The sequence below is a fragment of the Hypanus sabinus genome, chromosome 26 (assembly GCF_030144855.1).
Source record: "Hypanus sabinus isolate sHypSab1 chromosome 26, sHypSab1.hap1, whole genome shotgun sequence".
Classification (NCBI taxonomy): domain Eukaryota; kingdom Metazoa; phylum Chordata; class Chondrichthyes; order Myliobatiformes; family Dasyatidae; genus Hypanus; species Hypanus sabinus.
In genome coordinates, this window is record NC_082731.1 from 38,280,694 (window position 1) to 38,569,051 (window position 288,358).

The following is a 288,358-nucleotide window of genomic DNA, read 5'->3' on the forward strand; positions in this document are numbered from 1 at the left end:
CCCTTCTCATAGGCAAACTCGGTATACGTCTGATTCCACCCTTTCTTTAAATTTCTGAACTTTTGTGTATATGCTTCAGGTACTAACTCATAACTCCGGAGAATGGCCGCCTTTACTTTGTCATAACTCTGCTTCTCTTCCTCCTCCATGGACAACGCCTTATATGCCGCTGTGCCTTCCCCTTTAACACACTTTGTAACAGCGCCACCCACTGATCTCTGGGCCACTTCTGATTCACTGCCATCTTTTCAAAAAGCAAGAAATAACTATCAACATCCGTCTCCTCGAACAGAGGTATTAACCTCAACTCTCGACAAACATTGAACCGCTCCTCTCGGTCTGACCCTTGATCTCTTCGCCCTTGCCTTAACTTCTCCATCTCCAAGTCATGTTTCCTTTGTTTCTCTGCCTCCCCATACTCTCTCTCCTTCTCGGCTCTCTCTTTCTCAGCTGCTTCCAGCTGTTTTAACTGAATTTCGTGCTCTCTTTGCTTCTCAGCTCTTTCCTGCTCCCGTTTCACCTCTAACTCCTTTAGCTGGAGCGCATGCTCCCTTTCTCTCTCGGCCCTTTCTTTCTCTTTCTCCTTCTCAGCTCTTTCCCTCTCTTTCTCTCTCTCCTTCTCAGCTCTTTCTTTCTCCTTCTCAGCTGCTTCCAGCTGCTTTAACTTAATTGCATGTTCCAAGCTTAATTTTTCCAACTCTAACTGAGCCGTCCCACTAGCTAGTACCTTTTCAGGGATATTTTCCAATACCTCAGCTGCAGTCACATTCTTCCCAATATAATACTGAGTTATGGCCCTTCGCACGTCCTGCTTTTTCATTGACAATCTCACCTCTGCGAGGTTTAACCCCTTCGACAAATTTATCAAGTCTGATTTGATGGCCACCTCTAGCGCCTCCAGAGTCGGGTTTTCTATAAATTCGCCCACGTCCATCTTTGCTGGTTTCCCGTCTGGCTACCCGCATAACCAGATCCAAGTTTGGACTTACAAGCCCGATTCACTGGCCTCCCAATTTGGTGTCAAATCCCGGACGAGCCCCCACTTGTTACATACCCCGTAACTGGGTCACTCACCAGCAAAGATAGAGAGGTCCGTTGAAGTCCGATGGTACTATTTTTAACAGTATTTATTGACAAAAATACACAAAAATAATATCAATGCAAACATACAGATAATATACATCGTCAACACTAAATCTAAAAGTGCGGGTATAATAAGAATCAAGAAGAAATAGCTCTATCATTGTCTAGGGGATAATGTATTGTCCGATGGAAATATAAAAGTCATTTTAGTTCATTCAAGCTGCAGCGTTTTGGTTGGAGAGAAAGACAGGTTAAAACTTGCCTTTTCCTTTTATGATGTCAATTCTTCGAGAGTGGTTGGGAGTTGATTTCCCCGTTGGTAGCTAAAAACCGTTCTTCCGTGGTAAAGGACCATCGATTCCGGGGCAAATGGAAACGGACGCACGTGGCCTTCACACCGGCTTTCGCTATTACGGAATCACTAGCGTTTCTTCTGGTGCGTCTGAGGGGCTGTTCCCACAGACCCTCTTTTATCCTGACACAGAGTCTCAGATGTCAATCAGGTCGGGATGGTGCAAGCCCCCCACCAACCTCCCCCTCGGTTCATTGCCTGGGGGCTTCGATGCATCGTACAGGATTCAATACACAATCCCGTCTCCAAGAGACTATAGCCGGTATCCATGGCTCCGTTTTTCGGAGGCCAGGACACATTCCAACTCTTTGTGGATTCTGCATGTCTTTCTCTCATTTCCTGGGTCTCCTGAACTGACTTAATAGTGATCTTGCGATTCTCACAAAGGAGGGGTCTACCCCGCACCCTTCGGCCCCTCAGAGCGGTGGCACATTCGTAACAGAATGCTCATACTGTGAAGGTGTTTGATGCCCGAATGGATCAAAGCGTAATGACAATGGAACATGGGCAGCCAGTAGAGAGTGTGTTGCTTTTTCCATCGGGTGGACTTCTGGGGTCTTTATCCTGGCATGTGACTTCAATACAGCATCAAGTGCGAGGGACACCCGGAAAGACTTCAATAGCTTGTCATATTTGCTTAGGTGCTGCCGCATAGGCCTGTTGACCAAAAAGTCATCCTTTTTTTGGCATGTAATCCTTTCCTTTAATGCAAAAGTGAGAAGAGAAGCTTCTTACAGATATTTCATTAAAGGAAAGGATTACATGCCAAAAAAAGGTGCCTGAAGATGAAGCCATTGTTGTCAGAATGACAAACAGTGTCCTGAGTGTCCAACATCGGAAACAGAATGTAAAGACCCCAGAAGTCAAGTTACAGTTGGTGTAATGCGAGAGCTTAGAAGCCGAGGGACACTTCAAAACGCACTGGCCGGACAAAATGAGAAGCAACTTGCTGTTATGCTTGACTTCTTGTATCGGCAGGTGATCAATCTGTTAAAGTCTGGGACCTGTTAAAGGGAGGCCAATTGTTGGTTTCTTTATGAAATCACCACAAGACTGTCACTTGTTTGTGTTTAAACAGTTCAGGGGAGAGGCTGCTCTTAGGTTCCCTTGATAGGCGTGTCAAAATATACAGTAGATCGACGTACAAAGTAGTACACACCTTGAATTATGTAGCATCCATTCTGAGTTTGGCTTTGGTGCCTGAAGTACACTAGTACAAATTTATACTTAAAGCTCTCTGATTTAAAAGCAAACATTGTAGAATGCTCTTGTGCAATAGCCAAAAGCAATGTTATGTCTATTTTCCATTGGTTTAATGTAATACATTGATGTCAAGAAAAGGTAGGGTCTATGAATTTCTGAATTTTCTGAATTCTATTCAGAGATAAATATTCTTGTAAGTTTTCTGAAGGAGCAACAAATCTTTATCAATTGTAAGGTTTACCTTTTAACATTTTAGGTGCTAAGTGATGGACAAAAATGCAGCTATGTTCTGCAGAAATGATAATCTAGATCAGAGTCTTGTATAATGGACAAATAAAGTTTAATTTAAAGGCAACAATGTAACCATGATGCTGTAGCTATTAGAAACATAGAAAATAGGTGCAGGAGTAGGCCATTCGGCCCTTCAAGCCTGCACCGCCATTCAGTATGATCCTGGCTGATCATCCAACTCAGAACCCTGTACCTGCTTTCTCTCCATACCCCCTGATCCCTTTAGCCACAAGGGCCATATCTAACTTCCTCTTAAATATAGCCAATGAACCGGCCTCAACTGTTTCCTGTGGCAGAGTATTCCACAGATACACATCCAGGTCTCGTTGCATCTCCCCTTTTCCTAATCGGCCACCGTTCAGATAATAATCTGTTTTCCTGTTCTTGCAACTAAAGTGGATAACCTCACATTTATCCACATTAATTTGCAATAAGACAAGCAAAAACGCTGTAAATTAGAGTACAGAGCCCAAATTGTACACTGTTTTCTTGAAATATGTTCAGCATAAATAAAAAAAAACCCTCTTTATTGAGAGTTAGTTGTTAAGATAGCTCCTATTACTAGGAAGTAAAGACCCAGCACCAGTTGCTCACTGTCTAGCAAGCAATTGCTAAATTGAGTCGAACTTCATAAATTTATGGATCTCATGTAACATTTGGCTGCTTATTGGATAAATGTTTGTGAGCATGCTAAGGTCAAGAGAGTTTGAAAAAGTGTCCTGAGGAAGCTAACCTTAGTCAAGTGATGGATAAACAATTATCTTTACCTTTCCTGGCAAGGGAGGTGAAAAATGCAACCATTTTCTTTCCCAATTGTTGTCCATTATTAACTTCACACTAAAAGATTTTGACTGAGAAGATCAACCTCTCCTATCATCTTATTTAAGATCAAAAAGTTAGTCATCTTGCTGAGTTACCTTTAAGGAAATCTCTCATGAAATTTTGCCTTGTACTGGAAGTGCTGTATTCCTGAGAATCCTTTACAATTGAGAAGAATGAGCGAGTGAAATAATTATTTATCAGTGTTCATACAAGAAGTTTTATCTTGATGGGAAGGTCTCAGAATTTGCTGCAAAAACAATTTGAAAACACACTCTTTGAAAATATTCTGCACAGTAAAGAAGTTTTGAGATAGAAATATAAAAGAAGAATGCTTGATATCATTGTGAACAAATGTTGGTCATTGTGAATAAATGTTATTTCAACAAGTAGTTGTTTTATTTTTATAGCTATGTCTCATTACTTGGTCTTATAATTTTCGAAGACCCAATCTGCTCAGTAAGGGTGAGTTGGGATGAAAATATGAAAGATATACTGATCATTGTGAACAAGATCTTATCAAGGAACTGTCAGTAGTAGAATTAAGTCAGATGCTAATTCACTATATTTGTTTTACCAGGAGCAACCCACTATTTGTTTGTGAAATTATACCCATTGTACATGTAACTATAACATAATACTGATCAATGGAAGAGCTAATTCATAAATGGTTCTGAAATGTATTTAATGTGTCCATAGCTATGCATGCAGCTATGCCTGCCGTTTTTGCATTCAGCAATTGGGTAGAATGGAGGGCAATTATTAGTAGCTAATTTTAATGCTGAAATCTCAGGAGGTTTATGATCAATTTTCCCAGCATAGGAGATCAGATCGTGGCCTAGATAAAGAGATCTTCTTTCCTGTAATTGCCTAAAAGATAGTTTTGAGGAAAGATTTGATGCTAGTTGAGAATCAAACTATGGGAATGGCTTGGAGATGGCAAGTACTTTGTAAAAACAATTGTCAAGACATTACATTTCCCTTCAGTGTGAATTTCAATGTTGTGCCAGTGTTAGGTCCAATAAATTTCCATTGTCCAGAGTGTATCTGTCTAAAGTATGGAATTATTTAAAAATAAATAAGGTTGCTGGTTCACATTTTAAAAAAAGTGCTACAGGGTGATGGGAGGAGACAGAACAGGAATACTGCAGAATCAGTTGGACAGAATGGCCTTTGGACTGTACATTGAGTGAGATGCAGAGTCAGCAAGGAGCATGACACACATGATTTCAAAATAAAATTAATTATTTATGACAGATCCATAATGCTACACTGCAGTCTGAAGGGTAATGTCATCAGAACAGACCCCTCCCATGCCCAGAGACCAGGGTCAGTTCCAGGTGTGCACAGACCCCTCCCCGTGCCCAGAGACCAGGGTTCAGTTCCAGGTGTGGACAGACCCCTCCCGTGCCCAGAGACCAGGGTCAGTTCCAGGTGTGGACAGACCCCTCCCCGTGCCCAGAGACCAGGGGTCAGTTCCAGGTGTGGACAGACCCCTCCCGTGCCCAGAGACCAGGGGTCAGTTCCAGGTGTGGACAGACCCCTCCAGTGCCCAGAGACCAGGGGTCAGTTCCAGGTGTGGACAGACCCCTCCCGTGCCCAGAGACCAGGGGTCAGTTCCCAGTGTGGACAGACCCCTCCCGTGCCCAGAGACCAGGGGTCAGTTCCCAGTGTGGACAGACCCCTCCCGTGCCCAGAGACCAGGGGTCAGTTCCAGGTGTGGACAGACCCCTCCCGTGCCCAGAGACCAGGGGTCAGTTCCCAGTGTGGACAGACCCCTCCCGTGCCCAGAGACCAGGGGTCAGTTCCAGGTGTGGACAGACCCCTCCCGTGCCCAGAGACCAGGGTCAGATCCAGGTGTGCACAGACCTCTCCCGTGCCCAGAGACCAGGGTTCAGTTCCCAGTGTGGACAGACCCCTCCCGTGCCCAGGAGACCAGGGTTCAGTTCCAGGTGTGGACAGTCCCCTCCCATGCCCAGAGACCAGGGGTCAGTTCCAGGTGTGGACAGACCCCTCCCGTGCCCAGAGACCAGGGGCCAGTTCCAGGTGTGGACAGACCCCTCCTGTGCTCAGAGACCAGGGTCAGTTCCAGGTGTGGACAGACCCCTCCTGTGCCCAGAGACCAGGGGTCAGTTCCAGGTGTGGACAGACCCCTCCTGTGCCCAGAGACCAGGGTCAGTTCCCAGTGTGGACAGACCCCTCCCGTGCCCAGAGACCAGGGTCAGTTCCAGGTGTGGACAGACCCCTCCCGTGCCCAGGAGACCAGGGTTCAGTTCCAGGTGTGGACAGACCCCTCCTGTGCCCAGAGACCAGGGTCTGTTCCCAGTGTGGACAGACCCCTCCCGTGCCCAGAGACCAGGGTCAGATCCTGGTGTGGACAGACCCCTCCCGTGCCCAGAGACTAGGGTAAGTTCCAGGTATGGACAGACCCCTCCCGTGCCCAGAGACCAGGGGTCAGTTCCAGGTGTGGACAGACCCCTCCTGTGCCCAGAGACCAGGGTCAGTTCCAGGTGTGGACAGACCCCTTCCGTGCCCAGAGACCAGGGGTCAGTTCCAGTTGTGGACAGACCCCTCCCGTTCCTAGAGACCAGGGTTCAGTTCCAGGTGTGGACAAACCCCTCCCATGTCCAGACACTAGGGGTCAGTTCCAGGGGTGATGAACAGCAGCAATAACTGCGGAATCTGATACCCCCTCAATCTTGAACTTGAAACTGAATTCATCAAATGTAATGGTTAAAAATCAAAGTAGAATCATTTAAACTGCCTCCACCGTGTAAACTTGCTGGTGTTTCAGCGGGTGGGATGATGGAGTAAACCTCTTCCCTTCAGGACAGGTGTGCAGCCTCTCAGTGTCAACTCGCTATTGTCTCACAAGGTGGGATAACTGAGTGTTTCCCTTCACTCAGTCTGAGTAGCTGAATGGCCTCTTCTGAGTGTGAACTCGCTGGTGTATCATCAGGTGGGACAGTGCGCAAATACCTTCCCACACATCAAGCAAATGGACAGCCTCTCCCCGGTGTGAACACGTGGGAGCATCAGCATATGAGAGGAGTGAATGTATCCTTTCCCACTGTCAGAACCGTTTCCTTTATTTTTACAGCTGCTCTGAGCAGAATTTTATTTTTACACAGCCTGAGAACTGTGTGGCAGAATTTTTCTTTCTCTTAATTTGCACATCCAACAAACACAAACCACAACTCCCAACTACAGTAAACAGTATCAGGCAGTCAGAACAACTGCCAGGCACAATGGCAAAAATTAAATGTTTGGACTAGTCGGCATTGACGCTCAGCAGGCTGATGGTTTATTAAGGAGCTACCAACTTCCATTCTGGGTATATTTTTACAATTTGTAACATTGTTGTAACTTGAAACACTGACAATGTTAGTACGTTGGGGCCATAAAACATTTCAAAGTAAAGGTTGGGGTATGTTTATTATTTGGAAAATTTATGGATTATATTCATTAACACATAAGTGAATACGGGGTATCTCACAATTATATTAACATAGATTTCAACATTATATTAAATACATAAAATATTCCAGCTGCGCAAAGGATTTGTGCACGGGAGCATTTCAGTTATTACATGGCTGCGTATGTGCATAGCTTAGAGGGAACAAGGCCTCTCCACCCCTTGTGAACTCATTGATGTGTAAAGAGGGTTTCTTCTTTTTGTTAACTAGCAGGAATGCTAATTTACTGATAACGAGAATGGTATTCCTTTGTAAACCAAATGGGGATTAATGTTCTTTCTTCTGAGTCTGTAAGCTTTTGTTGACGGGCTTTTGGGCAGATCGGCGCGAGGGGCCCAAAGGGGGGTCCGAGGCCGGGAGATTCTCCGGGGGGGGGGGGATGAAGCTAGATGTGCTTGGTTGACCACTCGGAGGGTCCTGAGCTGTTTGGAGAGTCGAGGAGTTCGGATGGTCTTGAGCTGCGAGTCGAGGAGTTCCGAGGGGATCGAATGGTGGCGAGAAGACTTCAGAAATTGAGCTCCAACGGCTGTGCACGAAGTGGTTTGGACTTTGATAAGTTTGGCGCCTTTTCTTTAATTTTCTCTTCATATATACTGTATCGTTATTAATCACTTAGTTATAGTAACCTTTGTAAATTGTAATCATTTAATCGCATATGGTGTACTGTCTGTTTTTGGGCGAGGCGGGGACATCACACAGCATCCACACCAGCTGATTACCCAGTTTGGCGGGGCCGAAGGCTGCTCCCCCTAGACGAGAACGAGCTGAGCGAGCCTGAGGCGACCCAGGGGGTTACAGATGTATGACCGAGGAGATTTCTATTCACATTCAGAGCAAATGAACGGCCTCCCCCCCCCAGCATAAACTCTTCGTCAGCAGCTCAGATGGCTGAATAAATCTCACCCCAACAGGGAGCAAGTGAACGGACTTTCCCCCAGTGTGAATTTTCTGATGTGAATTCACATCAGCTGAATGAATCCACTCACTATTTTGGCAACAACTGGTTTCAAGGCATCCAATATGTGGATTCTTCTATATTATTTTCAGTTGTTCCTTGAACACCTGAGTAGCTGATCCAACCTGTCCTCTAGTGGTCTTCATATTCAGAAACATCCTCTGAAACGCTTTGTTTGCAATCAACCACCTTCTTCAATCAGTCTGTGTTGGGCTTATTCTTCCAAACATTTCTTAATTGCATCCCAACTGCCTCCTGTTTTCTCCAAACCCAAGGAGTGGCCATGGGCATGTACATCTTTGATGGCTATGTAAAACAGTCTATGTTTGAAGCCTTCCCCAGTTATACTCCCAACTCGTCCTCTGCTACACTGACAACTGCATTGGCCTGCTTCATGCACCCATGCTGAGCTCGTCGATTTTATCCATGTTGCCTCTATCTTCCACCCTGCCCTTAAATTCACTTGGTCCATCTCTGACCCTTCCCTCCCCTTTCTTCATCTCTCTGTCGCCATCTCTGGAAGCAAACTGTCAATTATAAATCTACTAACTCCCATGGTTATCTCGACCCTACCACTCCACATATTATGCCCTGCAAAAATGCTATTCTCTGTTCTCAGTTTCCTCACTTCATCTGTTCCCAGGAAGCAGCTTTCTGTTCCAGGACATCAGAGATTTAAACAAAAAGGTTGTTTACGGTGGAGGAGGCTGCACCAGGAGCATTGGACACGACACGCCTCTTCCATTTCCTATACATCTGCACTCGCCCCATCTTCCCATCTAGTGATAGAGTTCTTCTTGTCCTACCTTACTACCTCATCAGTCTCCACATCCAATACATTATCCTCTGCAGCTTCAGCCATTGCCAAAGGGATCCCACCACTAAACATATCTTTACCTCCACCCACCCAACCAGTTGCTGGATTTTCCCTCACGATTCCCTGGCACTCATTCCTGCAAGTGGCCTAAGTGCTACACCAGCTCCTCCCTCATCTCAGTTTAGGGCCGGAAACAGCCCTCCCAGGTGAAACAACACTGTGAACCCGCTGGGGGAGTCTGCCATGTCCAATGCTCCTGGTGCAGCCTCCTCCATCGTAAACAACACTGTGAACCCGCCGGGGGAGTCTGCCGTGTCCAATGCTCCTGGTGCAGCCTCCTCCATCGTAAACAACACTGTGAACCTGCCGGGGGAGTCTGCCGCGTCCAATGCTCCTGGTGCAGCCTCCTCCATCGTAAACAACACTGTGAACCCGCCGGGGGAGTCTGCCGCGTCCAATGCTCCTGGTGCAGCCTCCTCCATCGTAAACAACACTGTGAACCCGCCGGGGGAGTCTGCCGTGTCCAGTTGCTCCTGGTGCAGCCTCCTCCATCGTAAACAACACTGTGAACCCGCCGGGGGAGTCTGCCATGTCCAATGCTCCTGGTGCAGCCTCCTCCATCGTAAACAACACTGTGAACCCGCCGGGGGAGTCTGCCATGTCCAATGCTCCTGGTGCAGCCTCCTCCATCGTAAACAACACTGTGAACCCGCCGGGGGAGTCTGCCGTGTCCAATGCTCCTGGTGCAGCCTCCTCCATCGTAAACAACACTGTGAACCTGCCGGGGGAGTCTGCCGTGTCCAATGCTCCTGGTGCAGCCTCCTCCATCGTAAACAACACTGTGAACCTGCCGGGGGAGTCTGCCGTGTCCAATGCTCCTGGTGCAGCCTCCTCCATCGTAAACAACACTGTGAACCTGCCGGGGGAGTCTGCCGCGTCCAATGCTCCTGGTGCAGCCTCCTCCATCATAAACAACACTGTGAACCTGCCGGGGGAGTCTGCCGTGTCCAATGCTCCTGGTGCAGCCTCCTCCATCGTAAACAACACTGTGAACCTGCCGGGGGAGTCTGCCGCGTCCAATGCTCCTGGTGCAGCCTCCTCCATCGTAAACAACACTGTGAACCTGCCGGGGGAGTCTGCCGTGTCCAATGCTCCTGGTGCAGCCTCCTCCATCGTAAACAACACTGTGAACCTGCCGGGGGAGTCTGCCGTGTCCAATGCTCCTGGTGCAGCCTCCTCCATCGTAAACAACACTGTGAACCTGCCGGGGGAGTCTGCCGTGTCCAATGCTCCTGGTGCAGCCTCCTCCATCGTAAACAACACTGTGAACCTGCCGGGGGAGTCTGCCGTGTCCAATGCTCCTGGTGCAGCCTCCTCCATCGTAAGTTTGGGGACCACCTCCACATCATCTGTTACAAGGACTTCCCGGTTGCCAAACATTTTAATTCCCATTCCCATTCCGACGTGTCGATCCATGACCTTTCCTTGTGCGAAGATGAGCCCACCCTCAGGGTGCAAGAACAACACCTTATATTATGTCTCTGGGTAGCCTCCAACCAGATGATATGAACATTGATTTCTCCTTCCAATGAACAATCCACCCCCCATTCCCCCACCCTGACTTTTCACTTCTTTTTACCTGCCCATTACTTCCCACTGTGGCCCCTCCTTCCTTTTCTCCTGTGGTCAACTATCCTCTCCTATCGATTCTTTCTTCTCCTGCCCTTGACCTTTCCCACCCACCGCTTTACCTATCACCTTCCAGCTAGTCTCTTTCCCTCCTCCTCCCCCCACCTTTTTAATTCAGGCATCTTCCCTCTTCCTTCTCAGTCCCGAAGAAGAGTATCGGCCCAAATCATTGAGTTTTTTTTCACTTCCACAGATGCTGCCTGACCTGCTGAGTTCCTCCAGCATTTTGTCTGTGTTGCACCTGGTAAATTATGGTTTAACTTCTCCTATACCATCCTCAAACTCGACATGTCAACTGTCTTACTTGTGGAGAAGACAGTTTGGTAGCCAAAATTTGGATGCAATTTCTATATGTACTTAATTTGTTGAAGTTCAGTCCAAGTTTTTAAGCTTCCTTTTTTAGGATGTGTGATTTCTTTGGACTATTTTTGGGTGTGGTGGCTGATGGCAAACCTCCTGTCTTCTTTTATAATCTCAATTTTAATTCTTGAGTACTTTCATTCCCTTCATTTTAGTGGCAGGCCAATTACCTCATCTCTGTCATCATCACTTGAGTCACTAGAGGTCTCTGTTTAGTCAGTTTGCAGTGCCTTGGAGTTTCCCGAGGTGGCGCTATTTCTGGGAACGATTCTGTGTTGGCCGCACTCCACTATAAGCGATAACATTCAAACACGAAATCTGCAGATGCTGGAGATTCAAGCAACACGCACAAAATGCTGGTGGAACGCTGCAGGCCAGGCAGTATCTAGTCTCCAGCTAGATGGGTCTCGGCCCGAATCATCGACAGCGCTTCTCCCTATAGATGCTGCCTGGCCTGCTGCGTTCCACCAACATTTTGTGGAAGTGATAAACTGTTGGGTTGGATGAACCAGATACTGGAGGTCCTTGCTGTGCAACTTTTTTTCTCGGTCTGTCCTGTAACTCTGATACACCTATGTTTATCATGCAAACACGAGAAAATCTGCAGATGCTGGAAATTCAAACAACACACGCAAAATGCTGATGGAACACAGCAGGCCAGGCAGCATCTATAAGGAGAAGCCCTGTCGACGTTTCAGGCCGAGACCCTTCGTCAGGACTAACCAAAAGGAAAGTTAGTAAGAGATTTGAAAGTAGTGGGGGGAGGGGGAAATGCGAAATGATAGGAAAAGATCAGAGGGGGTGGGATGAAGCTTAGAGCTGGAAAGGTGATTGGCGAAAGTGATACAGAGCTGGAGAAGGGAAAGGATCATGGGACCGGAGGCCTCAGGAGAAAGAAGGGGGGGGGGGGGGAGCAGGATCTCCCAGTGGCCACACATTTTAATTCCACGTCCCATTCCCTTTCTGATATGTCTACCCATGGCCTCCTCTATTGTCAAAATGAATCCAAACTCAGGTTGGAGGAACAACACCTTATATACCGGCTGGGTAGCCTCCAACCTGATGGCATGAACATTGACTTCTCTAACTTCCATTAATGCCCCTCCTCCCCTTCTTACCCCATCCCTGACATACTTAGTCATTTGCCTGTTTTCCATCTCCCTCTGGTGCTCCCCCCCTTTTCTTTCTCCTGAGGCCTCCTGTCCCATGATCCTTTCCCTTCTCCAGCTCTGTATCACTTTCGCCAATCACCTTTCCAGCTCTTAGCTTCATCCCATCCCCTCCAGTCTTCTCCTATCATTTCACATTTCCCTCTCCCCCCACTACTTTCAAATCTCTTACTATCTTTCCTTTCAGTTAGTCCTGACGAAGGGTCTCGGCCTGAAACGTCAACAGTGCTTCTCCCTATAGCTGCTGCCTGGCCCGCTGTGTTCCACCAGCATTTTGTGTGTGTTACCTTTATCATGTTGCTTTCTCACTCGTTCAGTTAATAAGGTGATTTGTTTGGATTGTACTGTTCCTTCAGCATGTTACACATTTCTTCCTTCCCCGCCACACCCCCAATTGATTAGTTAAATAATTTACTTGCTCAGTCAGTTCACCACGTTCACACGCTGTTTTCTAACTCTGCACGTTCACATTTACATTCCTTTATCTAACTCTAACTCAGCAGCCTCAGAGTTTTTGGTAACACTGCTGGCATCCAGTCCGCTGTTTTATTTCCTGACATTTTCTGAATCTTATTCCATATCTTGTCAACATCACCCATGAGCCAATTTTTATTAGACTTGGCATCAATAGCACATTTCTTCCAGATAAGCAAGCACTCAAACCCTCTGTTACCTATTCGTTCACTGCTGGAGATTCTGCAGTTTGTTTCTCAAACTTGGTTAATAATTTATTTCAATCTCAAAGGCTACTCTTCACTTGGATGTCAATCACATTTCTTAGAATCGCAACCCAAAATGTGTAACTAGAGTTACGAACAAAAAATATAATACTAGAGTTATAACCTAAAACACCAACAGAGTCGCAATCCAAAATTTTACCGGAGCTGCATCCAAGATAGCAATAGAGTTGACCCACAGTACCAGCAGAGTCACAAACCTAAGTATTTTAGTAGAGTTGTGCCCAAAAGGTATCAACAGTCACAAACCTAAGTACTTTAGTAGAGTTGTGCTAAAAACCCAGAATATTTAGCATGGATTCACCACAAATAACAAAATAGAGCTTTACACACTGAACATTCCTTCTTTGTCCAGGGAATTTTCAAAATCTGTTTATCATCTGTACTGCTCACGATGCCAAAATTGTTGGATTTTTTTTCCCCCAATCCACAGTTCTTTTAGGAGTCCAAGAACGAGTTGAAAACTTGTTACTTCAGGATTGTTTATTGAAAGTTAAAAACAAAGAAACAGACACAGAGCATAGGACAACAGTTTTACTACCAGGAGATGAGCAGAAACTAAAGAACAAAGAATCAAGATTCATGATTTTTGCAGAAACAGACATTTTTACAGCGAGTTAAGGCAAATTCCTGAGGTAAGGGAGGGTCTATTGGAAGACACACACAAACATAGTACATTTAACACTTAGCCAATGAAAATTGAAAGGTTATTAACCGTTATATAACTTATATTGTTTTGCCATCAGCAGGCGTAATCTAACACCACGTATTGTGAAAATACAAATTATATGTTAGAGGAATTACAATTCAGTCTTGCTAAAATCTCATTAATTCAATTAATACCTTATTATAAACATAACAAACGACCAATTCTATCACCAGTGTCAACTTGCTGCATTTATGCAAGTTGGAAGACTGAAAAAAAATCCATTCCCACACGCACAGCAGGCAAATAACATTTTTCCACCGTGAACTCCCTTGTGTCTGCTGTTTGGATGAACGACTGAACCTTTTCCCACAGTCAGACATGTTTTTCCTCGATTTGCTCCCCCCGTGCATCATCAGGGAAATGACGTAGTGAATCCCTCCCATTCTTCAAGCAGCTGAGCTTCTGGTCTCCAGTGAAGATACGGGAACTCCAGTGAACAAAAGCTGGTGCGTTCTCAGCTCCCCGTTTCAGTGGGTGTCACTGAGTTAAAACAGGAAACATCAGTTCTGACACAAAGCGTGCTTCCAGCTGGGATGAGATATGTCCCCTTTTCCCAGGATCGACAACCGATATACCGGTGTTACACAAGAAATGCCTGTTCACTCCTTCAGTAACTGGAAGGGAATTTACAAGGTTGCTTCAGCCAAATCTCACCCTTACGCGGAGCACACGTCCAGGTTCTCCTTGCTACGGCCGGTGTGGTATCAATTTAGCAGCTCCACCGCCACATTGAAAGATCGATGGTGAACTGACATTCACAGCAGAACTGATTGCGTTCTTGCATTTGAGAACACTGCACACCTCTCATTTGTCTTTTCTACCCTGAAATAAGTTTATAAAGGCATTGAAGGGCAAAGGTGGACACTTCAGCTGAGGCAGTTCTAGTAGCCAAGGTGAGTTCTGATATCATGTTGTTAGGGTGAGGCTCCACACAAGTGGAGAGAACAAATCCTCATCTTCCATCTGGTCACTGGCCAGCTATCTGGACTCGGCATCAAATTCCCTGTCCACCCGTTCTTATCATAATGGGAGAATCCTGCCACTCACGTATCTGCGACTTGGCTCAACGGGCTCTGTCTGTTTCCATAATTGAGCAAGTCTGGGCATGTCCCACTGCCCCACTGGGAGCGCAGAGTGTTCACACAGCTACTCGCGGAGCCTTTCTGATCACCGCGGCCCGGAGGAGACCGGCGGCGGTGGACTCGGAAATGGCACTGCTAATGAACGCCGAGGGAGGGGCGATTAGACATTCTCGCTGGAAACGGTTAATGTGTGGAACTTTTGTACCATCCATGCTGCAGGTCAATTTGCACCCAACACCTCTGCATTATGCACCCAGACAGGACAGAAGAAACAATGGCCTCACTTGGCAGAAGGGTCCAGGACTGGGTGGCGTTCTACAAAGGCAATTCGCTAAAGAAACAAAAGAGAAGCACGGTCTGATCCTTCCCATGCTGCTCTATCGGCATTTTAATTCACCAGAAATTGGACCCAGTATTTTCTATTGAGGCCTCAGTGTCAATTATTCCCATGGTATGAATGTCATCTGGTTATGGACTTAGGACCTGATCTCAATATTCCACTTCAATTGATAGAAAATCGTTGATCTACTTGTCTGAAAGATACAGTGTTTGTACTGCGTGTCAGATAAACTCAGAACTACAATTATGGTCGGAGTCATAAATCCCGAGAAAAGAGCAGGGAATAAGGAATGTTAACACACTGGGTGTGTTGTAGATTCACTGAGCATCCGAGACAGAGTTTAAACTAGAACTGATTTATTAGTCACAGATGCAGAATATTAAACTCCAGTCCCACTAAAGGTGAACATCAGCAGAGGAAACTCCTCCCATTCCCAGTGATGAGCCGCGGTAATAATTGCAAAGTTTGACATGGACAGTCACTCTTGAACTTGCCTCTGGATTTAGCAACTGTGACAGTGAAATATCCAGCATGCAGCTTATTTAAACTTTCTCCCCAGTGTGAGCTCATTGCTGCTTCACCAGATGGGATAACTGAGTGAATCCCTTCCCACATTCAGAGCAGATGAATAAGCTCTCCCCAGTGTGATCTGACTGGTGAGCCAGTAGGTCAGACGACCAAGAGACACCCTTCCCACAGTCTGAGCAGGTGAACGGTCTCTCCCTAGCGTGAACCGACTGGTGTGCCTGTAGGTCAGATGACTGAGAAAATCGCTTCCCGCAGTCGGAGCAGGTGAACGGCTTCTCCCCAGCGTGAACTGATTGGTGTGTCTGTAGGTGGGATGACCGAGTGAATGCCTTCCCACATTCAGAGCAGATGTACGGTCTCTCCCCCGTGTGAATTCGCTGATGAACCTTCAGTTGAGATGACTGAGTGAACCCCTTCCCACAGTCTGAGCAGACGAATGGCTTCTCCCCGGTGTGGACTGACTTGTGTACTAGCAGGTCAGACGATCGAGTGAATCCCTTCCCACATTCCGAGCAGGTGAACGGTCTCACACCAGTGTGAATTGCCTGGTGGGTCTGCAGGTGGGATGACCGAGTGAATGCCTTCCCACATTCTGAACAGGTGAATGGCCTCGCCCCAGTGTGAACTGCCTGGTGCGTCTGCAGGTGGGATAACCGACTGAACTTTCTCCCACATACAGAGCAGATGTACGGCCTCTCCCCAGTGTGAACTCGCTGATGCACCTTCAATTGAGATGACTGAATAAATCTCTTCCCACAATCTGAGCAGGAGTACGGTTTCTCCCCAGTGTGAATTGAATGGTGTGCCAGTAGGTCAGACGACCGAGTGAATCCCTTCCCACAGACTGAGCAGGTAAATGGCCTCTCTCCAGTGTGAATTCGCTGGTGTGTCTGTAGGTTGGACGACCGAATAAACCCCTTCCCACATTCAGAGCAGACATACGGTCTCTCCCCGGTGTGAACTCGCTGATGTACCTTCAGCTGAGATGACTGAGTGAATCCCTTCCCACAGTCTGAGCAGGTGAACGGCATCTCCCCGGTGTGAAATGACCGGTGTGCCAGTAGGTCAGATGACTGTGTAAATCCCTTCCCACAGTCCGAGCAGGTGAACGGTCTCTCCCCAGTGTGAACTGACTGGTGTGCCTGTAGGTGGGATGACCGAGTGAATGCCTTCCCACATTCAGAGCAGATGAATGGCCTCTCTCCCGTGTGAACTGACTGGTGTCTCTGCAGGTGGGCTGATCGAGTGAATGTCTTCCCACATTCATAACAGGTGAATGGCCTCTCTCCAGTGTGAACTCGCTGATGAACCTTCAGCTGAGATGACTGGGTAAATCTCTTCCCACAGTCTGGGCAGGTGAACGGCCTCTCCCCAGTGTGGACTCGCTGGTGTGTCAGCAGATCAGATGAATGAGTGAATCCCTTCCCACACTCAGAGCAGATGTACGGCCTCTCCCCAGTGTGAATCCGCTGGTGTGTCAGCAGATTAGATGACCGAGTGAATCCCTTTCCACAATCAGAACAAATGAACAGCCTCTCAGCTGTGTGAACTGACTGGTGTGCGTGTAGGTAGGATGACTGAAGGAATCCATTCCCACATTCAAAACAGATATAGGGGCTCTCCCCAGTGTCAACCTGTGGGTGTCTCCACAGTTCGGATGGCCAAATATAATCCTTCCCACAGACTGAACAGGTAAATGGCCTCTCCTCGGGGTGAACTTGCTGGTGTTTCATCACGAGGGATGACTTAGTGAATCCCTTCCCGCACGCGGTACAGCTGAACGGTCTCTCTCCCTCGTGAACTCAATGGCGTGTCTCGAGGAGGGCCGAGTGAGAGAATCTCTTCCCACACGCAGAAATAGTGAACTGTCTCACTGTGGTGTGAACTTGCTGGTGTACCTCCAGGCTGGGTGACTGAGAATATCCCCTCCCACACACCCAGATGAATGGCCTCTCCCCAGTGTGAAGAAGGCTGAGTGAGTGTATCCCTTCCCACACCGAGAGCAGCTGAATGATCACTCCCTGCTATCAATTCTCTGACGATTCATCAAGTCAGATGTCAGGATGTACTGAATCCCTTGCACAATGAATGCGGTTGAAGAACTGATCTCCAGCGAACGATTGCCGGTGCGTTCTCAGCACCCCAGTTCCAGTGGATTTTAGCTGCGTTAAAACAGAAAACTTGTGCTTCAGCGACAAAGCACAGTTCCAACTGGGATGAGGTACTTCGCCATCTCCAAGGATCGTCAACAGAAATATTGGTGTTACATAGGAAACAGCTGGTCCTTCCTCAAATATCTGGACCGACACAACTGATGTTTTGATGGACTTGAAGTTCCTTCACACAAATTCTTTGCCGTTCCTAACCTGTAAATAGATTTACAAAAGACATTAAAAGGGTGAAGGTCAGAGTTTCAGATGAGGTCATTTGAGCCTCTGACACTGTCAAAGCAAGGCTCAATCCAAATTGGAGGGTCAACTCATCTTCTAACTGGGCACAGATCCGGCACTTGGAATGACCATCAAATTCTCTGTTTCCCTGTCTGTACCGAACTGAGCCAGTTCTGCAATCTGTGACAGCACACTCAGTTTGTCTCTCCCCCAATAGCATTTTTTTCCTTCTGAAGTTTTGTTTTTGTCCTACAGCACAAGGAGGACATATCTCACAGCTGATCCTGGAGACTTTCTAGTGGCACTGACCTCTCCCGCACCACCCCCTGCAAGGAATTCGATGGTGATGAATTCATCGATGGCATTGCATCTATTGAGGGGGGAGGGAGAGAGGCATTAGTCTACCTCATTGGACGTTGTTGATACGTGGCCCTTTTGAGACCTGAAAGCTACAGGTCACTAGTTACCCAGGACAAAGGAGTTTGATATCATTACGTATCCAGAGAGAACTGTGTAAAACATGTTCTGATGGATACTTCTATGGGCCGAAGATTGGCTGACAATCAGGGAGCAAGAGTGGGAATAAAGAGGGCCTTGACTGGTTGGCTGCCGGTGACTGGTGGTCTTTTGCAGGGGATCAGTGTTGGGACAGTTTCCTTTTGAGCTTTTCGTCAATAATTCGGATGAAAGAATCCATGGCTTTGTGGCCACATTTGTGGGTGGTACAGATAGGTGGAGGGGCAGGTGGTCTGCAGAAGGACTTAAGACAGATTGGCAGAATGGGCAAAGCAACGGCAGATGGAATACATCGTAGGGAAGTGTGCTGTCATGTATTTTGGTAGAAGGAATAGAGGAATATTTTCAAAACTGGGAGAAAATTCAAAAATCAGAAGTGCCAAGGGACTTGGGAGTCCTGAAAAATTCCCTGAAGATTAACTTGCAAGTTGAGTCTGTGGTGAGGAAGCCAAATACAATGTTAGAATTTATTTTGATAGGACTAGAATACAAAAGCAAGGATTTCATGCCGAGACTTTCAAAGACATCAATCAGACTGCATTTGGAATATTGTGAGCAATTTTGGGCACCTTATCTAAGAAAAGATGCACTGGCATTGGAGAGGATCCAGACGAGGTTATTTCAGCAACAAACTTGCTGAGGCATGAGGAGCGTTCGATGGCTCACACAGGAGCTCAGAGCAATGAGATACAGGGACAGCCACAGGCAACAGTTGCGGCCCTTTCCCTGCCAGTCTGTAGGACGTATTTTTGGAAGCGCACGTGGAGGAAACAGGATCTCTCAGATACTGCCGAGCTCCAGTTATTCACAGACAAGGATAGGAATTCAGGAAAAAATTATTTATTTAGAGATACAGGCCCTTCTGGCCCCTGGAACTGCACTGCCCAGCAACCCCCGACAACCCCGAGGTAACCCTAACCTAATCACGGGACAGTTTTCAAAGTTGAATTAACCTACTGATCGGTACGTCTTTGGACTGCGGGAGGAGGCCGGAGGACTCAAAGAAAACCCACACATCCCCAGTGGAGGACATATAAAGACTCTTTAAAGACGTGGGAATGACCTGTGCGGTAATGGCATTACGCTAACAGCTACACTACCACGGCGTCCAAAACACTAATCCAAGTTAACCTCGGATGAAGAGTCTATTTCAGTCAATAAAAATGTCTATTAGTGCTGTATTAAAACAAAACACAAAACGCTTGCATTAGAAAAATCGTCTTTATTCTTCCTCCTCTTGTTCTGGACCTCTTTACCCATAAGGCACAGCAGCTGAATTAGGCCACTCAGCCCATCAAGTCTGCGTTGCCAGTCCAACATGGCTGATTTATTACCCCTCTCAACCCCATTCTCCTGCCTTCTCCCTGTAACCTTTAATGCCCCGCCAAATCAAGAATCTATCAACCTCTGCTTAAATATACCCAAAGGCTTGGCCTCGACAGCCGTCTGTGGCAATTAATTCCACAGATTCACCACACTCTGGCTAAAGAAGTGCTTTTTCATCTCTGTTCGAAATGGACATCTCTATGCTCTGAGGCTGTGATCTCTGGTCCTAAACTCCTCCACGATAGAAAACATTCCCTCCACATCAACTCTATCTGAGCCTTTCAATATTCGATAGGTTTCAATAAGATCCCCCCTCATTCTTCTAAAGTGTGTACAGGCCCAGAGCTGCCGAACACTCCTCATATAACACCCTTTCTTTTCCAGAATCAATCTTGAGAACCTCCTCTGCACCCTCTCCAAAGTCAGCCCATCCTTTCTTAAATAACTACAGGCTTCCCCCGCTATCCAAAGGTAGAGTATTCCCATGAAACCATTTTTAAGCCGAAATGCCATGAAGCGAAGAAGCAATTACCATTAATTTATATGGGAAAAAGTTTTGAGCGTTCCCAGACCCAAAAAAAACCTACCAAATTAAACCAAATAACATATAAAACCTAAAATAACACTAACATATAGTAAAAGCAGGAATTATATGATAAATATACACCCTATATAAAGTAAAAATATTGTACGTACGGTGTAGCTTCACTTATCAAAATCGGGAAGACAGCGAGCCAAAATCAATTTGGAGAAAAAAAAATCAGCATGTACACGCATACGCAAAGAACTGCCCGCACAAGGCTTCACGGTCATGGTAGTCTTTCTCCGGGTAAACACACATATAAAATGGGCGTCTTTTCTTCGCAAATAGCGAAAACCCTCTTTGGTTAGCAAAAACAGGTACTGATATAGATCTTTCGTAACAGCGAGCTGCCGTAAAGCGAATGTTCAAAAAACGGGGGACACCTGTACTCACAATACCCCAAGTGAGGTCTCACTAATGCCTCACAAAGCCTCAGCGTTACTTCCTTGCTTTTATATTCTAGTCCTCTTGAAATGAATGCTAACATTGCATTTGGCTTCCTCACCAGAGTCTCAACCTGCAAATTAACCTTTAGGCAATCCTGCACGAGGTCTCCCTTAACACCTATAACAGTTATTAATCTTTCACAAAGATAATAAAAATAATCACCAACTCCACTATTGTTTCCCCAAACTTCAACCTCCGCCATCACCCATTTTCCAATCACGTCGTATGTCAGCATAACCTTGGCAAATCTTCAATCAATTCCTTATATTCTTGACCATTAGCTAACAAACCTAAGACTATAAGACTGTAAGTTAGGAGCAGAATTGGTCCACTTAGCCCACTGAGGCAAAATCGGAAAAGGGTGAGTACCGGTATCCCCCACTTTACGAAAGTTTGCTTCACGCCACTTCGCTTTTACGAAAGACCTACATTGGTACCTGTTTTCGCTAACCGAAAGAAATCCAAAGATCTTTTGCTTCTACGGAAAAAAGGCGAAAAGGGAAATAGCGTTCAGCGTTTGTTTTGAAGCGAGTCATTATAGAGGCAGCGTGCACCCCAAGCAGCGAGAGTGGCGCCACCAAGCTCCTTCCCCGGGAACTACACTCAGCATCAAGCCCCCATAGCTTTGAATGGTGTGAGATTTTGGCTACGATTGACAGTGCTCCAATGATTGCAGAAAAGTATGACTTTAATTTTGAAAGGGCACACAGGTTTAGGGAAGGTTTGCAGGATGTTTGAGTGCTTACAAAGAACTGTATGATAGAAAAATGTGTGAACCTTCCAGTGTGCTCGCTGTCTTCCTGAATTCTGGTAAGTGAAACTACACTGTACACAAATTATTTCTATTTTATATAGGCTGGGCATTTATCATATCATTCCTGCTTTTACTAGATGTCAGTGTTATTTTAGGTTTTATGTGTTATTGGGTATGATTTGGTAGGTTATGTTTTGGCTCAGAAATTTTTCCCATATAAATGAATGGTAATTGCTTCGTCACTTTACGCCATTTCGGCTTACGAAAGGTTTCACAGGAACATCTACTTTTGGATAGCGGTGGAAACCTGTACAGGATCGAAGGTGTTTTATTTGAATGCGCACAGTATACGGAGAAGGGTAGATGAACTTGCAGCACAGTTACCGATTGCCAGGTGAGATGTTGTCGGCATCAGTGAATCATGGCTGAAAGAAGATTATAGGAGCCTAATGTCCAAGGATACACATTGTATTGAAAGGACAGGCAGGAAGGTAGAGGGGGTGGCATGGCTCCGTTGGTAAAAAATTAAATCAAATAATTACAAAGAGGTGACGTTGGGTTGGAAGCTGTTGAATCATTGTGGACAGAGCTAAGGAACTGCAAAAGTAAAAAGACCCTGTCAGAAATTGTATACAGACCCCCAAACAGTAGTAAGGATGTGGTCTACAAATTACAGCAGGAAGTAGAAAATGCATGCCAAAAGGACAATGTTGCAATAGTCATGGAGGATTTCAATACACAGGTAGATTGGGAAAATCAGGCTGGTGCTGAATTACAGGAGGGGTATTTCTAGAGTGCCTATGAGATGGCTTTTCAGAGCAGCTCGTGGTTAAGCTCACTAGAGGATCAGCTATTCTCAACTGGGTGTTGCTCAATGAACCAGAATTGATTAGAGAGCTTAAGGTAAAAGAACCATTGGGGCAAGAGATCATTATATGATGGATTTCATCCTGAAATTTGAGAAGAAGAAGCTGAAGTCAGATGTATCAGTATTACAGTGGAGTAAAGGGAATTACAGAGGCATGAGAGAGGAGTTGACCAGAATTGATTGGGGAAAAAAAAAACACTGGCAGGGATGATGGCAGAGCAGCAATGGCTGGAATTTCTGGAAGCAATTCAGAAGGCACAGGATATATACATCCCACACAGTAGGAAGTATCCTAAAGGAAAGATGACACAACTGTGGCTGATAAGAGAAGTCAACGCCATCATAAAAGCCAAAGACAGGGCAGGTGATAGAGCAGAAATTATTGGAAAGTTAGAGGATTGGGAAGATTTCAAATACCAACAGAAGGCACTAAAGAAGTCACTAACAAGGTAAAGATGGAATATGAAAGTAAGCTATCTAATAATATTAAAGACAATACCACAAGATTCATCAGATGAAGTGTAAAAGAGAGGTGAGAGTGGATATTGGACCACGGGAAAATGATGCTGGAGAGGGAGTAACGGAGGGAGGGGGGCCCAACAAAATGGCGGCCGAACTGAATAAGTATTTTGCATTTGTCTTCACTACGGAAGACACTAGCATTATGGTAGAAGTTCCTGGTGTCGGGTGTCATGAAGTGTGTGAAGTCACCATTACCAGAGAGAAGGTTCTTGGGAAACTGAAAGGTCTGAAGGTAGATAACTCACCTGGACCAGATGCTGTGCAGCCCAGAGTTCAGACAGAGGTGTCTGAAGAGATTGTGGAGGCATTAGGAATGATCTTTCAAGAATCATGAGATTCTGGAATGGTTCCGGAAGACTGGAAAATTGCAAGTGTCACTCCACTCTTCAAGAAGGGAGAGAGGCAGAAGGAAGGAAACTATAGGCCAGTTAGTCTGACCTCAGTGGTTGGGAGGACGTTGGAGTCGATTATCAAGGATGAGGTCTCGGGGTACTTGGGGGCACATGATAAAATAGGCTGTAGGCAGCATCGTTTCCTCAAGGGAAAATCTTGCCTGCCAAATCTGTTGGAATTCTTTGAAGAAATAACAAGCAGGATAGACAAAGGAGGATCAGATGATGTTGTGTACATGGATTTTCCGAAGGCCTTTTGATGAGGTGTCACACACGAGGCTGCTTAACAAGCTACAAGCCCATGGTACTACAGGGAAGATTCTAGCATGGATAAAGCAGTGGCTCACTGGCAGGAGGCAAATAGTAGGAATAAAGGGAACCTTTTCTGGCTGGCTGCCGGCTGGTGACTAGTGGTGTTCCACAGGGGTCTGTGTTGGGACCGATTCTTTTTACATTAAATGTCAATGATTTCGATGATGGAATTGATGGCTTTGTTGCAAAGTTTGCAGGTGATATGAAGATAGGTGGAGGAGCAAGTAGTTTTGAGAAAGTAGAGAGGCTAGATAAGGACTTAGACAGATTATGAGAATGGGCAAAGAAATGGCAAATGGAATAGAGAGCCAGGAGGCATACGCTCAGGCACTTTGGCAGAAGAAATGAACAGGTTGACTATTTTCTAACTGGAGAGAAAATACAAAAGCTGTGGTGCAAAGGTACTTGCGCAGGATTCCCTGAAGGTTAATTTGCAGGTCGAGTCTGTGGTGAGGAAGGCAAATTTGATGTTAGTATTATTTCAATAAAAGCAAGGATGCAATGGTGGGAGTTAATAAAGCACTGGTGAGTATTGTGAGCAGGTTTGGGCCCCTAATCTTAGAAAGGATGTGCTAAAACTGGAGAGGGTTCAAAGGAGGTTCACGAAAATGATTCCAGGATTGAATGGCTTATCATATGAAGACCATTTGATGGCTTTGGGTCTGTACTCACTGGAATTCAGAATGAGGAATGATCTCATTAAAACCTGTCGAATGGTGAGAGGCCTTGATAGAGCATATGTGGAGAGTATGTTTCCTATGGTGGGGCAGTCTAGGACCAGAGGATATAACCTCAGAATAGAGGCACGTCTTTTTAGAATTGCGATGAGGAGGAACTTCTTTAACCAGAGAGTGGTGAATCTGTGGAATTTGTTGCCAAAGGCAGCAGTGGAGGCCAAGTCTTTATGTATATTTAAGGCAGAGGTTGACAGATTCTTAATTGGTCAGGGCATGAAGGGATACGGGGAGAAGGCAGGAGATTGGGGCTAAGAGGAAAATTGGATCAGCCATGATGAAATGGCAAAACAGACTCGATGGGCCAAATGGTCTAGTACTGCTCACGTATCTTATGGTCTTAAATATACCCAAAGACTTGGACTCCACAGCCACCTATGGCAACAGATTCCAGGTTCACCACTCCCTATCTAAGGAAATTCCTCATCTCCTTGCCTAAAGGACATCCTCTTTTTGAGGCTGCCTCCTCTGGTCTCAGACAGTCCCACCATAGGAAACTTCTGGCATTCCATTCTAAGATTAGAAAACCCATTAACAACCCTCTTTGAAGTCTGAATATTATTTGCACCTCCCTGTAAAACATCATTTATAACTTCTAGAGTTGTCTTCTATCTGTAGACTTATTTGCAGTTTATTTATAATTTTATCTGTTCTACATTTACTTTGTGCTGTACAATCGACCACATGTGTCATGAAAGTGACACACTTTATATTAAAAAAAATCAACAATATCTTTGTATTCCTGGTGTGAGTACAGACACACCCAACCCCGAGATACCAGGCAATGTCATCTGATTCCAAATAACTGGTTTCTTGGATCATTACAGAATGTCTCTCTGGTGCTTCCCTCTTTCATATAATCAGGGCTCCCTGCATAAGTTCCTCCACGCAGTTGCCACATTTTAGTCTAACACCTTCTCCACAATTACCATATTCATATTCTCCACCACAGCACGTTTTACCTGAACACAAGGTTGCTACAAGACCCAAATTCTGGCACTGAAAATGCTTTACTTTTCAGGTGACCCAGGTTCAATTCTTGCTGCTGCCTGTAAGGAGTTGGTACATTCTCCCCGTGACCACGTGGGCTTCCTCCGGGAGCTCCAGTTTCCTCCCACAGTCCAAAAGAGCTACCGGTTAGTAGTTTAATTTGTCCTTGTCAATAGTCCCGTGATTAGGCTAGAGTTAATTGGGTGTTGCTGGGTGGCATGGCTCGAAGGGCCAGAAGGGCTGTTCACATTGTTATGACAATAAATAAATAAACTAGTAAAAAAAAACATCCATGGGGGAGGCACATAGACTCAAATTGTATAACTTGTATAAACAAAATTAGCTCTACCCAGCAACTTTCTTACCCATTAAATTTAATTAATACCAACAGGCTATCTGTTTTTACTCAACAACAAAGCCCTTTTAAATATTTAGCATCCACATCATTCCCCCCCCCCAATTAAATTAGTTTTAACTCAGTCCATCTAGAGGCACTCCAGTGATTACTCCCCAAAGCCACTGTCATTCAATATAATTCCTCGGCGGTACTTTCCTTCCTTCCCACAGATCTAACCCCAAAGCTTTCTCACAACATTTGCTATCTTTACAAGACACTCAGGGTGGCCCATCTATTAAAGATTTTGTGCCCACCATACCTCCCAAAATTTTCAAAAACTCAACAGAAGCTAAAAATATTCTCTTCTATCCTCTCCTACTAAACTCTCCCTTCTCCAGCCCTTTATTTCTTCCACCAGTCAACTTCCCAGCTCTTTACTTCAAACCCGCCCCGTTTCATCCATCACCTGCAACCTTGTACTTCTTCCTCCCTCTCATCTATACCTGACCTGCTGACTCCTTCAGCACATTGTGTGTATTACTTAAGTTCTTCCCTTCTTCTTTTATTTAAGTCCTGTCTCCTGCCTTCATCACTGGATGATAAACTACTATAATCCTCATTTTCCCTTTCCCCAGAAACCTACCCTTCACCCTTCTTCCATACAAGTCCTGTCACCCAATACTACCTCCCATTCGCTGCTTCCGTCTCCTTCGTCACTTCCTGCCATCTCTGTCCCGCCTTCCGGCGTGAGAACCATTCCCAACCCCAGGCTTTGTTCCAATCCGAATTCTCCCACCAACTCCGCCGGATCCCGGCCGCGTATACGGCCTCGGGACCCGCTCGAGAGTCCAGGTCATTCAGAAAAAGAGAAAGCGAGTCGATCAACTCAAACTGCCCGACTCCTTACCCAACCCCCCTCCACACTCCCGCTCCTACCTGCTGCCAACACTGCGGAGTCTTTTGTCCATTGGGCGCATGCGCCGTCTACGGAACCAGCTGCAATCCTTACGCCTGCGCATTTGATCGGTGGGTCACCGCCGGCGGATTCTGACACCCGAGGATTTCTGGGTAAGCGAGGCGCCATTCGACGTCTCTGGCAGGCACACGCAAAATGCTGGAGGAACTCCGCCGGCCAGGTAGCACCTATGGTCAAAAAAAGAGTACAGTCGACGTTTCGGGCCAAAACCCTTTGGCAGGACTGGAGAAACACCAAGTGATAGGTGAACCCTGGAGGGCGAGAGATGAAGTAAAGAGCTGGGAAGTTGATTGATGAGAGACAGAAGACCATGGAAGAAAGAGAAAAAGGGGAGGAGCACTGGAAGGAGGCGATAGATGGGCAAGACAATAAGGGGGATGGGAAATGGTAAAGGTGCGGAGGGGGTGGGAGGCATTAGCAGAAATTTCTGAAATTGATGCTCATGCCAACAGGTTGGAGGCGACCCAAACGGAATTTAAGGTGTTGTTCCTCCAGCCTAAGTGTGGCTTCATCACAGTGGAGAAAGATATGGATAGACTTATGGGAATGGGAAGTGTTCACCCCCCCCCCCATAAATGCTGTCTGACCTGCTGAGTTCCTCCAGCATTTTGTGTGTGTTGCTCGGATTTTCAGCATCTGCAGATTTTTATCTTGTTCGAGAGTTTGTGGAAGCCTCTGCCACGTGCCTCAAAACCAGATAGTATTTTTTTATGTGGAGAACTCAGCAGTTCCTTTAATGCATCAAGCTCCCACACACCGGCATTCTATATGTCAAAAGTCAAAGTCCAACCCGCTTATAAATGCAGATAAAAACAAAAACACATGGTGTTCTGCAGATGCTGGAAATGAGGAGCAACTTAAACACAATGGAGCAGGGTCAGAAACCACAGATAGGCCAGCACTGGGCAGGATTTAGGGCTCTAGAAAGTGGGGAAGAGGGGATCAGACCAGCAGGGTGTGACTAGAAATGAAAGATCAACAACATCTGGAAACCGATTGACTGGAAAATGGTGTTTTATTTCTCAAAATCCTGGAGGAACACCTCAGATGAGACAACATCTATAAAGAGGAATGTCCAGTCAATGTTTTCCCTGTGAACTTCGTCGCATACCTTTTGCTAGGTCTCATAACAAAGAAACAATAAATACAGAGTGGATCTGTTCAGAAACATGTTTATTACTTACAAGGAGAAGCACTTGCACTCCTCAATTGATATTAGGCAGCTTCTGCTTTACAGCTTATAAAGTTCATTTTTTATACAAGTTTTCAGGCTATTCTTCAGCTGTTATCTGTTCTGGGAGTCATCCCTAGTTAGAAGCTGCAGTACTCAAGGCCACGCACTGAACTGACCTTCCCTTAGTTCCACATGAAACAACGATCAGAACATTATTTGCCTCCTGTCATGTACACACTTCGCATATAGCAAAGCACTCTGGGATTATACAGGTTCCATTTTGTCACATTACAGGATTTTTTTTTTATTTTTACATTTATATAAAGTTCAGAAAGTTTTGACTTACAAATTGTAACTGGATGGTTAAAAGTTTAACATACAGCATATTTGAACTTCCTCGTCAATGTGAAGTAACTGGTGTTTCAGCTGGTGGGATGATTCTGTAAATCTCTTTGCTCACTCAAGACAAAAGTAAGGCTTCTACTTATTGTGAACTCACTGGAGCATATTAAGGTGGGTTAACTGAATGCCTTCCCATGCCCTGAACAAGTATAAAGCGACTCCCCTGTGTGAACTTGCTGTTACCTTGGGTGAGTTCACATGTCCCTTCCCACACTTGGGAGCTCGCTGGTGTGGGCTGACTGAATGAACTGCTTCCCACACTGAGCAGCTGAATTGCAACTCCCATTGTGAATCCACTGATGTGATTGCAGTTGCGGTGACTGGGCTAATCCTTCCCACGGTCAGGACAGGTGAATAGCCACTCTCCAGTGTAAATTTTCTGATGTGTCCTCAGGTGGGACAGCTGAATGAATCCTTCCCACTTTCAACGTAAATGAACAGGTTCAGTGCAGTGCATTTTCATGTTACGTAACTGAGTATATCCTCTTCCAAACAGACAGCAGTTGAAATGCCTCTCAGGGTTTAGATGACCTAGTGAAGCCCTTCTAAAGTGAGAGCCAGTGAATGGCATCTCTGTACTATCAACTCCCTGGCCATTCATCAGGCCGTATCAGGGGTGTACAGAATCCCACCCACTTAAAGCTGTTGAGTGCCTGGTCTCCAGTGATGGTATGCTGGCATCTGCTCAGGGCCCTGGTCCAACTGGATTTCAATAAGAGGTTAAAACAGAAACTTCATTACAGACACAAACCTGGTGCACATTTCCATCTGGGAAGCGATTCGACTTCCGTTCCAAGGATTGTCAACGACTATGTTGTTACCACCAAGGTAATTGCTATGAATTAAGGTCAATTTACAACTTTTATCTCCAGGCCGCTTCATCGAAATCTCACACCTAGAATGAACCTTGCTATGACTGGTGCCGTGAGTTCTCCGCCTGCACATTCGCGAATCGGTGACATCCACGTGCTCCTGAACCGACAGAAACAGCAGAACTGGCGCGCTGTTGTGCTTCGAGATTCCCACACACAAATCCTTTGCCTCTTGTACCCTGTGAAATGTTCACAAAGGACATCACCAGGTAAAGGACAACATTTCAGCTGAGATAATGTTAGTCTCCATGATAATCCCTGCTATTGCTGTGCTGCAGTGAGGCTCAGCACAATCATTTTCTAACCAGGCACAGTTTAGATATTCGGACACAACATGAAGTTTCTGTCTTCCTGTCAACATCTGAACGGGTCATTTCTGTCCTTTACTACTCTGTGACTTGGCTCACTTTCTCTCTCCGGTATAGCCACACATTATAACCATATAACAATCACACCACGGAAACAGGCCATCTCGGCCCTCCTAGTCCGTGCCGAACTCTTAATCTCACCTAGTCCCACCTACCCGCACTCAGCCCATAACCCTCCACTCCTTTCCTGTCCATATACCTATCCAATTTTACCTTAAATGACACAACTGAACTGGCCTCTACTACTTCTACAGGAAGCTCATTCCACACGGCTATCACTCTCTGAGTAAAGAAATACCCCCTCGTGTTTCCCTTAAATTTCTGCCCCCTAACTCTCAAATCATGTCCTCTCGTTTGAATCTCCCCTACTCTCAATGGAAACAGCCTATTCACATCAACTCTATCCCTCTCAAAATTTTAAATACCTCGATCAAATCCCCCCTCAACCTTCTACGCTCCAATGAATAGAGACCTAACTTGTTCAACCTTTCTCTGTAACTTAAGTGCTGAAACCCAGGTAACATCCTAGTAAGTCGTCTCTGCACTCTCTCTAATTTATTGATATCTTTCCTATAATTCAGTGACCAGATCTGCACACAATATTCCAAATTTGGCCTTACCAATGCCTTGTACAATTTTAACATTACATCCCAACTTCTGTACTCAATGCTTTGATTTATAAAGGCCAGCGTTCCAAAAGCCTTCTTCACCACCCTATCTACTTGAGACTCCACATTCAGGGAACTATGCACTGTTATTCCTAGATCTCTCTGTTCCTCTGCATTCCTCAATGCCCTACCATTTACCCTGTATGTTCTATTTGGATTATTCCTGCCAAAATGTAGAACCTCACACTTATCAGCATTAAACTCCATCTGCCAACGTTCAGCCCATTCTTCTAACCGGCATAAATCTCCCTGCAAGCTTTGAAAACCCACCTCATTATCCACAACACCTCCTACCTTAGTATCATCGGCATACTTACTAATCCAATTTACCACCCCATCATTCTGGGCATGTCCCGCAAATCTACAGTACTAAAGCCCAAGGCATTCACAGGGTTGCTTCTAACAACCTTCTGATTGTTGTGACCCTCCTGCTGTTTCACGGTGGTAAACACCGTGTCAGCAATGCCATTGAACCTTAAGAGCAGGCGGACTGGGCTTCCTCATAGTGGATTGACACCGTGTGTGACTTTGACGGTGTGAACGTTACTGGTCGCTTGTCACCCAGTATGTTGTGATGTGCCCAGAGAGAGTCGAAGGAAAGCCTGGTCTTGATGGCAGAAGGTCAGAAGCAGAGGGCATCGAATAGAAACATAGAAATGAAGGTGATTTTGCTGAAGGGGGGAAGCTGACGCAAAGGTTTTGTTTCTCTCCGTGCCGCGCAAAGCAACATTCAATTTCGCTGTCAGGTAGGTTCAGTACTTCTAAATTTCAGTCTCATTTTAAGTGTAACCTCAGAAAGTGCGGGTATCATATCATTCTCAAAGTTCCACTATTACTTAATTTTCACCCTGTCATCCGATAACCACAAGATAACTACTTCACCTCACAGTCTGGTTTAATGTAATATCACTTCATTATGTGGCCTGAGATTTGTTCCTTTGAGGCAGCTGCACAGTGCAAAGACTTTAAAATGACTACAATTTACAACAGAAATGAGGTGCAAAGGAGGGTTATAAGAGATATAGGAGCAGAACTAGGCCATTGGGCCCATCAAATCTCTGCCATTTCATCGTGGCTGATCCAATCTCCCTCAGCCTCAATCTCCCGCCTTCTCCCCGTATCCCTTCATGCCCTGACTAATCAAGAATCTATCAACCTCTGCCTTAAATATACCCAACAGCTTGGCTGCCACAGTTGCCTGTGACAAAGAATTTTGTCGATACATCACCCTCTGGCTAAAGGACTTATATAAGTTCAAGTTTTCTGCCGCGTGCAAACAAACAAACACACCCAGGGTATAAACGGCATGAGAATTGGGATCAGGTTTGTTACTGCCGCCTTGCAAGGGCTCACCTGCCTGAAAGATGTTCCGTCACGAGTCTCTGAGACTGAGACCACAGGGTTATTTCAAGGAATTTCATTGCATCCTGGAGCACTGAGGCAGTGGTTCTAACTACTGTGTCACATTTCATTTGTACAGTTGTGTGTACGTGTGCTGTCTGTGTGAATGCGTGCGATTCTCCGACGCTGAATACGCAGCGTGTCTCTTCCTCTCAGACCATCATCTTGCACACTTTAGGCCATTCAGCCCATCAAGTCTGCTCCGCCATTCAATCATGGCTGATATATTTTCCCTTTCAACCCCATTCTCCTGTCTTCTCTCTGTAGGATGGCAGGATACTTGTAAGTGTGGAGGAGCAGAGGGATCTGGGGGTACAGATCTGAGGGTAGTTAAGAAAGCTTATGGAGTGTTAGCTTTCATAAGTCAAGAGTCGCAGGATAATGATGCAGCTCTATAAAACTCTGGTTAGGCTATACTTGGGAGCACTGAGTCCAGTTCTGGTCCCCTCACTATAGGAAGGATGTGGAAGCATTGGAAAGGGTACAGAGGAGATTTACCAGGATGCTGCCTGGTTTAGAGAGTATGCATTATGACCAGAGATTAAGGGAGCTACGGCTTTACTCTCTGGAGAGAAGGAGGATGAGAGGAGACATGATAGAGGTGTACAAGTTATTAAGAGGAATAGACAGAGTGGACACCCAGGGCACCACTGCTCAATACAAGAGGACATAACTTTAAGGTAAGGGGTGGAAAGTTCAAGTGGGATATTAGAGGAAGGTTTTATACTCAGAGAGTGGTTGGTGTGTAGAATGCACTGCCTGAGTCAGTGATGGAGGCAGATACACTAGTGAAGTTTAAGAGACTACTAGACAGGTATATGGAGGAATTTAAGGTGGGGAGGTTATATGGGAGGCAGGGTTTGAGGGTCGGCACAACATTGTGGGCTGAAGGGCCTGTAATGTGCTGTACTATTCTATGTTCTATGTAACCTTTGACACCGGACTAATCAAGAACCCATCAAACTCCATTTTAAACATATCCAGTGACTTTCCCTCCACAGTGTTGGAAGGGCTGGCATGAAAAGCACAGGGGAACGAGAAGAAAGAACAGTTACTAAAAGCGGTGAGAGTGAGGGGCAAAAATATTTGTCATATTTAGGAATCACTTGTGTATGCATGTCAGACTTTTGAATTTAATGGGATCCCTTTGGTAAGTTGGGTGCCCAGGGACATCCTGTATGTGTGACTCTCTTACAATGTCAATATGCCTGCACGCCTGTTTCTGAACAGAACCTTTCTGTTCCTGTCACAAGCAGGAGGAAAGCTGCGGGTGCTGTAAATCAAAGCAATGCACTCAAAATGCAAAACCCTTCACTGGGTCTTGCCCCGAAACATTGACTCATTTGCACAGACGGTGCCCGGCCTGCTGAGTTCCTCCAGCATTTTGAGGGTGTTACTCTCTTTTCCTTTGCCTCTTAGTGAACTTCTCTCTCCAAGTAAACACACTTGGGTGTTTGTAAATCACTCAAGGACCCTCCTTTCTCGTGTGTGTGTGTGTGTGTGCGTGTTTTCCTCTTCCTGTTTTTCCAGTCTAAATATCTCCCCCCCCCCCACCGAACCTGCTTGTGTATGTTTCTGTGTGTCACTCCCTCTTTGTCTTTGTCTCCATTTCGACGTGTGTTTCTCTTCCTGTGTGAGTGTCTGTCTCTGACACGTATGTCTCTCCCTGCCCATCTGTGTGCATTACCTCGCTCTGGGGGACAGATGGAGCACTGCCGGCCGCTCCTTTACTAACATCCGTTCACAATGTTTAGCATTCCGTTCCGGATCGACTGCAATCCCACCCGCTAACGCGAGCCGCAGTCACGTGACTCCCTGGCGGATCAGCGGTTCGAGCCTCCGCCTGGCAGCCGCAGCGACCGGGGTTCAATCCCAGCCTCCGCCGCTCTCTGTGTGTGTGTGCGCGGCGTTTACACGTTCTCCCTGCCGCCTGCTCCATTTTCCTCCCGCCACCCAGAGACGTACGCGGGTTAATCGCCCTCTGTGAAAAACGTGAGATGGAAAATAGACTCAGGGAGAGCACAGGGCGGTACCCGACTTTTACACAGAACAGAGTGCAAATAGCAGTAGTTATTGATTGAGATACAGCACGGAACAAACCCGTTCCCGACCTTCACGCCGCACGTCCATCCCCTGATTCAGTCCTAACCTAATCGCAGGACGATTTACAACGACCTATTAATCTTCCAAGTGACTGGGTTTGTATACACTGGAAAATTGGAGCGACTGGGCTTGTATACACTGGAATTTAGAAGGATGAGTGGGGATCTGATTGAAACATATAAGATTAATAAGGGATTGGACACGCTGGAGGCAGGAAGCATGTTCCCGATGTTGGGGGAGTCCAGAACTAGAGGCCACAGTTTAAGAATAAGGGGTAGGCCATTTAGAATGGAGTTCAGGAAAAACTTTTTCACCCAGAGAGTTGTGGATCTATGTCGCCTATCAGCCAATCTCCTCTCCATGCTAGTAGCTCTCTTGTAATACCATTTCATTATCTTGTTTAGCAGCCCCGTGCGCAGCATCTTGTCAAAGCCTTCTGAAAATCCAGGTCAACAACCTCCACTGACTCTCTTTTATCTGTCCTGCCTTTTATTTCCTCCAAGAATTCCAACAGAGACATCAGGCAAGATTTCCCTTTAAAGATGCAATGCTGATTTCTGGTCTACTTTATCGTGTGCCTTCAAGTACTCCGAAAAACTGATCCACATTAATAGAACAACACACACAATGAGCTCAGCAGGTCAGGCAGCATCTATGAGTGACCCTCTTCAGGCCTCTGCCCGAAATGTCGACCGTTTACTCCCATTCATGGATGCCGTCTGACCTGCTGAGCTCTTCCAGCACATTGTGTGTATTACTCTGGATTTCCAGCATCTACAGTACCTCTTGTGTCCCCGTTAAGACTCTTGCTGACTGCTGAATTCGGGCTGACTGGCATACAAATTCCTGCTGTTTGCCTTTCTCCCTTAAAGAATGCAGTGTCAAATGCAACTTTCCAGATCTCTGGAACCGTTTCGGAATCTCATGGTTCATGAAAGATCACTTCTAGGGCCTCCACAATGTCTGCAGCTACCTGTTTCTGAACGCAGGGGTGTAACCCATATTGTCTAGGAGGCTTCTCTGCCTTCAACCCTTTCAGCTTTCCAGGCACCTACTCCTTAGTGACAGTGACTGCACTCACTTCTGCCCCAACACTCTCGAATTTCTAACATGCTACTTTTGTCTTCCATAGTGAGGGCTGATGCAAAATAGTTCTTTCAGTTCATCCACCATTTCTACTTCTCCAGCTTACCAATGTTCATTCTTGCCTATCTTTTGCTCTTTATATCTGATAAAAAGAACTCTTGGTGTCCTCTTTTATATATATGTTAGCTTACCTTCAAATGTCACTTTTCTCTCCTTATTCCCTTCTTAGTTGCCTTCTGTTGGTTTTGAAATGGTTCCCAAACCTGTTGTTTCCCCACAGTTTCTGCTCTGTCCTGCCTGCCCTCTCCTTTTCTTTCATGCTGTCTAACTTCGATCGTCATCTGTGGTTGTCTCACCTCCCCTTTAGAACGCTTCTTCTTCGGGATGAACTTCCCAATGACGCCCAGACACCCCAGCCATTGCTGCTGTACCATCATCCCTGCTCGTGTTCCCTTCCAGTCAATTTTGGCCAGCTTCTCTCTCCTGCCTGTGAGTTACATCCACTCCACTAATATCGATGCATCTGATTTTAGCTTCTCACTCTCAAGCTGAAGGGTGAATAAGATCCCCCACCATTAAGCTCCGAGAACTTCTCAACATGCCCCCTCCATTATCCTACCCACATCTATCCTTCACTTAACAGGGAGGGGTAGAAGGAGCATGACCCTGTTCCGGGGCGGGGGGAGGGATTAAATATTTTCCATCTGGTTACAGGCAATGCCACTCCTGAAACCTCCACCTCTGGATGGTCCACTGGAGGTTTCTCCCAGCGTAGAAGGGGTGTGGGAGTGTGAGGTTTCTGTTGCTTTTGCCACACAGACATCCGGTGCTGGGAAGCATCAGCCCCTCCTTTCCTTTCTTCATTGTTTATGTAACTGTGCCATCTGCATTCTTAACCTCCTGTTCAACCTGCCTGCTAACTTTTCTGCTCCCGATTCCCACACTGGAACAACCAGTTCACCCCGAACCTCCGCTTTGCAGTTTGCCTCCAGTTAGATAATCCGCTCTTTAAACTCCTCGCTGAATTGCTTGACACCACACATGCCCCAGGCTGCACTCCATTTGACAACCTTTGCCCACTCACTCGACCAACCTGTATCCTGTTCCGGAGGCACACAGCCATCGTCGGATTCCCTTTGGCGGTCACCAGCAGACTTGGTCATCTCACATCTCGTTCTCTCCTCCGGGTCGTTAAACAGTGAACAAGTCTGGCTAAGAACCAGTCCCTAGGCTACCCCAAAAGTTTATTTAGTTGATAAGACACAGTGCAGAATAGGCCCTTCAAGCCGTGCCGCCCAGCAATCCCCAGATTTACTCCTAGCCTAATCACAGGACAATTTACAATGACAAATTAACCTACTGACTGGTACGTCTTTGGAATGTGGGAGAAAACCAGAGGAAACCCACACACTCATGGGAGAACGTAGAAGCTCCTTACAGGTAGGGGCAGGAATTGAACCCAGGTTTATGGTACTGCAAGGCATTGTGCTAACCACTACCCTACCGTTATCTTTTTCCGGCCGCACACTAAACCCTGGAGGAACTCAGAGGGTCAGGCAGTGCCTTGGGAGAGAAATAGACAGTTGAGGTTTCGGGTTGAAACCCCCTCCATCTGGTGTCGACAGTCCATTTCCCTCCGTGGAGGCTGCCTGCTCTGCCGAGTTCCTCCGGCGTTTTGCACGTCGCTTCAGATTCCAGAATCTGTGCTCTCCATGAATTCCCTCTTGCTTCCATGAAGCATCTGCTACTCCGATAGGTCCTCGCCAATATCACATGCTCTAAGTTTACATTCCGGGCTCCCATTTCAAACCCTGTCAAAAGCCTTTTGAAAATCTAAGCAGGCAGAGTTTCACCTCGATTAGCCTTTCCTGTCTCATCTTCCTCATTCAGTTCCTTTAATATACAAAACCCAGCGGCCGAGCAACCTTCTCCCCCTCCTAAACTGAGATGGGGCACCAGATATTCACCTCCCTCTAGTGGGGAAAGAATTTCTTACCATCTCCGCCCTTATCGACCGACTTCTTACAATGAACAACCCCGTCCCCTCAGCTGAGGCACAAAATCAAAGGGAGCCATTTCACTCACTGAACACCACCCCCCAACTTCCCATCTAACCTGTCGAACCTTTGGAAGATTCTTGATAAAATCCTTCTCTCCTGAACTCCAGAGAACTACAGGCCAATCTGCTTAATTGCTCCTCTTGGGACAATTCAACCACCCTCCCAAGCTTCAGGAGCCAACCTGGTGAACATTCGCTGTGCTCCCACTGTCACGTGTCTCTCAGTTCTTGTTGACTTCAGGAGAGGGAAACAAGACCAGTCCTCATTGTAGGATCAGAGGCAGATAGGATTAGCAACTTTAAATTCCTGGGTGATACTATTTCAGAGTACCTGTCCTGGACTCATCACATAAATGCAATTACGAAGAAAGCACAGCAGCACCTCTACTTCCTTAGGAGTCTGCATAGATTTGGCATGTCATCAAAAACTTTGACAAACTTCTATATATGTGTAGTGGAGAGTGTATTGACTGGCTGCATCATGGCCTGGTATGGAAACACCCATGAAAAATCCAACAGAAGGTAGTGGACTCGGCCCAGTCCATCACGGGTAAAGCCCTCCCAACCACTGAGCACACCTACATGAAACACTGTTGCAGGAAAGCAGCATCCATCATCAGAGATCCCCACCACCCAGGCCGTGCTCTTGTCTTGCTGCTGCCATCAGGTAGAAGGTACAGGAGCCTCAGGAGTTGCACCACCAGGTTCAGGAATAGTTACTACCCCTCAACCATCAGGCTCTTGAACAAAAGGGGACACTTGCCCCATCATCAAAATCACAACCATTGCTAAGGACTCTTCATCTCACATCCTCGTTATTTAAACATACTTATTTACAAGAGCACAGTTTGTTGTCTTCTGCACTCTGGTTGATCTTTCATTGATCCTGTCATGGTTACTATTCTATAGATTTGCCGACTATGCTCACAGGAGACTGAACCTCAGGGCTGTAAGTGGTAACATATATGTACTTTGATAATAAAGTTTACTTTGCACTCCACAAGCAATGTACTCGATGCGAACAGACATTGCAGGCGTTAAAAGCCAAAGTCAACATTCTTGCAATTGCAAAAATAAAAGTTGTAGTTTTCTCTGTCAGTCACCTCTAACTGCTGCTTTTGTTTCATTCATTCCCATGCTCCCCTGCTCTCCATCATATACTTTTACCAGGACTACAGTCCAGAGCTCCAAATTCTGTCCTGTACTGCCCCGTCTCCAGTTTCTGACCTTGTTCCACTAAACATCCAACTCACAGTTCCCCAACTCTCCTTTCAGACTTTAGCGGAGTTGCTACAATGCAACTCTTGCCGCTGTGTGAAGCCCAGCCCTTCAGAAGCAGTGACAATTAACTATAAATGTTTGAAAGAGCAGGGATTAAGGAGGTTGTAAACAACGTCATTCTTCCTCAGCCAGAGATTTGAGGGACGGAGAACTCGTCAGACATGTCCTGATGAAGGGTCTTGGCCCGAAACGTTTATTCATTTCCATAGATGCTGCCTGGCCTGCTGAGTTCCTCCAGCATTTTGTGTGTGTATTGCTTTGGATTTCCAGCATCTGCAGGCTCTCTTGTGTTTGTAACTTCAGTAAACTCATCTTCCCTCAGTCCGCAGAAAATTCAAGGGAAACCTCTTCACCCACAGGGAGAGGTGGACAGCAAGGATGGATTTAAAAGAGCTGTCGTGGAAAAGAAACACAAGCTGGGCTGAGTCTACTCCCTACAGTATACTGGGCGCTTTGTAGATTCACTGAGTACTTGAGAAAGAGTTTAAAATAGAATTTATTTACTAGTCGGAGATGCAGAATATGGAACTCCAGTCCCATTACAGGTGAACATCAGCAGAGGAAACTCCCCACATGCCCAGTGACCAGGGTGCAGAACTGGCTGTGATGAGCAGCAGCAATAATTGTCTGACACCAGACAATAAGAGTCTGATGCCAACAGTCACTGAACTTGCTTCTGGATTCTGCAACTGCGATGGTTAAGTATCCAGCATGCAGCTTATTTAAGCTTTGTCCCCAGTGTGAACCTGCCGGTGTTTCACAAGGTTGGACGACTGAGTGAATCCCTTCCCGCATTCGGAGCAGGTGAATGGCCGCTCCCCGGTGTGCACTCGCAGGTGGGTCCGCAGGTGAGATAACTGGGTGAACCCCTTCCCGCATTCAGAGCAGGTGAACGGCCGCTCCCCGGTGTGAACCCGCTGATGTCTCTGCAGAACAGACGACTGGGTGAACCCCTTCCCGCAGACGGAGCAGATAAACGGCCTCTCCCCGCTGTGAACTCGCTGGTGTTCCTGCAAGTGGGATGCCACAGTAAATCGCTTCTCACAGTCAGAGCAATTGAATGGCCTCTCCCCAGAGTGAACTCGCTGGTGTCTCAGTACAGTAGATGAAGTACTAAATCTCTTCCCACAGTCCGAGCAGGTGAACGGCCTCTCCCCGGTGTGAACTCGCTGGTGACTCATCAGTTTGGATGGTTCAATGAATCCCTTCCCACACTCGGAGCAGGTGAACGGCTTCTCCCCGGTGTGGACGCGCTGGTGTTTCACCAGACCGCTGGAGAGGGTGAATCTTCTCCCGCACGCGGGGCAGAAAAACGGCCTCTCCCCTGTGTGAACTCGCTGGTGCTTCTGCAGGTGAGTTGACTGCGCAAATGCCATCCCGCAGTCCGAGCAGGTGAACGGCCTCTCCCCGGTGTGAACTCGCTGGTGCATCATCAGGTTGGAGGAGTGGGTGAATCCCTTCCCGCACACGGAACAGGCGAACGGTCTCTCTCCCGTGTGAATCCGCTCATGGGTCAGCAGCCCAGATGACTGGGCGAACCCCTTCCCGCAGGTGGGGCAGATAAAGGGTCTCTCCCCACTGTGAACTCGCTGGTGTGTCTTTAGGTGGGATGACTCAGTAAACACCTTCCCACAGTCCGAGCAGGTGAACATCCTCTCCTCAGTGTGATCTGCCTGGTGACTCATCACATGGGAGAAGAGTGAATTCCTTCCCACACACAGAACAGATGAATCGTCCCTCTGCTGTGTGACCTCGCCGCTGTGTCTGCAGGTGAGATAATTCAGCGAATCCCACCCAGATTGTCAGCAGATGAGTAGCTTCTCCTCGGGTGTCCCATCGCGTGGGATAAATTAGTGACTCCCGTCCCACACACGGAACAGTCTCTCTCCTGTGTGACCTCCCCTCTACGTCAGTAGGTGGAACGATCGAGTGTGCCCCCCTCCCATGCACAAAGCAGGCAAACTCACCAGTGTATCTGCGGGCCAGCGAGGCGAGTGAATCCCTTCCCACACTGAGAGAAAGTGGATTACTTCTCCCTGCCGTCCCTCCTCTGACGAGTCGAAGTCAGACGTCGTGAATCTCCTGCACAGTCAATGTATCGTTGAAAACCTGACCTCTGGTGAACAAACGTCCTCAGCACCCCGGTTCCAGTGGGTTTCACAGAATTCAAACGGAACACTTCACTTCAGGCACAAAGTGTTTCATTTGTTGGGATGAGATCTCCCATGATCCACCGCCGTTACAAAGGCTGGGTGGTGGCATATGCACTCCGGACTTTGGGGTGAGTCGTCCTGGGTTTGAACCCGGCCGGCTCCTTGCTGGTTGAGATTGAGCGCTGGCCTTGTAAAAACAGACGAATGTTTAAGAAACCGCAAGGTTTGCTCTCCGAAATCTCCAGGTTGGTTTGCGCAAATCTCACCCCTTCGCTCAGCGCACGCTGGGGTTCTCCTTGCTGCGAATGATGTGCTGCCTTGTCGAGCACCTCCTCCTCTACATTCAAAGGTCCATGGTATTCAAATTCTGGAGACGCACTGTTGTGTCCAAGGTCCCTGCACAAAAATCCATTGCTGTTTCTAACCTGTGAAAGGAAAATTATAAAAGGCGTCAATGGTTGAAGGACAGGGTTTCTGGATGAGTTCATTTTAGTTTGTTTGACATATTATTACAGAAAGGTTTCAACCCAAGTTGGTGAAACTCTCCTCACCTTCTATCTGGGCACAGTGGAGGCATCTCGACTGACCACCAAGTTTTCAAGCTGTCTTTCTCTCTGTATCAAACCAATGATGGGCAGAAATGGCCTAATCTATGACTTTGCTCCATTAGGATTATTTCAAGTCCTGCAACATGTCCCCCAGCGTTACAACAAGCACATAATGTTACATGGCTGCTCCTGGAGACTTTCGACTGACTCTCACCTTCCCTCCATCATCAGGTGAACTCACCGAGCCCAATGCCAGTTAATACCAAGAGGAAGTGATTAGACATTCTCGATGGAGATTGTTAATTTGTGACACTTCTGTGATGTCAAACCTACAGGTCACTTGTTATCCAGGACAATGCGTTTGGTAACATTTTGTACACAGAATTAATGGGGCAAAACATTCTCACAGGTGAAAGGTCAGAACTAGACGACCTTGAACAAAAGTGATTTTCTAAAAAAAATACTGAAGCTGAAACAAGGATTTATTTTCTATGTAGCACTAATTGACATTTTAATTGACTGGTAGGTAGATCCAATGCCTTCCTTCCAAAATTCACAATAAATTTATTATCAAATTACGTATGTCACCATATACAACCCTGAGATTCACTTTCCTGTAGGCATACTCAGCAAATCTGTAGAATAGTAACTACAACAGGAGTGCACAAGACAACAAACTGTGCAAATGCAAATATAAATAAATAAGATATACAAGCAGAGTCAGGCCATTTGAGTCTGCTCCACAAATAACGACAACACTGAGATAAGAAAAAAAAAGTCCTTAAAGTGAGATAATTGGTTGTGGAAAAAAATCGCAATATATGGACAAGTGAGTGTAGTTACCCCTTTTGTTCAAAGAGCCTAGTGCTTCTTTTAGGCCTCAATGTTCGCCTTGTGTTTTAACTGGGAACAGTATCCATAACTCATTTCCCTGAAAGCTACCTTCAAATTTCTTCATCCGAGATCCACTCGGAACTAATTACATTTTTCAAATCTTTAAACGCGATTGCTAGAGCTTGCCAGTCTCTAGGAGATCTGCTGATCTATCCGCTCCAATTCCCTCCTCCTGCAACTCCGAACACTTTCTGCGGGCGGGCTGGAAAAGAACAGGGGGGGGGGGTTCAACCATGGCCGCTTCGATACCCAGAAGGCAACAGGTTTCAGAAACCTGTCTATCAAAGGTAGCGACAGCGCCTTCGCCCACCAATCCCAGGGCCCGGATGTGTACCGTGGAGCCACGGAGAGGGGAAAGGGGGAACTGTCCCAGCGTACTGACCTACGAAGTGCCGGAGCTCGGAGCAATTGTTCCCGCGATCGAGATGCGAGCCCGGTGCTGATGAAACCGTGGCCCAACGCCCCGCTCCTACCTGCCGCCGACCTCCCGCAGCCTGTCATCCACTGGACGCATGCGCGCTTTTCTGCCTTCGGCTCTTGCTCGCCGCGCATGCGTACTTGACTGATCGGGAACCTGCGATTTGAAGCGGCTGTCAGTGATTTCGCATGGGGAACGAAAAAGGCTCTCTTGCATTGAATTTACTTTATTTCTTACATCCTTCACATACATGAGGAGTAAAAATCTTTACGTCTCCATCTGAATGTGCAATCGTAGTTAGTAACTTACAACGATTTATAATAAATAGAACAGTCAATGTAAATCAACGTGAGTTCATCAGTCTGATGGCCTGGTGGAAGACGCTGTCCCGGAGCCTGTTGGTCCTGGCTTTTATGCTGCGGTACCATTTTCCATATTGTAGCGGCTGGAATAGATTGTGGTTGGGGTGACTTGGGTCCCCAATGATCCTACGGGCCCTTTTTTACACACCTGTCCTTGTAAATGTCCTGAATCATGAAAAGTTCACAACTACAGATTCGCTGGGCTGTCCGCACCACTCTCTGCAGAGTCCTGCGATTGAGGGAGGTACAGTTCCCATATCAGGCAGTGATGCAGCCAGTCAGGATGCTCTCAATTGTACCCCTGTAGAAAGTTCTTAGGATTTGGGAGCCCACATTGAAGTTCCTCAACCGTCTGATTTAAGAACACAGCTGGTGTATACAGACCACGTGATCTCCTCAGTGATGTGGATGCCGACGAACTTGAAGTTGTTTACCCTCTCAGCCCCAGACTAGAGAGTCCTCTGTTACCAGCACTCACTTACAGGGGCAAATGTGTAGCCCACCGTGTGTGAGAGAACATCTCTACTGAACCTGCTGTGTCAGGTACCCGAATAGTATCATTGTACTGTTGTGGCAAACTCCACAGTGTACCTTTCTGTGAGATGTGGGGATTCTGGGAGATCTCCAGCCTCGCTCGTCTGAGCTGCAGAGACGCCAGCGAATTCACGCAGGGGAGAGATCGTTTTATATGCAGGAAGAGGTTCGTCAGTCACTTAACCTACCGGCACACCAGCGAGTTCACACCGAGGAGAAGCCGCTCACCCGCTCTGAGTGTGGGGAGCGATTTATTCAGTCAGCGGGACCTCTGGTGGTCAATCAAGGGAAACGACTAAATATGTTGAAGTTGTGTCAGATGCGGAGCACCTTTTCCAACAGGCTCCCTCACCTCCGTTCTCACAAGGACCGTTACAGAAAATCTTTCCTATCAAATGCAATAAGCGTATACAACAGTTCATCTCTGTGAAAAAGGAGAACACACATCATTGTACAATAGTCTCTGTTTTATTATTTTGTACATTATTTTTACACATTGGTAAATTATTATTGTGTATATTATTATTCTGTACTCTATTATCAGTTAATATTATTATTATAATTGATGTATTTTTAAATGTTGCTGCTGCAATAAAATAATTTCCCACTTCTGCTCAATTATTACTATTATTATGTTGGTGATAGCTAATTTGGAGTATTGTGTGGGGATCAGAACTGGGCAATATATTCCAAGTGCAGTCTGACCAATGCCTTACAAAGTCTCAGCATTACAGCCTTAATTTTATATTCTAGACGTCTTGTAATGAAATCTAGCATTGCATTTGCCTTCCTTACCACCAAATCAACCAGCAGGTTAACCTTTATGGAGGACTCCCAAGTTAGAAAATAGTCCATGCCTTCATTCCTTCTACCAAAGTGCAAGACCATATACTGCCCTGCACTATATTCCAACAGCCACTTCTTCTCCAGCCTCCGAAGAGAATGGTCCAAGTCGCTCTCCCGTTTCCTCAAAGCTATATGCCACTCCACCTATCTTCTTCTACCTATCTATTGGAAGCTACAAAGCCATCGATTCTGTCATCCAGATCATTGCCATATAACATGAAAAGAAGCAGTCCCAACAATGTGGAATTTCACCAGTCTCCGCCAGCCACCCAGAAGATGCTCCATTTATTCCCAATGGTTCCTGACCTGCTAAGCACCTCGAGTATTGTGTGTTGCTCCAGGTTTCCATCATTTGCAGGACCTCATTTTTATCATGCCAATAGGGAGGCCAACCACCAATGTCATTCTTCCTCGGCCCCGAGATTAGAGGGGTGAGGAACATGTCTGACATGCAGTGAGCTTCTCTTCTTCAGACGGCAGAAAGCCATGCAGGAAATTCAAGGGAAAACTTCACTCACTGTGTGGTGCCTCCAAGAGAACTACAACCTTGTCATTAGCGTTGGAAGCTTGCGTGCCTCACTGATGTGGAGAGTTCCATTGGCTGGACTCAGGACTTTATACTTTGACTATTGGTAGGGTCACCCATGCCAAACAGGTCAAAGGGTAGAGGTCAGACTAAGAGTGGTCCACTGGTCCTCCAGTTTCGGGGGTTCAGCTCAGGGCCAACGACCCTGACTGGTGAAACAAAGTTGTTACAGAAATGGCAATGAAGAATCCTTCTACATCTGAGTGCGACGGTATTCCTGAGTCTCCACCCGGGACTTGTGTGACTGATGGTCGTGAAAACTGACGGCATGCTGCTGACCACAGTGAAGGAAGCCAATCAGTGAAAAAGGACCTTCACTGTTGCCCTAAATGCCAGGTTGGCATAATGGCCCGTAAGTTAGAGTGGTGATTATCTGGCACACAGGGCCACAGGGCATTTGTGGAACAGAAGGACTGGCAGGGACCACCAGACTGAGTCGGGACTCTACTGTACACTGGGTGTGTTGTAGAGTCACTGAGTGCCTGAGATGGAGTTTAAAATAGAACTGATTCATTTGTCACAGATGCAGAATATTAAATTCCAGTCCCATTACAGGTGAACATCAGCAGAGGAAACTCTTCCCATTCCCAGTGACCAGGGTGGGGCATTGGGTGTGCTGAACAGCAGCGACAATGGCAGAATTCAACCCCCAACTCACTTGTGAACTTGCCTCTGGATTAAGCAACTGTGATGGTTAAATATACAGCAGTCAGCTTGTTTAAACTTCTTACTCAGTGGGCATCATGAGGTTGAATCCCCTCCCACATTCAGGGCGATGGTCAGCTTCTCCCCAGAATGAACGCGCTGGTGTCTAATCATGTTGGATGAGTTGAGTGAATGTCTTCCCACAGACAGGCAGATAAATGGTTTCTTCCCACCGTGAACTTGCTGGTGCGTCTGTAGGTGAGATGACCGAGTACATGTCCCTACTCAAAGTGAACCCGCTGGTGCATCACTAGGGGGTCTGACCGAGTGAATCCCTCCCCACCTTCAGAGCAGCTGAACTGGTGTGGACACGCTGGTGTACCAGATGACCGAATAACTCCTTCCCCACACACACAGCAGATGAATGGTCTCTCTCTCCCCTCTGTGAACTCGCTGATGTGTCACAAGGTTGGACAACTGAGTGAATCCCTTCCCACGTTCAGAGCAGGTGAACGGCTTCTCCCCCGTGGTGAACTCGCGGCTGTGCCAGTAGGTTAGACGACTGATGAACATCTTCCCGCACATGAAACAGATAAACGATCTCTCCCCTGTGAGTATTCGCTGGTGTCTCTGCAGTTCAGACAAGCAAGGCTGGAGGTCTCCCAGAATCCCCACCTCTCACACAAAGAACACAGCACAGCCCCTGGAAGAATTCTCACTGCATTAACTGATAAAGACTGCAGAAAAATAAACGTAACAGGAACCTGTCTCGCCACCTTAACACTGGCCACTCACACAATGGCCTCTGCAAACATGGTAGGTCTCCCCACTAATATTCCACCCGGCACTTATTCCTGAAAGCAGCCCAAGTACCACACCTGCTCTAACATCCCCCCCTCAAGAGCCTCCGCACCCGAAAGAGTATCGTCCACAATTTCCACCATCTCCAAAGGGATCTTACTGCTAAACATATCTTTACCTCCCCCAACCCCTCCGTATTCTGCAGGGATTGCTCCCTCCACGATTCCCTGGTCCATTCATCCCTCCCCACGAACGTCTCTCTGGCACTTATCCCTGCAAATGACCCAAGAGCCAGAGTGGCCCGTATACGGATCCTCCCTCACCTCCATTCAGTGCCACAAAGAGCTCTTCCAGGTGAAGCAACACTTCACCTGCCGATCTTCTGGGGTTGTCTATTGTGTCCAGTGCTCCTAAATCGGCCTCTTCTACCTTGCTGAGAGCCATCGTGAACTGGAGGACTGCTTCGTCGAGCTCCTTCGCTCCATCCACCACAAATGGAGCTTTCCGGTGGCCAAACATTTTAATTCCGATTCCCATTCCTGTTCTGACGTATCAGACCATGGCCTCCTTTGTGTCATGATGAGGCTTCACTCAGGATGTAGGGTCAACGCCTTATATTCCGTCTGGTTAGCCTCCAAACTGATGGCATGAATAAGTTTTTCTTCTGCTAAACAAATCTCTCCCCCACCCCCATTCTACAATCTGACCTTTAAACTCTTCTCTCTGACCTATTACTTCCCTCTGGGTCCTCTCTTCCTTCCCTTTCTCCTGTGTTCCACCCTCCTCTCCTACAAGATTTATTATTCTCCAGCCCTACTGCTTTCCCACTCACCTGGCTTCATCTACCACTTCTCAGCTTGTACTCCTTCCCCTCCTTTCCACTGTCTCCTTCTCCCTTCCTTTCAAATCCTGACAAACGGTCTCATCCCGAAACGATGACCATTCACTCATAGATGCTCTCTGACATGCTGAGTTCCTCCAATATTGCTTATATTTTCAACATCTGCGGAATATCTTTTTAAAGTGGATTAGATTTTGACATTTTACGCATGGAATGACAGATTATACTATGCAGGTTCTTTATGGGAGCTTTCTGGGTTAAAGTAGCTGCTGAGTTCTGCACATAAAATCATTATTCTGGGATTTGAGGCATGGGACGATTTCCTTGGCACTCTGCTTACCCAGAAACCGCTGCGCTTCACACTTCTCCTTCGCTTGCCCTCAGATGAAATGCGCAGGCGCCGAGGGCACGAATATCGCGCATGCGCTGACTGAACAAAAGGCTCGGGCATCGGCGGCAGGTAGGAGCGGAGTTTTGGGTGGCATTTCATCGGGTGCCGACTTCGTACGCGAACTGACAGTTATTGTGAGATTAGGACACACTGTAGCCCCGCAGCCCGCGGTATCCCCGATCCTTCCCCCCCACCCCCTCAGCCCCACGATCTCCGTCCGGACGCGGGGAGCTTTCCGCTGATGAGCGAAGGTGATGGCGCCATTTCTGTGGCGCATGCGTATCGCTGGGATCGTGATGTATGGACAGGTATCTGATTCGTGGGGGTTTCTGGGTACAAAGGCAGCCATAGTTAACCCTTACAGCACTGTCCCTACTAGTCTGTTGGAATGGTTTGGAAGCCTAAGCGGAGCAATTGCATTTCCCAGACACTGCCGAGCTCCGGCCATCTAAAACCAAGGACTGGGAACAAAAAATATAGTTCTGAGTTCATCACCTTGGTGATAATGATTAGAAAGTTTCCAGGTTCAATCATGTTAAACCGTATGCTCTGAGTAGCGCTATAGGCCTTGACCAGAACTTGAAATAATACTAATGGAGAGGGACAAACTGAGCCAAGTCACAGGTTGTTGACAGGTGGAAATGGCCCATTCTGATACAGGCAAGAAGTTTGATGGTCAGTCCTGATCCGTGCCTAGCTAGAAAATGAGTTGTTTCTCCAACTTGTGTTAAACTTTGCTGTAACAGTGTGGTGTCAGAGCCTGCCATAGAGACTATAATTAATTCATCTGAAATGCTGTCCTTCACCCATTGATATCTTTTGTAAATCTTTTTATAGGTTCGAAGGGGCATGGGAATGTCAAACACATTGGCTCTTCTGTGTTTGTCCGGATATCTAAGGAGTGACCGGACATTTTGTTTGTAACACCAATACTTCTGTTGGTCCTTGGATATGAAGATGTATCTCATCCCAGCTGGGAATACACTTCGTATCTGAAAAGATGTGAAGTTTCTTGTTTCAACTCAATGAAATCCACTGGAACTGTGGTGCTGAGAACACGCCAGCATTTGTTCACTGGAGAGCAGGTCTTCAAATGCATTGATAGTGCGAGGAATTCACCATCTGACATCTGACTTGATGAATTGCCAGAAAGTTGACAGCAAGGAGACATCATTCCCTTTTTCTTAGTGTGGGAAGGGACTAACTCACTCAACGATCTGTAGATTCACCAGTGAGTTCACAAGGGAGAGAGACAGTCCAATTGTGTATGGGATTAGCTCCACTCAGTCATCTGATCTTTTGACACACAAGGGAGAGGCTGTATATCTGCTCTGAATGTGGGAAAGGGTTCACGCAGTCATCCCACCTACAAACACACTGGTCAGTTCACATTGGGGGAGAGGCCACTCACCTGCTCCGTGTGCGGGAGGGGATATACTCAGTCATCCAGGCTGACTGAGCCTGACTGCGGGAAGCGATTCACTCTGTCGGTCAAGCTGAGGAGATGCGAGAAAATTCACACCAGTGAGCCAGTCCACCTGCTCCTACTGTGGAAGGAGATTCACTCACTCACCTCTCCGCAGACAAGCACAAATGTGAGAGACTTCAACTTTTTTCAGTCACCTGATGTGCTGACACAGAGAGAGAGAAAGAGAGAGAGAGAGACCGTGGAGAAGCATTCCTCAGTAATGCCACCTACAAACACACTACTCAGCTCACACTGGAGAGAGGCTGTTCTTCTCTGAATGTGGCAAGGGATGCACTCAGAAATTTAACCTACAGTGACACCAGGCAGATCACCCCAGGGAGAGGCTATTCACCTGCTCAGACTCGAAGAAGGGATTTACTTGGTCTTACCGCACACTGAACCACCAGCCAGTTAACTCTGGAGAAATGCCGCTCACCTGCTCAGACTGTGGGAAGGGTTTTCCTCACCCATCTCATCTGCAAAGGCACCAGCGTGTTCACACAGGTGAGAGGCCTTTCACCTGTTCAGAATGTGGGAAGGCATTCACTCAGTCGTCCAACCTACAGAAACACCAGTCGCTTCACACTGGGGAGAGGCCGTTCACCTGCTCACATTGTGGGAAGGGATTCACTCGGTCGTCTGACCTACTGACTCACCAGTCAGTTCACACTGGAGAGAGGCCGTACACCTGTTTAGATTGTGGGAAAGGATTTACTGAGTCGTCTCAACTGAAGGTACATCAGCGAATTCACACTGGGGAGAAACCATTCGCCTGCTCTGAATGTGGGAAGGCATTTAGTCAGTCATCCAACCTACGGAAACACCAGTCAGTTCACACTGGGGAGAGACCGTTCACCTGCTTAGAGTGTGGAAAAGGATTTACTCGGTCAAATGATCTCCTGGCACACCAGTCGGTTCACACCGGGAAGATGCCGTTCACCTGCTCGGACTGCGGGAAGGGATTCACTCGGTCATCTGACCTGTTGGCACACCAGTCCGTTCACACCGGGGAGATGCCGTTCATCTGCTCAGACTGTGGGAAGGGATTTCCTCGGTCGTCTCAACTGAAGGTACATCAGCAAGTGCACACTGGGGAGAGGCCATTCACCTGCTCTGAATGTGGGAAGGGATTCACGCAGTCATCCAACCTGCAGACTCACCAGCGAGTTCACAGAGGAGAGAGGCCATTCACCTGCTCAGACTGTGGGAAGGGATTCACTCGGTCATCTGACCTACTAGCACACCAGTTAGTTCACACTGGGGAGAGACCGTTCACCTGCTCAGTGTGTGGGAAGAGATTTACTCACTCATTTCAGCTGAAGGTGCATCAGCGAGTTCACACTGGGGAGAGGCCGTACACCTGCTCTGAATGTGGGAAGGGATTCACCACGTCATCTAACCTACAGACTCATCAGCGAATTCACACTGGGGAGAGACCGTTTACCTGCTCTGAATGTGGGAAGGGATTCACTCGGTCATCTGATCTACTGGCACACAAGTCAGTTCACACTGGGGAGAAACCGTTTGCCTGCTCAGACTGTGGGAAGGGATTTACTCAGTCATTTCAGCTGAAGGTACATCAGCGGGTTCACACCGGGGAGAGACCGTACGTCTGCTCTGAATGTGGGAAGGGATTCACTCTGTCGTCCAACCTGATAAGACACCAGAGGGGTCACAGGGTTGAGGGGTCGTTTAACTCTTCAGTGTCTGGAAAATGATTCACTCACTCTCCCAACCTTGTGATGCATGACCAAGTTCATACTGGGAAATGTTTAAATAAGCTGCATGCTGAATATTTCACCGTCACAGTTGCTGAATCCAGAGGCAAGTTGAAATGGGACATTTGGGTGTTGAACTCTGCCATTATTGCTGCTCAGCACACCCAATGCTCCACCCTGGTCACTGGGAATGGGAGGAGTTTCTTCTGCTGATGTTTACCTGTAATGGGACTGGAGTTCCATATTCTGCAACTGTGACTAATAATTAAATACCATTTTAAACTCTGTCTCAGGTGCTCAGTGAATCTACAACGTGCACAGTGAACAGTGGGGAGTCAATTCAGCCCAGTTGCTCCTGACGGTGCTTCTGTTCCACGACAGTCCATTTAACCCCATCCCTGCTGTTCACCTCTCACTCTCCCTGCGGTGACGGGTTCCAAATGGTCACTGCACTGTGTGTGAGGAGGTTTCCCTGGAATTCCCTTATTTCAATGTCATGGGTCTTTTCCGCTGCTTCTAAAGGGCTGTGTCTCACACAGCTGAGAGCTGTTGATCCCATTAAAGATGGCTGGATGCGTCGGCTGTTGGGGTGAGGGTGAACGTGTGCAAAATGGAAGAGGTGCAGCTGAGATCAGCATTAATGGTGGAGGAAGGGAAGCCACTTTCTTTGAAGGAGGACATTTCCTTCGTTCTGGATTGAAAAGCCTGAGAGCAGTTGTGGCACAGAGTGAGGAATTGAGAGAACGGGATGTCATTTTTACAAGTAACAGGGTGGGAGGAGGTATAGTCAGGGTAGCTGTGAGAGTCTGTAGATAAGCTGTCTCCAGAGATAGAGATAGAGTGAGAAAGGAGAGGGAGGTGTCAGAAATGGGCCAGGTAAATTTGAGGGCAGGGCAGAAGTTGAAGGCAAAGTTGATAAAGTTGATGAGCTCAGCGTGGGTGCAGGAAGCAACACCAGTGCAGTCACCAATGCAGCATTGGAAAAGAGGGGCAGTGCTACCTTTGTAGGCTTGGAACATAGACTGTTCCACGTAGCTGACAAAGAGGCAGGCGTAACTGGACCCATTCAAGTACTGATGGCAATACCTTTAGTTTGGAAGTGAGTGGAGGCAAAGGAGGAATTATTGAGAGTGAGGACAATTACCGCCAGAGGGAGGAGGGTGGTAGTAGAGGAAACTGGTTGGGTCTGGTGTCCAGAAGGAAACGGAGAGCTTTAAGGCGAATACAAAACCTGGATGAGCTCAGCAGGTCGGGCAGCATCCGTTGAAAGGAGCAGTCAACGTTTCGGGTCGAGACCCTTCGTCAGGAGAGCTTTAAGGCCTTTCTGGCGGGGGATGGAGGTGTGTAGGGACTGGACATAAATGACGAAAATGAGGTGATTGGAGCCAGGGGACTTGAAGTCATTGAAAGTGTGTGAAGTGTCACGGATGTAGGACCTTAATGATCTTTTTAGTTGCCTTCTGTTGGTTTTTAAAAGCTTCACAATCCTCTAACTTCCCACTAATTTTTGCTCTATTATCTGCCCTCTCTTTAGCTTTTATGTTGGCTTTGACTTCTCTTGTTAGCCGCGGTTTTCTCCTCTCCTGTCTGCGATGTATATATTCTGTGCCTTCCCAATTGCTTCTAAAATTCAGAGCCATTGCTGCTCTGCCTCATCCCTGGCAGCATTCTTTTCCAATCAGTTTTGGCCAGCTTTTGTAATTCTCCTTACTCCACTGCAATACTGAACCATCTGACTTTAGCTTCTCCAGCTCAAAGTTCAGGGTGATTTTGATCATATTATGATCACTTACCCCTACGGGTTCTTTTACTTAGACTCTCAAATCAATTACTGTTCATTGAACAACACCCAATCCAGATTAGGTGATCCCCTAGTGGGCTCAGCCATGAGCTGCTCTGAAAAGCCTTCTTGTAGGCCTTCTAGAAATTCCCCTCTTGGGATCCAGCACCAACCTGATTTTCCCAATCTAACTGCATATTAAAATCCTCCAAGACTAGTGTAACATTGCCCTTTTGGCATATATTTTCTTTATTTTTGACTTTTCTCTCCCCTCTCCCAATCTCTCTGTCTCCAGCTTTTGAGACAAACCATTTACCGACATCTTTTATAAACCTACCGATTCCCATGGCTATATTTGTTATACCTCCTCCTATATCCTCTAAAAATGCTTTTCCCCTCTCTCAATTCCTTCGTGTCTGTTGTATCTGATTCCAGGATGAGGCTTTCCATTCTAGAAATTTCCCATCTCCCCGCCACCTTAACAGGGATAGAGTTCCTCTTGTCCTAAGCTACCAATCAAGAGCCTCCACATCCAATGCATGATTCTGTGCAACCTCTGCCATATATTTAATGATATCATACCACCAAATGCACCTTTAACCCACCCGCACCCCACTTCTCCAATTTCCTCCACGTGTCTTATCATCTCCTCTATGCACGTCTCCAAACTATCCTTGGGTGAGGCAACCATTCATCTGTACTCTGCTGGGGTTGTCTGCTGTGTCCAGTGCTCCAATGTGATCTCCTCTAATTGGCGAGACCTGACCTAAATTGGGAGACCAGTTTGTTGAGCATCTCCGCTCCATCCACCAAAAGCAGAATTTCCGGTGGCCATACTAATTCCCGTTTCCATTACTGTTCCGACAAGTTGGTCCATGGGCTTCTCTCTCTCGATAGATTCCAACCTGATGGCATGAATATCAATTTCTCCTTCTGTTAATTCCCCGGCTCACCCCCCCCCATCCCCCTTCCTTCTGTTTGTATTGTCCACTCTCGCCTCTTGTATCTTTTCCTCATCTACCCATCACCCCAGTACCCCTCCTTTTCTCCCATGTTCCACTCTCCTGTCCAATCTGTTTCCTTTGTCTTCAGCTCTTTACCTTTTCCATCCATTTGGCTTCAGCTATCACCTTCCAGCTAGGCCTCCTCACCCCTCCACCGCCTTTTTACTCTGGCATCTTCCCCCTTCCTTTCCAGCCCTGAAGAAGGGTTTCGGCCCGAAAAGTCGGCTATTTATTCATTTCCATAAATGCTGCCTGGCCTGCTGAGTTCATCCAGCATTTTGTATGGGTTTCCCTCCCCCCCCCCCCCGCTTTCAGTTCATATTTCCAACTTCTGCAGTATTTTTGTGCGCATCTTTTAAGAATCCCATTTTCAACACAACATGGTGTTTCAAGTGCTTGTCTAATTATTTAAATCTGTGCAGGTTTCTGCCTCCACCCCATCCTCCAAGTAACACAGTTCATCCACCCTCTGGGTGAAAGAAAACTTTCTCAAACACACTCTAAATCTCCCTCTTACCTTAAGCCGATGCCCTTTCTGTTAGATGACATGATGAATGTTCTGCTATCCAAACAAACTATGCCTCTCTCCTCTTCTCCCCTCCATCACTGGTCCCTCTCCTGGACTCTCTGCTCACCCACCTCACACTTTCGCGGTACCTACATTCCACTTGCTCTGCCACCATCCTCATTCCCAGTCTGTCTCTCCTCCCTCCCTGCTCCCCGTCTCTCCTCTCTTTTCCTCCATACATTGTCTTCTTTCCCCTCCATCATGAGGGTCCTACAGACTCTGTCAGCCAGTGCCTGGCAAGGTTAGTGAATGTTGGGTTATTAGAGAGAGAGAGACATGGGATCCCTGCACTGCTAGCACAGGGTAGCCTGTTTCTGTTAGTTTCATGAACTAATGTGCAATTCTCTCTCTCTCTGTCTCAAACTTCCCCATCGCTTCTTTCAAACGTTCCCACTTATCTTAAACTCCCCCCCCATCCCCACCCCTCTCTCGAACCTCCCCATGCCCACCCCTTCTCTCAAGCTCCACCCAACCTCAACAAACCCTATCCCCACCTCCTTCTCTCACCCAATCTCTCTCCTGCTTCTTTCACTCCCCCACCCCAGGACATCGGCTCCGTCTCTGCCTCCCTTTCTCTCTCCTGCTGTGAGGTTGGTGGCAAACAAAGTTGGAAAGGTTACCAGATGAGATAATTTCAAATTGAACATTGTGAGAACCCTCTCATTCTCCTTCCCTTTCTCAGTCCCCCATTGTTACCTTAATCACTCTCCCTTCACCTCTCTTGCTCTCCTCCTTACCTGCTCACTCACTCTCTTGCAAACCTCTCCTCATTTCCTCTCCTGCTCCCCTCCCCTCCCTCCCCACTGCATTCCTATTTCCTCTCTCCCTTACCCTCTCACACTCTCTGGCTCTCCCTCCCCATGCTCGCTCTCCCTGACCTCTCTCACTCCCTGTCCCTGTCTTGCTCTAGCCACACTCCCCTTCTCATATCCCCTGCTGCTCTTGTTCTGCCCTGTTGCTCCCTCCTGTCTTGCTCACTCCCTCTCCCTACCCTCTCCTTCACTCACTCAGCTCCCACTCTCACTCTCCCAATCACTCTCTCACTGTACTCCTTGTCATACTCTCCCTACCTGTCCTCCCTCTTTCAATCCCTTCCAGAGGATCAATTCTGTCCTTTGTGATTCCTTTGTCCTTAACATATCTGTAGAATCCCTTAGGATTCTCCTTCACCTTCTCTGCTGACCATTCATGCCTTACGTTAGCCCTCCTGATTTATTTCTTGTATTTTATAAGCACCTCATTTGTTCCTACCTGCTATGCTCCTTTTTTTCCTTCTTAACCAGGGCCTCAAATAGATCTTACAAACCAAGGTTCCCTACACTTGTTATCTTTCCCTTTTATTCTGCCAGACATGTACAAGCTTTGTACTCTCAAAATTTCATTTTTGAAGGCCTCCCACTTTCTAAGAATACCTTTGCCCAGAAAACAACCTGTCCGAATCCACACTTGCCAAATCATTTCTGATACCATCAAAATTGGCCCTTCTTCAATTTGGAATCTCAACGTGCTGACCAGACCTCTCTTTCTCTACACTTACTTTGAAACTAATGGCATTGTGGTCACTGGATGCCACACAAATGTCCACCACCTGCCCTTGTCTTATTCCCTAATAGCAGATCGAGTATCACATGTTCCCTTGTTGGGACTTCTATGGACTGGTGAAGGAGACCACATTTGACAAACTCTATCCCACATAGTCATTTTACAGTGTGGAACTTGCAGTCAATAAGTGGAAAGTTAAAAGTCACCTAGTGTAACAACCTTTGTTTTTTTGCAAAAGTCTGCGGACTCTTTACCAAATTTGTTTGTCTAAATCCCTAGGACTGTCGGATGGTCTATAGCCCCACTAATGTGGTTCTGCCCATAATGCCTCAGTACTCAAGTTCTCGATCACTGCTGAGCCATTTTCCCATGACTGGTACCACCCCTCCTTCTTTAATCACTCCCAATGTGTCACATCAAAAACAACAGAACCCTGCTCCACTGAGTTGTGCTGACAAGCAACTCTCCAATTGAACCCTAGCCAGATCACAGGATAATTTAAATTAACAATTAGCCAACCGAATTGTACGTCTTTGGACTGTGGAGGAAACACGAGCACGGGGAGGAAACCAACACACATGGAAATGTCTTACAAACTTTCTTACAGAGGACGCCCACGGAAAAGTTTGGTTCCTGAGCTTGGTAGTTTGTGTACGCGCTCACACATAGGTGTGCGTGCATGTGTGTGTAAAGGGGATGGGGTGCTTGCATGCACTACATGCATTGGTTTGTCTGTAGCTTCAGTGGGGTATTGTGTGTGGGTGTGCGCATGTAGGTGTGTTTGTGGGATGTGTATGTCGTTGTGCACCTTATGGAGCATCTTTGCTCCAACTTCAGAAAAACAGGATGTCCCAGTGGCCACCCATTTAATTCCCATCCCCATTCTCATTCTGACTCAGTGGCCTCCTCTGTTGCTACGTTGAGGCCACTCTCAAATTGGAGGAGCAACCCCTCATATTCCGTCCAGGTCGCCTCCAAACTGATGGCGTGAACATCATATTTCTCCAGCTTCCATTTTCTTGAATCCCCCACTCTGGACTGCCTCTTACCTCTTCTCCTCGTCTGCCTATCTCCTCCCCCGGTGCCTCACTCCTTCTCTCTCTCCCACGATCAACTTCCCTCTCCTGTCAGATTCCTTCTTATCCAGCTCCTTAGCTCTTTCACCTCCCGGCTTCTTGCTTCGTCCCGTCGCCCCCACCCACCTGGCTTCACCTATCACGTCCGAGAATGTACCTCCCTCCCATTCTGACTGCTTCTCCTTTCCGTTCCAATTCTGATGAAGGGCCTCGTCCCGAAATTCCCAGACGCTGCCTGACCTGCTGAGTTCCTCCAGTATTTTGCGAACACATGTTGCTTATATTTGCAGCGTCTGCAGAATCTCTCGTGTTTTGCATCTGCATTAAGTGGGTTTGACTTTGACTATAAGTCACGGAATAACGGCTGACACTGATCAGGTTCTTTTATGGAGTCCGCTGCGTTAAGGGTAGCTGCTCAGTTGTCAGTATGTATTTTTTTAAAATTGATTGAATTTGAAGCATGTGGCCCGGTACTCGCCGGCAGTTTTCTCTTCACTCTGCTTAGCCAGATATCGCCGCCCGTTCAGAATTCACCTCCGGTGGCGCAAGGATCAAATGCGCATGCGCCGCGTCTGATCTGCGCCCCCCCCCCCGCGCACATCGCGCATGCGCTCAGTGGACAAAAGGCTCGGCAACCGTCAGCAGGTAGGAGTGGGTGTTCGGGTGGGATTTCATTGGACCCGGCCTCTGTATCCTAACTCACAATAGCGGCGGGCTCCAGACGTACCGTAACCCTTCACCCAGGGACAGGTCCGGTCCTTTCCCTCTCTCTCCCCGCCCCACGATCCGTACCCATCCCGGGGAGCTTTCTGCCGATAAATGGAGGCGCTGGCGTGATTTCTGTGGCGCATGCGTACCGCTGGGACCGTGATGGATAGACGGGTATCTGGTTCGTGGGGTGTTCTGGGTACAGCGGCAGCCATGGCTGACACTTCCAGCTTCAGCGAATGTGTCTACCAAACACTGCCGAGCTCCAGCTATGTAAATCCCAGGATGATGATCTCAGAACAAAAATATGGTCAGATTAATTCGAAAGTCTTCAATATCAAGTGCGTTTACTAGTGGTGTGGACTTTGACCAGAACTTGAAATAATATTAATCCACAGAGACAAACTGAGCCAAGTCACAGATTGATGACAGTTAGAAAAGGCCTATTCTGATACAGACAGAAGAAGTCTGCAAATGTGATGGTCCGTCCAGTTACTTCGCTGTAACAGTGTGATGTCAGAGATCACCATAGAGATGAAAATTAATTCCCCTGAAATGTTGTCCTTCACCCATTTATGTTTTTTTTGTGTATCATTTTATAGGTTAGAAATGAAAAATCATTTCTCTGCAGGAACGTGAAACACAACCACATGACAGTTTTGCTGTGTCTATCCGGATTTTTAAGGAGTCACCAGACATTCCTCTGTAACGACAATATTTCTGTTTGCCGAACTTTGGATATGAAGATGAATCTGATTCCAGCTGGAAGCATGCTTTGTGCCTGAAATAAAGTGAGGTTTTCTGTTGTAACTCAGGGAAATCCACTGGAACCGGGGTGCTGGGATCACACTATTTGTTCACCAGAGATCAGTTCTTCAGCTGCATTGGCTATGCCAGGGTTTAACTACATCTGACATCTGACTTAATGTATTTCCAGAAAATTGAAAGCTGGGAGGTATCAGTCCCTTTCTGCCAGTGTGGGAAGGGATTCCCTCACTCAGCCAATCCCGAGTCACACCAGTGAGTTCATAAGGAAGAGAGACAGTTCTGTCTGTGGGAAGTTTCACCCAGTCATACCACTTACAGATACACCAGCAAGTTCACACTGGAGAGAGGCTATTCACCTGCTCAGATTGTGGGAAGGGATTTACTTGGTCATAGCACCTATAGAACCACCAGTCAGATCGCACTGGGGAAATGCCGTTCACCTGCTCAGACTGTGGGAAGAGATTTCCTCACCCATCTCATCTCCAAATACACCAGCGTATTCACACAGGTGAGAGGCCGTTCACCTGCTCCGAATGTGGGAAAGCATTCACTCAGTGGTCCAACCTACAGACACATCAGCGAGTTCACAGGGGAGAGAGGCCGTTCACCTGCTCAGACTGTGGGAAGGGATTCGCTAGGTCAGCTGACCTCCTGACACACCAGTCGGTTCACACCAGGGAGAAGTCATTCACCTGTTCAGACTGTGGGAAGGGATTTCCCCGTTTGTCTCAACTAAAGGTACATCAGCGAATTCACACGGGGGAGAGGCCGTTCACCTGCTCAGAATGTGGGAAGGCGTTCGCTCAGTCATCCAATCTACTGACACATCAGCGAGTTCACAGTGGAAAGATGATATTCACCTGCTCAGACTGTGGGAAGGGGTTCACTCGATCATCTGATCTCCTGGCACACCGGTCAGTTCACACTGGGGAGATGCCATTCACCTGTCTGGTGTGTGGGAAGGGATTTCCTCGATCGTCTCAAATGAAGGTACACCGGCGAGTCCACACCGGGGAGAAGCCGTTCACCTGCTCAGATTGTGGGAAGGCATTCAGTCAGTCGTCCAACCTACAGACACATCAGCGAGTTCACACCGGAAAGATGGCATTTACCTGCTCAGACTGTGGGAAGGGATTCACTCGATCATCTCATCTCCTGGCACACCGGTCAGTCCACACTGGGGAGAGGCCGTTCACCTGTTCAGATTGTGGGAAGGGATTTTCACGGTCGTCTCAACTGACAGTACATCAGCGAGTTCACAGAGGAGAGAGGCCATTCATCTGCTCTGAATGTGGGAAGGGATTCACTGGGTCATCTCAACTACTAGCACACCAGTTAGTTCACACTGGGGAGAGACCGTTCAGCTGCTCAGTGTGTGGGAAGAGATTTACTCACTCATTTGATCTGAAGGTACACCAGCGAGTTCACACTGGGGAGAGGCCGTACGTCTGCTCGGACTGTGGGAAGGGATTCACCACGTCATCCAACTTAAAGACACATCAGCGAGTTCACACTGGGGAGAGACCATACGTCTGCTCTGAATGTGGAAAGGGATTCACACAGTCAACCAAGCTACAGACACATCAGCGAGTTCACAGAGGAGAGAGGCCATTCAGCTGCTCAGACTGTGGGAGGAGATTTACTCAGTCATCTCAACTGAAAGTACATCAGCGAGTTCACACTGGGGAGAGGCCGTTCACCTGCTCTGAATGTGGGAAGGGATTCACCACGTCATTTGAACTGAAGCTTCATCAGCGAGCTCACACCGGGGAGAGGCCGTACGTCTGCGCTGAATGTGGGAAGGGATTCACTCTGTCGTCCAACCTGATAAGGCACCAGAAAGTTCACAGGGTTGAGGGGTCGTTCAACTCTTCAGTGTCTGGGAAATGAGTCACTCACTCTCCCAACCTCGGAGGTGAGTGAACACCACCGAGTTCACACTGGGGAAGAAGTTTAAACAAGCTGCAAATGTTACAGTTGCTGTATCTGGAGGTAAGTTCAAATGGGACAGGGGTGTTTGAACCTTCCTCTGGTTGTCGAACTCTGCCATTATTGCTGCTGCTCAGCACACCCAATGCCCCACCCAGCTCACTGGAAATGGGAGGAGTTTCCTCTGCTGATGTTCACCTGTAATGGGGCTGGAGTTTAATATTCTGCATCTGTGACTAATAATTAAATTCTATTTTAAACTCTGTCTCAGGTGCTCAGTGAATCTACGGCATACACAGTGAACAGTGGGGAGTCAATTCAGCCCAGCTGGTCCTGATAGTGTTTCTGTTCCGCGACAGCCCTTTTAACTCCATCCCTGCTGTTCACTCTCCCTGTGGCATATCTAGATAGCAGTGATAGGATTGGGCCGAGCCAGCAAGGATTTTCTAAGGGTAAATCATGCTTGACTAATCTGTTGGAGTTTTTCGAGGATGTAACCAGGAAGTTAGACGGGGGAGATCCAGTGGGTGTAGTTTACCTCGATTTTCAGAAGGCATTTGATAAGGTCCCACATAGGAGATTGGTGGGTAAAATCAAAGCTCAGGGCATCGGGGGGGAGACATTGACATGGATAGAAAACTGGTTGGCAGATAGAAAGCAAAGGGTAGCGGTGAATGGGTGTTTCTCGGAATGGCAGGTGGTGACTAGTGGGGTGCCACAGGGCTCGGTATTGGGACCACAGCTGTTTACAATTTACGTCAACGATTTAGATGAAGGCATTGAGAATAACATCAGCAAATTTGCTGATGATACTAAGCTGGGTGGCAGTGTGACATGTGATGAGGATGTTAGGAGAATTCAGGGTGACTTGGATAGGCTGGGTGAGTGGGCAGATACTTGGCAGATGGCGTTTAATGTGAATAAGTGTGAGGTTATCCACTTTGGGAGTAAGAACAGGAAGGCAGGTTATTTGAACGGTGTAGAGTGAGGTAAGGGAGAAATACAAAGAGATCTAGGAGTCCTTGTTCATCAGTCACTGAAGGTGAATGAGCAAGTGCAGCAGGCAGTGAAGAAGTCTAATGGAATGTTGGCCTTTATTACAAAGGGAATTGAGTACAAGAGCAAGGAAATCCTCTTGCATTTCTACAGAGCCCTGGTGAGACCACACCTGGAGTATTGTGTACAGTTTTGGTCTCCAGGGTTAAGAAAGGACATCCTGGCTGTCGAGGAAGTGCAGCGTAGATTCACAAGGTTAATTCCTGGGATGTCTGGACTGTCTTATGTAGAGAGGTTAGAGAGACTGGGCTTGTACACGCTGGAATTAAGGAGATTGAGAAGGGATCTGATTGAAACATATAAGATTATCAAGGGATTGGACAAGATAGAGGCAGGAAATATGTTCCAGATGCTGGGAGAGTCCAGTACCAGAGGGCATGGATTGAGAATAAGGGGTAGGTCATTTAGGACAGAGTTAAGGAAAAACTTCTTCTCCCAGAGAGTTGTGGGGGTCTGGAATGCACTGCCTCGGAAGGTAGTGGAGGCCAATTCTCTGGATGCTTTCAAGAAGGAAGTAGATAGGTATCTTATGGATAGGGGAATCAAGGGATATGGGGACAAGGCAGGAACTGGGTATTGATAGTAGATGATCAGCCATGATCTCAAGATGGCGGTGCAGGCTTGAAGGGCCGAATGGTCTACAATTGTCTATTGTCACGGGTTCCATTCGGTTATGTCTCCTGTGTTCTTTGTCCCTTAAATCTCTGGATCGAGGGAGAATGACATTGGTTGTTAACCTCCTTATTCCTGGAGCTTCAGAGTTTACTGTGACTGCAAGTTGTGTGCGCAGGTGCCAAGAGTCTAAAGTTGTGTCAGAATGCACAAGGTGGACAACAGATCGCCTACAGACACATCGCTCTGCAGCATCTCCTACGATGACCCTTTTCCATGCAGCACAACGCCGGATTTGTCTGGTTGCTTTGTGGAAGATCCCAGCTGTCCTGTTGTTAGCTAAAAGCATAATTGAACATTAAGACTGGGCATGCTGTTGCCTGATTCCGATTGGTCGGCATTGGTTGAAAGACACCTTTGAACCATCTGTGGGCTGCCTCCACTTTTCTCCAATCAGGACGCTCGGCTTTGCACTGATTGGAGGAGGGGTGAAGTGAAAAACTAGCGTGCGAGGTGGAGTGCCAGCCAGACACAAGTCAGTGACAGTGGGAAGAGAGAGTAAGGGAGCAGTGGGTGGGAGTCAGTGAGGGCACAGGGAGAGGTAGTGAGCAGCGAGTGGGAACTGAGAGGCAGACAGCAAGGGGCAAGAGAGGGGTAGTGAGGACAGATAATGAAGGGTCAGTGAGAGATTACATTAGGACAATAACAGAGGGATAATAAGGGAGAGACATTGAGGTGGGTGAGAGATACAATGGGAGAGAGGGGCAGTGAAAAGAAACATAGTGAAATTAACTGGTGAGCAGAGAGACGGTGAAAGGGATGATGAGGGAGAGGTTGGCTGTGAGACTGAGAGAAGAGGACAATGCAGGCACATGTCAGTCTCCACCCAGTTAATAAGATTCACCCGCCTCTCGTTCCAAACCCATCACCTGCAGCCTATTTAACCCCAGTTCTCACCCACAGTGCTTGTTTACTCCTCAATCCAGTCAGCCTCAACCAGTTGCTCCGAGCTTTCCCTCTCCATCCTGAAAGTTTACCTTGATGCCTGCCCTGTTATTTCCAGTTTTGTTCACCACTGAATCATCACTGCTATTGGGTCAAGCCACCTCTACATTTCTTGACAGGATGAGTGAAGTATAGTTGGCTAGAGTTTAAACTAATTCGGCAGGGGGTGGGAACCAGAGTAATAGTGCTGAAGATGAGGTAGTTGGTTTACAAACAGAGGCAATGTGATAGTAAGGCTCCTAGCAAGTAGAGGCCAATGATAGGGAAAATCTTGCAGTCAACAGGATGAATTGCAAAGTAAAAGGTGGACAAGATTGAATAGGGTAAATACAGGGCTGAAGGTGTTATTATGAAGGCGAATTGTAAGGATGGAGCTCCCAGGACTGGACACCATCTACTCCAGCAACCTCGGGAGGAAAGCAGTCAGCATGTCCAGAGACATCACACACCCTGGCCACTCCCTATTTGACCCGCTGCCGTCCAGCAAAAGGTTCGGGACAATAAAAAACAGAACAAATAGACTGAGGAACAGCTTCTACCCCAGAGCTGTGGCCTCCATCACACCACTCCCACAGAACAGTGACTGAAACTGTGAGCACACACAGGGACTCAAATACTTGCATTAACGGCACTTTGTGCATTACTGTGATATTCTGGCGCTGCTGCAACTTATTTTCTGCTACTTATTAACTTAATACTGTTTTTCTATTACTGGCTTGTTTTGATCTACTGCTCTATTTAGTTGCCTGAGAGGACGCCAGAGTTTCATTGTACCTATGTATAATGACAATAAAGATCATTCAATTCAATTCAATTCAATATTTAAATGCGCACAGTATCTGGAATAAGGTAGATGAACTTGAAGCACAGTTACTGATTGGCAGGTGTGATGTTGTAGGTATTACTGAATATGGCTGAAAGAAGAGTATAGCTATGATCTTAATGTCCAAGGATACACATTGCATCAAAAGCACAGACAGAAAGGCGGCGGGGAGGTGTTGCTCTTTTCGGTTAAAAAAAAATGAAGTCAAAGCAATGAAAGAGGTGACATGGGGTCAGAAGGTGTTGAATCATTGCGGATAAAGCTAAGGAACTGCAAGGGTACAAAGACCTTGATGGGACATAAACAGACCCCCAAAAAGTAGTAAGGATGTGGTCTACAAAGTACAACAGGAGATAGGAAATGCACGTTGAAAGGACAATGTTATAATAGTTACGGGGGATTTCAGTATGCAGGTAGATTGGGAAAATCAAGTTGCTGCTGGGTTCCAGGAGGGGATTGCTAGAATGCCTATGAGATGGCTTTTCAGAGCAGCTCATGTTTGAGCCCACTTGGGGATCAGATGTTCTGGATTGGGTATTGTGCAATGAACCAGAATTAATTAGGGAGCTTAAGGTAAAATAATAACAACTCAGGAGAAGAGTTCATAATATGACCGGATTCACCCTGAAATTTGAGAAGGAGAAGTTGAAGTCAGATGTATCAGTATTAGAACATAGAATAATACAGCACATTACAGGCCCTTCGGCCCACAATGTTGTGTCGACCCTCAAACCCTGCCTCCCAGATAACCCCCCACCTTAAATTCCTCCATATGCCTGTCTAACAGTCTCTTAAACTTCACTAGTATATCTGCCTCCACCACTGACTCAGGCAGTGCATTCCACGCACCAACCACTCTCTGAGTGAAAAACCTTACTCTAATATCCCATTTGAACTTCCCTCCCCTTACCTTAAAGCCATGTCCCCTTGCACTGAGCAGTGGCGCCCTGGGGAAGAGGCGCTGGCTGTCCACTCTGTCTATTCCTCTTAATATCTTGTACACCTCTATCATGTCTCCTCTCATCCTCCTCCTCTCCAAAGAATAAAGCCCTAGCTCCCTTAATCTCTGATCATAATCCATACTCTCTAAACCAGGCAGCATCCTGGTAAATCTCCTCTGCACCCTTTCCAATGCTTCCACATCCTTCCTATAGTGAGGCGACCTGAACTGGACACAGTACTCCAAGTGTGACATAACTAGAGTTTTATAGAGCTGCATCATTACATCGCATCTCTTAAATTCTATCCCTCGACTTATGAAAGCTAACACCCCATAAGCTTTCTTAACTACCCTATCTACCTGTGAGGCAACTTTCAGGGATCTGTGGACATGTACTCCCAGATCCCTCTGCTCCTCCACACTACCAAGTATCTTGCCATTTACTTTGTACTCTGCCTTGGAGTTTGTCCTTCCAAAGTGTACCACCTCACACTTCTCTGGGTTGAACTCCATCTGCCACTTCTCAGCCCACTTCTGCATCCTATCAATGTCTCTGCAATCTTCGACAATCCTCTACCCTATCCACAACACCACCAACCTTTGTGTCGTCTGCAAACTTGCCAACCCACTCTTCTACTCCCACATCCAGGTCGTTAATAAAAATCACAGAATTACAGTGGAGTAAAGGGAATTACAGAGGCACGGAAGAGGAGTTGGCCAGAATTTGCTGGAAAAGAACACTGGCGAGGATGGTGGCAGAGCAGCAATGGCTTGAATTTCTGGAAGCAATTCGGAAGGCACAGGGTATGAACATCCCAAATACAAAGAAGCATCCTAAAGGAAAGATGACACAACTGTGGCTATTAAGAGAACTCAAAGCCAACATACAGTAAAAGCCAAAGAGGACATACAGTAGAGCAAAAATTATTGGGAAGTTAGATGATTGAGAAGCTTTCAAATACCAACAGAAGGCAACTAAAAAGTCATTAAGAACACAAATAAGGAAAGCTAGCCAATAATATTAAGGAGTATACCAAAACAAATAAGCTGTTCTCAGGCTTCCAGCCGGGTACAGGTATCGATTATAATTGACGTTTTGATGACAAACTGCCATCTTCATCAGTGATGATGCCTGGCCATGTCTAGTCCAGTGGTATTTATACTTCTTTCTGATTGGTTAGTCCTCATCCAATCAGGTTTCCGATAGAATTCCAGTTCTTACCTGGAGCAAGACCTTTATCCTTGTTCAAATTCTTTTCCTGTAGTTTTACTTCAATGGCTTCCTTTACCTGACAGTCCCAAAATCCACTGGCACGACACAATGGTTGTATGCTGTCGAAGTCAATCCTATTGCCAGTGGAAATGCAATGTTCTGCTACCACTGATTTATCCAGGTAACCCAAACAATACACCTCCTGAGATGCTTGATAGGGGTTTTCACTGTGGGTCCCGGCTGGCTGAGGTACGTTGATCCGCATTCACAAAGCGTCCTGTAAACACCAGCCACCCTGAGTTCTAGGTCATCTTTGATCCGCAGAAGCTGTGATTTGAGCTTCCTTATGGATATATTTCTTCAGGAACCTAGTGATCCCTCCAGAAACCATAGAAATATAGGGAAGACAGGCGTCAGGGACATGTTCCTCCTGGTTGATAGGATTCCTGGTTGTTCTGTTGGCCCTTTTCAGGGTCCAATTGATTTCCTTCACCTTGTACCCATTCTGTAGGAATATCGGTGTATAATCGTCTTATCTCCTTGGGAAGTCTTTCCAGGTCCAAAGTAATTTTCACCTGGATGGCTACATGGTGAAGGAAATCAACCTCCCTCACGGTATTTATCTGTGCAAGAGACCTATGTGCCCCACCTGCCCCTACAGCATTAAACATTAAACATATTATCCTCTGCAGCTTTTGCTGTCTCCACTGGAATTCTACCATTAATCATATCTTTACTTTAACCTCTCTCTCCCCCTCGGAGGCCACCATGGTTTCTACTTTGTCCGATAGACCATAGGCCTTGTTTGGAAGTGAACGGCCCAGAGTGGATGCAGTTCCTAGACTTCTGAGCTCCAGCTTTCTAAATCCATTGAGTAGGAACTCAGAACAAAATTGTAACTCTGAGATTATCTCCTTGGAAGGGGAATGGTCAGAGTTATTCGAAAGCCTGGATCAGGTACTTCAGTAGTGCTGTGGGTCTTGGAACAGAACTTCAAAATAATACCAATGGAGAGGGACAAACTGAGCCAAGTCACAGACTGATGACCAGTAGAAATGACCCATTCTGATAAGAGACAGAAAAACAGTTAGAAAATTTGATGGTCAGTCCTGATGCCTGGTCTGTGCCCAGTTATAAAGTGAGTTGTTCCTCGAACTTGCATTAAACTTCGCTGTGATGTCAGAGCCCACCGACTAAAATCAATTCATCTGAAATGTTGTCCTTCACCCATTGACAGCTTTTTTTCTTTTCAATATTTTTATTAGTTTCTACATAGAAGAATACAGAGTACAAGAAAGGGTACATAAAAGGTCAATAAAGATTTTTTAAAAACTACCAATTACATTATATCAGTTCATAATAACAATCACATTACCCTGTATTTATGTACTGTAAGTTAATCTATAGTTATATGGAAATATACTAATTTGTTACAAAAAAATCTAACCCCTAGCAAGACCGAAGCTGTTCATTGAGGAGAAAAGAAGGTAAAATACCTTCTCATATAATAAAAATTAATAATAGCCAACATCTGAGTTTAAACAACGAACTGAAGGTTTTGAAAATAATTCAGAAAAGGTCCCCACGATGTTTGAAAGTCTTGACAAGATTCAGAAATTGAACAAAGAATCTTCTCTAAATCTAAACATGACATTGTAGCGGTGTGCAACACGCAGCGCTAAAATTACGACACGGAGTCGGTAACTGCAGTCGAAGGAAAAAACTTTATTCCAAAACTTCAGCCTCACTTTTAAGCCTCTGTCAACCGGCCCCCCATGGCGCAGAGGCTCCAAAGCTCTGTGCTCGCAAACCCCCGTAGGCTATCTCATTGTGAGTCGGTTCGGATACGCCAGGAAAAGGGTCGCCACAACATAATGTCACATAACCATTGAGCATGAGTAGGGGAAAAACATCTTTCCATTTAAACAAAAGCATCCTCCTAGGTATAAGAAAGCTAAAGGCTATAGCTATGTCAATCAGATGCCCTCAGCTTAATATCTTGTCCTGCAACAATACCGAATAGGGACGGCAGAGGGTTAGGTTTAAAATTGACTTTAAAAAGTAAGGAAAAGGTCTGAAAAACTTCCTTCCAATGGTTTTTAAGATTCAGACAAGTCCAAAAGATATGAATTAATGAAGCTTCTCCACTATTACACCTGTCACTGTAGGGAGATATATCCGAATAAAAACAAGGTAGCTTATCCTTAGTCATATGAGCTCTATGTACCAACTTAAATTGTATGAGGGAATGACGAGCACATGGCGATGAAGGATTAATCAGTTTAAAAATTTTATTCTAAGTTTCTTCAGATATTGATGTCTGTAAATCTTGTTCCCAGAGATTCTTAATTTTGTCAAAAGGAACATCCCTTGTCTCCAGTAACATACCATAAACATTAGATATTGAAAAGGTGTCAAACTAAAAATTACATCTGGTAAGTTTTTATCTGAGCTTATAGGAAATGTGCATAATTGAGATCTTAAAAAGTCTGATTTGTAAATATCTAAAAAAAGTGAGTTTTGGGTAAGCTGACAATTGCTCAAATGAAAAAAAAAGGTTTCCTCCAACAAACAGATCCCAAAAACATTTGATACTCAACCTGTCCCATTCTTGAAAAACTATATCAGTCATGGAGGGTTTAAAAAAGTTAGAATAAATGGGACTTGAAAAGGAAAATCTCAATAAATGTTTCCTAAATTGTATCCAGATCCTCAGAGTACGTTTAACTATTAAATTATTAGTTAGTTTACTTACAGGTAAAGGAAGTGAAGATCCAAGAAGAGAAATAAAATTTATTAGCAGAGTTAGCTTCTAAAGAGTCCCATACCGGACAGTCTACATGTTAATATGATATAGCCAAAACGTAGGATATCGTATATTAACTGCCCAGTAATAAAACTTAACATTAGTTAAGGCTAAACCTCCAGACTTTTTAGATTTTTGAAAATGAACTTTATTTAAATGAGAACATTTATTTTTTCCATATATAAGAGGATAAAATAGAATCAGGGGAGTCAAAAAAGGATTTAGGAATAAAAACGGGTAAAGCCTGAAAACCCATTAATATCCTTTATAAATCTTTTTATAGGTTAGAAGCGGCTAATCACTTCTGGATAGGAATGTCAAATAGAGTCGGTGCGCTCTGCTGATAGACAGGGGAGAGGCCGTTCATCTGCTCTGAATGTAGGAAGGCATTCACTTGGTCTTCCCACCTACTGACACACTAGTCAATTCATACCAGGGAGAGGTCATTCACCTGCTCAGACTGTGAGAAGGAATTTCTTCAGCCATCTCACCTGCAAAGGCCCTGACATGTTCATACAGGTGAGAGGCCTTTCACCTGCTCAGAATGTGGGAAAGGGTTCACTTGGTCATCTGACATCCTGGCACTCCAGTCAGGTCACACTGCGGAGAGACCGTTCACCTGCTCACACTGTGGGAAAGGATTTAGTTGGTGATCCAATCTCTGGAAGCACCAGTTTGTTCACACTGGGCAGAGACCGTTCGTCAAAGTTTAAACAAGCTCTATGTTGGATATTTCACCATCACAGTTGCTGAATCCAGAGGCAAGTTCAAATGGGACAGTTGGGTGTCGAACTCTGCAATTATTGCTGCTGCTCAGCATCCAATGCTCCACCCTGGTCACTGGGTTTGGGAGGAGTTTCCTCTGAAGATGTTCAACTTTAATGGGACTGGAGTTTAATATTGTAGATCAGTGACAAATAACTTCTATTTTAAACTCTGTCTCGGGTGCTTAGTGAATCTACAACATACACAGTGAACAGTGGGGAGTCAATTCAGCCCAGCTGGTCCTGACCGTGTTTCTGTTCCGTGACAGCCCTTTTAACCCCATCCCTGCTGTTCACCTCTCACTCTCCCTGTGGTGACGGGTTCCAAATGGTCACTGTGCTGTGTGTGAGGAGGGTTCCCTGGAATTCCCTGCGTGACTCTCTGCAGACCGAAGAAGAACGAGCTCACTGCAGTTATGTCTCCCGGGTTCTTTGTCCCTTAAATCCCTGCACTGAGGAAGAATGACTTTGGTTGTTAACCTCCTCATTCCCGGGTCATTTTCACTGCTTCTAAAGAGCTGTGTCTCACACAGCCGGGTTGTTAGAATGCACCGCTGCCCCCTGAACTCTGAGAGGAGAGTGGGGGACCACTAATCGGGTGTTCAATGGAGCAGAATGAGAAACCAGAAACGGGTCGGCAGAGGTCAGGGTTTGGGGCTCCAGACAGTGGTGGCAGGATCATATGATGAGGAGCAGGGATCTGGCAACATTTGGAAGCTGAATGACGGAGAAAAGAATTTGGTAAGCTGACTGAACACACAATACCTGTCGACATTTATATATAGTGCTTGTGCATTGTTTCTGTTTTACATAAGAAATAGGAGCAGGAGTATAGTTACTGAAGCCGAAGAAGGTATCACTCCAGTAATTGACTCATTATTGCAACAAGGGGTGCTGGTGAAGACATAAAACTCGTGTCACACCCCTGTATTACCTATTCCAAAAGCAGACCGGAGAAATGAGTGGCGTTTTGTGCAGGACCTAAAAGGCATTAATAAGATAGCCATCCCTATCACCCCGCTGGTGCCAGACACCAACATTACACTTACTTCTACACCTGCAGGAGCTAGTACCTTTACTATGATCGATCTGTGCACAGCAGTCTTCTCCATACTTTTGCACAAGGATAGCCAGTATTTATTTGCCTTTACTTTTAAGAACCAGCAATATACCCGGATACGTCTGCCCCAGGGGTTTACTGAAAGCCCGGAAGTGTATGCCGCAGCGGTTAAAAATAACTTGGCCGAACGCCAGCTATCCGAATATTCCTCTCTGATTCAGTATACAGATGACATACTGCTACAGGGCCACAACGTCTGATGGGTTCTTTAACACTCCTTGAACACATGGTGGGAAGAGGGCACAGGGTATCTGGAGAAAATGCAGCTTTGCCAAGAGACTGTCCAGTACCCTGGATTCCAGCTCAGTAAAGGTTGACGGAGTTTGGGGCGGGATCAGATAAAAACAATAAAGCAGGCCCCAGTCCCCAAAACGAAAATTGACATTCTTTCTTTCCCGGGCATGGTAGGGTGTTGTCAACAGTGGATTCCCGAATACCGGGAGAGGGATGCGGGATTGTGTTCCGCTATGTTGAATCGTGCGATGGACACCAGAACAGGAGAAAGCTTTCCATGACCTTCAGTCACGGCGCCGCACTAGGATTACCTAGCTATAGCAAACCCTTTCCACTATATGTGAATGAATTGCGAGGGTTTGCCACAGGCATCCTATGGGTGATTAAAGAGACCAGTAGCTTATTATTCCGCAGCATTACCGAAATGCCTTCCTGTTTGCGTGTGGTGGCCACCACCATTCTAATGATAAAAAGGACTATTCCTATTGTATTGGATCACTGTGATAGCACACCGTGCCGTAATGCTACTGGTGAATTCAGCTGCTTCTCAGCATTTTACCAAGGCCAGAAGGACAGGCTATGAGGTGATTCTTCTCTCTTGATTCGACTACATGTACGAGAGATCTCCGGCTGTTAATCCAGATACATTTATTCCATTACCGTCTGCACAACAGGATGACGATGACCGTGGCTGTCTGCTTGCAGGAGAAGTCACTACTGCTCCCGACCAGATCTGAGAAGTGAACCTGTTGGTAACTCTGATTTAATTCTTTTCACCAACGGCTCTTCACATCTCCCAAGAGATTATCTGTAGCTGGCTATAGTAACTCCCCATGAGGTAGTAGAAGCTTATGACTTGACAATAAAAACTTCAGCGCAGGTAGCAGAACTCTGTGCTGTTAACCATAGAGTCATAGAATAGTACAGCAAGGAAACAGGCCGTTCGGCCCATCTAGTATGTGCTGAAACCATTTAAAATGCCTACTCCCATACCCATACCATCCATGTCCCTTTCCAAACTTCTCTTAAATGCTGAAGTCAAGCTCACATGCGCCACTTGCACCAACAGCTCATTCTACACACCCAGCCCCCTATGGAAAGTTTCCCCTCATATTTTCCTTAAACATTTCACCTTTCATCCTTAACCCATGACCTCTAGTTGTAATCCCACCCAACTTAAGTGGAAAAAGCCTGCTTGCATTTATCCTATGTATAGCCCTCATAACTTTATACACCTCTGTTAAATCACCCCTCAATCTTCTACATTCCAGTTAAGAATAAGGGGCAGGCCATTTAGACCAGAGATGCAGAAAAACTTTTTCACCCAGAGAGTGGTGGATATGTGGAATGCTCTGCCCCAGAAGGCAGTGGAGGCCAAGTCTCTGGATGCTTTCAAGAGAGAGTTAGATAGAGCTCTTATAGATAGCGGAGTCAAGGGATATGGGGAGAGGGCAGGAACGGGGTACTGATTGTGTATGATCAGCTATGATCACAGTGAATGGCGGTGCTGGCTAGAAGGGCCGAATGGCCTACCCCTGCTCCTACTGTCTATTGTCCATTGAATAAAGTCCTAACCTATTCAATCTTTCCTTATAACTCAGGTCGTCCAGTCCCAGCAACATCCTTGTAAAATTTCTCTTTGCTCTCTCGACCTTTTTTTTTACAGCTTTCCCATAGGTAGGTGACCAAAACTGCACACAATACTCTTAATTAGGCCACACCAATGTCTTATACAACTTCAACATAACACCCAATGTCTTATACAACTCCAACATAACATCCCATCTGCTAGCGTTTTGGCCGAAGGGAAAGCGGCCAATGTTTGTACCGACTCACGTTATGCATTTGGGATGTGGAAAAATAGAGGATTTATCACCTCATTGGGGAAAACATTTAAACACGCCTCCTTAGTACTGAACCTTTTAGAAGCTATACAATTGCCACAGGCTTTAGCAATAGTTAAATGTGAAGCACTCACAGCCGAGGGAGGGAAGGAGCTCCCTGTGTGTATTGATGGTCAGCTGTTGCAGGAAGCCCAGAATCTTGCCTCACAGCAAGAGAAATGCATCTGGAGAAAATCTGGATGCTACTAGGACACCGGGCTATGGTGTCACTCGAGTAGAGTACCCACGTAGTTTATATTTGCCCCTGGCTCACCTAGCACATGACCAGGCTCACATGTGCAAAGGAGAGATGCAGCATGCCATCAATGGTACACCCCAGGGATCAGAGTAACTATCGAGAAGGTAGCACAAACTTGTTTCGTTTGTCAGCACAACAATGGAGGAAAGATGCCTGCTAGATTTGATCACCTGCCCCAACTGGAAATGCCTTTTGAGAACACGCAAATTGACTTTGTACATGTGCCTGCTGAAAGGGGGGGGGGGTTGTGTTGGTAATAGTAGACATGTTTTCCAGATGGGCGGAGGCCTATCCAACTAGGAGGGATGATGCAATAACTGTGGTGAACATATTGATGAAAGAAATTATACCTACATTTGGAATTCCTCGAGGGATAAATAGCGAAAGGGGAACCCATTTTACAGATAAATTAGTGCAGGGACCGAAGGAAGCATTGGGGTTCCAGTGGAAATTGCATATCCCCAACCAGCCCCAGTCCTCAGGTATGGTGGAAAGAGCAAACGGGGAGATAAAAGCGGCTTTGACAAAAAGTTTATCAGCAAAACAGCCTCAGATGGCCCTTAGTAATGTACACTCTGTGAGATCAGTAGAATAGAAGTACAGGACTTACCCCTCATGAAATTTTGATGTGGCGGCCTATGACACAGGAGCTAAGCCTCCCATGACCCCAGAAAAGGTAGCACTAATATGGAATGATGAGACGACGCTGATATATGCACAAGCACTGTGTCAGGAGGCAGGAAGTTGTATGAGAGGGTCCGGCAAGCCCAGGTACCTTTATCTCAAAGTAACAAACTTATCTCAATATCTCTCAAACCAGGAGATAACATACATATGAGATCAATGAATAAAGATACTTTCTCGCCCAGATGAAAAGGCCCCTACCGAGTGCTGATGACCCGTACAGCCGTTAAGGTGAAGGAGAAACCTGACTGAACACATGCCACCGGGTGTAAGTTGCACCAAGGCGACAGCAAAATAAAACACTGAACAAGTGACATCTTCCCCAAGAGGGAGGAACGCACTGAGAACTATGAACCGGGCGTATTAAGAGACTGGAAAACAAATCTATTCTAAGCTGTAGCTCATGTTACATATAGAGACTGTGATTGTTAACAAAATATATATTCAATAGAGGACTAACATGAAGGAAGTAGTGGTAACAATCATATTGGGGGTATGATTGATTAAGTGCCTAACAGCGCCAGAGGGCAAATACAAAGAAATAGGGAAGTGGGGAAGAATTTTGGAGCAGGTGAAGGAAGGACAGGGTCACCCACACTTATACATGGTGGCAGTTTGCTAATTGTACGGCTTACCGTGCAAATTTAACAAACTATTGTGTTTGCATGGCAGTTCCCCTTTCCACGCAGAGTCCTGTGAATCTTAAGCCCGTTAGTAAGAAGAGAACCCTCGCTATGTATATTGGTAGGATTACAGTCCTAAACCATTTCAGGCAGCAAGTTTGCTCGAAATTGTCTCAACTCTGTAAAGTATCTGGTTTAGAATAGTAAGTTATGGGGCAGTACCACCACTAACTTTACAGTACTCACCCGTTAACAGGGGTTAACTTTACCCCTGTTGTCTCCGAGCTTGGGCCTTAGATAATACCTCCAGCACTACCACTGTGCCAAGAGAGGTGTATGTAAAAATACATGTAGTCCCAGCTCCGATGTGTTTGTGTTCAGAACAACTGGTTAGGATTTTCCTTGTGCAATACCTCCATGGCACTTCTAATGCAGAAACCCGACAATGTGACCAGCAGAGTACTGGACAGGTAAAAATTAGACCGACGTTACGATTCTCTGCCTCTATAGTTTACAGACGGCAATGGGAATATATGGGGTGCCTGGGGTATGCTGGAGTTTTTGATCTAGGGCATATCCGTGGCTCCCAGGCAATGAGCTGGCTGTTGCTATTTGGGAAAATTGACTACCTCTGTTACAACTAGAGTCCTGCCACTCAATGCTTCTCATGCAGACCACCTACACTCACGAACTATAGATGTGGTTTTCAGATTTCTGCGGGGAATAAGATTCTGGCAGGAGTACTCCCTTGGTGGGGTTCAGTAAATAATCCCCATACCTTACAATAGACAATAGAAGTTTAGAACTGGGAGACTATAGAGGGATTTGCCATTCTGAACCAGGAAATGCAAAATCTTTGACTGGTGTCCTTACGGAACCGGATGGCCCGAGACTAAGTATTAGCCTGGGAGGAGGGGTCTGTGCTTTAGTGGGGAAAGAATGTTACACCTACGTACCCGATGCTTCAGAAAATATGACCCACGTGTTAGAACACATGACCCATCTGTGAGATGAGATACATTAACTGAAATCTCAAGCCCCTCCAGTAGACTGGGATTTCTTTAGGTGGTTTAAATCAGTGTTAGGAGGAATTTTTTCCTGGTTACAGCCCCTCTTTTACGGTCTCATTGCCCTGGTCTGCTTAGTGGTGGTGGGCCATTGTGTCATACAACAATGCATTCGCTGCGTCTGCGCAATCTCACATCATGGGAGTCAGGGAAGAAGAGGAGAATTACGATGAAGAGGGAAGTTTAAGAAACTGCCCTTACCCAGTGGGTTATTCACTCCCTCTTCAGAAAGAAGGAAATACAAACCTTTAAGTGTTGATCAGAAAGATCAACAAGGAGGGATTTGTGGTAGAAATGGTTAAAACTAATGTCTGATGGGATACTTGTCAATTCTGGAACAGCTGGGCTTGACACCGCTGATGCATGTCGATAATAACTTTGGATGATAAGTGCAGTACCAGGAACTCCAATTAATAAGATAGTAGGACCCTGGAACCAGGAGGGAGAATGCGTCTGGGGCTAAATTTATGAGTCCTGATAGCAGGAAGCAGGAAGAACCGTTGACTCGTATGGAGGGATAATTTAAACGATTGATCAGATACTGACCACGGGATGCCAAAGTTATGTGAAGTTGTTTGTCTTGCTGTATAAATATGAGCACTGAATAACCTAAAGTTTAGAGTTCTGGTGGCGGTGGAGACTGCTGCAGCCTCTCCATGATATCATGTTAATAAACTCTTAAAATGAAACTCCAAGTCACTCTCAGTGTTCTCAGTTAGTGTTTCCATGACAATTTGAAATTCAAGTGATTTATTTGTCACCGATCTACAGCGTTATACACCAGTCTCACTTACTGCCGACAGCAACAGAACAAACCCCTCGAAGGCTCAGTTCAGTCCCGGGTGTGATTAGCAGCTGCAATAACAGCAGAACCTGAAATAAAGAATCATTCAGGAGCTTGCAACCAGATCCAGCCGTTGTGATGCCTAAAAATATAACAGACAGTTTATTTGAACCTTCTCCTTGATGTGAAGTTGCTGGAGTCTCACCATAAGGGACAACTGAGTAAATCTCTTTGCTCATTCAGGACAGAAATGTGGCCTCACCTTATTGTGAACTTAATGGAGCCTCACAAGGTGGTTTAACTGAATGAAACCCTTCCCACACTCAGAACAGGTGAACGGCTACTCCCTCGTGGGAACTCGCTGGTGCTCAGTGGCTGAAATGACTGAATGAATTCCTTCCCACACCTAGACCAGATGGATAACCCCTCTCCAGTGTGAACTCACTTATGTGTCCTGAGGTTGGGGATCTTAAGGAATCGCTACCCAGAGTCAGATCAGGTATATGGTCACTGTGCAATGGGAACTCGCAGTTATATCTTCAGGCTGGATGACATCAGAGTATATCCCTCCCACACACAGAACAGGTGAATGCCTTCTTTCCACAGTGAACCCACTGGTGTTTCTGCCTGTGGGCTGAGCAAGTGAATTCCTGCCACACAGAGCAGATGAATGGACCCCGGCCACTGTGAGCATGATGGTGTCTACGGGTGAGAAGACACCGTACATAACTCCGCACAATCGCAGCTGGCGTACCAACAGGTAGGATGAACGAGTAAACCTGTTTACTCACTCAGGCCAGGTATGCAGCCTCTCAGTGTAAACCCACTGATACTTCACAATGTGGTGTAACTGAGTGAATCCCTTCCCACATTCACAACAGGTGAACAGGCTTCTCCACTATGAACTCGCTGGTGTTTCAGCAGTTCAGCTGATTGAGTGAATCCCTTCCCACAGTCTGAGCAGGTGAATGGCTTCTCCCCAGAGTGAAATCATTTGTGTCTTAACCCTTTGGAATGAGTGAGTGAATCCCTTCCCAGACACAGAACGGGTGAATGGTTTCTCTCCTGTGTGACCTCACTGGTGTGTGTTCAAATATGACTATTCAGTAAATTACTTCCCACAATTCATCAGCTGAATGGCTTCTCCCCAGCGTGAACTCTCTGGTGCGCCAGTAGATTAGACGACCGAGTGAATCCTTTCCCACAGACCGAGCAGGTGAACAGCCTCTCTCAAGTGTGAGTCCGCTGGTGACTTATCAGAGAGGACGAGTGAGTGAATCCCTTCCCACACACTGAGCAGGTGAATGGCCTCTCTCCCGTGTGAATTCGCTTGTGCCTCAACAGGTCAGATGATTGAGTACATCGCTTCCCACAAACAGGGCAGACATATGGTCTCTCTCCACTGTGAACACGCCGGTGTACTTGCAAATTAGATGACTGGGTGAATGTCTTCCCACAGTCTGAGCAGGTGAACGGCTTTGCCCCAGAGTGAACTCGCTGGTGTCTTCTCACATGAGATGAGTGAGTGAATCCCTTCCCACACACAGGACAGGTGAATGGATTTTCTCCCGTGTGAACTCGCTGGTGCGCGTGCAGTTGATACGATTCAGTGAATCCCTTTCCACAGTCTGAACAGGTGAATGGCCTCTCCCCACTGTGAAGTTTCTGGTGTGCCAGGAGATGGGATGACCGAGTGAATCCCTTCCCACACTCTGAGCAGGTGAACGGCCTCTCTCCAGTGTGAACCAGCCGGTGTGATAAAAGATGAGAGGACCGAGTGAACGTCTTTCCACAGTCTGAGCAGGTGAATGGTCTTTCCCCAGTGTGAACTCGCTGGTGACTTCTCAGATCAGATGATCGAGTGAATCCCTTCCCACATTCTGAGCAGGTGAATGGTCTCTCCCCAGTGTGAACTCGCTGGTGACTTCTCAGATCAGATGACCGAGTGAATCCCTTCCCACATTCTGAGCAGGTGAATGGTCTCTCCCCAGTGTGAACTCGCTGATGCTTCATCAGCTGAGATGATCGAGTGCATCGTTTCCCGCTAACAGAGCAGATAACCGGTTGCTCCCCATCGTGAACTTGCCTGTGTGCTTGCAGTTGAGATGACTGATTGAATACATCCCCACATTCTGAGCAGGCGAATGGTTTTTCTCCCGTGTGAATCCGCTGGTGCACGTGCAGGCGTGACAAAACAGTGAATCCCTTCCCACAGTCTGAACAGGTGAATGGCCTCTCCCCAGTGTGAACTCTCTGGTGCACCAGTAGATTAGACGACCGAGTGAATCCCTTCCCACATATCGAGCAGGTGAACAGCTTCTGTTCAGTGTGAACCCGCTGGTGATTTATCAAATAGTACAAGTGAGTGAATCCCTTCCCACATTCAGAACAGGTGAATGGCCTCTCCCCAGTGTGAACCGCCCGGTGTACTTTCAAGTGAGATGACTGGATAAATGCCTTCCCACAGTCTGAGCAGGTGAATGGTTTTTCTCCCGTGTGAACCCGCTGGTGCACGTGCAGGTGTGACGATTCAGTGAATCCCTTGCCACACTCTGAACAAATGAATGGCCTTTCCTCAGTGTGAAGTCTCTGATGCGCCAGTAAATGAGAAGACCGAATGAATCTCTTCCCACATTCTAAGCAAGAGAACGGCCTCTCCCCGGTGTGATTTCGCTGGTGACTTTTCAGAGAGTACGGGTGAGCGAATCCCTTCCCACACACTGAGCAGGTGAACGGCCTCGCCCCAGTGTGAACCGCCTGGTGTATCAGTAGGTTAGATAGCTGAGTGAATCCCTTCCCACATTCAGAGCAGGTGAATGGCCTCTCTCCCGTGTGAGTTCGCTTGTGGCTCAACAGGTCAGATGATCGAGTACATCGCTTCCCACAAACAGGGCAGATGTATGGTCTCTCTCCACTGTGAACACGCCGGTGTACTTGCAAGTGAGATGACTGTGTAAATGCCTTCCCACAGTCTGTGCAGGAAAATGGCTTCTCCCCAGAGTGAACGCGCTGGTGTCTTCGCAGTAGAGATGAGTGAGTGAATCCCTTCCCACATGCGGAACAGGTGAATGGTTTTTCTCCCGTGTGAACCCGCTGGTGTGCGTGCAGGCGAGATGATTCAGTGAATCCCTTCCCACAGTCTGAACAGGTGAACGGCCTCTCCCCAGTGTGAAGTTTCTGGTGTGCCAGTAGATTAGAAGACCGAGTGAATCCCTTCCCACAGTCTGAGCAGGTGAACGGCTTCTCCCCAGAGTGAAATCGCTGGTGCCTGATTAACTTGGATGAGTCAGTGAATCCCTTCCCACAGTCTGAGCAGATGAACGACTTCTCCTTGGAGTGCATTAGGGGGTGACTCATCACATGGGATGCAAGAGTGAATCCTGTTCCAAGCACGGAAGAGTTGAATAGTCCCTCCTCTCTCTCATGTGAGCTCGCTTGTGTGTCACTAAGTTGAGTGGTCAAGCGACTGCCTTCCCACACACAGGGCAGGTGAACAGCCTCTCACTGTGGTGAATTTTCTGATGTATCTTCAGAATGAATTGCTTAGTGTCGTCTGAGCAATCTCACTATGATGTGAACTCGCTGTTATATCCTCAGGCTGGATTACTGAGTACAGCCCTTCCTTCACACAGAGCAGGTGAACGGGAAAATTCACCGGTGTGTCTGCAGGTCAGCTGAGTGAGTGAATCCCTTCCCACACCGACAGCAGGTGAATGATATCTCCCTGCTAACTCATCAAGTCAGACGTCAATCCTTCACACAGACAATGCAGTTAAGATCTGATCTCTGGTGAACAAATGCTGGTGTGTTGGCAGGCGCTTAGTTGCAGTGGATTTCACAGAGTGACACCAGAAAACTTTATTTCAAACCGCATTTCCAGCTGGGCTGAGATACATCTTCTGCTCCAAGGTTCCACCACTGATATACTGGCGTTACAATGGAAATACTTGATCACTCCTTCAATAACTTGAAGAGAATTCACAAAGTTTATCACCAGGTTGCTTTATCCAGATCTCTCTCCTACACTGAGCACGTGTTTGGGTTCTCCTTGCTGCAAACGGTGTGCTGTTTTCTCAAGCATCTCCTCCTCCACATTCAAAGACTGATGACAACATACGGTGGGACTAAACGTGTTTGTGGTTCTGTTTGAGATTCACATATACAAATCCTTTGCCTTTTGTGCCCTGTAAAAATAGTTTACAGAAGACGTCAATTTGCGAAGGATAACAACTCAGATGAGATAATTTTCATCCCTCTGGTGAGTCTGACATCACACTGTTAAAGCAGAGTTCAACCCAAGTTGAAGGAATGCTCCCCATTTTTAACCGGGTTCGGGCATCTGAACTGACGATGAAATTCTCTGTCTGCCTCGGAATGGAACATTTCTGCATCAATCTCTGAGTTGCCTCAGTCCAACTCTAGGTTCTGAGCAGGCCCACAGGGTTACATGGATATTCCTGGAGACATTTTGATTACTGTGACTCCACCCCCCCGGAGTTCATTGACAGAGATAAGCTCACCAAACTCAGTGTTAATGAACACGTACAAACAAGCTGGATGAATTCAGCATGTCGGGCAGCATCCGTTGAAATGAGCAATCAACGTTTTGGACCGAGACCCTACGTCAGGACTGAAGAAGGAGGGGGCAGGGGTACGGTACCGGTGGGGACGGGTCTGTCATTGTATAACACTGGGGTACGGTACCGGTAGGGACGGGTCTGTCACTGTATAACAATGGGGTACAATAATGGTGGGGACAGGACTGTCACTGTACAACACTGGGGTACGCTACCGGTAGGGACGGGTCTGTCACTGTAAAACAATGGGATACAATAATGCTGGGGACAGGACTGTCACTGTATAACACTGGGGTACGGTACCGGTGGGGACGGGACTGTCACTGTATAACAATGGGGTACAATAATGGTCGGGACAGGACTGTCAATGTTTAACAATGGGGTACAATAATGGTGGGGACAGGACTGTCACTGTATAACAATGGGGTACAATAATGGTGGGGACAGGACTGTCACTGTATAACAATGGGGTACAATAATGGTGGGGACAGGACTGTCACTGTATAGCAATGGGGTACAATAATGGTGGGGACAGGACTGTCACTGTAAAACACCAGGGTACGGTACCAGTAGGGACGGGTCTGACACTTTATAACAATGGGGTACAATAATGGTGGGGACAGGACTGACAATGCATAAATTTGGGGTACGGTACCGGTGGGGACGGGACTGTCACTGTACAACACTGGGGTACGGTACCGGTAGGGACGGGTCTGTCACTGTATAACAATGGGGTACAATAATGGTGGGGACAGGACTGTCACTGTACAACACTGGGGTACGGTACCGGTAGGGACGGGTCTGTCACTGTAAAACAATGGGATACAATAATGCTGGGGACAGGACTGTCACTGTATAACACCGGGGTACGGTACCAGTAGGGACGAGTCTGTCACTGTATAACAATGGGGGACAATAATGGTGGGGACAGGACTGTCACTGTATAACACTGGGGTACGGTACCGGTGGGGACGGGTCTGTCACTGTATAACACTGGGGTACGGTACCGGTAGGGACGGGTCTGTCACTGTATAACAATGGGGTACAATAATGGTGGGGACAGGACTGTCACTGTACAACACTGGGGTACGGTACCGGTAGGGATGGGTCTGTCACTGTAAAACAATGGGATACAATGCTGGGGACAGGACTGTCACTGTATAACACCGGGGTACGGTACCAGTAGGAAACGAGTCTGTCACTGTATAACAATGGGGGACAATAATGGTGGGGACAGGACTGTCACTGTATATCACTGGGGTACGGTACCGGTGGGGACGGGACTGTCACTGTATAACAATGGGGTACGGTACTGGTGGGGACGGGTCTGTCACTGTATAACAATGGGGTACAATAATGGTGGGGTCAGGACTGTCACTGTATAACAATGGGGTACAATAATGGTGGGGACAGGACTGTCACTGTATAACAATGGGGTACAATAATGGTGGGGACAGGACTGTCACTGTATAGCAATGGGGTACAATAATGGTGGGGACAGGACTGTCACTGTATAACACCAGGGTACGGTACCAGTAGGGACGGGTCTGTCACTGTATAACAATGGGGAACAATAATGGTGGGGACAGGACTAACAATGTATAAATTTGGGGTACGGTACCGGTGGGGACGGGACTGTCACTGTACAACACTGGGGTACAGTACCGGTGGGGACGGGTCTTTCACTGTATAACAATGGGGTACAATAATGGTGGGGACAGGACTGTCACTGTATAACACTGGGGTACAATAATGGTGGGGACAGGACTGTCACTGTATAACAATGGGGTACAATAATGGTGGGGACAGGACTGTCACTGTATAGCAATGGGGTACAATAATGGTGGGGACAGGACTGTCACTGTATAACACCAGGGTACGGTACCAGAAGGGACGGGTCTGTCACTGTATAACAATGGGGAACAATAATGGTGGGGACAGGACTAACAATGTATAAATTTGGGGTACGGTACCGGTGGGGACGGGACTGTCACTGTACAACACTGGGGTACAGTACCGGTGGGGACGGGTCTTTCACTGTATAACAATGGGGTACAATAATGGTGGGGACAGGACTGTCACTGTATAACACTGGGGTACAATAATGGTGGGGACAGGACTGTCACTGTATAACAATGGGGTACAATAATGGTGGGGACGGGTCTGTCACTGTACAACAATGGGGTACGGTACCGGTAGGGATGGGTCTGTCACTGTGTAACCTCGGTGTACAGTACCCGTGGGGACGGGTCTGTCACTGTGTAACACTGGGGTATAGTACTGGTGGGGACGTGTCTGTCACTGTATACCGTACCGTACCAATAAGTATACCGTACTGGATACTGTTGATGGGGATGACCTACCAGGAATGAGTTGTAGTGGTCCTGCCTCTGGCACAGAGGTTGAACCCTCAACTAGAAAAGGGAGGAGGGAAGAGAAGAGAGCGATAGTTTTAGGGGATTCTATAGTCGGGGGGCAGATAGGAGATTTTGTGGGGCAGATCGGGAGTCTCGGATGGTATGTTGCCTCCCTGGTGCCAGGGTCCGGGACATCTCAGATTGGGTGCAGGCTATTCTTGAGAACGAGGGCATGAACCCAGATGTAGTGGTCCATGTAGGGACCAATGATGTAGGTAAGGTGAGTGAGGGGGTCCTGCTTAGAGAGTTCAGGGAGTGAAGCTGAAAGGCAGGACCTCCAGGGTGACAATCTCGGGATTGCGACCTGTGCCAAATGTGAGTGAGGCGAAGAATAGAATGATTATGCACATTAATATGAGGCTGAGAGCATGGTGCAGGAAGGAAGGGTTCAGGTTTTTGGATAAATGGTCTTTGTTCCAGGGACATGGGATCTGTTTCGAAGGGACGGTCTACATCTGAACCGGAGGGGTACTAACATTCTTGAAGGAATGTTTGCCAGTGCTGCTCGGGGGGGTTTAAACTAGATGTGCAGGGGACAGGGATCCAGATCCAGAGGGTTGGTCAGAAGGAGCATGGGGTTAAATGTGTAGAAGGTTTGGGTGATCTTGAGAAGGTCATCAAAATTCAAGGTGCAATTAGCCCGATGGAAGTTCAAGGAGCTGGGTTAGGTACAATAGACAGTGTTTTAATCAAAGAGAGGAGGAATGGGCTAAGAATTCTATATTTGAATGCGCGTAGTGTCAGAAATAAGACAGATGAGCTTGAAGCTCAGATGAAAATGGGGAACTACAATATTGTTGGGATAACGGAGACATGGCTGCAAGGGGATCAGGCCTGGGAATTGAGTGTACCAGGGTATACGTGCTATCATAGAGACAGAAATATGGGAAGAGGGGGTGGGGTGGCCCTGTTGGTGAGGAATGAGATTCAGTCCTTAGCAAGAGGTGACTTGGGAACAGGGGAAGTAGAGTCTGTGTGGATTGAGCTGAGGAACAGTAAGGGTAAAAAGACCCTAATGGGTGTCGTGTACAGGCCCCCAAACAGTAGCATGGATATTGGGTACAAGTTGATTAGGGAGTTAACATTGGCATGTGCTAAAGGTAATGCAGTCGTTATGGGAGATTTCAACATGCAGGTGAACTGGGAGAATCAGGTAGGTGCTGGACCCCAGGATAGGGAGTTTGTGGAGTGTCTAAGGGATGTATTTTTGGAACAGCTTGTGCTTGAACCAACCAGGAACGAGGCTATTTTGGACTTGGTGATGTGTAATGAACAGGAATTGATAAGTGATCTTGAAGTAAAGGAGCCATTAGGAAGTAGTGATCATAACATGATAAGTTTTTATCTACAATTTGAGAGGGATAGGGGCAGATCAGAGGTGTCAGTGTTGCAATTAAATAAAGGAGACTATGGAGCCATGAGGGAAGAACTGGCCAAAGTTAAATGGGCGGATGCCCTGGCAGGAAAGACAGTGGATCAGCAGTGGCAGATATTCTTGGGGATAATACAAAAGATGCAAAAGCAGTTCATTCCAATGAGAAGGATGGATTCAAAGAGGGGGAAGGGGCCACAGTGGTTGACAAAGGAAGTCAGAGATTGTATAGCATTAAAGAAAAAGAAGTATGACAGGGCTAAGATGAGTGGGAATACAGATGATTGGGAAAGTTTTAAGAAACAGCAGATCTTAACTAAAAAAGCAATACGGAGAGAAAAAATCAGGTATGAGCTCAGTCTAGCCAGCAATATAAAAGGGGATAGCAAAAGCTTTTTTAGCTATGTGAAGAGAAAGAAGATAGTTAAGAACAATGTTGGCACCTTGAAGAATGAATTGGGAGAAATTGTTATGGGAAACAGGGAAATGGCAACAGAATTTAATGCGTACTTTAGATCTGTCTTCACCAGGGAGGACACAAGCAATCTCCCAGATGTATGGATGGGCCAGGGTCATAAGATATCAGAGGAATTCAGACAGATTGACATTAGGAAAGAAACTGTGATGAGTAGACTGGTAGGACTGAAGGCTGATAAATCCCCGGGTCCAGATGATCTGCATCCGAGGGTTCTAAAAGAGGTGGCTCAGGAAATTGCGGATGCATTGGTAATCATTTTCCAATGTTCCTTAGATTCAGGATCAGTTCCTGAAGATTGGAGAGTGGCTAATGTTATCCCACTTTTCAAGAAGGGAGGGAAGGAGAAAACGGAGAACTATCGCCCTGTTAGTCTAACGTCAGTCGTGGGGAAGATGCTTGAGTCCATTATTAAGGACGAAATAGTGGCACATCTTGATAGCAGTAATAGGATTAGGCCGAGCCAGCATGGATTTACCAAGGGCAAATCATGCTTGACTAATCTGTTGGAGTTTTTTGAGGGTGTAACAAGGATGTTAGACGAGGATAAGCCAGTGGATGTTGTGTACCTAGAGTTTCAGAAGGCATTCGATAAGGTGCCACATAGGAGACTGGTGAGTAAAATCAGAGCTCATGGCATTGGGGGCAGGGTTTCAACATGGATAGAAAACTGGTTGGCAGATAGAAAGCAAAGGGTAGCAGTGAATGGGTGTTTCTCGGACTGGCTGGAGGTGACTAGTGGGGTACCACAGGGCTCTGTATTGGGACCACAGCTCTTTACCATTTATGTCAACGATTTAGATGAGGGCATTGAAAACTATATCAGCAAATTTGCTGACGATACTAAACTGGGTGGCAGTGTGACATGCGAAGAGGACGTGAGGAGAATACAGGGAGACTTGGATAGGCTGGGTGAGTGGGCAGATACTTGGCAGATGTCATTCAATGTGAATAAATGTGAAGTTATCCACTTTGGAAGCAGGAACAAGAGAGCAGAGTATTGTCTGAACTGTGTAGAGTTAGGTAAGGGAGAAATGCAAAGAGACTTAGGAGTCCTAGTTCATCAGTCTATGAAGGTGAATGAGCAAGTGCAACAGGCAGTGAAGAGGGCAAATGGAATGTTGGCCTTTATTACAAGGGGAATTGAGTACAAGAGCAAGGATGTCCTTTTGCATTTGTACAGGGCCCTGGTGAGACCACACCTGGAATATTGTGTACAGTTTTGGTCTCCAGGTTTAAGGAAGGACATTCTGGCAATTGAGGAAGTGCAGCGTAGATTCACTAGGTTGATTCCTGGGATGGCAGGGCTGTCTTACGCAGAGAGATTGGAGAGACTGGGCTTGTACACGCTGGAATTGAGGAGATTGAGAGGGGATCTGATTGAAACGTTTAAGATAATTAAAGGATTTGATAGGATTGAGGCAGGAAATATGTTCCAGATGTTGGGAGAGTCCAGCACCAGAGGGCATGGATTGAGAATAAGAGGTCAGTTATTTAAAACAGAGTTGAGGAAGAGATTCTTCTCCCAGAGAGTTGTGGAGGTGTGGAATGCACTGCCTCGGAAGATGGTGGAGGCCAATTCTCTGGATGCTTTCAAGAAGGAGCTAGATAGGTATTTGATGGATAGGGGAATCAAGGGAAATGGGGACAAGGCAGGGACTGGGTATTGATAGTGAATGATCAGCCATGATCTCAGAATGGCGGTGCAGACTCGAGGGGCCGAATGGTCTACTTCCGCACCTATTGTCTATTGTATAACCCCGGGGTACGGAACCGGTGGGGACGGGTCTGTCAGTGTATAACCCCGGGGTACGGTACCGGTGGGGACAGGTCTGTCACTCAATAACTCTGGGGTACGGTGCCTATGGGGATGGGTCTGTCACTGTGTAACCCCTGGGTACAGTACCAGTGGGGACAGGTCTATCAGTGTATAACATTGGGGTAAGGTACCGGTGGGAATGGGTCTGTCACTGAATAACAATGGGGTAGTACAATAATGGTGGGGACAGGACTATCACTGTATAACAATGGGATACAATAATGGTGGGGATGGATTTGTCACTGTATAACACCGGGGTACGGTATGGGTAGGGACGGGTCTGTCACTGTATAAGAATGGGGTACAATAATGGTGGGGACAGGACTGTCACTGTATAACAATGGGGTACAATAATGGTGGGGATGGGTCTGTCACTGTATAACTCTGGGGTATGGTACCCGTGGGGATGGGTCTGTCACCGTGTAACCCCGGGGTGCAGTACTGGTGGGGACTGGTCTGTCACTGTGAAACCCCTAGTTATAGTACTGGTGGGGGCAGGTCTATCAGTGTATAACACTGGGGTACGGTACCGGTGGGGACGGGTCTGTCACTGTGTAAGCCCTGGGTATAGTACTGGCGGGGACAGGTCTATCAGTGTATAACCCCAGGGTACGGTGCCTATGGGGATGGGTCTGTCACTCTGTAACCCCGGGGTGCAGTACTGCTGGGGACTGGTCTGTCACTGTGTAACCCCTGGGTATAGTACCGGTGGGGACAGGTCTATCAGTGTATAACACCGGGGTATGGTACTGGTGGGGACGGGTCTGTCACTGTATAACCCCGGGGTGCAGTACTGCTGGGGACTGGTCTGTCACTGTGTAACTCCTGGGTATAGTACCAGTGGGGACAGGTCTATCAGTGTATAACACCGGGGTATGGTACTGGTGGGGACGAGTCTGACACTGTATAACCCCGGGGTACGGTACCGGTGGGGACACGTCTGTCACTCAATAACTCTGGGGTACGGTCCCATGGGGATGGGTCTGTCACTGTGTAACCCCTGGGTACAGTACCAGTGGGGACAGGTCTATCAGTGTATAACATTGGGGTAAGGTACAGGTGGGGACGGGTCTGTCACTGTGTAACCCCTGGGTACAGTACCAGTGGGGACAGGTCTATCAGTGTATAACATTGGGGTAAGGTACCGGTGGGGACGGGTCTGTCACTGTGTAACCCCTGGGTATAGTACCGGCGGGGACAGGTCTATCAGTGAAAATCTCCAGGGTACGGTACCGGTGGGGATGGGTCTGTCACTGTATAACACTGAGGTACGGTATGGGTAGGGACGGGTCTGTCACTGTATAAGAATGGGGTACAATAATGGTGGGGACAGGTCCATCACTGAAAAACCCTGGGGTACGGGTCTGTCACTGTATTACACCAGGGTACGATACCGGTGGGGACGGGTCTGTCACTATTACCCCGGGGTACGGTACTGGTGGGGACGTGTCTGTCACTGTGAAACACCTAGGTACAGTACCGGTGGGGACAGGTCTATCAGTGTATAACACCGAGGTATGGTACCGGTGGGGAAGGGTCTGTCACTGTATAACCCTGGGATACGGAACCGGTGGGGAGGGTCTGTCAGTGTGTAACCCCTGGGTACAGTACCGGTGGGGACAGATTTATCAGTGTATAACGCTGGGTTACGGCACCGGTGGGGACGGGTCTGTCACTGTGTAACCCCTGGGTACAGTACCGGTGGGGACGGGTCTGTCACTGTGTAACCCCTGGGTACGGTACCGTTGGGGACGGGTCTGTCACTGTGTAACCCTTCAGTACGGTACCAGTGGGGACAGGTCTATCAGTGTATAACACCGGGGTACGGTACCGTTGGGGACGGGTCTATCACTGTGTAACCCTTCAGTACGGTACCAGTGGGGACAGGTCTATCACTGTATAACCCCGGGGTACGGTACCGGTGGGGAAAGGTCTGTCATTGTGTAACCCCTAGTTATAGTACCGGTGGGGAGAGGTCTATCAGTGTATAACACTGGGGTACGGTACCGGTGGGGACGGGTCAGTCAATATAACCCCGGGGTACGGTACCGGTGGGGACGGGTCTGTCACTGTGAAACCCCTGGGTACAGTACTGGTGGGGACAGGTCTATCAGTGCATAACACCGAGGTACGGTACCGGTGCGGACGGGTCTGTCACTGTATAACCCCGGGGACGGTACTGGTGGGGAAAGGTCTATCAGTGTATAACCCCGGTTACAGTACCGGTGGGGACAGGTTTGTCAGTGTATAACACCAGGGTACAGTACCAGTGGGCACGGGTCTGTCACTGTGTAACCTCTGGGTACAGTACCGGTAGGGACGGGTCTGTCACTGTATAACCCCGGGGTATGGTACTGGTGGGGACGGGTCTGTCACTGTATAACCCAGGGGTACGGTATCGGTGGGGACTGGTCTGTCACTGTATAACACCGGAGTACGGTACCAGTGGGGATGGGTCTGTCACTGTGTAACCCCAGGCTACAGTACCAGTGGGGACAGGTCTATCAGTGTATAACATCGGGGTATGGTACCGGTGGGGACGGGTCTGTCACAGTATAACCCCGGGATACAGTACAGGTGGGGACGGGTCAGTCACTGAATAACAATGGGGTACAATAATGGTGGGGATGGATTTGTCACTGTATAACAATGGGGTTCAGTAATGGTGGGGATGGACCTGTCACTGTATAACACTGGGGTACGGTATTGGTAGGGACATGTCTGTCACCGTATAAGAATGGGGTACAATGATGGTGGGGAACAGGGCTGTCACTGTATAATACTGGGGTACGGTAACGGTAGGGACGGGTCTGTCAGTGTATAACACTGGGGTACAGTACCGGTAGGGACGGGTCTGTCAGTGTATAACAACGGGGTATGGTACCGGTGGGGACGTGTCTGTCACTGTATAAACCCGGGGTACGGTACTGGTGGGGACAGGTCTGTCACTCATTAACTATGGGGTACGGTACCCGTGGGGATTGGTCTGTCACCGTGTAACCCCGGGGTGCAGTACTGGTGGGGACTGGTCTGTCAGTGTGTAACCCCTAGTTATAGTACCGGTGGGGACAGGTCTATCAGTGTATAACACCGAGGTATGGTACCGGTGCGGACGGGTCTGTCACTGTATAACCCCGGGGACGGTACCGGTGGGGATAGGTCTATCAGTGTATAACCCCGGTTACAGTACCGGTGGGGACAGGTTTGTCAGTGTATAACACCGGGGTACAGTACCGGTAGGGACGGGTCTGTCACTGTATAACAATGGGGTACAATAATGGTGGGACAGGACTATCACTGTATAACAATGGGGTACAATAATGGTGGGGATGGATCTGTCACTGTATAACACTGGGGTACGGTATGGGTAGGGACGTGTCTGTCACTGTATAAGAATGGGGTACAATAATGGTGGGGACAGGACTGTCACTGTATAACAATGGGGTACAATAATGGTGGATACAGGACTGTCACTGTATAACAATGGGGTACAATAATGGTGGGAACAGGACTGTCACTGTATAAGAATGGGGTACAATAACGGTGGGGACAGGTCCGTCACTGAAAAACTCCGGGGTACGGTAGCGGTGGATACGGATCTGTCACTGTATAACCCCGGGGTACGGTACCAGTGGGGATAGGTCTATCAGTGTATAACCCTGGTTACAGTACCAGTGGGGACGGGTCTGTCACTGTATAACAGTGGGGTACGGTACCGGTGGGCACGGGTCTGTCACTGTATAACCCCGGGGTACGGTACCGGAGGGGACGGGTCTGTCACTGTGTAACCCCTGGGTACAGTACCAGTGGGGACAGGTCTATCAGTGTATAACATTGGGGTAAGGTACCGGTGGGGACGGGTCTGTCACTGTGTAACCTCGGGGAACGGTACCGGTGGGAATGGGTCTGTCACTGAATAACAATGGGGTAGTACAATAATGGTGGGGACAGGACTGTCACTGTATAACAATGGGATACAATAATGGTGGGGATGGATCTGTCACTGTATAACACTGGGGTATGGTATGGGTAGGGACAGGTCTGTCACTGTATAAGAATGGCGTACAATAATGGTGGGGACAGGACTGTCACTGTATAACAATGGGGTACAATAATGGTGGGGAACAGGACTGTCACTGTATAACACTGAGGTACAATAATGGTGGGGACATCACCATCACTGAAATACCCCGGTGTATGGTACCGGTGGGGATGGGTCTGTCACTGTATTACACCAGGGTACGGGTCTGTCACTGTGTAACCCCTGGGTATAGTACCGGTTGGGATATGTCTATCAGTGTATAACCCCAGGGTACGGTTCCGGTGGGGACAGGTCTGTCACTCATTAACTATGGGGTACGGTACCCGTGGGGATTGGTCTGTCACCGTGTAACCCCGGGGTGCAGTACTGGTGGGGACTGGTCTGTCAGTGTGTAACCCCTAGTTATAGTAACGGTGGGGACAGGTCTATCAGTGTATAACACCGAGGTACGGTACCGGTGCGGACGGGTCTGTCACTGTATAACCCCGGGGACGGTACCGGTGGGGATAGGTCTATCAGTGTATAACCCCGGTTACAGTACCGGTGGGGACAGGTTTGTCAGTGTATAACACCGGGGTACAGTACCGGTGGGGACGGGTCAGTCACAGAATAACAATGGGGTACAATAATGGTGGGGACGGGTCTGTCACTGTATAACACTGGGGTACGGTACCAGTAGGGACGGGTCTGTCACTGTATAACAATGGGGTACAATAATGGTGGGGACAGGACTGTCACTGTATAACACCGGGGTACGGTACCGGTGGGGACGGGACTGTCACTGTATAATACTGGGGTACGGTAACGGTAGGGACGGGTCTGTCAGTGTGTAACACTGGGGTACAGTACCGGTAGGGACGGGTCTGTCACTGTATAACAATGGGGTACAATAATGGTGGGGACAGGACTATCACTGTATAACAATGGGGTACAATAATGGTGGGGATGGATCTGTCACTGTATAACACTGGGGTACGGTATGGGTAGGGACGTGTCTGTCACTGTATAAGAATGGGGTACAATAATGGTGGGGACAGGACTGTCACTGTATAACACTGGGGTACAATAATGGTGGATACAGGACTGTCACTGTATAACAATGGGGTACAATAATGGTGGGGAACAGGACTGTCACTGTATAACACTGAGGTACAATAATGGTGGGGACAGGACCATCACTGTATAACAATGGGGTACAGTACTGGTGGGGACTGGTCTGTCACTGTATAACCCCTGGGTACAGGTCTATCAGTGTATAACACCAGGGTACGGTACCGGTGGGGACGGGTCAGTCAATATAACCCCGGGGTACGGTACCGGTGGGGACGGGTCTGTCACTGTGAAACCCCTGGGTACAGTACTGGTGGGGACAGGTCTATCAGTGCATAACACCGAGGTACGGTACCGGTGCGGACGGGTCTGTCACTGTATAACCCCGGGGACGGTACCGGTGGGGAAAGGTCTATCAGTGTATAACAGAAGGGTACAGTACCGGTGGGCACAGGTCTGTCACTGTGTAACCTCTGGGTACAGTACCGGTAGGGACGGGTCTGTCACTGTATAACCCCGGGGTACGGTATTGGTGGGGACGGATCTGTCACTGTGTAACCTCGGGGAACGGTACTGGTGGGGACGGGTCTGTCACAGAATAACAATGGGGTACAATAATGGTGGGGGACAGGACTGTCACTGTATAACACCGGAGTACGGTACCAGTGGGGCTGGGTCTGTCACTGTGTAACCCCAGGCTACAGTACCAGTGGGGACAGGTCTATCAGTGTATAACAACGGGATATGGTACCGGTGGGGACGGATCTGTCACTGTGTAACCTCGGGAACGGTACCGGTGGGGATGGGTCTGTCACAGAATAACAATGGGGTACAATAATGGTGGGGGACAGGACTGTCACTGTATAACACCGGAGTACGGTACCAGTGGGGATGGGTCTGTCACTGTGTAACCCCAGGCTACAGTACCAGTGGGGACAGGTCTATCAGTGTATAACAACGGGATATGGTACCGGTGGGGACGGATCTGTCACTGTGTAACCTCGGGGAACGGTACCGGTGGTGATGGGTCTGTCGCAGAATAACAATGGGGTACAAGAATGGTGGGGACAGAACTGTCACTGTATAACACTGGGGTACAATATTGGTGGGGACAGGACTGTCACTGTACAACAATGGGGTACAATAATGGTGGGGATGCATGTGTCACTGTAAAACAATTGGGTACAATAATGGTGGGGACAGGACTGTCACTGTATAACACTGGGGTACGGTGCCGGTAGGGACGGGTCTGTCACAATATAACAATGGTGTACAATAACGGTGGGGACAGGACTGTCACTGTATAACACCGGGGTACGGTACCGGTGGGGACGGGTCTGTCACTGTATAACAATGGGGTACAAAAATGGTGGGGACAGGACTGTCACTGCATAATACTGGGGTACGGTAACTGTAGGGATGGGTCTGTCACTGTATAACAATGGGGTACAATAATGGTGGGGACAGGACTGTCACTGTATAACACCGGGGTACGGTACCGGTGGGGACGGGTCTGTCACTGTATAACAATGGGGTACAAAAATGGTGGGGACAGGACTGTCACTGCATAACACTGGGGTACAGTACCGGTAGGGACGGGTCTGTCACTGTATAACAATGGGGTACAAAAATGGTGGGGACAGGACTGTCACTGCATAACACTGGGGTACAGTACCGGTAGGGACGGGTCTGTCACTGTATAACAATGGGGTACAATAATGGTGGGGACAGGACTGTCACTGTATAACAATGGGGTACAATAATGGTGGGGACAGGACTGTCACTGTATAACAATGGGGTCCAATAATGGTGGGGACAGGACTGTCACTGTAAAACAATGGGGTACAATAATGGGGACAGGACTGTCACTGTATAACACCGGGGTACGGTACCAGTAGGGACGGGTCTGTCACTGTATAACAATGGGGGACAATAATGGTGGGGACGGGTCTGTCACTGTATAACACTGGGGTACGGTACCGGTAGGGACGGGTCTGTCACTGTATAACAATGGGGTACAATAATGGTGGGGACAGGACTGTCACTGTATAACAATGGGATACAATAATGGTGGGGATGGATCTGTCACTGTATAACACTGGGGTATGGTACCGGTGGGGACTGGTCTGTCACTGTGTAACCTCGGGGAATGGTACCGGTGGGGATGGGTCTGTCACTGAATAACCCCGGGATATGGTACAGGTGGGGACGGGTCAGTCACTGAATAACAATGGGGTACAATAATGGTGGGGACAGGACTGTCACTGTATAACACCGGGGTACGGTACCGGTGGGGACGGGTCTGTCACTGTATAACAATGGGGTACAATAATGGTCGGGACAGGACTGTCAATGTATAACAATGGGGTGCAATAATGGTGGGGATGGGTCTGTCACTGTATAACACTGGGGTATGGTACCCGTGGGGATGGGTCTGTCACCGTGTAACCCTGGGGTGCAGTACTGGTGGGGACTGGGCTGTCACTGTGTAAACCCCTAGTTATAGTACCGGTGGGGACAGGTCTATCAGTGTATAACCCCAGGGTACGGTACCGGTGGGGACGGGTCTGTCACTGTAGAACAATGGGGTACAATAATGGTGGGGACGGGTCTGTCACTGTATAACACTGGGGTACGGTACCAGTGGGGATGGGTCTGTCACTGTGTAACCCCAGGCTACAGTACCAGTGGGGACAGGTCTATCAGTGTATAACAACGGGATATGGTACCGGTGGGGACGGATCTGTCACTGTATAACACTGGGGTATGGTATGGGTAGGGACAGGTCTGTCACTGTATAAGAATGGCGTACAATAATGGTGGGGACAGGACTGTCACTGTATAACAATCGGGTACAATAATGGTGGGGAACAGGACTGTCACTGTATAACACTGAGGTACAATAATGGTGGGGACAGGTCCATCACTGAAAAACCCCGGTGTATGGTACCGGTGGGGATGGGTCTGTCACTGTGTAACCCCTGGGTATAGTACCGGTTGGGATATGTCAATCAGTGTATAACACCAGGGTACGGGTCTGTCACTGTATTACACCAGGGTACGGTACCGGTGCGGATGGGTCTGTCACTGTGTAACCCCTGGGTATAGTACTGGTGGGGACGGGTCTGTTTCTGTATAACCCCGGGGTACGGTACCGGTGGGGATAGGTCTATCAGTGTATAACCCCGGTTACAGTACCGGTGGGGACAGGTTTGTCAGTGTATAACACCGGGGTACAGTACCAGTGGAACGGGTCTGTCACTGTCTAACCCCTGGGTACAGTACCGGTAGGGATGGGTCTGTCACTGTATAACCCCGGGGTACGGTATCAGTGGGGACGGGTCTGTCACTGTATAACACCGGAGTACGGTACCAGTGAGGATGGGTCTGTCACTGTGTAACCCCTGGGTACAGTACCAGTGGGGACAGGTCTATCAGTGTATAACATCGGGGTATGGTACTGGTGGGGACGGGTCTGTCACTGTGTAACCTCGGGGAACGGTACCGGTGGGGATGGGTCTGTCACTGTATAACCCCGGGATACAGTACAGGTGGGGATGGGTCAGTCACTGAATAACAATGGGGTACAATGATGGTGGGGACAGGACTGTCACTGTATAACAATGGGGTACAATGATGGTGGGGAACAGGGCTGTCACTGTATAATACTGGGGTACGGTAACGGTAGGGACGGGTCTGTCAGTGTATAACACTGGGGTACAGTACCGGTAGGGACGGGTCTGTCAGTGTATAACAACGGAGTATGGTACCGGTGGGGACGGGTCTGTCACTGTGTAACCTCGGTGTACAGTACCCGTGGGGACGTGTCTGTCACTGTATAAACCCGGGGTACGGTACCCGTGGGGATTGGTCTGTCACCGTGTAACCCCGGGGTGCAGTAGTGGTGGGGACTGGTCTGTCAGTGTGTAACCCCTAGTTATAGTATCGGTGGGGACAGGTCTATCAGTGTATAACACTTGGGTACGGTACCAGTGGGGATGGATCTGTCACTGTATAACACTGGGGTACGGTATGGGTAGGGACGGGTTCTCAGTGTATAAGAATGGGGTACAATAATGGTGGGGACAGGACTGTCACTGTATAACACTGGGGTACAATAATGGTGGGGACAGGACAGTCACTGTATAACAATGGGGTACAATAATGGTGGGGACAGGTCCATCACTGAAAAACCCCGGGGTACGGGTCTGTCACTGTATTACACCAGGGTACGATACCAGTGGGGACGGGTCTGTCACTATAACCCCGGAGTACGGTACTGGTGGGGAGGGGTCTGTCACTGTATAACCCCGGGGTACGGTACCGGTGGGGACGGGTCTGTCAGTGTATAACCCCGGGGTACGGTACCGGTGGGGACGGGTCTGTCTCTGTATAACCTCGGGGTACGGTACCGGTGGGGACGGGTCTGTCTCTGTATAACCCCGGGGTACGGTACCGGTGGGGACGGGTCTGTCTCTGTATAACCCCGGGGTACGGTACCGGTGGGGACGGGTCTGTCTCTGTATAACCCCGGGGTACGGTACCGGTGGGGACGGGTCTGTCTCTGTATAACCCCGGGGTACGGTACCGGTGGGGACTGGTCTGTCTCTGTATAACCCCGGGGTACGGTACCGGTGGGGACTGGTCTGTCAGTGTATAACCCCGGGGTACGGTACCGGTGGGGACGGGTCTGTCTCTGTATAACCCCGGGGTACGGTACCGGTGGAGACGGGTCTGTCACTGTATAACCCCGGGGTACGGTACCGGTGGAGACGGGTCTGTCACTGTATAATACCGGGGCACAGTACCGGTGGGGACGGGTATGTCAGTGTATAACCCCGGGGTACGGTACCGGTGGGGACGGGTCTGTCAGTGTATAACCCCGGGGTACGGTACCGGTGGGGACGGGTCTGTCAGTGTATAACCCCGGGGTACGGTACCGGTGGGGACGGGTCAGTCCCCGATAGCCATCCCTTTACCAGAAACCCCCACAAACCAGAAACCGTCTATCAGCCGCCGATCCAGCGACACGCATGCGCCATAGGAATAGCGCCAGGGCCTTCGCTCATCAGCAGACATTTCCCCCGGTAAGGACAGTTTCTACCCCGGAGTTCAGGGCGATGGCGGTGTGACGGGAACCCGCAGCAATTGCCTCCCAGGCGGGGCGCGGAGCCCCGGTCTCACCCTCTGGCCTGGATCCGCCGGTCCTCTGTCCGGTGAGCACATGCGCATCAGTCTCTCACCGCGAATCCCGGCGCATGCGCACGCGTTCAGCTGGCACCGAGCGCTGAGATTTCTGGGTAATGAAGGTAGATCTTTAATGGACCGGATCTCAAGTCCGTTAATGTTTCCGTCTGGAGACCTCGGCGCTTCATTTAACACCGTCAGGTCCAAAGACAACATGGAAAAGTATATTTCACTGTTTTTCTGAGGCTTTTGGGAAGCGTTGGGAGCCAGACCCACTCATAGCCATCCTTGGAGCAACAAATTTAGAAATCTAGCAATTTAGAAGGATGAGAGGGGATCTGATTGAAACGTATAAGATTACTAAGGGATTGGACATGCAGGAGGCAGGAAGCATGTTCCCGCTGATGGGTGAGTCCAGAACTAGAGGCCACAGTTTAAGAATAAGGAGTAGGCCATTTAGAACAGAGATGCAGAAAAACGTTTGTTGTGGATCTATGGAATGCTCTGCCCCAGAAGGCAGTGGAGGCCAAGTCTCTGGATGCATTCAAGAGAGAGTTAGAAAGAGCTCTTATAGATAGCGGGGTCAAGGGATATGGGGAGAGGGCAGGAACGGGGTACTGATTGTGTATGATCAGCCATGATCATAGTGAACGGCGGTGCTGGCTAGAATGGCCGAATGGCCTACTTCTGCACCTACTGTCTATTAACAAGCTCCTTATCTTCAGCCAATAAGTATGAAAAGATGGCTGAATTGTTGGAATGGCGATTGCTAAGAAGTTAATTCTGCAAATGTGGAAAATGGACTCACTGCCTCCGTACGATCTGTGGCTGAGAGAACTGGCAAACCCTTTACATTTGGAGAGACTGAGATTATGTAACGAGGAGAGAGGGGATATCTTTGAAAGGATATGAGGCCCTGTATTGGACTTTCTTACGGAGTGAGGACTGAGGTTTTTTGGTGCGGTGCAACGCTGCTGTGTTTACTTTTTGCCTTTAATATTTGTTTTCTCTTTTGCTGCTCAATATTTAATTTCATTTTGCTATGGTTATGGTTGTGGTTTTTATGGTTGTCTTTTTGTTAGTTTTTTCCAAGTTTGTTCACATAAAACAATAGAATATACATCAAAAAATCTTTAATAAAGCAATCCAACATACTCACAGTTGGAGAAAGGTCACAGAACCAGAAATGCGCAGGTGCTACTGAAACAGAGCCAGGGCGTTAACTCACCAGCTTTCAGATTTCAGAGGACAGTCGGGTAGTCGGGTATTGGGGGGGGGGGGGGGAGGAGAGAAGAGCTTTGGGAGATACAGCCCGTTCGGAGCAGTGAAAATGTCATAATATCCCTCCTCGTTCCTTTTCTCCCACTGACAACTCTCTTCTCCTGTCAGTGTCATCGTTCATCAGCTCTTTACCTCTTCCACCTTGTACCTCTCAGCTTCAAGCTTTATCCCCTCACCCACACTACGTTCCCCTTCACATTAATTAAGATAATAAGGCATAGGGGCAAAATTTGACCACTTGGCACATCGAGTCTGCTCTATTCTATCATGGTTGATTTGTTTTCCTTCTCAACCCTGTTCTTCTGTGGCCTTTGACAGCCTTATTCATCAAAGACTGATCAACCTCCGTTTTAAATACATCCAATGACTTGCCCTCCACAATATTGCAAGGGATGACGTCAAAAGCACAGGGAACTGATAAGGAAGGAAAATTACTAACAGTGATGAGAGAGAGGTGACACAAGTGTTGTCATTTGCAGGAATTAATGTACAGACACATCTCAGATTTTTGAATTTAATAACATCATGAGACCTCTTTTGTAGAGTGTCTTTAAGTGGAATTCTACTAAACCTGTATGTGAGTCTCCCCCAACATCAATATGTCTGTGAACATGACCTCGCCGAACAGACCTCTCTATTCCTTTGCTTCTCGGTGAGTTTCTCCCACCCAGTAAACACAATCATGTCTGTAACCCCTCAAAGATTCTCTTTTCTCCTGTGCATTTCCCTCTGTCTGTGTGTGTGTCAGACTGTCTCTCTCTCTCGGTTTACCCGCTGCCATCAGATAGCAAGTACAAGAGCCACAGGAGTTGCACCGGGAGGTTCAGAACAGGTACCACTCCTCAACCATCAGGCTCTTTAACAAAGGGGATAACTTTCACTCTCTTGCCCATCCATGAAGACGTTCCCACAACCAATGATCTCACTTTAAAGAACTCACCAGGCCAGGCAGCAACTACAGAACAGTAAGCAGTCAATGTTTCAGGCCGAGACCCGAGGACTGTCCTGATGAAGGGTCTCATCCCTAAAAGTCTGCAGTTTACTCTTTTCCATAGATGATACCTGGCCTGCTGAGTTCCTCCAACATTTTGTGTGTTACTTTTATTTACAGCATCTCCAGACTTTCTTTAAGCCCTCGTTATTGCTATATCTCATGTTCTCTTTATTTATTGCTATTTTGTTCATATTTACATTTGCAGAGTTTAGTGTCTTCTGCACCCTGGTTGATCTTTCATTGATCCAGTTATAGTTACTGTTCTATAGATTTGCTGAGTTTAGTACTGGAACAGCTGGCCGATGAGACTATAGAGGGATTTGCCATTCTGAACCAGGAAATGCAAAATCTTTGACTGGTGACCTTACGGAACCGGATGGCCCGAGACTAAGTATTAGCCTGGGAGGAGGGGTCTGTGCTTTAGTGGGAAAAGAATGTTACACCTACGTACCCGATGCTGCAGAAAATATGACCCACGTGTTGGAACACATGACCCATCTGTGAGATGAGATACATTAACTGAACTCTCAAGCCCCTCCAGTAGACTGGGATTTCTTTAGGTGGTTTAAATCAGTGTTAGAAGGAATATTTTCCTGGTTACAGCCCCTCTTTTACGGTCTCATTGCCCTGGTCTGCTTAGTGGTGGTGGGCCATTGTGTCATACAACAACGCATTCGCTGCGTCTGCGCAATCTCACGTCACGGGAGACGGGGAAAGAAGAGTTACGATGAAGAGGGAAGTTTAGGAATGCGCCATTATCCAGTGGGTTATGAGCCCCTTGACAGGGGGAAGGGAGTATAAATCTTCAAGTGTTGATCAGAAAGATCAACAAGGAGGGATTTGTGGTAGAAATGGTTAAAACTAATGTCTGATGGGATACTTGTCAATTCGGGAACAGCTGGGCTTGACACCGCTGATGCATGTCGATAATAACCTTGGATGATAAGTGCAGTACCAGGAACTCCAATTAATAAGATAGTAGGCCCCTGGAACCAGGACAGAGAATGCGTCTGGGGGTAAATTATGAATAACTGTTGTTATAATTAATAATTAGGAATAACTGTTACACTCACACTGAGGGATAACTGACATGTCTTTTAAACAATTTATCAGGTACCGACCGTGAAATGCCAAACAAAGTTATGTGAAGTTGTTTGTCTTGCTGTATAAATATGAGCACTGAATAACCTAAAGTTCAGGGTTCCGGTGGTGGAACTGCTGCAGCCTCTCCATGATATCACATTAATAAACCCTTAAAATGAAACTCCAAGTCACTCTGAGTGTTCTCAGTTAGTGTTTCCACGACAATTTGAAATGCAACTGATTTATTTGTCACGGATCTACAATGTTAAACACCAGTCTCATTTACTGCCGACAGCAGCAGAACAAAGGCTGAGTTCAGTCCCGGGTGCGATCAGCAGCTGCAATAACAGCAGAACCTGACATGAAGAATCATTCAGGAGCTTGCAACCAGATCCAGCTGCCGTGATGCCTAAAAATATAACAGACAGCTTATGCGAACCTTCTCCTTGATGTGAAGTTGCTGGAGTCTCACCATAAGGGACAACTGAGTAAATCTTTTTGCTCATTTAGGACAGAAGTGTGGCCTCACCGTATTGTGAACTTAATGGAGCCTCACAAGGTGGTTTAACTGAATGAAACCCTTCCCACACTCAGAACAGGTGAACGGCTACTCCCTCGTGGGAACTCGCTGGTGCTCAGTGGCTGAAATGACTGAATGAATTCCTTCCCAGATGGATAACCCCTCTCCAGTGTGAACTCACTTATGTGTCCTGAGGTTGGGGATCTTAAGGAATCGCTACCCAGAGTCAGATCAGGTATATGGTCACTGTTCAATGGGAACTCGCAGTTATAACTTCCGGCTGGGTGACATCAGAGTATATCCCTCCCACACACAGAACAGGTGAATGCCCTCTTTCCACAGTGAACCCACTGGTGTTTCTGCCTGTGGGCTGAGCAAGTGAATTCCTGCCACACAGAGCAGATGAATGGACCCCGGCCACTGTGAGCATGATGGTGTCTACGGGTGAGAAGACACCGTACATAACTCCGCACAATCGCAGCTGGCGTACCAGCAGGTAGGATGAACGAGTAAACCTGTTTACTCACACAGGCCAGGTATGCAGCCTCTCAGTGTAAACCCACTGATACTTCACAATGTGGTGTAACTGAGTGAATCCCTTCCCACATTCACAACTATGAACTCGCTGGTGTTTCAGCAGTTCAGCTGATTGAGTGAATCCCTTCCCACAGTCTGTGCAGGTGAATGGCTTCTCCCCAGACACAGAATGGGTGAATGGTTTCTCTCCTCTGTGACCTCACTAGTGTGTGTTCAAATATGACTATTCAGTAAATCATTCCCCACAATTCATCAGCTGAATGGCTTCTCCCGAGTGTGAACTCTCTGGTGCACCAGGAGATTCGATGACCGAGTGAATCCCCTCCCACATTCTGAGCAGGTGAAGACCCTCTCTCTGGTGTGAATTCGCTGGTGACTTATCAGATAGGACGAGTGAGCGAATCCCTTCCCACACACTGAGCATGAGAATGGCCTCTCCCCAGTGTGAACCGTCTGGTGTACTAGTAGGTTAGATGACTGAGTGAATCCCTTCCCACACACTGAGCAGGTGAACGGCCTCTCTCCCGTGTGAGTTCGCTTGTGCCTCAACAGGTCAGATGATCGAGTACATCGCTTCCCACAAACAGGGCAGATGTATGGTCTCTCTCCACTGTGAACACGCCGGTGTACTTGCAAGTTAGATGAATCGGTGAATGTCTTCCCACAGTCTGAGCAGGTGAACGGCTTCTCCCCAGAGTGAACTCGCTGGTGTCTTGTCACATGAGATGACTGAGTGAATCCCTTCCCACACATGGGACAGATGAATGGTTTTTCTCCCCTGTGAACCCGCTGGTGCGCTTGCAGGTGAGACAATTCAGTGAATCCCTTCCCACAGTCTGAACAGGTGAACAACCTCTCCCCAGTGTGAACTCTCTGGTGCACCAGGAGATACGATGACCGAATGAATCCCTTCCCACATTCTGAGCAGGTGAAGACCCTCTCTCTGGTGTGAATTCGCTGGTGACTTCTCAGATAGGACGAGTGAGCGAATCCCTTCCCACACACTGAGCAGGTGAATGGCCTCTCCCCAGTGTGAACCGTCTGGTGTACCAGTAGGTTAGATGACCGAGTGAATCCCTTCCCACATTCAGAGCAGGTGAATGGCCTCTCTCCCGTGTGAATTCGCTTGTGCCTCAACAGGTCAGATGATTGAGTACATCGCTTCCCACAAACAGGGCAGACGTATGGTCTCTCTCCACTGTGAACACGCCGGTGTACTTGCAAGTGAGATGACTCGGTGAATCCCTTCCCACAGTCTGAGCAAGTGAAGGGCTTCTCCCCAGAGTGAACTCGTTGGTGTCGTCTCACTTGAGATGAGTGAGTGAATCCCTTCCCACACACGGGACAGGTAAATGGTTTTTCTCCCGTGTGAACCCGCCGGTGCGCGTGCAGGTGAAATGATTCAGTGAATCCCTTCCCACAGTCTGAACAGGTGAATGGCCTGTCCCCAGTGTGAAGTTTCTGGTGTGCCAGTAGTTTAGACGACTGAGTGAATCCCTTCCCACAGTCTGAACAGGTGAACGGCCTGTCCCCAGTGTGAAGTTTCTGGTGTGCCAGGAGATGGGATGACCGAGTGAATCCCTTCCCACAGTCTGAGCAGGTGAACGGCCTCTCCCCAGTGTGAATTCGCTTGTGCCTCATCAGCTCAGAGGATTGAGTACATTCCCACTAACAGAAAAGATATATTGTCTCTCTCCATTGTGAACATGCCTGTGTACTTGCAAGTTAGATCACTGGGTAAATGCCTTCCCACAGTCTGAGCAGGTGAATCATTTCTCCCCAGAGTGAACTCGCTGGTGCCTGATTAAATTGGATGAGTGAGTGAATCTTTTCCCACAGTCTGAGCAGATGAACGACTTCTCCTTGGAGTGCATTAGGGGGTAACTCATCACATGGGATGCAAGAGTGAATCCTGTCCCAAGCACGGAAGAGTTGAATAGTCCCTCCTCTCTCTCGTGTGAGCTCACTTGTGTGTCACTAAGTTGAGTGGTCAAGTGACTGCCTTCCCACACCCAGGGCAGGTGAACAGCCTCTCACCGTGGTGAATTTTCCGATGTATCTTCAGCTTGGATGGCAGAATGAATTGCTTAGCATCATCTGAACAATCTCACTATGATGTGAACTTGCCGATATATCTTCAGGCTGGATTACTGAGTACAGCCCTTCCTTCACACAGAGCAGGTGAATGGGCCCTCCCTAGTGCAAATTCACCGGTGTGTCCACAGATCGGCTGAGTGAGTGAATCCCTTCCCACACCAAGAGCAGGTGAACGATATCTCCCTGTTAACTCATCAAGTCAGACGTCAATCCTTCACACAGACAATGCAGTTGAAGACCTGATCTCTGGTGAACAAATGCTGGTGTGTTGGCAGGCGCTTAGTTGCAGTGGGTTTCACAGAGTTACACCAGAAATCTTTATTTCAAACCGCATTTCCAGCTGGGCTGAGATACATCTCTGCTCCAAGGTTCCACCACTGATATACTGGCGTTACAATGGAAATACTTGATCACTCCTTCAATAACTTGAAGAGAATTCACAAGGTTTATCACCAGGTTGCTTTATCCAGATCTCTCTCCGACACTGAGCACGTGTTTGGGTTCTCCTTGCTGCAAACGGTGTGCTGTTTTCTCAAGCATCTCCTCCTCCACATTCAAAGACTGATGACAACATACGGTGGGACTAAACGTGTTTGTGGTTCTGTTTGAGATTCACGTATACAAATCCTTTGCCTTTTGTGCCCTGTAAAAATAGTTTACAGAAGACGTCAATTTGCGAAGGATAACAACTCAGATGAGATAATTTTCATCCCTCTGGTGAGTCTGACATCACACTGTTAAAGCAGGGCTCAACACAAGTTGGACGAATACTCCCCATTTTTAACCGGGTTCGGGCATCTGAACTGACGATGAAATTATTATCCTATTACTAATGTAATTTCAAGTCTGTTGAATTTATAACCTATTCATTATTATGTTATGTTTTTTCTTATATATATATGAAACTTAATAAAAAGATTGAAAAAGAAAAGAAAGGAAAGAAAGAAATTCTCTGTCTGCCTCGGAATGGGACATTTCTGCATCAATCTCTGAGTTGCCTCAGTCCAACTCTAGGTTCTGAGCAGGACCACAGGGTTACATGGATACTCCTGGAGACATTTTGATTACTGTGACTCCACCCCCCGGAGTTCATTGACAGAGATAAGCTCATCAAACTCAGTGTTAATGAACACGTACAAACAAGCTGGATGAACTCAGCATGTCGAGCAGCATCCGTTGAAATGAGCAATCAACGTTTCGGACCGAGACCCTACGTCAGGACTGAAGAAGGAGGGGGCAGGGGTACGGTACCGGTGGGGACGGGTCTGTCACTGTATAACAATGGGGGACAATAATGGTGGGGACGGGTCTGTCACTGTATAACACTGGGGTACGGTACCGGTAGGGACGGGTCTGTCACTGTATAACAATGGGGTACAATAATGGTGGGGACAGGACTGTCACTGTATAACAATGGGATACAATAATGGTGGGGATGGATCTGTCACTGTATAACACTGGGGTATGGTACCGGTGGGGACTGGTCTGTCACTGTGTAACCTCGGGGAATGGTACTGGTGGGGATGGGTCTGTCACTGAATAACCCCGGGATATGGTACAGGTGGGGACGGGTCAGTCACTGAATAACAATGGGGTACAATAATGGTGGGGACAGGACTGTCACTGTACAACACTGGGGTATGGTATGGGTAGGGACGTGTCTGTCACTGTATAAGAATGGGGTACAATAATGGTGGGGACAGGACTGTCACTGTATAACAATGGGGTACAATAATGGTGGGGACAGGGCTGTCACTGTATAACAATGGGGTACAATAATGGTGGGGACAGGACTGTCACTGTAAAACAATGGGGTACAATAATGGGGACAGGACTGTCACTGTATAACACCGGGGTACGGTACCAGTAGGGACGGGTCTGTCACTGTATAACAATGGGGGACAATAATGGTGGGGACAGGACTGTCACTGTACAACACTGGGGTACAGTACCGGTAGGGACGGGTCTGTCACTGTATAACAATGGGAGACAATAATGGTGGGGACAGGACTGTCACTGTATAACACTGGGGTACGGTACCGGAGGGGACGGGACTGTCACTGTACAACACTGGGGTACGGTACCGGTGGGGACGGATCTTTCACTGTATAACAATGGGGTACAATAATGGTGGGGACAGGACTGTCACTGCATAACAATGGGGTACAATAATGGTGGGGACAGGACTGTCACTGTATAACAATGGGATACAATAATGGTGGGGAACACGACTGTCAGTGTACAACACTGGGGTATGGTATGGGTAGGGACGTGTCTGTCACTGTATAAGAATGGGGTACAATAATGGTGGGGACAGGACTGTCACTGTAAAACAATGTGGTACAATAATGGTGGGAAACAGAACGGTCACTGTATAACACTGGGGTACAATAATGGTGGAGACAGGACTGTCACTGTATAACAATGGGGTACAATAATGGTGGGGACAGGACTGTCACTGAATAACAATGGGGTACAATAATGGTGGGGACAGGACTGTCACTGCATAACAATGGGGTACAATAATGGTGGGGACAGGACTGTCACTGTATAACAATGGGATACAATAATGGTGGGGACAGGACTGTCACTGTATAACAATCGGGTACAATAATGGTGGGGAACAGGACTGTCAGTGTACAACACTGGGGTATGGTATGGGTAGGGACGTGTCTGTCACTGTATAAGAATGGGGTACAATAACGGTGGGGACAGGTCCGTCACTGAAAAACCCCGGGGTACGGTACCGGTGGGGACGGGTCTGTCTCTGTATAACCCCGGGGTACGGTACCGGTGGAGACGGGTCTGTCACCATAACCCCGGGGTACGGTACCGGTGGAGAAGGGTCTGTCACTGTATAAACCCTGGGTACGGTACCAATGGGCATAGGTCTATCAGTGTATAACCCTGGGGTACGGTACCGGTGGAGACGGATCTGTCACTGTATAAACCCTGGGTACGGTACCAATGGGGATAGGTCTATCAGTGTATAACCCTGGGGTACGGTACCGGTGGGGACGGGTCTGTCACTGTATAACCCCGGGGTACGGTACCGGTGGGGACGGGTCTGTCTCTGTATAACCCCGGGGTACGGTACCGGTGGGGACGGGTCTGTCTCTGTATAACCCCGGGGTACGGTACCGGTGGGGACGGGTCTGTCACTGTATAACCCCGGGGTATGGTACCGGTGGGGACGGGTCTGTCACTGTATAACCCCGGGGTACGGTACCGGTGGGGATGGGTCTGTCTCTGTATAACCCCGGGGTACGGTACCGGTGGGGACTGGTCTGTCAGTGTATAACCCCGGGGTACGGTACCGGTGGGGACGGGTCTGTCACTGTATAACCCCGGGGTACGGTACCGGTGGGGACGGGTCTGTCACTGTATAACCCCGGGGTACGGTACCGGTGGGGACGGGTCTGTCACTGTGTAACCCTGGGGTACGATACCGGTGGGGATGGGTCTGTCACTGTGTAACCCCGGGGTACGGAACCGGTGGGGACGGGTCTGTCATTGTGTAACCCCGGGGTACGGTACCGGTGGGGACGGGTCTGTCACTGTGTAACCCCGGGGTACGGTACCGGTGGGGACGTGTCTGTCACTGTGTAACCCCGGGGTACGGTACCGGTGGGGACGGGTCTGTGACTGTATAACCCCGGGGTACGGTACCGGTGGGGACGGGTCTGTCAGTGTATAACCCCGGGGTACGGTACCGGTGGGGACGGGTCTGTCACTGTGTAACCCTGGGGTACGATACCGGTGGGGATGGGTCTGTCACTGTGTAACCCCGGGGTACAGTACCGGTGGGGACGGGTCTGTCATTGTGTAACCCCGGGGTACGGTACCGGTGGGGACGGGTCTGTCATTGTGTAACCCCGGGGTACGGTACCGGTGGGGATGGGTCTGTCACTGTGTAACCCCGGGGTACGGTACCGGTGGGGACGTGTCTGTCACTGTGTAACCCCGGGGTACGGTACCGGTGGGGACGTGTCTGTCTCTGTATAACCCCGGGGTACGGTACCGGTGGGGACGTGTCTGTCACTGTGTAACCCCGGGGTACGGTACCGGTGGGGACGGATCTGTGACTGTATAACCCCTGGGTGCGGTACCGGTGGGGACGTGTCTGTCACTGTGTAACCCCGGGGTACGGTACCAGTGGGGACGGGTCTGTCAGTGTATAACCCTGGGGTATGGTACCGGTGGGGAGGGGTCTGTCAGTGTATAACCCCGGTGTACAGTACCGGTGGGGACGTGTCTGTCACTGTGTAACTCCGGGGTACGGTACCGGTGGGGACGGGTCTGTCAGTGTATAACCCCGGGGTATGGTACCGGTGGGGACGGGTCTGTCAGTGTATAACCCCGGGGTACGGTACCGGTGGGGACGGGTCTGTCACTGTGTAACCCTGGGGTACGATACCGGTGGGGATGGGTCTGTCACTGTGTAACCCCGGGGTACAGTACCGGTGGGGACGGGTCTGTCATTGTGTAACCCCGGGGTACGGTACCGGTGGGGACGGGTCTGTCATTGTGTAACCCCGGGGTACGGTACCGGTGGGGATGGGTCTGTCACTGTGTAACCCCGGGGTACGGTACCGGTGGGGACGTGTCTGTCACTGTGTAACCCCGGGGTACGGTACCGGTGGGGACGTGTCTGTCTCTGTATAACCCCAGGGTACGGTATCGGTGGGGACGGGTCTGTCAGTGTATAACCCCGGGGCACGGGTCTGTCACTGTATAATACTGGGGCACGGTACCGGTGGGGACGGGTCTGTCACTGTATAACCCCGGGGTACGGTACCGGTGGGGACGGGTCTGTCTCTGTATAACCCCGTGGTACGGTACCGGTGGGGACGGGTCTGTCTCTGTATAACCATGGGGTACGGTACCGGTGGGGACGGGTCTGTCACTGTATAACCCCGGGGTACGGTACCGGTGGGGACGGGTCTGTCTCTGTATAACCCCGGGGTACTGTACCGGTGGGGACGGGTCTGTCACTGTATAAACCCGGGGTACGGTACCGGTGGGGACGGGTCTGTGACTGTATAACCCCTGGGTGCGGTACCGGTGGGGACGTGTCTGTCACTGTGTAACCCCGGGGTACGGTACCAGTGGGGACGGGTCTGTCAGTGTATAACCCTGGGGTACGGTACCGGTGGGGAGGGGTCTGTCAGTGTATAACCCCGGTGTACGGTACCGGTGGGGACGTGTCTGTCACTGTGTATCCCCGGGGTACGGTACCGGTGGGGACGGGTCTGTCAGTGTATAACCCCGGGGTACGGTACCGGTGGGGACGTGTCTGTCTCTGTATAACCCCGGGGTACGGTATTGGTGGGGACGGGTCTGTCAGTGTATAACCCCGGGGCACGGTACCGGTGGGGACGGGTCTGTCACTGTATAAACCCGGGGTACGGTACCGGTGGGGACAGGTCTGTCTCTGTATAACCCCGGGGTACGGTACCGGTGGGGACGGGTCTGTCTCTGTATAACCCCGGGGTACCTTATCAAGTGCCTTGCTGAAATCCATATTCACTACATCTACTGCTCTTCCTTCATCATTGTGTTTAGTCACATCCTCAAGAAATTCAATCAGGCTTGTAAGGCACGATCTGCCCTTGACAAAGCCATGCTGACTATTCCTAATCATACTATACCTCTCCAAATGTTCACAAATCCTGCCTCTTGGGATCTTCTCCATCAACCTACCAACCATTGAAGTAAGACTCACTGGTCTATAATTTCCTGAGCCATCTCTACTCTCTCTTTTGAATAAAGAATCAACATCCGCAACCCTCCAATCTTCTGGAACCTCTTCCGTCCCACTGATGATTCAAAGAAAATCGCTGGAGACTCAACAATCTCCTCCCTTGCCTTCCACAGTAGACTGGTGTACATTTCATCTGGTCCTGGCGACTTATCCAACTTGATGTTTTCCAAAAGCTCCAGCACATCCTCTTCCTTAATATCTACATGCTCAATCTTTTCAGTCCGCTCCAGTCAGCACTACAATCACCAAAACCCTTTTCCATCGTGAATACTAAAGTATTCATTAAGTACCCCAGCTATTTCCTCTGGTTCCATACACACTTTTGCACCGTCATACTTGATAGGTCCTATTCTTTCACGTCTTATCCTCCTGCTTTTCACATACTTGTAGAATGCCTTGGGGTTTTCCTTAATCCTGCCCGCCAAGGCCTTCTCATGGCCCCTTCTGGCTCTCCTAATTTCCTTCCTGTTAGCCTTATAATCTTCCAGATCCCTAATGTTACCTAAATCTCTGACCTTTTTGTAAGCTTTTCTTTTCTTCTTGACTAGATTTATTACAGCCTTTGTACACCATGGTTCCTGTACCTTACCATAACTTCCCTGTTTCATTGGAACGTACCTATGCAGAACTCCACACAAATATCCCCTGAACATTTGACACATTTCTTCTGTACTTTTCCCTGAGAACATCTGTTCCCAATTTAAGCTTCCAAGTTCCTGCCTGGTAACCTCATAATTCCCCTTACTCCAATTAAACGCTTTTCTAACTTGTCTGTTCCTATCTCTCTCCAATGCTATTGTAAAGGAGACAAAATTATGATCACTATCTCCAAAAAGCTCTCCCACTGGGAGATCTGACAACTGACCAGGTTCATTTCCCGATATCAAATCAAGTGCAGTCTAAACCAGGCATGGGCAAACTAAGGCCCGGGGGCCATATGCGGCCCGTTAAGCTTTTTAATCTGGCCCGCAGAACTTAATGAAATTATATTAATAAACCTTGTTAACGTTTTTTCCCCCGCAATTCTGGCATTTTTCCAATAGATGATGCACTCTATATACATTGACCTTTGTTGAGGTGCAGCGTATTACTCCACATTTGCGCTTTACTCTTTGTTTGGCTCGACCTATTTGTGTGAACAGGTGTTCAGCGTCATGAACATCAACAAGGCCAGCCACAGATCCAAGTTAACTGACCAACACCTCAGATCCATCCTGAGAATCGCCACAACAAAACTAAATCCAGACTTTGATGCGCTGGCTAAAAAGGGAGACCAACAATACTGTTCCCACTGAAATTAAAAATAAGTTTCTTCGTTGTGTTATGTAAAAAATGCATTTGAAAATATTTTTTTCAATAAGCCTTACATGTTACATGTCATTTCTGTTAAGTGATGGACATGAGTAGTGTGCAGGTGCACGTACGTTCTCAAAATAAAAAATGCGCTCCAGAACAAATAACGCGCTCCGCATACTGGCGCGCTGTCACTGTTCTGTCCTTGTGCTGGTCGTTGTTGAGTTTTGGCACAGGGGACAATTGAATAAGAAGGAGCAGGACAAGTAGACCTGCATCTCCTACCGTTTTTGAAATAAAGACAGTCAGGAGGAGAGTGATGATGATAATATCTTGAAGGATAACAGAATTTTCAGTATTTTAAAATAATAACTGTCACTATTAAAAAAGCTGTATTTTATTCATTTAATTTTCAGTGTTTTAAAAGTCATTTCAATAAATAGCTAAATACCATGGGACTTCAAAGACAGATATTTTGTTGTAATGCATTTGTTCATTTTCAATTGAAATTAAAGCACATGTTTTCTACATATCCCATGATATTTTATTTTCTCTTATGAGGTGTATTACCAAAACACTCCGTCCATCTGCTCCAGGTCCGGCCCCCCTGTCAAATTTTAGAACCCTTTGTGGCCCACAAGTCAAAAAGTTTGCCCACCCCTGGTCTAAACTCTTGTAGGCTTATCTACATATTGTGTCAAGAAACCTTCCTGAACACACCTAACAAACTCCACCCCATCTAAACCCCTTGCTGTAGGGAGATGCTAATCGATATCTGGGAAATTAAAATATCCCATTATGACAACCCTGTTATTATTACACCTTTCCAGGATCTGTTTCCCTATCTGCTCCTCAATATCCCTGTTACTACTGGGTGGCCTGTAAAAGAAACCCATTAAAGTTATTGACCCCTTCCTGTTACGGACCTCCACCCACAGAGACTCTGTAGACAATCCCTCCACGGCATCCACCTTTTCTGCTGCCGTGACACTATCTCTGATCAATAGTGCTATGCCCCCATCTCTTTTGCCTCCTTCCCTGTACATTCTGAAACATCTAAAACCCGGCACTTGAAGTAACCATTCCTGTCCCTGAGCCATCCAAGTCACCACATCATAGCTCTAAGTACTGATCCACACTCTAAGCTCATCCGCTTTGTACACAGCACTCCTTGTTTTAAGATAGACAAATCTCAAACCTTCCATCCGAGTGCATCCTTTCTCTGTCACCTGCTTATCCTCCCTCTCGTGCTGCCTACAAGCTTTCTCTATTTGTGAGCCAGCCATCTCTTCCCCAGTCTCTTCAGTTTGGTTCCCACCACACAACAATTCTAGTTTCAACTCTCCCCAGTAGCCTTAGCAAACCTCCCTGCCAGGATATTGGTCCCCCTGAGGATTCAAGTGCAACCCATCCTTTTTGTACAGGTCACACCAGAAATCTGAATTGCTGCCCCCTGCTCCAATCCCTCATCCATACATTTATCCTGCACCTCATTCTATTCCTGTACTCACTGTCACGTGGCACAGGCAGAAGTCCTGAGATTATTACCTTCCTTCCTTGTAGTTTTTTTTCAGGACTTCTTCCCTTTTCTTACCTATGTCATTGGTACCAATATGTACCATGACTTCTGGCTGTTCTCCCTGCCACTGCAGAATATCTTGGATGCGATCTGAAATATCCTGGCCCCTGGCACCTGGGAGGCAAACTACCATCCGAGTTTCTTTCTTGCGTCCACAGAATCACCTGTCTGACCCCCTAACTATAGAGTTCCTTTCCCTACCCTTCTGAGCCACAGGGTCAGACTCTATGCCAGTGGAACAGTCACTGTAGGCTGTCAACTCACCTCCCCAACAGTACTCAAACAGGAGTACTTATTGTCAAGGGGTACAGCCACAGGGGTACTCTCTAGTACTCTTCTCCTTCCCCCTCCTCACTGTTACCCACTTGTCTGTCTCCCATGGCCCCAGTGTGACCACCTGCCTATAACTCCTCTCTATCACCTCCTTGCTCTCCCTGACCAGGCGAAGGTCATCGAGCTGCATCTGCAGTTCCCTAACTCGGTCCCTTAGGAGCTGCAGCGCGACAAAACGGGTGCAGATCTGGCCGTCTGGGAGACTCCAGGTCCTCCCACATCTGACACCGAGCACGAGAAAACCAGCCTCACACACATACATCCTTTCCGCAATTAACTCAGGTAGACCTACCTCGCCTCGTTACCACCTAAGCCCGTTGAGCCACAGCCCTCTCATTCAGCATTGCACTGGATATGGCGGTCTTCTTTTGTAAACTTTCCCCGTTACTGGATGACGTCACGCGCCCACGCCGTCTTGCCTCTTTTATCCCGAGTGGTAAAACTGTCGGAAATTCTTAGCCATTCACCCGCAGCCTTCTTGTTCCGAAAGTGACGGGGAAGTGATTTGATTTCCCTACTGGAGATCTAACCTCTTCCATTCCTCTAAAACGCCTCTGCAGTCCCCGATGGCGGTCCCTTTACCCAGAAACCCCCACGAACCAGATCCCCGTCCATTAGCCACCGAACCAGCGACACGCGTGCGCCAGGGCCTCTGCTCATCAGCAGACATTTCCCCGGGGAAAGACCGCTTTTACCTCAGAGTTCAGGGCGATGGCGGCGTGACGGGAACCCGCAGCAACTGTCTCCCAGGCGGAGCGCGGAGCCCCGGTCTCACCCGCTGGTCCTCTGTCTAGTGAGCGCATGCGCAACGGGCTCTCGCCGCGACGCTCCGCGCATGCGCAACCGTGCATCCGGCCCCCGAGCGCGTCGAGCTGTAGCTCATTCTAAAGAACTCAGCAGGACAGGCAGCAACTTCCGGAAAAGAGTAAGCTGATGAAGGGTCTTAGCCCGAATAGTCGACTGCTTACTCTTTTCCATAGATGATACCTGGCTTGCTGAGTTCCTCTAACATTTTGTATGGTACTTTGAATTCCAGCATCTCCAGACTTTCTTTAATCCTTCCTTATCTCTATAGCTCACGTTCTCGTCATTTATTGCTATTTGTTCATATTTGTATTTGCATAGTTTGATGTCTTCGGCACCCTGGTTGATCTTTCATTGATCCTGTTACAGTTACCATTCTATAGATTTGCTGAGTATGCCCACAGGAAAATGAATCTCGTGGGGGGGGGGGCGGTGTGTGTGTGTGTGGGTGTGTGTGTGTGTGTGGGTGTGTGTGTGTGTGTATGTATGTATATGTACTTCCCTCATCCCCCACACCCAGAAAATTCTAACAATGAGTCCTAAGGCCTTGGCTTTATTGTATCTTTCCCACGACGCGAGTGAATATCCATTTAGTAATGGTGATATGTCAATCTGTATATATATATATATATAGTTTGCATACTGTATTTGAGTTAGATCATTCTGCTTATTTTGTAATATGATTGTACATTGTAGAGTGCATCAAATTCTTATTCACGTGTAGTTTGTTAAGCTTGTGCATAATTAAAGATGGTATATCCTACTGCCTAATAAACAGGACTTGTCGCTGTCAGTGGGACAGACTCAATTCCCAGAGTTTAGTCTGACACCAACACACACACACTCCCTTCGCAATTTTTGCTCATTTCTTTCCCAATTCCTGCTAAAACATTGTTTACATTTACATAATTTATTATTACAATATTGTAATTTGCCCTTTACTCTCCCTATTGTCTTATTAATTATTGTACTGACGTATTGTTTTGTGCACTTTACATCGTCCTATGTAGGTCTATAGTCTAGTGTAGTTTTGTGTTGTTTCGGGTAGTCGAGTGTAGCCTTGTGCTGTCTCACATAGTCTAATGTAGTTTTGTGTTGTTTCATGTGGCACCAGGGTCCTGGAGGATCGTTGTTTCGTTCTTACTGTGTACTGGATCAGCAGTTATGGTTGACCCCGAGACATGCGAGAGGGCATCACAGCTGTGGGAGAAGATGGACGAGCAACCCAGGGACGGGGAGTGGGGGTGGGGTGAGGGCGACGCAGTGAAAAGGGTGAGGAAAATACATGACCCGGAGATGTGGGGGAGGGATAATTGGGTCAACCGAGTCATGGTGGAATTGGGGAAGACAGAATCCATCATTAACGACCCCCACTATCCAGGATAGGCTCTCTTCTTCTCTGCCAGCAGGTATATGTACAGTCCATGAACGTATCTCGCATTTCCTCCTTTTCTCGATTTTGGTTATTTATTTTTGTGGCTTGGAGTAATTTACACGTCGTGCACTGAACTGCTGCCAGAAAACAACAAAGTGCGCGGCCTGTATCAGAAATAATAAACCTGACTCTGCCGCATTTAGAAGCAGTCAAAACAGTCCATATGTTAAAATGAATTGGAAATAAAGAGCACTGCCCCACATGCTGACTTGGACTCGGGCAATACCTGAGCTCAGCTCTACAGTTTGCAGGAGCCCTTGCGGGGATATCAAGGCACGATCCTGTGACTTGCCAAGGTTGAAGATAGTCTGCAGCTGTACAGAGCAAGTCCCTTGTTAGTATAGTTCCTCCTTGGACACCAAGGACATGAGCAGACCGAGATAGAGATGCCAGAGAAGGAGGGGGAACTTTCCATTGGACTGATGGAATTCATGTTGGTGAACTGACCAATGGCAACGTCAATGAAGGTGAAGGGTAGGCCATTGGACTTTCTCATTGGAGATTGTTAACGTGTGGCACTTTTGTGGTGAGAGTGCTACAGGTCACTTATTACCCAAGACAGAGAAATCATTGTATCAAATAATCAATTAATACAGTACATTTGTAACACATTTGAATGGTTGTGCTTTTCCAGAACTTCAAAGGAAGGTGCTGAGGTACAATAATCACATCGAATGTAGACTAACTTCTCTGCAATTACTTGGCTTAACATTACCTCTCTCCTTAAACACAGAATCAATGCTCCATTCCTCCTGCGAACCCTGTGGCCCAAGGTGATTGAAAAATCATCGTTAGTACCTCCACAATTTCTGGTTTTGCTTCCTTTGACAACTGCCAATCTGGATGCTTCCCAGCTTGGTACAACTGCTCTGCAAAAGACCAGGTCTTTACAGAAATTGCACTCCCCTCCATTGATTCCATCTGCATTTCTTGCTGCTCGGGAGAGAAGCCACCACAGGCTTTCCTCTCATCCTGGCCATTCTCCCTCCCATTGTGTGTGTAATCCAGAATCTTGATAGCACGTACAATCAACACACATGAAATGCTGGTGGAATGCAGCAGGCCAGGCAGCATCTATAGGGAGAAGCATTGCGACGTTTCCGGCCGAGACCCTTCGTCAGGACTAACTGAAAGGAAAGATAGTAAGAGATTTGAAAGTAGGAGGGGGAGGGGGAAATGCGAAATGATAGAAGACCAGAGGGGGCGGGAGGAAGCTAAGAGCTGGAAAGGTGATTGGCAAAAGGGATACAGAGCTGGAGAAGGGAAAGGATCATGGGACGGGAGGCCTAGGGAGAAAGAAAGGGGGAGGGGAGCACCAGAGGGAGATGGAGAACAGGCAGAGTGATGGGCGGGGGGGGGGGAACTAAATATATGAGGGATGGGGGTAAGAAAGGGAGGAGGGGCATTAACAGAATTTAGAGAAGTCAGTGTTCATGCCATCAGGTTGGAAGCTACCCAGCCGGTATATAAGCTGTTGTTCCTCCAATCTGAGTGTGGCTTCATCTTGACAGTAGAGGAGGCCATGGATAGACATATCAGAATGGGAATGTGACGTGGAATTAAAATGTGTGGCCACTGGGAGATCCTGCTTTCTCTGGCGGACAGAGCATAGGTGTTCAGCGAAATGGTCTCCCAGTCTGCGTCGGGTCCCACCAATGTATAAAAGGCCACACCGGGAGCACCGGACGCAGTATACCACACCAGCCGACTCACAGGTGAAGTGTCGCCTCACCTGGAAGGACTGTCTGGGGCCCTGAATGGTGGTGAGGGAAGAAGTGTAAGGACAGGTGTAGCACTTGTTCTGCTCTTAAGGATAACTGCCAGGAGATCAGTGGGAAGGGATGGGGGTGAGGAATGAATGGACAAGGGAGTCTCGTAGGGAGCAATCCCTGTGGAAAGCAGAAAGAGGTGGGGAGGGAAAGACATGCTTGGTAGTGGGATCCCGTTGGAGGTGGCGGAAGTTACGGTGAATTATACGTTGGACCTGGAGACTGGTGGGGTGGTAGGTGAGGACAAGGGGAACCCTATCCCGAGTGGGTGGCAGGCAGATGTGTGGGAAATGGGAGAGATGGATGTACGATGACTTATCAAAACCTGAAGGGTCTTCCATACAGTAAATGCTTAGTATTCATTTCACAATCTACCTCACCGAGGCATTTGCGCCTTATTTGTGTATCAAAGTACGTATGTAGAATACAACTCTGAAATTCGTCTTCTCCAGATAGCCACGAAATACAGAAAAAACATGGCAGCTGTTGGAAGAAGACATCACCACCCACCCCAACCCCGCACAATAAAGAGACAGAAACAAAGACAATAGTCTCACTTGGCAGAGATGTCCAGAACCAGATAACATTCAAAGGTAATCACCTGAAGAAATGAAAGTGATTGCAAGGAATTTCCTTTTCTCATGCTGCTCTATTGGCATTTTAATTCATTGGAAGTTGGACCCAGTATTTTCCTTTAGGCCTCAGTCTCAAAAATTATCTATTATTTTATTTTTTTCCATTTAAAATCTTTTTTTATTAATTCTTATTGAAGATCAACAAAAATTACATTAAGTCAATATGTCATTATGTACAATGAAGAATTAAATTAGTAAATAACTGATTAACAAAGCTAAACGATATCTCAATAATAGAAAAAATAAAGTGTTAAGGAAAAAAAGAACCCCTACGAACTAAGAGAGAAAAAAACCCCTACTAACTGAAAAAAAAACAAAAGAAAGAATGCCGTGGTTGGGAGCACAACCACGGAGTTATACATCACACAAGCTTCCAAAAAAGAAAAACATCAATCCGCCAACTCAAATCCATTTATAGAAAAATTGGAAGGAAACCACTTTAATTAAATCAGATGATAGTAGCAGGCCACTGAACCCCACCTTTTCTCAAAATCAAATTGAGAATCAAAAGTTCGACTTCTGATTTTCTCCAAACTAAGACCTGAGAAAACCATTGTATCAAAGTAGGAGCAGAAGCATCTTTCCATTTCAACAAAACAGCCCTTCTGGCCAATAATGTAACAAATGCAATTACATGTTGGTCTGATGGAGAAATACCATGAATATATTGAGGGATTATACCAAATAAAACTGTCAATTTATTAGGTTGTAAATTAATTTTTAAAACTTTAGAAATTGTAGAGAAAATAGATTTCCAAAAATGTTTCAATACAGAACATGACCAAAGCATATGTGTCAATGTGGCTGTCTCAGTTATACATCTGTCACACTGACTATCAACATTAGGAAACATTTTAGACAGTCTCTCCTTTGTCAAATAGTAACCATGTATTTTAAATTGAATTAAAGAGTGACTGACACAGATCGAAGAAGAGTTAACCTACTTCAAAATCTGCAACCAATCCTCTGTTATCAAGGTCATGTTAAGCTCTCTCTCACAATCCTGCTTAATCTTAAGTGAAGAGTAATTGTGCTGTTGTAACAATAATTTATAAATTTTCCCAATAAAATCCTTCACTAAAGGATTCATTTTTAAAATAATATCTAACAGGTCAGAATCCTGTACATAAGGAAAATTACTTAAATATTCTTGTAAGAAGTGTCTGACCTGAAGATATTGCAGGAAATGTGAATACAAGAGAGAGTATTTAGTTACTAATTTCTCAAAAGACATCAATTGACCATCTTGGAACAGATCCATGAAGGAATAAACTCCTTCATTCCTCCAAAGAAGAAAGGTAGGATCACTTAATGAAGGTTTAAATAAATAATTTTGATAAATTAAACTAAAAAATATAATTTTTTTGAGATTAATAAAATTACAAAACTGGAACAAATTCGTAATGACTGCTTAATCACAGGGTATAAATTTAAATTAATAATTTTGTCCAGTTGTACAGGTAGAGAAGCTCTTAATAATGAGGTTAAGTGAAACTGTTTCACAGCATTCAAATCCAAATCAGCCCAAGGTGGTCGTTCATTTTTATCAGCCCAATATAACCAAAAACACATATAACATATATAACAGCTGCATAATACATTCTTAAATTAGGCAGAGCAAGACCTCCATCTTTTTAAAATTTTTGTAAATGATATTTACCAATTCTTGGTCTTTTATTATACCAAACAAAAGATGAAATATAAGAGTCAACCTGATCAAAAAACTTCTTAGTTTAAAAAAAAGGGATATTTTGAAATACATATAAAATTTTTGGTAAAATCATCATTTTAACTGCATGAATTCGGCTGGCTAACGAAAGTGTAAGTGTAAGTAATCTACAAAATAATTCCTTCATAAAATCCACTAAAGGAACCAAATTAGCTTTATAAAGGTCTTTATGATTGTTAGTGATAATAATACCTAAATATTTAAAAGAGTCCGTAACTCTAAAAGGAATGTCGTCATATACAGAAGCAGAATCATTTAGGGGAAATAATTCACTTTTTTGAAGGTTTAGTTTATATCCTGAAAACTTTCCAATATTGTTTAATAGTTTCAATAAACTTGTAATGGATTCTTCAGGATTCGAAATATAAACTAAGGGATCATCAGCATAGAGGGAAATCTTATTAACAGTCCCATTTATGAAAATTCCATGAATATCTTTAGCTTCACGAAGTGCAATAGCCAAGGGATCCAAAACCACACTAAATAACAAGGGACTTAATGGACATCCTTGTCTCGTACCCTGGGAAAGCCAAAAAATATCTGCAATTATTAGTAATAACAGTAGCAATAGGGCTTTTATATATCCTTCTGATGCACTTATTAAAATTAATACCAAAGCCGGATTTCTCTAAAACATTAAATAAGTATTTCAATTCAACTCTGTCAAATGCCTTTTCAGCATCGAGAGAGACAACACATTGGGGAGTCTTAGGAAAGGATGAATACATAACATTGAACAGTCTCCAAACATCAGAGAAGGAATAACGGCCCTTTCCAAAACCTGTTTGGTCTTGAGAGATAATTTTAGCAAGAAAATTCTCTAGGTGATTAGCCATTATTTTTGGAAGAATTTTAGCATCCACATTTAATAATGAAATAGGTCTATATGAAGCATAGTCAGTAGGATCTTTATCTTTCTTAAGAATTAAAGAAATAGAAGCTTCAGAAAATGTGGATGGTAACTCTCCTATCAAAAAAGAATCCTTAAGTATCTCCAGCATATATGGAGAAAGCAATTTTTCAAATGTTCTATAAAATCCTACAGAATAACCATCCAGTCCAGGAGCTTTAACAAATTGCACTGAAAAAACAGCTTTCTGAATTTTGTTTTCAGTAATAGGAGCATCAAGAGTTTGTTGATCTTCAACAGAAATTTGAGGAAACTCAATCTTCTGTAAAAAGATGTTAATTTTAGAAGTATCAACTGGAAACTGAGATTTGTAAAGTTCAATGTAAAAGTCTTCAAAAAATTTTATTAATATCTTCATAATTACATGCTAAACTACCATATCCCTTAAGAATTTTTAAAATTTGTCTTTTAGCTCTAGCTGCTTTTAATTGAGTTGCTAATAGCTTATTATTTTTTATTTCCAAACACATAAAATTGACTTTTCAATTTATGCAAATTTCTTTCAATAGGATGTTAATAATAAATTATATTGTGATTGGAGTTCAGCTCTTTGTTTGAATAAATCAATGTTAAGAGAGTTTGCATAAATATTATTAGCCAAGTCTTTAATTTGTTTGGAAATCTTATCTGTTTTTGTCTGTTTCTTAAACTTAGCTAAATAGGAGATTATCTGACCATGCAAATATGCTTTAAATGTATCCCATATAATCAATTTCGACACATCTCCTGTATTATTAAGAAGAAAAAAATCTTTTATCTGAGTCTCAATACATTTGACGATGTCCGAACTCTATAATAAATTTTCTGGAAAATGCCAAGGCAAATTTGCAATAATGACATAATTCAATTAAAAATCTAGGCTTAAAGGTGCATGATCCGAGAGAACTATAGCATCACATTCACATTTCCGGACTTTGGACAAAAATCAGGGATCTGCTATAAAATAATCGATTCCCGAATATTTTTTGTGAACACGTGAAAAAAAAGAATAATCTCTATCATTAAGATGTAAATGTCTCCAAATTTCAACCAGGCCAAAATCAATTAAAAGAGAGTTAATAAGTGATGCAGAACAACTTGGAAGCTGCTGATTGGTTGAACTCTTGTCAATCAAAGGATTTAAACAACAGTTGAAATCACCACCCATTAACAACATATATTCATTTAAATCTGGTAATAAAGCAAATACATTTTTTAAAAAAGGATCCTCTACAATTAGGTCCATATAGATTAACCAGAACAATTTTTCTATTACAAATTGTTCCTTTAACAATTAAAAATCTACCATTAATATCTGACACAATGTCTTCTTGGATGAATAAAATATTAGATTTAATAAAAACAGATATTTCCTTTGTTTTACTTTGACAAGTGGCATCAAATTGAAGGCCCTTTCACATTTAAAAAAATATATTTTGATCGCCAGTTTTGATATGCGTTTCTTGAGCAAAAATTATACCGGGTTGGAATTGATTACTGATTTTAAAAGTCTTTTGCTGAAAAGGATGATTCCAACCACGTACATTCCAACTTATAATGTTTATTTGTTTAGTTATTATAATTTTTTAAAATTTTATTTAACACATAAATACACGCATACCAGTGGGCTAATCAAAACTGATGGTGATAAGTATAACCATATACAAAACATGCGTACTCCGGAACTACATAATAGGAAAAAAATACAAAAAAGAAAACTAAAATTAATCCTACAGTTAATCCTATAACTCAAAACTAACCCCAATCCTCCCACCACCCTGAAAAGCCCGAAATTCGACAAAAAAATGCCGAAATGTATCCCCATAGAGTAAAATGGGAGCGACTCCGCGAGCTCCCCATTTTATAATAGTGATTTGAAAAGCTTTCCTTAATTCCTCCCCCCAGTTACAAATAAAAACCACACGGCCCTAAAATAGGAAAGCCCTGCAGAGGAAAAAAAATGTTTATGCTAAATAAAAAAAGCCGAACACTACAAAGCAACACATCACCATATCAAGTCATTTTGACTGGTTCTTCTGCCCACTTACAAGCCTTGCTTCTAACTAATATATATGCAATTTAAATATCAATTTACTTTGATGCCTTCTATTGCTTTAGAGTATTATTATTCTAGAACAATGGACACTGGTGAGGCTGAGTAATCATTAAAACATGGAATGGATTCCCAGCAGATATGACTAGTACAAGAAGGCACAATTTTAAGGTGATTAGAGGAAAGTATAGGGATCTCAGAGATGATTTTTTTTAGTCATAGACCAGTGGGTGCATGGAAAGATCTGCCATGGGTAGTCATAGAGGCAGACACAGTAAGGACATTTGAGAAACTCCTAGATAGGCTCATAATGAAAGATGAATGGAATTCTCTACAGAAGCAGTAGATTGATCATGGAGTAGATTGAAGGGTGAGCAGAACATCATGGGCCAAAGGGCCTGTACTTTGCAGTGTTTCTTTACAACATCTGGCTCCCCATATCCAGCATAAAAGTTCAGAGAGAAAAAATTGTTTATGCTTAATCCTTAAAAACAGGCTAGGGAATGCAGAAACAATCTCCAAAAATGCCAAAACAATAAAATTAAACAAAGAGAAGAAGGCCTATGTAATCTCTAGTGAAGAAAAATCAGCGCCATTTTCCAGTTAACTTACACGCTCAATGAAAAACTGTTTTTACTAAGTATCTACCTACTAAGCACTCCCAACTATGAATATATAGGAAACATCCTTACGAACTATGAAAACTATCACTTTATTAATGAAAAAAAGAGGATAGAAACAAATATTCGAACAATCTGTCCATTGTGTTAATTCGCTCAGTGGACCAAACAGATTTCAGCAAAGTCATTCATCATTCACATCAAAAAGTTCATGTCTTCTTTAAATGGTCAATTGATCAAAGGACATCTTAAGCAAATCAGAAATCTTCAAAGCTTTTCTTTCCGAAATAACAATTATTCCGCAGACCTAAAACCATTCAAACCTCGGCTACAACCAGAATAGAGTTAACATAGTCCAGTGCCTCTTTGGGGTCCAGAAAAACTCGTGGAGACTCAAATCTTTGGGAACTAATTTTAATTGGGATGGATATTGAAGTGATGGGAATAATCCCTTTTCATAGGCTGTCTTCATGGTTGGAACAAATTTAGACCACAGGTCCATAATTTCCCGTGGATAATCTTCATAAAAACATATCTCGGAACCCTTAAATTTAAAAACTCTGTGTTTCCCTGCATATTTTATGATTTGGTCTTTAACTTTGAAATGAAGAAGGCAGACCAAAACTGACCTTGGCTTATTCGGATCCCAAGATTTCGAAGTGAAAATTCTATGCGCTCTTTCGATATCGGGAGGTTGAGGTAAAATATCCGGAAACAGAGATTGAAACAAGTTTGCAAAATAGTCCAATAAATCCCCACTCTCAGATCCTTCCTTCAGTCCAACAATTCGAATATTATTCTGACGAGATCTTGCTTCCAAATCGATAATCTTATGTACAGACTTTCCCAAGCGGCTGAAATATCCGCTATCTGACGCTTTGTCTCTTTAAGTTCAGAATTCAGGGAAATAATATTTTCCTGCACAAATTGGAAACTCTCTCGTAATGACGTCATCTCAGAAGAGGTAGCATCAAGTTTGACCATGTTGCTATTTTCCTGTCGAGAACCATCAGTGAACGTTCTAAACGCTCAGTCTAAACAGGCATATCCTCTGATTTCTTTCCCCTTTCCATTGCTGGATTCAGGAAGCTGCCTTCCACTTCATAAAGATTGTGACATAATGACACTATTCCCCTCTGACAAATAAAAGTTAAAAATTCAAAATTTAAACTGGGGAAAAGGAAGAATTAATTGCAGCCACACAAACTGTGTGTCACTCCATTAGGCAGTAGGTGGAGTCTCCGCAAATGATCTATTATTTACCGAGATATGGACATCAGCTGTTTCTGGTCATTGGAACAGATCTCAATGTTCTGCTTCAATTGGTAGAAAATCCCTTATCTACTTGCCTGAAGGATACATTATACTTTCTTTACACAAGATAAACTCGAGGCTGTAGTTTTGGGCTGAGTCCCAAAACCTTAGTAAAGATCATGAATAAGGGGGTTAACAATCAATGTCATTCTACCTTGGCCCAGAGAGCTGAGGGTTGAGGAACATGTCAGACATAACTGGAGTGAGCTCCTCTTTCTCTTCAGGCTGCAGAAAGTCATGCAGGAAATTCAAGGGAAACTTCTTCACCCACAGAGTGGTGACCATTTGGAACCTATCACCACAGGGGGAGTGAGAGGTGAACAGCACGGATGGAATTAAAAGGACTGTCATGGAACTGAAACATGGACAGGGACCGTCTGGGTTGAATTGACTCCCTGATGTACACTGGGTGCATTGTAAGTTCACTACGTACCTGAGACAGAGCTTAAAATGGAATATAATTATTTGTCACCGATGCAAAATATTAAACTCCAGTCCCAGTAAAAGTGAACATTAGGAGAGGAAACTCCTCCCAAACCCAGTGACTAGGGTGGAGCATTGGATGCTGAACAGCAGCAATAATTGCAGAGTTCAACACCAATAACCACTTTTGAACTTGCCTCTGGATTCAGCAACTGTGACAGTGAAATATCCAGCATGCAGCTTATTTAAACTTTCTCCCCAGTGTGAACTGACTTGTGAGCCAGCAGCGCAGCTGACCGAGTGAACCCCTTCCCACAGTCTGAGCAGGTGAACGGTCTCTCCCCAGTGTGAACTCGCTGGTGACTTGTCAAATCAGATGACCGAGTGAATCCCTTTCCACATTCTGAGCAGGTGAACGGTCTTTCTCCAGTGTGAACTCGCTGATGCTCGTGCAGGCGTGACGAATCAGTGAATCCCTTCCCACAGTCTGAACAGGTGAACGGCCTCTCCCCAGTGTGAATTCTCTGGTGCACCAGTAGATAAGATGACTGGGTGAATCCCTTCCCACATTCTGAGCAGGTGAACAGCTTCTTTTCAGTGTGAACCCGCTGGTGACTTATCAGATAGTATGAGTGAATGAATCCCTTCCCACATTTAGAACAGGTGAACGGCCTCTCTCCAGTGTGGACCGCCTGGTGTACTTTCAAGTGAGATGACTGGATAAATGCCTTCCCACAGTCTGAGCAGGTGAATGGTTTTTCTCCCGTGTGAACCCGCTGGTGCACGCGCAGGTGTGACGATTCAGTGAATCCCTTCCCACACTCTGAACAAGCGAACGGCCTTTCCCCAGTGTGAAGTCTCTGATGCGCCAGTAAATGAGAAGACCGAATGAATCTCTTACCACATTCTAAGCAGGAGAACGGCCTCTCTCCAGTGTGATTTCGCTGGTGACTTTTCAGAAAGTACGGGTGAGCAAATCCTTTCCCACACACTGAGCAGATGAATGGCCTCTCCCCAGTGTGAACTGCCTGGTGTATCTGTAGGTTAGATAGCTGAGTGAATCCCTTCCCACATTCAGAGCAGGTGAATGGCCTCTCTCCCGTGTGAGTTCGCTTGTGCCTTGACAGGTCAGATGATCGAGTCCATCGCTTTCCACAAACAGGGCAGACGTATGGTCTCTCTCCGCTGTGAACACGCCGGTGTAGTTGCAAGTCAAATGACTCTATAAATGCCTTCCCACAGTCTGAGCAGGTGAATGGCTTCTCCCCGGAGTGAAATCGCCGGTGCCTGATTAAATTGGATGAGTGAGTGAATCCCTTCCCACACACGGAACAGATGAATGGTTTTTCTCCCGTGTGAATCCGCTGGTGCGCGTGCAGTAAATACGATTCAGTGAATCCCTTCCCACAGTCTGAGCAGGTGAACGGTTTCTCCCCACTGTGAAATTGCTGGTGCCTGATTAGCTTATATGAGTCAGTGAATCCCTTCCCACAGTCCGAGCAGATGTATGGCCTCTCCTTGGAGTGCATTGGGGGGTGACTCATCACAAGGGATGAACGAGTGAATCCCGTCCCAAGCACGGAAGAGTTGAACAGTCTCTCTTCTCTCTGTCGTGTGAGCTCGCTTGTGTGTCACTAAGTTGAGTGGTCAAGTGACTGCCTTCCCACACACAGAGCAGGTGAACAGCCTCTCACCGTGGTGAATTTTCCGATGTGTCTTCAGCTTGGTTGGCAGAATGAATTGCTTAGCGTCATCTGAACAATCTCACTATGATGTGAACTTGCCGATATATCTTCAGGCTGGATTACTGAGTACAGCCCTTCCCTCACACAGAGCAGGTGAATGGGCCCTCCCTAGTGCAAATTCACTGGTGTGTCCACAGATCGGCTGAGTGAGTGAATCCGTTCCCACAAACAGAGCAGGTGAACTGTTGATTCATCAAGTCAGACGTCAATCCTTCACACAGACAATGCAGTTGAAGACCTGATCTCTGGTGAACAAATGCTGGTGTGTTGGCAGGCACTTAGTTGCAGTGGATTTCACAGAGTTACACCAGAAAACTTTATTTCACACACAACGCACATTTCCAGCTGGGCTGAGATACATCTTCTGCTCCAAGGTTCCACCACTGATATACTGGCGTTACAATGGAAATACTTGATCACTCCTTCAATAACTTGAAGAGAATTCACAAGGTTTATCACCAGGTTGCTTTATCCAGATCTCTCTCCGACACTGAGCACGTGTTTGGGTTCTCCTTGCTGCAAACGGTGTGCTGTTTTCTCAAGCATCTCCTCCTCCACATTCAAAGACTGATGACAACGTACGGTGGGACTAAACGTGTTTGTGGTTCTGTTTAGGATTCACGTATACAAATCCTTTGCCTTTTGTGCCCTGTCAAAAAAGTTACAGAAGACGTCAATTTGCGAAGGATAACAACTCAGATGAGATAATTTTCATCCCTCTCGTGAGTCTGACATCACACTGTTAAAGCAGAGTTCAACCCAAGTTGAAGGAATACTCCCCATTTTTAACTGGGTTCGGGCATCTGAACTGACGATGAAATTCTCTGTCTGCCTCGGAATGGAACATTTCTGCATCAATCTCTGAGTTGCCTCAGTCCAACTCTAGGTTCTGAGCAGGACCACAGGGTTACATGGATACTCCTGGAGACATTTTGATTACTGTGACTCCACCCCCCGGAGTTCATTGACAGAGATAAGCTCACCAAACTCAGTGTTAATGAACACGTACAAACAAGCTGGATGAACTCAGCATGTCGGGCAGCATCCATTGAAATGAGCAATCAACATTTCGGACCGAGACCCTACATCAGGACTGAAGAAGGAGGGGGCAGGGGCCCCATAAAGACTGTTCATTTCAACGGATGCTGCCCGACCTGCTGAGTTCATCCAGATTGTTTGTATGTGTTGATTTGACCACAGCATCTGCAGTACACTTTGTGTTCAGTGTTAATGAACATGACAGGGAAGTGATCTGATTTGCCTACTGGAGCTGGTCTGGGAGATCGAACCTCTTCCATTCCCTCCAAAAGGCTCTAAATCTGTGGGCTGTGTCGTTCACTGTATAGCAATGGGGTACGGTACCGGTGGGGACGTGTCAGTCACGGTTTCACAATGGGGTACAATAACAGTCACTGTATAACAATAGGGTGCAGTAACAGTTTGTATGAGTTTATCAGTGTGTAATATGGATGTACGAAACTGGTGGGGAGAGATCTCTCACAGTACAATACTGGGGTACATGTACCAGTGGGGATAGGTTGGTCACCGTGTAATACGAGGGTACAGTACCAGTTGGGACAGGTCTGTTACTGTATAACACCAGGGTACATTAACAGTGCAGATGGGTCTGTCACTGTACAGCACAAAGGTACAGTACTAGTGGTGCTGTGTCTGTATAACGATGTGGCACACTAACTGTGGGGACAAGTCTGTCACTGTATAACTCTGGGGTACACTAGCAGTGGGGGATGGGTCTGTCACTGTTTTATTCCGCAGTACGGTACCCGGGAAGTCGGTCTTTCACTGTATAACACCGTGTGGAGGGGGAAGCCAGTCAGTAACTGTATAACACTAGGGTTCAGTACCAGTAGGGACGGGTCCGTCACTGTATGACAATCGGGTACAGTAACAGTGGGGACGGGTCTATCAGTGTATAACACTGGGGTACAGTTCCCGTGGGGATGGGTCTGTCACTGAATAACACCGGGGTATGGTACCGGTGGGGACGGGTCTGTCACTGAATAACACCGGGGTATGGTACCCGTGGGGACGGGTCTGTCACTGAATAACACCGGGGTACAGTACCGGTGGGGACGGGTCTGTCACTGTATAACACCGGGGTACAGTACCCGTGGGGACGGGTCTGTCACTGAATAACACCGGGGTACAGTACCGGTGGGGACGGGTCTGTCACTGAATAACACCGGGGTACAGTTCCCATGGGGACGGGTCTGTCACTGAATAACACCGGGGTACAGTACCGGTGGGGACGGGTCTGTCACTGTATAACACCAGGGTACAGTTCCCGTGGGGACGGGTCTGTCACTGAATAACACCGGGGTACAGTACCGGTGGGGACGGGTCTGTCACTGTATAACACCAGGGTACAGTTCCCGTGGGGACGGGTCTGTCACTGAATAACACCGGGGTACAGTTCCCGTGGGGACGGGTCTGTCACTGAATAACACCGGGGTACAGTACCGGTGGGGACGGGTCTGTCACTGAATAACACCGGGGTATAGTTCCCGTGGGGACGGGTCTGTCACTGAATAACACCGGGGTACAGTACCAGTGGGGACGGGTCTGTCACTGAATAACACCGGGGTACAGTTCCCGTGGGGACGGGTCTGTCACTGAATAACACCGGGGTACAGTTCCCGTGGGGACGGGTCTGTCACTGAATAACACCGGGGTACGGTACCGGTGGGGACGGGTCTGTCACTGAATAACACCGGGGTACGGTACCGGTGGGGACGGGTCTGTCACTGTATAACACCGGGGTACGGTACCGGTGGGGACGGGTCTGTCACTGAATAACACCGGGGTACAGTACCGGTGGGGACGGGTCTATCAGTGTATAACACTGGGGTACAGTTCCCGTGGGGACGGGTCTGTCACTGAATAACACCGGGGTACAGTTCCCGTGGGGACGGGTCTGTCACTGAATAACACCGGGGTACGGTACCGGTGGGGACGGGTCTGTCACTGAATAACACCGGGGTACGGTACCGGTGGGGATGGGTCTGTCACTGTCGGTGCCTTTTCTCGTTTGGAAAAGGCTCAACAACGGATCGTGGATTTGGAGGCTCACTCCCGTCAAAACAATATTCGAATTGTTGGATTAAAAGAGAAGTCAGAATCGGCCGACACACTGGATTATTTTGCTAAAATGTTTCAATCTTTATTTCCGGAGGCTTGCCTACAACCCCCAGAGATCGAAATGGCTCATAAAGTCGGGTCCTTAAAAACCTTGGGTCAAGGTAAAAATTGGCATGCGGTTGCGTGTTTTCTTCGTTTCAGAGACAAAGACCGTATTATTAAGCTTGCTAGAAAGCAAAGGTTGTTTCAATTTCAAAGCTCTGAAATTTGCTTCTTTGAAGATTTTCCACGTGAATTTGTTCAGAAGCATTCAGGATTCACCGCTGTAATGCGTACAGCTTATGAAAAACAGCTGTACCCATCTCTTCAATACCCAGCTAAATTAAGGCTCTTCGTCAAAAATTCTGGGGTTCATATTTTTGATGACCCAGTGTTTTATTAATTCTCTCCCTGACAAGTCTGAAGCCTGAAGTTTGAATGATTTACAACTGTTTGATTGTCTCGCTATGTAAGGAGTGATGAAATCAGAAGATTTGATGGCTATAGAAAGTCTTTACCTTAAAATGCTCTTTTAGCTCTGAAAAAGACTGGTGTGGGTAGTTTTAACCTCAAATGTCACAGCAAGGGAATTGTTGAAAGACGGTGGATGTCTGAACTACCTAGAATTCTTTTCTGTTTGCAGCATTTAAATGAACAAATTGCTTTCTCGCTTCATATGCTTTTATTAAGAACTTTTAAGTAATTATCCGGGTTTCTTTACGCTTTAAATATAGATTTGATACTTTAAAGATGGTGATTGTTTCTCCTCTGAGCAAATATTTCAAGAATTTTTTCTGGGTGTGCTTTTCTTCCTTATCTGATGTTATGAAGTCTATTTTCAAAACTGAAGGTCATATCAAATTCTGTTCTCTTTAGCTAAGTTGAACTGTACACCGACTGTAATAAGTTCTATATCCAGAAGAGGGAGATAGATATTACTTTTTTCATTTTTATCTTTCATTCAGGCAGGTGGAGTTTATAATTGCTTTTTATGCATTCTTTGGGGCTTGTGTCGATTGATATTGACTTTTTCTGGGCTTTGTAGTTTCGGTGGGTTTTTTCCTTTTTTCTTTTCTTATTTTTTAATCCCCATTATGGAATTCCGGAGTGTACGCTAGTTATTATTAATGCTGTTTATCACCGCCATTTTCAACTACCTTACCCTGACATGCGCCTAACTACATTTTGTAGATATAAAGTCTCATGATGATATTTAAACAGTTAAATGTTTTAAGTTGAAATGTTCGTGGTTGGAATCATCCTATTAAGTGCAAGAAAACATTTAAAGCTATTAACCGATTCCAATCTGATAAAATCTTTGCACGAGAGACGCATATCAGGTTATGTGATAAAAATAATTTTTTTTAAATTTTGGAAGGGTCCTCAATTCCATGCAAATACTCAAAGTAAAATTAGAAGTGTTTCTATTTTTATTGATTCCAATATTCCTTTTAACCAGGATGATACTATTAATGGTAGATATTAATGGTAGATTTTTGATTCTTAAAGGAACATTTTACAACAGGAAACTGGTTTTGGTTAATATATATGGACCAAATGTTGATGATCCCTCATTTTTAAAGCTGTGTTGCTCTATTGCCTGATCTAAATGAATATATGTTATTAATGGGTGGTGATATCCATTAATGGATAAGCCAGCAACTCCCTAATCATTCTGCATCACTTATTAATTCTTTTTTAATGGATTATGGCTTAATTGAAGTTTGGAGGCATATGCATCCTAGTGATAAGAGATTATTCCTTCTTTTCACATGTTCATAATAAATATATGAGGATCGAAGAAATAGTTGTTATTTCTCTTGACACAGAAAAGGCATTTGACAGAGTTGAGTGGACATATCTGTCTAAGGTATTAGAAAAATTTGGCTTTGGTAATAATTTCAATAGGTGGATTCAAATAATCTATAAGAAACCCACTGCTACTGTTATTACAAATAATCTTAGGTCCTCTTTTTTTCACTTTCACGAGGTACTAGACAGGGTTGCCAATTAAGCCCTTTATTATTTAAACTTGTACTGGAGTCTTTGGCCATAACACTTCATGAAGCTAAAAATATTCATGTATCTCTATAAATGGGACTACACATAAGATTTCTCGTTATGCAGATGATCTTTTGCTTTATATTTCGAACCCTGAAGAATCTATTCCTAATTTTCTGGAAATACTAAATGATTTTGGAGAATTTTCAGGATATAAACTTAACTTAAATTGTTTCCATTAAATGCTCCTATTTTCAAATATAATGATATTCCATTTAGAATTGTTAATTCTTTTAAATATTTAGTGATGATAATTATGAAAAAATATAAAGATCTTTATAAAGTTAATACAGTTCCTTTAATGGACTTTATGAAACAATTATTTTCTAGATGGAACCCACTTACACTTTCTTTAATAGGTTGTATCCATGCTGTGAAAATGATGATTTTACCTAGATTTTTACATATTTTTCAAAATATACCTATCTTTCTAACTAAAATTTTTTTTGATCAAATTGACTGTATTATTTCATCCTTTATTTGGAACAATATAAGACCAAGAATTAATAAGTACCATTTACAAAAATCTAAAAAAGATGGTGGACTTGCACTTCCTAATTTAAGACTGTATTACTGGGCTGTTAATATTCGACAATTATGTTTTTGGCTATATTGCCTTGACAAGAGCCAAAAACCAGCTTGGATTGATCTGAAATTAAAAGCTATCAAACAATTTCATTTAACCTCATTATTAGGAGCTCCATTACCTTTACAACTCTCTAAAATTCCGAATTTAAATCTCTACCCTGTTATTAAACAGTTCTTACGGATTTGGTTTCAGTTTCGCAATTTTTGAAATCTTAAACGATATAAATTGTCTAGCTCTCCATATCGAAATTTTTTATTTAAATCTTCAATAAGTGATCCCATTTATCTATTATGGAGAAATAAAGGGATCAGTTCTTTTTGCAGATGTATTTTGTGATGGTCGATTGACGACTTTTGAAGTTAATTAGCAAATACTTTCTCATACACACTTTTTGCAATATTTTCAATTTAGACATTTTTTACAAAAATACTGATCTAAGTTTCCATATATGCAAGAATCTGATTTGTTGGATACTATTTGAAATATGAATCCTTTAGTAAGAGGTTCTATTGGCAGAATTTATAATTTATTTTTACTACAAAAAGATAACCTCTTACTAAAGATTAAACATGATTGTGAGAGAGAACTTAATATAACCTTTGTTAACGAAGATTGGTTGTGAATTCTGAAAATGGTCAATTCTTCTTTGATATGTGTCACTGTTTAATTCAATTTAAAATTGTTCACTGTTATTATTTAACAAAGGAGAGACTATCTAAAATACTTTCTAACATAGACTATCACTGTGATAGCTTTTAAAACTGAGGTAGCCACTTTGTTTAATACGTTCTGGTCATGTCCTTCATTAAAATCTTTTTGGAAATCTTTATTTTCTACAATTTCTATAGCTTTGAAATTTAATTTACAACCTAATACATTGACTGTTCTATTTGGAATAGTTCCGCATCATGTTCAAGGTATTGTATCTTCAGACCAATATGTAATTGCATTTGCTACATTGTTGGCAAGAAGGGCTATTTTATTAAAATGGAAAGATACTTCTGTCTCTACCTTAATTCAATGGTTTTCTTAAGTAATGTTATGTCTTAGTTTGGAAAAAATCAGAAGTAGAACTTTTGATCCTCGATTTGATTTTGAGAGAAGATGGGGCTCTTTTGCCAAATATTATCAGTTAATTTGAATTATTTTATATGCTTTCCTTCAAATTTTACTTTATATAAACATGAATTGGCGGTTGATGATTTGTTTAATATATATGGATGATGGTAAGTCGTATTACTCCGGGAGCTGATTCCTAATTTTTTTTTTCTATTTTTCTTTTTCTTTCCCTTTCTCTTGTAGTTAGTGGGGTTTCTTTTTTCAGGAAGTTGGGGTTCTCTTTTTTTCCTTTTCTTTATAGTTTTTTTTCATTATCATATATATTATCCATTTTTGATAAGTTTTTTCTTCAATTTTTTAAATTATATATTTATTAACTTATTAAAGTTTTGTATCATTTTATAGATGTAGAAGATTGTTTCAATAAAAAGATTCTAAAAATGAAATGAAAAATGAAAACACCAGGGGATAGTAGCCAACACGAGGAGATTTGCAGATGCTGGAAATTCAAACAACACACACAAAATGCTGGTGGAACACAGCAGGCCAGGCAGCATCTATAGGAGAAGCACTGTCGACGTTTCGGGCCAAGACCCTTCGTCAGGACCCAGTTGGGGATAGTAATGGTGGGGACGGGTCTATCACTGGATAACACCGGGGTAAGGTACCGGTGGGGACGGGTCTGTCACTGTACAACACCGGAATACGGTATCAGTGGGGACGGGTCTGTCACTGTATAACACCGGAATACGGTATCTGTGGGGTACGGGTCTGTTAGTGTATAACCCCGGGGTACGGTACCGGTGCGGACAGGTCACTGTATAACCCCGGGGTACGGTACCGGTGGGGACGGGTCTGACAGTGTATAACCCCTGGGTACGGTACCGGTGGGGACGGGTCTGTCTCTGTATAACCCCGGGGTACAGTATCGGTGGGGACAGGTCAGTCACTGTATAACCCCGGGGTATGGTACCGGTGGGGACAGGTCTGTCAGTGTATAACCCCGGGGTACGGTACCGGTGTGGACGGGTCTGTCTCTGTATAACCCCGGGGTACGGTACCGGTGGGGACGGGTCTGTCTCTGTATAACCCCGGGGTACGGTACCGGTGGGGACGGGTCAGTCACTGTATAACCCCGGGGTACGGTACCGGTGGGGACGGGTCTGTCTCTGTATAACCCCGGGGTACGGTACCGGTGGGGACGGGTCTGTCTCTGTATAACCCCGGGGTACGGTACCGGTGGGGACGGGTCTGTCTCTGTATAACCCCGGGGTACGGTACCGGCGGGGACGGGTCTGTCAGTGTATAACCCCGGGGTACGGTACCAGCGGGGACGGGTCTGTCAGTGAATAACCCCGGGGTACGGTACCGGTGGGGACGGGTCTGTCTCTGTATAACCCTGGGGTACGGTACCGGTGGGGACGGGTCTGTCACTGTATAACCCCGGGGTATAGTACCGCTGGGGACGGGTCTGTCAGTGTATAACTCCGGTTACGGTACCGGTAGGGACGGGTCTGTCAGTGTATAACCCCGGGGTACGGTACCGGTGGGGACGGGTCTGTCTCTGTATAACCCCGGGGTACGGTACCGGTGGGGACGGGTCTGTCTCTGTATAATCCCGGGGTACGGTACCGGTGGGGACGGGTCTGTCTCTGTATAACCCCGGGGTACAGTACCGGTGGGGACGGGTCTGTCTCTATATAACCCCGGGTTACGGTGCCGGTGGGGACAGGTCTGTCTCTGTATAACCCCGGGTTACGGTACCGGTGGGGACGGGTCTGTCAGTGTATAACCCCGGGGTACGGTACCGGTGGGGAAGGGTCTGTCAGTGAATAACCCCGGGGTACGGTACCGGTGGGGACGGGTCTGTCTCTGTATAACCCCGGGGTACGGTACTGGTGGGGATGGGTCTGTCAGTGTATAACCCCGGGGTACGGTACCGGTGGGGACGGGTCTGTCAGTGAATAACCCCGGGGTACGGTACCGGTGGGGACGGGTCTGTCACTGTATAACCCCGGGGTACGGTACCGGTTTGTCGGGTCTGTCTCTGTGTAACCTCGGGGTACGGTACCGGTGGGGACGGGTCTGTCTCTGAAAACTCCTGGGTACGGTACCGGTGGGGACGGGTCTGTCAGTGAATAACCCCGGGGTACGGTACCGGTGGGGACGGGTCTGTCTCTGTATAACCCTGGGGTACGGTACCGGTGGGGACGGGTCAGTCACTGTATAACCCCGGGGTACGGTACCGGTGGGGAAGGGTCTGTCAGTGAATAACCCCGGGGTACGGTACCGGTGGGGACGGGTCTGTCTCTGTATAACCCCGGGGTACGGTACTGGTGGGGATGGGTCTGTCAGTGTATAACCCCGGGGTACGGTACCGGTGGGGACGGGTCTGTCAGTGAATAACCCCGGGGTACGGTACCGGTGGGGACGGGTCTGTCACTGTATAACCCCGGGGTACGGTACCGGTTTGTCGGGTCTGTCTCTGTGTAACCTCGGGGTACGGTACCGGTGGGGACGGGTCTGTCTCTGAAAACTCCTGGGTACGGTACCGGTGGGGACGGGTCTGTCAGTGAATAACCCCGGGGTACGGTACCGGTGGGGACGGGTCTGTCTCTGTATAACCCTGGGGTACGGTACCGGTGGGGACGGGTCAGTCACTGTATAACCCCGGGGTACGGTACCGGTGGGGAAGGGTCTGTCAGTGAATAACCCCGGGGTACGGTACCGGTGGGGACGGGTCTGTCTCTGTATAACCCCGGGGTACGGTACTGGTGGGGATGGGTCTGTCAGTGTATAACCCCGGGGTACGGTACCGGTGGGGACGGGTCTGTCAGTGAATAACCCCGGGGTACGGTACCGGTGGGGACGGGTCTGTCACTGTATAACCCCGGGGTACGGTACCGGTTTGTCGGGTCTGTCTCTGTGTAACCTCGGGGTACGGTACCGGTGGGGACGGGTCTGTCTCTGAAAACTCCTGGGTACGGTACCGGTGGGGACGGGTCTGTCAGTGAACAACCCCAGGGTACGGTACCGGTGGGGACGGGTCAGTCACTGTATAACCCCGGGGTACGGTACCGGTGGGGACGGGTCTGTCTCTGTATAACCCCGGGGTACGGTACCGGTGGGGACGGGTCTGTCTCTGTATAACCCCTGGGTACGGTACCGGTGGGGATGGGTCTGTCTCTGTATAACCCCGGGGTACGGTACCGGTGGGGACGGGTCTGTCTCTGTATAACCCCGGGGTACGGTACCGGTGGGGATGGGTCTGTCTCTGTATAACCCTGGGGTACGGTACCGGTGGGGACGGGTCTGTCTCTGTATAACCCCGGGGTACGGTACCGGTGGGGACGGGTCTGTCAGTGTATAACCCCGGGGTACGGTACCGGTGGGGACGGGTCTGTCAGTGAACAACCCCAGGGTACGGTACCGGTGGGGACGGGTCTGTCTCTGTATAACCCCGGGGTACAGTATCGGTGGGGACAGGTCAGTCACTGTATAACCCCGGGGTACGGTACCGGTGGGGACGGGTCTGTCTCTGTATAACCCCGGGGGACGGTACCGCTGGGGACGGGTCTGTCAGTGTATAACCCCGGGGTACGGTACCGGTGGGGACGGGTCTGTCTCTGTATAACCCCGGGGTACGGTACCGGTGGGGACGGGTCTGTCAGTGTATAACCCCGGGGTACGGTACCGGTGGGGACAGGTCTGTCTCTGTATAACCCCGGGGTACAGTACCGGTGGGGACGGGTCTGTCTCTGTATAACCCCGGGGTACGGTACCGGTGGGGACGGGTCTGTCTCTGTATAACCTCGGGGTACGGTACCGGTGGGGACGGGTCTGTCAGTGAATAACCCCGGGGTACGGTACCGGTGGGGACGGGTCTGTCTCTGTATAATCTCGGGGTACGGTACCGGTAGGGATGGGTCATTCTTTGTATAACCCCGGGGTACGGTACCGGTGGGGACGGGTCTGTCTGTGTATAACCCCGGGGTACGGTATCAGTGGGGACGGGTCTGTCTGTGTATAACCCCGGGGTACGGTACCGGTAGGGATGGGTCTGTCACTGTATAACCCCGGGGTACGGTACCGGTGGGGACGGGTCTGTCTCTGTATAACCCCGGGGTACGGTATCAGTGGGGAAGGGTCTGTCTGTGTATAACCCCGGGGTACGGTACCGGTGGGGACGGGTCAGTCCCCGATAGCCATCCCTTTACCAGAAACCCCCACAAACCAGAAACCGTCTATCAGCCGCCGATCCAGCGACACGCATGCGCCATAGGAATAGCGCCAGGGCCGCTCATCAGCAGACATTTCCCCCGGTAAGGAGAGTTTCTACCCCGGAGTTCAGGGCGATGGCGGTGTGACGGGAACCCGCAGCAATTGCCTCCCAGGCGGGGCGCGGAGCCCCGGTCTCACCCGCTGGCCTGGATCCGCCGGTCCTCTGTCCGGTGAGCGCATGCGCAACGGGCTCTCCCCGCTACCATCGGCGCATGCGCACCTGATCAGCCGGCACCGAGCGCGTAGATTTCTGGGTAATGAAAGTGGAGCGTTAATAGACCGGATCTCAAATCCGTCAATGTTTACATGTGGAGACGTCGGCACTTCATTTAGCACAGCCAGGTCCAAAAAGACTATACTAAATTTGAACTGCTGTTCTGTGTTTCACAATAAATCCAACATACTCACAGGTGGAGAAAGGTCACAGAACTAGAAATGCGCATGCGCTACAGAAAGAGAGCCGGGCATTTACTCGTCAGATTTCAGAGGATAGTCGGGTATTGGGGGGAGAGAACAGTTTTGTGAGACACAGCCCGTTCGGAGCAGTGAAAATGTTCATAATGTCCCTCCTCGTTCCCGTTCTCCCACTGACAACTCTCTTCTCCTGTCTGTGTCATCGTTCATCAGCTCTTTACCTCTTCCACCTTGTACCTCTCATTTCAAACTTCATCCCCTCACCCACACTACGTTCCCCTTCACTTTAATTAAGATAATAAGGCATAGGAGCTGAATTTGACCACTTGGCACATCGAGTCTGCTCTGCTATTCGACCATGGCTGATTTATTTTCCCTCTCAACCCTATTCTTCTGTGGCCTTTGACATCCTTATTCATCAAAGACTTATCAACCTCCGTTTTAAATGCATGCAATGACTTGCCCTCCACAATATTGCAAGGGATGACGACAAAAGCACAGGGAACTGATAAGGAAGGAAAATTACTAACAGTGATGAGAGAGAGGTGACACAAGTGTTGTCATTTGCAGGAATTAATGTACAGACATATCTCAGATTTTTCAATTTAATAGCATTATAAAATCTCTTTCATAGTGTCTTTAAGTGGAACTCTACTAACCCTGTGTGTGTGAGTCTCCTCCAACATCAATATGTCTGAATGTGACCTCGCCGAACAGACCTCTCTATTCCTTTGCCACTCGGTGAATTTCTCGCATCCAGTAAACATAATCGTGTCTGTAAACCCTTCAAAGGGTTTTTTTCTGTGTGTGTGTGTTGTGTGTGTCAGGCTGCCCCTCTCTCTCTCTCTCTCTCTGTTTACCTGCTGCCATCAGATACAAGGTACAAGAGCCTCAGGAGTTGCACCGCCAGGTTCAGAAAAGTTCCCGCTCCTCAACCATCAGGCTCTTCAACGAAGGGGATAACTTCACTGTCTTGGCCATCCATGAAGATATTCCCACAACCAATTATCTCACTTTCAAGAACTCACCAGGCCAGGCAGCAACTATGGAAAAGAGTAAACAGTCAATGTTTCAGGCCGAGACATCAGGAAAAGGCTCCGAAGCATTCGGGCTCTCCCGACCAGACTATGTAAGTTTCTTCCCCCAAGCTATCAGACTCCTCAATACCCAGAGCCTGGACTGACACCTTACTGCCCTATTGCCCTGTTTATCATTTATTGTAATGCCTGCGCTGTTTTTGTGCACTTTATGCAGTCCTGTGTAGGTCTGTAGTCTAGTGTAGTTTTCTCTGTGTTGTTTTTCTTACGTAGTTCAGTCTAGTTTTTGTACTGTGTCATGTAACACCATGGTCCTGAAAAACATTGTCCCATTTTTACTGTGTACTGTACCAGCAGTTATGATCGAAATGACAATAAATGTGACTTGACTTGAAAAGTCCAGTTTACTCTTTTCCATAGATGATACCCCTGCTGAGTTCCTCTAACATTTTGTGTGTTACTTTGATTTCCAGGATCTCTAGACTTTCTTTAAGCCCTCGTTATCTATACAGGTGCCCCCCGCTTTACGAGTGTTCACGTTATGCTACTTCGCTTTTACAAAAGACGTACATTAGTAACCTGCTTACACATTACAAAGAGGATTTTCGCTTTTACAAAAAATTTTTGCAAATAAATTAATGATTCTTCACTTTACGCCATTTCGGCTTAAGAAAGGTTTCATAGGAACACTCTACCTTTGTAAAGTGGGGGGGGGAGGCACCTGTATATCTCATGTTCTTGGTATTTATTGCTATTTGTCTGTATTTGCATTTGCACAGTTTGTCATCTTCTGCACTCTGGTTGATCTTTCACTGATTCTGTTATAGTTACCATTCCATAGATTTGAGTATGCCCGCAGGAAAATGAATCTCAGGGTTGTGTGTGTGTGTCAAGTACACATATATATATGTACTTGATAATAAATTTACCTTGAACTCCCGCTCTGTGTTCATCTCTACCCGTTTATGTTCATTTGTTTTTGTGCCTTTGTGCGTGTGTATGTGTGAGCGCTTGGTTACTCTACTCCATACTCATGCGCTTTCACACACAAACACAATAACTTGCAATTCTGCTGTCGTTGTGCTGAGTGTGTGCATTTTAATGTTCCCCCCATCCCCCACACCCAGGATATTGTAACAATGAGTCCTAAAGGCCTTGGCTTTATTGTGTCCTTCCCACCACGCCTGTGAATATCCATTTATTTAGTAATGGTGATATGTAAATGTGTGTGTGTGTGTTTTTATATATAGTTTGTATACTGTATTTGAGTTAGATCATTTTGTTTATTTTGTAATATGATTGCAACTACATTGTAGAGTTCATCAAATTCTTATTCATGTGTAGCTTGTTCAGCTTGTGCTGAATTAAAGATGCTATATCCTCGTGCCTAATAAATAGGGCCTGTCGCTCAGTGGGAGACAGAGATCGAGCTGCAAAGAATTCACACTGAAAATAATATGGAGCTATTTATTGGGTTTTCTGGTAGTTGTAAATACTGGCAGTTTTCTTTTTGCTATTTAAGTTTTAAGCTTGTTTTTTTGATGCACCTAATGAACACCTAATAAAAGTTCTAAACGACTCCAGCCATTTTACTCTTTGGTCATAAACCATGTACGTAACAGTCGCTCTCTGTGCCTCTCTCCCTCTGTATGTGTCTCTCCCTGTCCATCTGTGCGCTTTTCGGTCTGTAGATTACTTCACTCCGGAGGACGGATGCTCATAAGAGACCGCGCCCTTAGTAACACACCGTTATGGACCAATTGTAATTCTAGCCGGTAACGTCAGCTACGTGATTTCCCGCGCTACGCTAAATGTACGCAGTCATTCCAGGTAAGGGAACACTTCACCCATGACTTTGCTAGGGTCATCTGTTGTGTCCGGTGCTCCCAATGCAGCTTTCCTCTACATTGAGGAGGCCTGTTGTGGGAGGGGGGGGGCACTTCATAGAGGTGACTCCGAAAATGAGGCAACTCCGAGACTGGGGTAGAGGGAAACGGGGAGATACATAGACAGGCGAGGTTTGGGGTAGGAGAGACCCCGAGACGGTGTGGATCAGGGGCTGAAACAGACTGGGGAATGTGTGGAGGGTGTAAGGGGCATCCAAGAGATGTGAAAGTTAAAGTCTGTTCCGAGCCTTATAGGCTCATCGGGTCGGTGCTTATGTCGGTTTCCGTGGCGACTGAGAGTACGAGACTACCGCACCCCCCCCCGGATAGGACGCCAGTCTATCGCAAGGTTGACCCCCAGCGTTTTTGACCGGTACCCATTTTCAACTGGGTGGACTGGAGCGATGTGCGGTTAGGCGCCTTGCTCAAAGACACAACACACTGCCCCGGCTGGGGCTCAAACACACTGTTATCAGAACCTGAAGGGTCTTTCATACAGTAAATCCATCTCACAATCTACCTCACCGAGGCATTTGTACCTTATATGTGTATCAAAGTACATATGTAGAATACAACTCTGAAATTCGTCTTCTCCAGTTACCCAAGAAATAACTTGGCAGCTGTTGGAAGACATCAACCCACCCACCGCACAAGACAGAAAGAAACAAAGACAATAGTCTCACTTGACAGAGACGTCCAGAACCAGATAACGTTCAAAGGTAATCACCTGAAGAAATGAAAGTGATTGCAAGGAATTTCCTTTTCTCATGCTGCTCTATTGGCATTTTAATTCATTGGAAGTTGGACCCAGTATTTTCCTTTAGGCCTCAGTCTCAAGACTCATTATTTACCGAGATATGGACATCAGCTGTTTCTGGTCATTGGAAGTGATCTCAATGTTCTGCTTCAATTGGTAGAAAATCCCTTATCTACTTGCCTGAAGGATATATTATACAAGATAAACTCAGGGCTGTAGTTTTGGGCTGAGTCCCAAAACCTTAGTAAAGATCATGAATAAGGGGATTAACAATCAATGTCATTCTACCTTGGCCCAGAGAGCTGAGGGTTGAGGAACATGTCAGACATAACTGGAGTGAGCTCCTCTTTCTCTTCAGGCTGCAGAAAGTCATGCAGGAAATTCAAGGGAAACTTCTTCACCCACAGAGTGGTGACCATTTGGAACCCGTCACCACAGGGGGAGTGAGAGGTGAACAGCACGGATGGAATTAAAAGGACTGTCATGGAACTGAAACATGAACAGGGACTGTCTGGGTTGAGCTGACTCCCTGATGTACACTGGGTGCATTGTAAGTCCACTAAGTACCTGAGACAGAGCTTAAAATGGAATATAATTATTTGTCACCGATGCAAAATATTAAACTCCAGTCCCAGTAAAAGTGAACATTAGGAGAGGAAACTCCTCCCAAACCCAGTGACTAGGGTGGAGCATTGGATGCTGAACAGCAGCAATAATTGCAGAGTTCAACACCAATAACCACTTTTGAACTTGCCTCTGGATTCAGCAACTGTGACAGTGAAATATCCAGCATGCAGCTTATTTAAACTTTCCCCCCAGTGTGAACTGACTTGTGAGCCAGCAGCGCAGCTGACCGAGTGAACCCCTTCCCACAGTCTGAGCAGATGAACGGTCTCTCCCCAGTGTGAACTGTCTGATGTGCCTGTAGGTGGGAGGACCGAGTGAATCCCTTCCCACACTTAGAGCAAGTGTACGGCCTCTCCCCAGTGTGAATTCGCTGGTGTACCTTCAGTTGAGATGACTGAGTAAATCCCTTCCCACAGTCTGAGCAAGCGAACGGTATCTGCCCAGTGTGAACTGACCGGTGTGCCAGCAGGTCGGATGACCGAGTGAATCCCTTCCCACAGTCTGAGCAGGTGAACGGTCTCTCCCCAGTGTGAACTGACTGGTGCATCTGTAGGTGGGACGACTGAGTGAATCCCTTTCCACATTCAGTGCAGATGTATGGCTTTTCCCCGGTGTGAACCCGCTGGTGTGTCAGCAGATCAGTTGACCAAGTGAATCTCTTTCCACACGTGGAGCAGATGAACGGTCTCTCCCCAGTGTGAACGCGCTGGTGTCTCTGCAGGTGAGATGGGTGGGTGAATGCCTTCCCGCAGTCCGAGCAGGTGAACGGCCTCTCCCCAGTGTGAACCCGCTGGTGTGTCTGTAGGTAAGATGACCGGGTGAATCCCTTCCCACATTCTGAGCAGATGTACGGCCTCTCCCCAGTGTGAACTCGCTGGTGTCTCCGCAGTTCGGACGGTCGAGTGAATCCCTTCCCGCACTCAGAGCAGATGTACGGCCTCTCAACGGTGTGAAATCGCTCGTGTGTCAGCAGATCTGATGACCGAGTGAACCTCCTCCCGCACACGGAGCAGATAAATGGTGTCTCCCCAGTGTGAACGCGCTGGTGAGCCTGCAGCTGAGATGGGTGAGTGAATGCCTTTTCGCAGTCCGAGCAGGCGAACAGCCTCTCCTTGGAGTGGGCTCGTTGGCGTCTCATCACGGGGGATGAATTACACACAGAAATGGTGAAGGAACCGCCTCACTGATGTATCTTCAGGCTGGGTGACTGAGTATATCTCCTCCTACACTCAGAGCAGGAGAACGGGCTCAACCCGACATGTCTGCGGGTGGAATCCTTTCCCACACTGAGAGCAGGTGAATGATCTCGCCTGGCAGCCCATCAAGTCAGATGTCAGATGCTGACTTCCTCGCACAATCAATGCACTTGAAGAACTGATCTCTCATCACCAAATGCTGGTGTGTTCTCAGCACCCTGGTTTCAGCGGATTCCACTGCGTTAGAAAAGGAAACTTCATTTCAGACACAAAGCACCGTTCCAGCTGGGCCGAGAGACATTTTCATCTCCAAGCATCGACAACAGAAACATCGGTGTTACAAAGAAGATACCTGGTCACTCCTCAAATATCTGGAAAGAGATAACATAACAGACATGTTGCTGTGTGTGAGATTCCTATACACAAATTCTTTGCTGTTTTAACCTGTAAAAATATTTACAAAAGACATCCACGGGTAAGGGGTCAGCAGTACGGTTGAGATAATTTTCGTCTCGATGGTGAACTCCGACATCATACTGTTACAGCGAAGTTTAATGCAAGCTGAAGGAATGACCCCCAGCCCCCCCAATGTTCTAACTGGGCACCAGGACTGACCATCATATTTTCTGGGGTTTTTTACTGTCTGTATTAGACTGGGCCATTCTGTCCATTCACTCTTCACTCAGTTTGTCTCTTTCCATTAGGATTATCTCAAGTTTTGGTCATCTCTCACAGTACTACAAAGAGCACATAGTTGCTCCTGGAAGCTTTCTAATTACCCCCCCCCCCCCCCCCCCCGAGGTGTCTGGCAGTGGTGAACTCATCAACTGCAATGAGTATGAAGGGGGGAGGGCATTAGTCTTTCTCACTGGCGATTGTTAATACATGGCTCTTTGGTGATGTGTAAGCAACTCAGGACGAAGGTGTTTGATATCACTATGTGCCTGGAGAGAACGGAGAGAACATGCACCTCAAAATCGATGGAAGATTGCATCCGTGAACCCTCCTCCTTTCCCTGGATAACCCCCCGCTCTGGATCTTTTCATTTCTAATTGCCAACGAGACATCAACCAGCTTGACCTCTGCATTCCTCTCTGCTCTTTGAATCTTACCGCCCCTGAACTCTCTCTGCACCAATCCCAACCTTACCATCAAACCTGAAGACAAAGGGTGTGCTGTTGCAGTGTGGAGGACTGATCTCTACCTTTCTGAGGCCTGGCGAAACTCTCGGACACCTCCTCCCACTTACACCTTGAGAAGGACCCCTCTCTGGACCATTTGAAAATTGTCCCTGACACCACCACTAACCTCATCAGCTCTGGAGAACTCCCATTCACCGCCACCAAACTCAATAGGCAATAGGTGCAGGAGTAGGCCCTTCGGCCCTTCGAGCCAGCACCACCATTCAATGTGATCATGGCTGATCATCCACAATCAGTACCCCGTTCCTGCCCTCTCCCCATATCCCTTGACTCCGCTATCTTTAAGAGCTCTATCTAACTCTTTCTTGAAAGCATCCAGAGAATTGGCCTCCACTGCCTTCTGAGGCAGAGCATTCCACAGATCCACAACTCTCTGGGTGAAAAAGTTTTTCCCCAACTCAGTTCTAAATGGCCTACCCCTTATTCTTAAACTGTGGCCTCTGTGGACTCCCCCAACATCAGGAACATGCTTCCTGCCTCTAGTGTGTCCAATCCCTGAATAATCTTATATGTTTCAATCAAATCCCCTCTCATCCTTCTAAATTCCAGTGTATACAAGCCCAATCACTCCAATCTTTCAACATATGACAGTCCCGGGAATCAACCTCATGGACCTATGCTGCACTCCCTCAATAGCAAGAATGTCCTTCTTCAAATTTGGAGACCAAAACTGAACACAATACTCCAGGTGGGAATCTCACCAGGGCCCTGTACAACTGCAGAAGGACCTCTTTGCTTCTATACTCAGCTCCCCTTGTTGATTCCCTTATCCCACCGTGTTCGTTCCTACCCAAGTCCACAAACTTGACTGTCCAGGTATGTGGACTGCCTGTGCCTGTTACTGTCCAATTCCACTCATGTGAAGCACGAAGCACGAAGCTGGGCGGCGGTGTTAGCTGTGAGGAAGATGCTAAGAGGATGCAGGGTTACTTGGATAGGTTAGGTGAGTGGGCAAATTCATGGCAGATGCAATTCGTACACCAGTCATTGAAGGTGGGCATGCAGGTACAGCAGGTGGTGAAAAAGGCAAATGGTATGTTGGCATTCATAGCAAAAGGATTTGAGTACAGGAGCAGGGAGGTTCTACTGCAGTTGTACAAGGCCTTGGTGAGACCGCACCTAGAATATTGTGTGCAGTTTTGGTCCCCTAATCGGAGGAAAGACATTCTTGCCATAGAGAAGGTTCACCAGATTGTTTCCTGGGATGGCAGGACTTTCATATGAAGAAAGACTGGATCGACTAGGCTTATACTCACTGGAATTTAAAAGATTGAGGGGGGATCTTATTGAAACGTATAAAATTCTAAAGGGATTGGACAGGCTAGATGCAGGAAGATTGTTTCCGATGTTGGGGAAGTCCAGAATGAGGGGTCACAGTTTAAGGATAAAGGGGAAGCCTTTTAGGACCGAGATGAGGAAAAACTTCTTCACACAGAGAGTGGTGAATCTGTGGGATTCTCTGCCACAGGAAACAGTTGAGGCCGGTTCATTGGCTACATTTAAGAGGAAGTTAGATATGGCCCTTGTGGCTAAAGGGATGGGGGGTATGGAGAGAAAGCAGGTACAGGATTCTGAGTTGGATGATCAGCCATGATCATACTGAATGGCAGTGCAGGCTCGGGGCCGAATGGCCTACTCCTGCACCTATTTACTATGTCCTCATATCTCAGCTCCATTATATCCCCCTCAGTTCTATGCACCCATGCCAAGCTCATCAACTTCAGCGACTTTGCCTCCAAAATTCCACTCTGCCCTTGAATCCACTTGGTCCATTTCTGACACTTCTTTCCCCTTCCTCAATCTATCTTCACCTCTGCAGACAAACTCTCTACCAACATCTTTTATAAACCTAACAATTCACATGGCTATCCTGATCGTAACTCTCCCCACCCTATCTCCTGTAAAAAATGTTACTTGCTTTTCTTAATTCCTTCATCTCTGCTGATCTGTTCCCAAGAGGAGGCTTTCCCTTTAAAGACATCAAAGAGGCTTGTGGTAACTTATTTTTTATTCTTTCTACTTCTCTTCCAGTATTCATATCTGTGCAATTGCAATGCCACTGTGACACTGTAATTTCCAATGGGACCAATGAAGTATCCACGTCTTTCTTCAAAGAATGCCGTTTCTTTCTTCCACCACAGTTGCTATCTACACCAACAACTCCTCCAATTCCTGGACATCTGCTTTCACCCCAACTTCCCACTGCCTTACCAGGGCTACAGTTCCTCTTGTCCTCACCAACCACCCCATGACCTTCCGCATCCAACACATCATTCTCCGCAAAATTCCACCATCTCCAACGGGATCCTGCCAACCAAACACATCTTCCCCCTACAAAATGCGTTGCTTGGATTTCCAGCGACTGCAGATTTTCTCGTGTTTGCGTTTCTCACCCATCCCACTCTCCACTTCCCGCAGGGGTCGCTCCCTCAGTGATTCCCTTGTGTATTTGTCCCTCCCCGCTAACCCCCCCCCCCCCCCTCCTGGCACACATCCAACGCAAGCAACAGAAATGCCACACCTGTCCATTCACTTCTTCCCTTACCTCCGTTCGGGGCCCCTGAAACCTGTACAGATGATACAACTCTTCACCCGTGACTCTGTTATGTCCGGTACTCCCGATGCGGCCTCCTCTACATCGGTGAGACTCGACATGAACTGGGCGACCACTTCGCTGAGCCTCAACTCCACCTGCCAAAAAGCGGATCTTCCCGGTGGCCAACCACCAAACCCTATTTCCATTCCGTTTTATCGGTCCAGGACCACCCCTCTTGCCTTGATGAGGCCTCTCTCAGGGTGGAGGAGCAACTCCACATACTCTGCCTAGGTTGCCTCCAATCTGATGGCATGAACGTTGACTTATCCTTTCAGTAATTTTTTCCCTCTTCTACCCACCTTTCCTACCCACCTGGCTTCACCTATCATCTTCCAGCAAATCCTCTTTCCCCCTCCCCGGCACCATTTTATTCTGGTGTTCTCCCCTTCCTTTCCAGTCCTGAAGAAGGGTCTCGGCCCAAAAAAAAAACAGTTTATTCCCCTAAGTTCCTCCAGCACTTTGTGTGTGGTGCTGTGCATCGAAGATTGTCTGACTGGCAGAAGGCAAAGAGTGGGAATACGGGGGTCTTATTATGTTATAATTATGTGATTTTTGTAAGTTAGTCTGTCTTGTGTTTCTGTGATATCATACTGGAGGAACATTGTATCATTTCTTAATGTATGCATTACTAGATGACAATAAACGAGGACTGAATGTCCTCACAATCAAATCTGATCTAATCTTCTCTGGTTGGCTGCTCGTGACTTGTGGTGTTCCACCGGGGGTCAGCTTTGGGACTTCTTGTCGAGATATATGCCAATGTTTTGAATGAAGGAATGGACGGCCTTGTGGCCAAGTTTGCAGATGATGCAAAGGTAGGTGGAGGGGCAGAGGAAGCAGAGTTTGTGGAAGGACAGACATTAGGAGAATGGGCAAAGAAGTAACAGATGGAATACAGTGCAGGGAACTGTACGGTCATGCACTTTGGCAGAAGAAATAAAGGCACAGACTATTTTCTAAATGGGGAGAAAATTCAAAGATCAGGTGTGCAAAGGGACTTGGGAGTCCTTGTGCAGGATCCCCTAAGGGTTAACTTGCAGGTTGAGTCAGTGGTGAGGAAGGCAAATGCAATGTCAGCATTCATTTTGAGAGAACTAGAATATAAGCTACGAATGTTTGATGGTCCTGGGACCGTACTCGCTAAAGTTAGACGAATGGAGGGTTCTCAGTGAAACTTATCATATACTGAAAGGCCTAGATAAAATGGACATGGAAGGATATTTTCTAAGAGAAATATCCTGGAGCAGAGAGCAGGGATTTGGGAGTCCTCATGCTGGATTCCCTGTAGGTTAACTTGCAGGCCGAGTCAATGCTAAGGAAGGCAAATGGAATGTTAGAATTCATTTTGAGATGACTGGAGCATGAAAGCAAGAATGGAATGCTGAGGTTCTATAAGATATTGGTCAGATGGCACAGATGGTTGTGAGCAGACATGGGCCCCTTATTCAAGAAAAGACATGCTGGCATCGGAGATGGTCCAGAGGAGGTTCACGAGAATGATTCTGAGAATGAAAGGATTAACGAGTGTTTGATGGCTCTGGGCCTGTACTTGCTGGAGTTTAAAAGAATGAGAGGAATCTCACTGAAGCCTATCGAATATTGAAAGGCCTGGAGAGGCTCTTTCCAATAGTGGGGTAGTCAAGGAACAGAGGGCACAGCCTCAGACCAGGGGGATGTTCATTTAAAACAGAGATGAGGAAGAATTTATTTAGCCAGACGTGGTGAAGTTGTGGAATTCATTGCTGCAGACAGCTGAGGAGCCAAATGGTTGGGTATACTTAGAGCAAAGATTGCTAGGTTCTTCATTAGCTAGGGCATCAAAAGTTAGTTGAGAGGGATAATAAATCAGCCATGATGGAATGGCAGAATAGTCTCGACGGGCCGAATGGCCTAATTCTGCTGGGGTGAAAAGGTCCAGAACAGAACGACTTAGCACAAAGTTGATTTTCTAAAGAACTCAATCGGCTGCGAGGATTTTGTGTTTTTATTCCATCCTCCTATGCAGCACGAACTGGCATTTTAACGCTTTTCGGAAATGGACTCTTATTCGCAGGTGAGGGATCTCTATTTTTGTCCCGAGTTTCTAATCCTTGGATTTAGACAGCTGGCGCTCGACCCGCCCCGACTCCCCTCCACACCCTCTGCAGACTGGAAGGGTCACCCGTGGCTGTTTCCACGCCCGTCTGTCCGTCACGGTCTCAGCGAAAGCACACACGCCGCGGAAATGGCGCAGCGTCTGTTGCTGATGTGCAGAAAGCTCCCCCAGTGCTTTGGTGGGGCTGGTAGAAAGGACAGGGATTGTCCCCGAAAAAGGGAGACCGTATGCCCGGAACTCGCAACAACTGTCCCCCCATTTGGGTTCCGACACCGGTCAAGCCCGCAGCCCAAATCCTACCTGCAGCCGATCACCCGGAGCCTTCTATCCACGGAGCGCATGCGCGACTTACCGAACCGGTACCCCTTACGCCTGCGCATTTGATAGGCTGTTCGCCGCCTGCGATTTCTAAAGCCCGGTGATTTCTGGGTAAGCAAGACGCCATTTAGACTGTTTGGAAGGGCGCATTCCTCAAAAAGAGTCACTATTTTAATATGGAAAGCCCAGCAGCTACTTTAACGCATCAAGCGCCCACAAACGATATCCTGAATATTAACTAGCATTCCGTATGTCAAAAGCCAATGTCCAACCCACATACAGATAATTATCAATTCGAGATTAATTTATTACTTAGAATGTATAAATTATACAACCTTGAGATTCGCTTCCTCACAGGTAGCCACAAAACATGAAATCCGAAAGAACTCCCCCCCACAAAAAGACCAACACTCGACGCGCAAGAAAAATTAAAAAGTGAGGTTTGGCTACACAGGGTTAAATAGCACATTATTTTTAATAAATTATTTTTAACTGGCTACTATTGTAATCAATAAGAAACATTCGAGCATGTACTGGTGAGGTGCCAAAGATATAATGAAGAGATGGGATGGTTGATTTTTAAATTATCTTGGAATAAAATACAATTGAACATTAACAATATTTTGCAGAAAGGATCACAGGATCCCTGCTTTAAATATATAGATGAGTTCCTTAAGCCCACAGGGGGTTTTCTTACAGAATTTAATACACATATAAATACACAGGATTTAGATATCCTGACCTACACTCCAGTTCAAAAGGTGGTGGCAATGCACCTTAAGGCTGTTTGCCAACCGCCATAAAACCTCAGCAGAAGACGAACCCGTGTACAAATTACAGATATAAAATAAAAAAGCACACGACTTTCTGCAGATGCTGAAAATATAAAGCAACACACACACACAATGGAGCTTGGCTGGGGCTTTAGAAATTGGGGAAGAGCACTGTATTTCTGCAAGATGCTGGAGGAATTCAGCAGATCCTGCAGGACCTATGGAGAGGGATGCAGTTGATATTTCCCTAATGACTTGTAACTGGATTCAGCCACTGCGATGGTTAAAGATGTCAACATACAGCTTATCTGAACTTGCTCCCTGATGTGAGGTTGCTGGTGTTACTTATTTATGAAATCCGTCCAACACTCAGACCATTGTATGATATCACCCCGTGTGAACTTATGTTTCTGCAGCTCATGTGATCGCATGAAACAGGAATGCACAGGAACAGCTGAATGGCATCTCTTCAGTGTGAACTGGGGGTGGCATGGTAGTGCAATGGTTAGAGCAATGCTTTACAGTACGAGGAACCCAGATTCAATTGTCATAGCTGCCTATAAGGAGTTTGTATGTTCTCCCCATGGCCGTGTGTGTTTCCTCCGGGTGCTCCGTTTTCCTCCCACAGTCCAAAGATGTACCATTTGGTGGGTTAATTGGTCATTGTAAATTGTCCCATGAATTGGCTAGGATTAAACTCGGGGTTGCTAGAGGGCGTGGCTCAAAGTGCCAGAAGAAAGCATAATAACGACCCATTGTAAAACTATCCTGTCCACTGCAAGGTGGCTTCTGTAGCACACAGTGATGCAGCATGTTAGGATGCTCTCTACTGTGCATCTGTAAAAGGTCACGAGCATGATGTGCATAGTCCAGCTTTCTTCAGCCTCCTCAGAAAGTAGAAGCACAGATGAGCACACTGTAGAAGGTGTGTCTTGGGACTGCGAGAAGCTGTGCAATACTGTATGTGCACTCCATCGGTTTGAAACTGTCATTCAGTCATTTCAGTCCAAGTCATGACCTCAAGTCTGACTTACCGCTCATGAAAGAGATAGGACAAAGCGCTTGTTTGAATTATTGCTCTCTGGGTTGTGGAGTGGTTCTATATAAACATAACATTTGAGTACCATTTTTAAAGTAATATTAATTGTGTACTCTAATAATCCAATAAGATGACATCCCTTTAAGGGTATGTAGCATCCTGACTGACCTCTTCTTCAGTTAGTCAGAGAAGAGAAACAGATTAATTTGTGTGCAATGTTCATGTAAAACTATTGATGTGGCTCTCAGCTGCTTTCCAAAAACATTTTGTTGATTGCAATATTTTCAGATATTACAAACACATAAAGCTGATTTATGGATTGTTCCACTGGGAAGACAGATGAAATTATATGATTCCAGTCTTTGTTCATTACAAGCTTCCAATCCAAATTAAAAGGCTACCTATAAATCTAGGGTTCAACCAATGATATCTCCTAGGAGCCTTATGATAAGGCAGTCACTGCTTATCAATTATACCCTGTCTTTTTAGCTTTGAAAGAAAAGCTTTTCAGGGCTGATTAAAATAAACCAAATAGGAAGCTAAATCAGATACATCATTGGAGGCATTTTGGGGGGAGAATTATGGGATATGTCTTCAAATTATGATTGAATCTGCCTCCACTATAACCTTGAAAGATACATTCCAGATCTATTGGTCTAGTCAGCTCATACCCTGCAGGTTATAGATAATTTCTCACACAACAACCGCTGGAAGAACTCAGCAGGTCAGGCAGCATCTGTGGAAGGGACGAAGCAGTTGAGGTTTTGAATCGTCATCAGAGATTCAGCCTGAAACTTTTTACTGACTGTTATGCCACTGGTGATTCCCGTGGCTATTTTGACTATACGTCTTCTCAGCCTGTCTCCCGTAAAAATGCTTTTCTCTTTTCTCAGTTCCTTCATCCCCACTGCATCTGTTCCCAGGTTGTGGCTTTCCTTTCCTGGACATCAGGAATATCCCCTTCTTCAAAGAACGAGGTTTCCCTTCCCCCACCATTGAAGATGCCCTCAGCCCATATCTCTTCCATTTCCTGGACATCTGCACTCACCCCATCTTCTCACCGCCTTAACAGTAATAGGAGTTCGTCTTGCCATCTCCTCCCACCCCATGAGCCTCCACGTCCAACACATCATTCTCTGCAACTTCTTCAACGGGATCCTACCACCAATCACATCCTTAACCCCATCACCTCGTCTCCCCTCCCTGCAGGGATCGCTCCCCCCTTAATTCCATTGTTCCTTTGTCCTTCCCCATTAATCTGCATCCTGGCCATCTTCCTGCAAGCAATAGAAGTGTTACAGTTGCCCATTCACCTCAGTTCAGGGCTCCAAACAGCTCTTCCAGGTGTAGCCAACCATTTCAATTTCTATCCCACATTCCCATTCAGACATATCGGTCCATGGGCTTTTCTTTAATCATGATGAAGCCACTCCTAAGGTGGAGCAGCACCTCTTATTCCATCTGGGCAGCCTCCAACCTGAAGGCATGAACATCAATGCCTCCTTCCTGTAACATCTCTCCCCTCCCTCTTTTATTTCCCTCTCTGGCATTTTACTTCTTCTCCTCGTCTGCCTATTACGAGGGGTGATTGATATGGTATGGCCCAGGGTAGTAGGAGATGAGTTACATGCACGTGCAGTTCAACTCTGAGTGATTAAGCATAAAGTTAATAACTCAACTCCGGCTACCCTGTGCCACGGATTTATCAATCAGCCCTGACCAGTTATTAATTTCATACTTTCTGCATAATCACTCAAAGAGTTGACCTGCATGTGCACGTAACAAGAGCTGTATAACTCATCTCCTTCTACTTTAGGTCACTAACTTATCAACTACCCCTCGTACTTCCCCCTGGGTCCCTCTCCTCCTTCCCTTTCTCGCATGATGCCCTCTCTCTCCTATCAGAGTCCCTCTTCTCCAGCCCTTTACCTTTCCTACCCACCTGGCTTCACCTATCACCATATAACCATATAACAATCACAGCACGGAAACAGGCCATCTCGGCCCTCCTAGTCCGTGCCGAACTCTTAATCTCACCTAGTCCCACCTACCTGCACTCAGCCCATAACCCTCCACTCCTTTCCTGTCCATATACCTATCCAATTTTACCTTAAATAACACAGCGGAACTGGCCTCTACTACTTCTGCAGGAAGCTCATTCCACACAGCTATCACTCTCTGAGTAAAGAAATACCCCCTCGTGTTTCCCTTAAACTTCTGCCCCCTAACTCTCAAATCATGTCCTCTCGTTTGAATCTCCCCTACTCTCAATGGAAACAGCCTATTCACGTCAACTCTATCTATCCCTCTCAAAATTTTAAATACCTCGATCAAATCCCCCCTTTACCTTCTACGCTCCAATGAATAGAGACCCAACTTGTTCAACCTTTCCCTGTAACTTAAGTGCTGAAACCCAGGTAACATCCCAGTAAATTGTCTCTGCACTCTCTCTCTACCAAAATCACCTTCCAGCTAGCCTCCTTCCCCACCCCCGCCTGTTTATTCTGGCCTCTTCTCCCTTCCTTTCCAGTTCTTGATGAGTGGTCTCGGCCCGACATTTTCATCTCCGCTGAGTTCTCAAGGGCACCGCGGCTTGCGGAGAAAACGCGCATGCGCTAAACTCCCGGCCGGCTGTCGAAAGATGCGCACGCGCCAAACGTCCCCGCCGGGTCCCCAAAGACGCGCATGCGCCTGGTGGACAAAAGGCTGCGGAGAATCAGCAGCCCGAAAGAGTCGGGCTCCGGCTGGCCCGCAGCCGGAGTGAGGGTGCGACAATCGCTGCGGCAGTCCCAGTCACTTCCTCCTCGCGATCCGGGCCCCGGGGAATCTTCTGCCGAGGCGCTTGCTTATCACCAGGGTCATCACAGTCCCTGTAGTCGGGTATCTGGTTCGTGGGGATTTCCCGTACGGAGGCAGCCGTGGGTGACACCGCTAGTTTGCAGGGCATGTTTGGGCATGCACGCGAGGGAGTGGGAGCGGACCGATCCTCCCACACACAGCCGAGCTTCAGCTACCAAAATCGGAAGTATTTGAAATTCGGACAAAGCCTTTAGTTCCGTGCTAATCTCGCAGGAAGAGCTCCCAGGGCATGTTGTTGGTAGATACCGAATTTAGTTGAGACTGAGGCTTAAGAGAAGGTACCGGTTCTGCCTTTCTATCAATTAAAATGCCTATCAGTGCTGGGCATAGTGGTTAACAACACTGGTGACCATGGTTCGAATCCGGCCATTACACTCTCTGCCGTTAAGAAGCTTGTATGTCCTTTCACACTGGTTTACTCCGGGTGCTCCGGTTTCCTCAGTTCATCCTACCAGATTGTAAATTGCCCAGTGATTAGGGTTAAATTGTATTAGCTTTGGTCACCTCCGGTTCTACCCGCGAGAACATGTCCTCTCCCATGCTCCCTGTATCACACGACAATGATCACACACATTTGTCCTGGGCAACAAGTGAACTCGTGGGGGAGGAGTGTTCGAGTGATTAGAAAGTCTCCAGGAGCAGCTGTGGAATACTTCGTCACACTGTTGGACATACCCAGTACATGAAATAGCACTACTGGAGAAGGAAAACTCTGATTTTAAACCTACGCTGCCTTGCGGCCATACCCACCCATCGGGTGTGAACCCCGAGGAAGAAATCTGGAGCCGGGGTCCCTGAGGCAGTTTGATGTTGTTTACAACTTCACTCTGGCAACCTTTACGACACTGTTGCCAAACTGTATCGACCCTTGCCCTTCTCTTGGATACATCAGTGATGTGGAGAGGGGGAGCCCGCTGTAAGGGCAACAGACGGTTGTTCAAATCTTCCCCCCCCCCCCCCGGAGAGGACACAGTCCACCAGAGGCACAAACCCGTGGTCCCCTGGGATCGACAGCACCTACTACTGGACAGGGACAAGCTTAGCCAAGTCACAGAATGATCCCAGAAACAGCCCATTTTGATTTGACAATAGACAATAGGTGCAGAAGTAGACCATTCGGCCCATCGAGCCTGCACCGCCATTTTGAGATCATGGTTGATCACCTACTATCAATACCCGGTTCCTGCCTTGTCCCCATATCCCTTGATTCCCCTATCCATAAGATACCTATCTAGCTCCTTCTTGAAAGCATCCAGAGAATTGGCCTCCACTGCCTTCCAGACCCCCACAACTCTCTGGGAGAAGAAGTTTTTCCTTAACTCTGTCCTAAATGACCTACCCCTTATTCTCATACCATGCCCTCTGGTACTGGACTGTCCCAGCATCTGGAACATATTTCCTGCCTCTATCTTGTCCAATCCCTGAATAATCTTATATGTTTCAATCAGATCCCCTCTCAATCTCCTTAATTCCAGCGTGTACAAGCCCAGTCTCTCTAACATCTCTGCGTAAGACAGTCCAGACATCCCAGGAATTAACCTGGTGAATCCACGTTGCACTTCCTCTACAGCCAGGATGTCCTTCCTTAACCCTGGAGACCAAAACTGTACACAGTACTCCAGGTGTGGTCTCATCAGGGCTCTGTAGAAATGCAAGAGGATTTCCTTGCTCTTGTACTCAGTTCCCTTTGTAATAAAGGCAGAGAATTTAATGGTCAAATGCCTGGACCGTGCCCAGTTAAATGATCAGGAGTTGTTCCTCCAGCTTGTGTTGAACGTTGCTGTAACATCGTGATGATAGAGAGTAAAATTAACTTGATCTGAAATGCTGCCCTTCACCCATTGATGTTTTCTGTAAATCTCTCTGCAGGTAAGATCAGCCAGCGACTTCTGTCCGGGAATCTTGACAACAACAGCACGTCAGTTCTGTCTCTGTCAGTTCGCCAGCACTCGAATACCACCAACCTTTTGAATGAGGGGGAGGAGGAGATACTGGAGAAGACAGCACGCCGATCGCAGCATGGTGAATCTGAACATGTGTAGAGTGTAGGGGTTGAGAGTTGGATGAGCCCACTTGGAGATAAACCTTACGAATTGTCTTCAAATTATTGAAGGAGTTGCCAGATATTTCCTTGGTGGAATTTAGAGAAGATGTGTCTCCTCCCAGCTGGAAGCGTGCTTTGGGTCTGAAATGAAGGGTTCTGTTCCAACTCCGTGAAACCCACTGGAACCGGGGTGCAGTGGACACACCAGCATCCGTTCTCTAGAAATCAGTTCTTCACCTGCATTCATAGCATTCACTATGACTGACATCTGGCTTGATAAGTTGCCAGAGAATTGATAGGAGGGAGATACCGTTCACCTTCCCTCCGTGTGAGAAGGGATTCTGTCGACTCACAGAGATACCAGGGAGGGGCTATTCGCCTGCTCTGGTTGTGGGAGGGGATATACTCAGTCATTCAGTCTGAGGATACATCAACATATTAACACTATAGTGAGACGGTTCACCAGTTCGGGCTGAGGGGTTCAATTCATTCTGCCATCTGAATCGAACATTGGGGTGTTTTGAGTTCAATTCAGCACAATCTATAGGGGGTTTGCGTGTCCTCCCTGGGTTTCTATCTGCTGCTCTGGTTTCCTTCCACAATCCAAAGATGTATCGGCTAATTGGTCAGTGTAAATTGTCCTGGGATTAGGCTAGGGTTAAATAGGCGGGTTGCTGGGCTGTGCAGCTCTTTGGGCCGCAAGGGCCTATTCCAGGCTGTATCTGCAAATAAAATAAAATAAAACTCACATCTGTTAGAGGCCACTCACCTACTCTGTGTGGGAAGAGATTCACTTGCTCACTTCACTCAACAGTGAGTCCACGAGGGAGAGAGACTGTCCAACTGTTCTGTGTGTGTGGGCAGGGATTCGCTAATTCATCCCATGTGATGGGACACTGGCGAGTTCACACTGGGGTGAGGCCGTTCACCTGCTCTGAATGTTGGGAAGATATTCCCTCACTCGCCTGGTCTTCTGGCACAACAGCGAGTTCACGCTGGGGAGATGTCGCACATCTGCTCCGAATGTGGGAAGAGATTTACGCGGCCGTCCCACCTACTGGCCCACCAGCGAGTTCACACTGGGGAGAGCCCCTTCACCTGTTCGGAGTGTGGGAAGGGATTCGCTCGGTCGACTCACCTGGTAAGACACCAGCGAGGTCACACTGGGGAGAGGCCCTTTACCTGTTCTGAATGTGGGAAGGGATTTATTCGGTCATCTCACCTACTGGCTCATCAGCGACTTCACACTGGAGAGAGACCGTTCACTTGCTCTGAATGTGGGAAGAGGTTTACTGAGTCGTCTAACCTACTGGCGCACCAGCGAGTTCACACTGGGGAGAGGCCGTTTACCTGCTCTGAATGTGGAAAGGGATTTACTCGGTCATCTAATCTACTGGCACACCAGCGAGTTCACACTGGGGAGAGACCGTTCACTTGCCCTGAATGTGGGAAGGGATTTACTCGTTCAAATAATCTACTAGCACACCAGCATGTTCACACTGGGAAGAGCCTGTTCACCTGTTCTGGCTCAGGGAAGGAATTCGTTTGGTCAACTGACCCGATAACACACCAGCTAGGTCACACCCGGGAGAGGCCATTCATGTGCTCTGAGTGTGGGAAGGGATTTACTCGGTCATCTAACCTCCTGATACACCAGCGGGTTCACACTGGAGAGAGACCGTTCACCTGCTCCGAGTGCGGGAAGAGGTTCATTCATTCATCCCACCTCATGACACACCTACGAGTACACACTGGGGAGAGGCCGTTCACCTGCTCCGAATGTGGGAAGGGATTCACTCATTCATCCAACCTTGTGACGCACTACCGAGTTCACACTCGGGAAAGTGTGTAAATAAGCCACCTGCCGGAAGTTTAACCATCACAGCTGCTGAATCCAGAGGCAAGTTCGGAAGTGAGCGTGGCGTTGAACTCTGCAATTATTGCTGCTGCTCGTCACACCCAACATTCCACCCAGGTCACTGGGAATGGGAGGAGTTTCCTCTGCTGATGTTCATCTTAAATGGGACTGGAGTTTCATATTCTGCCTCTGTGATAAATTATTCAGTTCTATTTTAAACTCTGTCTCAGGTACTTAGTGAGCCTACAACACACCCAGTGTACAGTATAGCATTCCAACTAAACCCAGCTGGTCCCTGCCATGTTTCTCTTCCACAGTAGTTCCTTTAAATCCATCCCTGCTGTTCACCTCTCGCTCTCACTGTGGTGACAGGTTCCAAATGAATGAAGAGTTTTCCTTTGAATTTCCTGCATGACTTTCTGCACACTGAGGAAGATGAGCTCACTGCAGTTATGTCTAGGTTGAGGGGGAATGGCACTGGCTGTTAACCTCCCTATTCCCTTATTAATGTTACATACACAAGAGATTCTGCAGTTGCTGGAAATCCAGAGTAGCATTCACCCAAATGCTGGAGGGACTCAGCAGGTCAGGCAGCATCCTTTGAAAGGGTGAGAGCAATGGGGTCCTTTCTGGCTGGCTGCTGGAGACTTGTGGTGTTCTGCCGGGAGTCAGTGTGTCTTTTCACGAGATATGTCAATGATATGGACAATGGAATCGATTGCTTATTGGCCAAGTTTGCAGATAGGTTAAAAATTCGAAGTGTCATGACCCCTTCAGACCAGCGGGGGGCGCTGTGTAGCAACAGGTCTGGACCCACCTGAACATCTTTTATCCGAGCGTATTGATTTGTTTAATGATTAGTTTTATCATTAAGCTGTCACTGTGATTTTATTTTGTGATGCCTGTTATGTGAATTTGGTTTCCCTAAGCTTCTCGTTTCTTAAGTGATTAGTTTCTGATTTCGACTGGCACAGGATTTCTGTGTGTTATGCTCTATTTAAGGTCATTTGTAGACCCGCACTCATCGCTGTGTGCTAGATTTGAGTTCTGTGTGCTCAAGTTCAGAGTTAATCAGCTTTTAGTTTGATTATTCCCTGTATTCTGAATAAATCTTCATCATTAATTTCTACTATTGAGTACTGGGTTTACTCTAGACCTGGAGATCTGGAGTATCTCCGAAAGATATCATCTTCATCTGAAGATCTGAAGATCATTACATCTCATCTGAAGATCATTACAAAGTACGTCTAGGTCACCATATACTACCCAGTAACATGAAGAAGCACAATGCAATGTATGAAAGGCTGCACCCACCAGGACGAACAAACAGCCAATGTGCAAAAGACTGCAAATACAAAAATAAGAAAAAAAGAAATAATGATTAATAAGCAATAATATGAAGATCATGAGATGAAGTGTCCTTGAAAGTTGTTGTGGAACAGTTCATTGAAGTTATCTCCTCTGGTTCAAGAGCCTTGTGATTGAGGGGTAATAATTTCCCGAACTGGGTGGCGTGAATCCTGAGGGTCCTGTATCATCTTCCTGATGGCGGCAGTGGGATGAACACATGGCCTGCTGGGAACCCTTGACTGATGCTACTTTCCTCTGTGTAGATGTGCTCAATGGTGGGGAGAGTTTTACCCCTGATGGTCTCGGCCGTACCCACTATTTTTTGAGCAAACACGAGGAAATCTGCAGATGCTGGAAATTCAAACAACACACGCAAAATGCTGGTGGAACACAGCAGGCCGGGCAGCATCTACAGGGAGAAGCCCTGTCTTTTGTTGGCTTTCCTGTTCAAGCTCATTGGTGTTTCCATACTGGGCTGTGGTGCAGCCAGTCAATGTACTCATCAATAGGTACATTTAATGTACAATATACTTCCTGAAATTCTTAAACATCCACAAAAACAGGAGGGCCCCAAAGAATGAATGACAGCAAAACGTTACATCGTCAAAGCCCCCCCCCACGCACAAGCAGTGGCAAGGCAATGACACCCCCCGCCCTCCCCCACCATCACCACACACCTATGAAAGTCGAAGTGGAGCTGCAGGTAGTTTTGAGGAAGTGGGATCATGCGGAAGGTCTGAGACAGATTAGGAGAGTGGGTTTGAGGTGGTGCTGGTGAAGCCCCTTATTAACAATACTTTTTCTGGTAAACACGTTAATGGTAAGTGATTGCCACAAACGATGGAGAGGTGAGGAGAGACGAGGCTGAGTCAAAGCATGCCGGTACAAGACCAAGTCGAAGTGAGGCCGAGGCAAAGTCGGGGTGAGTGGAGGAGAGGCAGATTCGAGGCCCGTCCACCTAAACCTGGAGCGAGTTTCGATCAATCTAAGCGCCAGGCTGATTTGGAAACATAGTGGTGTGGTCTGGTTTCCAAGTGTATCGATGCAACAGGGCCAGAGTCCTCGAGCCAGGAACAACCCAGTGTTTGGAAGATTTAAACGCTGGGCCAGATGGATTTAAAAGGCACAGTCAGGTTGGAGGAGTATTCCATCTGGATAGCCTCCAACTTGATGGCATGAACATTGATTTCTCAATGCCCACCCACCACTTTGCCATTCCCATTTCCCTCTCTCACCTTATCCCCTTACTTGCCCATCACGTCCCTCTGGTGCCCTTCCACCTTTACTTTTTTTCATGGCCTCTCTCCTCTCCTATCAGATTCCCCCTTCTCCAGCCCTGTATCTCTTTTACCAATCAGCCCCAGCTCTTTATTTCACTCCTTCTACCCCCTCCCAGTTTCACCTATCACCTTGTGTTTCTCCCTCCCCTCAGCCCACCTTTTAATAGAACATAGAACAGTATAGCACAGTACAGGCCCTTCAGCCCACAATGTTGTGCTGACCCTTAAACCCTGCATTCCATATAAACCCCACCTTAAATTTCTCCATATACCTATCTAGTAGTCTCTTAACTCTAATCATCTTTTTTTCTCCAGTCCTCATAAAGGGTCTCAGTTTGAAACATAGACTGTTTATTCTTTTCCACAGATGCTGCCTGGCCTGCTGAGTTCCTCCAGCATTGTGTGTGTTTGTTGCTCAGAATAGGTGGACAGAGATGAGGAGGAATTTCTTTAGCCAGGAGGTGACGACTGTGGAATTCATTGCCACAGTGTAGGCTCTGTCATTGGAAATATTTAAAGTGGAGGTTGCTTTTTGATTAGTGAAAGCTTCAAAGGTTACAAGGAGAAGGCAGGAAAATGGTTTTGAGAGGGATAAGAAATTAGCCATGGTGGAATGGAGGAACAGACTCGATGGCTAATGGTGTATTTCTGTTCCTATGTCTTAATGGTCTTATTTAAAGAAATAAAGAGTAAACATTTTGGGTCAAGACCCTTCATCAGGACTGGAAAGTGAAGAGAAAGAAGCCACAATAGGAGTCTGGGGGAGGAGCAGGAATACGAGCTGGCAGGTGATAGTCGAAACCAGGGAGGAGGAGGGAATGAAGTGAGCAGCTGGGAGCTGATAAGTGGGAAAGATAACGAGCTGAAGAGGAAGGAAATGGATAGGAGAGAAGAGTTGTCCACGGGAGAAAGGGAATGAGGAGGGGCGCCGGAGAGAATTTATGGACGTGTTCTCTGCTTCCAAAGGGTTGCATCTCACACAGCTGGGGTTTTTCAGTACATGACTGTTCTCTGAAGTCTGAAAGCAGACTTAGTTGGACGTTCAATGGAGCAGCGAGAGAAATCAGAGATGGGCAGGGTATGTGGATTGGGTCTGTGGTAGGGGGTAAGCATGTGCAGAAATGTAGGGAATCAGAGGATGGGGTGTAGCAATGAATGACATTTGGAAGGTGATAGATTAGGAAAAAGAGTATGGTAACTTGTTGACACACACAACGCCTGTTTTGGGAGCCTATTGTGTTAAACTAGCTGCTGACCTCTCCTCAGAAAAAACGTTGACTGAATTGCTGCTATTTTGGCAGAGTTCAGCAGCGCTAGCAAACACTTTCAATGGCCTCAACTGAAGAGCAATTGCTGCCGGCTCCAGACACACCATGGACCTGCACCCCAGGTCAGTCACAATCCTTCCCTCTCCCTCTGCTGCATGATGTGCACCAGGGTCCCGGGGAGACTTTTGCTGGCATCACCTCTGATGGGACCGTGATGTCTAGCCTGGTTTCTGACTTGGGGAAGATAGAGGCAGTGTGCTGTTTTCCTGTGATTGGAAAGGCAGATGGAGGAGTAATTGTAGTGGACCTCCAGGCATAGCTGAGGTCTTGCTATCTAAATCTAAGGATTTGTGACTCTGACCAAAAAATATAGATTGGACTTTTCTCTTCCATGAAGAACTTCAGAAAATTAACTATTTTATCAAGTCAAGTTTAACTATATACACGTCTATAATATATATAACCATATAATGTATATAGAAATGACGCAATGTTTCTTTGAACCAGGGTGTACAACACAGCAGTACATATAACTCACATACCACATGATGACTTAGGAAGGTAAGGATAAAATTTACAGATAAATCACACATAGATAAGTGCATTAATATTAAATATTGTAAGGTATGGGATAGAATAATCAGTGACTCTTCGAATAGGTGGGGAGTTCAGAAGCCTAATGGTGTGGGGGAAGGAACAGTTTCTCAACTGACCGTTCTTTTTATGTATCATGGTCTCCTGCCTGATGGTAGAAGGTTAAAGAGGTTGCTTGATGGATGGGTGGGATTCTTGATCATACCAAGGGACCTGCATTCGTGGCGCTCCTGATCAATGTTAGCAGTGGATGGTAGGGAGACCCAGTTGGATCTCCCATACCAGATGGAGATGCAACTTGTCAGAATACTCACAATGGTGCTCCATTAAAACGCAGTTAAGATTGGTGGGGATGGGACCCTTGCTTGCCTCAGTCTTCTTAGGAAGTGGAGGTGCCGTTGTGCCTTCTTGTTCAGGGACCAGGTGAGGTCATTTGTGATGTGAACTCCCAGGGGCTTGGTACACTTAACTCTCCTACGGAGCAGCCACGTATTCGCAGAGGGAAATGGTTTGTCTGCACCTTCCTGAAGTCCACCATGATTTCCTTTGTCTTCTCCATGTTCAGGCTTAGGTTGTTCCCACCCCAATCCACTAACAACCCCACTCACCCTCTGTACTCTGTCTTGTCATCGTTCTTGATAAAGCCAACCACTGTGGTGTCATCCACAAACTTGATGGCATGGTTTGAGCTGGATCCTGTGACCCAGTGGGCATCAGCAGTGTGAATAGCAGCTGGCTGAGCACACAAACTTGGGGAGTGCCAACGCTCATCGTAGTGGAATTAGAGACATAGTTGTCCACACAGACTGACTATATCTTTACTGTTAAGAAGTCCAGTATGCAATTGTATAGGGAGGTGTTGAGACCCAGTGAGGACCCAGTTTCTGGGGTACGATGGTGTTAAACAGCAGTCTGGCATATGAGACCCCATTTTCCAGGTGGGACAGGACAGAGTGATGGGCAGAACCGATTTCATTGTCAGTGGATCAAGCTGAGTGATAAGTGAACTGGAAAGGGTCCAGTGTAGCTGGGAGAAAGGTTTTCATGTACTCCATGTCCAGCCAGTAAAAGCATTTCATAATGATTGATCTTAATGCCACTGGACGAAAGTCATTTAGGCAGGTTACTGTTGCCTTCTTTGGCACTGGAATGATGGTTGCCACCTTGAAAACCTGGGGGGGGGGGTTGCAATGGATTGTTACAGAGAGATGTTGAATATATCCATCAGCACCTCTGTCAACTGGGCTGTGCAGTCTTTCAGAACCTGACCTGGTATGTTATTGCGACCCACAGCTTTGCCAGAGTTAACTCTGGCCAGGGTCTTCCTCGCCTCAGCTTCAGCCAGACGGAGTGTCTTGAGTGGAGGGATGCCTTCCTCATCAGCACTTTGTTCTGCACATCAAACTGGGCGCAGAAGACATTCAGACTCCCGGGGAGTGAAGCAACCTGGTCACTGCACTGGACCGACTTGTCGTGTGTAATCCTCTGAACTCCCTGCCACATGTGCCCCCTGTCTCTGTAAATGCTCCCATTTCACCTTCCTGATTGAGTGAGAAAGCACAGTTCTTGCTTCCCTGAGAGCTGTTGCATCCTTCTTCCCAAAGTTATGGGTGATTTTCAGTGCTTCCTAAGGGCTGTGTCCCATGCAAACGTGTTGCTCAATATACTACTGTCCTCCAAAGTCCAAACTCCAAATAGCAATGGCGAAAGAAGCTTTCCAGAAAATGAAGACCATATTAACAGACAGAAAGATAAGCATGTACACTGAAAACAGAATACTGCAGTGCTACACTTATTCTATCCAGACCTATGGATGTGAATGCTGGACCGTTTCCCCAGCAATGGAAAAGAGACTAGAAGCAACTCTACAATTTTTATTATCAGAGCACCTAGATTTTCTTAATCATAAGCAGCTGAATTATGGTTCTACAGCAGAATGTTAAAAATATCATGGACCACACACACACACACACACACACACACACACACACACACACACACACACACACACACACACACACACACACACACACACACACACACACACACACACACACACACACATCAAATGAAGAAGTTTTCAGAAGAGACCAAGCAGTGAGATCACTTATACCAACAGTAAGAGAAAGTCAGCTCAGATGCCTAGGACACATCATGCAGGAAGATGAACTAGAAAAAATAATACTCCCTGGAAAGGTCGAGGGGAGCAAACCTAGAGGAAGACCTCGGCTTATGTCCATCAAGAGCCCAGCCAAGTGGCTATACATTGAGGAAATGGAAGTCATCCAAAGAACGAGGTGATAGATCTGTACACCTTACTGCCCTATTGTCCTGTTTATTATTTATTGTAATGCCTGCACTGTTTTGTGCACTTTATGCAGTCCTGGGTACGTCTGTAGTCTAGTGTAGTTTTTTTCTGTGTTTTTTTTTAACGTAGTTCGGTCTAGTTTTTATACTGTGTCATGTAACACCATGGTCCTGATAAAACGTTGTCTCATTTTTACTGTGTACTGTATGATGCACCATCAATAATTCTCTGAGACGTGAGGCGAGATATAGGCTTTTATAGATATAGAGATATAGGTCTCTCTTCCTGCCTTCCCTCGACCATCACTCACTGGCACTCATCCCCCAATCACTGCAATCACCTCCCCACCATCTCTGCCCAGCCCCCCTAGATCACAGCTTAGAATCAGCAAAGGAGAAGTATGTCGACTGTTCCAGCGACTTCAGACCCGAAAATCTCCAGGCCCAGATGGGGTCTCCCCCTCCTGTCTATGAGCCTGTGCTGATCAGCTGGTTCCCATCTTCACTCAGCTCTTTAATAGATCTCTGGAGCTGAGTGAGGTTCCGACTTGCTTCAAGTGCTCTACCATCATCCCGGTCCCCAAGAAACACACCATCACAGGACTGAACGACTACAGACCTGTCGCACTGACATCCGTGGTCATGGAATCCTTTGAATGCTTGGTGTTGAATCACCTGAAGACCCTCACCAGCAGCCTGCTGGATCCCCTGCAGTTTGTCTACCGGGCAAATAGGTCAGTAGACGATGCAGTCAACCTGGGACTGCACTATATCCTGCAACATCTGGATCGTCCTGGGACCTATGCTCGGATGCTGTTTGTGGATTTCAGTTCGGCGTTTAACACCATCGTCCCTCATACCCTCTGCTCCAAATTGTCTCACCTCACTGTGCCACCTGACATCTGCGACTGGATTTACAGCTTCCTGACCAACAGAAGTCAGCAGGTAAGGATGGGACAGGTCACCTCGGATACTCGAATCACCAACACCGGCGCCCCCCCAGGGGTGTGTCCTCTCTCCACTGCTGTTCTCCCTCTACACCAATGACTGCACCTCCTCCAACCCCTATGTGAAGCTTTTGAAGTTTGCAGATGACTCCACCATCATCGGACTTATCCAGAACAGTGATGAGTCTGCACATCGACAGCAGGTGGACCAACTGGCGCTCTGGTGCAGTAGGAACAATCTGGAGCTGAACACGCTCAAGACAAAGGAAATGATAGTGGATTTCAGGAGACATTCCCCGTTATGTCCCCCCTCACAGTCCTTAGCGGCCTTGTGTCCACCGTGGAGAACTTCTGGTTCCTGGGAACCACCATCTCTCAGGATCTGAAGTGGGAGCAGAACATCAGCTCCATCCTGAAGAAGGCCCAGCAGCGGATGTACTTCCTGCGGCTCTTGAGGAAATATGGTCTGCCTCAGGAATTGCTGCTGCAGTTCTACACTGCAGTCATTGAGTCTGTCCTGTGCACCTCCATCACTGTGTGGTTTGGAGCCGCCACCAAGCAGGATAGAACCAGACTACAGCGCACAGTGAGGACTGCCGAGCGCATCATTGGAGCCTCCCTGCCCTCTATTGTGGACCTGTACTCTTCCAGGTTGAAGAAGAGGGCGGGGAACATCACAAAGGACTCCTCCCATCCTGCGCACGGACTGTTTGAACTGCTTCCGTCTGGTAGGCGCTTCAGATCCCTCCAGACTAAGACTAATAGGCACTGGAGAAGTTTTTTCCCTACTGCGGTCACTTTGCTGAACAGTTAACTGCCGGTTAACAGTCGGCAAACTATTACTTGGATTTCACTACCTGTATATATAATCTATATTTTCATTTATATTTATCATTATTATTGTTATGAGCAGAGAGACAACATCTGCCGGAAGTAAATTCCTTGTATGTGCACAGGTACTTGGCGATTAAAGTCTGATTCTGATTCTGATTATTCGCTGGAAGAGAGCAGTCAGCAGCAAGAGATCCCCAGACGACATCCTGGGGACTGAGGGAGGAGCAGTGCCTCCAATCGCATTTATACCGGGGTCTGTGGGAGGAGCCACAGGGGCAGTCAGCAGGAGCGTGTCCAGACAGATATATGTAGTTCATATGGCGGAGGACACTCGGCCCATCCACTTTTGACTTGCATTACCCAGCGATCTGGGCGCTTCGGGAATGGGATTCGCCTCGGGGGGAGAGGAGACGGCTGACCAGGCGCGCATGCGCCAAGAGTCGCGGCGAGGAGAGCGCTGCGCATGCGCTCACTAGACAATAGACTCTGGAGGATCGGCGGCAGGTAGGAGCGGGGCTTGGGCTGGCGATTGCATCGGGACCGGGGTCCACACCCCGGCCGAGAGACATTTGCTGCGAGTTCCGGACGCAGCACCCTGAGCTCTGGGATTAAAAACGGCCCTTCCCCGGGGAAATGTCTGCTGATGAGCGAAGGCCCTGGCGCTAATCCTATGGCGCATGCGTGTCGCTGGATCGGCGGCTGATAGACGGGGATCTGGTTCGTGGGTGAATCGGTTTCTGGTTTGTGGGGGTTTCTGGGTACAGGGACCGCCATCGGGGACTGCAGAGGCGTGATTTGGAGCGTTCTCGGAGGGAGTGGAAGAGGACAGACCTCCCAGACCAGTTCCAACAGGTTAGCCAAATCACTTCCCCGCCTTGGTCACTGACATTGACTTTGGTGAGCTTTTCACTGTCAATCAACTGTTGGCGTCGGGGAGGGTGGAGTCTGGTTAATTAAAAAGTCTCCAGGAGCAGTCACGTAATATATGGGTGCACCTAGCGATAGCTGTGGGACAAGCCCAGAACCTGGAGCTGTACTAATGGACTGAGACAAACGGAGCCAACTCAGAGATTGACTTTGAACAGAAATGCCCCATCGTGGAACAGATAGGAAGACAGTCAAGTTAGTTTTATAGTCAGTGTGGATGCCTGAACCCAGTTAAAAAGGGACATTCCTCCAACTTGGGTTGAGCCCTGCTTTAACTATGTGACACCATAGGGATGATCTCTTCTGAAATGCTGTCCTTCACAAATTGATGACTTCTGTAAACTTTTTTTTTACAGGGCACAAAAGGTAAAGGATTTGTACACGTAGATCTCAAAGACGTCAGTTCCACTGTATGTTGTCATCAATCTTTGGACGTGGAGGAGGAGATAGTTGATAAGACAATACACAATTTGGATTAAGGAGAACCTGAACACCTGCTCAGTGTAGGAGAGAGATTTGGATGAAGAAATCTGGAGACAAACCTTGTAAGTTCTCTTCAAGTTATTGAAGGAGTGAACAGGTATTTCCATTGTAACGCCAGTATATCACTGGTGGAACCTTGGAGCAGAAGGTGTATCTCAGTCCAGCTGGAAATGTGCTTTGTGTCTGAAATGAAGTTTTCTGTTGTAACTCTGTGAAATCCACTGGAACTGGGGTACTGAGAACACATCAGCATTGGATTACCAGAGATCAGGCCTCCAACTGCATTGCCTACAAGGGAGAAATGACTTCTGATATCTAACTTGATGAATCGCCAGAGAACTGATAGCAGGGAGATATCATTCACCCGCTCTCGGTGTGGGAAGGGATTTACTCGCTCAGCCGACCTGCGGACACTCCGGTGAATTTGCACAGGGGAGAGCCCGTTCACCTGGTACTCAGTAATCCAGCCTGAAGATAGATCAGCAAGTTCACTTCATAGTGAGATTGTTCAGACGACTCTAAGCAATTCATTCTGCTATCCAAGCTGAAGATACATTGGAAAATTCACCACGGTGAGAGACTGTTCACCTGCTCTGTGTGTGGGAAGGCAGTCACTTGACCACTCAACTTAGTGACACACAAGCGAGCTCACACGAGAGAGAGGGAGAGACTGTTCTTTTCTTCTGTGTGTAGGACGGGATTCACTTGTACATCTCACGTGATGAGTCACCCCTTAATGCACTCCAAGGAGTGGCCGTTCATCTGCTCGGACTGTGGGAAGGGATTCACTGATTTGTCCCAACTGCAGGAGCACCAGCGAGTTCACACAAGAGCATTCACCTGTCCCGTGTGTGGGAAGGGATTCGCTCACTCATCCCATGTACTGAGGCACCAGCGAGTTCACTCTGGGGAGAAGCCATTCACCTGCTCGGACTGTGGGAAGGCATTCACTCAGTCGTCCCACCTGCAGGTACACAAGCGAGTTCACAGTGGGGAGAGGCCATTTATCTGCTCTGTCTGCGGGAAGGGATACACTCAGTCCTCTGATCTGATGATACACCAGCGGGTTCACACAGGAGAAAGGCCGTTCACCTGTTCTGTGTGTGGGAAGGGATTCACTCACTCTTCCCACCTGATCAGACACCTGCGTGTTCACTCTGGGGAGAAGCCCTTCACCTGCTCAGACTGTGGGAAGGCATTTACACAGTCCTCTCACTTGCAAGTACACCGGCGTGTTCACAGTGGAGAGAGGCCATTTATCTGCTCTGTTTGTGGGAAGCGATGTACTCAATCTTCTGACCTGATGAGGCACCAGCGGGTGCACACTGGGGAGAGGCCATTCACCTGCTCTGAATGTGGGAAGGGATTCACTCGGTCATCTCACCTGCTAGCACACCAGGCAGTTCACACTGGGGAGAGGCCATTCACCTGCTCTGAATGTGGGGTGGGATTCACTCACTCATCCTATCTGATAAGTCATCAGCGGGTTCACACTGGGGAGAGGCCGTTCACCTGCTTAGAATGTGGGAAGGGATTCACTCGGTCTTCTCACCTACTGGCGCACCAGAGAGTCCACACTGGGGAGAGGCCATTCACCTGCTCGATTTGTGGGAAGGGATTCACTGAGTCGTCTCACCTGCATGCGCACCAGCGAGTTCACACTGGGGAGAGGCCATTCACCTGTTCCGTGTGTGGGAAGGCATTCACTCACTCATCCCAGCTGATAAGGCACCAGCGAGTTCACTCCGGGGAGAAGCCGTACACTTGCTCGGACTGTGGGAAGGCGTTTAATCAGTCCTCTCACTTGCAGACCCACCAGCGAGTTCACAGTGGGGAGAGACCATATATCTGCCCAATCTGTGGGAAGGGATTCATCCAATCAGCTGAACTGCTGAAACACCAGCGAGTTCATAGTGGGGAAGCCCGTTCACCTGTTGTGAATGTGGGAAGAGATTCACTCAGTTACACCACATTGTGAAGTATCAGTGGGTTTACACTGAGAGGCTGCATACCTGGCCTGTGTGAGTAAACAGGTTTACTCGTTCATCCTACCTGCTGGTACGCCAGCTCAAGATTTTGGGGAGTTATGTACGGTGTCTTCGCACCCGTAGACACCATCATGCTCACAGTGGCCGGGGTCCATTCATCTGCTCTGTGTGGCAGGAATTCACTTGCTCAGCCCACAGGCAGAAACACCAGTGGGTTCACAGTGGAAAGAGGGCACTCACCTGTTCTGTGTGTGGGAGGGATATACTCTGTCATCCAGCCTGAAGATGTTCCCATTGCACAGTGACCATATACCTGATCTGACTCTGGGTAGCGATTCCTTAAGATCCCCAACCTCAGGACACATAAGTGAGTTCACACTGGAGAGGGGTTATCCATCTGGTCTAGGTGTGGGAAGGAATTCATTCAGTCACTTCAGCCACTGAGCACCAGCGAGTTCCCACGAGGGAGTAGCCGTTCACCTGTTCTGAGTGTGGGAAGGGTTTCATTCAGTTAAACCACCTTGTGAGGCTCCATTAAGTTCACAATAAGGTGAGGCCACACTTCTGTCCTAAATGAGCAAAGAGATTTACTCAGTTGTCCCTTATGGTGAGATTCCAGCAACTTCACATCAAGGAGAAGGTTCGAATAAGCTGTCTGTTATATTTTTAGGCATCACGGCAGCTGGATCTGGTTGCAAGCTCCTGAATGATTCTTCATGTCAGGTTCTGCTGTTACTGCAGCTGCTGACCGTACCCGGGACTGAACCCTGGTCATTGAGCATTCAAGGGGTTAATTCCAGCCTTAAATGAGACTGGTGTTTAATATTGTAGATCTGTGACAAATAAATGAGTTGCATTTCAAATCCTGTGTCCCAGGTGCTTACTCTCTCTCGCATATGCCCAGTGTACAGTACCGAGGCCTTTCAGCCTATTGAGTTCTGTTCCTTTCACTGTTCCGTACCAGTCCTATTAAATCCAATCCTGCTGACCTCCTCTCACTCTCCCTATCATCATGGGTTGCTCTGGTCACCACTCTGTGAGTGAAGAGGGATCCCTTGGGTTCCCTGCATGGTTTTGTCCCGCTTGTTCCTTGTTCCTCAGGGTTCCTGGCCAAGGAAAAATGCCATGGCCTGTGAATTCCTGCTTCCCTGCTCTTTTCAGCTGTATGCTCTGTCCCTTTTCGATTTTTATGGGTTGTTTTCACTGCTCTCAAAGGGCTGCGTCTCACACAGCTGGCTTGTTATGATACTCCACTCTAAAGTCTGAAAGCAGAGTGCAAAGCAGACAGATGTCCAGTACAGAGTCAGAGTCGGAGGCAAGTTAAGGGCAGGTCTTGGGATTCCTGATAACGGTGGTGGTATGGGCACATCATGAGAAGGATGTGGCAACAAACATCATATGGGCAGCATTTAGAAGCTGATTGACAGGGATAATGTCATTTTATTGCCGCACCTGTGTTATGAGGCTGACTTGACATATGCAGTGTCTGCTGACGTTGACTATATTGCTTATCGGAGCTTGCAATGTTAGATCGGCTGCTGTGTTCTTGGGAAGCCATTGACTGCGTTGAGCCAGCTCAGTTCTGAGTGGTCCACCGCGGAGGAAAATGTTCTGGAGGGTGGTAAAGAAGTAACAAACTCCATCAGCTAACTGAAAACTAGTGAACCCTGAGCACAGTTCCACTCCTTCCTTATTTTGGTCAACTTGCAGTCTGGCTGTTCCCCAAACTGGAGGTACATTTCTCCGCAATGAACGGGCCACAGCTGGTGCTGTGATGTGTGTCTGTACCTGGGGTGATGACCTCTTCCTGCTCACCCAAGCCCCCCCATACCCAGTTATGTGAGTCAGCTCCCAGGATCGGCTGAGATGGAGGGTCCCTGCTCATTCTTGAGTGTTCTATCAGGAGTGTTTCAGACGAAGGAATTGCACTTTCAGTTTTCACTTCCTGGAGGAAGGCATTGAACTCTGTTCTAAGTCAAAGCTGAGTCAAGTGCACAAGTTCAATGAAAAACTTACTTGTAGTTGCATCACAGGAAAAAAAAGTTAAACTTTAAGCACAGTTTTCACAAGAAAAGAACAGTTAGAGCAAAACGTAGTCTATTTTAGTGGAACAAGATCCAAATGGTCACAGTTGCTAAAATGTTCATTTGGGTCATGGCTGATATGCATTTGAATGGCATCTGCTATCCTTGGTACAGATCACTGAATCCTTGCCGAACAAAACCATTTCTTTCTCATTTACTCTCTCTCATTTGACAGAGTCTGGGCCACCCTCCGCTCATTCACACTTGCTTCTCCTCCAGCCCACTTGGCCTTTGGTGTCATTTGGCCTCCACACCCGTCCTTCGGGCCAGTGGCAGGATTTGGGTCTAGTGGGACCTGAGGGCAGCTCTCCTCCAGGTCCAGGCCTCCATTGCTGTATGGGGGGTGATTGGCACACCTCCTTGCAGTGCCACGCAGCGGTCAACCATCAGAATTTGATTCCCGTTGCTGCCTGTGGGGAGATTGTATGTTCTCCCCGTGGCTGCCTGGGTTTACTATGGCGGTTCCTGTTCCCTCCCACATGGTTAACGTTGTGGTTGGTGAGTTTCGGAGGTGCTGTGTTGGCACCAGAGGTGTATGGAGGTCTGCGGGCTGCTTCCCAGCGCAGTCCTCACTGATTTAATTTGGTGTGGTTGACAGATTTCATTGTGTCTGAAGCATTGTGAGCAGTTCTGGGCCCACTATCTAAGAAAGGATATGTTGCCATTGGAGAGGGTCCAGAGGACATTCATCAGCATGATCCTGAGAATGAAAGGGTTAACGAATGAGGAGCATTTAATGGCCCGTAATTGCTAGAGATTAGAAGAATGAGGGTGCATCTCAACTGAAACCTATCAAATATAATTGATAAGTGAGAAAATCTGCAGATGCTGGAAATTCAAGCAACACATACAAAGTGCTGGAGGAACACAGCAGGCGAGGCAGCATCTATGGAAAATGGTAAACAGTCGCTGTCTTGGGCCAAGACCCTGCATCAGGACTGTTTGTGTGTGTGTTGCTTGAATGTAATTTATACATTCTTTGATTATAAGTGTACTTGACTCTTGAATATTGACAGGCCTCTTCAGAGTGAACGTGCAGAAGGTGTTCGAGTGGTGGCGGAGTTTAGCACTGGAGGGCACATTCTCAGAACAGAAGGACATCACATTCGAACAGCAATAAGGATGAATTTCTTTAGCCAGGGTGGTAAATCTGTCGGATTCATTGACACGGATGGTTGTGGAAGCCAAGTCATTGGGTACATTTAAAGCAGAGGTTGATGGCATCTTGATTAGTAAGGGTGTCGAAGGTTATGGGTAGAAGGCAGAAGAGCGAGGCTGAGAGGGGTAATAAATAAGCCACAATGGAATCATGGAGAAGAGTTGATGGTCCAAATAGCCTAATTTTGCTCCTAATCTTATTGTTTTATAGAGAGGATGCAGAGATTTAACAGGATGCTGCCTGGATTAGAGAGTGTGTCTTATAAACATAGCTTGAGTGAGCTGGGGCTTTTCCCTTTGGAGCAAAGGAGGATAAGATATGGCTTGATAGTGGTGCATAATATGATAAGAGGCTTTGATAGCTGGACAGCCAGCAGCAAGTGGCTGATACTGGGGAGGGGGAGGAGCATAATTTTAAGGTGATTGGAGGAAAGTAAAGTGGGCATGTCAGAGGTATTTTTTTTAATCTTGGAGAGTGGTGGGTGCATGGAATAAACACACTGCCAGGTAAAAACACATATATTAGGGATATTTAAGAAAATCATAAGTATGTACATGGAAGACAGAAAACTGGAGAGCTACGAAAGAAGGAAGGAACAGACACAAAATGCTGGTGGAATGCAGCAGGCCAGGCAGCATCTATTGGAAGAAGTACAGTTGACGTTTCATGCCGAGACCCTTTGTCAGGTCCTAACGAAGGGTCTTGGCCCAAACTGCCGACTGTACCTCTTTCAATAGATGCTGCCTGGCCTGCTGTGTTCCACCAGCATTTTGTGTCTGTTGCTTGAATTTCCAGCATCTGCAGATTTTCTTGTGAAAGAAGGAAGGGTTAGGTTGATCTTACAGTAGGTTAAAAAGTGGGTACAACATCATGGGCCTGCAATGAAAATTATTTTAAAATTAATTCCATGTTCTTTCCCAATTCAGCAATGGGCATTTGAGTATCTATTCACAAACAAAAGTCAAGTCACTTTTATTGTCATTTCAACCATAACTGCTGGTACAGTACATAGTAAAAATGAGACAATAGTTTTTCAGGACCATGGTGTTACATGACACAGTACAAAAACTAGACTGAACTACTTAAAAAACACACAGAAAAAAACTAAACTAGACTACAGACTTACCCTGGACTGAATAAAGAGACACTGTGCGTGCAATAAACCACAAAAAAATCACTTTCTATAAGAGTTGTATAAAGCATGCAAAGTTATCAGGTTTAATATAACTGGCATATGTCATGAAATTTGTGAACTTTGTAGCAGCAGTACAATGGAATATATAATAATATAGGAAAAACTGAATTATTCTAATTATATATGTATATCAAAGAGTTAAAATAAATAGTGAAAATCAGAAATAAAAAGTAGTGAGGTAGTGTTCATGGGTTCAATGTCCATTTAGGAATTGGATGGCAGAGGGGAAGAAGCTGTTCCTGAATTGTTGAGTGCCTTCAGGATCATGTACCTCCTTCCTGATGGTAACAATGAGAAGAGGGAATGTCCTAGGTAATGGGGGTCCTTAACAATGGACGCTGCCTTCCTGAGGCATCTCTCCTCGAAGTTGTCTTGGATATTATGGAGACTACAGCCCATGATCGAGCTGACTAATTTTACGTCTTTCTGCAGCTTACTACAATCGTGTACAATAGTGCCCCCCCCCCATTACCAGATGGTAATGCAACCAGTTATAATGTTCTCCACAGTACATCTGTAGAAGTTTTCCAGTGTTTTAGGTAACAAACCAAATCTCCTCAAACTTCTAATGAAACATAGCCACTGTCTTGCCTTCTTTATAGCTGTGACGATATGTTGGGACCAGGTTAGGTCCTCAGAGATACTGAAACCAGGAACTTGAAATTGCTCACTCTTTCCACTTCTGATCCCTCTGTGAGGACTAGTGTTTGTACCCTTGTCTTTTGCTCTCTCAAGTTCACAACTGGCTCTTTTGGTTTTACCCAAACAGGTGGTCAATGAAATAACAGTCAGAAAACAAACTAAAACTTATTGATGAGCTGATCTCCCAAATGCCAAAAAACTTTCTTGCCCTTCCCTTTTCTCTATCTCTTTCTCTCTTGACGTGCTCTCCAGCTCTGGCACTAACACTAATCCTAAGAGAGGATTCCCTTCTCCCTCTTCCCCCCACAAAGGAATTGCCTCTTTTTATACTCTTCAAAACCCCTTACACTAGGACTTCCCCCTGCCTTCCTCAGACAAGTTCTCTGACCCTGTTAAGTGAAGTTATACTTTATTGTCACCAATCAATTGATACTAGAGCATACAATCATCATGGTGATATTTGTTTCTGCGCTTCACACTCCCTGAAGTACAAATCGAAGTAAGTATAATAAGAATTTAAATTATAAATCATAATCAGAAAATAGAAAAGGGGAAGCAAGGTACTGCAAGTCAGGTCCGGATATTTGGAAGGTACGGCCCAGATCCGGGTCAGGATCCGTTCAGCAGTCTTATCACAGTTGGAAAGAAGCTGTTCCCAAATCTGGTCGTACGAATCTTCAAGCTCCTGAACCTTCTCCCGGAGGGAAGTGGGACAAAAAGTGTGTTGGCTGGGTGGGTCTTGTCCTTGATTATCCTGGCAGCACTGCTCCGACAGCGTGCGGTGTAAAGTGAGTCCAAGGATGGAACAACACACACAAAATGCTGGTGGAACACAGCAGGCCAGGCAGCATCTACAAGGAGAAGCACTGTTGACGTTTCGGGCCGAGACGTCGACAGTGCTTCTCCTTATAGATGCTGCCTGGCCTGCTGTGTTCCACCAGCATTTTGTGTGTGTGTGCGTGTTTCCAGCATCTGCAGATGTCCTCATGTTTGCTCCCCAAGGATGGAAGATTGGTTTGTGTGATGTGCTGGACTATGTTCACGACCTTCAGCTTCTTCCGGTAGGTAAGTTTGGGTAGGTACATGGATGGTAGGGGTATGGAGGGCTATGGTGTGGGTGTAGGTCATGGGAATAGGCAACTTAAATGGTTCACCATGGTTTAGATGGGCTGAAGGGCCTGTTTCTGAACTGTGCTGAATGACAAGCATTGCTTTAAAATTCCACTCGAAGTTAGCAACATTTTGTCTTATAGATGACCATTTCACTTTACTAAGAAGGAATCGAGAGGGCTGAAGGGCCAGCACTGTGTTGTGCATTTGGAGAGGGGAACCGCCCAGAGATTTCCATGCTTCAGAATTCACCTTCTGTTACATGCGATTCAAGTGTACAGCCTGAACCGTGCCCACCTAGAGGATGACCAGTGTTGAAAATCACTCTAACAGCGTGATGTCAGAGCTGTTGATAGAGAGTAAAGTTACCTCATCTGAAATGCTAACCTTCGCCCATTCATGTCTTTTGTAACCATATTCACAAAGGGCTTGTGTATGGGGATCTCAGTTTCGTGTCGATCAGTTCAGCGTCATCGGTTTTTGAATGTGGAGGAGGAGAAGCCCCAGAACATAGCACATCAGTCGACTCAAGGAGAACCCAAATCCCTGTTCAGTGTACGGTGAGAACCAATTGTCCTCGAGACATTGGAGGGGTGAGCAGATAGTTCCTCATGATACAATCCAATCTGCTTTGTGTCGGAAATGAAGTTTTGTGCTTTAATTTATCAGTGGAATCAGGGCCCTGACAATGCAGTAACATATCTTCACCAGAGATCAGACTCTAAACTGTGCAAGGATTCACTTTGTCATCTGTCCCGATGAAGTGCCGGAGAGCTCATAGCAGAGAGGAATCATTCTCCTGCTCCGAGCGAGGGAAGGGGTGCCACCTACAGGCACATCGGAGAGTTCACAATGGAGAGAGGCTGTTCGCCTGCTTTGTGTGTGGGAAGGAATTCATTTGGTCATAGAACCTGCTGGAGCACCGGAAAGTTCACAGTGCTCTATGTGGGGAATGGGATATATCGTACTCAGTCACCCAGCCTGAAGGTACATCAGTGAGCGCATGCCACTTGTTCTGCCTGCAGGAAAGGATTCATTCACTTCTCCAGCCTGCGGATATATTACAGAATTCACATTGGGGAGATGAGGTGTGTAGGAAGGAATCCACTCGGTTCGCCCACATGAGGAGACACCAGCAAATTAAGATCGTGGAGAAGACATTGGATTGTTCCATGTGTGGCGAGGGATTCAATTGGCAATCTCACCCCATTCCAGAGTGAGTTCACACTGGGTGAGGCCATTCACTTGTTCTGTGTGTGACGGGACTTATTCATACTACCAATCTGCAGAAACACCAGTGAGGCCTTTCACCTGCTCTCAATGTCAGAAGTGATTCACCCAGGCAATTCACCTTCCAAAGCATCAGCAAGTTCTCACTAAGGAGAGGCTGCGCGGTTGTCCTGTGCAAGCTATGAGATTTAACCCTTCACGTCATCTGTTGTAGTGTGTTCATACTGGCGAAATTTAAGTCACAGAGACTTCAGCAATTCAAACAAAAGAAAAGATTTATTACAGACATTAACCAGCAAAGCTAATGAGAACTCTGGCACACGACAGAATCTTGAACTGAAATCACGCACGATACACAGAAGAACGCGTCTGAGTTTCACCAGACGAGGATCCACGATGAACAAGCACAGAGGGATTGGCATTTCACTCTGAAATACTCCCTGGAGCACGTAGGAATTCAGGACCAACCGGACAACATAGGTGTCCAGGCGAAGCAATGATCCCCAAAGACAACAACTACAATACAGGACATTGAAAACCCCGTGCTAATTAAAGATTCAAGATTCAAAAACTTTATTGTCATTCTAACCGTACATCAGCTCTACAGGGCAGAATGAGACAGCGTTTCCCAGGAGCAGTGCAATCATAACATAACAAATGCAACACTAAATAATAAACATAACAATAGACCAGGCAGTATCTATAAGGTCCTGACGAAGGGTCTCGGCCCGAAATGTTGACAGTGCTTCTCCTTATAGATGCTGCCTGGCCTGCTGTGTTCCACCAGCATTTTGTGTGTTGTTTGAAAAAGAAAGACGATTTTTTAAAAACATGATCCCTAGTTGTGACAGCATCATGTTTGCTGAATCCAGTTGCAAATTCATGAGGGACTGCTGATGTCAGATTCTGAAATTATCGCAGCTGCTCATTCCATCCAGGAATGAACCTTGATCCTGGATCATTGAAGGGGTTTGTTCTACTGATGTCAGCATTAAATTAGACTGGTGTTTAATATCATGGAATCTGTGACAATCAAATCAGTTCTAATCCAAACCTTGTGTCTCAGATGCTTACTGCCTCTGTACTCATTCAATGTACAATAGAGCCATTGAGTCCCTGTTCCACGTCTGTCTTTTTAAATCCACCCCTGCTGTTATCTTGCTCTCCCTGTCATTACGGGTTCCAACTGGTCACAACTCTGAGTGTAACGTAGTTGAATGTCCTCTACAACTTCTTGCTGGCTGATGAAAAGGAGAAAATTACTGTGGTGTGGGATCTCTGTTAATTTCTGATCCTCAGGTCTTTTTTCCCAGCAGTCAGGAATGGCGAGCAGTCTTAATTCCATGATTTCAGTTTAATTTTAGAGTACAACAAACGTACAAACACTAACCAAACCAAATAAAGAGCTGAGAAATGATGCAAAGAGGGGAAATAATATGAAGATAAAAGAATAAAAATGATGTTTCTGAAAAATCTAGCACTTTCATAGATAAGATAAAAGAAATTCCTTAGATAGAGATAACTTAGTTAACTGGGCACATTATCAAAACAATCACATCATGTGGGCAATGTGCTAATACTTAATGAAAAATGAGGAAGCTAATAAACTGTTACTTTAGCCTTCTGCCAGTGAGAGTAAAAAATACATAATTTTGTTAAAAAGTACAAATCTTATAAAAAGATTTTTTAAAAAGACACTGGTTTCCAACAGTTTCCTCTTTTGATTCTATCAAAAGAGGCAGAATCAATATGGCAGAATCATATCTGAATATTTGGAGTAATCACTTTTAACAAACAGAAAAAAATATTATATTATGATAATAATGTCTAATAGTTATATTCGTGCTTGAACTCTTACAGTACGTCTTAATTTTGAGTCACCTTAGCTTGCCACCTTTGCAGTTGCTGGCGTGTAACCACTTTTTACTGGGGCAAGTCTCGCCTCGGCTGCCAGACCTCATTACTGTCACCATCACTTAAGCCACTGGTCAGTATTCCTTTGCAGTTCCTTGGAGTTCCCAAGGTGTCGCTGTTTTTTGGGGACTAGACAGACCTGGCTGCCTTTCAACATAATTGACATCACTATTAACCCCGCCCACTGGGTTGGCCGCACCTATAATCGCAGATTCACCTTGTTTCACTGAACAGAGCTTTTGAATACGGATATAATTTACATGCAGTCTTTTAATCCGTCAAAGAATGACTGGAGATTATGAAAAGCCAAATTGTTGGATCTCCATTTATTTTCTGATCCTTAGGTTTTTTTTCTGGGAGTAAAAAAAAATGGCGAGCAGTCTTAATTCCAAGACTTAAGTTTATTTTAGAGTACAGACAAAGATACAATTACTAAGCAGACTAAAGCTGAAAGACGATGCTAACCAGGGAATTAATTCTAAGACAAAAGAATAAGGATGGCACTTCTGAAAAATCTATCACTATTTATAGATACGATAAGATGTACTAAGCCTACCAGATAACACTACTCTTTGCATTTCTGGTTAGATGCTAACTGCATTTCATTTGGCTTTGTATCTGTACCCGGCACAATGATAATAAAGTTGAATCTAATCTAATCTAATATATTCCTTGGGCAGCGATAAATTAGTCAATGGAGTACGTAGCTAAAATAATTTTACCATATAGTTAATGTGCTAATATTTAGCCAATGAGAAAGGAGAATAACTCACAAACAAGTGAAAATCTGCGGATGCTGGAAATTCGAGCAACACACACAAAATGCTGGAGGAACTCAGCAGGCCAGGCAGCATCTGTGGAAAAAAGTACAGTTGACGTTTCAGTCCAAGACCCTTCGTCAGGTGAATAACTCAGTCTAGCTGCCACACTGCTTTCTGCCAGCGAGTGTGAAAAATATATGTTTGTTAAAAAGAACAAATCTTACAAAAATACTATTAAAACAGTGGTGTTTATCTCAGATATTCCTTATTCCTCAGGTCTCTGGGCCGAGGAAGAATTTCATAGGTGTTAAATCCTTACCTGCTCTTCTCAACGTTGTGAATCATTTTCACTGATTTCACAAAGCTGCGTTGTTGAATTACACTGCTGTCCTCCAAAGTCTGAGAGTAGATTGGACAACTGGGGTCAGATGACAAGGAGGGGCCAACACATTGCAGAGCTTTGGGGCTCCAGAAAGTGATTAAGTGGAAACGTCTATAGGGAAAAGGTTGAGGGGATCAGACCACGAGGACATGGCAAAAATGAAAGATAAACAACATTTGAAAGCTGACTCATTGAAAAAATTATTTTATTATTTGCAAAATGCTGGAGGAACTCAACAGGTCAAGCAGCATGTTGAAGGATCTCAGTTGGCTGTTTATTCCTCTTTATAGATGCAGCCTGACCTGCTGAATTCCTTCAGCATTTTGCTGAAGTTCCTTCAGCTCTATAGCAAAGTAAGTTAATCTCCCACTCCCCATCCTCACCACATTCTACAGGGGTTGTATTGAGAGCATTCTGAGCAGCTGCATCACTGTCTGGTTCGGAAATTGCACCATCTCGGATCGCAAGACCCTGCAGCGGATAGTGAGGTCAGCTGAGAAGATCATCGGGGTGTCTCTTCCCGCCATTATGGACATTTACACTACACGCTGCACCCGCAAAGCAAACAGCATTATGAAGGCCCCCTCGTACCCCTCATACAAACTCTTCTCCCTCCTGCCATTTGGAAAAAAGCACTGAAGCATTCGGGCTTTCACGGCCAGACTATGTAACAGTTTCTTCCCCCAAGCCATCAGATTCCACAATACCCGCAAAGTCTGGACTGACACCAACTTACTGCCCTATTGTCTCGTTTATTATTTATTGTAATGCCTGCACTGTTTTGTGCACTTTATGCAGTCCTGGGTAGGTGTGTAGTCCAGTGTAGTTTTTTTCTCTGTGTTGCTTTTTTATGTAGTTCAGTCTAGTTTTTGTACTGTGTCATGTAACACCATGGTCCTGAAAAAACGTTGTCTCATTTTTACTGTGTACTGTACCAGCAGTTATGGTCGAAATGACAATAAAAGTGACTTGACTTGACTTGATCTTGTGAGTGTTGCTCTCAAGAAGGATTTTAAAGGGAGGGTGAGGCATCTGTGACTGACAAGGGAAGTCAAACACAACATAAGGACAAAAGAGAGGACGTACAAAATATTGGAAAGTTAGGGGATTTGGAAGCTTTTAAAAGACAATTAAAAAAGCAATTAGGAGAGAAAAGATGAAATATGAGGGCAAGCTAGCCAATAATATATGACGATACCAACAGCTTTTATTTCCTGATATATAAAGAATAAGAGAGGTGAGGGTGTATTGTATATCTGAGCACTGGGAAAGAATGCTGGAGAGATAGTAATGGGGGACAAAGAAACGGTGGTGGATCTCAATCAGTATTTGGCTCCATTCTTCAGTATGGGAGACACCGGCAATACGCCATAAATTCAAGAGTGTCAGGTGGCACTTGGGAAGGTGAAAGGTCTGAAGGTAGATTTATTTGACAAGAATCAATTGTATTGTGGCCACTTGTAGATGATGCGGAAATAGGAGGAGGGATATAGGTAGGGTGGAGGTAACAGAGTGATGGCAGAAGAAATTAGACAGATTTGGAGAATGGGCAAGGGAGTGGCAGGTGGAATATTGTGTAGAGAAGTGTACGGTCGGTGGAAGCAATAAACACATAGACTATTTTCTAAATGGTGAGAAAAATTTGATATAATTTCACTGGCATGCCTCGTGAAATTTGTTGTATCTACTGAAGCAGTACCATTACATAATAATAAATAAAACAGTGCATTACAGTAAGTATATACATTGAATAGTTAAATTAATTAATTAGTGTAGCAATAAAAAAGTGGTGAGGTAGTGTTCGTGGGTTCAGCGTCCATTCAGAAATTGGATGGCAGAGAGGAAGAAGCTGTTCCTGAATCATTGAGTGTGTGCCTTCAGGCTTCTGTACCTCCTTCCTCATGGTAGCAATGAGAACTAGGCATGACCTGTGACCAAGCATGACCAAGCTTCTAGCTTGCAACACACACAAAATGCTGGAGGAACTCAGCAGGCCAGGCAGCATCTATGGAAAAGAGTGAACAGTCGACATTTTGGGCTGAGACCCTTCACCAGGTCCTGATAAAGTCTGAGATCAGGGGACACAGCCTCAGAATAGAGGGGGCGACCTTTCAGGGCGGAGATGAGGAAGAATTTATTTCGCCAGAGGGCGGTCAATCTGTAGAATTAGTCGCCACAGCAGCTGTGGAGGCCAAGCTTTTGTGTATATTTAAGGCAGAGGTTGATAGATTCTTGATTGGTCAGGGTGTGAAGGGAGACTGGGGCTGACAGGAAAATTGGATCAGCCATGACGAAATGGCAGAGCAGAATCGATGGGCCAAATTCTAATCTTACTTGGTATGGTCTTAATCTGCAAGTGCGTTGGGTTTTGGCTTTCGACACACAAATACCTGTTGATATAGAGTTTATTGTCTGTGGGAGCTTGCTCTGTTAAATTAGTCAACATGGACTGGATTTGAGGAGCCTGCAGACAGTTTGAAAGGTACCTTTCCAACTTCGAAATCCGCAGTGTTTCAGAATTCGCCCTGGCAACTTGCCGACCGCATGCGCAAGCGCCAAAGCCGCCGTTTGTGCCAGAAATCCGCGCATGCGCTCAGCTGACGGACGGCACCGGAGGGATCGGCGGCAGGTAGGAACGGGTCTCCGGGCAGGGCTTTCATCAGCACCTCGACCGGGCAACAAGTGCTGCGAACGCCGGTCACGCCATGGTCCTTGCCCTCTCCCTCTACGCAACGATCCGCACTCGGGCCCCGGGGAGGCTGAAGAGCAAAGTTGCTGGCGCCATTTCTGTGGCGCATGTATGTCGCTGGCTCCGGGCGAATAGACGTGTTTCTCGCTCGTGGGGGTTTCTGGGTACCGTGGCACCCATTCTTGACGCTGCCAGCGTTGTCCCTTGCAGCCCCCAAAGCATATTTGGACGCGCATGGGGAGTAAATCCCTCAGAGACTGAGAACTTCAGTTATCTAAATTCATGGAGGTGGAACTCACAAGAAAAATGTAGTTCCGATTTAATCTTGGATTAAAAACTTATAGGGCCCTTGCGGCCAAGCGGATTAGTGATTTATATGCCAATTGAAACATAAAGCGAACACTGAGATCAGGTCGGTGTCCAGAACCAGCTGATGCCCAAAGAGCATAGCCTAAAAGATGGCATCGAGCCCATCCAATAATCAATAAAACATCATTTAGTGCTGCTTAATAAAACAAAATCTTTCCATCAGCTTCAGTTCTGTAGAAATTCACCTTTTTTGAATCTCCTCTGATTCTGACCTTTCTACTTGCGAACATTCTCTCTGGGTACATAATGATATTAGACAGCTTTGCCTGAATGACCTGTAGTTTTCACATCACAAATGTGCCACGTATTATCCAATGAGGTGTTCTAATTACCTCCCTTCATGTTTCATTAGGAGTTTGAGGAGATTTGGTCTGTCACAAAAACACTCACCATTTTCTATAGATGTACCGTGGAGACCATTCTAACTGTATCACCGTCTGGTATGGGGGTGGGGGGAAGAGGTGGGGGCTACTGTACAAGATTGAAATAAGCTGCAAAGAGTTGTAAACTTAGTCAGCTCCATCATGGGTACCAGCCTCCATGGTATCCAGGACATCTTCAAGGAGTGATGCCTCAGAAAAGTGGTGTCTCCCACCACCCAGGACACGCCTTGTTATCATTGCCGCCATCAGGGAGGAAGTACAGAAGCCTGAAGGCACACACTCAGTTATTTAGGAACAAATTCTTCCCCTCTGCCGTCTGACTTCTGAGTGGACATTGAACCCATGAACACTACCTCACCTTTTAAAACTTTTTATTTTTAAACCAGTTGTTTAATTTAACTATCTGATATATATGTACACTAACTGTAATTCTGCTTTTCTCTTTCTATTATCATGTATTTCATTGTACTGCTGTCGCAAAGACAACAGATTTCACGACATACGCTGGTGATATTAAACCTGATTCTGATTCATTGTTATTAGAGTCAGTGAGTTCAATATCATCAATAACCTCAGGGGAGGGGAATTGGTGTCAGAGTAATTTGGAAGTGTCCAGGAATAGCCATGTAATTTGCCTTTTGTAGTACGAGGGGTGATTGATAAGTTCGTGGCCTGAGGTAGAAGGAGTCAGTTTTAGAAAACCGAGACAACACCCACAAAATGCTGGTGGAACACAGCAGGCCAGAAAGCATCTATAAGGAGAAGCACTGTTGACGTTTTGGGCCGAGACCCTTCGTCAGGACTAACTGAAAGGAAAGATAGTAAGAGATTTGAAAGTAGTGGGGGGGAGGGGGAAATGCGAAATGATAGGAGAAGACCGGAGGGGGTGGGATGAAGCTAAGAGCTGGAAAGGTGATTGGCGAAAGTGATACAGAGCTGGAGAAGGGAAAGGATCATGGGACGGGAGGCCTCGGGAGAAAGAAAGGGGGAGGGGAGCACCAGAGGGAGATGGAGAACAGGCAAACAAGTAAATATGTCAGGGATGGGGTAAGAAGGGGAGGAGGGGCATTAACGGAAGTTAGAGAAGTCAATGTTCATGCCATCAGGTTGGAGGCTACCCAGCTGGTATATAAGTGTTGTTCCTCCAACCTGAGTTTGGTTTCATCTTGACAGTAGAGGAGGCCATGGATAGACATATGGGAATGGGACGTGGAATTAAAATGTGTGGCCACTGGGAGATCCTGCTTTCTCTGGCGGACCGAGCGTAGGTGTTCAGCGAAACGGCCTCCCAGTCTGCGTCAGGTCTCACCAATATATAAAAGGCCACACCGGGAGCACCGGACGCAGTATACCACACCAGCCGACTCACAGGTGAAGTGTCACCTCACCTGGAAGAACTGTCTGGGGCCCTGAATGGCGGTGAGGGAGGAAGTGTAAGGGCAGGTGTAGCACTTGTTCCGCTTACAAGGATAAGTGCCAGGAGGGAGATCGGTGGGAAGGGATGGGGTGGACAAGGGAGTCGCGTAGGGAACGATCCCTGTGGAAAGCAGAAAGAGGTGGGGAAGGAAAGATGTGCTTGGTAGTGGGATCCCATTGGAGGTGGCAGAAGTTACGGAGAATTTAGAAAACCTAGCACATTTATTTTTCAACATCGTCTCCTCCTACATTTACACACTTAGTCCAGCGGTTGTGGAGCATACGGATCTTGGACCTCCAGAAAGTGTCCACAGCAGGGGTGATTGATAAGTTCGTGGTATAAGGTAGAAGGAAATAAGTTATACAGCTCTTGTTACATGCACATGCAGGATAACTCTTTGAGTGATTATGCAGAAAGTTTGAAGTTAATAACTCATCTCCTTCTACCTTAGGCCACAAACTTATCAATCACCCCATGCTGTGGACCACTTCTGGAGGTCCAAGATCCGTATGTGCCACGACTGCTGGACTAAGTGTGTAAATGTAGGAAAATGTTGAAAAATAAATGTGCTAGGTTTTCTAAAATTGACTCCTCCTACCTTAGGCCACGGATTTATCAATCACCCCTCGTACTGTGGGACATGCCCAAAATGTGAAGTTGTACTAATGGAGAGAGACGAACTGAGGCAGGCCACTTCTGGTTCTTTATCTTTACAGTACAGCCGACCCGAGTTCATTTCCCACTGCTGCCTGTAAGGAGTTTGTACATTCTCCTTGTGACCGCGTGGGTTTCCTCTGGGTGCTCCGGTTTCCTCTCACGGTCCAAAGCCATACTGATTGGTAGGTTAATTGGTCATAGCAAATCCTCCCGTGATTAGGCCAGGGTTAAATTGGGGATTGCTGGGCAATGCCGCTCGAAGGAGCAGAAGTATCTCAATATATACATACAAACAAACATAAATAAAAATACCTGGTCAAATGATTTAATTCCACACTTATTTTGGGTGGCACTGTAGCGTGGTGGTTAGCACGATGCTTTTACAGTACTGGCAACACGGGTTCAATTCCCGTCGCTGCCTGTAAGTAGTTTGTACATTCTCCGTGACCGTGTGGGTTTCCTCCAGGTGCTCCAGTTTCCTTCCAAAGATGTAGTAGTTGGCAGGTTAATTGATCATTATAAATTTTCCTGTGATTGAGCTAGGATTAAATTGGGGATTGATGAGTGGCATGCTGAATTCCAACAAACACACAAAAACAAATAAGTAATTGTTGAGCGTCATCTAGTTCTGGACTCTTCTGCCTGGTGAGAACCTCTGGGTGTACAATGGTAACAAACACCTCTGTTGTGAGTAACACATGACCTGTAGCATTCACACCACAAGATTTCCACACATTCACAATCTCCAGTGAGAACGTTTGATCACCTACCCTTGACATCGCCACAGAGTTCGCCTCACAGTGATAGTGATCAGGAGAAGCTGCGTAGATACGGTGAGTACTCCTCGCAGGGTGGTGGGATGCATCCAGAAAGTGGTGCAGCGAGGAACTGAGCGAAGTTGCAGTTAGAAATTACCTGCTCTGCTACAGACAAATATTGTCAGAGAATTTGACACTGTGTCCAGCTAGAAGATCAGGTGTTGTTCTGCCAAATTGTGTTGAACCTCGCTGTAACAGTGTGATATTAGAAGCCGCCATAGAGACCAAAATTTTATCAGTGGACATACTGTCCCTCACCCATTGATGTCTTTTGTAAACTTTTGTTTTTGCAGGGTACGAAAGGAAGAGGATATGTGCGCAGGAATCTTAAGCACACCAGAACGTGAGATATGCTGTTTTGGTTGGTTCATCGGCACCTGAATAACTTTGTTCTTTGAGTGTGGAGGAGGAGCTAGCACACCGATCGTAGCAGGGAGTGCCCGACCACGTGTTCGGTGCAGGGGCGAGATCTGTATGAACCCACCTCGAGACAGGCCATGTAAATTGTGAACCGGTGTTTCCTTTCCGATGGCAATATGTCAGTTGTTGATCCTTGGAAAAGAAAGGCACATCTCATCCTGGCTTGAAATTGCATCTGATTTGTGACTGAAATGAAGTTTTCCATTTTAACTTCTCATTATAACCCATTGGATCGGGAGACCTGAGGGCACACTTCAGCACATCTTCACCATCTTCGCTTACACGCTTGTTTAGGTGTGGGTGGAATTCACTATGTCCTCAGAATTCCAGAGACAGCAGGAAGTTCAAAGCAGGGAGAAATCGTTCGGCTCCTCTGAGTGTGGGAAGGAGTTCACTGGGTCAGATCAGTTGCTGGAATGCCAGCGACTGCCGAGGGGGGGGAAGCCTTATATCTGCTCTGAGTGCGGGAAGGGATTCACGAGGTCGGGTAAGCTGCTGGCTCACCGTCGTGTTCACACTACAGAGAGGCCGTTCTCCTGCTCAACGTGTGGGAAGAAGTTCACTCAGTTGTCCCACCTGCAGACGCACCAGCGCGTCCACACAGGGGAGCGGCCGTTCACCTGCTCTGAGTGCGGGAAGGGGTTCAGTCAGTCATCTGATCTGAAAACACACCAGCGACTCCACACTGGGGAGCGGCCCTTCACCTGCTCCGAGTGTGGGAAGGGATTCACCCAGTCGGCCAACCTGAAAACGCACCAGCGCATCCACACTGGGGAGAGGCCGTTTTCCTGCTTTGAGTGCGGGAAGGAGTTCTCTCAGTCAGCCAATCTGCTGATACACCAGCGAATTCACACCGGGGAGAACCCGTTCACCTGCTCCGAGTGTGGGAAGGGATTCATTCGCTCGTCCCACTTGGTGACGCACCAGCGAGTTCACACTGGGGAGAGGCCGTTCATCTGCTCCATGTGTGGGAAGGGATTCATTCACTCATCCCACCTGATAAGACACCAGCGCGTTCACTCTGGGGAGAAGCCCTTCACCTGCTCAGTTTGTGGGAGGGGCTATACGCAGTCGTACAGCCTGAAGATACACCAGCGAGTTCACAGCGGGGAGAGACCGTTTATCTGCTCTGTCTGCGGGAAGGGGTTCATTCAGTCATCTGAACTGCTGAAGCACCAGCGAATACACACAGGGGAGAGGCCGTTCACCTGCTCAGACTGTGGGAAGAGGTTTTCTCAGTTATCCCATCTTGTGAAGCACCACCAAGTTCACAGTGAGCGGCCGCACACCCAGCCTCTCTGAGCAGAGGGGCTTACCTGGCCAATCCCCCCCCGCTGATAAAGCAGTGGGTGTGCTCCAGGCAGCTGTTCAGCTGCACAGACTGTGGGAAGACATCCACTCCGTGACGGGAGCTGCTGAAACAGCAGCAAGCACGCGGGGGAGTGGCCGTTCTGAGGGCGGGAAGGGTTTCGTTCTGTTAATCCGCCTTGTGAGGCCCCAGCGACTTCACAATAAGCAGAGCCCACACTTCTGCCCTGGGTGAGCAAAGAGACTGCGATGACCATCCCAGCTGCTGGGCCTCAGGCAACTTTACATGTGCAAGCAAGTTCGAATAAGCTGTATGTTAACTTTTATACCATCCTGGTGACTGAATCCAGTTTGCAAGTTCACAAGGGACTGTTAGTGTCGGATTCTGTGTTATTGTGGCTGCCGATCACACCCAGGACTGAACCCTGGTCACTGAACATTGGAGGGGTTCGTTCTGCTGATGTTAACCTCAAGTTTCACTGGTGCTTAATATTGTGGATCTGTGGCAAATAAAATCAGTGCTATCTCAAGTCCTGTGTCTCAGGTGCTTCCTGTCTCTGCCTGTGGAGAGGCCACTCAGCCCAGCTAGCCCCTGCCCGTCTATCTGTTCCGTATCACTCCTAAATCCATTGCTGCTTCTCACCTCTCACTCTCTCTCCGGTGACAGGTTCCAACTGGAAGAGAGCTTTGTGTTTGAAATGAAATTTCAACTCCGCTGGAAGCGAGATCCGGAGAGCACGCGGGGCTTTGTTCGCTCGAGGTCAGTTTCTTGAGGTTCAGGCCTGGTTTGACGAGTGGCCAGAGCAGTGATGTCACTGGGAGGTCATTTCACCTGCTCTCAGCGTGGGAAGGGATTCACACCGGGAAGGCGGCATTCACCTGCTCCCCGTGTGTGCGCTTAGTCATCAAGCCTGATGACACATCAGCGAGTTCACACCACGGTGAGATGGTTCACCCGTTCTGACTGTGGGCAGCGACTCCCTCCGTCATCCAAGCTGAAGATAGATCAGAAAATTCACACGGGTGAGAGGCTGTTCGCCTGCTCTGTGTGTGTGTGGGAAAGGATTCACTAGGCCATCCCACACGTCAGTTCACATCGGGGAGAGCCCGTCCACTTGTTCTCTGTGTGGGTAGAGATTCACTTACTCAACCCACATCAGTTGTACAGGGCCCTGGTGAGACCCCACCTGTGTGCAGTTTTGGTCTCCAAATTTGAGGAAGGACATTCTTGCTATTGAGGGAGTGCAGCGTAGGTTCACGAGGTTGATTCCCGGGATGGCGGGACTGTCATATGTTGAAAGATTGGAGTGACTGGGCTTGTATACACTGGAATTTAGAAGGATGGGAGGGGATCAGATTGAAACATATAAGATCATTAAGGGATTGGACACGCTAGAGGCAGGAAACATGTTCCTGATGTTGGGGGAGTCCAGAATCAGAGGCCACAGTTTAAGAATAAGGGGTAGACCGTTTAGAACGGAGTTGAGGAAAAACTTTTTCACCCAGAGAGTTGTGGATCTGTGGAATGCTCTGCCTCAGAAGGCAGTGGAGGCCAATTCTCTGAATGCTTTCAAGGAAGAGTTAGATAGAGCTCTTAAAGATAGCGGAGTCAAGGGATATGGGGAGAAGGCAGGAACGGGGTACTGATTGTGGATGATCAGCCATGATCGCAGTGAATGGCGGTGCTGGCTTTATGGGCCAAATGGCCTACTCCTGCACCTATTGTCTGTTGTCTATAATGAGACACTGGTGGGTTCACACAGTGGAGTGGCCTTTCACCTATTCTTAGTCAGTGGGAAGGCATTTGTCTGCTAACGTGATAGTGAGTTCACACTGGGGAGGGACCATTCAAGTGTGGGAAGAGATGCACTCAGTCCCAGTCCTGGAATCCTAAAGATGATTCCAGGATTGAATGGCGTGTCATATGAAGAGTGTTTGATGGCTCTGGGCCTGTATTCACTAGAATTCAGAAGAACGAGGGGTGACCTCATTGAAACCTATCGAATGGTGAAAGGCCTCGATAGAGTGGATGTGGAGAGGAAGTTACCTATGGTGGGGAGGAGACCAAGACCAGAAGAAACAGACTCAGTATAGAGGAGCGTCCTTTCAGAGTGGAGATCAGGAGGAATTTGTTCAGCTAGACAGTGGTGAATCTGTGGAATTCGTTGCCACTGGCAGCTGTGGGGGCCAAGTCTTTATGTATATTTAAGGCAAAGGTTGATAGATTCTTGGCTGGTCAGGGCATGAAGGGATATGAGGGCAAAGGAGGGGAGGGAAAATGGATCAGCCATGATGAAATGGTAGAGCAGACTCGATGGGCCAAATGGCCTAATTCTGCTCCTATGCCTTAAGGTCTTATCTCCCCACCCCCCACTCACACCAGTCGGTTCACACTGAGAAGAGGCCATCCACCTGCTCTGAATGCGGGAGGGGCCCAGTCACTCATCTCCAGCTGCTGAGACACCACCGGGGGGACATCACATCATTATTGGGACAAAATTTAAATAAGCTGCAGTGTGAATATTTCACCATCACAGTTGCTGAATCCAGAGGCAAATTCAAAAGTCAGTGTTGGTGTTGAACTCAGCAATTATTGCTGCTGCTTATCACACCCACTTCTGCACCTTGGTCACTGGGAATGGGAGGAGTTTCATCTTAAGTGGGACTGGAGTTCAATATTCTGCACCTGGGACTAATCAGTTCTATTTTAAACTCTGTCACAGGTGAATCTAACACCACACCCAGTTTACAGCAGGGAGTCAACTCAGCCCAACTGAACCCTGCCCATGTATCTGTTCCATAATGGTCCTTTTAAATCAGTTGCTGCTTTTCACCCTGGGCAGGGAGCTCCCAGTGGAGCAGAGGATATGCTGACTGTCCTTCTCAGTTGTCCAAAGTCGATGGCATGGTTGAATTTTATCAATGTTTCGGTAATCCACTGCACAGGGGATTGGTCTATCGAGCTTCACCAGAGCCCTGTTCACTGGCCTTACCCATTTCCACCTTTCACGACGGGGATGTAGATCCAAATAATCACCACTTTGTGGGTGAACAGAAAAACTCACAAAATCCATGCATTTATTTATCATCTATCTATCTTTTTATATATCTATTTAAAAAACCCATTTCCAGAAAAGTTGGGATATTTTCCAAAATGCAATAAAAACAAAAATCTGTGATATGTTAATTCACGTGAACCTTTATTTAACTGACAAAAGAACAAAGAAAAGATTTTCAGTAGTTTTACTGACCAACTTAATTGTATTTTGTAAATATACACAAATTTAGAATTTGGTGGCTGCAACACACTCAACAAAAGTTGGGGCAGAGGCATGTTTACCATAGTGTTACATCACCTTTCCTTTTAATAACACTTTTTAATCGTTTTGGAACTGAGGATACTAATTGTAGTAGATTTGCAATTGGAAATTTTGTCCATTCTTGCTTGATATAAGACTTAAGTTGCTCAACAGTCCGTGGTCTCCGTTGTCCGATTCTTCTCTTCATGATGCGCCATACATTTTCAATAGGAGATAGATCTGGACTGGCAGCAGGCCAGTCAAGCACATGCACTCTATGTCTACAAAGCCACGCTGTTGTAGCCCGTGCAGAATGTGGTCTGGCATTGTCCTGCTGAAATAAGCATGGACATCCCAGGAAGAGACGTCACCTTGAATGCAACATATGTCTCTGTAAAATCCTAATATACACCTCAGAGTCAATGGTATCTTCACGTACATGCAACTCACCCATGCCGTGGGCACTGATGCACCCCCATACCATCACAGATGCTGGCTTTTGCACCTTTCGCTGTTAACAATCAGGATGGTCGTTTTCATCTTTGGCAGGGTGAACTCGACGCCTGTTTTTTCCGAAAACTAGCTGAAATGTGGACTCATCTGACCACAGCACATGGTTCCACAGTCTTTCGGTCCATCTGAGATGAGCTCGGGCCCAGAGAACTCACCGGCATTTCTGCATAGAGTTGATGTATGGCTTTCTCCTTGTGTAATACAGTTTCAAGTTGCATTTCTGGATGCAGCGATGGACTGTGTTAAGTGGCAATGGTTTTCCGAAGTACTCCCAAGCCCAGGTGGCTATAATTGTCAGAGTAGCATGACGGTTTCTTAGGCAGTGCTGCCCGAGGGCTCGAAGATCACGCACATTCAACAGTGGTTTCCGACCTTGCCCTTTACGCACTGAGATGTCTCTGAATTCTCTGAATCTTTTCACAATATTATGTACTGTAGGTGTTGAAAGACCTAAATTCTCTGCAATCTTGTGTTGGGAAATGTTCCTTTTGAACTGACTAACAATTCTCTCACAAATTTTGACACAAGGGAGTGAGCCACGACCCATCCTTGCTTGCAAAGACTGAGCCTTTGATGGACGCTACTTTTATACCCAGTCATGATACCTCACCTGCTGCCATTTAGCCTGCTTAATGTGGAGTCTTCCAAACCGGTGTTACTTGAATATTCTGTGCACTTTTCAATCTTATTTTAACTCTGTCCCAACTTTTGTTGAGTGTGTTGCAGCCATCAAATTCTAAATTTGTGTATATTTACAAAATACAATTAAGTTGGTCAGTAAAACTATTGAAAATCTTTTCTTTGTACTTTTGTCAGTTAAATAAGGGTTCATGTGAATTAACATATCACAGATTTTTGTTTTATTGCATTTTGGAAAATATCCCAACTTTTCTGGAAATGGGTTTTGTATTTAGTGACACAGTCCTCCCAGCCCTTTGAACTACACCAGCCGACAGACCCGATTATCCCTAACCTGATTATGGGCCAATTAACCTGCCTAGTAGGCCTTTGGACTGTGGGAAGAAAGCGGATCACTCGGAGCAAACCCGTGCATTCCACTGGGAGGATGCAGACGGCATTGAACTGCGAACTCCAGAATGCCCGGAGCTGTAGTAGAGTTGCACGAACCGCTAAACCGCCACGTCGCACCGTATATCTGACGTGTCTTTCATCCCTCCGACCTCTGGGCCAAGGAATGTCTAATCATCTGCCGTTGACGTTCACTGGCCCTGCCATTGCTGAGCTCACCAATGTCGATCACCTCGGGGTCACAGTGATCAGACAGTCTCCAGTTGCAGCCAGGTAAACATCACGTGCTCCTGGTAGGGCTGTGGGACACACCCGGAACTGTTAAAGTAGATAATTGGACAGTTGGAAAACAGCCAAATCACAGACAGGTGATGGGCAGGGTTGACCAATTATACTACAGGCGGGTAGACAGGGAATTCGATGCTGAGTCCAGGTTTCTGGACCCTAACCAGATGGACGGTGAGGATTTGTTATCTTAGGTGGAGGCTCACCATAGCAGTGTGATGTCAGAGTTTGTCTTAGGGACTAAAACTGTCTCATCTGAAATGTTGAATCACAAACATGAGAAAATCTGCAGATGCTGGAAATCCAAGCAACCACACACAAAATGCAGGAGGAACTCATCAGGGCAGGCAGCATCTATGAAAAATAGTAGGCAGTCGACATTTTGCGCCGGGACCCTTCAGCAGGCCTGTGTGAGTTCATGAGCGGGAAAGGAGGAGACTGGAGCGAAAGAGTGAGTGTTGGTGAGAGATGGGATTCGGTGATGGTGGGAAGGGAAAGTGAGGGAACGGGGAGAGGCAGTGAGGAGTGGGTGGGAGACTGAGAGGTGTGAGAGGGAGGGTGAGGGCAAACAGTGAGGGGTCAGAGAGAGAAAGAGAGAGACACTTTGGGAGAAGGACTGTGAGAGGGATTGTGGGGGAGAGAAGGACTCATAAACGACATTCTGCGGATGCTGGCAATCCTAATCCCGATAAAAGGTCTCAGCCAGAATTGTCGACTTTGTTCCTCTCTACGGACGCTGCCTGACCTGCTGGGTTCCTGCGGCAATTTTGTGTGTGGCTGAGGGGGAGAGCGATTGTGACAGAGACTTTGAAAGATGGAGTGAAAGAGAGAGATTCATCGGGTAAAGAACAGTGAGTGGGATGGTGAGGGAGAGGGACAGTGAAAGGGGTGGAGAAGAGAGGGTGGCAGTGGAGGGGAGAGTGAGAGGTGAATGGGTGAGGCAGAGAGAAGGGTAGTGAGGGGAAGAGGGACAGTGAGAGAAAGTGACTGAGTGAGTGATAGTGGAGAAGAACAGGGGCGAGGGGTGGGAATGAGTAAGAGGAAAGGGAATTGGGGTCATAGGAAAGGTGATATGAGGAACCCACAGCAGGAATTGAGAGGGAGAGAGCTGCAGAGGAGACTGTATACATAAAGAGAGAGGCTGGGATTGAGAGGAGATTATTCCCAGATCAAACCAGTGCCAGGGAGAGTGAGAAAGCACCAGAGAGAGGGGCGATGGACGTTGACAGTACGGAGTGGGAGTGGATTGGACATAGGGAAGACAGATATTGTTCCGAGCGCACCGTGTTTTATTCCCTGGACGTATTGCAGCGAAGCGTGAGTAAAATTAGCACCTTCCAGTGAGGTGGGGGGCCAAGTTTTCATGGAATCTGAACAGGAGCAGTTTGGGAGAGGGGGACTGTGAGGGAGAGACAATGAGAGGTGAGTGAAAGAGAGTGATACAGGGGAGAAGGATGCAGGAGAGAGAGGATTTTGTGCCCTCTCTCCCCCTCAGTCACTCTCTCCTCTCTCTCACTCCTCCTCTCTTCCCCTCTCTTTTATTCCCAATTTACTCCACACTTTGGACTTTGATTATGTAACAAAATTTATTTAAAATTTGTCACGTGTTTTTTTTTTGATTCAGCTCAGGGTATTCACATTTGTGTTGGCAAACAAGAGAGACACCTCACTGCACAAAGAAAGAGCTTTTTTTTTAAATACCCTTTAAGATTCCTTCAGAGCACAGCACAATTATAACCAGTACTTTTCCATCCCCTGGTGGTATCAGCTGAACCCCTTATCAGTTACGAACTTATGAAAGTAAGTTATGAAAGTACTCAATAAAAGATCCCCAGACCTTATGGAACTTTAAATCCGAATTGAGAACTGAATAATGGATTTTTTTCAAGGTCTAAGCAGGCCATAATATCGTTAAGCCATTGAGCATGCGTGGGCGGGGCAACATCTCTCCACCTAAGGAGGATTAAACCTCTAGCCAGGAGAGAGGCAAAAGATAATATTCGACACTGAGTCGAACTCAGACGTAAATCTGTCTCACCCCAGAAACCGAACAAAGCAATTAAAGGGTTTGGTTCTAGGTGGTGATTCAGAATATACGATAATGTTATGAAGACATCTTTCCAAAATTTCTCCAAGCTAGGACAAAACCAGTACATATGAATGAGAGAGGCCTTGCCCCTTTTGCATTTATCACAAAACAGACTAATGTTATGGTAAAATCGAGGTAATTTAGATTTAGACATATGGGCTCTATGAACAATCTTAAACTGTAAAAGGCAATGGTGAGCACAAAGAGAGGTTGAATTAACCAATTTGAGAATCGAGTCCCAAGTCTCATCAGATAAGGAGGTATTTAAATCCTGCTCCCATGCCATTTTAATTTTATCCACAGGGGCACGTCGTAAGGCTGCTAATTTATCTCGAATGAATGATATTAAACCTTTACCTAGTGGATTAATGGAAAGAAATAAGACCTTAACATTTTTCTCAGGCATTTCAGGGAAGTTAGGAATTAAAGGAACAATAAAGTGTCTAATTTGGAGATATCTAAAAAAATGAGCATTGGGCAGATTGAATTTAGCCGAGAGCTGTTGAAAAGAAGCAAAGCGATTATCAATAAAAAGATTTTCAAAATGTCTAATGCCCTTCCTATACCAATCACGGAATGCTGAGTCATACGTAGTAGGTAAAAAAAAGGTGATTATGTAAGATAGGGCTAGAAACGGAGAAACCATGGAAACCATAAGATTTCCTAAACTGAGCCCATATACGCAAAGTGTGTCTAACAAGAGGATTAACTATTAATCTGGACAAACTACTAGGGAGTACAGAGCCAAGAAGTGCAAAGATAGATAATTCTTTAGTGGAGCTCAACTCCATTGCTCCCCAATTAGGGCACTTGGGTTGGCCATGGAAAAAAAGACCAAAAGGTAGCACAACGTATATTGGCTGCCCAGTAATATAAACGAACGTTAGGTAAAGCCATGCCACCCATTTTTTTTTAGGTTTTTGGAGATAGACTTTATTAATTCTAGAGCGCTTATTCTTCCACAGATATGACAAAATAATAGAGCCTAAGGAATCATAAAAAGATTTAGGAATAAAAATTGGGATTGATTGAAATAAATATAAAAGTTTAGGGAGAACATACATTTTAACAACATGAATACGACCTACCAAAGACATTGATAGAGGTGACCATTGTAACAGGCTCTGTTTTATAGTATATGAAAGATTGGCAAAATTTTCATGAAAGAGATCTTTAAACTTCCTTGTGACTGTAATCCCAAGATAAGTAAATTGATTATGAACTACTTTAAAAGGGAGATCACGAAATGTTAATTCTTTTGCTTCTTTATTAATTGGGAAAAGTTTGCTCTTATATAAATTAAGTTTATAGCCAGAGAACTGGCTAAACTGGTCAAGAAGAGAAAACATTGGAGGTAAGGATGTAGACAGATTTGAAAGAAAAAGTACTCAGTCATCAGCATAAAGAGAAACTTTATGCTCAACACCCCCTCTCCAAATCCCGGTCAATTCAGGACAATTTCGAAATGCTATCGCCAAAGGTTCTATAGGCAAATCAAAGAGAAAGGGACTTAAAGTGCATCCCTGATGGGTGCCACGTTTGAGGTTAAATAACTGGGATTTCTGAAAATAAGTTAAAACAGAGGCAGTAGGACCCAAATACAGCAATTTGATCCAAGAGAGAAAACTTTGATCGAAGTCAAATTTTTCTAAAACTGCAAAAAGGTAGTTCCACTCTATACGATCAAATGCTTTCTCCGCATCGAGGGAAATAACACATTCAGGAATCCCAGTTGGAGGTGAATATAAAATGTTAAATAAATGCTGAATGTTAAAAAGAGGAAGACGGTTTTTAATAAAACCAGTTTGGTCATCAGAGATAATAGAGGAAATAACAGTTTCTAATCTATAAGCCAAAACTTTAGCCAAGATTTTAACATCAACATTAAGCAAAGAAATCAGCCTATACGAGGAACACTCTGTTGGGTCTTTACCCTCTTTAAATAAAAGAATAATAGATGCCTTATTAAAAGAGGGTGGCAATTTGCCATAATTAAATGAGTCAGATCATACTGAGAATAACTGAGGAGAAAGAAATGAAGAGAATGATTTATAAAATTCTACAGGGAACCCATCAGGTCCAGGAGATTTCCCTGAGGACAATGCAGAAATTGCAAAAGATATTTCTTCTGATGATATAGGTGCATTAAGTTTGGCTTTAAAATCAGATGAAAGCGAAGGAATATTCAGATTATTTAAACAATGATCAACAGAGATATTGTCATTCAAAGATTCAGAGGAATAAAGTCGAGAATAGAAATTTTTAAATGCGTCATTAATTTCTAAGTGATCTGATGTAAAGTCTCCATTCTCCTTCCGGATCTTGGTAATATGTTGTTTGGCTTTGGAATGCCTCAGCTGACTGGCTAGAAATTTACCAGATTTATCACCATGAATGTAAAAGCGACTCTTACTTTCAAGAAGTTGGCGTTCGACAGGTTGAGTAGACAGAAGATTAAATTTAGTTTGAAGTTCTACACGCTTCTTGTATAGTTCAGGATTCTTAGTTTGAGCATACATTTGATCCAATTCTTTAATCTGATTAATGAGGTCTAATCGATCTGCACAGGACTTTCTATTAAGATTTGCTGTATAGGAGATTATTTGACTCCTCAAATATGCTTTCATGGCATCCCAGACAATCTGGGATGACACTTCAGGTGATGTATTGGTGTTAAAATAAAAGGTTATCTGATCCTTAATAAATTTTAGAAAATCATCATCCGATAATAAAGTCGAATCAAACCGCCAGTGTTTATTCCTCTGAGGGAGACCAGGAAAGTTTAAAGACAGAGTAATTGGGGCATGGTCAGGAATCAGTATACTCTGATAGTCACAAGAATGGACAAAAGGAATGAGTTGGTTATCGAGTAAGAAGTAGTCAATTCTCGTAAAGGTATGGTGAACATGTGAAAAAAAAAAGAATAATCTCTCTCAGTAGGATGAAGGAAACACCATATGTCAGAGATACCATAGTTAGAGAGAAACGATTGGATAGCTAAGGCAGATTTAGTAGGTGGTCTAGTAACAGAGGACAATCGATTCAAATTAGGATCTAACCAACAATTGAAGTCACCACCCAGTATAAGAGAGTATAAGTTTAAGTCTGGTAGTGAGGGAAAAAAAGTTCAAAAAAATTAACATAATCAAAATTGGGGGCATACAGGTTTTCTAGTACAACTTTAGTATTATATAGTTTACCAGAAACAATAATAAAATGGCCATTTGTATCAGATATCTTATTATGGAGTTCAAAAGGAATATTTGAGTTAATAAGGATGGAGACCCCCCCTAGCTTTGGCGGCAAAGGATGAATGAAAATGCTGACCCGCCCACTTTGACAAAAGCCGGGAGTTATCAAAACAACGAATATGAGTTTCTTGAAGGAAAGCAATGTCAGCTTTGAGTTGTTTAATATGTGAGAGTACCTTCCTTCTTTTAACAGGATGATTCAATCCCTTTACATTCCAGCTGGGAGGGATTTTCCTGTGTGTGGCTGGACTGTATCCACCTTTTTTTTGTAGGCTTTACCAAGAATTTTTATTTCTTTCCATTCCTGGCCTTGATGCCACCAATCAGGATTACTCTCCATTGTGCATCTATACTCGTTTATCAAAGTTTTTGACGACATTCTGAATCTTCACAAACTTTTAAGAAAGTAGAGGTGCTGCAGTGCCTTCTTTGTGAAGGCACCTGCATGCTGGACCCAGGACAGTCCCTCTAAAATGATAACTTAGAACATAGAAATCTACAGTACATCACAGGCCCTTCAGCCCACAATGTTGTGCTGACCACGTAACCTACTCTAGAAACTGCCTGGAATTTCCCTACTGCATAGCCCTTTATTTTTCCAAGCTCCATGTACCTATCTAAGAGTCTCTTAAAAGACCCTATTGTATCTATCTCAACCATCGCCACTGGCATTACATTCCATGCGCCCACCACTCTCTGTAGAAAAACTTAACCTTGACATCCCCTCACCCTAAAACTATGCCCCTCGTGTTAGCCATTTCAGCCCTGGGAAATACCCTCTGGCTATCCACAAGATCAATGCCTCTCATTTTCAATGCCTCGTGTTAGCCATTTCAGCCCTGGGAAATACCCTCTGGCTATCCACAAGATCAATGACCTCTATTAGGTCACCGCTCATCCTCCATCACTCCAAGGAGAAAAGGCCAAGTTCACACAACCTGTTCTCAAAAGCTACACCCTCCAATCCAGGAAACATCCTTGTAAGTCTCCTCTGCACTCTCTCTATAGTATCCACAATGCCAACAAACGTGAAGTTACTGGCCCTGATCAGAATCACACCCTCACCGCTAAAGGGTGCAATGAAATTCCGTTAAGTGACCCTATGATCTCAGTCTCAGAGGTTCATGACAGAACTTTTCTCGGGCAGGGTGGTGAACATAAACCTGATTCTAATTTTCATGCTGTTTATATCCTGGACGTGCTTGCTTGTTTGCATGTGGCAAAAAAACTTGAACTTGCACCTGTTTCAAGCCATAGTTGTAGTAACTTGTACAGTGTTAATCACCCTGTTCTGGGACAAAGATACTCAAACTGGAAAGTGTGCAGAAAGGATGATTTTCGAGAATGTTCCCAGAACCAGAGGACCTGAATTATACAGAGGTTGGTGAAGAAATAAAATCAGGAACAAGAGAGAATCTGCAGATCACACAAAATGCTGGTGGAACACAGCAGGCCAGGCAGCATCTATAGGGAGAAGTACAGTCGATGTTTTGGGTCGAGACCCTTCGTCAGGACAAACTGAAAGAAAAGATAGTAAGAGATTTGAAAGTGGGAGGGGGAGGGGGAGATCTGAAATGATAGGAGAAGACAGGAGGGGGCGGACCTGGAAAGGTGATTGGCAAAAAGGATACACAGCTGGAGAAGGGAAAGGATCATGAGAGGGGAGGCCTAGGGAGAAAGAAAGTGAGAAGGGAGCACCAGAGGGTGATGAAGAACAGGCAAGAAGTGATTGTGAGAGGGGCAGAGAGAGAAAAAAAAGATAAAAAGAAAGGAGAGAAAACAGGGGGGGGGAGTGAGAGAGAGAGGGGGGGATAATAAATAAATAAATAAAGGATGGGGTAAGAAGGGGAGGAGGGGAACTAATGGAAGTTAGAGGTCAATGTTCATGCCATCAGGTTGGACGCTACCCAGATGGAATATAAGGTGTTGTTCCTCCAACCTGAGTGTGGCTTCATCTTGACAGTAGAGGAGCCATGGACAGACATATCAGAATGGGAATGGGATGGGAATTAAAACGTGTGGCCACTGGGAGATCCTACTTTCTCTGGTGGACAGAGCGTAGGTGTTCAGCGAAACGGTCTCCAAGTCTGCGTCAGGTCTCTCTGCAGTATACCACACCAGCCGACTCCCAGGTGAAGTGTCACCTCACCTGGAAGGACTGTCTGGGGCCCTGAATAGTGGTGAGGGAGGAAGTGTAAGGGCAGGTATAGCACTTGTTTCAAGGATAAGTGCCAGGAGGGAGATCGGTGGGGGCGACAAATGGACAAGGGAGTCGCAAAGGAAGTGATCTCTGCGGAAAGCAGAAAGAGGTGGAGAGGGTTAGACGTGCTTGGTAGTGGGATTCTATTGGAGGTGGCAGAAGTTACGGAGAATTATATATTGGATCCGGTAGGTGAGGGCAAGGGGAACCCTATCACAAGTGGGGTGGCAGGAGGATGGGGTGTCAGCAGACGTGCGTGAAATGGGAGAGATGTGCTGATTCTCCATAACTTCCACAACCTCCAACAGGATAATAGAAAATGAAGTGTTAAGAATTTTTTTTGAAAGAAAAAGAAGGAGAAAAAGAACCCCTACTAACTAAAAAAACCCTACTAACTGATAAAACAAACAAACAAAAAAAAAACCATTGGGAGCACAACCCCGGAGCTATACATCATATATCATTCCACAAAAAATCATCAGTCTGCCAACTCAAATCCACTTCAAGAAAAATCGGAAGGAAACCGTACTAATTAACTCAAATCAGATGATAGTAGCGGGTGAATGAACCCCACCTTTTCTCAAAATCAAATCGAGGATCGAAAGTTAGACTTCTGATTTTCTCCAAACTAAGGCATAGCATCGCCTGAGAAAACCATTGTGTCAAAGCAGGAGCAGAAGCATCTTTCCATTTCAACAAAATAGCCCTTCTGGCCAATAATGTACAAATGCAATTACCTGTTGGTCTCATAGAGAAATACCATGAATATACTGAGGGACTATACCCAATAAAACTGTCAATTTATTAGGTTGTAAATTAATTTTTAAAACTTTAGAAATTGAGGAGAAAATAGATTTCCAAAAATGTTTCCGTACAGAACACGACCAAAACGTGTCAATGTAGCTGTCTCAGTTTTACATCTGTCACACTGACTATCAACATTGACAAAGGAGAGACTGTCTAAAATATTTTTTTAAATAGTAATTATGTACAATTTTAAATTGAATTAGAGACTTCCCCAATAAAACCCTTCACTAAAGGATTCATTTTTAAAATAATATCTAACAGGTCAGAATCTTGTATATATGGAAAATTAATTAAGTATTTTTGTAAGAAACTGACCTGAAGAAATTGCAGGAAATGTGAATATGAGAGAGAGTATTTAGATACTAATTTCTCAAAAGACATCAATTGGCCATCCTGGAACAGATCCATGAAGGAATAAACCCCTGTATTCCTCCAAAAAAGAAAGGTAGGATCACTTAATGAAGGTTTAAATAAATAATTTTGATCAATTAAACTAAAAAGTTTAAATTTTTTAAGATGAAAAAAGTTACGAAACTGGAACCAAATTCATAATGACCGTTTAATCATAGGATATAAATTTAAATTAGTAATTTTGGCCAGTTGTACAGGTAAAGAAGCTCCTAATAATGAGGTTAAGTGAAACTGTTTCACAGCATTCAATTCCAAATCAGCCCAAGGCAGTTGTTCATCTCTATCAGCCCAATATAACCAAAAACACATGTAACGTATATTGACAGCCCAATAATACATTCTTAAATTAGGCAAAGCAAGACCTCTATCTTTTTTTAATGTTTTGTAAATGATATTTACTAATTCTTGGTCTTTTATTATTCCAAACAAAAGATGAAATAATAGAGTCAATCCGATTGAAAAACTTCTTAGTTAAAAAAAGGGATATTTTGAAATAGATATAAACATTTTAAAATCATCATTTTAACTGCATGAATTCAGCCGACTAATGAAAGTGTAAATGGATTCCATCTACAAAATAATTGCTTTATAAAATCCACTAAAGGAAACAAATTAGTTTCAAAGGTCTTTATGATTTTTAGTGATAATAATACCTAAATATTTAAATGAGTCCGAAACTCTAAAAGGAATGTCCAACTCCAATCCTGCCAAAGGGTTTTGACTTGAAATGTTGACTATACTTTTTTTCCACAGATGCTGTCTGGTCTGCTGAGTTCCTCCATCATTTTGTGTACATTGCTTGAATTTCCAGCACCTGCAGATTTCCATGCGTTTGAGAATCTGCAGAAGCTGGAAATCGAGCAATGTACACACAATGATGGAGGAACTCAGCAGACCAGACAGCATCTATGGAAAAAAAGTACAGTCGACATTTCAGGTCGAAATGCTTTGGCAGGATTGGAGAAAAAAAGCTGAGGGGTAGATTTAACACGTGGGGGAGGGGAGAGAGAAACACAAGGTGATAGGTGAAACCTGAGGGGGAGGGATAAAGAGTTAGGAAGTTGATTGGTGAAAGAGATGGAAGGCCATGGAAGAAAGAAAAGGAGGGGAGGAGCACCAGAGGGAGGCGATGGGTAGGCAAGGAGATGAGGTGAGAGAGAGAAACAGGGATGGGAAATGGTGAAGGAAAGGGAGTGGTTGGGGAGCATTACTGGAAGTTTGAGAAGTCAATGTTCATGCCATCAGGTTGGAGGCTACCCAAATGGAATCTAAGGTGTTGTTCCTCCAACCTGAGTGTGGCCTCAGCATGACAGTAGAGGAGGCCATGGATGGACATGAAAGGAATAAAATCACTGCTTGTTTAATTATGTCTTCTCTTTAACAGGGTGAGCAAAACTTTAAGTGTGGCCTCACCAGAATCCGGTACAAATGAACCAGAAGACCTCTCAACTTTCATACTCAGTGCTTTGACTTACGAAGATTAGAATCAGAACCAGGTTTATTATCACCGGCATGTGTTGTGAAATTCGTTAACTTAGCAGCAGCAGTTCAATGCAATACACAATATAGAAGAACTAAAAGTAAAATAAATAAATAAATATGTAAATCAATTACAGCATACATATATTGAACATAGAACATAGAATAGTACAGTACAGTGCAGGTCCTTCGGCCCACAATGTTGTGCCGACCCTCAAACCCTGCCTCCCATATAACCCCCCCCCCCACCTTAAATTCCTCCATATACCTGTCTAGTAGACTCTTAAATTTCAATAGTATACCTGCCTCCACCAATAACTTAGGCAGTGCATTCCATGCACCAACCACATTTGAATACATTAAAAATCATGTAAAACCAGAAATAATGTATACTTAAAAGTGAGGTTGTGTTCATGGGTTCAATGTCCACTTAGGAATTGGATGGCAGAGGGGAAGAAGCTGTTCCTGAATTGTTGAGTGCGTGCCTTCAAGCTTCTGTACCTCCTTCCTGATGGTAACAGTGAGAAGAGGGTGTGCCCTGAGTGCTGGACATCTTTAATAATGGACGCTGCCTTTCTGAGACACCACTCCCTGAAGATGTCCTGGGTACTTTGTAGATGTCTTGGGTACCCAAGATGGAGCTGACTAAATTAACAACCCTCTGCAGCATCTTTCGGTCCTCTGCAGTAGCCCCCCACCCCCATACCATGCCAAAAGCCTCCATCACAGACTTTGCCAGCACCACATACCTAAATTCAAGGATTTGGGGTTTTGGCAAAAAATATACATACCTCTTCAGTTAATCTCACCTTTAAAAACTTCCAAGGCAACTTTCAAACATTATTAAGCATCCTCCCCATCCAGTACTTGCTCTCTTCTTGTAATTAGGGAGGAGGTGCAGGAGACTGAAGAGCCATAATGGACAATTTGTGAACATTTTGTTCCCTTCAATCATCAGATATGTGAATTGTTTGTGAACATTACTCCATAATCCATTTCTTTGTGCTGTTTATTTCCATTGTAATATGTTGTAAATTCTTATATCTGTTTACTACACTCCTGCTTCAAAGTACCAAATCTCCAGACCCTGAGACCATAAGATATAGGAGCAATATTAGGCTCTTTGGCCCATCGAGTCTACTCTGCCATTTCATTATGCCTGATCCAGTTTCCCTCTGAGACCCAGTCTCCTGCCTTCTCCCCGTGTCCCTTTATGCCCTGACTAATCACAAATCTATCAACTTCTGTCTTAAATACACCCAATGACTTGGCCTCCACAGCTGCCTGTGGCCACAAGTACCACAAATTCACCACTCTCTGGCTAAAGAAATTCCTCCTCATCTCCATTCTAAAAGGACATCCCTCTATTCTGGGGATGCGTCGTCTGGTCTTGGACTCCTCCACCACAGGAAACATCCTCTCCACATCCACTCCTGTGAGGTCTTTCTATATTCAATAGGCTTCAATGAGGTCACCTTTCATTCTTCTGAATCACAGTGAGTAGAAGCATGTAAGAGGGTGACATTAATCCAGATTCTGACACCAAGCTGAGGTATCTATCTTCTGCCTATTGAATTTTGGTGGAACATGGAGAAAAACCTAATATTTGAATATTGGTAGAGTACGAACGTATTTCAGATTGAAGCTGAAAAGATCTGGAACATGCTGCACAGAAGGAAACAAAATCCCTGCATCAGCTTTGTTTCTTTCACCAAATTACCTTTGTTCATTGTCATCTGGTCCTGACTTTCTGCCACTGAGACCATGTGTTTTTGTATTCTCCCTGGGTAACAAATGACCAGTAGCATTCACATCGCAAAATTGCCACACGGTGTTAATCTCCAATGACAAAGTCCAATAATCTACCCTTGAGGTTCAATGGCATTTCCTGACACTGTGTTTACCACCGTGAAATGCCTGGAGGGTTACAAGCAGCAGAAGCAGCCATGTAAGTGCTGTGTGCTCTTAGTAGATGCAGGAGTAGGCCATTTGGTCCTTCGAGCCAACACCACCATTCAATGTGATCATGGCTGATCGTCCACAATCAGTACCCCGTTCCTGCCCTCTCCCCATATCCCTTGACTCCGCTATCTTTAAGAGCTCTATCTAACCCTTTCTTGAAAGCATCCAGAGAATTGGCCTCCACTGCCTTCTGAGGCAGAGCATTCCATAGATCCACAACTCTCTGGGTGAAAAAGTTTTTCCTCAACTCCGTTCTAAATGGCCTACCCCTTATTCTTAAACTGTGGCCTCTGGTTCTGGACTCCCCCAACATCGGGAACATATTTCCTGTCTCTAGTGTGTCCAATCCCTTAATAATCTTATATGTTTCAATCAGATCCCCCTCATCCTTCTAAATTTCAGTGTATACAAGCCCAGTCACTCCAATCTTTCAACATATGACAGTTCCGCCATCCCAGAAATCAACCTTGTGAACCTACGCTGCACTCCCTCAATAGCAAGAATGTCCTTCCTGAAATTTGGAGACCAAAACTGCACACAATACTCCAGGTGAGGTCTCACCAGGGCCCTGTACAACTGCAGAAGGACCTCTTTGCTCCTATACTCAACTCCCCTTGTTATGAAGGCCAACATGCCATCAGCTTTCTTCACTGCCTGCTGTACCTGCATGCTTACTTTCAGCGACCAATGAACAAGGACACCTAGATCTCGTTGTAGGTCGTGGGACATGTCCAGAAACTGAGCAAAATCATGGAGTGATCAAGGGGAAAAATGACCCAGACAGGAAAAACAGGGAATTTGATGTGTTTGGGATATCCAAATTGTGCCCAGTTAGCAGAGAAGGTGCTGGCTACATGTTTATCTAATGATGGTGAGGTCATTGTGCAGATGTCCCATGGTGCACTATTGTGATAAAATAGTATGGAGGGAGAGAGGCAGAAGGAAGGAGATGGGGAGAGGGAAGGGAGGGAAAGGTAAGAGGGAGGAAAGAAGGGGTTGAGAGAGAGAGAGAGAGAGAGAGAGAGAGAGAGAGAGAGAGAAGTCTACATGAAAGGTGTCAGATATATGGTACGGACAGACAGACATACTTTATTGATCCCGAGGGAAACTGGGTTTTGTTACAGTCACACCAACCAAGAATAGTGTAGAAATATAGCAATATAAACCCATAAATAATTAAATAATAATGTTAATCATGCCAAGTGGAAATAAGTCCAGGACCAGCCTATTGGCTCAGGGTGTCTGACACTTCGAGGGAGGAGTTGTAAAGTTTGATGGCCACAGGCAGGAATGACTTCCTATGACGCTCAGTGTTGCATCTTGGTGGAATGAGTCTCTGGCTGAATGTACTCCTGTGCCTAACCAGTACATTATGGAGTGGATGGGAGTCATTGTCCATACCTCCTGGGTTCTGCAAATCATTTAGTGGATGATAATTATTAGTTTGTTTTCTGTACTTCTACTTCATGAACCATTTGTTTTTCTTTCTGTATGGCATGTTCTATGTAACTCCTACAAAGTGATTTCTTGTGGCTTTATCTGTGCACAGTGACTTCTTTGTTTATGAATGGATGCACAAATTCCCGTTGTTGAATCAGAAAAAGAACACAAAATGAATTTTAAAGTATTTTCATTACAGTAATTGAACTAATAAAATGGCAGCTTAAGGTTTTGGGTTCTGTTGTGCTTCCTAAAGGTCAGCTGGTGTTGGGAGTTTTGCTCATCTATAGGAGTGCCTTACATCTCCTTTGGTAGAAAAGTATCTCCACCCAGCCACCCATTATCCAGTAACCTTGTTAAATGTGTTGGTGTAGAGTTCGAAGAAAGCAGCATCTCCCCTCACAATGATTTTTCTACAGCTAAATGCCCTGCTAGCAAACTTGTCTGTGGCTTTGGACTTGTGTTATCTATTACCACAGTGATCTTCTCAGATTTTGACATAATTTTTAGAGTTAATATCTCTACTCAGATTTGCCTTCTTTGGTTTAAAAATAAGTCTGGCTTCACCGAGGTGTTCAATTCCATCGCTGGGTGACTGATTGTGCCAAACAGCTTAGATTATTTGGTTAATAGGTGGGTAAGAGGGAGAAGGGCTTACAGTGAATGGGTGGGCACTGATAAGCTTGTGGAACAAAGGGACCTGGAAACACCGTTCACTGAACGTGGCCGTGACAGGACGGTGAAGAAGGCGTTTAGCATGCTGGCCTTCATCAGTCAGGCCATTGATTTTAGGAACAGACCAGTAAGAGGGAGGAGATTTGAAAGGGACCAGAGGGGTAATTTTAATAGCGGGCAGTGAGTAGGTTGGGGTGGAGTGTTCTTTCCCTCCCGGCTGGCCTGCAGGTCAGACTTGGGCAAAGTGTAGCACCTACTTAGCCTCCTCACACCAGTCAGAGTCAGGTGAAGTAATGGGAGCAGTGGTGGATGGTCGTATGAGCAGCCGGTGCAGATCACAAGTCCTGGTTATGCGACCACTGACGCCAGGCAGACAATCTCCAAAGGGTATTGATGATGGCTGTTGTCAGCTGCCTTGTAACGACACTGCCCAGAAGAAGGCCATGGCAAACCAGTTCTGAAGATATATTTGCCAAGAACAGTGATGGGCATATAGACCATGATTGCCCACGTCATATGACATGGCACCTGATGATAATGATGATGATGATGGAATGAACTATCATAAGAAGTGGTCAAGGCAGGGTCGATAACAATACTTATGAGGCAGTTGGATAGGAATATGGTAGGGAGGGTCTTGGAAGGTTATGGACCCAAATGGACAACTGGGATGTTGGAGGATGTTGTGTTCATCATGGACCAGTTGGGCATAGAGTGATGTATCTCACATCTCACTATGTCTCTATCTCAAAGTGATATGGGAAAAAAACAGAGGAGATAAACTAGCTAGATTGCATTTTATAACAGTTGTTATAATGGACTAAAATTCCTCCTTTGCAGCTGCATCATTTTATGATTCTCATCCATTGAACAGTCATTTCTGTAAATAATTATTTAAGAGCAAATTGTTGGTTGGTTGCTTGATATACAGTACGGAATCGGCCCTTCCAGTCCACTGTGCCGCACAGTCCAGTCGGTATATCTTTAGACTGTGGAGGAAACTGGAGCACCTGGAGAAAATGCAAGTGGTCATGGGGAGAACGTACAAGCTCCTTAGAATTCAACCCAGGTCGCTGGTACTATAAAGCATTGTGCTAATCACTACCTTACCCAACTGTGAGATCTTCCTTTTGGTCATAGTAATTTAAGCAAGAAAAAAAAACAAACCTTTCAAAGAGTTCCTTAGTAATAGCCACTAAACTTCATTGTCCTTTCACAATGATTGCATTGATTTTTGCCTCTTCAATTGCCCTATCCTATTTATTCAGACCAAAACAATAATGGATACAATATTTCCTTTTGTAATATCACAAAGTTTCACAGCCATTGAAGGGTATGAATGGAATATAGAACAGGATACCAAATCTTATTAATTGATAGATGAGGAGCAAATATGTACATTCTTTGATAATACAAATGTGTATATTTTGAACTTGAACTTCTGGTGCAGGACCTGCATTTGTGTACACCTGTTGTTATGCTTACCTTGTGCTAGCTTTGAAATGACAGTGATTAGGTCCTGCCCACACCTTCATTATTTTGGGACTAAGATAGGAATATTTCCCTGGCTTGTTTGAAAGTTGGACACAGAGGCTGCTGAAATCCACATCTGTGAGTGGAATCATTTCTTTACTACTATACATAAAAAAGTTGAAGTATTTTAACAAAGAGTTCTCCAATTTAAACATATTTAAGATCAACATATTTATAATCCCACTTAAGATGCTGATATACCAAGTCAGCAAGCCCTTTTTGTTTCTGCTTCAAGTATCATACCTATAACAGGTTTCAACTTGTAGTTCTGGGGAACAATGATAATTTCGACAATGCAGGAGTGTTTCTAGAGTTGGTGAAGTATTCTTACCTCTTTTGACCGTTATTCATCGTGGCTACTTCTTCCTGATCATGAAAATATTGTCCCAAAAAATCGCCTCCATCAAAGTCATCCCCATCAAAGTCATTCCCCAGGGTGTCACCGACATTCTGGTGATTATCTGCCAACTTTGACTCTAGATTCATGTCAAATAGATGATTTTTTCCTTGAATTTCTCTAACATTGACATACAAGGGGTGATTGATAAGTTTATGGCCCAAGGTAGAAGGAGTCAATTTTAGAAAACCTAGCACTTTTATTTTTCAATGGGCAGGGTGTTCACCAGCGTAGGCAGCCAACAAACTGGCAAGCATAGCTGGGAACTATGCGAGTGCCTGCAGATAACCCTTTTTTTGGAAGGAAATGGGAGGAGCCAAAGGAGAAATTATTGAGAGTGAGAACAAGTTCCGCTAGATGGAGGAGAGTGGTGGTGGAGGGGAACTGGTTGTGTCTGGTGTCCAGAAAGAAACAGAGAGCTTTGTGTCCTTCCTGGTGGGGGGATGGAGGTGTATAGGGACTGGACATCCATAGTGAAAATAAGATGATGGGGGCCAGGGAACCTGAAATCCTTGAAAAGATCAAGAGCTTGTGAAGTGTCATGGATAGAGGTAGGAAGGGACCGAACTGGGGGGGGGGGCAAAACAGAGTCGAGGCATGTAAATATAAGTTCAGTGGGGCAGGAACAAGCTGAAACAATGGGTTTACCTGGACAGGTGGGTTTGTGGATCTTGGGTAGGAGGTAGAAATGGGAGGTGTGGGGTGCGGGAACTGTGAGGTTGGTAAAGCCCCACTTGTCTTTTCCTTTACATGACAACAAAATCCTCTGTTTGTCATTTGTCTCCATAGTTTGAAGTAGAGAAACTAGATTGAAATTAAATGATGAAGATGCGTATTTCCTGACCATATTTGTTGAAATATTAAGTATATGAAGTACTGCAGGTCTACCCCATCAGCAAGTTGCTCGATAGTGGTGAATGGATTTACTGTGCCTACTACAGTGACCCAACGAGAAAGGTGTTGGAGGTGAAGTGCAGTCCAACAAATGTTGCAAATGATGATTTCCTTATTCTTCTTGCGATTGCAGGATCCTGCTGGATATTGGTGAGGTTGAATACTACAAGTCCGCTTCACTGAATCACCGGTGAGACTGATGGCGGAGTGGGGGGGGGGGGCGTATGGCCTAGATCATTCCGCAGACCTGGCCCACATGCAGCTGCCCAGCGGAGGAGCCACTGGAGGCGCAGTGGTGCATCAAGCATTCGGGCTGGGCTGGGTGATGGCCCCACTTACGGGTGCTGCCTTCCAGTGCAGGAAAGCTGGAATGCGTTTGTCTGAGGCTGAATTAGTGAGTGATGAGGAACTGCTACATACTTTTTCTTGCAGGAACATGACTCCAGGACAATCATCCCGTACACCATCAATCTCCAGGCCAGGACACACAGGGACTTGGGTTATATATCTTTTTTGTGATTGTATGTTTTAATTACTTTAGTTGTGATTGTATGTTGTAATCCCAAGTATATTTCGTTATTGACATACGGTATGGAATTGGCCCTTATAGACTTATCACCCTGTAATCCCCCAATTTAATCCTGGCCTATTTACTGGACAATTTACAATGAGCAATTTACCAACTAACCAGCAGGTCTTTGGAATGTAGGTGGAAATCAGAGTACCTGGACAAAACCCAAGCAGCCATGGGGAGATCATGCAAAATCCTTACAGGCTCTGATGGGAATTGAACCCACATCCTTGGTACTGTAAAACATTGTGCTAACTACTATGCTACCGTGTTGTCCCAACAATATGTGCCTTGTGTGACTGTTGGTACTGTTTATTGCAGCTTGGCCCCAGAGGAATGGTGTTTTGTTTGTTTGTGTGGTTGTACAACATTTAGACTTGAACTTAAACGTTCCAGCCTTATTGTCTTATTTTCATGCAATTTGTCAAGTCTTTAGTTTAGTTCAAAGTAAATTTACTATCAAGGTTCATTTATGTACTGTACATTAATTCCTGCAAATGACAACACTTGTGCCACCTCTCTCTCTCATCACTGTTAGTAATTTTCCTTCCTTACCAGTTTCCTGTGCTTTTGACGTCATTCCTTGCAATACTGTGGAGGGCAGATCATTGGATGTATTTAAAATGTAGGTTGATAGATCTTTGATGAATAAGGATGTCAAAGGCCACAGGAGAATAGTGTTGAGAGGGAAAATAAATCAAGCAACACACACAAAATGCTGGTGGAATGCAGCAGGCTAGGCAACATCTATAGGGAACTGTCAACGTCCTGACAAAGGGTCTTGACCCGAAACGTCGACAGTGCTTCTCCTATAGATGCTGCCTGGCCTGCTGTGTTCCACCAGCAGTTTGTGTGTGTTGCTTGAATTTCGAGCATCTGCGGATTTCCTAGTGTTTGCTGGGAAAATAAATCAGCCATGATTGAATAGCACAGCAGACTCCAAGTGCCAAATGGCCTAATTCTGCTCCTATGCCTTATGATCTTACTTAAAGTGAAGGGGAACGTAGTGTGGGTGAGGGGATGAAGTTTGAAATGAGAGGTACAAGGTGGAAGAGGTGAAGAGCTGATGAATGATGACACAGACAGGAGAAGAGAGTTGTCAGTGGGAGAACGGGAACGAGGAGGGACATTATGAACATTTTCACTGCTCCGAACTGGCTGTGTCTCACAAAACTGTTCTCTCCCCCCAATACTCGACTATCCTCTGAAGTCCGAAAGCTGAGTTAAAGCTCTCGCAGTTTCTGTAGCGCATGCGCATTTCTGGTTCAGTGACCTTTCCCCACCTGTACGTTGGAATTCTTTTGAAACACAGAATAGCAGTTGATATTTAGTATAGTGACTTTGGACCTGGCTGTGCTAAATGAAGCGCCGAGGTCTCCACATGTAAACATTGACGGATTTGAGGCTCCATCCATTTACTGTCCACTTTCATTACCCAGAAATCTACGCGCTCGGTGCCGGCTGATCAGGTGCGCATGCGCCGAGGATAGCGGTGAGAGCCCGTTGCGCATGCGCTCACCGGACAGAGGACCGGCGGATCCAGGCAAGAGGGTGAGACCGGGGCTCCGCGCCCCGCCTGGGAGGCAATTGCTGCGGGTTCCCGTCACACCGCCATCGCCCTGAACTCCGGGGTAGAAGAGGTCCTTACCGGGGGAAATGACTGCTGATGAGCGGCCCTGGCGCTATTCCTATGGCGCATGCGTGTCGCTGGATCGGCGGCTGATTAGACGGGGATCTGGTTCGTGGGTGAATCGGTTTCTGGTTTGTGGGGGTTTTTGGTAAAGGGATGGCTATCGGGGACTGCAGAGGCGTGATTTAGAGCGCTCTCGGAGGGAGTGAAGGAGATTAGATCTCCCAGATCAGCTCCAGTAGGCAAATCAGATCACTGCCCTGTCATGTTCATTAACATTGACTCTGGTGAGCTTATCACTGTCAATGAACTCCGGGGGGTGGAATCACAGTAATCAAAATGTCTCCAGGAGTATCTATGTAACCCTGTGGTCCTGCTTAGAAGCTAGAGTTGGACTGAGGCAACTCAGAGATTGATGCAGAAATGGTCCATTCCGATACAGACAGGCAGACAGAGAATTTCATCATCAGTTCAGATGCCTGAACCCGGTTAAAAACGGGGAGCATTCGTCCAACTTGGGTTGAGCCCTGCTTATAACAGTGTGATGTCAGACTCACCAGAGGGATGAAAATGATCTCGTCTCAGTTGTTATCCTTAACAAATTGATGTCTTCTGTAACACGAGTGAATCTGCAGATGCTGGAAATAAATAAAAAAACACAAAATGCTGGCAGAACTCAGCAGGCCAGACAGCATCTATGGGAGGAGGTAATAATGACATTTCGGGCCAAAGCCCTTCATCAGGAGTGAAGTAACGTGGGATGGTCGAGGGGGGATAAGAATAGACAATAGACAATAGGTGCAGGAGCAGACCATTCGGCCTTTCTAGCCAGCACCGCCATTCACTGTGATCATGGCTGATCATACACAATCAGTATCCTGTTCCTGCCCTCTTCCCATATCCTTTGACCCCGCTATCTATAAGAGCTCTATCTAACTCTCTCTTGAATGCAGCCAGAGACTTGGCCTCCACTGCCTTCTGGGGCAAAGCATTCCACATATCCACCACTCTCTGGGTGAAAAAGTTTTTCTGCATCTCAGTTCTAAATGGCCTACCCCTTATTCTTAAACTGTGGCCTCCAGTTCTGGACTCACCCATCAGCGGGAACATGCTTCCTGCCTCCAGCGTGTCCAATCCCTTAATAATCTTATGTCTCAATCAGATCCCCTCTCATCCTTCTAAATTCCAGTGTATACAAGCCCAGTCGCTCCAATCTTTCAACATATGATAGTCCCGCCATTCCGGGAATTAACCTTGTGAACCTACGCTGCACTCCCTCAATAGCAAGAATGTCCTTCCTCAAATTTGGAGACCAAAACTGCACACAATACTCCAGGTGGGGTCTCACCAGGGCCCTGTACAGCTGCAGAAGGACCTCTTTATTCCTATACTCAATTCCTCTTGTTATAAAGGCCAGCATGCCATTAGCTTTCTTCACTGCCTGCCGTACCTGCATGTTTGCTTTCATTGACTGATGTACAAGAACACCTAGATCTCGTTGCACTTCCCCTTTCCCTAACATGCCTTCCTGTTCTTGCCACCAAAGTGGATAACCTCACATTTATCCACATTAAACTGCATCTGCCATACATTTGCCCACTCACCCAACCTGTCCAAGTCACCCTGCATTCTCATAACATCTTCCTAACATTTCACACTGCCACCCAGCTTTGTGTCATCAGCAAATTTGCTAATGTTACTTTTAATCCCTTCATTGAAATCATTAATGTATATTTTAAACAGCTGTGGTCCCAGCACCGAACCTTGCGGTACTGCCATTCTGAAAGGGACCTGTTAATCGTTACTCTTTGTTTCCTGTCAGCCAGCCAATTTTCAATCCATGTCAGTACTCTGCCCCCAATACCATATGCCCTAATTTTGCCCACTAATCTCCTATGTGGGACTTTATCAAAAGCTTTCTGGAAGTCCAGGTACACTACATCCACTGGCTCTCCCTTGTCCATTTTCATAGTTACATCCTCAAAAAACTCCAGAAGATTAGTCAAGCATGATTTTCCCTTCATTAATCCATGCTGACTCAGACTGATCCTTCTACTCCTATCCAAGTGTGTCGTAATTTCATCTTTTATAATTGACTCCAGCATCTTTCCCACCACTGACGTCAGGCTAACCGGTCTATAATTCCCTGTTTTCTCTCTCCTTCCTTTCTTGAAAAGTGGGACAACATTAGCCACCCTCCAGTCAGCAGGAACTGTTCCTGAATCTATAGAACATTGGAAAATGATTACCAATGCATCCACAATTTCTAGAGCCACCTCTTTAAGTACCCTGGGATGCAGACCATCAGGTCCCGGGGACTTATCAGCCTTCAGACTCAACAGTCTATACAACACCGTTTCTTGTCTCATATAAATTTCCTTCAGTTCATCCTTTACCCTAGTTCCTTTGACTATTACATCTGGTGGGGGGGGGGGGAGGGACAAAGTAGAGAGCTGGGAAGTGATAGGCTGGAGGGAAATGGGCTAGTGGGAAGGTGAAGAATTATGTGAAATAAGAGAGAAAGAAGGTAGGGCTGGGGAGAGAGATTATAGTGAGAGTGGGGGGAAAAAGAGAGAGAAAGAGAACCAGACTAAAATAATAGATTGGGATGGGGGTAAGGGTGGGGGGCAGGGGTATGAACGGAGGTCAGTGAGTTGGATGTTCGTGTCGGCAGGAAGGAGGCTACCTAGGTGGGAGATAAGGTATTGCTCCATCGACCTGCGTGTGGCCTCATCTTGACAGTAGCGGAGGGCATGGACAGACATGTCGGAGTGGGAGTGGTCCGTGGAATTGGTGTGTGGCCACAATGAGATCCCGCCACTGCTGGAGGACTGAGTGCCGGTGTTCGACGGAACGGTCTCCCAGTCTGCGGCGGGTCTCCCCAATGTATAAATGGCCACATCGGGAGCACCGGATACAGTATATCACCCCAGTTGACTCGCAGGTGAAGTGGTGCCTCACCTGAAAGTACTGTCTGGGGCCTGGGATGGTGGTGAGGGAAGAAGTGTGGGGGCAGGTGTAGCTCTTATTCCGTTTGCGGGGATGAGTGCCGGGAGGGAGGTTCGTGGGGAGGGATGGTGGGGGGAATGAATGGACAAAGGAGTCGTGTAAGGAGCGATCCCTGCGGAAAGCTGAGAGTGGCGGAGAGGGGAAGATGTGATTGGTGGTGGGATCACGTAGGAGGTGGCAGAAGTATTCTGTAACATTTTTTTACAGGACACAAAAGGCAAAGGATTTGTGTTTGTGAATCTCAAACAGAACAACAAACACGTCAGTCCCAACGTATGTTGTCATCAATCTTTGAATGTGGAGGAGGAGATGCTTGAGAAAACAGCACACCGTTTGCAGCAAGGAGAACCCAAACACGTGCTCAGTGTCGGAGAGAGATCTGGATAAAGCAACCTGGTGATAAACCTTGTGAATTCTCTTCAAGTTATTGAAGGAGTGATCAAGTATTTCCATTGTAACGCCAGTATATCAGTGGTGGAACCTTGGAGCAGAAGATGTATCTCAGCCCAGCTGGAAATGTGCTTTGTGTGTGAAGTAAAGTTTTCTGGTGTAACTCTGTGAAATCCACTGCAACTAAGTGCCTGCCAACACACCAGCATTTATTCACCAGAGATCAGGTCTTCAGCTGCATTGTCTGTGTGAAGGATTGACGTCTGACTTGATGAATTAACAGTTCACCTGCTGTGTGTGTGGGAAGGCAGTCACTTGATCATTCAACTTACTGACACATCAGTGAGCTCACACAAGAGAGAGGAGAGACTGTTCAACTCTTCCGTGGGTGGGACGGGATTCACTCGTTCATCCCATGTGATGAGTCACCCCCTAATGCACTCCAAGGAGAGGCCATACATCTGCTCGGACTGTGGGAAGGGATTCACTCGCTCATCCAACTTAATTAGACACCAGCGATTTCACTCTGGGGAGAAGCCGTTCACCTGCTCAGACTGTGGGAAGGGATTTACTCAGTCATCTCACTTGCAAGTACACCGGCGTGTTCACAGTGGAGAGAGACCATATATCTGCCCTGTTTGTGGGAAGCGATGTACTCAATCATCTGACCTGATGAGGCACAAGCAAATTCACACGGGAGAGAGGCCATTCACCTGCTCTGAATGTGGAAAGGGATTCACTCATTCGTCCTACCTGATACATCACCAGCAAGTTCACACTGGAGAGAGGCCATTCACCTGCTCAGTCTGTGGGAAGGGATTCACTCGGTCGTCTAATCTACTGGCACATCAGAGACTTCACACTGGGGACAGGCCGTTCACCTGTTCAGAGTGTGGGAAGGGATTCACTGAATCGTCACACCTGCACGCGCACCAGCGGGTTCATACAGAAAAAAAAACATTCACCTGCTCAGACTGTGGGGATGTATTCAATCAGTTGTCTCAACTGCAAGCACACAGGCGAGTTCACGATGGGGAGCAACCGGTTATCTGCTCTGTTAGCAGGAAACAATGCACTCGACCGTCTCAGCTGATGAAGCATCAGCGAGTTCACACTAGGGAGAGACCCTTCACCTGCTCAGAATGTGGGAAGACGTTCACTCGGTCATCCCATCTCTTATCACACCAGGCAGTTCACACTGGGGAGAGGCCATTCACCTGCTCAGAGTGTGGGAAGGGATTCACTCGGTCATCCCATCTCCTGGCACACCAGAGACTTCACACTGGGGAGAGGCCGTTTACCTGTTCAGACTGTGGAAAGGGATTCACTGAGTCGTCTCACCTGCACGCGCACCAGCGAGTTCACACGGGAGAAAAGCCATTCACCTGTCCTGTTTGTGGGAAGGGATTCACTCACTCATCTCAAGTGAGAAGACACCAGCGAGTTCACTCTGGGGAGAAGCCATTCACCTGCTCAGACTGTGGGAAGGGATTTACACAGTCATCTCACTTGCAAGTACACCGGCGTGTTCACAGTGGAGAGAGACCATACGTCTGCCCTGTTTGTGGGAAGCGATGTACTCAATCATCTGACCTATTGAGGCACAAGCGAATTCACACGGGAGAGAGGCCGTTCACCTGCTCTGAATGTGGAAAGGGATTCACTCGGTCATCTAACCTACTAGTACACCAGACGGTTCACACTGGGGAGAGGCCATTCACCTGCTCAGTGTGTGGGAAGGGATTTACACACTCGTCCTATCTGATAAGTCACCAGCGGGTTCACACCGGAGAGAGGCCATTCACCTGCTTAGAATGTGGGAAGAGATTCAGTCGGTCGTCTAATCTACTGGCGCACCAGAGAGTTCACGCTGGGGAGAAGCCATTCAGCTGATGAATTGTGGGAAGTAATTTACTGAATAGTCATATTTGAACACACACCAGTGAGGTCACAGAGGAGAGAAACCATTCACCCATTCTGTGTCTGGGGAGAAGCCATTTACCTGCTCAGACTGTGGGAAGGGATTCACTCAATCAGCTGAACTGCTGAAACACCAGCGAGTTCATAGTGGGGAAGCCCGTTCACCTGTTGTGAATGTGGGAAGGGATTCACTCAGTTACACCACATTGTGAAGTATCAGTGGGTTTACACTGAGAGGCTGCATACCTGGCCTGTGTGAGTAAACAGGTTTACTCGTTCATCCTACCTGCTGGTACGCCAGCTCAAGATTTTGGGGAGTTATGTACGGTGTCTTCTCACCCATAGACACCATCATGCTCACATGATGGGGTCCATTCATCTGCTCTGTGTGGCGGGGATTCACTTGCTCAGCCCACAGGCAGAAACACCAGTGGGTTCACAGTGGAAAGAGGGCATTCACCTGTTCTGTGTGTGGGAGGGATATACTCTGTCATCCAGCCTGAAGATATAACTGCGAGTTCCCATTGTACAGTAACCATATACCTGATCTGACTCTGGGTAGTGATTCCTTAAGATCCCCAACCTCAGGACACATAAGTGAGTTCACACTGGAGAGAGGTTATCCATCTGGTCTAGGTGTGGGAAGGAATTCATTCAGTCATTTCAGCCACTGAGCACCAGCGAGTTCCCACGAGGGAGTAGCCGTTCACCTGTTCTGAGTGTGGGAAGGGTTTCATTCAGTTAAACCACCTTGTGAGGCTCCATTAAGTTCACAATAAGGTGAGGCCACACTTCTGTCCTAAATGAGCAAAGAGATTTACTCAGTTGTCCCTTATGGTGAGACTCCAGCAACTTCACATCAAGGAGAAGGTTCAAATAAGCTGTCTGTTATATTTTTAGGCATCACGGCAGCTGGATCTGGTTGCAAGCTCCTGAATGATTCTTCATGTCAGGGTCTGCTGTTATTGCAGCTGCTGATCGCACCCGGGACTGAACTGAGCCTTCGAGGGTTTTGTTCTGTTGCTGTTGGCAGAAAATGAGACTGGTGTTTAATATTGTAGATTTGTGACAAATAAATCAGTTGCATTTCAAATTGTCGTGGAAACACTAACTGAGAACACTCAGAGTGACTTGGAGTTTCGTTTTAAGAGTTTATTAACATGATATCATGGAGAGGCTGCAGCAGTCTCCACCGCCACCAGAACTCTAAACTTTAGGTTATTCAGTGCTCTTATTTATACGACAAGACAAACAACTGCACATAACTTTGTTTGGCATCCCACGGTCAGTACCTGATCAATCGTTTAAATTATCCCTCCATATGAGTCAACGGTTCTTCCTGCTTCCTGCTATCAGGACTCATAAATTTAGCTCCAGACGCATTCTCCCTCCTGGTTCCAGGGTCCTACTATCTTATTAATTGGAGTTCCTGGTACTGCACTTATCATCTAAGGTTATTATCGACATGCATCAGCAGTCTTAAGCCCAGCTGTTCCAGAATTGTCAAGTATCCCATTATACATTAGTTTTAACCATTTCTACCACAAATCCCTCCTTGTTGATCTTTCTGATCAACACTTAAAAGGTTTGTATTTCTTTCTTTCTGAAGAGGGGGCTCATAACCCACTGGGTAAGGGCGCATTCCTAAACTTCCCTCTCCATCGTAACTCCCCTCTTCTTCCCAGTCTCCAGTGATGTGAGATTGCGCAGATGCAGCGAATACGTAGTTGTATGACACAATGAACCACCACCGCTAAGCAGACCAGGGCAATGAGACGGTAAAAGAGGGGCTGTAACGAGGGAAATATTCTTTCTAAAACGGATTTAAACCACCTAAAGAAACCCCAGCCTTCTGAAGGGGCTTGAGAGTTCAGTTAATGTATCTCATCTTGCAGGTGGGTCATGTGTTCTAACACGTGGGTCATATTTTCTGAAGCATCGGGTACGTAGGTGTAACATTCTTTTCCCACTAAAGCACAGACCCCTCCTTCCCAGGCTAATAGTCTCGGGCCATCCGGTTCCATAAGGTCACCAGTCAAAGATTTTGTATTTCCTGGTTCAGAATGGCAAATCCCTCTATAGTCTCATCGGCCAGTTGTTCCAGTACTAAACTTCTATTGTCTATTGTATGCTGTTTGTAAACCAAATACCTCACCTTCAGCACTATTACACTGGTTCCCACTCCCCCCGCGAAATTATTTTAAACTCACATGGACAATTCTGGCCAACTATACTTCACTCATCCCATCAAGAAATGCTTTATCCAAAAGCAGCGTAGCAGAGATGATTCAGTGGTGAAGGATAATTTTAAAAGTAGTCCACGAAGTAAGCCATAGGGCCAACAAAAGAGAACTGGAAATAACAGTGCAGGCATCAAGGTAGATGTTTTGGGATGGAAAATGAAAGCTCGGAGCAACTGGTTGAGGCCGACTGGTTTGAGGAGTGAATGAGCACTGTGGGTGTAGTGGGCCAGTATGTTACAGGCACAATCGTGCCCACTATCCACATGAGGTAACATCTGTCATCAAAGATTCCCACCATCCAAGCATGCCATCGTCTCACAGCTACCACTGATCAAGAGGTACAGCATCCTGAATTACCACACCATGTTGTTCAAGGACAACAAATCTTCAACTATCCTGCTCTTGAAGCAACCTGCAGAACCCCAGTCACTTCCTTAGTTATGCAACACTATGACCACTTTGACCACATTGCGCTACAATAGAATTTCTTTTCTTTTTTTTTCTAATTGATTTCTTTCTGGTATAATTTTATATAATTTCTGCTGTTAAATTGCACCTGAACGTTGTGCACCTCTGTACACCTCTTTGACATTGAGGGTAAGTGTCGTTTCCCTCAGTCAGCAAAACAAAAGGCCTGATCATAGACTTCAGGAAGAGAATGGTGTATATGCTCCAGTCTGCATCAATGGCGCTGAGGTTGAGCGACTTGAAAGCTTCAAGTATCTACCAATATCTACCATCACCAATAGACCATCCTGGTCCAACCACATTGACACCACAGCCAGGAAAGCTCATAAATGCTTTCCTTCCCCAGGAAACTAAAGAAATTTGATATGGCCTCTTTGACCCTCGCCAATTTTTAATCAATGCACCATAGAAAGCATCCCATTCCATGAAGGTCCATGTTGATTGATCCCCCAAAGTTCGTGCACAGGTCTTTCTTTTCTTTTTCAATCTTTTTATTAAATTTCATATATAAAAAAAAATAACACAAAATAATGAATAGATTACAGATTCAATAGACTTGAGATTACATTAGTAATAGGATAATAATATCCTATTAAAACATCCATCAACAAAAGGTACATAAATCAATCAAGTCTATATAAATATATATGAAAAACAAAAATAATCGTCGAAAGAAGAAAAAAAAATTGAAATTATATATGAGAAAAAATATATAATGAAAAAAAATACTAAACTAAAACTAACATGGGCAATAATAGCACTTTATAAATATATAAAGGTGTCAAGAAAAACTCCAGAACTCCAAACCTGAACAAGTATAAGTAGAGAAAAGGATCTGAAATAAGCCAAATTAATTCATATGAAAGTGTCGAATAAATGGTCCCCAGGTTTCTTCAAATTTAATTGAAGAATCAAAGATAGTGCTTCTGATTTTTTCCAAACTCAGATAAGAAATAGTTTGGGAGAACCACTGAAATGTAGTAGGAGGATTTACTTCTTTCCAGTTTTGTAATATAGACCTTCTGGCAATTAATGTTACAAAAGCAATCATTCGTCTGATTGAAGGGGAAAGCTGATTGCCATCTTCATTTGGTATACCGAAAATTGCAGTAATAAAATGGGGTTGTAAATCGATATTCCATACTGAGGAAATGACATCAAAAATGTCCTTCCAATAATTATGTAAAGTGGGACATGTCCAAAACATGTGAGTCAATGAAGCCACTTCTAAGTGACATCTGTCACATTGAGGATTAATATGCGAATAAAATCGGGCAAGTTTATCTTTAGACATATAAGCTCTATGTACAATTTTAAATTGTATTAAAGCATGTTTAGCACAAATAGAGGAGGAATTAACCATTTGTAAAATTTTTTCCCATTTATCTGTTGATATATTACATCGAAGTTCTTTTTCCCATTCTTGTCTAATTCTATCCGATATTTCTGGCTGTATCTTCATAATCATGTTATAAATAAAAGCTACTAATCCCTTCTGACAAGGATTAAAAGTAAAAATCAAATCTGAAAAATCCGATGGAGTTGAATTAGGAAAAGATGGAAGAATTTTATGTAAGAAATTTCTAATTTGTAAGTATCTAAAAAAATTAGATTTAGGTAATTCAAATTTGTTGGATAGTTGATCAAAAGACATCAAAGTACCTTCAAAAAAAAGATCACGAAAACATTTTATACCTTTCCTTTTCCATATACTAAAAGCTTGATCTGTCAATGAAGGTTTAAAAAAAAAATTACATAAAATAGGGCTGTCCAGAGCAAAGTTTTTCAGATTAAAGAATTTGCGAAATTGAAACCAAATTCGTAGTGTATGTTTAACAACAGGGTTAGATATCTGTTTATTGAATTTGGCTAAATCAATAGGAAGAAAAGAACCAAGAACGGAAAATATAGAATATCCCTTAACCTCACTACATTCCAAATTTACCCACTGTGGGCACACAGGTGAATCCAAATCTAGTTTCCAGTACATTAGGTTACGAATATTATTCGCCCAATAATAAAATCTAAAGTTAGGTAAAGCTAGACCACCATCTTTTTTAGACTTTTGTAATTGCCTTTTGCTTAACCTAGGATTTTTATTTTGCCAAACAAATGAGGAAATCTTTGAATCAATATTATCAAAAAAAGATTTAGGAATAAAAATTGGTAAAGCTTGGAATAAATATAAAAATTTCGGTAAAATCATCATTTTAATAGCATTAATCCGACCAACTAATGATAAAAATAAGGGAGACCATCTAGTAGTAAGTTGCTGAATTTGATGAAGCATAGGTAAAAAATTCAGTCCAAATAAATCTTTATATTTCTTGGTGATTTTTATACCTAAATAGATAAAGTTATCAGTAACAACTTTAAATGGCATCCTATCACTCAATAAAGTTTGCGCATTTAAAGGGAATAACTCACTCTTATCTAAGTTTAACTTATAACCAGAAAAACTACCAAATTGAGCCAACAAGGATAAAATAGCAGGAATAGACCTACTAGGATTAGAAATATATAACAACAAATCATCAGCATAAAGCGATAATTTGTATAATTTCTCATTACGGGTAATACCAAAAATATTAGGAGACTCACGAATAGCAATAGCTAAAGGTTCTAATGCAATATTAAATAATAAAGGACTTAAAGGACAACCTTGTCTCGTACCACGAGATAATTGAAAAAAAGAGGATCTATAATTATTTGTAAGAACAGAAGCAACAGGTTTATAATATATTAATTTAATCCATGATATAAAATTAGGACTAAAATTAAAGTTTCTCAATGCATTAAATAAATATGTCCATTCAACTCTATCAAAGGCTTTTTCAGCATCTAATGAGATAACACATTCTGGGGTTGTAGGTGATGAAGTGCACAGGTCGACTGGATGGTTAAGAAAATGTATGATTCTCCTTCACCCTGTCTGCTGTGCAAGCTCATGCCCTCAGCTCATCCGCCTTTCCTACAAAACTTGCAAAACTTGAAATATATGCCGCTCAGGACAGTCACTGCATCATGCTCAACTGACTGTCTGAGGTCTTACTAACATCTGTTTCCACAAACTCGCCACTAACTGTTCTAGCACTCTGGTACCACTCCCTACAATTCTAGATTAAACCCCAGTGGCCAGCAAACCTTCCTGCTAAGACATACGTCCCCTTCCAGCTTAGATGCAAACAATCTCTTCTGTACAGGTCCCACTTTCCAAACGTTCAAAAGTTCACTTATCATCAAAGTGTGTAACTCTGAAATTTTTCTTCCCTGGACTAGAACTCAATGATCCACAAATCTTATGCCCTACCTCTGACATCAGCTCCTATGCCACGTGTTAATGTGTCAAACACAGCACCTCTGGTGGCCGACTTGTCCTCTGCCCAAGGGCAGCTTGTCCATCTTTGGTCCCTACCCGTCACCCAGCTCTCGCCTGTGGATCCAAGAAACTGTTTGCATTCTACAGTGGCTACACCCCAGTACATCGCTTCGACAGGCGGCTAAACCCGCAGCCGGGAACTTCCAACCCTGGTGAGATAGGGAAACACCTAACCCAACATGCGAAACCAGTTGCAGCAGATTGGACGGAGGAGATCAACTACAAGACCCATCGGCCCAGAAGGCGGTGCTAAAGCATTTAGTGAAGAGCGAAGGGCATTGAATGGGTCACGACTGTCCGCTGCAGCTGATGAAGTCTCCAGACGTGACTATTTTTCGTACCATTGGACTAAGATTTTTGAGACCGCGAGAGTAGAACTGAGCCATTGCAACGGGTTTTCACTATAAACACTCCCAACCCCCTCACACACACTCAGATATTTCTAGTCATTGTCAGAAAAGATGGACAGCCAACAAATCTGCATAATCTCCCTATTTCTGGCCTCCCTAGCGCGTGGCACGGGTAGCAAACCTGAGATCATAACCCTGGAGGCCCTGCCCTCTATATTAGCTCCTAACTCCCTGAAATCCCTTTGCAGAACCTCGTCACACATCAGCCTCATGCCTTTGGTGCCCACGTGGACCACGCCTCTGGCTGTTCACCTTCCCACGTACGAATGTTGAGGACTTGATCCGAGATATCCCGGACCCTGACACCCGGGAGGCAACATGCCACCTGGGAATCTCATTTTTACCCACGGGACCTCTTTTCTGTTCTCCCCTGACTGCGAAATTGAAGACAGCTCGATACCAAGATGGCGCTAAGCGGCGACTCCTTTGCTTGCATCTATTTTCTATCTTTGATGTCTATTTCCTTTTCAAGGTACTTTTGAAGACCCTGACCTGGAGGCGCACCCTGATTTCAGTTCTTTGCGGGAATGGGACCCGCTCTCAGGGCCTCACGACTGGCCTCTTTTTGATACCCCAGGGACGCGGCCTGGAAGACTAGCGCGCCTTCAGGTTTCCAGTATTTCTGGGGATGTGCTGCTTCTAGGCCGGTGCCCCTGACTGAAGCCTCGCGGGAGAACACGGAACTTCGGGATCAGTGGGTTAGCTGCCGGGGTTTGTGTGTGTGCGGAGAGCTGCGACTCTCCGGCCGTAAGGGCCTGAAAAAGCGACGCAACAGACTGTGGTGTGTCGAATTATCGAGTAGTTTTTGGGGCTCTGCAAGTCTGTCTTTATTGATGCTTGCTGCAAGCTTGAGTGCTCGGTAGGGGGCGCTTTTTGCTGGTGGGGCTAGGTGGGCGTTGCTTTGTTGCTGCTTGTGTGTGGGAGGGGTCGCTGGGGGGACATTGGGGTTCGAACATTTTTACTGTTATTCACTCTTTGGGGCAGTCCTGTGTTTCCGTGGATGTTTGCGAAGAAGAAGAATTTCAGGATGTATATTGTATACATTTCTTTGAAATTAAACACACTCACTGAAACCTAATGATTCTCCTATCACCTCAGCTCGCCTTGTCTCACCCCTTCCCGTGTAAGTCGCAGAGTCAGACTCAATGCCAGAGACCTGACCGTTGTGACGACACAGCACATAGGAAGGTGATGCTATGCAACGTGCATACGATGCTACTGAAACTATGCTTTTCATTGTACCTGGGCACACATGTAGATTTCACATTGAAAATTGCTTAACATCATTTCTAGTACGCAAATGTAAAGGAGAATGAAATAATTCTTATTCCGAATATGATGCACCAAAAAAGACTACAATACGATAAAAAACGATAATAAAATGCACAATAAATATAATGTAATTACTTATATAAATATTCATATAGTTTATATAAGAAAATTGATTGCTAGGTACTGTTCTGCATGTAGTGATGTCACTCTGATCAGAATTAATAAATAGTTGTTGGGTGGTGGTGTGGTGAGGAGGTGTTTGATCACTCTTACAGTACTTTCACTTACGATAATAAAATCGGCTTGGACTTTTAATTATGGCGCCATGACTGAGCAGGCGACGTGATAGAAACGAAGATAACGGTGGTTTGGAACGTTAACTGCTCTCCAAGAATAACAATTGTTCATTTTACAATTTTATTAATAAGTCTCAATGGATATTTGATCCCGAGGTTTATCTCGTCTCTGATCTTACTCTGCGTCCCGGCATAAATAAATGGGTTCACGCAGGAACACAGGAACTGCAGCATGTACCCGCTTTCTTCCAGAGGGAATATTATGTCATTGAAATTGGAACCTGTGAAGTAACCGACGCTGGCAATACGGACATACAGGACCGTGATCAGCACCAGTATCCACAAAAGGATGAAGATACCCGAGATACTTAGGAGCAGGACGATGGACTTCCTGCGGCTGTCCGTCTCCGGGTCGCTTTGTCGCTCACTGTTCCCGCCGCCCTGCAGTCTCCTGCGGATCCGAATTGCCCTCACAATGTGTCTGACGGTGAGGAAGTTGAACAGCAAAATTAGAACGAACGGTAAACAAGGGGTTAAAATGCTATCGATCCAGTCATAAGCTATCCAGCCAGGCGAGGTATAAAATGCTGACCTAATTTTGCACGGTATGGGCTCGTTGTTGTGCGGAGGTGCAAATATAAATCCCATAAATATGTTTTTGAAACAGCTGATGGCACTAACCGTTCCGATCACCACAGCCGCCGTTCGCTCCGTGCAATATTTGGTTTTGAAGTTTTGGCAGCAAATGGCCACAAAGCGATCAAAAGTGAACATCACCATCACCCAGACGGAGCAGTCCCTCACGGCGTAAGCTCCCGCGACTTTCACGTTGCAGGCCGGAGAGATGGTCAGGAAACTGGACGGTAAAGTAATGGGAACAACCCGGTTTAAAATGACGCCAGTGATAATGGCCAGCAGATCCGTCATCGCCATGGACAGTAGGTAGACAGTGATACATCTGGAGAGACCGCATCGTCTGCGGAACATCACCGCAATTACGGTCAGGTTAGCTGCAAAGGAGGAAGGGTATTAGTGGTTGAACATGGCAGTCATTATGAGTAGTGAGAGTGTGGTGTGAGAATATGTGTGTTCATGTTAATGTGGTGTGTGTGTGTGTGTGTGTGTGTGAGAGAGAGAGAGAGAGCGAGAGAGAGCATGGTGTAACATGGTGTAACACGCATTTTGTGTGCGTGTTGAATGCGCGGTGTATTTAATTTTGTATGCGCTGTGGATTTGGTTTGAATATCAATGGTGTATATTCGCTTGTGTGAGACAAGGAAGTAAAAGAGTAAAACTCGTAGGCGGACGTTTTCATTGTGAATTGTACCCACTTGAAGCTGCCCCAATTAATTTCTCTCACTTTAACTTTGTACTAATGTTGCAGACTAATTCATTATGGACATTGCCAGAGAGTCCGTCTCTGTGGGAGTAAAAAATGCGAGTAAGAAAGTTACCTTCCACTGAAAACCTCGACGCCACAGATCTATGGGGTTTCCTCACTTTTTGGATAGAACTGAAAATTCTGAACAAAAGCTCAGAATATTTTCCTATTAATTTATTCCCCTCCAATACTTTTCCTTCTAGTATATGGGATCCCAACCTTTTATTTTTAATGCCGTGGAACAATAGCATTTAGCAAGGTGTCTGTGGTGAGTAGATCATTGTCATCGATTGCCCTTTATCTGAGGATACCCAGAGGGATACTCGGAATTTACTTACCGAAAGCAATCTAGTACACATTTGGATGGGTATTTGAATAACGCTGTAGGCATAGGGGCTAAAAGGTAGGATGAGACGTTTTCCGCTGGCACAGATACAGTTCCACACTGGCCCATCTTCCTAAATCTTCATAGCAGGAAAATCTTGCGCCATCACTGCAAAGCTATGCGCTCTCCGATGTTCTTCTCACATACACGACTTCATGCACCAAACAACTTCTGTTTTGCACTCTGCTCCGTCCCACCTGCATCACCAGTAACTTGCTCTGTGCAATCTACATGTCGTTTAGAATATTCCGCATGTATTCTCCTTAACCAATAATAACATTATCAAGCCCTATTACACCACTCTGCTCTCCTTGTCTCCACTTGTTTGAAGTAAAATCCAATTCTTCTGGACCTATCCTTCAAATTGCACTCTTTACAGATTCACTGTCATCACATCTCTGGACCCAGGACATTGCATCACAAAGTCTCCACCTCACACTTCCTAGCTTACTGGAACCTCATTTCCCCTATTCTCACGCTGCTTTCTAAACAATCCACGTTTGGTAAAATTGAAATTTAGTGTCACCTCTTGTATGAAACTGTTCTCGAAGTGCCCCATGTGTTCATAGATGGTGGGGAGGATTGTGCTGTGATGGAACTGGCTGATACAAACCCCTGCAGCCTCTTGCAACACGAAGAACTGGAGCCTCCATACCCTGGCTGTGACTCAACAATTCAGAATGCTCTCCACCAAAAATAAAGGAAACAGGTCATCAATGGTAGGCAATTCGCATAACTTCCAGTGGGACGGGAGAAAATCACATGGAAGGCTTTCAATGATGTTGAAATTTTTCTTGGCAACCACAGAGCACCAATCCACATGCAGCTGGCTGATAACAAGCTTCAAGCACAGAAAACCATGAAGGGCAACATGTCAGTCAAGATTCATTTTCTGCTTTCCCAATTAGACTTCTTCCCTCCAAATACACTGGTCAACAAAGATTTTGCTTCCTGAGTTCCTTTAGGCGTATCTTATGAATCCTGGGCTACTGCTCATGAATATCACCATGAAAGTTCCCTATCACGCACCATTTTTTAATAAATGCATGTTCATTATTTGAATTCATAATTCTAGTCAATTAAAATGTTGCCTACAATGTAAGCTGGAATGTTTCCTATCTTGTTCAAGCATGCTTAGTTATGCTTAGGCGGCGCGGCTGCTGCATGGAAGGACAGGTTTTAGTAATAATTATTGGGATCAGGACTGTAAGGATGGAATTTGTTATCACCAGGCATAAACATTTCTACGAAGGATTTTCATATCTGAGACTGATGCTTCCCGGAATAACCGATGCTAAGATTAAGGAAAGCATTTTTGTTGGTCCACACATCAAACAGTTCATCAATGTCAAGCAGGTTGAAGAATTTCTAGTGGGATTGGAGAAAATGACATGGAAGGCATTCAAGTAAATTGTTTTCTTGGCATTTCCGGAGCACCACTCTATATGCAGCTGGTTGAAAGCATGCTTCAAGCATATAAAACCATGACATGCAGCATGCCACTAAAGTTTCATTTTCTGCAATCCTATTTGGACTTCTTCCCTGCAAATCTTGGTACTGTCAGTGACGAGCACGGTGAAAGGATTCACCAGGACATTGCGGTCATGGAGAAAAGATACCAGGGCAACTGGAATCCATCAGTGCTAGCGAATATTGTTGGATACTTAATCAAGAAACACCAGACACTGTGTGCAAATAAAAATAATTTACAAAATATTTTTAACTTAGTTGAACTATTGCTAGGCATCAGCACAATTATGCAATTAAACACATACTACTCAATAAAAGATAATCTGTTGTTTCTCCAAGTTCCTATGGCATAGCGGTAGTCTTAAAAAATATTTGTGTTCATCGTCAAGCAGTCTATCATAGACCAAAAAATTCTGAGGAAGTAATACTTTTGAAAAAAATTGTTGTCCAGTGAATATTTGCGCAGTCGGTGACGAGCATGGTGAAAGATTTCACCAGGACATTGCGGTCATGGAGACGCGGTATCAGGGCAACTGGAATCCATTAGTGTTGGATGATTATTGTCGAACACGTAAGCAAGAGGCCTCAGACACTGAGTAGAAATAAGAATCATGAACATGAATTTTAGCGCAGTTTAACTTTTGCAAAGCGTCAGCACTGTCATGTAATAAAACACATCATAAGACCATAAGATAGAGGAGCAGAAGTAGGCCATTCAGCCCACTGAGTCTGCTCCGCCATTCAATTACCAGTGATACAATTCTTCCAGTCATCCCCACTTCACTGCCCTTCCCATATGTCCTTTGATGCCCTGGCTAATCAAGAACCTATATAACTCTGCCTTCAATGCACTCAATGACTTGGTCTCCACAGTGGGAGGCCACTCGTGGCAACAAATTCCACAGATTTATCACCCTCCAACGAAAGTGATTTCTCCGCATCTCTGTTCTAAATCCTGAATTCGTGCCCTCTTGTCCTGGGCGCACCTACCACGGGAAATAACTTTGCCATATTTGATCTGTTCAGGCTTTTTACATTCAATAAAAGTTAATTTCCTGTTTCTTTAAATCCGTATATGATACAAGTAGTCTGAGATCATATTTTTGTTCAGTTTCAAGAAGTCTATTGTAAACAAACAAAATATAATTCTGAGGAATCAACATCTCTGAAAAACATGTTGTCCAGTGTTATAGTTGTGTATTTACCATCAGGATGAAAGGAAATAGTATAATAGGAATCAGAACCATTGAAGATTAGAGGTTGCAAAGAAATAATTCTACTATTCATTGTGATAAAGGGCACAAAATATATTAAATATTCAGTTGGCACAACTGAGTCGTAACAAGGATACGGGAAAAATAGCAATAGTTTACATTTGACAGTAAGCGACGATACTAGTAATCACAGCAGTGAAGCAACATTTCGAAACACTTTCTAGATAGATGATAAAGACCAATACGTTACCAGGTATGCCGATGACTGCAATGACGATATAGGAAATGGCCAACCACAAGATTCTTGGAGCTGCATGCATTGCTGTTGAAAGCTTTAAGTATAGAACACACAGCATTCAGTATCTGTTGTATTTATACGCAACACCAGTCGCCAGGGAGCATATTAGAGAAAACAAATTTGATTTTTATGTTATTTTTGTTATTAGTTGATACATCCAATTTAAAGTAGCTGATGCTAATATTAGCTTTGATGAATAATTGTCTAAAATTAGACCGGTAGACTTATTTCTTTCGAAGTCTGAGGAGATTTAGTATGTCTCCGAGGACTCTTGCAGATTTAGTCCAGGGCCATCGAAAAGTACAGCAGAAGAACAGGCTCACCGGCCCAATTAGTGCCGAACCATTTGAACTGCCTACTCCCATTGACCTGCACCGGGAGCACAATGCTCCATACCCCTGCTGTCCATGAAGCAATCCGAACTTACCTTAAACATTAAAATCGAGCTTGGATGCAGAACCTGCGCTAGCAGCTTTATTTGCCCACGCTCACAGGACCCTCTGAGTGAAGGCGTTTCCCCTCATGTTTTCCTTAACCTTCTTACCTTTCACCCTTAACCCATGACCTCTAGGTGTAGTCCCACCAAATCTCAGTGGAAGAAGTCTTGATTGCACTTACCCTTTCTATAACCCTCATAATTTTGTATACATTTCATTTGTCTCTGAAATTACATTCCACAAAATAAAGTCTTCCCCTTTTCAATCATTCCGCATAACCAAACGCGCAAAATCTTTGTAAGTAGATGCGTGGCAGACATACGTCCCCTTCCAGTTCAGATGCAAACAATCTCCTTTGTACCTGTCCCACTTTCCAAACGTTCAAAAGCTCACTGATCATCAAAGTGTGTAACTCTGAAATTTTTCTTCCCTGGACTAGAACTCAATGATCCACAAACCTTATGCCCTACCTCTGACATCAGCTCCTATGCCACGTGTTAATGTGTAAAACACAGCACCTCTGGTGGCCGACTTGTCCTCTGCCCAAGGGCAGCTTGTCCACCTTTGGTCCCTACCCGTCACCCAGCTCTCGCCTGTGGATCCAAGTAACTGTTTGCATTCTACAGTGGCTACACCCCAGTACATCGCTTCGACAGGCGGCTAAACCCGCAGCCGGGAACTTCCAACCCTGGTGAGATAGGGAAACACCTAACCCAACATGCGAAACCAGTTCCAGCAGACTGGACGGTTGAGATCAACTACAAGACCCATCGGCCCAGAAGTCGGTTCTAAAGCATTTAGTGAAGAGCGAAGGGCATTGAATGGGTCACGACTGTCCACTGCAGCCGAGGAAGTCTCCAGACGTGACTATTTTTCGTACCATTGGACTAAGATTTTTGAGACCGGGAGAGTAGAACTGAGCCATTGCAACGGGTTTTCACTATAAACACTCCCAACCCCCTCACACACACTCAGATATTTCTAGTCATTGTCAGAAAAGATGGACAGCCAACAAATCTGCAGAATCTCCCTATTTCTGGCCTCCCTAGCGCGTGGCACAGGTAGCAAACCTGAGATCATAACCCTGGAGGCCCTGCGCTCTATATTAGCTCCTAACTCCCTGAAATCCCTTTGCAGAACCTCGTCACACATCAGCCTCACGCCTTTGGTGCCGACGTGCACCGCACCTCTGGCTGTTCATCTTCCCACGTACGAATGTTGGGGACTTGATCCGAGATATCCCGGACCCTGACACCCGGGAGGCAACATGCCACATGGGAATCTCATTTTTGCCCACAGGACCGCTTTTCCTTTCTCCCCTGGCTGCGAAATTGAATGCCGGTCGTAGCCAAGATGGCGCTAACGGCGACTCCTTTGCTTGCATCTTCAGGAGCAGCTCTATTTTCTATCTTTGATGTCTCTTTATTTCCTTTTCAAGGTGCTTTTGAAGACCCTGACCTGGAGGCACACTCTGATTTCAGTTCTTTGCTGGAATGGGACCCGCTCTCAGGGCCTCATGACTGGCCTCTTTTTGATACCCCAGGGACGCGGCCTGGTCAGGTTTCCAGTATTTCTGGGGATGTGCTGCTTCTAGGCCGGTGCCCCTGACTGAAGCCTCGCGGGAGAACACGGAACTTCGGGATTAGCGGGTTATCTGCGGGGTTGTGTGTGTGCGGAGAACTGCGAATCTCAACAGACTCTGGTGTGTCGAATTATCGAGTAGTTTTTGGGACTCTGCAAGTCTGTCTTTATTGATGCTTGCTGCACGCTTGAGTGCTCGGTAGGGGGCGCTTTTTGCTGGCGGGGGTAGGTGGGCGTTGCTTTGTTGCTGCTTGTGTGTGGGACGGGGGCGCTGGGGGGACTTTGGGGTTCTAACTTTTTACCTGTTATTCATTCTTTGGGGTACTCCTGTGTTTCCGTGGATGTATGTGAAGAAGAAGAATTTCAGGATGTATATTGTATACATTTCTTTGAAATTTAACGCACTCACTGAAACCTAATGATTCCCCTATCACCTCAGCTTGACGTGTCTCACCCCCTCCTGTGTAAGTCGCAGAGTCAGACTCAATGCCAGAGACCTGTCCGTAGTGACGACACAGCACATACGAAGGTGATGATATGCAACGTGCATACGATGCTACTGTAACTATGCTTTTCATTGTACCTGGGCACACATGTAGATTCACATTGAAAATTGCTTAACATCCATTTCTATTACGCAAATGTAAAGGAGAATGAAATAATTCTTATTCCGAACATGATGCACCAAAAAAGACTACAATAAGACAAAAAACAATAATAAAATGCGCAATAATTATACAGTAATTGCATATATAAATACACATATAGTTTATATAAATAGATTGATTGTACGTCCATAGAGTGATGCTAGGTACTGTTCTGTCTGTAGTGATGTCACTCTGATCAGAATTAATAAATAGTTGTTGGGGAGTGGTGTGGTGGGGAGTTGTTTGATCACTCTTACAGTACTTTCACTTACGATAATAAAATCGGCTTGGACTTTTAATTTTGGCGTCATGACTGAGCAGGCGACGTGATTGAAACGAAGATAACGGTGGTTTGCAACATAAACTGTTCTCCAAGAATAACAATTGTTCATGTTACTAATTTATTAATGTCTCAATGGATATTTGACCCCGAGGTTTATCTCGTCTCTGATCTTACTCTGTGTCCCGGCATAAATAAATGGGTTCACGCAGGAACACAGGAACTGCAGCGTGTACCCGCTTTCTTCCAGAGGGAATATTATGTCATTGAAATTGGAACCTGTAAAGTAACCGACGCTGGCAATACGGACATACAGGACCGTGATCAGCACCAGTATCCACAAGAGGATGAAGATACCAGAGATACTTAGGAGCAGGACGATGGACTTCCTGCGGCTGTCCGTCTCCGGGTCGCTTTGTCGCTCACTGTTCCCGCCGCCCTGCAGTCTCCTGCGGATCCGAATTGCCCTCACAATGTGTCTGACGGTGAGGAAGTTGAACAGCAAAATTAGAACGAACGGTAAACAAGGGGTTAAAATGCTATCGATCCAGTCATAGGCTATCCAGCCAGGCGAGGTATAAAATGCTGACCTAATTTTGCACGGTGTGGGCTCGTTGTTGTGCGGAGGTGCAAATATAAATCCCATAAATATGTTTTTGAAACAGCTGATGGCAGGAACCGTTCCGATCACCACAGCCGCCGTTCGCTCCGTGCAATATCTGGTTTTGAAGTTTTGGCAGCAGATGGCCACAAAGCGATCAAAAGTGAACACCACCATCACCCAGACGGAGCAGTCCCTCACGGCGTAAGCTCCCGCGACGTTCACGTTGCAGGCCGGAGAGATGGTCAGGAAACTGGACGGTAAAGTAATGGGAACAACCCGGCTTAAAATGACGCCGGTGATAATGGCCAGCAGATCCGTCATCGCCATGGACAGCAGGTAGACAGTGATACATCTGGAGAGACCGCATCGTCTTCGGAACATCACCGCAATCACGGTCAGGTTAGCTGCAAAGGAGGGAGGGTATTAGTGATTGAACATGGCAGGCATTATGAGTGGTGAGAGTGTGGTGTGAGAATATGTGTGTGCATGTTAATGTGTGTGTGTGTGTGAGAGAGAGTGAGAGAGAGCATGGTGTAACTGTGGTCTGCATTTTGTGTGTGTGTTGAATGCGCGGTGTATTGAATTTTGTATGTGCTGTGCATTTGGTTTGAATATCAATGGTGTATATCTGCTTTTTAAATGTGTGTGAGACAAGGAAGTAAAAGAGTAAAACGCGCAGGCGGACGTATTCAGTGTGAACTGTACCCACTTGAAACTGTCCCAATTAATTTCTCTCAGTTTAACTTTGTACTAATGTTGCAGACTAATTCATTATGGACATTGCCAGAGAGTCCGTCTCTGTGGGAGTAAAAAATGCGAGTAAGAAAGTTACCTTCCACTGAAAACCTCAACGCCACAGATCTATGGGGTTTCCTCACTTTTTGGATAGAACTGAAAATTCTGAACAAAAGCTCAGAATATTTTCCTATTAATTTATTCCCCTCCAATACTTTTCCTTCTAGTATATGGGTTCCCAACCTTTTACTTTTAATGCCCTGGAACAATAGCATTAAGCAAGGGGTCTGTGGTAAGTAGATCATTGTCATCGATTGCCCTTCTTCTGAGGATACCCAGAGGGATACTCGGAATTTACTTACCGAAAGCAATCTAGTACACATTTGGATGGGTATTTGAATAGCGCTGTCGGCATAGGGGCTAAAAGGTAGGATGAGACGTTTTCCACTGGCACAGATACAGTTCCACACTGGCCCATCTTCCTAAATCTTCATAGCAGGAAAATCTTGCGCTATCACTGCAAAGCTATGCGCTCTCCGACGTTCTTCTCACATACACGACATCATGCGCCAAACAACTTCTGTTTTGCACTCTGCTCCGTCCCACCTGCATCACCAGCAACTTGCTCTGTGCAATCTACATGTCGTTTAGAATATTCTGCGTGTATTATCTTTCACCAATAATAACATTATCAAGCCCTATTACACCACTCTCCTCTCCTTGTCTCCACTTGTTTGAAGTAAAATCCAATTCTTCAAATTGCACTCTTTACAGATTCACTGTCATCACATCTCTGGACCCAGGACATTGCATCACAAAGTCTCCACCTCACACTTCCTAACTTACTGGAACCTCATTTCCCCTATTCTCACGCTGCATTCGAAACAAACCACGTTTGGTAAAATTGTAATTTAGTGTCACATCTTGTTTGAAACTGTTCTCGAAATGCCCCATGTGTTCATAGATGGTGGGGAGGATTGTGCTGTGATGGAACTGGCTGATACAAACCCCTGCAGCCTCTTGCAACACAAAGAACTGGAGCATCCATACCCTGGCTGTGACTCAACAATTCAGAATGCTCTCCACCGAAAATCAAGGAAACAGGTCATCAATGATAGGCAATTCGCATAACTTCCAGTGGGACGGGAGAAAATCACATGGAAGGCTTTCAATGATGTTGTTGAAATTTTTCTTGGCAACTCCAGAGCACCAAGCTACATGCAGCTGGCTGACAACATGCTTCAAGCACAGAAAAACATGAAGTGCAACATGTCGCTAAAGTTTCATTTTCTGCATTCCCATTTAGACTTTTTCACTCCAAATGCACTGGTCAACAAAGATTTTGCTTCCTGAGTTCGTTTAGGCGTACCTTATGAAGCTTGGGCTACTGCTCATGAAAATCACCATGAAACCTCCCTATCACGCACCATTTTCTAATAAATATATGTTTATTATTTCAATTCATAATTAAAGTCAATTAAAATTTTGCCTACAATGTAAGCTGGAAAGTTTCCTATCTTGTGCAGGCATGTTTGGGCATGCGTAGGCAGCGCGGCTGCTGCATGGAAGGACAGGTTTTAGTAATAATTATTGGGATCAGGACTGTAAGGATGGAATTTGTTATCACCAGGCATAAACATTTCTACGAAGGATTTTCATATCTGAGACTGATGCTTCCCGGAATAACCGATGCTAAGATTAAGGAAAGCATTTTTGTTGGTCCACACATCAAACAGTTCATCAATGTCAAGCAGGTTGAAGAATTTCTAGTGGGATTGGAGAAAATGACATGGAAGGCATTCAAGTAAATTGTTTTCTTGGCATTTCCGGAGCACCACTCTATATGCAGCTGGTTGAAAGCATGCTTCAAGCATATAAAACCATGACATGCAGCATGCCACTAAAGTTTCATTTTCTGCAATCCTATTTAGACTTCTTCCCTGCAAATCTTGGTGCTGTCAGTGACGAGCATGGTGAATGGTTTCACCAGGACATTGCGGTCATGGAGAAAAGATACAAGGGCAACTGGAATCCATCAGTGCTAGCGAATTATTGTTGGATACTTAAGCAATAAACCTCAAACACTGAGTGCAAATAAAAATCATTAACAAGATATTTTTAACTTAGTTGAACTATTGCAAAGCATCAGCACCATTATGCAATTAAACACATTCTACTCAATTAAAGATAATTTGTTATTTCTCCAAGTTCCTATGTGATACCGGTAGTCTGAAATTATATTTGTGTTCATCGTCAAGCAGTCTATCATAGACCAAAAAATTCTGAGGAAGCAATACTTATGAAAAAATTTGTTGTCCAGTGAATATTTGCGCTGTCGGTGACGAGCATGGTGAAAGATTTCACCAGGACATTGCGGCCATGGAGACACGGTATCGGGGCAACTGGAATCCATTAGTGTTGGATGATTATTGTCGAACACTTAAGCAAGAGGCCTCAGACACTGAGTAGAAATAAGAATCATGAACAAACAATTCTAGCGCAGTTTAACTTTTGCAAAGCATCAGCACAGTCATGTAATAAAACACATCATAAGACCATAAAATAAGGAGCAGAAGTAGGCCATTCGGCCCACTGAGTGTGCTCCGCCTTTCAATTATGGGCTGATCCAATTCTTCCAGTCACCCCCACTCCCCTGAAACCTAATGATTCCCCTATCACCTCAGCTGGCCTTGTCTCACCCTCTCCCGTGTAAGTCGCAGAGTCAGACTCAGTGCCAGAGACCTGACCGTTGTGACGACACAGCACATAGGAAGGTGATGCTATGCAACGTGCATACGATGCTACTGAAACTATGCTTTTCATTGTACCTGGGCACACATGTAGATTTCACATTGAAAATTGCTTAACATCCATTTCTATTACGCAAATGTAAAGGAGAATGAATTAATTCTTATTCCGAATATGATGCACCAAAAAAGACTACAATAAGATAAAAAACAATAATAAAATGCACAATAAATATACTGTAATTACATACATAAATACACATATAGTTTATATAAATAGATTGATTGTACGTCCATAAAGTGATGCAAGGTACTGTTCTGTATGTAGTGATGTCACTCTGATCAGAATTAATAAATAGTTGTTGGGGGGTGGTGCGGTGGGGAAGTGTTTGATCACTCTTACAGTACTTTCACTTATGATAATAAAATCGGCTTGGACCTTTAATTTTGGCGCCACGGCTGAGCAGGCGACGTGATAGAAACGAAGATAACGGTGGTTTGCAAAGTTAACTGTTCTCCAATAATAACAATTGTTCATTTTACAAATTTATTAATAAGTCTCAATGGATATTTGACCCCGAGTTTTATCTCGTCTCTGATCTTACTCTGTGTCCCGGCATAAATAAATGGGTTCACGCAGGAACACAGGAACTGCAGCATGTACCCGCTTTCTTCCAGAGGGAATATTATGTCATTGAAATTGGAACCTGTGAAGTAACCGACGCTGGCAATACGGACATACAGGACCGTTATCAGCACCAGTATCCACAAGAGGATGAAGATACCAGAGATACTTAGGAGCAGGACGATGGACTTCCTGCGGCTGTCCGTCTCCGGGTCGCTTTGTCGCTCACTGTCCCCGCCGCCCTGCAGTCTCCTGCGGATCCGAATTGCCCTCACAATGTGTCTGACGGTGAGGAAGTTGAACAGCAAAATTAGAACGAACGGCAAACAAGGGGTTAAAATGCTATCGATCCAGTCATAGGCTATCCAGCCAGGCGAGGTATAATATGCTGACTTCAGTTGGCACGGTGTGGGCTCGTTGTTGTGCGGAGGTGCAAATATAAATCCCATAAATATGTTTTTGAAACAGCTGATGGCACTAACCGTTCCGATCACCACAGCCGCCGTTCGCTCCGTGCAATATTTGGTTTTGAAGTTTTGGCAGCAAATGGCCACAAAGCGATCAAAAGTGAACATCACCATCACCCATACGGAGCAGTCCCTCACGGCGTAAGCTCCCGCGACGTTCACGTTGCAGGCCGGAGAGATGGTCAGGAAACTGGACGGTAAAGTAATGGGAACAATCCGGTTTAAAATGACGCCGGTGATAATGGCCAGCAGATCCGTCATCGCCATGGACAGCAGGTAGACAGTGATACATCTGGAGAGACCGCATCGTCTTCGGAACATCACCGCAATCACGGTCAAGTTAGCTGCAAAGGAGGGAGGGTATTAGTGATTGAACATGGCAGGCATTATGAGTAGTGAGAGTGTGGTGTGAGAATGTGTGTGTTCATGTTAATGTGTGTGTGTGTGTATGAGAGAGAGAGAGAGAGAGAGAGAGAGAGAGAGAGAGAGAGAGAGAGAGAGAGAGAGAGAGAGAGAGAGAGAGAGAGAGAGAGAGAGAGAGTGAGAGAGAGTTGGTGTAAATGTGGTCTGCATTTTTAGTGTGTGCGTGTGTTGAATGCGCGGTGTATTTAATTTTGTATCTGCTGTGCATTTGCTTTGAATATCAATGGTGTATATTCGCTTGTGTGAGACAAGGAAGTAAAAGAGTAAAACTCGTAGGCGGACGTATTCATTGTGAATTGTACCCACTTGAAGCTGCCCCAATTAATTTCTCTCACTTTAACTTTGTACTAATGTTGCAGACTAATTCATTATGGACATTGCCAGAGAGTCCGTCTCTGTGGGAGTAAAAAATGCGAGTAAGAAAGTTACCTTCCACTGAAGACCTCAACGCCACAGATCTATGGGGTTTCCTCACTTTTTGGATAGAACTGAAAATTCTGAACAAAAGCTCAGAATATTTTCCTATTAATTTATTCCCCTCCAATACTTTTCCTTCTAGTATATGGGTTCCCAACCTTTTACTTTTAATGCCCTGGAACAATAGCATTAAGCAAGGGGTCTGTGGTAAGTAGATCATTGTCATCGATTGCCCTTCTTCTGAGGATACCCAGAGGGATACTCGGAATTTACTTACCGAAAGCAATCTAGTACACATTTGGATGGGTATTTGAATAGCGCTGTAGGCATAGGGGCTAAAAGGTAGGATGAGACGTTTTCCGCTGGCACAGATACAGTTCCACACTGGCCCATCTTCCTAAATCTTCATAACAGTAAAATCTTGCGCCATCACTGCAAAGCTATGCGCTCTCCGACGTTCTTCTCACATACACGACTTCATGCACCAAACAACTTCTGATTTGCACTCTGCTCCGTCCCACCTGCAGCACCAGTAACTTGCTCTGTGCAATCTACATGTCGTTTAGAATATTCCGCATGTATTCTCCTTCACCAATAATAACATTATCAAGCCCTATTACACCACTCTGCTCTCCTTGTCTCCACTTGTTTGAAGTAAAATCCAATTCTTCTGGACCTATCCTTCAAATTGCACTCTTTACAGATTCACTGTCATCACATCTCTGGACCCAGGACATTGCATCACAAAGTCTCCACCTCACACTTCCTAGCTTACTGGAAACTCATTTCCCCTATTCTCACGCTGCTTTCTAAACAATCCACGTTTGGTAAAATTGAAATTTAGTGTCACTTCTTGTTTGAAACTGTTCTCGAAGTGCGCCATGTGTTCATAGATGGTGGGGAGGATTGTGTTGTGATGGAACTTGCTGATACAACCCCCTGCAGCCTCTTGCAACCCTAAGAACTGGAGCATCCATACCCTGGCTGTGACTCAACAATTCAGAATGCTCTCCACCAAAAATAAAGGAAACAGGTCATCAATGATAGGCAATTCGCATAACTTCCAGTGGGACGGGAGAAAATCACATGGAAGGCTTTCAATGATGTTGAAATTTTTCTTGGCAACCACAGAGCACCAATCTACATGCAGCTGGCTGATAACAAGCTTCAAGCTCAGAAAACTATGAAGTGCAACATGTCACTAAAGATTCATTTTCTGCTTTCCCAATTAGACGTCTTCCCTCCAAATACACTGGTCAACAAAGATTTTGCTTCCTGAGTTCCTTTAGGCGTACCTTATGAATCCTGAGCTACTGCTCATGAATATCACCATGAAAGTTCCCTATCACGCAACATTTTTTAATAAATGCATGTTCATTATTTGAATTCATAATTCTAGTCAATTAAAATGTTGCCTACAATGTAAGCTGGAATGTTTCCTATCTTGTCCAGGCATGCTTAGTTATGCTTAGGCGGCGCGGCTGCTGCATGGCAGGACAGGTTTTAGTAATAATTATTGGGATCAGGACTGTAAGGATGGAATTTGTTATCAGCAGGCATAAACATTTCTACGAAGGATTTTCATATCTGAGACTGATGCTTCCCGGAATAACCGATGCTAAGATTAAGGAAAGCATTTTTGTTGGTCCACACATCAAACAGTTCATCAATGTCAAGCAGGTTGAAGAATTTCTAGTGGGATTGGAGAAAATGACATGGAAGGCATTCAAGTAAATTGTTTTCTTGGCATCTCCGGAGCACCACTCTATATGCAGCTGGTTGAAAGCATGCTTCAAGCATATAAAACCATGACATGCAGCATGCCACTAAAGTTTCATTTTCTGCAATCCTATTTGGACTTCTTCCCTGCAAATCTTGGTTCTGTCAGTGACGAGCACGGTGAAAGGATTCACCAGGACATTGCGGTCATGGAGAAAATATACAAGGGCAACTGGAATCCATCAGTGCTAGCGAATTATTGTTGGATGCTTAATCAAGAAACCCCAGACACTGAGTGCAAATAAAAATCATTTACAAAATATTTTTAACTTAGTTGAACTATTGCAAAGCATCAGCACCATTATGCAATTAAACACATTCTACTCAATAAAAGATAATCTGTTGTATCTCCAAGTTCCTATGGCATAGCGGAAGTCTTAAAAAATATTTGTGTTCATCGTCAAGCAGTCTATCATAGACCAAAAAATTCTGAGGAAGTAATACTTTCGAAAAATTTGTTGTCCTTTGAATATTTGCGCAGTCGGTGACGAGCATGGTGAAAGATTTCACCAGGACATTGCGGTAATGGAGACATGGTATCAGGGCAACTGGAATCCATTAGTGTTGAATGATTATTGTCGAACACTTAAGCAAGAGGCCTCAGACACTGAGTAGAAATAAGAATCATGAACAAAGAATTTTAGCGCAGTTTACCTTTTGCAAAGCGTCAGCACTGTCATGTAATAAAACACATCATAAGACCATAAGATAGAGGAGCAGAAGTAGGCCATTCAGCCCACTGAGTCTGCTCCGCCATTCAATTACCAGTGATACAATTCTTCCAGTCATCCCCACTTCACTGCCCTTCCCATATGTCCTTTGATGCCCTGGCTAATCAAGAACCTATATAACTCTGCCTTCAATGCACTCAATGACTTGGTCTCCACAGTGGGAGGCCACTCGTGGCAACAAATTCCACAGATTTACCACCCTCCAACGAAAGTGATTTCTCCACATCTCTGTTCTAAATCCTGAATTCGTGCCCTCTTGTCCTAGGCTCACCTACCACGGGAAATAACTTTGCCATATTTGATCTGTTCAGGCCTTTTACATTCAATAAAAATTAATTTCCTGTTTCTTTAAATCCGTATGTGATACAAGTAGTCTGAGATTATATTTTTGTTCAGTTTCAAGCAATCTATTGTAACCAAACAAAATATAATTCTGAGGAATCAACATCTCTGAAAAACATGTTGTCCAGTGTTATAGTTGTGTGTTTACCATCAGGATGAAAGGAAATAGTACAATAGGAATCAGAACCATTGAAGATTAGAGGTTGCAAAGAAGTAATTCTACTATTCATTGTGATAAAGGGCACAAAATATATTAAATATTCAGTTGGCACAACTGAGTCGTAACAAGGATACGGGAAAAATAGCAATAGTTTACATTTGATAGTAAGCGACGATACTAGTAATCACAGCAGTGAAGCAACATTTCGAAACGCTTTCTAGATAGATGATAAAGACCAATACGTTACCAGGTATGCCGATGACTGCAATGACGATATAGGAAATGGCCAACCCCAAGATTCTTGGAGCTGCATGCATTGCTGTTGAAAGCTTTAAGTATAGAACACAAAGCATTCAGTATTTGTTGTATTTATACGCAACACCAGCCACCAGGGAGCATATTAGAGAAAACATATTTGTTTTTTTATGTTATTTTTGTTATTAGTTGATATATCCAATTTAAAGTAGCTGATGCTAATATTAGCTTTGATGAATAATTGTCTAAAATTAGACCAGTAGACTTATTTCTTTCGAAGTCTGTGGAGATTTAGTATGTCTCCGAGGACTCTTGCAGATTTAGTCCAGGGCCATCGAAAAGTACAGCAGAAGAACAGGCTCACCGGCCCAATTAGTGCCGAACCATTTGAACTGCCTACTCCCATTGACCTGCACCGGGAGCACAGTGCTCCATACCCCTGCTGTCCATGAAGCAATCCGAACTTACCTTAAACATTAAAATCGGGCTTGGATGCAGAACTTGCGCTAGCAGCTTTATTTACCCACGCTCACAGGACACTCTGAGTGAAGGCGTTTCCCCTCATGTTTTCCTTAACCTTTTTATCTTTCACCCTTAACCCATGACCTCTAGGTGTAGTCCCACCAAATCTCAGTGGAAAAAGTCTTGATTGCACTTACCCTTTCTATAACCCTCATAATTTTGTATACATTTCATTTGTCTCTCAAATTACATTCCACAGAATAAAGTCTTCCCCTTTTCAATCATTCCGCATAACCTGGGGCCCCCAAACGCGCAAAATCTTTGTAAGTAGATGCGTGGTAGACATACGTCCCCTTCTAGTTCAGATGCAAACAATCTCCTTTGTACCTGTCCCTCTTTCCAAACGTTCAAAAGCTCACCGATCATCAAAGTGTGTAACTCTGAAATTTTTCTTCCCTGGACTAGAACTCAATGATCCACAAACCTTATGCCCTACCTCTGACATCAGCTCCTATGCCACGTGTTAATGTGTAAAACACAGCACCTCTGGTGGCCGACTTGTCCTCTGCCCAAGGGCAGCTTGTCCACCTTTGGTCCCTACCCGTCTCCCAGCTCTCGCCTGTGGCTCCAAGTAACTGTTTGCATTCTACAGTGGCTACACCCCAGTACATCGCTTCGACAGGCGGCTAAACCCGCAGCCGGGAACTTCCAACCCTGGTGAGATAGGGAAACACCTACCCCAACATGCGAAACCAGTTGCAGCAGACTGGACGGCTGAGATCAACTACAAGACCCATCGGCCCAGAAGGCGGTGCTAAAGCGAAGGGCATTGAATGGGTCACGACTGTACACTGCAGCTGAGGAAGTCTCCAGACGTGACTATTTTTCGTACCATTGGACTAAGATTTTTGAGACCGGGAGAGTAGAACTGTCCCATTGCAACGGGTTTTCACTATAAACACCCCACCCCCCTCACAGACACACAGATTTTTCTAGTCATTGTCGGAAAAGATGGACAGCCAACAAATCTGCAAAATCTCCCTATTTCTGGCCTCCTTAGCGCGTGGCACCGGTAGCAAACCTGAGACCATGACCCTGGAGGCCCTGCCCTCCATATTAGCTCCTAACTCCCTGAAATCCATTTGCAGAACCTCGTCAGACATCAGCCTCATGCCTTTGGTGCCCACGTGGACCACAGTTCTGGCTGTTCACCTTCCCACGTACGAATGTTGAGGACTTGATCCGAGATATCCCGGACCCTGACACCCGGGAGGCAACATGCCGCCTGGGAATCTCATTTTTACCCACGGGACCTCTTTTCTGTTCTCCCCTAACTACGAAATTGAATGCCGGTCGAAGCCAAGATGGCGCTAAGCGGCGACTCCTTTGCTTGCATCTTCAGGAGCAGCTCTATTTTCTATCTTTGATGTCTCTTTATTTCCTTTTCAAGGTACTTTTGAAGACCCTGACCTGGAGGCACACTCTGATTTCAGTTCTTTGCGGGAATGGGACCCGCTCTCAGGGCCTCACGACTGGCCTCTTTTTGATACCCCAGGGACGCGGCCTGGAAGACTAGCGCGCCTTCAGGTTTCCAGTATTTCTGGGGATGTGCTGCTTCTAGGCCGGTGCCCCTGACTGAAGCCTCGCGGGAGAACACGGAACTTCGGGATTAGCGGGTTATCTGCTGGGGTTTGTGTGTGTGCGGAGAGCTGCGACTCTCCGGCCGTAAGGGCCTGAAAAAGCGACGCAACAGACTTTTAAATCAGCGAGTTGTTGGTTATGTGTTTCCTCTCGCGGTGAAACGGGGACAACTCTTTTCCCTTATTAGGGAGAGAGAAAGCCTGTGGTGTGTCAAATTATCGAGTAGTTTTTGGGGCTCTGCAAGTCTGTGTCTTTATTGATGCTTGCTGCACGCTTGAGTTCTCGGTAGGGGGCGCTTTTTGCTGGTGGGGCTAGGTGGGCGTTGCTTTGTTGCTGCTTGTGTGTGGGAGGGGGGCGCTGGGGGTACATTGGGGTTCGAACATTTTTACTGTTATTCACTCTTTGGGGCACCCCTGTGTTTCCGTGGATGTTTGCGAAGAAGAATTTCAGGATGTATATTGTATACATTTCTTTGAAATTAAACGCACTCACTGAAACTTAATGATTCTCCTATCACCTCAGCTCTTCTTGTCTCACCCCTTCCCGTGTAAGTCGCAGAGTCAGACTCAATGCCAGAGACCTGACCGTAGTGACGACACAGCACATAGGAAGGTGATGATATGCAACGTGCATACGATGCTACTGTAACTATGCTTTTCATTGTACCTGGACGCACATGTAGATTTCACATTGAAAATTGCTTAACATCGATTTCTAGTATGCAAATGTAAAGGAGAATGAAATAATTCTTATTCCGAATATGATGCACCAACAAAGACTATAATAAGGTAAAAAACAATTATAAAACGCACAATAAATATGCTGTAATTACATAAATAAATACACCTATAGTTTATATAAATAGATTGATAATATGTCCATAAAGTGATGCTAGGCACTGTAGTATATTTAGTGTTGTCACTCTGATCAGAATTAATAAATAGTTGTTGGGTGGTGGTGCGGTGGGGAGGTGTTTGATCAGTCGTACAGTACTTCCACTTATGATAATAAAATCGGCTTGGACTTTTAATTATGTCGTCATGACTGAGCAGGCGACGTGATAGAAACGAAGATAACGGTGGTTTGCAACGATAACTGTTCTCCAAGAATAACAGTTGTTCAGTTTACAAATTTATTAATAAGTCTCAATGGATATTTGACCCCTAGTTTTACCTCGTCTCTGATCTTACTCTGTGGCCCGGTACAAATAAATGGGTTCGCGCAGGAACACAGGAACTGCAGCATGTACCCGCTTTCTTCCAGAGGGAAGATTAAGTCATTGAAATTGGAACCTGTGAAGTAACCGACGCTGGCAATACGGATATACAGGACCGTGATCAGCACCAGTATCCACAAGAGGATGAAGATACCCGAGATACTTAGGAGCAGGACGATGGACTTCCTGCGGCTGTCCGTCTCCGGGTCGCTTTGTCGCTTACTGTTCCCGCCGCCCTGCAGTCTCCTGTGGATCCGAATTGCCCTCACAATGTGTCTGACGGGGAGGAAGTTCAACAGCAAAATTAGAACGAACGGCAAACAAGGGGTTAAAATGCTATCGATCCAGTCATAGGCTATCCAGCCAGGAGAGGTATAATATGCTGACTTCAGTTGGCACGGTATGGGCTCGTTGTTGTGCGGAGGTGCAAATATAAATCCCATAAATATGTTTTTGAAACAGCTGATGGCAGGAACCATTCCGATCACCACAGCCGCCGTTCGCTCCGTGCAATATCTGGTTTTGAAGTTTTGGCAGCAAATGGCCACAAAGCGATTAAAAGTGAACATCACCATCACCCAGACGGAGCAGTCCCTCACGGCGTAAGCTCCCGCGACGTTCACGTTGCAGGCCGGAGAGATGGTCAGGAAACTGGACGGTAAAGTAATGGGAACAATCCGGTTTAAAATGACGCCGGTGATAATGACAAGGAGATCCGTCATCGCCATGGACAGCAGGTAGACAGCGATACATCTGGAGAGTCCGCATCGTCTGCGGAGCATCACCCCAATCACGGTCAGGTTAGCTGCAAGGAGGGAGGGTATTAGTGATTGAACATGGCAGGCATTATGAGTGGTGAGAGTGTGGTGTGAGAATATGTGTGTTCATGTTAATTGAATTGACTTTATCATCCTTCACCTACATGAAGAGTAAAAATCCTTAAGACTCCCATCAAAATGTGCAATGTGCAATTTATAGTAATTTTAAAAGAATTGCATGTACAACAGGACAGTCAATAAAGCTTGGAAATACAATTATATCAGCATGAATTAATCAGTCTGATGGCCTGGTGGAAGGAACTGTCCCGGAGTATGTCGGTCCTGGCCTTTATGCTGCGGTACCGTTTCCTGGAACAGTTTGTGGTAGGGGTGACTTGTGTCCCCAATGATCCTTTGGGCCATTTTTTACATCCTTGTAAATGTCCTGAATAGTGGGAAGTTCACAACTCCAGATGCGCTGGGCTGTCCGCACCACTCTCTGCAGAGTCCTGCGATTGAGGGGGGTACAGTTCCCATACCAGGCAGTGATGCAGCATGTCAGGATGCTCTCAATTGTGCCCCTGTAGAAAGTCCTTAGGATCTGGCAACCATTACTAAATTTCTTCAACCGTCTGCGGTGAAAGAGGCACTGTCGTGCCTTTTTCACCACGCAGCCGGTATGTACAGACCATGTGAGATCCTCGGTGATGTGGATGCCGAAGAACTTAAAGCTGTTCACCCTCTCAACCCCAGATCCATTGATGTCAATAGGGGTTAGCCCGTCTCCATTCCTCCTGCAGACCACGACCAGCTCCTTTGTTTCTGCAACATTGAGAGAGAGGTTGTTTTCTTGACACCACGTGTCAGGATGATGACTTCCTCTCTGTAGTCTGCCTGATTATTATTTGAGATTAGGCCAATTAGTGTGGTGCCGTCAACAAATTTAATTAGGGGATTGGAGCTGTGGGTGGCGACACAGTCACGGGGATACAGAGAATAAAAGAGGGGATTTAGGGGTTTAATTCGGTCGGATTTTGCCAGCGAGTCCATCTCTGTGAAAAAAAAAGCCCTAGCAAGAATGTTAACAGCCAGTGAAAACCTCAACGCCACTGATCTATGGCGTTTTCCTCACCTTTTCCTTATAACTGAAAATTCTGTGCAATATCTGTTTTTATTTGCTACTACTTTATTCCCCTCCAATACTTTTCCTTCTCGCACATGGAATCCCAACCGTTTTCTTGCCATGGACCAATACCATTAAGCAAGGGGTCAGAGCACCTCAGACTGGGAACCCCTGTTCACCTACAACAATGACATCGACTCTTCTTCTTCTGAAGGCACCCAGACAGATGCTCGGAATTTACTTCCCCAAAAGAATTTCAGTGCGTGAATATTTAAACCACATTCGGATGGTGTTTGGATAGGGCTCTAGGCACAGGGGCTGAAAAGTGGGATGAGACATTTTCTACAGGCACAGTGCGCCAACTGGCGCATCCTTGTAAACTTCACAACTCAGTAAAATCGTAGGTCACTACGGCAAAGCTACGCTCTCTCGTGTCTTCCTTTCACATACGCGTCTTCATCTACCAATCAAATCCTGCATTTCACTCTGCTCCCTCTTACCTGCGTCACTAGTGACGTGCTTTATTCAATCTGCATGTAGTGTACGATGCCTCACATTTACTCTCCTTCACCAAGAATGCCAACGTGACGTCCGATCACACCATGCGTTCCTCCTCTTCTCTCCACTTATTGAAGTAAAATCCAATCCAACAGGACCTGTCTTTCAAATTACTCTCTTTATCAATTGATTGTCATCAGCTCTCTGGACCCCCGATATTGAATCGGACAATCTCCCGTTTAAATACCCACCCTCACACTTACTGATTTACCGGATCCACATTTTCCCTCTGTACCTGTTCCCACGCTGTTTTCGAAACAACCCGCGTCCTGGTAAAATGCAAATTTGTGTCAGATTGTGTTTGAAACTGTTCGCAGAAGTGCTCCATGCGTTGGTAGATAGTGGAGAGGATCGTACCGCGTTGGAAATGGCTCAGTCTACAAACCTCAGCAGCCTCGTGAAATCCTGTGAATGGAAGTGTCCATACCCGGCTGTGATGGCAGCAACTCAGAAAGTATTGCACCGTACATCTGTAGAAACTCGGAGACAAAGCAAATCTCCTCAAACTCCTAGCCAAATAGAAATTACTTCCACTACAGTTGGGTGTTTACCATCAGTTTGAAAAGAGACGGGAGAAACGAAACGCAAAAAACGCTGGAGGAACTCAGCAAGGTAGGCTGTATCTATGGGGAAATAGTCGACAGATCAGGTCGAGAAACTTCACAAGGACTGAAGGACCCTTCCCAATCCCGATGAAGTGCCTCGGCGTGAAACGTCGAAAGTTTACTCTTTTCCTTAGACATGCTGAGTCCCTCCAGCACTTTGCGTCTGTTGCTTTGGATTTCCAGTGATACGTACCCCGTAACTGTGTGTCTAACCAGCAGAGAATGAAGAATCCATTGGAGTGTGATGATACTATTTTCACAAGGTGTTTATTAGTAAAATACGCAGAACAATGTCAATAATGTAAATATACAGATAACACAGGTTAGCATAAGCAATAATCTATCGATGTCTAGGGGTAAATGAATTGTCATAGAAAAGTATAAAGTTCAGTTCAGTTCATGTGAGCTGAGGTAGATATGGCTGTTGTGTTTGAATCGTTGGAGAGAGAGAGAGAGAGAGAGAGAGAGAGAGCGAGCGAGAAGTAGAAGCTACAGAAGTCAAACCTTCCTTTGCGTTCTTGATCCGTCGTGTCGTTGTGGCCATTCAGTTACGTCCCCTCTATCATTCAGCTAGACCGTTCTTCTGTGGTGGACTCGTCACTCTGGTCAGAATGGACACACCCTCAAGTCCCCACCGGCCCTGCTGTAACACTGTGTTTTACTGACCGACCTCCTGGTTCAGACTCCGAAGCCCCCACACCTTCCCGTGGGTTCCAACACTCAGTGTCCACTAGTGTGTCTCCTGGTGTGTCTGAAGGGTGCGTCTGAAAGGGGGGGGGATATGGGCAACTCTGCACCCCATTGTCCATCAGAACTGTTCATCCTTCATAACACCCCCATCCTTCTGGGAATTTTCACCGAAGTGAAAATTAACTAACACGGCATCTTACAGAATTACGGAGTTTAACAAAATACAGTAGTGATCTTAAATACAAAAATAATACAGATACACATTCAAATTAACATCTAGATAAACAATCAGCAATAACATTATCACTCCCCTTTACATGTTGTATTTTGATATCGAATTCCTGTAACAACAGACTCCAACTTAATAATCGCCTATTTTTATTTTTTTATGTTAGCAAAAACAAAATACTAAAGGGTTGTGATTTTAGTTTAGGTGTATATTACAAAGCGTGAACCAATACATGTGTGATTATGATGTAGTACATTACAAAAAATTGTGCAAATACTAATCTCTATTTTCCTTTTAAACTGAACATTCAAACAGTCAATCTTCCATGGTATTTTTATCTTTCACATGCTTTGTCAATTTCCTCAAATCCAGATCCTGTTATTCAAAGTGGCATTTGGTCAACCTTTGTCCTTTTTCCACTTAACTCTCACGTGGTTAGCTTGCTCACCAGTGTGGAATAGGCCTTCACAGACTCCTTTCACAGGAGCTATCTGATCACTAATGTTTTTCAAACTAAGCCCATTTTCTGAACTTCCACACAATTCTTTATCTTTAAGGAAGTCATTATTTTTATCTTCAGGACCTTTCATTGTATTAGTTTTCAGTTTAACGTCTGCAAGTGCTTGTCAAAACAACCCTTTTGGTTCTGTCTCTCCAAATCACATACTTAAATAACATCAGCGAGTTGTTTATCTTGAAATTTCCAAACAAACTGTAATTGATTCACAGGCACCTTGTTAACAAGCCATTGTTCAGTTAACGGTCCCTTCCTTTTGTCAATTCTTCTAAAACCAATTCAGACATTACATTTTCTTTATTCAATTTAGGAACAACACCTTTCCCTTCTCCTTCATATAGTATCCCTTTGGTTCTTTATCAATCTCTGTCTGAGAAAAAGCTGACTCTCTCAAAGCCACAAACTCCTCATCACGTCTCTGCTCCTTTATAAATTCTCTCCTTGCTGAGGGTGGGTCTACCTCCTCTCCTTTACTCTCTTTCACCTCACTATTCTCCGTTTTACCATCCCCTAACCCCTCTTGGTACAGGGTCGGTAAAAACGTCTCAGCCAAATCAACACTGGACTCATTTAAACTGGCTCCTTTCTCAGCCGCCTTTCTTGACATGCTGCGAGTGATTGCGCATGCGGGATAAATCTTAGAATCTATGGGCGGGTCCTCAGCACTCACAGGCTTGCTTGTTAATTTCACTGCTGAACACACGTCAACACCTGCTAAATCGTTTCCAAGAAGGACGTCCACACTGTCCCTCGGTAGTCCCTATTTCGACTGGTCCAGATACCAGGTCACATTTTAAAATGATCCTGTGCAAAGGTATAGCTTCTGTCCGTTTTCCTATGCCTCTTAACTCAACCGCTCCAGTCTCAGGACCGAAATCCAGCTCCTTCCTTAGGATCAATGAATGATCAGCCCCAGTATCCCTCCAGACCCTCACTGGAACTGGGGTTTCTCCTTCTTTCACAGACACCATCCCTTCCGAAATAAATTTCTCACGCCCCTCTTGGGCTCTATCCACCTTTGCTTTCGTCATCGGTCTGCTGACCGACTCAATGCAACCAGTCGGGATTGCTGTTTTCCCTTTTCCAGTCTCCGTCTTCGGAGCAAAGCACCTAGAAACGATGTGACCGGCTTTTCCACAATTATAACAAGTAAAGCAAGGAAGCTTCCTGCCAGCCTGCTTTTCCTCTTGCTTACCTTTACCACTAGCTCCCGGCTTACTCTCTGCCTTAGACGGTGGACTTTCTCTACCGTCCCTACTGCCCCTCTGGTAACTCGTATTTGGGGGGAACTTTGTCTTGTGGGTTAAGGCATACTCATCTGCTAACCTGGCAAATTCCGATATAGACTTATTCTTCTCGTTCAGATACGTCCGGATATTATTCGAAACACAACCTTTAAATTCTTCTATCTGAATTAACTCTCTTAAACGATAGAAATCCACCTCCACCCTTTCTGCAGCGTACCAACGATCCAAGAGCACACCCTTCTCGTATGCAAACACTGTAAACGTCTGATTCCACTGTTTCCTTAAATCCCTGAACTTTTGTCTACAAGCTTCAGGTACCAACTCGTAGGCCCGAAGGATATCCTGTTTTACTTCCTCATAACCCTCTGCAACCTCCTCAGACAACGCCACATATGTTCGTTGAGCCTTCCCTTATAATACACTTTGTAACAACGCCACCTACTTATCTCTGGGCCACTTCTGATTCACTGCCACCTTTTCAAAATGCAAGAAGTACCGATCAACGTCCGTCTCATCGAACGGAGGTAATAACCTAAACTCCCTACTAACATTAAACTTCTCCTCCCGGTCTGCCCCGCTACCCACACGTTGCCATTTCTCCCTCTCGAACTGCCGCTGTCTCTCTGTCTCCTACCACTCCAGCTTCTTCCTTTCAACTTCCCTTTCAGCTTTTTCCTTCTCCCTTTTAGCCTCCAACTCCTTTAGCTGGATCTCATACTCCATTTTCTCCTTCTCCGCAGCCAACCTTAATTTTTCCATCTCTACCTGAACCTCCCCCTCGGCTGGTTTCCTCCCAGGAACAGGTCCAATACATCCGATTGGAATACACCCTCGGGTACATAATGCATAGCAATTGTTCTCTGTATATACAACTTCCTCATCGACGATTTCACTGCCGAGAGATTTAATCGTATCGCAACGTTCACCAAATACCGCCTTTTCTGGCATCCTCCATTGCCCCCGAAGTCGGAGTTTTAAAAAAAATTTCTATTTCCATCTCTGCTGGTTTCCCGTCTGGTTATCCAAGCCAGCAGATCAGATAAGGGACTTTTATCCCGAATCACTGGTCCCCCAATTTGGTAATCAAATCCCGGACGACGAGTCCCCAGTTTGTTACGTACCCCGTAACTGGGAGTCTAACCAGCTGAGAAAGAAGAATCCATTGGAGTTTGATGATACTATTTTCACAGGGTGTTTATTAGTAAAATACGCAAAACAATATCAATACTGCAAATATACAGATAACACAGGTTAGCATAAGCAATAATAAACAAGCTCTATCGATGTCTAGGGGTAAATGAATTGTCATAGAAAAGTATGAAGTTCAGTTCTGTTCATGTGAGATGAGGTAGATATTGGTTGTTGTGTTTTAATCGTTGGAGAGAGAGAGAGAGAGCAAGCGAGCATTAACAGCTGCAGCAGTCAAACCTTCCCTTGCTTTCTTGATCCGTCGTGTTGTTGTGGCCATTCAGTTATGTCCCCTCTGTCATTCAGCTAGACCGTTCTTCTGTGGTGGTCTTGTCACTCTGGCATGAGTGGACACACACACAAGTCCCCACCGGCCCTGCTATAACACTGTGAGTTTTACTGACCGACTTCCTGGTTCAGTCTCCGAAGTCCCACACCTTCCCGTGGGTTCGAACACTCAATCAGTGTCCACTAGTGTGTCTCCTGGTGTGTCTGAAGGGTGTCTCTCCAGACCTGACTTTTATCTCTACTCACGGGGTCTCAGCTATCAATCAATTTCGAATGATTGTGTCCATCAAAACAGCCCACTCTGGCTGTCCACTGAGGAGTGTTAATGAACAGAATGGTACAAAATAAATAACCCTCGCAGAAGTCATAATATGGTAAATCAACAAGTCTCTCTCCCCTCTCTTATCTGTAGCAGATGTTCTTGCATGTTTTCTTTCCATCTCTCTCTCTCATGAGCAGCATAGCAACAGTAACGGTTTGTGATTCTCGTGGGGGGTGATATGGGCAACTCTGCACCCCATTGTCCTTCAGAACTGTTCATCCTTCATAACAGCAGCATCTGCAGACTTGTGTTTAAGAAACGTCGATGCATTACGTATCAGACCAATGAAGGTTAGAAGTTGTAAAGCAGTAATCTTAACAAAAATTATATTCACATGCACTAAAATAAACTAAATATTCAGTTAAAGTTGCGTAACTAAACAGCAGCAATGATACCGGAGTAATAGGACAAATCTGCATTTGACAGAAAATGACAATATCAGTATACACAGAGGTGAAGCAACATTTCAAACCATTTTGCAGGTAGGTAATAAAGACCAATACTTTACCAGGTATGCCGATGACTGCAATGACGATATAGGAAATGGCCAACCACAAGATTCTTGGAGCTGCATGCATTGCTGTTGAAATCTTTAAGTATAGAACATACTGCATTTACTATCTGTTGTACTTATACTCAACATCAGTCACCAGGGAGCATATTAGAAACGCATCTTTGCTTTTTCTGATAACGTAATTAACTGAAACACACAATTTAAAATAGCTGATGCTAAAAGCTTGTTCTGATGAATCATTCTCTTAGATTAGACCGGCGGGATCAATTTCGTTTGGAGTTTGGGGAGATTTGGTCTACCTCCGAGGACTGTTGTAGAGTTATAGTAATAGAGTCATGGAAAAGTACAGCAGAGAAACAGGCCCTTTGGCCCATCTGGACTGTGACAAACCATTTAAACTGCCTTCTCTCACAGCGGGACCATAGCATCCCTAACATCCATTTTCCCATCCAAAATTCTCTTAAAATCGTTGAAAGAGTTTTGGATCTGGCTCGGTCTGGCCGGGGAGTGGGGCTGAGGAGGGGAAAAGGGAATGATTGAATGGCGGAGCAGATTCGACGGGCCAAATGGCCTAATTCTACTCCTATGTCTTGTCGTCTTATGGTTTTAAATCGAGCTTGTGCTGGCGGCGCCTTCCTCAATCTCATCCCTCTGACTGAAGCTGTTTTCTCTCATTATCCCCTTAAACATTTCACTTTTCATTCTTAACCCACGGCCTCTGGTTGTGGACCCACCCAACCTCAGTAGGAAAAAAAGCCTGCTTTCCTTTAACTTATCGATACAGCTCATAATTTTGTGTACCTCTATTGAATCTCCTCTCAATACTCTACATTCCAAGGAAGAAATCCTTGGAATATATTTCCTTATAGCCCAGGCCCTCCAGATCCGGCAAAACCCTTGTAAATAGATGAGCGGCGGAGAGCCTTCTGAATTGTTGCATCCCAGCCTGGTATGGAGGCTCCAGTTTACAAGATTGCAAGGGTTGCAGAGGGTTGTAGACGGAGCCAAGTGCATCATGGCATAATCCTCCCAACAATCAAAGGCATCTACAGTACCATTCATCACTACTGACAGCCCATTATACGGAGCATGAGGAAGTGTTGGAGACTGAAGACCCACTTCCATTGATTTACAAACAGCCTCTTGCCCCTCTCCCTGCTGTCAGAGTTCTATACAGTCACTCTTTAATATCTTGCATTTCCTGTTCTTAATGTCTTTGCACTGTACGTCTTCCACAAAACTACAAATGCCATGTCATATATGTCAGCGATAATGTGCCTATATGTCAGCGACGTTGCCCACTGCTCACTGCATGCAGGCATCAGATGCACCTCATCGGAATGCGTCATAGAGCATTCGGTAAACGCACTTCTCAGAGAGACACACACAAACATTGACTTGTCGCTCAGCCGTCGTTCCGCTCTATATTCTCATACGCGACCCTACACCGAGCTGATAGGCTCAGGTTGACTCTCCCACCACATAAAGCAGAATTTTATAGGCATCTTGGGAGGTTTCCAAGGCGCAGGCCTGGGTAGGGTTGTCTGGGAAACCGGCAGTTGCCCAAGCTGCAAGCCTTCCCCTCTCCACACCACCGATGTTGTCCAAGGGAAGGGCGCTAGGACCCAAGCAGCTTGGCACCGGTGTCGTCGCAGAGCAATGTGTTGTTAAGTGTCTTGCTCAAGGACACAACGCGCTGCCTCAGCTGAGGCTCGAACCAGTGACCTTCAGATCCTTATCCACTAGGCCACGCACCAACATATAAAGCAGAATATTCCATTTATTTAGTAATTGGCAATGTAAATGTGCAAGTGTTTGTGAACACTGCATATTATAAAGGTACTTCTGTGTATTTTGAAATATGATTGTAACCTCATTGTGGGGTGCATCGTATTATTTTTTTTGTAATTTTTTTTGAAGTTCATCATCAAACAAACATTTCGATAAGATGTATTTCAGACAACATATGTGCAGTCTTAAGGTAACTTTGTTGGTAATTAAAAGATGGTTTTCCCCAGTTCCTAAAAAAGTCAGTCATCGCTCTTGGTAGCAGAGAAGGGGAGGGGCTGCCAGGAATATACACTGGAGGAAAATAGTACAGAGCTCTCATTGTATTTCTAGCAGATATCTTTTTTGTAGTTTTTGTCTATTTGATTTCGACACACCTAATAAATACCCTTGCGCTAAGCAACTCCGGCCATTTATTTTCCCTCGGCCATAACCCACATGTGCAACACAGAGCCGTAGAAAGTGTAACTGCTGGCAGTATAATGATCAGTGGACTTCTCCACGCATGACCTGTGCTCATGATGAAAACGTCAGGGAGCTCGTCGATTGGTCCCGAACAGGCACCCCAAAGACAGTGGTGTCATCTATAAACTCGGTCGGTTTTACAGATGGACCTCTGGAGACGCAATCATTGGTGCACAGGGAGAATAGGAGAGCGCTGAGAACACACTCTGTGATGTGCCAGTTCTGACTGCGCAGAATGTGGAGATTCCTGGTAAAGCTTTGGTCTTTATAAACCATCTGCAAAATAATTTGAAATGTTACTTCAGTGCTGTGATAACTGGTATTGTTGGTTTCTGTCAAATGCGGATTTTTGCTATTATCCCTGTATCATTGCTATTGTTTAACTGCTTCATTTTAACTGAGTATTTTATTTATTTTAGTGCATTTTATCATAATTAGTAGTAGAATTACATCTTCACAATTTCCAATCATCAGTGGTTCTGATATGCAAAATATCACCTCTTTTTCATTCAGTCACACCATCATAATTCCCCACATTTTTTGTTGTTAAGGAAGAGGAGGAGAGGAGTCTGTTCTGGATGCCAAAGGTCAAGAGCGCTGCTGGTCCTGGGTCTGTCTCCCTTGTCATCCTCAACCATGGCGCTAACCAGCCGTCGGCAGTCTTCACAGACATTTTCAATCAGTTTCTGAAACTAAGTAGTATTCTGCATGTTTCAAGAAATCTTTTTTATTCCAATTCCCCCCCCCCCAATCACACCCCATCAAATAGTTTCACTGGACTCAACAGCTACAGGCCAGTTGCACTCGCACCAGTCATAATGAAGACTTTTAGACCATAAGACCATGAGACATAGGAGCAGAATCAGGACACCTGGCCCATCGAGTCTGATCCGCCATTCAATCATGGCTGACCCTTTATTCCCTCTTCCTTAACCCCCATTCCCGGCCTTCTCCCCGTAACCTTTGACGTCATGTTCAACGCAGAACCCATCAATCTCTGCTTTAAATACACCCGACAAGCTGGCCTCCACAGCTGCATGTGGCAACAAATTCCACAAATTCACCACCCTTTGGCAAAAGAATTTTCTCAGCATCTCTGTTTTGAAAGGTCGCCCCTCGATCCTGAGGCTGTGCCCACTTGTTCTAGACTCTCCTACCATGGGAAGAATCCTTTCCACATCGACCCTGTCTAGGCCTTTCAACATTTGAAAGATTTCAATGAGATCCTGCCTCTTTCGAAAGTTTGGTCATGTCATTTCTCAAATCCATAACTCAAGTTGTTCCAGATCTGCTGCAGTTCACCGACAGTTCCAACAGATCTGTAGATGAAGCAGATGAGATCCTTCCAAGATGGATCAGGTGCCAAATGGCGACATTTTGTGTGCAGATCATGAAACTATGAAACATCAGACGATTAGACCAGAAGACATAGGAGCAGAATGCGGACCATCGAATCTGCTCCGCTGTTCAATTGAGGAACTCAGCAAGTCTTGTTTCATCTAAGGGGTCGTTGCTCCTTTCTTCATCCATCCTTCATATGATTACATTTACTACCTGTCAGCTTGTATTTCACCACCCGGAGTTTGGGGTCCATCCACAGTTGGCCACTAGAAGCCCACAATGGGCTTCTGGTTTCTACATATTCTAGCCAGTCCTGCTGAAGGGTCTCGACCCGAAACGTCGACTGTTTACTATTTTCCCTAGATGCTGCCTGGTCTGCAGAGTTCCTCCAGCATTTTGTGTGTGTTGCTGTTTGTCTTGTATGGTAATTGACCACACCGGTGCCTGGTTATTCTGAATATTTCAGCTGTGTGACTTAGGCTGTTCTTTGCTCAGTCTTTGAGGCAACGCTTGGGAGTGTGCCTTTCTTGCATTTCTGTGTTGTATTTCTTTGAATTTTTTTCTTGCCTTTGCCTTGCTATTTTTGTATTTTGGTCCTGTTGCATTTTAGAACTTTGGACTCAGTCTGCTGTGTGTTTTGGAATTGCTTGCCTACTCCTTTCTGTCTGCTGGTTTTGTTATCTTGAACCACTTGCTCGGTCTCCTGATTTGGATTATTGCCTTTAATTTGGAGTTGTGCTAGAGAGGCAAAATAGCCAGGAAAGCAGTTGTTTGAGTATTCATTCTGACCTCCCGTGTGATCTGTGCACCCGGGTTTATTTATCACTCAGCCTCTCCGGTACAATGGTAGAGTTCGGGTCTGCCACGCTGGAGACCCGGGTTCAAGCCCATACAGGCCTGACAGACCCAGCTTTTATTCTTGCTTCTCGCCCCTTTCTTACTACCCTGATCAAGGGTCTCGCAGAATGTCTTGTGTTTCTGTGAAACCAAGTTCAATCCACTTAGGTCTGTAGGCATGAACATTGACTTCTCTAACTTCCGTTAATGCCACTCCTCCCCTTCTTACCACATCCCTGATTTATTTATTTTTCCCCCTTCCCCCCTCTTTTTTCTCTCTCTGCCCACCACTCTGCCTGTTCTCCATCTCCCTCTGGTGCTCCCCTCCCACTTTCTTTCTCCCTAGGCCTCCCGTCCCATGATCCTTTCCCTTCTCCAGTTCTGTATCCATTTTGCCAATCACCTTTCCAGCTCCAAGCCTCACCCCACCCCCTCTGGTCTTCTATCATTTCGCATTTCTCCCTCCCCCTCCTACTTTCAAATCTCTTACTATCTTTCCTTTCACTTAGTCCTGACGAAGGGTCTCGGTCCGAAATTTCGACAGTGCTTCTTCCTATAGACGCTGCCTGGCCTGTTGCATTCCACCAGCATTTTGTGTGTGTGTTGCTTGAATTTCCAGCATCTGCAGATTTCCTAAGGTCTGTAGATGCTGGAAGTCCAAAACATCTCATACAGAACGTCAGAGGAGCCCCTGGAGATCCGGTAGTATCTGTGGAATAGAGTAAACAGTCAACGTTTCGGGCCGAGACCCTTCTTCAGGACTGATATGGCATTTGCCGGTTTTGTGGCTGTGCTCAGATGGTTAGGTAATGGTGTGGCTACTTCAGTAGCCTGTTATCAGTGCTGTGCTGGGATGTTACTGGGGTTTGTAGACTTTGATGTAATGAATGATCTTCGCCATTTCTTGCCATAGGTTCGGTCAGAGAGTTGGAGAATTATTAGAACCCTGGAAGGGTGATCAAACCCTCACCAGAGTCCGACCACCACCACATCCACATCAGCCACCCCTCTTCACTGCCCCTCAGCACTATCGACACCTCCCCTCCCCATGCACTGCCACTTAACACTTACAAGCCACATCTCTTACCTGCACTGACACGTTCACAGGTCATTTGTGTTTTCAAATTCCCTGCTTCTACGTAGAAGGTTTCCTCTCGGCAAGAATCACTTTGTGACCTTTTATCATTTCCTTTCGGAGTCACCTTATGTACAGCTATTCCTTCACTTAGCATCACTTTATACTGTATGTATGAAACAGTCAACGTACATAAACTTATTTGTATGTTGCCACTGGGTTGGATATATCTCTACCAAAGCAGGTGTAAGGCTCCCCTTCCCTCCGCTAGCCTGAAGATCACCCTTGGGCAAGGTGTGGCAGCTCCTTAGTGCCCCGAACCCCGCCAGTCACGATTACCTGAAGCCTTGGGAGCAGGTGGTGTTGGCCGTATGAGCAGCTTGTGCAGATCACATTCTGCTTATCCGAAAGGCAGACAAGCTCTGAAGAGTATACATAATGGCTGGCATCACCCATCTTGCTACCATAAGAGCATGGGACACAGGAGCAGAATGGGGCCATTCAGCCCATCGAAACTACTTTACCATTCCATCTTCGCTGATCCCGGATCCCACTGAACCCCATACACCTTCCTACTCGCCATATCCTTTGATGCCCTGAATGATCAGGAAATTAACAACTTCAGCCTTAAGTATATGGGTGAGTATTCCACAGATGCACTATTCTCTGGCTAAAACAATTTCTCCTTACCTCTGTTCTGAAGGTTCGCCTCTCAATTTTGAAGCTGTGCCCTCTAGTTCTGGATACCCCGTCCCATAGGAAATAACCTCTCCACATCCAACCTATCTAGCCCTTTCAACACTCGGTTGTTTTCAATGAGATCTGCCCGCATTCTTCTAAATTCCAGTGAGTACAGGCCCAAAACTGCCAAACACTCCTCAGATGTTAAACCCTTAATTCCTGGAATCATCCTCGTGAACCTCCTCTGGCAATACATCCTTTCTGAGATATGAGGCCCAAAAACTGTTGACAATATTCCAAATTACGGCCTGACTAGTGTCTTATAAAGGTTCAGCATTATCTCCTTTCTCTTATATTCTATTCCCCTTGAAGTAATTGCCAACATTGCATTTGCCTTCTTTACCACAGACTCAACCTGTAAGTTAACCTTCCGGGAGACTCGCATGAGGACTCCAAAGTCCCTCTGCACCTCTGATGTTTGCACCTTCTCTCCATTTGGATAACATTCCGCACTGTAGTTCTTTTTACCAGAATGCACTACCATACGATTCACTCTGCCACTTTTTTGCCCATCTTCCAATTTATCCAAGTTCTGCTGCAATCGCATTGCATCCTCAGCACTACCTACTACTCCTCCTACCTTCGTATCTTCCGCAGGCTTTGCCACAAAGCCGTCAGTTGCAATATCGATTAAAAGCAGCGGTCCCAATACTGACCCCTGAGGAGCACCACTAGTCACCGGCAGCCAACCTGGCCTGTGAGCCATTCTGCTATCCATGCCAGAAGCTTTTCTGTAATGCCATAGGATTTTATCTTGTTTATCCTGAGTCAGTGGTGGAGGCAGATACATTAGTGAAATTTAATAGACCACTAGACAGGTATATGGAGGAATTTAAGGTGTGGGGGGGGGGGTTACATGGGAGGCAGGGTTTGAGTGTCAGCACAACATTGTGAGCAGGAGGGCCTGTAATGTGCTGTACTATTCTATGATCTATAAGCAGCCTCATGTGTGACACCTTATCAAACGCCTTCTGAAAATCCGCGTAAATGATATCCACTGCCTCTCCTTTTCCCAACCTGCTTGTTACTTCCTCGAATAACTCCTACATATTGGTCAGGCAAGATTTCCCTGACCATGCTGACTTTGATTTATTTTGTCATTAGTCTCCAAGTACCTCGAAACCTCATCCTTAATAATAGACTCCAACACTTTCCCAACCACCGAGGCTAAGCTAACTGGCCTATAATTTCTTTCCTGTTGCCTTCCTTGTAAAGACACCGCCCAGAAGAAGGCAACGGCAAACCATCTCTGTAGAACAATCTGCTCAGAAAAATCATAGGTCACAGAAATACCCCGAACGCCTATATAATACAACAGAGCGCATAATGATGACGATTATATGTAATGTGCATATGATGCTACTGTAACTATATTTTTCATTGTACCTGGCCATACATGCAGACTTAAGATTCAATATTGTTTAATGTCATTTCTAATACAGAATTGTAAAGGAGAACGAAATAATTGTAAATCCGAATCTGATGCAGTACAAAAAGAACTTTACAAGATAAAGATCACAATGAGAAAACTCCCAATACATTATTGTAAATATACATGTTAGCTTATATGCATAGATTGATTGTATGTGCATAGTATGACGCAAGTTACTGGAGTAACTTCAGCATTGTCAGTCCCAAGCCCGGCTGCGAAAGGAAGAGGGTTGGTCCCCCGGCTAGCAAACCCATCCCGTAAAAACTTAGAACTACAGGAAGGCCAACAGAAGTTCCTAAGGCTTCATCTCTGGGAGAGGAAGGATCCACCAGGAAGCTGGGCTACACCTGTAAACAAAGTGAAAGAATGGCCCGGGACTGAGGACTTTGGCGAGGTACTGTCGGCAGCCTAGGGTCAGTAGGGGGGAAGGGATGATGTGTTAAGAAGAGGAAGAGGTGTGTGTGTGTGTGTGTGTGTGTGTGTGTGTGTGTGTGTGTGTGTGTGTGTGTGTGTGTGTGTGTGTGTGTGTGTGTGTGTGTGGATCATTGACATCCTTGGTTTGGACGTCGTGACTTGCGAGTGAGTTCGATTAAAGTGAGGGAGAGTTGCGTAGGTCGTTAACCTCACTCTGTTGTCCAGCGGCAAAACGAGAGTCAAGGCGACTGGAGATAGGTCAGGATGCACTGGATGGCCAAAACGTGTCTTGCCGTGCTCTTCGCGCTCCACAACATGCTGGGAAACGCCTTCCCGCCTGTTGAACCAGCTGGTGGTTTCCTACCCGGAGACCGCCATATCCTGTCTGCACATGCTTTGGGTAGGCAAGCCCGAGGTCACCGAGAGTTCAACAAAAAAAAAACCCGACGGCCACTCTCAGCTGGTTTGGCCGGCCTGTTGAAGCCCTGGTCCGGGGAATGGCCGCTGTCGCATGCGAGAAGCTTACTTCGAGACACAGGTGATTGCTGAGTGCCAGGTAGGGATCAAAGTTGGAGGACCTACCACGGATTGCACAAGTCTTCACTTGAAGAGGTACAGGAGTATATGTAGGCGAGGTGAGTCTGACAGAAACTTATAAAGCAGTAGTGGTGGGTGGTGCGGTGCGGAGGTGTTGATCAGCCTTACAATACTTTCGCTCATGATAATAAACTCGGCTTTGACTTTGATTTTGACGTCATGACTGAGCAGGCGACGTGATAAAAACGAAAACAACGGTGGTTTGCAACGATAACTGTTCTCCAAGAACAACAATTGTTCATTTTAAAAATTTATTAAAAAGAGTCAGTGGATATTTCAACCCCAGCTTTATCTCGTCTCTGATCTTACTCTGTGTCCCGGCATAAATAAATGGGTTCACGCAGGAACACAGGAACTGCAGCGCGTACCCGCTTTCTTCCACAGGGAAGATAAAGTCATTGAAATTGGAACCTGTGAAGTAACCGACGCTGCCAACACGGATATACAGGAACGTTATCAGCACCAGTATCCACAAGAGGATGAAGATACCAGAGATACTTAGGAGCAGGACGATGGACTTCCTGCGACTGTCCGTCTCCGGGTCGCTTTGTCGCTCACTGTTCCCTCCGACCTGCAGTCTCCTGCGGATCCGAATTGCCCTCACAATGTTTCTGACGGTGAGGCAGTTGAACAGCAAAATTAGAACGAATGGTAAACAAGGGGTTAAAATGCCATCGATCCAGCCATAAGCTATCCAGCCAGGCGAGGTATAATATGCTGATCTAATAAGGCACGGTGTGGGCTCGTTGTTGTGCGGAGGTGTAAATATAAAACCCAAAAATATGTTTTTGAAACAGCTGATGGCACTAACCGTTCCGATCACCACAGCCGCCGTTCGCTCCGTGCAATATTTGGTTTTGAAGTTTTGGCAGCAAATGGCCACAAAGCGATCAAAAGTGAACACCACCATCACCCAGACGGAGCAGTCCCTCACGGCGTAAGCTCCCGCGACGTTCACGTTGCAGGCCGGATAGATGGTCAGGAAACTGGACGGTAAAGTAATGGGAACAACCCGGCTTAAAATAACGCCGGTGATAATGACCAGGAGATCCGTCATCGCCATGGACAGCAGGTAGACAGTGATACATCTGGAGAGACCGCATCGTCTGCGGAACATCACCGCAATCACGGTCAGGTTAGCTGCAAAGGAGGGAGGGTATTAGTGATTGAACATGGCAGTCATTATGAGTAGTGAGAGTGTGGTGTGAGAATATTTGTGTGCATGTTAATGTGGTGTGTGTGTGTGTGTGTGTGTGTGTGTGTGTGTGTGTGTGTGTGTGTGTGTGAGAGAGAGAGAGAGAGAGAGAGAGAGAGAGAGAGAGAGAGAGAGAGAGAGAGAGAGTGAGAGAGAGCATGGTGTAAATGTGGTCTGCATTTTGTGTGTGTGTTGAATGCGCGGTGTATTTAATTTTGTATGTGCTGTGCATTTGGTTTGAATATCAATGGTGTATATCTGCTTTTTAAATGTGTGTGAGACAAGGAAGTAAAAGAGTAAAACGCGCAGGCGGACGTATTCAGTGTGAATTGTACCCACTTGAAGCTGCCCCAATTAATTTCTCTCAGTTTAACTTTGTACTAATGTTGCAGACTAATTCATTATGGACATTGCCAGAGAGTCCGTCTCTGTGGGAGTAAAAAATGCGAGCAAGAAAGTCACCTTCCACTGAAAACCTCAACGCCACAGATCTATGGGGTTTCCTCACTTTTCGGATAGAACTGAAAATTCTGAACAAAAGCTCAGAATTTTTTCCTACTAATTTTTTCCCCTCCAATACTTTTCCTTCCTGTATATGGGTTCCCAACCTTTTATTTTTAATGCTGTGGAACAATAGCATTTAGCAAGGTGTCTGTGGAAAGTAGTTAATTGTCATCGATTGCCCTTTATCTGAGGATACCCAGAGGGACACTCGGAATTTACTTACCGACAGCAATCTAGTACACATTTGGATGGGTATTTGAATAGCGCTGTAGGCATAGGGGCTAAAAGGTAGGATGAGACGTTTTCCACTGGCACAGATACAGTTCCGCACTGGCCCATCTTCCTAAATCTTAATAACAGTAAAATCTTGCGCCATCACTGCAAAGCTATGCGCTCTCCGACGTTCTTCTCAAATACACGACTTCATGCACCAAACAACTTCTGATTTGCACTCTGCTCCGTCCCACCTGCAGCACCAGTAACTTGCTCTGTGCAATCTACATGTCATTTAGAATATTCCGCGTGTATTCTCCTTCACCAATAATAACATTATCAAGCCCTATTACACCACTCTCCTCTTCTTGTCTCCACTTGTTTGAAGTAAAATCCAATTCTTCTGGACCTATCCTTCAAATTGCACTCTTTACAGATTCACTGTCATCACATCTCTGGAGCCAGGACATTGAATCACAAAGTCTCCACCTCACACTTCCTAACTTACTGGAATCTCATTTCCCCTATTCTCACGCTGCTTTCTAAACAAACCACGTCTGATAAAATTGTGATTTAGTGTCACACCTTGTTTGAAACTGCTCTCGATGTGCCCCATGTGTTCATAGATGGTGGGGAGGATTGTGTTGTGATGGAACTTGCTGATACAACCCCCTGCAGCCTCTTGCAACCCTAAGAACTGGAGCATCCATACCCTGGCTGTGACTCAACAATTTAGAATGCTCTCCACCGAAGATCAAGGTATCAGGTCATCAATGATTGGCAACTACAGAGCACCAAACTACTTGCAACTGGCTGATAACATGCTTCAAGCATACAAAACCATGAAGTGCAACATGTCGCTAAAGATTCATTTTCTGCTTTCCCATTTAGACTTCTTCACTTCAAATACACTGGTCAACAAAGATTTTGCTTCCTGAGTTCCTTTAGGCGTATCTTATGAATCTTGGGCTACTGCTCATGAAATTCACCATGAAATTTCCCTATCACGCACCATTTTTTAATAAATGTATGTTTATTATTTCAATTCATAATTAAAGTCAATTAAAATGTTGCCTACAATGTAAGCTGGAAAGTTTCCTATCTTGTCCAGGCATGCTTAGTTATGCTTCGGCGGCGCGGCTGCTGCATGGAAGGGCAGTTTTTAGTAATAATTATTGGGATCAGGACTGTAAGGATGGAATTTGTTATCACCAGGCATAAACATTTCTACGAAGGATTTTGATATTTGAGACAGATTCTTCCTGGAATAACCGATGCTAAGATTAAGGAAAGCATTTTTGTTGGTCCACAAATCAAACAGGTCATCAATGACAGGCATGTTGAAGCATTTCTAGTGGGGCCGGAGAAAATGACATGGAAGACATTCAAGTAAATTGTTTTCTTGGCATCTCCGGAGCACCACTCTATATGCAGCTGGTTGAAAGCATGCTTCAAGCATATAAAACCATGAAATGCAGCAAGCCACTAAAGATTCATTTTCTGCAATCCTATTTAGACTTCTTCCCTGCAAATTTTGGTACTGTCAGTGACGAGCACGGTGAAAGGTTTCACCAGGACATTGCGGTCATGGAGAAAAGATACAAGGGCAACTGGAATCCATCAATGCTAGCGAATTATTGTTGGATACTTAAGCAAGAAGCCTCAGACACTGAGTACAAATAAAAATCATAAACAAAATATTTTTAACTTAGTTGAACTATTGCAAAGCATCAGCACCATTATGCAATTAAGCACATTATACTTAATTAAAGATAATTTGTTGTTTCTCCAAGTTCCTATGTGATACCGGTAGTCTGAAATTGTATTTGAGTTCATCTTCAAGCAGCCTATCATGGACAAAAAAAATTCTGAGGAAGCGATACTTTTGAAAAAAATTGTTGTCTAGTGAATATTTGCACTGTCGGTGATGAGCATGGAGACTGCGGTCATGGAGACACGGTATCAGGGCAACTGGAATCCATTAGTGTTGGATAATTATTATCGAACACTTACGCAAGAGGCCTCAGATACTGAGTAGAAATAAAAATCATGAAAAAACCATTTTAGCGCAGCTTAACTTTTGCAAAGCATCAGCTCTGTCATGTAATAAAACACATCATAAGACCATAAGATAGAGGAGCAGAAGTAGGCCATTCGGCACACCGAATCTGCTCCGCCATTCAATTATGGGCTGATCCAATTCTTCCAGTCATACCCACTCCCCTGCCCTTCCCACATGTGTTTTGATGCCTTGGCTAATCAAGAACCTATCTAACTCTGCCTTAAATGCACCCAATGAATTACCCTCCACAGTGGGAGGCCTCTCGTGGCAACAAATCCCACAGTTTTACCACCCTCCAACTAAAGTGATTTCTCCGCATCTCTGTTCTAAATCCTGACGTCGTGCCCTCTTGTCCTAGACTCCCCTAGCATGGGAAATAACTTTGCCATATCTGATCTGTTCAGGCCTTTTACATTCAATAAAAGTTAATTTCTTGTTTCTTTAAATCTGTATATGATACAAGTAGTCTGAGATATTTGTGTTCAGTTTCAAGCAGTCTATTGTAATGAAATAAATTAAAACTCTGAGGAATCAACACTTCTGAAAAAAAAATGCTGTCCAGTGTTATAGTTGTGTGTTTACTATCAGGATGAAAGGAAATAGTATAATAGGAATCAGAACCATTGAAGATTAGAAGTTGCAAAGAAGTAATTCTACTATACATTGTGATAAAGGGCACAAAATATATTAAGTGTTCAGCTGGCACAACTGAGTAGTTACAAGGATACAGTAAAAATAGCTGAAGTTTACATTTGACAGAAAGCGACGATACCAGTAAACACAGCAGTGAAGCAACATTTCAAAACATTTTGTAGATAGATAATAAAGACCAATACTTTACCAGGAATGCCGATGACTGCAATGACGATATAGGAAATGGCCAACCCCAAGATTCTTGGAGCTGCATGCATTGCTGTTGAAATCTTTAAGTATAGAACACACTGCATTCAGTATTTGTTGTTTTTATACTCAACACCAGTCGCCAGGGAGCATATTAGAGAAAACATATTTGTTTTTTATGTTAATTTTGTTATTAGTTGATACATCCAATTTAAGGTAGCTGATGCTAATATTAGCTTTGATGAATAATTGTCTAAAATTAGACCAGTAGACCTATTTCGTTCAAAGTCTGAGGAGATTTAGTATGTCTCCGAGGACTCTTGCACAAGAACAGGCTCACCGGCCCAATTAGTGCCGAACCATTTGAACTGCCTACTCCCATTGACCTGCTCCGGGAGCACAGTGCTCCATACCCCTGCTGTCCATGAAGCTATCCGAACTTACCTTAAATATTAAAATCGGGCTTGGATGCAGAACTTACGCTGGCAGCTTTATTTGTCCACGCTCTCAGGACCCTCTGAGTGAAGGCGTTTCCCCTCATGTTTTCTTTAACCTTTTTACCTTTCACCCTTAACCCATGACCTCTAGGTGTAGTCCCATCGAATCTCAGTGGAAGAAGTCTGATTGCACTTACCCTTTCTATAACCCTCATAATTTTGCATACCTTTCATTTGTCTCTCAAATTACATTCCACAGAATAAAGTCTTCCCCTTTTCAATCATTCCACATAACCTGGGGCCCACAGACCCGCAAAATCCTTGTAAGTAGATGCGGGGTGGAGAGCATTCTGAAATGTTGCATCCCAGCCTGATATGGAGGCTCCAGTTTATAGGATTGCAAGTGGTTGCAGAGAGTTGTAGACTGAGCCAAGTCCATCATGGCACAATCCACCTCACCTTCAAGGACATCTACAGGTGGTGGTTCCTCAAGAAGGCGGCATTCTTCACTAATGGCCTCCACCTTCTGGAGCAAGAGGAAGTGCTGGAGATTGAAGACTCACACCCAATGACTTACAAAGAGCCTCTTGCCCTCTGCTATTAGATTTCTGTAGAGTCCATGTACAATATCTTGGATTTCCCATTCTTATCACAAACAAGAGAAAATCTGCAGGTGCTGGAAATCGAAGTGACACACACAAAATGCTGGAGGGACTCAGCATGCCGGGCAGCATTCATGGAAAAAAAGCACAGTCAGCACTTCGGGCCGAGACCCTTTGGCAGGACTAGTGGGATTTCCTGTTCTTAATGTCTTTGTACTGTACACAAAACATCAAATGCTACATGTCCTGCTTTGGTCACCTCACTATACGAAGGATTTGGAAGCATTGGAAAGGGTACAGAGGAGATTTACTAGGATGCTGCTTGGTTTAGAGAGTATGGATTATGATCAGAGATTAAGGGAGCTAGGGCTTTACTCTGTGGAGAGCAGGAGGGTGAGAGGAGACATGATAGAGGTGTACAAGATATTAAGAGGAATAGACAGAGTGGACAGCCAGCGCCTCTTCCCCAGGGCACCACTGCTCAGTACAAGAGGACATGGTTTTAAGGTAAGGGGTGGAAAGTTCAAGGGGGATTTTAGAGGAAGGTTTTTCACTCAGAGAGTGGTTGGTACGTGGAATGCACTGCCTGACTCAGTGGTGGAGACAGATACACTAGTGAAATTTAAGAGACTAAGGAACTTAAGGTGGGGGATTATATGGGAGGCAGGGTTTAAGGGTCGGCACAACATTGCAGGCTGAATGGCCTGTACCGTGCTGTTTTGTTCTATGTTCTATATAGGTCAGCAATAATGAGCCTGATTGTGACATTGTCCAGCTCACACTGCACGAGAGTATCAACACGCTATCATAAGATCATAAGACATAGGAGCAAAATGAGGCCATCTGACCCACTGAGTCTGCTCCGCCATTCAATCATAGCTGATCGGAATGTGATGGAGGGCACTTGATAAACACAGGTGAATCTGGGAGAGGGGGATTGGTGAAGTAAATGCCTGGGAAGCTAAGAGGTGAAAGAGATAAAGGGCAGGAGAAGGGGGAACCTGATAGGACAGGATAGAAGACCATCGACAAAAGGGAAGAGGTGGGGAGCACCAGAGGGAGATGATGAGCCGGTAGGAAGAATAGGCGAGAGAGAGAAACGGGAATGGGCATTGTGAAGGGTGGTGGGTGGGTCATTACCAGAAGTTCAAGAAATCGATGTTCATGCCATCAGGTTGGAGGCTACCCAGACAGAATATAAGGTGTTGTTCCTCCAAACTGCGTGTGGCCTCATCGCAGCAGTAGTGGAGGCCATGGACTAACATGTTAGCATGGGAATGGGAAGTAGTGGGTGAAGTGGTGGCCACTGGGATATCTGCTTTTTCTGGCTGATGGAGCGTAGGTGTTCGGCGAAGCAGTTACTCAATCTACGTCACGTCTCACCGATATACAGGATGCCACAATGGGAGCCCTGGATACAGTAGATGCCCTCAACAGACTCACAGTTGAAGTGTTGCTTCATTTAGAAGGACTGTTTGGGGCTCTGAATGGCAGTGAGGGAGGAGGTGTAAGGGCAGGTGTAGCACTTGTTCCACTTGCATGGATAAGTGCCGGGAGGGAGATCAGTGGGAAAGGGTGAATGGAAAAAGGAGTTGTGTAGGGAGCGACCCCTGCGGAAAGCAAAAGATGGGTGGATGGGTGGGGGGGTAGGAGTGAATGTGCTTGGTGGTGGGATCCCATTGGAGATGGTGTTATGTAGAACTACATGCTGGACACGGAGGCTACAGGGGTGGTAGGTGAGTAGTAGAACAACCCCTGGGGGGCTGGTGGGAGGGTGGGGTGAGAACAGATGTCCGTGAAATGGAAGAGATGCAGGTGAGGACAGCGGCAATGATGGAGGAAGGAAAGCCCCTTTCTTTGAAGAAGGAAAGCATCTCATTAGCTCTGGAATGAAAAGCCTCATCCTGAGAGCAGATGTGGTGAAGATGGAGGAACTGAGAGAAGGGGATGGCATTTTCACAAGTGGCAATGTGGGAAGAGAAAAATCCAGGTAGCTCTGTGATAAATCATCTCCAGAGATGGAGACAGAGAGATTGAGAAAGGGAAAGGAGGTGGAAATGGATCAGGATTGAGGGTAGGGTGGAAGTTGGAGGCAAAGCTGATTAAGTCAACGAGTTCAGCATGGCTGCAGGAAGTAGCCCCAATGCAGTCGTCAATGTAGCATAGGAAAGGTTGGGGACTGATACCAGTGTAGGCTTCAAACAAACTATTCCACCTAGCCAACAAATAAGCAGGCATAGCTGGAACCTGTGAGTACCTGTGGCTACACCTTTGGTTTGGAGGATGTGGGAGTAGGTGAAGGAGAAATTATTAAAAGTGAGGACAGGTTCTGCCAGGAGAGTGGTGTTAGAGAAGAACGGGTACCTAGAAAGAAGCGGAGAGCTTTAAGGCCCTCCTAATGGGGGACGGAGGTGTATCGGAACTGGGCCTCCATGGCAAAATTGAGACAATCGGAGATAGTGAACTTGAAGCCATTGAAAAGATCCAGAGCTTGTGAAGTGTCATGGAAGTAGGTAGGAAGGGACCGAACCAGGGGGATAAAACCGAGTCGAGGTATGTAGATAGAAATTTGGTGGGGGCAGGAACCAGCAAAAACAATGGGTCTACCTGAATAGGTGGGTTTGAGGATCTTGGGTAGGAGGTAGAAACAGAGATGTGGGTTAAGGGAACGATGAGATTGCTGGCAGTGGATGGGAGATCCCCAGAGTTAATAAGGTCAGTGATGGGGTGGGTGACAATGGTCTGGTGATCCTTAGTAGAGTCCTGTTTGAGGAGTAACTACACTCCATTGAGATGTTTCCACAACCAATGATTTCACATGAAGGACTATTTTCCTCATCTTGTGTTCTTGTCATTTATTGCTATTTGTTTATATTTGCATTTGCAGTTTGTTGACTTTTGCACCCGGGAGTAAGCAAGCTGGTATCCTGGTGTAATCACAACTCGGCAGGTCCAGCAGCAGCTAAGGAGCGGAATAAACAGTCGATGTTTCGGGCCAGGATCCTACATCAGGTCTGGCGCCATGTTGACCACAATTGTGATCAAAGCTAGTCCTGTAAACACAAGTGATTCTGCAGATGGTGGAAATCTTGAGCAAGAGACATACACTGTTGGAGGGACTCAGCAAGTCTTCCAGCTTCTAAAGAGGGGATGCTTCTTCATCCCTCCCTCCTCTGGTCTCCGCCCATCCCGTCAGGACTTTGGGGTACATCCCACTCTTGGCCACTAGAGGTCCCCAGAGGGCTTCTGGTTTCTAAACATTCCAGCCTTGCTGTGTACCTGTATAATTGACCACACCAGCCCCTAGTTATTCTGAGCATTTCAGCTGTGTGAATTGTGCTGTTCTTTGCTCAGTCTTCGAGCCAAAACTTAATAATGTGCCTGCTTTGTAATTTAGTGTCGTATTCAAGTGCATTTTTTTACCCTTGCCATTGCTGTTTGTAACACATGAAATGCCAGAGGACCTCAGCAGGCCAAACACCATCTACGGAAAAGAGCAAACAGTCGACATTTAGGGCTGAACCCTTCATCAAGACTGGAAAGGAAGGGGAGAAGCCTTAATAAGAAGGTGGTGGGGAGGGAAGGAAGGTGGCAGGTGATAGGTGAAACCAGAAGAGGGGGTAGGGTGAAATAAAGATCTGGGTAGTTGATTGGTGAACGAGTTAAAGGGCTAGAGAAGGGGGAATCTGATCGGAGAGGACAGATGACCATGGAAGTAAGGGACGGGGAGGAGCACCATCAGAGAGAGGTGATGTGCAGGTAAGGAGATAAGGTAAGAGAGGGGAACGGGAATGGGGAATGGTGAAGGAGTTCGAGAAATTGATGTTCATGCCATCAGGTTGGAAGCTACCCAGACAGAATGTAAGGTGTTGTCCTCCAACCGGAGTGTGGCCTCATCATGCACTGGCAGGTTGGAATGGGAATGGGAAGTGAAATTGAAACTGGAGATCCCTCTTTTTGTTGCGACATGTTGGTCCAACTCTCTGACAACCAGAAATCTGAATCCTTCTGTCCTGGAGTAACTGCAGCCGTAACTTACCCCACATATTCCATAGATCCTCTATATCTGGTAGCATGTGGTATTGAGTAAATCTGAGCTGATCTGTTTTGCCATTACGTGATAGCTTTGTTCGTAAGAAGCTTAGTATTTTATATGTAGTTTGTTGTAGCAGAACAGGTTGTAGGTGCTCACAGAAGATCTTTCAAGAATCGATAGATTCTGGCATGTACTGTATGACTGGAAAATTGCAAATGTTACTCTGCTATTTAAGAAGGGTGGGAGGCAGCAGAAAGGAAACTATAGACCTTTAGCCTGACATCAGTTGGAATTGATTTTTAGGGATGAGATTATGGAGTACCTGGAGGCACATAGAAACATAGAAAACAGGTGCAGGAGTAGGCCATTCGGCCCTTCAAGCCTGCACCACCATTCAGTATGATCATGGCTGATCATCCAACTCAGAACCCTGTACCTGCTTTCTCTCCATACCCCCTGATCCCTTTAGCCACAATGGACATATCTAACTTCCTTTTAAGTATAGCCAATGAACCGGCCTCAACCGTTCCTGTGGCAGAGAATTCCACAGATTCACCACTCTCTGTGTGAAGAAGTTTTTCCACATCTTGGTCCTAAAAGGCTTCCCCTTTATCCTTAAACTGTGATCCCTCATTCTGGACTTCCCCAACTAATCTTCCTGCATCTAGCCTGTCCAATCCCTTTAGAATTATATATGTTTCAATAAGATCCCCCCTCAATCTTCTAAATTCTAGTGAGTATAAGCCTGGTCGATCCAGTGTTTCTTCATATGAAAGTCCTGCCATCCCAGGAATCAATCTGGTGAACCTTCTCTGTACTCCCTCTGTGGCAAGAATGTCTTTCCTCAGATTAGGGGACCAAAACGGCACACAATACTCTAGGTGCAGTCTCACCAAGGCCTTGTACAAATGCAGTAGAACCTCCCTGCTCCTGTACTCAAATCCTTTTGCTATGAATGCCAACATGCCATTTGCCTTTTCCACCGCCTGCTGTACCTGCATGCCCACCTTCAATGACCTTCACCCAGGTCTTGTTGCATCTCCCCTTTTCCTAATCGGCCACCGTTCAGATAATAATCTGTTCTCCTGGTCTTGCAACCAAAGTGGATAACCTCACATTTATCCACATTAAATTGCATCTACCATGAATTTGCCCACTCACCTAACCTATCCAAGTCCCCCCTGCGTCCTCTTAGCATGAGGATGACAAGATTGGCCAAAGCCAGCATGGCTTCCTGAAAGGAAAATCCTGCCTGACAAACCTGCTGCAATTTTTTGAGGAAATTACAAGCAGGATAGACAAAGGAGATGCAGTAGATGTGGTGTACTTGGATTTTCAGAAAGCCTTTGACAAGGTGCCGCACATGAGGCTGCTTAGCAAGATAAGAGCCCATGGAATTACAGAGAAGTTACTAGCATGGGTGGAGCATTGGCTGCTCGGCAGAAACCAAAGAATGGGAATAAAGGGATCCTATTCTGGCTGGCTGCCAGTTACCAGTGGAGTTCCACAGGGATCAGTGGTGGGACCGCTGCATTTTATGATAGATGTCAATGATTTGGACTGTGGTATTAACGATTTGTAGCTAAATTTGCCGATGATACAAAGATAGGTGGAGGAGTGGGTGGTGTTGAGGAAACAGAGAGCCTGCAGAAAAACTTAGATAGTTTAGGGGAATGGGCAAAGAAGTGCCAAATGAAATATAATGTTGGAAAATGTACGGTCATGAACTTTGGTGGAAGAAATAAATGGGCAGACTATTATTTAAATGAGGGAGAAACACTGGATGGGGTAAAACTAGCACCAAAAAATGTTTTAAAAAAATGGAATTGCAGTAGCAAATGCGGAGGGTGAGCAAGTGTTCAGTTTCGGTGCTGCCGGAGGAAGGCGTCTGCGTGTGACGGTCTCTCGCCCTCTAGCTCGATGCTCCCGAGGGAAGGCCCTTGCGTTTGAATAATATCTCTCTCTCTCTATGCTTGGAGGATGGTGACTGCGCAAGGTTTAATCGACCCGGTTTGTGGATTGTGGACTCTAATTCACGTTTATGACGTGTTTCTAGTTTTTCTGCTTGTTTCTATTTCTGTTGCTAGTTTGGGCAACCTTCACATTGGGGCAGCCTGAAAATAATGAACACTGAGATGAACTGAAGTATGTGTTTTGATGATGGGTTGTATATTCTGTGTTTTCGCAGATTATTTTTGCGCGATTGTTTTTTTTTTGCACATGTGGGGTGGGGAGGGTGGGTTGACCTTTTTCTTTCTTTGAAGGGGTTTCATAGTTTTGCTCCATGGCTGACTGGAGAAAGCAAATCTCAGGGCTGTATAGTGCATACATACTTTGATAATAAATTAACTTTTAACTTTGAATACAGAAGAGGTGACAAACAAGTCAACGACCAATGGTGTTGATGGTGTTCAAGCTCTCAGTGGAAGGTCATTCTGGTGGCTCAGTCAGTGGCGGGAGCAGGGCCCAGCCAATTAAGTAAAAATACAGAAGGGAGAAGCGGGACAGCCACCATTGGGAGTAGATCAGTGGTGAGGGTAGAGGTATCAGTCTTTAGCTCAAAGGAGGCTTCAGCTCAGAAGAGGCATTGGCTCTGGGTAAGTTTCTGTTGCCCTTTTTATTTTCTCTTGCTGTACCTCGTGTAGTAAATAGCTGTTGTGTGTTCTTCATGCCGGATGTTGGAGTCCTGAGAGACCCAGATTCTCGCAGGGAACTACATCTGAGTGAAGTTCATCCAGCTGCAGCTCTTTGAAGACCATGTTAGGGATCTGAAGCACCTTTGGCTTTGACGGAAGAGTGAGGACATCATCGATTGGAGTTGCACGGAACTAGTCACCCCAAAGGTGCAGGAGACAGGTAACTTGGTGACTGTCAGGAGAAGGAACGGGACAGTGAATAGGCAGTTAACGGAGCATCCCTGTGGCCATTCCCCTAAAAGATAAATGTACCGTTTTTATACTGTTGTAGATGACCTCGTGGGGGAATGCCATGGAGACCAGGTTACTGGCACTGAGCATGGGTCCGTGGCGCAGAGGGAGAAGAGGGGAGCGGTAATGATCAGGGACTCGATAGTCAGAGGAGCAGACAGGTGTTCTCCAGGTGCAAGGGTCAGGGACATCTCTGATTGGGTCTACAGCATTTTGGAGAGGGAGGGAGAGCAGCCAGATGTCTTGGCACCAATGACATAGGAAGGAAAAGCAAAGAGGTCCTGAAGAGAGAATTTAGAGAGCTAGGTAGAAAGTTGAGAAGCAGGACCTCCTGAGTAGTAATTTCTGGATTGCTCCCCATGCCACGTGCCAGTGAGGGTAAAAACAGAATGAGTTGGCAGATAAATACGTGGCTGAGAAGCTGGTGCAGGGGGCAGGGCTTCAGGTTCTTGGAATCATTGGGATCTCTTCTGGGGGAGGTAAGACCTATACAAAAGGGTTGGGCTGCACATGAACCTGATGGGGACCAATATATGAGATTGTTGGGGACGGTTTAAACAAATTCAGGGGAATCGGAATTGGAGTGAAGGGACTCAGGATAGGTGGATGGTATGAAAATAAAGATAGCGTGCAGTCAGACTGTCAGGAAGGGCAGGAAGATGATAGGACAAAATTGCAGGCAGCAGGGTAAGTATCAGTGCATTAGGGATGCAGAATCAAAAAGGGAAGTAAATAAGTGCTCAGTGTTATACTTCAGTGCATGGAGTATAAGAAGTAAGGTGGATGATCTTGTTGCACTATTACAGATTGGCCAGTATGAAGTTGTGGCCATCACTGATTTGTGGCTGGTTGTAGTTGGGAGCTGAATGTCCCATTGTATCGGAGAGATAGGAAGGTATGCAGAGAGGGTGATGTGGCTCCTGGTAAAGAATTGGAAAGATATGACATAGAATTGGAAGATATTGAATCCTTGTGGGTTGAATTAAGAAACTACAAGGGTAAAAGGACCCTGATGGCCTCCAAACAGTAGCTGGGATGTGGACTACAGATTACAATGGGAAATGGAAAAGGGCAATGTTATGATAGTCATGGGAGATTTTAACATGCAGGCAGATTGGTAAGATCACCTTGGTAATGGATCCAAGAGATTGACTTTGTTGAATGCCTATGAGATGGCTTTTTAGTGCAGTTTGTCGTTCAGCCTACTAGGGGTATCAGCTATACTGGATCGAAGGTGATTAGGGAGCTTAAGGTAGAAATACCCTTAGGAGGCAGTGATCACAATATCATTGAGTTCAACTTGAAACTTGAAAGTAGTCTGTTGTAGCAGTCTTTCAGTGGAGTAAAGGAAATTATAGTGGTATGAGAGAGGAGTTGGCCAAAGTTAGAAAGGATTTGCTGGCAGGGCTGACAGCGGGGCAGCAATGGCATGAGCCTCTGGGAACAATGAGGAAGGTGCAGGACTGCTAGAAAACGAGCGCAGAGGAATAATAATGGGGACAAGAAGATGGCAAATGAACTAAATGGGTGTTTTGTATCAGCCTTCACTCTGGAAGACACTAGCAGTGTCCCAGGTGTTGAAGGGTGGTGAGGGAGGAGAACTCAGTGCAATTACTATTACAAGGGAGAAGGTGGCTCAAAAAGCTGAAAGGTCTGTAACTCACCCGGATGAGATAAACTGCACTTTAGGGTTCTGAAAGAGGTAGTGGTAGAGTCTGTGTAGGCATTGGTAAGGATCTTTTAAGAATCATTGGTTCTGGAGGACTGGAAAATTGCAAATGTCACTTCACTCTTTCAGAAAGGAGGGAAGCAGCAGAAAGGAAATCATAGACCAGTTAGCCTGACTTCTGTGGTTGGGAAGATGTTGTAGTCAATTGTTAAGGATTAGGTTATGGAGTACTTAGACAGACAGACAGACAGACATACTTTATTGATCCCGAGGGAAATTGGGTTTTGTTACAGTCACACCAACCTAGAATAGTGTAGAAATATAGCAATATAAAACCATAAATAATTAAATAATAACGTTAATCATGCCCAGTGGAAGTAGGTCCAGGACCAGACTATTGGCTCAGGGTGTCTGACACTCTGAGGGAGGAGTTGTAAAGTTTGATGGCCACAGGCAAGAAAGACTTCCTATGACGTTCAGTGTTACATCTCGGTGGAATGAGTCTCTGGCTGAATGTACTCCTGTGCCTAACCAGTACATTATGGAGTAGATGGGAGTCATTGTCCAAGATGGCATGCAACTTGGACAGCATCCTCTTTTCAGACACCACCGTCAAGAGAGTCCAGTTCCACCCCCACAACATCACTGGCCTTACGAATGAGTTTGTTGATTCTGTTGGTGTCCGCTACCCTCAGCCTGCTGCCCCAGCACACAACAGCAAACATGATAGCACTGGCCACCACAGACTTGTAGAACATCCTCAGCATCGTCCGGCAGATGTTAAAGGACCTCAGTCTCCTCAGGAAATAGAGCCGTCTCTGAACCTTCTTGTAGACAGCCTCAGTGTTCTTTGACCAGTCCAGTTTATTGTCACAGACCAAGATAGGATAAAGACAGCATAGTTTCCTTAAGGGGAAATCTTTCTTGACAAACCTGTAGGAATTCTTTGAGGAGATTACAAGTAGGGTTGATAAAAGGAATGCAGTGGATGTTGTATGTTTGGATTTTTAAAAGGCCTTTGATGAGCTGCCACACATGAGGCTGCTTACCAAATTAAGAGCCCAGGGGAGTTGCTGGCATAATTAGAGGACTGGCTGATTGGTAGGAGGCAGCAAGTGGAAATAAAAGGATCCTTTTCTGGTTGGCTGGTACTGATTGGTTGTGTTCCACAGGGGTTAGTGTTGCAACTGCTTTTTATGCTGTATATCAATGATTTAGATGGTGGAATAGATAGCTTTGTTGTCAAGTTTGCAGATGATATGAAGATTGGTGGAGAGGCAGGTAGTGTTGAGGAAACAGGTAGAATGCAAAAGGGTTTAGACAGATTAGGAGAATGGGCAAGAAAGTGGCAAATGAAATACAATGTTGGAAAATGCATGGTCATGCACTTCGGTAGTGGAAGTAAATGTGCAAACTATTTTCTAAATGGAGAGAAAATCCAAAAATCTGAGATGTAAAAGGTCTTAGGAGTCCTTGTGCAGAACACATGAAAGGTTAGAAGGCAAATGCAATGTTAGCATTCATTTCAAGAGGTCTAGAATACAAGAGCTGTGATGTGATGCTTGAGTCTTTATAAGGCACTGGAGGCCTCACCTTGAGTACTGTGAACAGTTTTGGGCTCCTCAACTAAGAAAAGATGTGCTGGCATTGGAGAAGATTCAGAGGAGGTTCACAAGAACGATTCTGGGAATGAAAGGGTTTTCATATGATAAACATTTGGTGGGTCTAGGCCTGTTCTCACTGGAGTTGACAAGGATGAGTGGGGATCTCATTAAAATCTTGCAAATGTAGATGTGGAAAGGATGATTCCCATGGTGGGGGAGTCTGGGGCAAGAGTGCACAGCCTCTGGATAGAGAGGCATCTATTTAAAATGGTGAATTTTCTTTAGCCAGAGTATGGTGAATTTGTGTATTTTTTTTAGCCACAGGCAGCTGTGGAGGCCAGGTTGTTAGGTGTATTTAAGTCTGAGATTGATAGGTTCTTGATTGGGCATGGCTTAAAGGTTACTGGGAGAAGGTGGGGGAGAAAGGATCAGCCATGATGGAATGACGGAGCAGACTCAATGGGCCAAATGCCCTAATTCTGCTCCTATGTCTTGTGGTGTAACATAGAACAGTACAGCACAGGCATGGCCATTCAGCCCACAATTTTGTGCCAAACCAGCTAAAGAGTAAATTAAAAACTAATTCTTCCTATCTACACTATGCCCATATCCCTCCATCTTCCTTATATCCATGTGCCTATCCAAACTTCTCTTAAAAGCCTCTAATGTATTTGCCTCTGCCCCCATAACAGGCATTGCATTTCAGGCATCCACCACTCTAAACTTGCCTCTTGCATCCCCTTAGAACAAATGTTCCCTCTGCCCACACCCCCCACTTTTAATGCATGCCCTCTGATATGAGATGTTTATACTCTGGTTGCTCGACATTTTGCACAAAATCAACTCAAGGTTGCCATCCGTTTCATGGTGAATGAAAGCCAACATCAGTAATTATGCCATCATTGAATAGGAACATTGAGAACGGCTGCACTCGTAATTCGGTGAGTGTCCGCAGTCCCTGACAGTTGATTAATCATTCTTTAGTTTAACACTGGCTCCCATTTCGCTCAGTGATCGATGCTCTATTACACACCCAAGGTTCATTCATCTATAAGATGCTACAGTATTCCAATCAATAATTATTTGAATCCCTGAACTGTAGCCACTATTTCTTTTTATTCTGTGCAATGGTAGATCAGATGCTTCAGTCTTAACCCCTCCCCCATTTCCAGCTTTCCAAAATTTAAATCTTCATCAAAAATTTACCGTTTACCTTCTTTCTTTAACATGTATCGTGGTAAGCACCTTTCTCCCAACCTTTTGATACCAGCTGAATTCAAGACTGAAGCACGCAGTCCAACCCACTACAAACCGTTCCCCTCAGAGCTCCCGGCTAATATGCAGCCTTTGGAAGTCAAAGCAATGCTGCTTCATCAGAGGGAGACGAGGGCACTGCTGCATGCTGTGGTTCACGCCCAACTCTACTGACATGGCTTTCCACACCAAGGGCTTTTTAATCCACTGTATGTTCCAAACAGCAGTGTCTGCTGTTTAACCAGTAATCAGTGTCTGATTAACCCATAATTCTGCACGGACTTGGTGTTTTTGTAGGCCTCAGACCTGGAACACTTGGTAGTGAAGAGCTGACGATTCTTCGTCCTGTGGGAGTTCTCTGCCATCAGCCTGATATATCACCTCAAGCAGACATCAATCTAGTACTTGAAGAACTGACTCTTGTAATAAACATAATAGGCATCCGTTAGTCTTGAGAGACTATGGATTTGCGCCTTGGAAGGTTTCCAGGGCGCAGGCCTGGGCAGGGTTGTATGGGAGACTGGCAATTGCCCAAGCTGTAAGCCTTCCCCTCTCCACGCCACCGATGTTGTCCAAGGGAAGGGCACTAGGACCCATACAGCTTGGCACCAGTGACGTCGCAGAGCGATGTGTTGTTAAGTGCCTTGCTCTAGGTCACAACATGCCACCTCAGCTGAGGCTTGAACCAGGGACCTTCAGATCACTAGACTGATGCCTTATCCACTGGGCCACGTGCCAACACTTGTAATAAACAAGAATGAAGGATATACCCAGAGTCTTGTCATCGTGAAAGATGTGTGGGGTGTCATGGGAGGGGTGTAGGGGCTTATTGTGTCTATTCTAGGGCAGCTCAATCACCTTTGGTCCTCATTGGACACTCAGCTCTCACCCGTGGCTGCTTGTACATGACAGTGGTCACATCCTGGCTCACTGCTTTGATGGTTGAGATAAACCAGGTTAGGGTAGCTGGCGGGCCTCGAACCCCAGTGAGATGCAAACATGCCTGTCCTAACATGTACAAAGGCAGCTCTGGTGGACTGGGTGGATAAGATCACAGTGAGATTCAACAGCCAGGAATGTGGCTGTGCACTGAAGAGTAAAGGTCATGATGAGGCACAGAGAAGTGATGGCATCCACTGCAACCAAGGAAGTTGTGACAGCCGCTTGTGGACTCTAAACTTGCAAGGACAAGAAAGTGGAAGTGCCCCAGTCCAATTTTTAAAACTCCCCACAATGGTTTCCATAAGACCATAAAACCATAAAGCAAAGGAGCAGAAACAGGTTATTTGGCCTATAAAGTCTGTTCTGCCCCATTCCTTCTCAACTCCATTCTCATGGCTTCTCCCCATACCCTTTCATGCCATGACTAATCAAGAACCTGTCAACCTTTGCTTACAATGACTTGGACTCCGCAGCTGTCTGTGGCATCAATTCACCACCCTCTGGCTAAAGGAATTCCTCCTCATCTCTGTTCTAAACGGACATCCCCCTATTTTGAGGCTGTGCCCTTTGGTCCAAGGCTCCCTCACCAAAGGAGGACCTTTGGTTCTTGTCATTGTTGGATGCAACAGACAACCACCACGTACCTATGCAGGTAAGCACTTGAGCATAGACTGTTAAACTCGCCTTTGACTTTGATATTTCCAGAGTAAATCGAATGTCTTATCTTGGTGTGCTCAATGGGCTAAGCTGAACATTCTCTGATTACATCCATCCCTTAAGAGGGTTCTTATTTTTTTTGGGAGAAATGGAACAGGATTACACATTATACACAATTATTCATCAAAATAATTATTGGCATCAGCTGTTTACAGCTGCTTGTTTCAATTAAAGTAATTAGCACAGATAACAATGATGCCCTCCTACTATGATCTCTGGAGAATGATTTTAATACCTATTATATCATCTATTTTCATTCTAAACATTCAAAGTTCATTTTATTATCAAAGTATGTACGCAGAATACAACTTTGAGATTTATCTTCTCCAGATTGTCAAGAAATACAGAAACATGATGGAAGTTGTTGAAAGAGAAGATATCAACCCCTCTCTGAAACAAAAATGAAAAAGAAACAAACTCACAAACCCCCCCATGCCCCCACCCCTCCCTCACACAAAAATCGGCATGGCATCTAGAACATCAAACACCTAAACCCAAGCCCCTCACATGCAAAATAAAACCAATGACAATAACATCAAACCCTCAACTTCTCTTGCCTAGAAATCTAACAGGTTGCTCACATGGAGAAACACCAACAAGGCCATCAGACCTCAAGTCGCCAATCCTTCCCTGGCCCAAAAAAAGTAACATATCGTCCACCTGCCAATTAACAACAAGCAAGAAAACAGAAAAACTGAAGGAGACCAAAATAAACTACAGTCCATACCACCTATGTCTTGGAATTTCGAGAACATCCTCCATCAGCATTGAGGAGAGGTCTAACTCAGCCTATCCGTGGTGAGTAACTGTTGGCCCATGGCCTCTCAACCTCAGGCCAGACCCATGAAGAGTGACTGTTGACCCAACTCTAATTGAGACAGTTTCTTTTCTTATGGCACTTTTATGAACATTTTTAAACAGAATTTGACATAAACTTTGAGTAAAGCAGTTTAAGACAGGACATGAAGTGTTTAGAAAGCAGCACGAGAATGTTGAAACATTGGAAATGAGTATCCATTAAGTCAGTAACCATAATGTGATCATTTGATATGGACACTGTGTGTGTGTGTGTGTGTGTGTGTGTGTGTGGATCTTATTATATGAGAGGTAAGGTTTGATTGCACTGGAGAGGGTTCAATAGAGATTGTTTGCAGCTGTAGTACAGTCATTCATTCATTATGTCCCGTGTTGTATGACATCATTATGTGCTATGTCGTAAGGCATGGACAAAATCGTCTTTTCAAAACCATGTTTGATCTTGGCAAATTTTTCCACAGAAGTGGTTTACCATTGTCGCCTTCTGGGCAGAGCCTTTACAAGATGGCTGACCCCCAGCCATTATCAATACTCTTCAGAGATTGTCTGCCTGGCGTCAGTGGTCGCATAACCAGGTCTTGTGATCTGCGCCAGCTGCTCGTACGACCGCCCACCAGCTGCTCCCCTGGCTTCATGTGGTCCTGATTGGGGATCTGAATGAGTGTGACACTTTGCCCAAGGGTGACCTGCAGGCTAGCAGAGGGGAGGAATACCTAACATTTCTTTTGGTAGGAAAGTATCTGCACCCTGCTACCCCAGCAGTACGGTACAATACCTAAAATTACAATAAATGGTGGACATACAAAGGAATAATGAAGTGTGTTCATGGACCCTGAGGAAATCTGCTATTGGAAGGCAAGGAGCTCTTCCTGGATCACTGAGTGTGGGTCTACAGTTTCCGGTAACTCCTTCCGGATATGTGGAAGGAAAGGAGCTGTATGCTTGGGGAGAAACCCTGTATCAGGATTCAAGTTCAAACGTGAGGAAATCTGCAGATGCTGGAAATTCAAGCAACACACACAAAGTGCTGGTGGAACGCAGCAGGCCAGGCAGCATCTATAGGAAGAAGTATGGTTGACGTTTTGGGCCGAGGTCCTTTGTTTGTTCTCCATCGCTCCATCAGACATCCTATCCCCCCACCCCCCAGTGTTTGCTTGGCAGAAGACAAGCTATATTGTGGTCAACTGCAGGTCACTGAGGCTTTCATGGACTCAGGATGTGGCCTCAAGCCGTGGAGCTGCCAGTTTACAGCCACCTGGAGAGAGGTGTTGGACTCGGTGTGCTCTGTGGCATCCATGCCGGAGTCAGTACTGCCTCCCATTGTTCGCTGGGCAGACAACAAACTATATTATGGTCAACTACAGATTTCTGCGGCATTCATAGCTTGCATCCAGACTATTTGTTTTTGTGTGGCTATATCTTACTGATATCTGTATGTGCTTGCTATGTGCTATGTGTGTTTTGTGCTGTGTGGCTGTTGGTATTGTGTGTTGTGCCTTGGCCCTGAAGTAAAACTATCTCGTTTGGCTGTATTCATGGGTATTCATATACGGTTGCATGGCCATAAGATATAGGAGCAGAATTAGGCCATCAGCCCATCGAGTCTGCCCTGCCATTCCATCATGCTGATTCGCGGATCCCACTCCAGCCCGTACACCTGCCTTCTCGCCACATCCTTTGATGCCCCAACCTGACGAAGGGTCTCGGCCCGAAAAGTCGACAGCGCTTCTCCCTATAGATGCTGCCCGGCCTGCTGCGTTCCACCAACATTTTGTGTGTGTTGTTTGAATTTCCAGCATCTGCAGATTTCCTCGTGTTTGCCTTTAGAGTATTGTAAAACAGTTTTGGGTCCCATATATCAAAAAAGGATGTGTTGTCATTGGAGGGGATCCCGAAGAGGTTCATGAGGATGATTCTGGGAATGAAGGGGTTATCATATGAGGAGTGTTTGGCAGCTTTGGGCCTGTACTCACTGGAATTTAGAACAGACTGTGGTGGAGGCCAAGTCCATATTTAAGGCTGAAGTTGATCATTTCATGACTCGTATATGAATACCCATGAATACAGCCAAACGAGGTAGTTTTACTTCGGGGCCAAGGCACAACACACAATACCAACAGCCACACAGCACAAAACACACATAGCACATAGCAAGCACATACAGATATCAGTAAGATACAGCCACACAAAAACAAATAGACTGGACACAAGCTATGAATGCCGCAGAAATCTGTAGTTGACCATAATATAGTTTGTTGTCTGCCCAGCGAATAATGGGAGGCAGTACTGACTCCGGCATGGATGCCACAGAGCACACCGAGTCCAACACCTCTCTCCAGGTGGCTGTAAACTGGCAGCTCCACGGCTTGAGGCCACATCCTGAGTCCATGAAGGCCTCAGTGACCTGCAGTTGACCACAATACAGCTTGTCTTCTGCCAAGCAAACACTGGGGGGGGGGTGGGGAGAGGATGTCTGATGGAGCGATGGAGAACAAACAAAGGGTCTCGGCCCAAAACTTCAACTGTACTTCTTCCCATAGATGCTGCCTGGCCTGCTGCACTCCACCAGCACTTTGCGTGTGTTGCTTGAATTTCCAGCATCTGCAGATTTCCTTGTGTTTGAACTTGAACCTGATGAAGGGTCTCGGCCTGAAACGTCGACAGTGCTTCTTCCTATAGATGCTTCCTAACAATACTCTAAATCCAGCCTGAATAGTGTCTTATAAAGGCTGAGCATTATCTCCTTGTTTTTATATTTCATTCCCCTTGAAATAAATGCCAATATTGCATTTGCCTTCTTTACCACTGATTCAATCTGTAAACTAACCTTTAGGGAGTCTTTCACGTGGACTCTTAAGTGCAAAAGGACTATTTCTCCCTATTTAAATAATAGTCTTCTCTATTTTTCCTCTTACCAAAATGCATTGTCATACATTTTCCAACACTGTATTCCATCTGTTTCTTTTTTGTCCATTCTTACAATTTGTCTAACTTTGGCTGCAATTGTATTGCTTCCTCAGGACTACCTATCTTTTAATTAGCAAACTTTGCCACAAATCAATTCCATTATCCAAATCATTGACAGATAATATGAAAAGCAGCTGTCCCAATACTGGCCCCTGAGGAACATCACTAGTCACTGGCAGCCAACCAGAAAAGGCCCCTTTTATTCCCACTCACTGCCTCCTGTCCGTCAGCCATTCTGCTATCCGTGCTAACACCTTTCCGGTAACACCATAGGATTTTATCTTGTTAAGCAACCTCATGTGTGACACCTTATCAAATGCCTTCTGAAAATCCAAGTAAATGATATCCAGTGCCTCTCCTTTGTCCACCTTGCTTGTTACATCATCAAAAAACTCTAACAGATTTGTCAGGCAAGATTTCCCTTTACAGAAAACATGCTGACTTTGACTTGTTGTATCATTAGTCTCCAAGTACCTCGAAACCTCATCCTTGATAATAGACTCCAACACTTTCCCAACCACCGAGGTTGTGCTAACTGGCCTATAATTTCCTCTCTTTTGTCTTCCTCCCTTCTTAAAGAGTGGAGTGATTTTTGCAATCTCCCAGTCTTCTTTGACCGTGCCAGATTCAAGTGATTCTTGAAAGATCACGACCAAAGCATCCATTATCTCTTCAGCAACCCCTCTCAGGTCTCTGGGATGTAGACCATCTGGTCTAGTTGACATCCACCTTAAGACCTTTGAGTTTGCCTAGCGCTTTTTCCTTTGTAATCGCAATCACTCCTGCTCCTATTGGAGTATAAAAATATTATGGAGTACAAAAGTTGTATTTTTTGCTGTGTAACCAAAACTATATAGTCAGCTTGCTATGCATGTAACTAAAATGAAATCCTAGGAATGTAAAAGACAATGGTGTGTTAATGAGAGGTAGCTAAAGAGATGCAGTCAGCTTTGAAACTTGCTATTTGCTATGCATGTACCCAATTTAGCAGGAGAATGAAGTATTAAGAATGTTAACTTGCTATTTGCTAGAGAATGAAATCTTAGGAATGTAAAAGACAATGGTGTGTTAATGAGAGGTAGCTAAGAGATGTAGATTAGAACATAGTTAAGTCAATGGGGCATGCGTGTGGTACGTGTGAAACTGGACCGGGAGATTGCTATAAAAAATGCTGGGTCCGGGGATCGGTGGGCAATCAGCGACTAGCTCAATGACTGTCTCAGCTTTGATTTGCAAATTAAAGTTTAATACTTCTTGAAGAATATTCTACATCTCTTGGTCATTTCTGGGACACGAGAAACCACGACACTCCCTGACACTCATGGACCACTGGCACGCTGCCACCATCTTCCACAGTGAAGACAGATGCAAAGTACCCATTAAGTTCATCTGCTATCTCTTTGTTCCCCGTTACTACCTCACTAGCATCATGTTCAATGGTCCAATATCAACTCTCACCTCCCTTTTGCTCTTCATATAACTGAAAAAAAAACTTGGTATCCTGCTTTATATTATTGGCTAGTTTGCCCTCAGAATTAACCTTTTCCCTTATATCTTTTTGGTTGCCTTTTGTTGGATTTTAAAAGCTTCCCAATCATCCAACTTCCCACTCACTTTTAACTCTAGTTGAATTGAACTGAACAGGAGTTCTGTGAGACCCTCTCTTTGACCACTTAATTCTTTTCCTTTCCCCTGACCCACTGAGCTCCTCCAGCAGATTATTTCTTGCTCCAGTTTCCAGCATCTGCAGACTGCCGTGCCTCCGTATAGTGGTAGATCAGCCATGATCTTCACAATCGTCAAGCTGACTGGGTGGCCTCCTCCTGCTCCAACCCTATTGTATTTCTTTTTTCCCTGTAAATGCCTGCAAGATACCAAACATAAAATCCTACAGAATATAGTGGATTTGGTCCCGTATGCCACTGATAAAGCCTTCCCCACCATAGAGCACATCTATGCAAAATGATGTCGTAGGAAAGCAGCATCCATCAGGGATAGCCACCACCCAGGTCATGTTCTCTTCTTGCTGCTGCCATCAGGTGGAAGGTACAGGGCCCTCAGGATTAGCATCACCAGGTTCAGGAAGTTAGTACCCCTCAGCTATGAGTGTCTTCTCCGCGGATTGTCACCTTGTTGCGGTGGTGAAGCTTGTGGTGGTCATGAGATCCCGAGAGTGATGCCGTCCGGAGCTGTGCTCCTGGTAGGGTCATCCATAGCGGTGAGGTCGAGGGTGAGGTCCCTGACAAAGAACAGTCGAACCAAGACCTCAATGGTGGAACAGGCGGACGAAGTTACTTCGAACTCAACGGCTGTGAAGGCGGATGAAGGCTGCAACAAATCCATCAGCTCCAATCATCGTGGTTCCCATGCCATTGGAATCAGTTGGTTGATTTGTGAAGTATCATGTGCTTCTTGGACTGCAACATCAAGTACACGTTAAACAAATACACGCACAGGCGTCTTCGCTCTGTGATAGATCAACGGAACGAAGACCATCATCCTCGAACTCGAGGGATAGCCACAACGACAGATGAGTGTACAGTTGAATGACAATAAACTTAAACTTGAGAAGACAGGAGAATGGGGTTGAGGGGGATAATAAATCAGCCGTGATGGAATGGTGGAGCAGGTGCAATGGGCTTAATTTTGCTCCCATGTCTTATGGTGGTAAAATCTGTGAATCATGCTCTCTTCTCACTGCTACCATCAGGAGGGTAGTACAGGAACCTCAGAGCCTACACCATGGGGTTTAGGAATAGTTATTACCCCTCAACCATCAGGCTTTTAAACCAGTGAGGATAACATCACTCGCTCCATTACCAAACTGTTCCCCCAGCTGATGGACTCTCAGCTCAAGGTCTCGTTATCTCATGTTCTTAATATTTATAAT

At 45.8% G+C, this 288,358-nt stretch overlaps 9 protein-coding genes across 15 annotated transcripts; 5 read left to right on the forward strand and 4 right to left on the reverse strand.

The window, feature by feature from the left end:
- Positions 1 to 13,471: 13,471 nt before the first annotated feature.
- On the reverse strand, positions 13,472 to 43,537 carry LOC132381748 (zinc finger protein 271-like). The gene is made up of 5 exons (XM_059951319.1): positions 42,149 to 43,537; positions 38,900 to 40,749; positions 33,427 to 33,623; positions 29,191 to 29,384; positions 13,472 to 17,411 (listed from the first exon to the last, which is right to left on the reverse strand). Exons 2-5 carry the CDS (start codon positions 39,854 to 39,856, stop codon positions 15,649 to 15,651), a joined length of 3,111 nt encoding a protein of 1,036 aa, XP_059807302.1. The 5' UTR covers positions 39,857 to 40,749; positions 42,149 to 43,537; the 3' UTR covers positions 13,472 to 15,648.
- Positions 43,538 to 47,406: 3,869 nt separating this feature from the next.
- On the forward strand, positions 47,407 to 63,666 carry LOC132381463 (zinc finger protein 850-like). The gene is made up of 3 exons (XM_059950890.1): positions 47,407 to 47,498; positions 48,028 to 50,337; positions 58,570 to 63,666. The coding sequence occupies exons 2-3, from the start codon at positions 49,084 to 49,086 to the stop codon at positions 59,710 to 59,712; spliced, it is 2,397 nt and encodes a 798-aa protein (XP_059806873.1). The 5' UTR covers positions 47,407 to 47,498; positions 48,028 to 49,083; the 3' UTR covers positions 59,713 to 63,666.
- An 11,869-nt stretch (positions 63,667 to 75,535) lies between these two features.
- LOC132381461 (zinc finger protein 850-like) lies at positions 75,536 to 96,505 on the reverse strand. The gene is made up of 2 exons (XM_059950886.1): positions 96,373 to 96,505; positions 75,536 to 79,808 (listed from the first exon to the last, which is right to left on the reverse strand). The coding sequence occupies exon 2, from the start codon at positions 78,979 to 78,981 to the stop codon at positions 76,855 to 76,857; it is 2,127 nt and encodes a 708-aa protein (XP_059806869.1). The 5' UTR covers positions 78,982 to 79,808; positions 96,373 to 96,505; the 3' UTR covers positions 75,536 to 76,854.
- A 189-nt stretch (positions 96,506 to 96,694) lies between these two features.
- Positions 96,695 to 138,358, reverse strand: LOC132381749 (zinc finger protein 850-like). Its single transcript, XM_059951320.1, has 4 exons — positions 137,863 to 138,358; positions 123,967 to 126,109; positions 112,740 to 112,928; positions 96,695 to 102,646 (listed from the first exon to the last, which is right to left on the reverse strand). The coding sequence occupies exons 2-4, from the start codon at positions 125,257 to 125,259 to the stop codon at positions 101,231 to 101,233; spliced, it is 2,898 nt and encodes a 965-aa protein (XP_059807303.1). The 5' UTR covers positions 125,260 to 126,109; positions 137,863 to 138,358; the 3' UTR covers positions 96,695 to 101,230.
- Positions 138,359 to 139,331: 973 nt separating this feature from the next.
- Positions 139,332 to 164,729, reverse strand: LOC132381468 (zinc finger protein 229-like). Of its 3 annotated transcripts, none has more exons than XM_059950897.1 (2): positions 164,708 to 164,729; positions 139,332 to 142,876 (listed from the first exon to the last, which is right to left on the reverse strand). In XM_059950897.1, the coding sequence occupies exon 2, from the start codon at positions 142,445 to 142,447 to the stop codon at positions 141,485 to 141,487; it is 963 nt and encodes a 320-aa protein (XP_059806880.1). In that variant the 5' UTR covers positions 142,448 to 142,876; positions 164,708 to 164,729; the 3' UTR covers positions 139,332 to 141,484. The 3 variants fall into 3 exon arrangements, with proteins under 3 accessions (XP_059806880.1, XP_059806878.1, XP_059806879.1); XM_059950895.1 differs by lacking the exon at positions 164,708 to 164,729 and adding an exon at positions 148,699 to 148,730; XM_059950896.1 differs by lacking the exon at positions 164,708 to 164,729 and adding an exon at positions 146,253 to 146,635.
- Positions 153,220 to 158,416, forward strand: LOC132381465 (zinc finger protein 436-like). 2 transcript variants are annotated; one of them, XM_059950892.1, is made up of 2 exons: positions 153,220 to 153,294; positions 155,257 to 158,416. In XM_059950892.1, the coding sequence occupies exon 2, from the start codon at positions 156,435 to 156,437 to the stop codon at positions 157,281 to 157,283; it is 849 nt and encodes a 282-aa protein (XP_059806875.1). In that variant the 5' UTR covers positions 153,220 to 153,294; positions 155,257 to 156,434; the 3' UTR covers positions 157,284 to 158,416. The 2 variants fall into 2 exon arrangements, with proteins under 2 accessions (XP_059806875.1, XP_059806874.1); XM_059950891.1 differs by having other exon boundaries at positions 153,228 to 153,665.
- Positions 164,730 to 166,174: 1,445 nt separating the features above from the next.
- On the forward strand, positions 166,175 to 170,130 carry LOC132381466 (zinc finger protein OZF-like). 2 transcript variants are annotated; one of them, XM_059950893.1, is made up of 2 exons: positions 166,175 to 166,373; positions 167,153 to 170,130. In XM_059950893.1, exon 2 carries the CDS (start codon positions 168,001 to 168,003, stop codon positions 169,255 to 169,257), a length of 1,257 nt encoding a protein of 418 aa, XP_059806876.1. In that variant the 5' UTR covers positions 166,175 to 166,373; positions 167,153 to 168,000; the 3' UTR covers positions 169,258 to 170,130. The 2 variants fall into 2 exon arrangements, with proteins under 2 accessions (XP_059806876.1, XP_059806877.1); XM_059950894.1 differs by lacking the exon at positions 166,175 to 166,373 and adding an exon at positions 166,380 to 166,721.
- Positions 170,131 to 182,326: 12,196 nt separating this feature from the next.
- LOC132381469 (gastrula zinc finger protein XlCGF8.2DB-like) lies at positions 182,327 to 188,353 on the forward strand. The gene is made up of 2 exons (XM_059950899.1): positions 182,327 to 182,373; positions 186,371 to 188,353. Exon 2 carries the CDS (start codon positions 186,810 to 186,812, stop codon positions 187,797 to 187,799), a length of 990 nt encoding a protein of 329 aa, XP_059806882.1. The 5' UTR covers positions 182,327 to 182,373; positions 186,371 to 186,809; the 3' UTR covers positions 187,800 to 188,353.
- Positions 188,354 to 212,145: 23,792 nt separating this feature from the next.
- Positions 212,146 to 218,676, forward strand: LOC132381470 (zinc finger protein 271-like). 3 transcript variants are annotated; one of them, XM_059950902.1, is made up of 2 exons: positions 212,146 to 212,191; positions 215,487 to 218,676. In XM_059950902.1, the coding sequence occupies exon 2, from the start codon at positions 216,090 to 216,092 to the stop codon at positions 217,560 to 217,562; it is 1,473 nt and encodes a 490-aa protein (XP_059806885.1). In that variant the 5' UTR covers positions 212,146 to 212,191; positions 215,487 to 216,089; the 3' UTR covers positions 217,563 to 218,676. The 3 variants fall into 3 exon arrangements, with proteins under 3 accessions (XP_059806885.1, XP_059806883.1, XP_059806884.1); XM_059950900.1 differs by having other exon boundaries at positions 212,157 to 212,977; XM_059950901.1 differs by having other exon boundaries at positions 212,157 to 212,378.
- The last annotated feature ends 69,682 nt before the right edge of the window (positions 218,677 to 288,358 follow it).

Coding starts and splice junctions, on each gene's coding strand:
- LOC132381748 (XM_059951319.1), bottom strand. CDS start 39,856: ATGAGTCACCAGGCAGATCACACTGAGGAGAGGATGTTCACCTGCTCG. Junction 29,385..33,426: donor ACTGCGGCTCGCGTTAGCGG/GTGGGATTGCAG, acceptor AACATTTCACAG/GGTACAAGAGGCAAAGGATT. Junction 17,412..29,190: donor GCGGCCTGGAGATAAAAGTT/GTAAATTGACCT, acceptor CACGCCATTGAG/TTCACGAGGGAGAGAGACCG.
- LOC132381463 (XM_059950890.1), top strand. CDS start 49,084: ATGCCGCTCACCTGCTCAGACTGTGGGAAGGGTTTTCCTCACCCATCT. Junction 50,338..58,569: donor GACACCAGAGGGGTCACAGG/GTTGAGGGGTCG, acceptor AAGGTACATCAG/CGAATTCACACGGGGGAGAG.
- LOC132381461 (XM_059950886.1), bottom strand. CDS start 78,981: ATGAGTCACCCCCTAATGCACTCCAAGGAGAAGTCGTTCATCTGCTCA.
- LOC132381749 (XM_059951320.1), bottom strand. CDS start 125,259: ATGAGTCACCCCCCAATGCACTCCAAGGAGAGGCCATACATCTGCTCG. Junction 112,929..123,966: donor CAGTTCACACTGGGGAGAAA/GTTTAAATAAGC, acceptor TGAGTTCTTTAG/AATGAGCTACAGCTCGACGC. Junction 102,647..112,739: donor CCATCGCCCTGAACTCTGAG/GTAAAAGCGGTC, acceptor CTTTTCTGTTAG/TGGGAATGTACTCAATCCTC.
- LOC132381468 (XM_059950897.1), bottom strand. CDS start 142,447: ATGAGACGCCAACGAGCCCACTCCAAGGAGAGGCTGTTCGCCTGCTCG.
- LOC132381465 (XM_059950892.1), top strand. CDS start 156,435: ATGTCGCACATCTGCTCCGAATGTGGGAAGAGATTTACGCGGCCGTCC.
- LOC132381466 (XM_059950893.1), top strand. CDS start 168,001: ATGAGTCACCCCTTAATGCACTCCAAGGAGTGGCCGTTCATCTGCTCG.
- LOC132381469 (XM_059950899.1), top strand. CDS start 186,810: ATGTCCTCAGAATTCCAGAGACAGCAGGAAGTTCAAAGCAGGGAGAAA.
- LOC132381470 (XM_059950902.1), top strand. CDS start 216,090: ATGAGTCACCCCCTAATGCACTCCAAGGAGAGGCCATACATCTGCTCG.